General features: G+C 43.2%; 2 protein-coding genes across 3 annotated transcripts; one reads left to right on the forward strand and one right to left on the reverse strand.

Moving 5' to 3' along the window:
* The first annotated feature begins 21,393 nt into the window (after nt 1-21,393).
* Nucleotides 21,394-101,405, forward strand: LOC144509742 (chromodomain-helicase-DNA-binding protein 5-like). The gene is given in 39 exon segments (XM_078238522.1): nt 21,394-21,495; nt 34,014-34,132; nt 38,456-38,706; nt 39,783-39,913; nt 42,078-42,204; nt 42,939-43,105; nt 44,249-44,473; nt 44,986-45,189; nt 48,125-48,336; nt 49,292-49,423; nt 50,842-50,950; nt 52,190-52,381; nt 53,424-53,624; nt 54,699-54,836; nt 57,119-57,240; nt 58,538-58,711; nt 58,812-58,953; nt 60,524-60,655; nt 61,961-62,078; nt 64,466-64,590; nt 65,957-66,185; nt 69,611-69,780; nt 71,526-71,700; nt 73,210-73,296; nt 73,399-73,487; nt 75,868-76,001; nt 76,820-76,964; nt 79,446-79,611; nt 83,127-83,203; nt 84,027-84,048; nt 84,051-84,104; nt 84,107-84,163; nt 85,760-85,903; nt 86,955-87,063; nt 90,836-90,968; nt 92,221-92,416; nt 98,613-98,773; nt 100,198-100,324; nt 101,239-101,405. Coding segments are annotated over 39 exon segments (5,508 nt in total). The 5' UTR covers nt 21,394-21,396; the 3' UTR covers nt 101,352-101,405.
* Nucleotides 101,406-109,695: 8,290 nt separating this feature from the next.
* LOC144509879 (voltage-gated potassium channel subunit beta-2-like) lies at nt 109,696-239,392 on the reverse strand. 2 transcript variants are annotated; one of them, XM_078238813.1, is made up of 15 exons: nt 239,086-239,392; nt 185,182-185,225; nt 184,470-184,507; nt 180,686-180,765; nt 158,196-158,240; nt 150,717-150,761; nt 147,838-147,881; nt 147,167-147,253; nt 142,430-142,474; nt 128,977-129,062; nt 122,215-122,335; nt 117,831-117,925; nt 117,123-117,243; nt 113,954-114,042; nt 109,696-111,026 (listed from the first exon to the last, which is right to left on the reverse strand). In XM_078238813.1, the coding sequence occupies exons 1-15, from the start codon at nt 239,301-239,303 to the stop codon at nt 110,937-110,939; spliced, it is 1,248 nt and encodes a 415-aa protein (XP_078094939.1). In that variant the 5' UTR covers nt 239,304-239,392; the 3' UTR covers nt 109,696-110,936. The 2 variants fall into 2 exon arrangements, with proteins under 2 accessions (XP_078094939.1, XP_078094940.1); XM_078238814.1 differs by lacking the exon at nt 142,430-142,474 and having other exon boundaries at nt 239,086-239,391.
* Nucleotides 239,393-254,262: the final 14,870 nt, after the last annotated feature.

A 254,262-nucleotide genomic window follows, 5' to 3' on the forward strand; every position in this document is an offset into this window, starting at 1 on the left:
CCCCGGCCCGGCCGCCCCCCCCCTCCCCGGCCCGGCCGCCCCCCCCCTCCCCGGCCCGGCCGCCCCCCCCTCCCCGGCCCGGCCGCCCCCCCCTCCCAGGCCCGGCCGCCCCCCCCTCCCCGGCCCGGCCGCCCCCCCCTCCCCGGCCCGGCCGCCCCCCCCTCCCCGGCCCGGCCGCCCCCCCCTCCCCGGCCCGGCCGCCCCCCTCCCCGGCCGCCCCCCCCCTCCCCGGCCGCCCCCCCCCCTCCCCGGCCGCCCCCCCCCCCCCTCCCCGGCCCACCCCCCCTCCCTGGCCGCCACCCCTCCCTGGCCCGGCCCTCCCCTCCCCGGCCCGGCCCCCCCCCCTCCCCGGCCCACCCCCCCCTCCCTGGCCGCCACCCCTCCCTGGCCCGGCCCTCCCCTCCCCGGCCCGGCCCCCCCACCCCTCCCCGGCCCGGCCCCCCCCTCCCCGACCCAGCCCCCCCCTCCCCGACCCAGCCCCCCCCTCCCCGACCCAGCACCCCCCCCCTCCCCGGGCCGGCCGCCCCCCCCTCCCCGGCCCGGCCGCCCCCCCCCTCCCCGGCCCGGCCGCCCCCCCCTCCCCGGCCCGGCCGCCCCCCCCTCCCCGGCCCGGCCGCCCCCCCCCTCCCCGGCCCGGCCGCCCCCCCTCCCTCCGGCCCGGCCGCCCCCCCCCTCCCCGGCCCGGCCGCCCCCCCCTCCCCGGCCCGGCCGCCCTCCCCTCCCCGGCCCGGCCGCCCCCCCCCTCCCCGGCCCGGCCGCCCCCCCCCTCCCCGGCCCGGCCGCCCCCCTCCCCGGCCGCCCCCCCCCCTCCCCGGCCGCCCCCCCCCCCTCCCCGGCCCACCCCCCCTCCCTGGCCGCCACCCCTCCCTGGCCCGGCCCTCCCCTCCCCGGCCCGGCCCCCCCACCCCTCCCCGGCCCGGCCCCCCCCCTCCCCGACCCAGCCCCCCCTCCCCGACCCAGCCCCCCCGCCCCTCCCCGCCCCAGCCCCCCCCCCTCCCCGACCCAGCCCCCCCCCTCCCCGACCCAGCCCCCCCCCTCCCCGACCCAGCCCCCCCGCCCCTCCCCGACCCAGCCCCCCCCCTCCCCGACCCAGCCCCCCCCCTCCCCGACCCAGCCCCCCCCCCTCCCCGACCCAGCCCCCCCCCTCCCCGACCCAGCCCCCCCCCTCCCCGACCCAGCCCCCCCCCTCCCCGACCCAGCCCCCCCCTCCACGACCCAGCCCCCCCCTCCCCGACCCAGCCCCCCCCTCCCCGACCCAGCCCCCCCCTCCCCGACCCAGCCCCCCCCTCCCCGACCCAGCCCCCCCCCTCCCCGACCCAGCCCCCCCCTCCCCGACCCAGCCCCCCCCTCCCCGACCCAGCCCCCCCCCTCCCCGACCCAGCCCCCCCCCTCCCCGACCCAGCCCCCCCCCTCCCCGACCCAGCCCCCCCCTCCCCGACCCAGCCCCCCCCCTCCCCGACCCAGCCCCCCCCTCCCCGACCCAGCTCCCCCCTCCCCGACCCAGCCCCCCCCTCCCCGACCCAGCCCCCCCTCCCCGACCCAGCCCCCCCCTCCCCGACCCAGCCCCCCCCTCCCCGACCCAGCCCCCCCCTCCCCGACCCAGCCCCCCCCTCCCCGACCCAGCCCCCCCCTCCCCGACCCAGCCCCCCCCTCCCCGACCCAGCCCCCCCCTCCCCGACCCAGCCCCCCCCTCCCCGACCCAGCCCCCCCCTCCCCGACCCAGCCCCCCCCCTCCCCGACCCAGCCCCCCCCCCTCCCCGACCCAGCCCCCCCCCTCCCCGACCCAGCCCCCCCCCCTCCCCGACCCAGCCTCCCCCCTCCCCGACCCAGCCCCCCCCCTCCCCGACCCAGCCCCCCCTCCCTCCCCGACCCAGCCCCCCCTCCCTCCCCGACCCAGCCCCCCCTCCCTCCCCGACCCAGCCCCCCCCCTCCCCGACTCAGCCCCCCCCCTCCCCGACTCAGCCCCCCCCCCTCCCCGACCCAGCCCCCCCCCCTCCCCGACCCAGCCCCCCCCCTCCCCGACCCAGCCCCCCCCCCTCCCCGACCCAGCCCCCCCCCTCCCCGACCCAGCCCCCCCCCCTCCCCGACCCAGCCCCCCCCCCTCCCCGACCCAGCCCCCCCCCCTCCCCGACCCAGCCCCCCCCCCTCCCCGACCCAGCCCCCCCCCTCCCCGACCCAGCCCCCCCCCTCCCCGACCCAGCCCCCCCCCCTCCCCGACCCAGCCCCCCCCCCTCCCCGACCCAGCCCCCCCCCTCCCCGACCCAGCCCCCCCCCTCCCCGACCCAGCCCCCCCCCCTCCCCGACCCAGCCCCGCCCCCTCCCCGACCCAGCCCCCCCCCTCCCCGACCCAGCCCCCCCCCCTCCCCGACCCAGCCCCCCCCCTCCCCGACCCAGCCCCCCCCCCTCCCCGACCCAGCCCCCCCCCTCCCCGACCCAGCCCCCCCCCCTCCCCGACCCAGCCCCCCCCCCTCCCCGACCCAGCCCCCCCCCCTCCCCGACCCAGCCCCCCCCCTCCCCGACCCAGCCCCCCCCCTCCCCGACCCAGCCCCCCCCCTCCCCGACCCAGCCCCCCCCCTCCCCGACCCAGCCCCCCCCCCTCCCCGACCCAGCCCCTCCCCTCCCCGACCCAGCCCCCCCCCCTCCCCGACCCAGCCCCCCCCCCTCCCCGACCCAGCCCCCCCCCCTCCCCGACCCAGCCCCCCCCCTCCCCGACCCAGCCCCCCCCCCCGACCCAGCCCCCCCCCCCCGACCCAGCCCCCCCCTCTCCCCGACCCAGCCCCCCCCCTCCCCGACCCAGCCCCCTCCCCTCCCCGACCCAGCCCCCCCCCTCCCCGACCCAGCCCCCCCCTCCCCGACCCAGCCCCCCCCCCCTCCCCGACCCAGTCCCCCCCCACCCCCCGACCCAGCCCCCCCCCCTCCCCGACCCAGCCCCCCCCCCCTCCCCGACCCAGCCCCCCCCCCCTCCCCGACCCAGCCCCCCCCCCCTCCCCGACCCAGCCCCCCCCCCCTCCCCGACCCAGCCCCCCCCCCCACCCACCCACCTGGCCAATCAACTTAACCTGCACATCTTTCAGACTGTGGGAGGAAACCCACGCAGATGGCGAAGAATGTACAAATTCCCCACACACAGTCACCCGAGTCAGAATTGAACCCGGGTCCCTGGCGCCGTGAGGCAGTAGTGCTAACCACTGTGCCACCTTGATGTCCTATTCTTGTTGGAATATGCTGAGGACTTTTTTTTCTTCATGTGGCTGTTGCTGGCCAGGGTCAGAATTTACTGCTCTTTCTCTGGATCCCCTGCAGTCCCACACCCTCAAATACCCAATTCTAATTCTTGCCTCTTAGTATCCCTAAATTTAATTTCTCCATCGTTGGTGCCTGTAGTTGCCAAGTCCCAAAACTCTGGAATTCCTTTCCTAAAACATCTCTTTATTCTTTCCTTCTTTAAGGTGCTGTTTTAAGCCACGTTTTTGGCATCGACCTAATATGTGGCTTGGTGTCCACTTTTGCTTCATAAGTCTCCTGCCTTGGGTTATTTTCTTACTTTAAATAGGGTTATTGGAGGTGATGATGGGCTTCTGCCTTGACCCGCTGTGGTGTTTGATCCAGTTGAGTGACTTGCTGGGCCACTTCAGAGGGCACTAAAGCCTCTCTCATGTTGATGTGATACTGGAGTGACATATAGGCCCAGAATGGGTAAGGATAACGAGTCGTGTTCCCTATACATGGGCATTAGTGAACCAGAACTGTTCAAAATTCGCATAATGCAGTCTGATCAGAACTGACACAGTAATCAGGGTGTCATCTGATTTGAGTCCTATGCAGTTTGACTATTACCTGTAACGCCCACCCTTCTGTCTGGTTGGGTACCTCAACATTCTATAGGCTTTATTGATTTTCTGCTGTGATTTGGTTGGACATGTTAATTTTCTTCGACTTCCAAGATTTCTTTCAATTTCATCCATAACTGTTGTAATGTCGTTTGTGGAGTGTGCTTATTGCCTATTTCTCTTTCCTATCTGCAGTAATTTACACGTAGCCACAGAACCTGCCTTGGCTCCCTCAATTTTAGATACCTCAATTCGGTCACCCAACAGCCTCCCCTGCTCTAAGGTTAACAACCTAGCCTATCCAATCTTCCCTTATAGCTGCAATTTTCAAGCCCTGGTGATATTCTTGTAAACCTTCTCTGCACCCTCTCTGTCCAGAGCAACTGTGTCGTACCTGTAGTGTGGCAACTGCACACACAGTTCCAGCTGTGACCTAACCAGCATTTTATACAATTGCATCATTAGATCCCTGTTTCTGTATTCAATGTCTAATCAACAAAGGAAAGCATTCCATATGTTTTCTTTACCACCTTATCCACCTGCCACCTTCAGGGACCTGTGGACACGCACTCCAAGTTCTCTCACTTCCTCTACCCCACAAAATATATTCCTGTTACCCGTGCAGCAATTATCCAAGTTTGCTGTTGGCACAAAGATAAACAGCATTGTAAGAAGTGTAGATGAAAACAGAAAAGTACAGGGGGGTATTAATAACTTAAATGAATGGACAAAACTATGGCAAATAAATTTCAATGTAGGCAAATGTGAGGTCATCCACTTTGGCCCAAGAAAGGCTAGAACAGGGTACTTTCTAAATGATAAATCAGAAGCAATGAAGATCGAGAGAGACATGGATGCCTGTATGTAAATTATTAAATATTAGTAAAAGTTAAATTAGAAGGAGAATTATACAAATTTGGGTTGTATTCCCTAGAATTTTGAAGATTAACATGTGATTTGAAAGAAATTGAAAAGATATTAAGGGGAACTGAAAGGCTAGATAAAGCGAAAATATTTCTGTGTAGGGGCATCTCAGACTAGAAGCATGGCCTCAAGATTAGCGCTGAGGCGTTTGGGAGTGAAGTTCATAGTATCCCTACAGTGCTGAAAGAGGCCATTTGGCCCATCCAGTCTGCACCGACCACAAACCCACCCAGGCCCTATCCCCATAACCCCACGTATTTACCCTGCTAGTCTGCCTGACATTTAAGAGGCAATTTAGCATGGTCAATCCATCTAACCCGCACATCTTTGGACTGTGGGAGGAAACTGGAGCACCCGATGGAAACCCATGTAGTCATGGGGAGAACGTGCAGACTCCATGCAGACTCTGCACAGACAGTCGTCCAAGGCTGGAATTAAACTCGGGTCCCTGGTGCTATGAGGCAGCAGTGCCAACCACTGTGCCATGATGTTAGGAAACATTTTTACACAAATGATGTTGGATCAATTGTTAGGTTTTTAACTAACAAAGGTATTGAGGGATACGGGACAAAGACGGATAAATCGAGTTAGATTGTAGATCAGCCAAGATCTTGTTGAATGGCAGAACAGGTTCAAAAGGCTGAATGGCCTCCCCCTGTTCCTATATTCCTATCCCTGGATTGTGTTTCACCTGCCACATTTCTGTTCACATATCTCTCCCTCAGAACCTAACCCTGACTTTATTTATTCCCTTTCTGAGTTAATTGGCATCAAGTCCAATCTTTTCCTTAACTGAACCCGGATAACACTGCATACACTGGGACTTCAACCTCATGCTTTCCTGTTCCTGCACCCATTTCTTTGCTAAGTGATTCCAAAGTTTTCACCTCCGCCTGGAAATCTCTCTCAAGTGGTGATCACTTTGTACATGGAATAACTTCCTAATATCAGTCCGGAGGTTATCTTTAATAGTTGGAATGGGTGTCCCCTTGTCCAGTTTCCACAGCTTAATTTACAGTAGAATTCTGGATGAATCCTTCCCACACTATCTTGTATAACTCCAAAAAGACATCTTTAACACATCCTTTCCAGACTGAAATGCCCAAGTCTCTGCTAATAACTCATAGTCCTGACATGACTAGCTCTGTTTTGCTCTGCCTGGAACACTTCATTGTTTCCTTGTTTCTCCATTGTTGGTGTTGGCTGGAATATAATGTTTAAAGTATCATCTGAAATATGGCAAGTTTGACAGGATACCCCTCTCTTTGTATGAGGGAGTGATGCCTGGATTATCCAGTCTTGCCTACAATCTGCTGACTTGGGTTCCCAGAGCTTTCCAGCACTGGAACATAGGAACACAGTAAGAAGTTTAACAACACCAGGTTAAAGTCCAACAGGTTTATTTGGTAGCAAAAGCCACACAAGCTTTCGGAGCTCCAATAGGAACCACAGCAAAGCCATCGAGTCCTTTGAGTCTGTTCTGCTGTTCAGTCAGGTCTTATCTGCACCTCTAGTCCAGATTGTTTTTGTGACTTACTTGCTCCTACTCTCTTCCTTAGCCAGCAGGGAAGTTTTTAGTTAGCAGCACGTTATTCAAAGAAATTAATTTTACGTTTATTGCAAAGCTGATAACTCTTGTCTTGTGACTTTGTCGTCATCTAAGATGAGGGATGTTGATGCCGTCCAACAACACAGCAGATGTCTCGGATTCCATTCCTGATCAGTGCTAAGATAGTTGTCCCCGTTAAGACAGTATTTGCAGTACTATGCTTGGTCCCAGCATCCTTTGGTTGTGTAGAGAGGGATATCAGCCTGATTGACAAAGGAATGCAAACAGGAGGAAGCCATTCTGCCCCTTGAAACTGCTTCACTGTTCAATTAGATTATGGATGACCTACAACTCAACTCCATTTTTCTGATCTGAGAAAGCATGGATCTCTGGGCCTCAGCAAGTAGAGGAGGTGAGGCTGCAAGTTGGGTAGTGATTTCCGCTAATGTTACTCCAGAGTACAGTATGGCATTGGATACTTGCTAGGCTCAAGGTGTCTTATTTAATGTTTAAAGGCTTCCTACATGCAAACCATTTTAATTTTTTTACCATTTTGCCAATGTTCACCCCTACGCTTTCCTCAGTATTTCTTAGACTCTTATGAATGTGTAGTTTTCTTGCTGAGGCAGTGCTGTTTGGCTGAGATGTGCTTACCCAAGAACAACAATTTGTATTTATCCAGCACTTTTAACGTCGTAAATTGTTCCAGGACACTTTACCAGAATGTAATCAGAAAGCAATTGACACTGAGCCACATTATTAGGATGGGTTTGGTTGTGGAGGTAAATTTTAATGATTGGGCGGCACGGTAGCACAGTGGTTAGCACTGCTGCTTCACAGCTCCAGGGTCCCGAGTTCGATTCCCGGCTTGGGTCACTGTCTGTGTGGAGTTTGCACATTCTCCTCGTGTTTGCGTGGGTTTCCTCCGGGTGCTCCGGTTTCCTCCCACAGTCCAAAGATGTGCGGGTTAGGTTGATTGGCCAGGTTAAAATTGCCCCTGAGATGCATAGGTTAGAGGGATTAGCGGGTAAATATGTGGGGGTAGGGCCTGGGTGGGATTGTGGTCGGTGCAGACTCGATGGGCCGAATGGCCTCCTTCTGCACTGTAGGGTTTCTATGATTTCTATGTCTTAGAGGAGGAGAGAGCGTTAGAGGGTGAAGAGCTTCAGGGAGGGATTTTCAGAGTTTGGCACCTTTTTTTGTATTCATTTGTGGAACGTGGGTGTCTCTGGTTGGCCAGCATTTATTGCCCATCCCTAGTTGCCCTTGAGAAGGTGGTGATGAGCTGCCTTCTTGAATCGCTGCAGTCCATATTCTGTGGGTTGACCCACAAAGCCGTTATGGAGGGAATTCCAGAATTTTGACCCAGCGACTGCGAAGGAACGGCGATATATTTCCAAGTCAGCATGGTGAATGGCTTGAAGGGAAGCTTGCAGGTGGTGGTGTTCGCATTTATCTGCTGCCGTTGTCCTTCTAGATGGAGGTGGTCGTGGGTTTGGAAGGTGCTGTCTAAGGATCTTTGGTGAGTTGCTGCGGTGTATCTTGTAGATAGTACACACTGCTGCTACTGAGCATCGGTGGTGGAGGGATTGAATGTTTGTAGATGTGGTGCCAATCAAGCGGGCTGCTTTGTCCTGGAAGATGTCAAGCTTTTTGAGTGGTGTTGGAGCTGCACCCATCCAAGCAAGTGGGGAGTATTCCATCACACTTCTGACTTGTGCCTTGTAGATGGTGGATAGGCTTTGGGGAGTCAGGAGGTGAGTTACTTGCTGCAGTATTCCTAGCCTCTGACCTGCTCTTGTAGCCACTGTGTTTATGTGGTGAATCCAGTTGAGTTTCTGGTCAATGGTAACCCCAAGGATGTTGACAGTGGGGGATTCAGTGATGGTAACACCATTGAATGTCAAGGGGCGGTGGTTAGAGTGTCTCTTATTGGTGATGGTCATTGCCTGACATTTGTGTGGCGCGAATGTTGCTTGCCACTTGTCAGCCCAAGGCTGGATATTGTCCAGATCTTGTTGCATTTGGACATGGACTGCTTCAGTATCCGAGGAGTTGCGAACGGTGCTGAACATTGTGTAATCACCGGCGAACATCCTCACTTCTAACCTTATGACGGAGGGAAGGTCATTGATGAAGCAGCTGAAGATTGTTGGGCCTCGGACACTACTCTGAGGGATTCCTGCAGAGATTCCTGGAGCTGAGATGACTGACCCTCCACAACCACAGCCATGTTCCTATGTACCACATATGACACCAACCAGCGGAGAGTTTGCCCCCTGATACCCATTGATTCTTGAGTAGCTGAAGTCACAGCTGGAAAGAAGAGTGGCGGGCGGATGGACAACGACCCGAGTTCTCGGAGGGTTTAGGGTCTGGAGACGGCTGCACGTATTGGGAGAATAGATCATGAAGGAATTTTAAATTTGAGACATTGCTTCACTGGACAGCACAATGGAATCTGGAATCTCCTGATGGCTCAGTACCATCCCACGTGGTTCAACTCACTGAACTGTTGTAGGAACTTAGACTAAGTTGTGGTTTAAGCATCAGTGATTCAGTTAAGTTCCTCTGCCTCTGAGACTGTCTTTTGGATTTTGCATGGCGAGGTGCCCTCCCTGTTTAGTTGACATGCAAATTCTGGCTCCAGACAAACAAAAAGTCGCAACACTTGAGAGGAGGTGCGAGAGTTCTTGTTGCTTTTCCAGTTGTACTGAGAGCGAGGTGTGAAACTCTACTGAGTCTGTTTAGTCTTTTTTTTCCCTTTATAGATTGGAAGATATGCAATTAGCAAATCCCAACCATCACCCTACATTCTCTTGAATATTGCCTGAGTCAGTTACAGGCTGGAGGAACTCAGTGCTGTCATTGGCCTTTTCAAATGGTGTGGCAAATTCAGATTTAACTCCCAACATCCATTTGACTCTTTCTTTCAATTATCTGCCAGCATTATTTTTCTCACTTCCTGAAGTGTTAACACTCTGCTGGGTTGCAGTTTGAAGTTTAACAACACCAGGTTAAACTTCTTACTGTGTTTACCCCAGTCCAACGCCGGCATCTCCACATCAGGGTTGCAGTTTCACAGGTGTCCTTAGGTTCTTTGTCCCAATGTGTGAGGCTGTGCGGGCTATTTGACCAGAGGGGCATCAGAGCAGAGAGAAGGCCCTCCACATGACATCTTCTCACAAGCAACTGTCCAGCAGGATAGTAATTGGGTGATGGAATCTGGTTATTAATCTTTTTACCTTCCTTCCCTTTCTCCCCTCATAACCCCGGTCTGTGCATCCCAGGAGTACCAAGGCTAATTGCGATGTTCCAGCTATTCGTCGCTGAGATCAGCTAACTCAGGACAGGTGAGGAGATAGACTAGGATTTTCCTTACCTGTGTACCCCAGCTCCTCAAAGCCTTGAATGCCATTGTGGCTCGGTTGGTGGCATTCTTGCCTCTCAAGTCAGAAGGTTGTGGGTTTAAGTCCCCATTCTAGAACCTTGAACACAAAATTTGTGCTGACACTTTACTGAGTTATCGAGTGAGTGCCACCTTTTGGATGAGGTTTTAAACTCAGCCTTTCGAGCTGGACTTAAAAAATTCCAGGGCAATGTTTGAAGATATTCTCTCTGGTGCCCTACCCAATATTTATCCTTTGACCACCATCACTAAAGCATATATCTTGGCATTATCGTGTTTGTGGGAATTTGCGATGCACAAATTGGTTGCTCCATTCTTCTTGCATTCCCACTGTTGTTCTTGGTGTCGACTGGCTCTCCATTTCAGGATGGCATCTATCTAGTGTCTGAGTTTCTGCCATGGATCTTGTGACCAAGCAGGCTAATATTTGACCTGCAGATCTTTGGATAACACACATGGTAGTGGGATCCGCAATATGGGATTTGCTTCCTATTTTACCATAGTAAACTGATTTGGCAAATCAAAAGTCTTCTCTTTCTTTGTCCATCGGAGAGTAGAGTTCTGACCTTGTGTTTGCTAAGCCTGGCAAGGCCTCAGTTTTGGGAATTGAATAAATGCATGATGGGAAAAACATACAGGGCTGTGGGAAAAGAACAGGAAAATGAAATGAATGGGATAGCTATACCAAGGAGCCAGCACATACACAATGGACCAAATAGCCACTTCCTTCGCTGAATCTTTTCAAATCAATCCATGACCTTGCCCCCTCACTACATCCATCATTTTCTCCATCCCTGGAACTTTCCAAGGTCTCTGTGCTCCTCCGGTTTTTAACTTCCTGCGCAATTCTGATTTTAATTGCTCCATCATTGGTGGGTGTGCCTTTGGCTGCCTGGTCTCCCCAGTTCTGGATTTCCCTCCCTATAGCCTTCTTTGTTTCTTCACTGATCTCTTTCCCCCTTTAAGGTGCTCCTTAAAACAAAGCTTATCATTGCAAAAATAGAAAATGCTGGAAAAACTCAGCAGTCTGACAGCATCTGTGGAGAGAGAGAATGGAGCCAACGTTTCGAGTCTGGATGACCCTTTGTCGTTCAGAGTCGAAATGTTGGCTCTATTCTCTCTCTCTCTCTCTCCACAGATGCTGTCAGACTTGCTGTGATTTTCCAAGATTTTCTGTTTTTGTTTCTGAATCCGGCATCTGCAGTATTCTGTTTTTATCTTGAAGCTTTAGGTTACCTGTTCTAATATCTCCTTACGCAGTTTGTCAAATGCTGATGTGAAGTGCCTTGGTTTGGGGTTTTTTACTATGAAAAGGCACTCTATAAGTGCAGGTTAAAGTAAAAGTTTGTTTATTTATTAGTCACAAGTAGGCTTGCATTAACACTGCAATGAAGTTACTGTGAAAATCCCTTAGTCGCCACACTCCGGAGCCTGTTCAGGTACACTGAGAGAGAATTTAGCACAGCCAATACACCTAACCAGCACGTCTTTCAAACTGTGGGAGGAAACTGGAGCACCCGGAGGAAACCCACGCAGACACGGGGAGAACGTGCAGACTCCACACAGACAGTGACCCAAGCCAGAATCAAACCCGGGTCCCTGGTGCTGTGAGGCAGCAGTGCTAACCACTTTGCTACCCATGCCGCCCCACGGTGTTGTTGTTGTTCACGGTGCTGTGTCATGCTGGTGAACTCTGCCATTCCATTGGGTGTGTAAGTGCGCGAGGAATGTTTGCCATGTTTTCGTATATTGACATTGAAAAAGCTGGAAACTTGTAGCTTGGCTGAGTAGCCTTCAGCCCATGCACGACCTGCCTCTTGCCCTTTCACCCTTCGTGACCTGATGTGTATTTCCAGTATCTTTTGTGTGTTCCTGATGTGTAGTTTTATTTTAATTTTATAAGCTCCTACCCTTTATGAAGACAGTGCCCCTTAAAAGGTGTGTTATTATTTTGAGAAATGGATTTGAGGGCAGTTTGCTGTCTGTCTCCACACTTTGTACCTGTGTCCAGGTTGAGATAGTAATACCGTTAGGGTATTTATAGCATTGCCTGAAGAATTAGAAATTATACAGCTGGATGATAGTTCCTGACCAAATACTATTTACTGTCTGAAGCTGAGTCACGTGGACTCAATGTCAACCATTTTTCTCTCTCCACAGATGCTGCCAGACCTGCTGGGTTTTCCAGCATTTTATTTCAGATTTCTAACATCTGCAGTATTTAGTTTATATTATACTATTTACTCACCCCTGACTATGAGCTATTCTGCCCCATGACGCTTCCTTCCAACCTGGCAGAGGGTTAGATAGAATTGCAGATCGTTTTTCTGTTTCTGTGTGGCTGTTGCAGATGTATGAGTTTTAAGTGTTCCTGAATCTTGGACACTGTTGCCAAGTGCCCCCTGGCACATTGCCCAGATTGAGCTTGTACAAAGTGGTGATGGGCTGACTGTTCAACAGTTGAAGACATCACCTTCACTGGCATCAACATCTACACCCCTCCCCCATATTGTTTATCACCAATCTATTGGATTTTATGCAGTTATGCTTCCTGTAACTACTGTTAGTACCTGGAGAGATTCAAACCAACACTCTCTTAATCCTTGTAGAAAGTGGCAATAAGCAGGAATCCAGACTGAATTCTAGTTTCATCCCAAAATTATTGGCTATAAAGCTGCTTTGGGACATTTGGAGATCTTCAAAGACATTCTATAAATATCAGTTTATTTATTTTGTTATTACTGACCACCTGATTGTTTTTCTCTCTGTTTCTTCCTCTTTCTCCTGCTGTTTTTTTATATATGTTTATTGAAAATGTTCTTATATTTTACATAGCAAACAAACACAGATGCAGATCCCCACAGTGCTCGTGTGTACATTCCAATGCGACTGAGCACAGGGCTCCCCGTGGCCAGGGGACAAGCCCCTGGTACCCCCGGCACCCACCCCGCCCAAGTCCCGTCTAATTTCACCGGTAATGACGGTAATAATATAAAAATAAAAAGGCAGAGGAACACCGCTGGAGAACCAACTGAGCACGCAAACAGCCCAGGCTATAAACTAGCGAGCAGAGAAAAGAGAGAGAGATAGCGAAGGAGTAAGAGAGAAAATTTCTTGTGTTGGTCCCTAAACCTCGGCAGGGTGGGCAGGTGTACTCGGGTAAAGGGCCAGGGCGCATCCACCAATCGGGGAGCTGGGGTTCTGTGGGGTCATGGGGCCATTGGGTATCTACTCACCCGGCTCCAACTGCAGCGTCCCAACATGCGCTATAAATGGTTGCCAGGTCTTATAGAACCCAGCAGTGGACCCATGTAGCGTGCACCTCATCTTCTCCAGCTTAATGGTATCTACTACCTCCTTCACCCACTGAGAGTGCGTCGGGGGTGCACCTGATTTCCACCTAAACAGGATTAGTCGTCTTGCCAGGAGTGTAGTGAAAGCTACAAAGTCCATTTGGAATTTCGGTGGATTTAAAGGCACAACCCCAAACAGGGCAGCCTGAGGGGCTGCACTTAGGTCCTGATCTAGCGTTGCCGCAGTCGTCTCAAATATCGATGTCCAGTAGTTATACAGTGATGGGCAAGCCCAGAATTACTGTAAGAGGGTGGCGGGAGCTTGCTGGCACCGTTCACAAATGGGGTTTATGCCTGGGTATGTTCTAGAGAGTCTAACCCTTGTTAAATATGCTCCATGAAGGAGTTTACATTGTATCACACCCAGCTTGGCACATTATTGAGGAGGAGTGTACTCGATGCAGCATCATGTCCCAATCCTCCTCCGAGAACCCCTCCCCCAGATCTCGTTCCCATAAAGATTTAACCACTGATAGTGTTTTGTTGGGGGCAGAATTTGAGAATAAAGAACGGAAAGATACCACCCATGGTAATAGAAGGCACTAAGATGATGTCAATGGACGCACGAGGTGGAAGCGTCGGAAATTGGGGGTTGTCCCTACGCACAAAGTCTCGAATTTGCAAATATCTGAAGAAGTGTGTTGCGGGTAAAACAAATTTATCCACCACCTGCTGGAATGATGCAAACACGCCGTCCACATACCAGTCCTGGAATGTTCTGATCCCGTGCTTGGCCCATATGTTGAAGGCACCATCCAAAACATACGGAGGAAAAAAATGGTTAGCCGATACTGGGAAGGCCAGTGACCAGGCTTGAAACCCAAAGTGGCATCTAAATTGCGTCCAAATTCTAAGAGTTGACTTGACAAGTGCACTCTGAGTATACTGGGAGGAGGGAAAATTTACCGGGGAACATATCAAGGCAGCCAGGGAAGACGGAGCGCAGGAGGAGGATTCTAACTGCAGCCAACAAGGAACCTCCTGTTGCCTCTCTCTCTCTGCACCTAACACACCACTGCTCTCATATTGGCTGCCCAATAATAAAATAGAAAATTGGGCAATCCCATACTCCACTCCCGTTTGCAAGACTGTCCTTCGCATTCTTGGGTTTTTCCTATTTCAGACAAAGCTTGAAATGAGCCGATCAAGTCTGTGAAAAAAGGATTTGGGGATGAACACCGGGATGCACTGAAAGAGATATAAAAACTTAGGTAGCATGTTCATCTTCACTGCATTGATACGGCCCGCTAACGATAACGGAAGGATGGACCAACGTTTGAGGTCCTGTTCCGCCCGCCCCATGAGTGGAGCAAAGTTAGCTCCAAAGTCACTTGCACTCCCAAGTAAGTAAACTGCCTAGTGAAAGGCAGGGTGTGGAGGAGGAGGCTACGAGCTGCTGCATTCAAAGGAAGGAGCTCACTCTTATTCAAGTTAAGCTTGTACCCTGAAATACGACCAAACCTCTCTAGTATAGATAAGACTTTGGGAATCGAGTTGGATGGGTCGTGACATACAATAGTAGGTTATTTGCATGCAGCGATACTCTCTACTCGATTCCTTCCCGACCAATCCCCATGACTCGTTTGCTGTTGTGAAAAGCCGCAGCAAGAGGTTCAATAGCAATCGCAAATAACAGGGGGGGAGGGGGAGGGGGGTATCCTTTCCTCATCCCCTGGGACAAAGGGAAAAAAGCTGAATGCACATTGTTTGTCCAGACCAATGCTAAAGGGGCGGAGTACAGTATTTTGATCCAGGAGATGAGTTTTGGGCTGAACCCGAACCTCCCGAGAGCATAAAATAAATAATCCCATTCCACCTGATCAAATGCCTTTTCAGCGTCCAGCGAGATTAACATCTCTGGTAGCCTGGAGGTGGTAGCCGCTTACATAATGTTGAACAGCTGCCGAATATTCGAGTACATATGTCTATTTTTAATGAACCCAGTCTGGTCAGGCGAGATGATAGCGGGCAGAATGTCCTCCAAGCGAATGGCCAGAACCTTGGAGATCAGTTTGAGATCCACATTCAGCAATGAGATCGGTCTATAGGAGCTGCAGATTTGCGAGTCCTTATTCTTTTTAAGGATAAGCGAACTTGTCGCTTGCCTCAAAGTCTGTGGGAGAGAGTGGTTCTCATATGATTCATTGATCATGCGCAGTAGCAGGAGAGCCAACCTATCCATAAATGTTTTGTAGAATTGGATGGGGTACCCACCTGGTCCCGGAAATTTCCCACTCGACATAATTCTGGCCGCCCTAATAATTTCTTCAACGTCGATTGGTTTCTCCAGTGCCGCGGTCACACCCCTGTGCACCACGGGGAGATTCAGTGCCCCAAAGAACTCCTGAAAGTCCACCTCATTGGTGGTAGACTCCGAGCTATAGAGGGTTGAGTAAAAGTCCCTAAACAGTTCATTTATTTGCTGTGGATCGGTAAAGACCCCATTCGGAATCTGCATTTGTGGTATTAGGCTTTTGGCGGAGAATTGCTGATGAGCTAGTAGCTTGCTTGCCTTGTCCCCATGCTCAAAGTGTGTATACTTAGATTTGAACAGCATCTCTTCCGCTTTACGCGAGGGCAAGGTCTGAAACTCCTGCTGTTTTTAAAAAATATATTCATTCATGGGATTTGGACGTTGCTGGCCAGGCCAGCATTTTTTGCCCATCCCCAATTGCCCTTGAGAAATTTGTGGTGAGCCACACTTCTTAAACCGCTGCCTTTTTCCCGTCTTCCTGTTACTCTCTCCTCCTCCTGCCTCATGTTACACATAGCCCCAGCCTCCCTTTGTCTGAAACGTGGTTGGGTGTTCCTTATCCTTTGCCCTGTTCATTATTGGTTGGCTTGTTGTCTTTTGCTAATCTGGAGCTGATATTCTGATGGGTCAAACAGACCATGATGGCTGGACCTTGTACCATTGGCTTCCCACACAGCAGGGAATGGTCTACTCTTGGGGGCAACCTGAGTCACTTTGTGTTCTGGTGACATTCTCTCTTGTCTTTCATCCTATCTGAACCACCCTTCCTCTTCATTAACAGGAATTCTTGAGGATTTGGGCCTCAATCAAGGTTAAATGAGGATTGTTGAACTCAATGTGCAATATTATATCTGGAAAATATGTCTGCAGGAGTATGGACTTTGGGTTCTAATAGTGGCTAAACCTCAGCAAAATTGATAATCAGAGGAAAGGTTTGAACAGTAAGATTGTGTGGGGTATCAATTTGTGGTTTGCAAACCTTTCAGGGGATCATCCAGTTAGTGACAAAGGAATTTGCTATTTACCTTGTGAAGTTTAAGACCTTGAAAGAGTTGTCAAGAAACAGACACAAGGTGATGGCCTAGTGGTATTATCGCTAGACTATTATCCCAGAAACTCGGCTGGTTCAAATCCAGCCATGGCAGATGGTGGAATTCTGAATTCCATAGAAAGTATCTGGAATTAAGAATGATCATGGAACCATTGTCAATTGTTGGAAAAACCCATCTGATTCACTAATGTCCTTTAGGGAAGGAAATCTGCCGTCTTTACCTGGTCTGGCCTACATGTGATCGGCACCTCCGCATCATGGCTACACGTGACTCCAGAGCCACAGCAATGTGGTTGACTCTCAACTGCCCTCAGGCAACTAGGAATGGGCAATAAATGCTGGCCAGCCACGAATGAATAATATAAAATGAGGATTAACTGCTGTGTGGGATATTGAAGATATTTAAGAATATCATTTATAGTTTGTAATAATAAAGATCTCCATGTAGGAGTTGTATTGGCGAGGGCTAAGCACGCAACACTGTACCTAGGCTGGGAGAGTTTGATGGGGCAATGTTGAGGGTGCTTTACCAATGCTGTACCTGACCAGGGGGTGTTGGTTGGGATGCAGCTACTGGGGAAAACTTATTTTTGCACCCTGCCAACTCTCACTTTGTGTTTGTATTTTAGTCAGATTATTTTCTTCAGTATACATTGACCTCCAATAACCTTGAATATGAAGCACCATTTTATATCAGCAGCACTGAATCTGAAAGCCTGGGTTGAATTCCAGCCTAGAACTTGCTCTCTGTAGCCCTTCGTTATATGATTTTGATTTGATTTACTTTTGTCTCACGTATTAGTATACAGTGGAAAAATATTGTTTCTTGCATGCTATACAGACAAAGCATACCGTTCATAGAGAAGGAAACGAGAGAGTGCAGAATGTAGTGTTACAGTCATAAATGTACATTGTTGGGCATTTGCCTAAACAAGGGGGATTGTTGAATGTTTAGTACAGTATTTGGGATAGCTTCTCTCTCTGATTAGATTAGGTTATGGTCTGTGTTTGTATATTGGGCTTTTTTTGAGGGAAGGTAGATTTGTATTTCTTTCCTGCCTTTCATGTCCTCAAGGTGTCCCCAAAAGCTTTGCAGTCCACTAAATGCACTTGAAATGTAATCACTGTTGCAATGTCAGAATTGTGGCAGCCAACTTTCATACAGCAAGCTCCCACAAACAACAATGTGATATTGACCAGATAAACTGTTTTTCATAGAAAACAGTGCAGAAGGAGGCCATTCAGCCCATCGAGTCTGCACCAACTCTCTTGACAGTTGTTAATTAAATAATTATTATGGGCCCCACTCCATCCCCATAATTCTATGCATTTACCATGGTTAATCAATCTAACCTACACACCTTGTAATGTTAAGAGACAATGGCCAACCCACCTAACTTGCACATCTTTGGACTAAGAGGGGAAACTGGAGCACCCGGAGGAAACCCATGCAGACACAGGGAGAACGTGCAAATTCCACACAGTCATCCAAGGCTAGAATTGAGAACCTGGGCCCCTGGCACTGTGAGGCAGCAGTGATAACCACTGTGCCACCCCTTTTTGTGATGTTGGTTAAGGGATAAATATTGGCCAGGACGCCAGAGAAGCTTTCCTACTCTTGAAAATAGTGTTGTGGGATCTCTTGCGTCCACCTGAGAGCTCGGGTGGGGCTTTGATTTAACAACTCGATGATGAAACACGGAAATAAGGTCTTCTGGTTTACTCAGTGGGTTAGGGACGTATGGTATATTGAGCTGTAGAGACCAGTAGGGTCCTGAGTTGATCCTAGGCCTGTAAGGGATCAGCCAGTCTCTGGCCAGATTGCATTGTAAGATGTCTCACAACACCAGGTTAAAGTCCAACAGGTTTATTTGGTAGCAAATACCATAAGCTTTCGGAGCACTGCTTCTTCGTCAGATGGAGTGAAAATGTGCTCTCAAACAGTGCAAACAGACAAAATCAAGTTGCAGAATACTGATTAGAATGCGAATCCTACAGCCAGCCAGGTCTTAAAGGTACAGACAATGTGGGTGGAGGGAACATTAAACACAGGTTAAAGAAATGTGTATTGTCTCCAGACAGAACAGCTAGTGAGATTCTGCAAGCCCAGGAGGCAAGCTGTGGGGGCTACTGATAATGTGACATAAATCCAACATCCCGGTTTAGGCCGTCCTTGTGTGCGGAACTTGGCTATCAGTTTCTGCTCAGCGACTCTGCACTGTCGTGTGTCGTGAAGGCCGCCTTGGAGAACGCTTACCTGAAGATCCAAGGCTGAATGCCCGTGACTGCTGAACGGGCATTCACTCACTCAATGCTCTGGTCCTTTGAGGCATAACCAACTTGTGCTTGAGGGCTAAGCAGGTGACATTATTTGCTTCGATCAGCCAAAGACATTAGAAGTTTTTAATGAAGATTAAGACACAGGAGTGGCACGGTGGCACAATGGTTTAGCACTGCTGCCTCACAGCTCCAGGGACCTGGGTTCAATTCCGGCCTTGGGTCACTCTCTGCGTGAAGTCTGTACGTTCTCCCCGTGTCTGCGTGGGCTTCCTCCGGGTGCTCCGATTTCCCCCCACATGCAAAGCTGTGCAAGTTAGGTGGATTGGCCATGCTAAATTGTCCCTTAGTGACAGGGGGACTAGCAGGGTAAATATGTGGGGCTACAGGGATAGGATCTGGGTGGGATTGTTGTCGGTGCAGGCTTGATGGACCGAATGGCTTCCTGCACTGTAGGGATGCTATGATTCCAGGTGATTAATGGCAGCTAAATAAGCTGGACAACTGTCTTGGTCAGGCAGGAAAGGTTCTGTCTGGGACCAATGATTAACGGAGTTTCGCAAGAATCTATTGGGTTCCGCACTTTTCCCAAGTGATTTGGAGGAACATTATTTAATTATTAACTCTGGTGATACCAAGATATTTGATTAGTTGGTAAATCCAGCTAACACTTCCTATGGTGTTTGAGGTGATCAATTATAATTCTTCCAAGAAAAATAAAACCTTTCTGCTGCAATTTCTTTTTTCTTGCAATTCTTCGTGTGTGAGGCTGGGCAGGATATACAACTGTCTCTGATTTTGCACTCATCCAGCCCTATAACACTCCGGGGTCCCTCCACCCTGGCCTTCTGCCAGATTTTGTTTGGACCACCTTGCTTTCAGCTGCCAAGCCCATAAGATCTGGAAATGCCTCCCTAGCCCTCGCCACATCTCCATCTCCTTTAATACCTTGGTTTAAATGAGGGAAACGGTGGTGTAGTGGTACTGTCACTGGATTAGTAATCCAGAGACCCCGGGCAAGATCTGGGGATCCAGGTTCAAATCCCACCATGGCAAATGGTGGTATTTGAATTCAATAAAAATCTGGAATTAAAAGTCTAATGATGACCGTGAAACCATTGTCGATTGTCATCGAGTTCACTGATGCCCTTTAGGGAAGGAAACCTGGTGTCCTTACCTGGTCTGACCTACGTGTGACTCCAAAGTCACAGTAATGTGGTTGACTCTCAAATGCCCTCTGAAATGGAGGGCAGGAAGGGATAGGCAATAAATGCTGGCCCGGCCAAGTGACGCCCACATCCCATTCAATGAATAAAAAAACAACTTAACAGACAACTAATACACCAAACTAACGAATGGTACTTTAAGACCTACCTCCCTAAGTGGAAGCCAGGTCAGCACGAGAGAGAAAAGAATAAAAGAATATTGTTACAACCCTACTGCTAATTGGAAAAAAAAATGGATTTATCCCGGCAGCCAATGGAAATGACTGAAGGACAAGATTTCATGTTTTGAGATTTTTACTGTAACAAACAAACTAAAGTCAACGTGGATTAAACGTTACTTAACAGAAATCTAATGCACCAACAAATTAACACAATCAAAATATGCTGTACAAAATGTTTTTATTTTACACCTTACTTCTGGCAGAGTATAGTAATAAAAGATTTAATCCCAACTTTGCAACAATCTCACTTCTCTCTGCCCAGCTAACACACATCTTCTAGTGTCCTTTGAAAATCGTTCCGATCAGTCTGAATATTCTAGAATCAACTTTCACCAACCAGGCCCTGGTCGATGACTACTTGTGCCTTAAGTCTCCGAATCATGTCAGTCCTGTTCTCTCCCTTTTGAATAGAAACCAATTTTACAACGATTCTACATTGTTGTTAACACAAAAGCAGCTCGCCCTGCTCTTCACAGCAGTTGCTGTTGTTTTTCCGTGCAGTAGTAGTTATCTGTCTCTTTTAATGTTTCTCTATATTTGTCTCTCAAAGTAACTGCACCTTTTTCTGTGTCAAGATGTGAAAACTGTCACTTGCTTTTCAAGTGGCTTGGGTTTCTTTCCCCATGACAACCAGATCACGTGGGCCTGTCTCCAGACAGAGGTTCAGTATGATCACCATTCCCCCTCTCCAGAGCATTCTGTTTCACCTTAAATTAAAGGAGATGTTTTCAAACGTAACTGTTTTGTAAAGTCAAGCATTTGTAACAATGCGCTTGGAAAATTAAATGAAGTGTGGGAAGAAGTTTGTGTGGATCATAATCATTGACACAGACTAGCTGGTTTCTGTACTATGCATGTTTTTGTACCTCTGACAAACTTTTCATATCTCCTTATGTGTTGCATAGTCAAATTTTATTAAATATCACTCCTGTAAAACTCCTTGGGACATTTTACTTCCATAAAGGTGCTATATAAATGCAAGTTATTGTTTGATAAGCAAGAAAAAAACTAATAATTCAATCCAGCATGGACACAAATGCTTCAGTTTTGATAGTTTTCTTTACTGTTGTTTCTTTACTTAGTGAACAGCAGAAGCCTACAGCTAACCGGTAGCTGATGTATGCACGTCCTCATCCTCCAATTACATTTTATTTTAATGTTTTTTCTGATGGGGAGTTTGGATGTCCTCTAGTCTGATGGAGTTAGTCCTTGGTTAAACTCTGAAAGTCTTTCTTGATTTCCACAGAGGAGGAGGAGGAAGAAGAGGAGGAGGAGGAGGAGGAAGAGGAAGGTCGCGAAGCAATGTTTTCTGAAGAAGAGCCAGCCAAAGTGAAGAAAAAAAGGAAACCACGGAAACAGAAAGAGAACAAGACTCCCAAAATGAAGAAGAGAAAGAAAGAGGTAACGTGGAGGAGAACCATGGCCATATTGATCTGAATGAGAAAAAGAATAAGAGAGATTATAGCAATGCTGAGGCATTTGTGGAAAAGAGGGGATTATAGCCATATTGAGATGAGGGGGAGGTAGCGAGAGATTGAGGTTGGGGAGGGGTGTAACGCGAGATTGAGGTTGGGGGGGGGTGTAACGCGAGACTGAGGTTGGTGGGGGTAACGCGAGATTGAGGTTGGGGGGGTAACGTGAGATTGAGGTTGGGAGAGTAATGCGAGACTGAGGTTGGGGGGGGTCTAATGTGAGATTGAGGTGGGGGCAGCGAGAAATTGAGGTGGGGGTAATGCGAGATTATAGTGATGCTGGGGTAGTTGACGGATGGAGAGGGATTGTCGCGAGGCTGGGGTAATTGGAAGTTTTGTGCTAATGATGACAAGCATTTTTATGGCAACTTTTGATATAAGAAACGTGGGTTTACAAATGGGGAAGAAATAAGTAAAATGATCAGAGAGCTGGAGGAATGGACTGAGAGTCATAGTCGGGAAGTCAAATTGACTGAAAACCTGGAAGCAAAGATGATTCATCTAAAGATTTTTTAAAGATGGTTGGAGAAGTGGAGAGAGTTTCCACATTTGAGAGTCCAAAGATGAGCGGGTTAGGTTGATTGGCCATGTTAAATTGACTCTGTCAGGTGGACTGGCAGGGTAAATAAGTGGGGTTACGGGATAGGGGTTGGGTGGGATTGTGGTCGGTGCAAACTCGATGGGCCAAATGGCCTCTGTCTGCACTGTAGGGATTCTGTGTTTAGTTCCAGACATTGGCACTGAGTGATTGAAGGTTCTGCCATGGGGTGAAGAGAAGGTATTACAGAGAGGATCTAAGGGGCTGGAGGCTGCAGGAGAGGATATATAACTGGAGGAGGTTGCTGAGTTAGGCTGATTCAAGGCTGTGGGTTTGTTGGTGAGGATGGTGATTTCAAATTTCAGGTGTTGGGGGACAGAATATTAGTGTGGAGCAGCAAAGATAGGAATGATAAGTGAGCAGGGCTTAGTGAAAGGATAGCCCTTTTTCATTACCAATGGACATCTCAAGCACTTTCCCAGCCAATGAAGCACTTTTGAAATGTGGTCATTGTTGTAATGCAGCCACGGCTGACTGGGATAGGATGTAGCGAAGTCAGAGTTTATGGAGGTTACCAAGGAGACCACTGGAGAAAAAACTCCAGAGGCAGCAAAACTGGTTATGGGTATCTGACAACGGGGATGTTTTTCTCATCTACGTGCTGCTCCTCGACCACACCATCTGAAAGCACAGAGTTAGTTTTACAAGTACGCTGATGACAACCAGTTCTACATCGCAATCACCTCCCTCAACTCCTTCGCTGTTGCTGAGTTATCAAGCTGTTTAACCAGCGTTCAGTACTGGGTGAGCAGAAGTTTCCTCCAATTAAATATTGGGAAGACTGAAGACATTGTTTTCAGTCCCTGCCCCAAACTCCATTCTCTTCATACCTGCTCCATCCCTCTGCCTGCCAACTGTCTGAGATTGTGCCAGGCTGTTGCTAACCTTAGTGGTGGCATGAATATGAAGGTCAAAAGCTCACCCTGGGATCAAATTTGGCACCGTGACTGCTTATTTCCACCTCAGTAACATCACCCGCATCTTCCCCTGTCTCAGCTCATCTGTGGCTGAGACCCTCATTCACGCCTTTGTTACCTTTAGACTTGACCATTCCAACTCACTCCAGGCTAGTCTTCCACATTCTGCCTTCTGTAAACTCGAGACAATCCAAAACTCTACTGTCTGTGTCGTAACCCACAGCAGGCCCTGTTCATTCCCCAATCGACCCTGTGCTCCCCCTGACCAAGCTTTAGATCATCTGACCAAGTACTTCCCTATGTGGCTCGGTGTTGCACTATATTCTATAATATTCTTGGGAAACAGCTGAGGAAGTTTCTTTGTTAAAGGTGCTTTATAGGTATGTTGTTCATTGAGGGAAGAGATGCTATGGAAGCCAGCTGCCTTGGTAATGGGTAAGATTGGAATATGCAGCCGAGCTCTTAAAACAGGACACCAAGGTTTTACCTGCTCTATTTCGGTGAGTGGCTGGTGAGGCGAGTGGAGTTTATGACGAGAATACAACCTGGAAAACTAGATAGTGGATGGGTAGCCTGATTGCACAGAGAAGGATACCAAGGCTTCAGAGAGACATTTTATTTATTCATTCATAGGATGTGGGTGTTGCTGGCTAGGCCAACATTTATTGTCCATCCCTAATTTCCCTTGGGAAGGTGGTGGTGAACAACCTTCTTGAACTGCTGCAGTCCATGTGATGTAGGTGCACCCACAGTGCTGTTAGGGAGGGAGTTCCAGGATTTTGATCCAGTGACAGTGAAAGAATGGCAATATCTTTCCAAGTCAGGGTGGTAATGGTTTGGAGGGGAACTTGGTGGTCTTCCCAAGTATCTGCTGCCCTTGTCCTTGATGGTGGTTATGAGTTTAAAAGATGCTATCTAAGTGAGTTCCTGCAGTGTAACTTGTAGATGGTACTCACTGCTGTCACCATGCTTCAGAGAAAGTGAATGTTTGTGGGTGGGGTGCCAATCATATGGGCTGCTTTGTCCTGAATGGTGGCAAGCTGTTGAGTATTGTTGGAACTGCACCCATTCAGGCAAGGGGAGGGTATTCTGTCATGCGCCTGACTTGTGCCTTGTAGATGGTGGACAGGCTTTGGACAGTCAGCAGGTGAGTTACTGACCGCAGGATTTCTATCCTTAGACCTGCTCTTGTAGTCGCAGTATTTATATGGCTAGTCCAGTTGAGTTTCTGATCAATGGTAACACCCAGGATGATGTGAATGGAGAATTCAGCAATGAGGCATTGAGTTTAAAAATTGGCAAGTCATGTTGTAGATTTATAGAACCTTAGTTAGGCCGCACTTGGAATATAGTGTTCAATTCTGGTCGCCACACTACCAGAAGGATGTGGAGGCTTTGGAGAGGATACAGAAAAGATTTACCAGGATGTTGCCTGGTATGGAGGGCATTAGCTATGAGGAGAGGTTGGAGAAACTTGGTTTGTTCTCACTGAAATGACAGAGGTTGAGGGGAGACCTGATGGAAGTCTACAAGGTTATGAGGGGCGTGGACAGAGTGGATAGTCAGAAGCTTTTTCCCAGGGTGGAAGAGTCAATTACCAGGGGGCATAGATTTAAGGTGCGAGGGGCAAGGTTTAAAGGAGATGTACGAGGCAGATTTTTTACAGAGGGTGCCTGGAACTCGCTGCTGGGGGAGGTAGTGGAACCAGATACGATAGTGAGTTTTAAGAGGCGTCTTGACAAATAGGATGGGAATAGAGGGATATGGTCCCCGGAATGGTCAGAGGTTTTAGTTCAGTCGGGCAGCATGGTCGGTGCAGGCTTGGAAGGCCTGAGGGCCTGTTCCTGTGCTGTAATTTTCTTTGTTCTTTGTAATGGATTTGAAGGTCAAGGGGTGATGGTTAGTTCTGTCTTGTTGGGTGTCATTGTCTGGCAGTTGTGTGGTGTGAATGTTGCTCATCAGCCCAAGTCTGGATTGTCCAGATCTTGCTGCATTTGGACATGGTCTGCTTCAGTATTTGAGGACTTGCGAATGGTGCTGAACATTGTGCAGTCATCGGCGATTATTCCCACTTCTGACCTTTTGATGGAAGGAAGTCATTGATGAAGCAGCTGGATGTGATGGACACTAACTTGAGGAACTACTTCAGTGAAGTCCTGAAATTGAGGTGATTGACCTCCAACCACCACAACCATCTTCCTTTGTGTCAGATATGTCTCCAATGGGGAGTTTTCCTCCTGATTCCCACTGACTTCAGTTTTGCTAGGGCTGTTTGATGCCGCACTTGGTCAAGCACTGCCTTGATGTCAAGGGTAGTCACACTCGTCTAATCTCTTTTGTCCATGTTTGAACCAAGGCTATAATGGAGGTCAAGAGCTGAGTGACCCTGGCAGAACCCAAACTGTGTGTCTGTGAGCAGATTATTGCTGATTCATTCGGGTGTTACCTGGTGTGAGGAAGTACAAATATCAAGAAAGACAGAAAGAGTTGGATAATTTTTGTTAGAATACCAGAGATTACAGGTTGACATATAGAAGTGCTTACAGTTTTTAAAGGATGGGACAGGGCAGGTAGAGTCAGACTACTTCTAGTAGGTAAGGGGGTCAAAAACAGGGACCAATGGATACAAGGGGAAGATGGTGGCTTAGTGGTGATGTTTCTGCACTAATAATCCTGAAACCCAGGTAATGCTCTGGGGACAGGTGTTCAAATCCCAACATGGCAGCTGCTGGAATTTGAATTCTGTTAATAAATCTGGAATTTAAAGCCAGTCTCAGTAATGGAACATGAAACCATCATTGATTGTCCTAAAAACCATCTGATTCACTAATGTCCTTTAGGGAAGGAAGTCTGCCATCCTTAACCACATGTAGGCCAGACCAGGTAAGGATGCAGACCTAAAGCAATGTGGGTGACTCATAGATACCCTCTGAAATGGCCTTGCAAACCAGTTGAGGGGCATTTAGGGATGGGCAACACATGTCCATATCCCATGAATGAATGAAGAAGAAAAGGTAATTTGTTTTGAGAATGGTAAAACTCCCTCAGGCGCAATTGAGGGGCTGAGGAGCTTACCCCGATTCCTGTCTCCTCCGTGTCAGTATTTGAGATCAGATTGGATAAAGGATGAAAGGATCTGAAAACAGGACAGTTTACCCACATGTTTGTTTGGAGGGTAAAAGCTAATACAGACCGTTTGGGTTGAATGGTCTGTTTCCATGTTGTAACTTTTATTTATTGAGGGTATTGTTCCGAATGGTCCAGGGTTGGGAACCACATTTTTGTTACAGAAGCTGTGGCAATTCAGATTTTTAAGAAGCAGGTGTCTGCCAAAGAGAGATGGGAGAATGGTCTTTGGCTGAGAACAATTTCAAGCTTAGCTGTTAAGCCCTTTGAGTTATTTGCCGATCAGCCACTGCCTGGACTTGAAAGAAGAGGAAGCCTTGCACTTTGATAGTGCCTTTTGTGACCTCAGGATGTCCCAAAGTGCTTTACAGTCAAGCGGCACGGTGACAGTGGTTAGCACTGCTGCCTCACAGCGCCAGGAACCTGGGTCCGATTCCCAGCTTGGGTCACTGTCGGTGTGAAGTTTGCATGTTCTCCCCGAGTCTCTGTGGGTTTCCTCCGGGTTCACCGGTTTCCTCCCATAGTCCGAAGGATATACGGGTTAGGTGGATTGGCCATGCAAAATTGCCCCTTGGGGTCAGGGGCACTAGCTAGGGTAAATGTATGGGGATAGGGCCTAGGTGGGTTCTGCACTGTAAGATTCAATGATTCTAAAGCACTTTTGAAGTAGCATCGCTGCTACAATGCAGCAACAGCTGATTTACACATATTTCACAGACGGCAATGAAATAAATGACCAGATAATTTAATGACATTGGCTGAGGGATAATTATCGGCAGGAATCTGCTGGGGAGAAACCCGCCCACCACTGTTCTTCAGAATAGTGATCGGGAGTCCACTTGAGAGGGCTGATGGACCACAGATTAAAGCCCCAAATGAAAGATGTCACCTCTCAGTACTGCAGAGCTTGCGGGGTGAGGGGGGGGGGGGGGGTATATAAATGCAGGTGGTTGTTTGTAAAAGGCATCCAGTAAATTATGTCCCTTGGGTGGGTGGGTAATTATTTCAGTGGCAACACGAGACCACAAAAAATTAAAATCCGATTGAGTAGTTCATGTTTAAATGTTACTTTTTAAAATTGATTGGTAGCCTCTCTAAGTGAGGAGTAGAGCCTGTGCATGAAGTCTTTTAGTGTGAGGAGGCTGTTACATTGCAGCTCCCACATGGTTCTGGCTGGCCAGGAGACTCTCTCTCTTTTACCTTGGGCTACGTTCTGTGGCTGTCAATTCCTGAAGTGGTTAAATGTAAATGAGGTGGTCAGCAACATTTGGCATTAGTGAGGTCATGTGACAATGGCACAGCAGGGAGATCTGTTCAGACCTCTCTTAACTCTTGGATGTTGGCACAGTCGTTAGCACTGCTGTCTCACAGCGCCAGGGACCCGGCTTGGGTCGCTGTCTATGCGGAGTCTGCACGTCCTTCCCGTGTCTGTGTGGCTTTCCTCTGGGTGATCTCACAGTCTGAAAGACGTGTTGGTCATGCTAAATTCTCCCTCAGTGTATCCAAACAGGTGCTGGAGTGTGGCGACTACGGGATTTTCACAGTAGCCTCATTGCAGTGTTACTGTAAGCCTACTTGTGACACTAATAAACTTTAAACTGATTTGTGACATAATGCATTCAATGAAACCTGATTATAGACAAGACGAACCTGCCGTTTTTGATCCTTACTGCTACTCCCCGCTCAGCTGGTCCTGGCAAGGAAACAAAGAATATTTGTGGTGCACTTGATGCCTTCTTGGACCATTGGGCACTTCAGGGTGCAGAGAATCTTTTAGACACATAACAGCATTGTTATTTAGTTGAGAAGGTTCCCGATGCTTTTGTTGGGTTTGTTGCTTATGTTGAGCTCTTAGTCTGATGGACCATACGTTTCCTCCTGACATCAGCAGTGCCTGAAAGGGCACTTATGCCTATTGGTGCATCAAAGTAAGCCCCTTCTCTATTACTAGTTCTTTAAGATCGGCCCCTTGGAGGAAGTAGTGTTGCCTGATTGCACTTGATGTCGGTAGTGGGGAAAATTCTTGAGTCCAATATCAAGGATTCTATAGTGGAGCACTTGGAAAACAGTGGCAGAATCAGAAAGAGTCAGCATGGCTTTACGAAAGGGAAATCATACTTGGCAAATCTACAGGAATACTTCAAGGATGTAATTTAGTAGAATTGATAAGAGAGAGGCAGTGGATGTGGTTTATTTGGATTTTCGGAAGACATTCGACAAAAATCCCATTTAAGGGATTGATATGTAAAATTAAAGTCCATGGGATTGGGGACAGTGTATTGAAATGGATAGAAAACTGGTTAGCAGACAGGAATCAAAGAGTAGTGGAATATTTTTTCCCAAATGGCAGGCAGTGACTAGTGGGGTACCGTAGGGATTAGTTCTAGGACCCCCAGCTACTCATACATATTAACGATTTAGATGAGGGAACTAAATGCAGTATCTCCAGATTGACACAGATGACACAGTTGTCTGGGCACATGAGCTGTGAGAAGGATGCAGAGATGCTTCAGTATGATTTAGACAAGCTGAGTGAGTGGGCAAGTGATTGGCAGATGCAGCATAATGTGTTAAGGTTATCCACTTTAGTAGCAAAAACAAGAAGGCAGATTATTATTTGGCTGTAAATTGAGAGAAGGGAGTGTGAAACAAGACCTAGGTCCTCGTATACCAGTTGCTGAAGGTAAGCACGCAGATGTAGCCGGCAGTAAAAAAGGCAAATGATATGTTGGCCTTCAAAGGAAGGATGTTCTTGCTCTAGAGGGAGTGCAGAGAAGATTTACCAGACTGTTTCCTGGGATAGCAGGACTGATGAGGAGAGATGGTTAGGATTATATTTGCTAGTGTTCCGAAGAATGAGGGGGGATCTCGGAGAAATCTATAAAACTCTTACAGGACTAGACAGGGTAGATGCAGGAAGGATGTTCCTGATGGTGTAGGTGTCCAAAACCAGGGGTCCTAGTCTGGGGATATGGGGTAAATCTTTTAGGACTGTGATGAGGAGAGATTTCTTCACCCAGGGAGTGAGTGATAAGCTTGTGGAATTCGCTACCACAGTTGAGGCCAAAACATTTTATATTTTCAAAAAGGAGTTAGATATAGCTCTTGGGTTGAAAGGGAGATGGTGTGGGGGGGAAGGTGGGATTAGGCCATTGAGTTGGATGATCAGCCACGATTGTAATGAATGGCGGAGCAGGCTTGAAGGGCCAAATAGCCTACTCCTGCTCCTATCTTCTATGTTTGACATCAAGAGCTAAGTGCAGTGACTGATGGACTTTGGTACTGATGATGATTCAGTGACTGTTTTTGGGAGTCCAGTCAAACTGGCAAAATCTGCTGCCTAACATTTTGGGTATTTCCCCATCTAACTTGTTCCTGGCTGTGGAACTGTATCTGCCTTGGAAATTCAGGACAGTGCTTGAGAATCTAAAGTAGGCCTCAGTACCCCTGGATTAATGAGTCGGTAAGGGATGGGGGTGGATTTCAGTTAAGTTTATTTATTAGTCACAAGTAAGGCTTGCATCAACACTGCAATGAAGTTACTGTGAAATTTCCCTAGTCACCACATTCCCGCGCCTGTTCGGGTCGATGCACCTAAACAGAGATCCTGGTTCAACATTTGTTCTTCAACCCAGATCACTAAAAGCAGATTATCTGGTTGTTATCACAATGCTGTTTGTGGGATCTTACTATGTGAAAGTAGTCTTGTATTTCCTACAGGAACAACTTGCAATTATCTGACACATTTAATGTAGTAAAATGCCCTAAGTCACTTTACGTGAGTTTTATCAAACAAAGTTTGACACTGAGCTATGTACAGGGTGGCACATTAGCACAGTGGTTAGCACTGCTACCTCACCGCATTAGGGACCTGGGTTCAGTTGCGGCCTTGGGTGGAGTTTGCATGTTCTCCCCGTGCTTGCATTGGTTTTCTCCCACAGTCCAAAAATGTGTAGCTTTAGGGGGATTAGCGGGGTAAATGCATGAGGTTATGGGGATAGGGCAGGGGGTGGGACTGGGTAAGATGCTCTTTCAGAGTCAGTGTAGACTTGATGGGCCAAAAGACCTCCTTCTGCACCGTAGGGATCCTATGATAAGATATTAGGACAGGTGACCAATTGCTTGTTCAAAGAGGTAGATTTTAAGAAACCTCTTGTTAGAGGAGAGAGAGGTAGGAGCATAGGAACAGGAGTAGGCTGTTCAGCCCATCGAGCCTATTCTGTCATTCAATACGATCATGGCTGGCACTTCAATGCTTTTTACACTATCCGTGTAACCTCTTACGTAATTGTTAATCAAGATATCAATCTCTATCTTCCACAGCCCTCTGGGGTAGAGAATTCCAAAGATTCACAATCTTCTGTGCAAAGAAATTTCTCCTTCTCTCAGTCCTAAGTGGCATTCCCCCTTATTTTGAAATTGTACCCCCTGGTCCTAGACACCCCAACCAAGGAAAACATCTTACCTGCATCTGCCCTTTGTTGTCTATAAGGTAGAGAGGTTTAGGGAAGAAATCCCAAAACCTTAGAGCCTAGGTAGCTGAAATGGCCACCAGTGAGAGACAGATTAAAATCTGCTTTCTCAAGATCCTCAATTGATTGAATGCAGGGTATCTCAGAGAAGATGGAGAGGGGTGAGGCCATGGAGAGATTTGATTCATTATTGCCGCATGTATTGGGATACAGTGAAAAATATTGTTTCTTGCGCGCTATGCAAACAAAAACATACTGTTCATAGAATACATAGGAGAGAAGTAAAGGATAAGGTGCAGAATGTAGTGTTACTGGCATAGCTAGGGTGTAGTGAAAGATCAACTTAATATAAGGTAGGTCCATTCAAAAGTCTGATGGCAGCAGGGAAGAAGCTGTTCTTGAGTATATTGGCACGTGACCTCAGACTTTTGTATCTTTTTCCAGGCGGAAAAAGGTGGAAGAAATTTGAAAACAAAGATAATTTTAAAATCTTTGTTAAATCTATGTTGCAAATGGTATTTAGCATTTGTTGCAAATGGATTGAAGCATATGAATAAAGCTTACAATTATACAGGGCACTGGTGAGGTCTCCTTACCTAAGAAAGTGCCTATTTGCTCTAAAGGGAATGCACTAGACTGTTTCGTAGAATCAAGAGGATTGTCTTCTGAGGAAAGGTCAAGTAAACTAAGCCTATATTCCCTGAAGTTTAGAAAAATGAGAGGTGATGTAACTGAAAAATATAACATTTATTTTAAGGGGCTTGACTAGTAGATTCTGAGATGTTTTCCTGGATGAAGAATATAAAACCCAGGATGACGGTCTCAAAGTAAGATGTCAGCCATTTTGGACTAAGGTGTGGAACTCTGAGGGTTGTAAACCTTTGGGATTCTCTATCCCATGGAGCTGTTGATGTTCACATGGTCTGGAATGGGGGGGTGGGGGTGAGTTAATAGGTTGTGATGAACAAAGCATCGTAGCTGTGAGGGACAGCTCGGTGGATAGGATATTGGTATGTAGATAGGCTGGAAAATTGGGCGGGGATCCTGGATTCAGGATTCAATCCTGGACCGGGGAGCGGCGCGGGCTTGGAGGGCCGAAGGGCCTGTTCCTGTGCTGTATTGTTCTTTGTTCAAGACCGATCGATAGATTTTTGGGTACTAGGGGAATTTATGAATTCTGGGGATAGTGTGGGGTGGGTGGAGTTGAGACTGGTCATAATGTTGTCGAATGACCTACTCCGGTGCTTATTACGTTGCGTTCTTATGTTATGACAGTGATGGCGTGTCAGAGCTATTTCATTGGCTGTAAAGCACTTTTGGACTCTGAGTTTATGAAAGGTGCTAAATAAATGCAAGCCTTTTTCTTTTCATTGGCTTAGAGCATAGAACCGTATAGCACAGGAACAGGCCCTTTGGCCCAAGATATTGTGCTGAACTTGACACCAAATTAAACTAATCCCTTCTGCCTGCCCTTGGTCCATATTACTCTATTCCCTGCATATTCATGTGCTTATCTAAAAGCCCCTTTCGTATCTGCCTATTGAACAAACCTTCTCTGAAAGTGCATGTATGTGGGTTTTGGGTCAGGACAGAGTTGGGTTGGGTTCTGGTGTCCCTGGGGTCCTGTAGCCAGCTGTTACTCACTGTCATAGTTCAGAGTGAAGACAGGGCTGAACGTTTAGTCAAGTGTTAGAGTGCCTGCCTGTTTGCACCTCAAGTAGAATCATAAAATCCCTCCAGCACAGAAGGTAGCCTTTCGGCCCATTGAACCTGTACTGACAACAATCCCAACCAGGCCTATCCCCGTGACCCCATGTATTTACCCTGCTAACACATTCCACTCCACCCCCCCCCCCCCCCCCCTCCCCTCGGACATTAAGAGCCAATTTAACATGGCCAATCCACCTAACCCGCAAATCTTTGGAGAGAGCTAATTTGTTAGGAAAAGACGTCATGCCATCTTGCGACACCTGGAGGAACTTTATGGGCCATCAGGATTTCAGTGAACCTGTGCGATTTTTGTTTTTAGTGATTAAACACCACTAAAGTTTGGCAAGGGTGGGAAAATAAAAGCGGAAGATGTTGGAAATACTCAGCAGGCCAGGCTACACCTATGGAGAGAGGAGCAGGGAGAATGTTTTTAAGGTTGTTGACTTTCGTCAGAACTGGAGAAAGTTTAAAAGATGTGACCGGTTTTAAGCAAGAGCGGAAGTGGGGGTAGTGTGAAGAACAAAAGGGAAGATCTGTGATAGGGTAGAAGGCAGGAATGATCAAATGACTAAAGAGATGATGGTGCAGTGCAAAAGCATAACGAGACAAGCAAATGAAAGCTGAGTTCAAAGCAGTTGTAAATTGCGGCAGCATAACCATACCAGTCGATGCTTTCTGAGAAAATTGTTACAATTCAGGTCGGATACTTCAAGGTGTTCTATGAAGCTCGCCTGACCTGTCATGTTTTACGTTGAATTTGGCTAGGATGAGCATGAGCGCTTTCACTTCAGGTGTGAGCCAACTGACCCACGAGGAGCTTTTATCAAAAACAAAGTTTAATTAAGAATGTTGTTAACATGTATAGTAAGACAATTAGCAAGAACTTCTAACAATTACAAACTAGAAGCACAGCAACCCCGATAATGTATAACTCTTAAGGAATATCTGTGTGTTCCAACCAAAGCCAACACCAAACCCTCCAAATAAGCACAGTACAGCATAGGCTAATGTCCACTTGTTACAGGAATCCAGCCTCCTGGGTTGAATGCTGAAATCCCTGGTGAAGAAATTTGGAAGAGGTTGTAATCGAATCTCTTTCCCAAAACACAGCTTCTTAAAGAGAAGAACAGGGAGAGAGACTGCCTCTTAGCTTGCTGCTAAAGCTGCTTCAAAACACACTGCCCAAAACGAAACTGAAAGCAGAAAGGAAAAAATCCCTAGGACCTGACTGCCACAAATGAAACTGAGAGGACAAAGGAAAAAGCCCCTATTATCTGACTGCCGCAGTTTAGCTCCACCCCAATGACATCGCTGAAGCTGTAAGCTGCATGATTTTTGAAAAAAAACTTCCTTAAAGGTACACTCACATGACAAAATAACAGCAAAGGTTGTGGCCTGAAGCTGCTGAATGTAATGTTGAATTTGGAAGCCTGTAAAATATCTATTGAAAGGCGTCGTGTTGTTCTTAGCTAGCCCCTAAAGGTTTTGAAAAAACCTTGAAATTGGAGGAAGAATGGGGAGCTGAGGAGTTCCTCGATTCTGGGGTGCTGAGGCAGAATATTTCGAGGATAGTTCAGATCCCTTGGTCACAATCCGTTTCACTCTTTTATCCCATGTTCTTCAGGAGCAGAAGTCCTCCACATACTTAATGGATGACTGGGGTTTGGAGGATGTGGATTACGAGTTCACAGAGGAGGATTACCACACCTTGACCAACTACAAAACCTTCAGCCAGTTCCTGAGGTACATATTGATGGAATAATTGTTCAAGAGCGCCTTGCCTCTCCTTTTTTTAAAGATTATATTCAGTTTGTTTTTTGCTGTTCGTTATATTCACTTACTCTTATCGTTTTTTGCCCACACTTTCCATGCAAATTTGCACTACTCTGAACGGAACAGGGCAAAGCTTTATCACACCAGAATAAACGCCCAAACACTGTTCAATCCAGGCTTCCGAGCCTTGATCTGTTTACACTCCCAAGTTCCATTTGCAGTATTCGACTCATGGAATCGAAATAGATGCCTGCTAATGTTTGGTCCCATGTGGCATGCATTGTGATTCGAGCACAGTGAAATGTTCACTAAATGTGTTAATGGCGATTACTAGCAGGACCAACCGTTCATTAATTCGATAAGTGTGTCCAGTTTGAGACTATTGCATTTTCTTCAAAGTGTCTTAATGGGAATGTCAGGCATCCTTTGCGCTCAAACATTGGTTAATGTCTTGCTGGCAGCAACAAATTCAACACCAATTCTAAATGTAAACACTGTGAATTACAGTGTATTGATTTCCCTTAATGTGTTGTCTTGTGTGCGGAAAATGGGGATGTGAGCTACCTAACATTACGATTTTCTAAGAATCTCACAATGATACAGTGCAGAAGGAGGCCATTTGGTCCATGGCCCTTGTGCTGGCTCTTTCTGAATAGAATCCCGACAGTGCAGAAGGAGGCCATTGAGTCTGCACCGACCACAATCCCACCCAGGCCCTATCCCCATAACCCTACCTATTTACTAGTTCCCCTGAAACTAAGGAGCAATTTAGGTTAATTGGCCATGCCGCACAACTTTGGACTGTGGGAGGAAACCGGAGCCCTCGGAGGCAATCCATGCAGATACGGGGAGAATGTGCAAACTCCACACAGACAGTGACCCAAGGCTAGAATTGAACCTTGGTCCCTGGCGCTGTGAGGCAGCAGTGCTAATCGCTGTGTCAAATGCCACCCTAGACCTGTAACTTTTTCGCTTCTGGTTTCTATTCAGTTCTTTTTAGAATATTTCCATGGAATCTGATTCAACCATCGTTTTAGGCAGTGTCCAGACAGCAACAGCCTGCTGTTTTTAACAAAATAATATCCTCCTGTTAAAGTTTATAATTTATTTATTAATGTCACCAGTGGGCTTACATTAACACTGCAATGAAGTTACTGTGAAAATTTTGCCTCTGGGTCTTTTGTCAATTACCTTAAATATGTCTTTTCTGGTTACCAACCCTTCTGCTGCTAATGGAAACAGTTCTTGTCTCTTCTGCTTGTTTGAGTTGTTGAACCTTTCTCCATCCTTTGTTCCACCATATGCAGCCGAACCTTCACCCATCTAGTCTTCACTCTCTCTGGCCTTAAGACAATTAGCAAATTGACAGACTTAAAAGTCACTCACTGACTTTGGTGTGCATTGTGGTTCAGTGGTAGAATTCTCGCCTGCCACGCGGGAGGCCTTGGTTCGATCCCTGGCCAAGGCAAAGCCCCTTCTTTCACGGTGGCACAGTGGTTAGCACTGCTGCCTCACAGTTCCAGCGACCTGGGTTCAATTCCCGGCTTGGGCCACTGTCTGTGTGGAGTTTGCACGTTCTCCTAGCGTCTGCGTGGTTTTCTTCTGGGTGCCCGAGTTTCCTCCCACAATCTAAAAGATGTGCTGGTTGGGTGCATTGACCCGAACAGTCGCCGGAGTGTGGCGACTAGGAGATTTTCACAGTAACTTCCTTGCAGTGTTAATGTAAGCCTTACTTTTGACTCATAAAAAATAAACAAACAAGTGTTCTGACAAATACATGAAGCAAGATTGTTTTTTACGGAGCGGGTTTTCATTATATGGGGCACACTGCCTTTCAGAGGTGTTGTATCATTTCTATTCCAAACCCCTTGGTTGTTCCATTCCATTCTTTTTTAAAACCTTCACCTCCATAGCCAAGCCATCTGTCATCCCTCCTATTATGCCCTTGTTTGTCTCTGTGCCTGTTTATCTTTCCAACTCCTATGGGACATTTTATTAAAGCCAGGATAGAAATGCACACTGCTCCACTGATGTAACAGATTTTACAGTAAATACCAAACTTAGTATCCCAAGTGGGGGCAATGACTGATCTGGGATCTAAAACTCTGCCCCCTCAGAAGGTTGTGAATGCCAGGGATCAGTTGGAGCTTTCAATGTGAGAGTGGTCTTTTTTTGGATAAAGGTATCAAGGGCTATGAGCAAAGGCTGTGAAATGGGAGGTAAGGAGCAGATCAGCCGTGATCTATTCATGGAATGATGGCTCAGATGCAAAGATCTGAATGGTTTCTTTGTTGCTCTGCATTGCTGGGGTGACGGGCGGAGTTCTACAGTTAGACTCTAACTTCCTTGGTTACAGGAGGGCGGGCATAAATCAGCAAGAATCCTTCTCCCTGATTGCTATCTCAAACATCTCTGCTCGTCTCCCCTCCCCACCCCACCCCCAAATTACTATCAGTGGACTTTTGATGAACCAGGATTGGGTTTGTATGTGATAATCCCCTTGGCCAAGTAGCCCTCTATCTCTTGGGTTTATGGAGGGAGTTGAACTATTTTGTTGTGAGCTACTAAATGTTACCTGTGGATTCTAAACCCAGCAATTGGCAGCACCTTCAGGAATAGAGGAGTTTTGAGTGGGTAAAATGTCGTCTTATTGAAATCCTAACCTATGCCTTTGTTCCCTGCAGCCTATTCCAGTGTCGTCCTGGTAGTAACCATCCACTCTCCATAAACCCCAGCTCATCTAAATCTCTGCTGTCCATACGTTAACTCTCTCAAAGTTGCATTTACTCTGTGCTTACTGACCTACATTGGCTTCTGGTCCACCAGTAGCTAGGTTTTAGAATTCTAATCCCTCCATGGCTTAGTCTTTCCTCCTTATCTCTAACTCCTTGGAGCCCTATAACTCTTCCAATTCAGGCCTCTTGCACATCCTTAACTTTAATTGGCAGCCATGCCTTCAGCTGTCTAGGCCCGAAGCTCTGGAATTCCTTCCCACCTCTCCACCCTTCTTGCTCCTCTACCACTTTCCTCCTTTAAGGTGCTTCTTAACCAATCTTTGACCAAGCTGGGCAATTTAGAAGGATTTTGTTTACACTGTTTTTATTCATTCCTGGGATGTGGACATCGCAGGCAAGGCCAGCATTTGTTGACCCTCCCTTATTGCCCTTGAGTAGGTGGTTGTGAGCCACCTTCTTGAACCGTAGCAGTCCACCCGATATGACTCTTCTGTCGTGTTTTGATGCAATTGAATAACTTGCTCGGCCATTTCAAAGGGTACTTGCTATGATCTGGAGTCAGGTGTAGGCCAGATAAGTAAGGATGGCAGATTTCCTTCCCTAAAGAACATTAGTAAGCCAGATGAGCTTTTGCAACAATTATTGATGGTTTCAGTGTCACTATTACTGAGACTAGTTTTCAAATCCAGATTTATTAATTAGTCAAACCTATGAACTAATTGAACTTTAATTCTACTGGCTGCCGTGATGCGATTTTAACCCGTTTCCGCGAAGCATTAACCTGGGCCTCTGGATTGCTAATCAAGTGATATTAGCACAATACCGCCACGGTGAGAATGTGGAACCCACAAGGAGTAATTGATATCTCTAGGGTTGATGTATTTAGGGCAAAATTAGATAACCAAATGAGGGAGAAAGGAATAGAAGGATATGGGGTTAGATGAAGTAGGATGGGAGGTAACTTGTGTTGAGCATAAACAGCAGCGTGGACCAGAGGGCTGAATGGCCTATATCTATGCTGTGAATTCATCAAATTTTATGTAATCCTTTTGTCACCTGTCCTAACACCATCTTAAGTTTTCTAATGTCAAAATCTGTTTATTTATTAGTGTCACAAGTAGGCTTACATTAACACTGCAATGAAGTTACTGTGAAAACCCCCTAATTGCCACACTCCGGCACCTGTTCGGGTACACTGAGGGAGAATTTAGCATGGCCAATGCACCCTAACCAGCACGTCTTTCAACTGTGGGAGCAAACCAGAGCACCTGGAGGATACCATGTAGACACGGGGAGAACTCCACACAGACAGTGACCCAAGCTGGGATTTGAACCCAGGTCCCTGGCGCTGTGAGGCAGCAGTGCTAACCATTGTGCCACAGTGTCACCTATTTGATAGTTCTTCTTGAAGCAACTTGAGACATTTTTGTTATGTTAACGATCCTTCCATAAATGCAAGTTGTTTCTGCCAGTTAATTCTCAGTAGTTGCCTCCAGTTTATTGGAGTGCGTCTTGTGGAATAGTCTGACCAGTCTTTTGGTTTCTGTTTCCCCAACAGGCCGCTCATTGCCAAGAAGAATCCGAAAATCCCCATGTCGAAAATGATGACGGTGCTCGGTGCTAAATGGCGGGAGTTCAGTGCCAATAATCCTTTCAAAGGGACCTCGGTGGCTGCGGCAGAGGCGGCAGCAGCCGCGGTGGCAGCCGCAGTGGAACAGGTGATCGTGGCTCCACCAGTACCAATTTCACTGCCACCCCCTGTCCAGCCCCCCGCCCCTGTAAGGAAAGCCAAGACCAAAGAAGGGAAAGGTAAAGGCTGCTTTCACACACACAACCTGCAAATCCAGTTGGAGGGTGAGAGAACCCCAATGGATCAGCTGATAGATGTAATGCACTGTGTGGGAACGGAGCTCAAACAGACCGGGAATGGTTCCTGGTTTGGGCACTTGTCTGCCCTTGGCCTCAGTACCACAGTGCTAGACAATAGGACCAGGGTTCTTCCATCTAATTCCATTGGCAGGCGGGTCAGTAACCAGAGAGGCCACATTGAAAGAAATCAGCACAAAACCCATGATGGGGCGGGGGGGGATTATATTCTCTGAACCAACAAGTTATAAAGTTAAAGTTTATTTATTAGTCACAAGTAAGTTACTGTGAAATTCCCCTAGTCGCCACACTCCGGCGCCTGTTCGGGTCAATGCACCCTAACCAGCATGTCTTTCAGACTGTGGGAGGAAACTGGAGCACCTGGAAGAAACCCATGCAGACACAGGGAGAACGTGCAAACTCCACACAGTAGAGACAGTGACCCAGCCGGGAATCGAACCCAGGTCCCTGGCGCTGTGAGGCAGCAGTGAGATTGCCACCGTGCTGCCCCCGTTATGATCAGGAATGTAGTGACTATAAGAATGATGGAAACAGATTCAATAGAAACTTTCAAAAGGAATTGGATGAATATTTGAAAAGGAGAAATTTTCAGGGCTCTGGGGAAAGAGTGGGGGGGAGAGAGGCCATTAGGAAGATATTTCGGAAAAGGTTGGCACAGGTACGATGGGCTGAATGGCTCCTATGATTCTGATCACTGGATCTTGATAAGGTGTTCATGTCTAGACACCTGGTGAGGACAGGACCAGGCTCTATTGTGGTGCCCCTTATGGTCCAATAGTCTGCAAGTGCCTGCTGTCTGGTTTGTGAGGGTGTGTGAGACCCTTACTCGTGGACTGTATTCCACTGAGAGTCACCATCTTCAGCTGAGGAAGGATGAAGAAACAGGGAGGGGAGAGAATCTCACTAGATTAATTTAGGAACCTGGACTGCAGAGAGTCAAACTCCAGTTCCCTCTGATAACCAGTCTATGCTTCATCAGTGTCACTGTCTGGTCACAGGTCCAGGGGTCCGGAAAAAAAGTAAAAGTGCCCGAGCGGCTGAACTGAAGAAGAAAGGCAAAGGGAAGAAGATGGCACCTTTGAAGATCAAGCTGGGAGGATTCAGCGGCAAACGGAAAAAGGGGTCTTCGGTAAGACAGATCGCCATTCTACCCATCTGTTTCAGGCTAGCTATTGGGTAAATGCTTCCTACAGCTGAATAAATGTCCTTCACTCTTGTTCCTAACCTTCCTAATATGTGTGGGAGGTGGTGGTGATAGTGTATGTGGGTGAGAGGGTGGCATGTCTGTGTGAGGTGTGTTTTTGGGGGGGGGGCGGGGGGGTGACATGTTTACTTGTGGGGTCACTTCATTTGGATGAGATAAGAAAGTAAGTGATGAAGAGGACCTAAGGAGGCCACAAAAATATACAGATAGGCTGAGTAAATGGGCAAAGATCTGGCAAATGGAGTATAATGTGAGGAAATGTCAAATTGTCCATTTTGGCAGGAAGAATAAGAGAGAAGCATATTATCTAAATGGTGAGAGATTGCAGAGTTTTGAGCTGCAGAGGGATCTGGGTGTTCTAGTGCATGAATCACAGAAGGTTAGTATGCAGGTACAACAACAAATTGGGAAAGCTAATTGGATGTTATCATTCATTGCAAGAGGGATTGAATACAAAAGTATTTAATCCCTAAGGTTATGCTTTAGGCACTGGTGAGACCATATCTTGATTACGGTGTACAGCATTGGTCCCCTTACTTAAGGAAGGATGTAAGTGCATTAGAGGTGGTTCCGAGAAGGTTCATGAGATTGATTTCAAAGATGAAAGATTTGTCTTATGAAGAGAGATTGAGCAGCTTAGGCCTATACTTGAGTTTAGAAGAATGAGAGGAGATCTAATTGAGGTATATATAAGATGCTAAAGGGCATTGACAGGGTTGACATAGGGAGGATGTTTTCCCCTTGTTGGACATTCTAGAATGAGGGGACATAGTTTGAGGCTAAGGGGTGGCAGATTTAAAACAGAATTGAGGAGGAATTACTTCACCCAAAGGGTTGCGAATCTGGAATTCTCTACCCCAGAGTGCAGCGGACACCAGAACACTAAACAAATTTGAGGAGATGGATTGTTTTTTAATTAGCAATGGGTTATGGGGAGCGGGCGGGAAAGCAGAGAGAAGACAGATGAGATTAGCCATGCTTGTATTAAATGGTCGAGCAGACTCGAGGGGCTGAATTGCCTACCCAATTCTTATGTATTGGTCTCCTTATTTGAGGAAGAATGTAAATGCATTGGAAATAGTTCAGAGAAGGTTTACTAAACTAATACCTGGAATGGACAGATTGTCTTGTAAGGGAAGATTGCATAGGCTAGGCTTGTAAGAGTAAGAAGCGACTTGATTGAAATATATAAGATCCTGACAGAGTGGATATGGAGTGGATGTTTCCCTTTGTGGGAGTACCTAGGACAAGGGGTCGCCCATTTAAGACCGAAGTGAGGAGAATTGTTTTCTCTCCAAGTTGAAAGTCTTTGAAACTCTGCTTCCACTGCCTTTTGAGGAAGAGAGCCTTTTAAAAAAAAATCATCTTTCATGGGATGTGGGTGTTGCTGGCCTGGCCAGCATTTGGTGCCCATCCCTGATTGCCCTTGAATTGAGGGCTGTTGAGAGTCAACCACGTTGCTGTGAAACTAGGATCACATGTAAGCCAGACCAAGTTTGCCTTCCCTAAAGGACATTCATGAACCAGATGGGTTTTTTTAATGACAATCGGCAATAATTCCACGATCACCATTACAGAGGCTAGCTTTTAATTCCAGATTATCAATTGAATTTAAATGCCACCAGCTTCCCAGTGGGTTTTGAGCCCTTGTCCCCTGAGCATTAGCCTGGCCCTCTGGACGAGATGTGGAGATGCCGGCGTTGGACTGGGGTCAGCACAGTAAGAAGTCTCACAACACCAGGTTAAAGTCCAACAGGTTTATTTGGTAGCAAATACCATAAGCTTTCGGACTAGTCCAGTGACATTACCGCTGTGCAAAGCAGAGGTAGAGCAAGGAGGTGAAAGGGTACAAGGGGGCAGGTGGGAATGTGGAGTTAAGGTTACAATCAGATCAGCTGCATTCTTATTGAATGGCGGAACAGTCTCAAGGGGCTGAGTGGCCTACTCTTGCTATTAGTAGGAGTATGATCCTATGCATGCGGTTGCAGAGGAAGAGCTGGTGTTGATGGAACTGTTTCCTGGCACTGTAAACTTGGGGATATGTGATGCCTTTCACCTCTTCTCGTGTATGTTGTTCTTGTGTCTGCAGAGTGATGAAGATGAACGTGGTGAGTCGGATCTAGACAACGCGAGTGTCCACAGCTGCTCCGTGCGGTCTGAGGGCTCTGCTGGTTTGGGCAAGAGAAGAAGGAAAGGTGGCAAGAGGAAGAAAAAATGTAAATGTTGAACTTTGTTCTGACACGTTCTCTGTTGAGATGCATGGATGTAACAGTGTGGAATGGGCATTACTGGGTGTCTTATTGAACTTGGCCAACAGAGCCCTAACGTAGTGAGGTATGCTGGTCGTTACAGACCAGGAGCCCTTGTTCTGCACTGAGTTTGCAGATTGCGCTGGGCTGGTGCTGCAGTTGTGCCACTGGGGTAGGTGAGGAAGGGGGACAATTAGTCAAGCTTTGTGCGGTGTGTGTGGAGGTTGAGTGATTAGGCTCAGTGGCCTGACTAGACCTTGAGTTATAGAACTGCAACCCAGCGTCAATGAAAGAGAGAATTAGCTTGAAAACTGCTCCTAGGTGTCGGTTGTACTAGATATACCACTCAAACCCCTGATTCTGGTCTTTAACTCTTAAATTAAGTACGTCTTCCTCCCCTCTGTGTCCACATTGCTTTGAAGTTGAGACTTGGAGTTGTTCCACAATCAAAGTAATTCTCCTACTGCATCTGCCTTAGCCTTACCATGCAGGCTTCTAAAATCCAGTCACGGCATTTACTGAATCATCACTGTTAATCTCCTTAGTCTTTTTCGCCTTGGTGTTGTACTGCACTAAAGTGCTTGGTTTGTTACCTTTATTTTCCCCAGCAAATGGATGGAATTGTCTTTGGAGAGTGTGACTCAGTTGCCTTCTTGGGAGGCCGCAATTTCATGACCTCTTGTTTCTTTTGTAATTCTCAGTGGAGGAAGGTGATGGGTATGAGACGGACCACCAGGATTACTGTGAAGTGTGCCAGCAAGGAGGGGAGATTATTTTGTGTGACACCTGTCCTCGGGCCTATCACTTAGTCTGCCTGGACCCCGAGATGGAGAAGGCCCCAGAGGGAAAGTGGAGTTGTCTGCACTGCGTAAGTTCTCCGTTTGCTGCTTAGCTGGAGACTGCTTCCTCCTGCTTGTTATTCATAGAATCCCTACAATGCAGGAGGAGGCCTTTCAGCCCATCGAGTCTGCACTGACAACAATCCCACCCCAGGCCCTATCCCCATAACCCCACACATTTACCCCGCTAATCCCTCTAACCTACACATCTCATGACGCTATGGGCAATTTAGCATGGTCAATCAACCTAACCCGCATATCTTTGGACTGTGGGAGGAAACCGGAGCACTGGAGGAAACCCACGCAAACACGGGGAGAACGTGCAAACTCCACACAGACAGTGACCCGAGCTGGGAATCGAACCTGGATCCCTGGCGCTGTGAGACAGCAGTGCTAACCACTGTGCCACCGTGCTGCCCATTATTAATGTGCTTTGTGGGTTTATGTTCCAGAATAATGCTCAACCACGCAAAAGTGGGGAACATCCTAGAGTTAATTCTCAGTCTTGAGTTGTGTTCACTGATCTTGCCCAGTTGACGGCCCCGTGCAGCACCTGTGTAAATGGGGGAAAGGTTTGCTGGGTACCTGTGCTTGATTCCACTACTGGAAAATAAATCTGTGCATTGATGTTGGCTGAGGAGAGGATTGGGCTTGTAGAGTTATATAGTATTTACAACACACACAAACAGCCCTTTTGGCTCAATTGGTGTTATGCTCCACGCAAGCCTCATCCCAGCCTCCTTCATCTCACCCTATCAGCTGTGATGGTCACCGCTACTGAATGTCCCGTCCACACTTGTATCTTTGCTCATGTCAGCCCCTGGGATGTGGGCAGCACTGCATTTAACACTGGTTACTCAGCCCCTTGATAAGGTGGTGATGAGCCACACACTTGAGCAGCTGCAGTCAGTACGGCGAGAGTGCTCTCTCTGTGCTGTTAGCAAAGAGTTCCAGACTTTTGATCTAGTGTCAAAGAAAGAATGGGGATATATTTCCCCAAGTCAGGATGCAGTGCATCTGGGAAGTGTTAGCATTCCCATGGCTTTGATTCCCTTGTTTCTCTGGGCATACACAAAGTTAGCTTGGTGAGTAGTTGTTGTGTATTTGTGTGTGTGTGTGCGTGTGTATGTTATAATGCCCCCTTTAACATGTATCCTCTATAATGACTCCAGGAAAAGGAAGGAATTCAGTGGGAGGCCAAAGAGGATGAGGACGATGACGAGGATGACGAGGGAGCGGAGGAGGAAGATGATGATCACATGGAGTTCTGCAGAGTTTGCAAGGACGGAGGCGAGCTGCTGTGTTGTGACTCCTGTCCTTCCTCGTATCACATTCACTGCCTTAACCCTCCACTCCCTGAGATCCCGAATGGAGAGTGGCTTTGTCCCCGCTGCTTGGTGAGTCTATTATCACGGTGGCTATGACATTAACCACATTATTGGTTGGGAACTTTCTTTTTGAGTTTGACTTGTTTTGAGGTGGGTGTGTTTTCACCTCCTCACCCCTGGGATGCTTCTTGTCCAGTACCCTAATCAGAATGATAATGGATCCATTGTTAGGGAAAATAGATCTAGTGACTGCTACTTGTGTGAGTGCATGTGTGTGTGGCCATGTGTGTGCTTCTAGCAAGCCAATAACCAGTTGGTAAACTTCAATGCTGGTCAGTCAGATGGGTTCCAAAAAGTCAACCTGTAACGGTGGGGTATACTATAGTGAGAACTCAGCGTATTTGGAACAAGAGAAGAGAGTATGATAAGGGGTGGGAGAGCTGAATAGATTGGTCCAGGGGAAGGGATAATGTTTTCATGTGTAACACTCTTCTCTATGCTGCCCCTGGGTGTGGTGAGAGCTCTCTGAGGGTCAGCCAGGTTGTGTGTGTCACGTGTCAAACGTATGTTTTTGTTTCTAGTGTACACCTCTCAAAGGCAAAGTGCAGCGAATCTTGCATTGGACATGGGGTTCGCCCCCACTGCCACGTACCCCTCCAGGTCTGACAGGAGATGCCACTGATGCCGAACAGCCCAAGGCCCTGAAAGGACGGCCAGAACGAGAATTCTTTGTGAAATGGGTGGGGCTGTCCTACTGGCACTGCTCTTGGGCCACCGAACTGCAGGTGAGTGGAGTGATTGATGTCCTGTATGTCTGGCATGCGCCCATACCAATGTGGAGCCAATGGTTCCCCAGATCTCTGGTATCCTCGATTACTTAGCCCTAGTGGCCAGTGATTAGGTCTGAACCTTGACTATGAGCCATGAGAGTTGACTGTGGGGCAGCTTATCGATCAGTCTCTCTGTGTAGACTCATATGAAAGTGAATTAAGAAAGACCTGACATTTAGATGCCACCTTTCAGGATGTTCCAAGCACTTGCAGTCACTGATGTACTTAGTATAATTGCTGTTGCAATGTAGGAACCCCAACAGCAAGACCCCACAAACAGCAGCATGACAATGACCAGATCATCTGCTTTTAGTGACATTAGTCGAGAGATATGTATTGGTCATAATACCTGGGATAGCTCACCTGCTGTTCTGTAAAGTAGTGCCATGGGATCTTTTATGTCAGTTTGAGAAGCAACTGAGAGCCTTGGGTTTAACATTATCTGAAAGACAGTTCTTCCGACAATGTGGTACTTCCTAGGTACTGCACTGGGGATGTCAACCTGGATTTGTGCCCAAGCCTCGAGTGGGATAAGGCAGGGGAGTGAGACTAGGTAGAATCTTTCTTTCAGAGAGCCGGCGCAGACTTGATGGACCGAATCCATGGCATTCTGACTCAGCCTGGGAGCGGTTTAAGAAAAAACTTAAGGCCACCTAGGGAAAAATTACGTAGTGCATTTAAAGCACCAAAATCAGGCCAGTTTTTATGTTCTACTTGAGCCTCCTCTTGCCTCACTTCATTGCACCCTATTGATATATCCTTCTATTCCTTTCTCCCTCATGTATCTATCTGGCTCCCATTAAATGTATCAATGCCATTCACCTCAGCCACTCTCTTTGGTAGCCAGTGCCATGTTCTAACCCCATCCTGCATAGAGAAGTTTCTCCTAATATTAGCTTTATTAATGACTGTCTTGTATTTATGGCCCCTAGTTCTGGTTTTGCTCACAAGTAGAAATACCTTTCCCATGTCTACCCTCACGTAATCTTGAACACTACTATCGGGCCACTCCTCGGCCTTCCCTCCGAGAGAAAGGAGCCCCAGTCTGTTCAAATTTTTCTGATAGGTTTAAGCTCTCAATTCTGGTATCATCCTTGTAAATTTCATTTGCACTTTCATCAGTGCCTCTACATCCTTTTCAAATCTGTTCACAATCTGAATCTGCCTAACGAAGGAGCAGCTAATCTGGGAAATTCCCCCGACTCCCTTGGCCATGTTGAAATGTGATCTGATACTTCACCTCCCTTTTATAAAATGTCCATCACCTCTGCCCCAGCTCTGCTTTGAAGGTGTTTGCACGTATGTCCGACAGTGGGCGGCACGGTGGCACAGTGGTTAGCACTGCTGCTACACAGCGCCAGGGACCTGGATTCAATTCCCGGCTTGGGTCACTGTCTGTGTGGAGTCTGCATGTTCTCCTTGTGTCTGAGTGAGTTTCCTCCGGGTGCTCTGGTTTCCTCCCACAGTCTGAAAGACGTGCTGGTTAGGTGCATTGACCTGAACAGGCGCCGGAGTGTGGCGACTAGGGGAATTTCACAGTAACTTCATTGCAACGTTAATGTAAGCCTTACTTGTGACTAATAAATAAACTTTAATCTTTAAAAATAAAAGTGTGAAAAGAAACTACAATCTCGCAGTGGTTGTGTATTGCCATTGATCACAGATTTCCCACACACTTTCTCTGCCTTAAGAGGTGTCACTCAGCGTTAGGATACCTTAAAAAAAAATTCAATCTTCCAGTTGATAGCTGAAAGAATGATGCAGCAACATTTCACGCTTTAAGACTTGCTGTAGCAATCCGACTAAAAGCACTGTTGGCGAGACAATATTTTAATAATTTATACTTTAAACTATAAATAGAACTTTTCCCTTTTACTTTTAATACAACCATTTCACTGTCCCTTAAGTAGTCATGCAATTTTTCCAAGATCCTAGCTCCCAAGGGTTTACTTCTGTCCCTTTCCCTTCCCAGCTTGCAAACTCTTAATCCCCGAGTTGTCTTTTATTTGTGAGAGTGTTTCCTATCGATTGTCTTTCTCACACAAGCTAGGTAAATCTTCCTTTCAAATCTTCACAAATTAGGTCTTTTCAATCTGCGCGTGAGCTCCAACCTACATTCCTATGCAGTGGTTCAGGATCTTTCAGCTACTAGCTGCTCCCTCTCTCCTGGATCCTAGCAGACTACCTGTGAGGTTTTAGGGATATCTTAGAAATCTTTCCCCAATAAAGCCCCTCTCTGTGGCAGTGTAAATGGCATGGGCTTTGTATCCAGGTAGAAATGCTAATTAGCTTTCCTTGACCCCCAACTCTATCTTGAAAGTAAATGGACAGTTTAAAGCATAACTCTTTACACCCAACATTCATTTCACTTTCCTGTGGCTTTGAAGAACAGCAATTTAAACACTGTAAGCACAGATGCTGTTGCCATTATCTCCAAGTGTTATCTTGTCTCCAAGTTGCTCCTTCCAGAAAAACGATTTAGGCCTCAGTTTAATCTTTATCAGCCCCCACACCTGAGGTTGACAGGCAAACCTCCGAGCAGGTCACATGATCCCCTTAATGTCCCCTGAAATTAGAGATGCAATCATGAAACATAATCTTATAACCATCATAATTGTAGCAACTGAACTTCATTTACTCACTGCTGTGTCTCATGCAAAGCTCATTGGAACCTTTGTTGTCTCCACTTTCAGGATCCTGACAGGCTACCTATGTCTGAGATTATAGGGATATCTTTTGGAATCTTTCCCCAAACAAAACCCCCTCTCCATGGCAATGTGAATGGTATGGGCTTTGTGTGGGGAAATGGGGTTGAGGAAAGGGGTGAGACAATTGGCAAGAAAGGCATGTGTGTGCGTTTAAGCATTAAATTCGAGTCTGCCCCCTCCAGTTGGAGCTGTACCACACGGTAATGTTCCGGAACTTCCAAAGGAAGAATGATATGGATGAGCCGCCACCGTTTGATTATGGCTCTGGGGACGATGAAGAGAAGAGTGAGAAACGGAAGAGCAAAGATCCTCAGTTTGCGCTGATGGAACAACGGTACTATCGATATGGGATCAAACCCGAATGGCTCATTGTTTATCGAATCATCAACCACAGGTGAGGAACTGAGACAGGAGCAGACTATTCAGCTCTCTGGAACTTGTTCCGCCACTTAATTGGATCAAAGCTGATCTGTACCTTTTAACCCCACTTACTACCTTGGTTCCTTGACATTTAATCACCCTTGCCTAACAAAATTTGATCCCCCTCAGTTTTGCATCAATTCTTAGCCACAACACTTTTTCTTTGGTGGGAGACAGTTTCAGATTTCCACTTCACTTCGTGAATAGCCCCCCCCCCCCCCCCCCCCCAAATTTTAAGGTTATGCGCCCTTGTTCCTGACTCCCCCCACCAGAGAAAATGGTAACACATTATCCTGTGACAAGTTGGATAATTTTTTGAAGGGGTTTCTAGGCAGCACGGTGGCACAGTGGTTAGCACTGCTGCCTCACAGCGCCAGGGACCCGGGTTTGCTTCCCGGCTTGGGTTATTGTCTGTGCGGAGTCTGCATGTTCTCCCCGTGTCTGCGTGGGTTTCCTCCAGGCGCTCCGGTTTCCTCCCACAGTCTGAGAGACGTGCTGGTTAGGTGCATTGGCTGTGCTAAATTCTCCCTTGGTGTTACCCGAACAGGTGCCGGAGTGTGGCGACCAGAGGATTTTCACAGTAACTTGTGACACTAATAAATGAACTTTAAAACTTTGCTGAACAATTCTCTAGAATGCTGAGGCAGCAAAAAAAACAAGGACTGGGTGACTCATTGGTGAAGTAATTGTTCTGTTGTTTTCGGAACCAGAATTTCAATCCAGGCCAAATTGCCTGCTTGAATATTTCTACTGCTCCATCAAACGGGACTGGAGCGGAACAGGTTAGATACAGAATAAAGCTCAGTCTGCACTTGCCCTATCCAACATTCTCAAGGTAGATCCAGAGCAATCAAAATATTCCCAGGTTATCTAACTTGTGCTGTTGACATCATGGGATATAAAGACTTACATTTTTCCTTTTGTTTCAGCTTTGATAAGAAAGGTGATTTGCACTATCTGATTAAGTGGAGGGACCTTCCCTATGACCAGGCGACCTGGGAATTTGAAGAATTTGACATTCCAGATTATGACACTATGAAGGAGATGTATTGGAATCACAGGTCAGTGCTCCTTAATAAACTTAATGTTAATCTCCCTTAAGACTGGCTGAGTGGCTTTACTGTTAATTACTTTATTATAAGTATAGCGGATATGCTACGGGAGACTCGAAGTCAAATCCCAGCTTACCCAAGCTGTGAAACTGAACTTGTCAATCTGGTGATTTGGGCTCGCACTCGAGAGATGTTCTGAGGGATGTTTCATAAACATTCAATTCAGTCATCAGTGTCCTGTAGTGAAGGGAACTGGTCACAATTTCCTGGCCAGGTTTTCACTTCGCTCCCGTCCTAGATCGTGTTTTTAAAAATTCATTCGCAGGATATGGGCACCACAATTGTCCATCCCTAATTACCCTCGAGAAGGAGGTGGTGAGCTGACTTCTTAAATCACTGCGGGCCAGGTGATGAAAGTGTTATTGGGGAGAGAACTGCAGGATTTTGACCCAGCGGCGATGAAGGAGCAGAGATATAACTTCCAAGCCAGGATAGTGTGTAACTCAGAGAACATGATACGGCATTGTCCTCATGTGCCTGCTGTCCATGTCCTTCGAGGGCGGCACAGTGGTTAGCACTGAGGCCTCTCAGTGCCAGCGACCCAGGTTCAATTCCGACCTTGGGTGACTGTGTGGAGTTTGCACGTTCTCCTCGTGTCTGTGTGGGTTTCCTCCAGGTGCTCCGGTTTCCTCCCACAGTCCAAAGATGTGCGGGTTAGGTTGATTGGCCATGCTAAATTGACACTTAGTGTCAGAGGGATTAGCAGGGTAAATACATGGGGTTACGGGGTAGGGTCTGGGTGGGATTGTTGTCGGTGCAGACTCGAGGGAGCTGAATGGCCTCTTCTGCACTGTAGGGATTCTGAGATGTTGGAAGTTGAGGGTTTGGGGCTGCTGTTGACGAAGCAATTGTTAAAGTGTAGCTGAATCTTGAAGTTCTTTTTTTTTAAAAAAAGGCCTTGTACAGTTGTTGTCAAAAATATCTTTAAAGTAAGGAGAAAAGGTGACCTTGCTAAAAAATCTCCCACATTCTTAAAAAGAATTGTTGGCAAAATTTAGGTCATTGATGCTGGGAAGTTTTGAGTGTTGGAGTGAGGAGTCACAAGATGACCAGCGCCCTTTGAACAAGGGCAGATTGAACTGGGTGCGGAGGGGGAAACGTTGGTTAATGATGCCCAACTGTTTCTGGATGCTGCCTGTCGCATATGCTGATTCTGCGAACATGAACTAGGAGCAGGCGTTGACAATTCAGCCCCTTGAATCATTCAATACAATCATGGCTGATCTCACCTTGACCTCATCTCCACTGTCCTGCCCTATCCTCATCACCCTTCACCCTGCTACTAATTAAAAACCGATCTATATCAAATTTGTTTGGCGTTCCAGCATCCACTGCACTAAGAGGTTACTCTGTTTCTCTTGCTGCAGGCAATTGATTTTAGGTGAAGACTTAAGACCAGTGAGAAAGCTGAACAAAAAAGGCCGAAAAGCCAGGGAACTGATCTTCGACCCGCCCCCAGCACAGCCTGTAGTGGATGTAAGTAAAGAGAAATGTTGTTGGAGCAGATTTGTTGGTGCAATCCTTGGACTTGGTGTTATCCGAGTATAGCTCCCTCTACACTGTCCCCATCAAACACACCCAGGACAGGTACAGCACGGGGTTAGATACAGAGTAAAGCTCCCTCTACACTGTCCCCATCAAACACTCCCAGGACAGGTACAGCACGGGGTTAGATACAGAGTAAAGCTCCCTCTACACTGTCCCCATCAAACACTCCCAGGACAGGTACAGCACGGGGTTAGATACAGAGTAAAGCTCCCTCTACACTGTCCCCATCAAACACTCCCAGGACAGGTACAGCACGGGGTTAGATGTGGAGTAAAGCTCCCTCTACACTGTCCCATCAAACACTCCCAGGACAGGTACAGCACGGGGTTAGATGCAGAATAAAGCTCCCTCTACCCTGTCCCATCAAACACTCCCAGGACAGGTACAGCACGGGGTTAGATACAGAGTAAAGCTCCCTCTACACTGTCCCCATCAAACACTCCCAGGGCAGATACAGCACAGGGTTAGATACAGAATAAAGCTCCCTCTACACTGTCCCATCAAACACTCCCAGGACAGGTACAGCACGGGGTTAGATACAGAGTAAAGCTCCCTCTACACTGTCCCATCAAGCACTCCCAGGACAGGTACAGCATGGGGTTAGATGTGGAGTAAAGCTCCCTCTACACTGTCCCATCAAGCACTCCCAGGACAGGTACAGCACGGGGTTAGATGCAGAATAAAGCTCCCTCTACACTGTCCCATCAAACACTCCCAGGACAGTTACAGCACGGGGTTAGATACAGAGTAAAGCTCCCTCTACACTGTCCCATCAAGCACTCCCAGGACAGGTACAGCACGGGGTTAGATACAGAGTAAAGCTCCCTCTACACTGTCCCCATCAAACACTCCCAGGGCAGGTACAGCACGGTGTTAGATGCGGAATAAAGCTCCCTCTACACTGTCCCCATCAATCACTCCCAGGGCAGGGACAGCGCGGGGTTAGATACAGCTCCCTGTGGGCAGTGAGCAGAAGGGGATTGCATCCCATCAGTTGTTTTGTAAGCCAGGCTGTTTTCCGGAATTTTCAGGATCAGGACGTCTGATTTATTCTGAGTTGCAGTAAATCTGACCAATTGTGTACTCAAATGTACCGGAGCTTTTTCTCTCTGTGTCCTCTTGCATTTTCCTTGTCAATAATTATTTTACTTTTCCACCTCCCCACAGCCAACTGTGAAGTTTGACAAGCAGCCGGAGTACATCGACGCCACAGGGGGCAACCTACACCCGTACCAGCTGGAGGGGTTGAACTGGCTCCGCTTCTCTTGGGCGCAGGGCACTGACACAATCCTGGCTGATGAGATGGGATTGGGAAAAACCGTTCAAACCATTGTATTTCTATACTCACTCTTCAAAGAGGTGAGGAACGGTTGGGACTCCGAGATTGGGGGGGGAGGTGGGGGAGTGTCAGGCTGGGGTGAGAAGCTGAGATCTGGGGCTAGTGAGGGATGGACATCTCTGGACTGGGCTACGTTCACAACCCTTTGTCGTTTGTTGCAGTCTTGGTCAGAGCAGGAGCCATACCAAGCTGTGAGACATCGGGAAAGGATGCTTACTATGGTGCATCTGTAAAAATTGGTGAGAGTTGTAGTGGATGTGCCGAATTTCCTTGGCCTCCTGAGAAAGTAGAGGTGTTGTTGGGCTTTCTTAACTATAGCATTGGTGTGGAGGGAGCAGGACAGGTTGCTGGTGATCTGAACACCTAGAAACTTGAAGCTCTCGACCATTTCCATTTCATCCCCATTAATGTAGACAGGGAGATGTCCTCCACTACGCTTCCTGGGGTTGATGACTATCTCCTTCATTTTGCTGACTTTGAGGGAGAAATTATTGTTGTTGCACCATTTTTTGGCTCATCCCCCCCAGTGTGTTGACTTTTCCTTGAAACCTCTTCCTCTCGTAAACTGACTCTCATCGATGTCCACCTCTCTGCCACTCCATCGTGTCTCATTTCATTTTCAGAGTATTTTAGCTTTCAGACTATTCCAATTGGTTGACCCTCAGTGAAGACATTGTGTTTTCTGGACAGTAGCTCTTGATCTCTTTTGCTGATTTACTGACAAAATCATAATTTGTGTTCTTCTTTAGAGCTTAAAATTGAAAATATATTGGACTTCATTTACTCTGGAGTGAAAGTTTCAATTAATAGTTAATCTGAGGGTTGCTCATTGACAAAAACTAAACATTTAATTTGAGATTTGTGTCTGTAGCTGCCACCTCCGATTCCTAACACCAAAAATATTGTGCCAGACGCCCTGACAACAAAATGGCTGCCTGATGTGTTGGTGCCCTGGATCCAATTGGTTTGTGATGTCATATGGTCGGCAAGGTCGGCTCAGTATTATGCAGCATTGCAACCACACTGCCACAAGAGTCTTAACAGGATGTTCTCTCTTACCAGGGCCACTCCAAAGGACCTTTCCTAGTGAGCGCCCCACTGTCCACCATTATAAATTGGGAGCGGGAATTCACACTATGGGCGCCGTACTTCTACGTGGTGACTTACACTGGAGACAAAGACTGCAGAGCTGTCATCCGGGAGAACGAGTTCTGCTTCGACGATAATGTAATCAAGAGTGGGAGAAAAGCCTTCAGGATGAAGGTGAGTATCCCTGTTTGAGTAGGATCTTCCCATTGGTTATTCTCAGGATGTGGGGATAGCTAGCAAGGCCAGAATCTTTTGCCCATCTGTAGTTGCCCTTAAGAAAGTGGTGGTGAGCTGCCTTCTTGGAAGGAAAGGTGCTTTGTGACTCGGGGAAGATGTAGGTTATGATGTTCCTTTGCACCTGAGGGGGCTTTGGGTGGTGGGGGGGGTTGTAAAAACCTTGGGTGAGTTATTCTGTACTGCAGTCATGGTGACACAGTGGTTAGCACTGCTGCTTCACAGCGCCGGGGACCTGGATTTGATTCCGGCCTAGAGTGACTGTGTGGGGTTTGCACGTTTTCCCCCTATCTGCGTGGGTTTGCTCCGGGTGCTCTGGTTTCCTCCCACAGCCCAAAGGTGTGGAGATTAGGTGTGGTAAATGTGTGGGGTATTGGGGATAGGATGGGGATTGGTCTGGGTAGAAGATGTTCCTTTGGAGAGTCGGTGCAGACTTGATGGGCCGAATGGCTTCCTTCTGCACTGTAGGGTTTCCATGGACTCGAATGGGCTCAGCTGGCAATTTCATTTTGTGCATTGAGCCCTTCCTGCCAGGGCACTTCAGGCTTTATCACTGGTTGTGAGGCATTGACTGCACCCAGCTGGGATCGGAGTTTTGGGTAGTGCTATGGGCAAGGTGGAAGATAAATATGCCCCCGGGATTCTCACTCCCGATCATTATCCAATGATCCCTGTTGGGAAGGTTTGGGTGGGGGCTGCTCTGTGTCCTGGCTGTGATGCCCTCGTGGTTGCTTGGATGAGGCAATGGAACTGTTTCCACTAATTTCTGGAGATGAGGGAGAGATAAAAGGCAAAGCGGTTTTATTCTTTCTTTGTGGGATCATGAAGTTGTAACTGGGAACAGGTAGCGAGAATGTTGAATGTTCTTGGTGACGCAAAGTGGAAGAAATTCATCATCCCCAGAGTAATATACTGACATCTAAAATCAATGCACTTGTCCCCAGTTCTTGAGAGTTTGGTTTGAGTTATCAGGATGTTTGGGATTGATAATGGGAGAAAATGTTTCTGTTTCAGAGTGAGGCGCAAATAAAGTTTCACGTTCTGCTCACGTCGTACGAGTTGATCACCATTGATCAGACGATCCTGGGATCAATCGACTGGGCGTGTCTTGTTGTCGATGAAGCTCACAGGCTGAAAAATAACCAGTCCAAAGTAAGTGTGGCGCGATCTCGCTGCTCCTGGGCTATGGGGGAGGACTGTCTCCCTGGGAGGGAGTGACAGGGGTCCACAATCTAGTGCATTTTGTTGGGAGGGGTGTGTCTGGGGGCTGTGCGTGGAGATGGGGTAAGGGGGTTGGGAGGGGGGAATAGAGGGGGTGGATGGATGGAGCCACGGGGTCCACAGCTGAATATCTTGCTGACATTCAATGTTGAGGCTCATAGGTGAAGAATAGTAACTTGGTTCCAGAGGTTTACCAAAATCGCTGAAACTTGTATCCAAGGAATAGTCAACAGCGAAATAAGGAGGCGCAGGGATGGACTAATAAGCAGTATGTGTTAAACTGATCTGTGCTGCATGTGCAGGACCGCAGAACTGACTAGGCTTATAACGTAGAAGGTGGCCATTTGGCCCATTGTTTCTGTGCTGGCTCTTGCTAAGTAAGCCCAATGCTCCAACATGTGTCCGTAGGTCTGCCTGTGGTTTAAAGTTGCAATGACCTTTACCTCAAATTTCCCATGTGGCAAAACATTCCATTCTCCAAAAAGCCCCCTGTGCAAGGAGATTTATTCCTAACATGCTCCTCGCTCCCTAAGACAATTTTAAATTGATCACTCTCTCATCACTGACTCCCTACCCCGAAGGAATAGTTTACCCTGATCATTCCACTGCCTCAAGGACATTAATCCTTCCCTTTGGCACAAAGTTTGTAGCCGCAAGCTGATCGTCCTCTGCTTCCCGACTCCTGCCATTCCTGGCTCTTGTGAATCTCCTCTCCTGATGCTGTCCCTGTGGGGATCACCCACTTTTCCCATTTTACACTGTGTCCTGGTCCTGTGTGACCACCTTATGGAGATTTCCATATGTCCGTGCATGTACATATTATTCCTCCTCCTCCTCCTCCTCCTCCCCGCCCCCCCCCCTCCCCCCGCAAAGTCAGTTGCTCCTCAAGTTCTGCTACTCCAAAGCTTTACCTTTGCTACACCTAATGCCACGATGCTGCTCTGAGTGAAAAGGTGGATCTCTTGTTGATCCCCGTATCTCACACTATGACATGAGGGCTTCTGAACTGCCATCCTTTTCCTTCCAGCTTACCAAATGCCGGCATTGTTAGTCTAAGCCCCCACTAGAATCTCACACCAATAAGAATCAAATTCCTTTTAATCAGTTCACACAAGCATTCATTTTTGGTGACTAGTAATGGCAGCCAGTGCTCCAACCCCACCAATAAGAGCGATCTGTAATGCCTGGAGCCAGGAGGACCCTAACCGAGACATCCAGAGGGCTTGGAGAAGCAAGGTTTATTTTCCCTGGAGTAGAGAAGATTGAAAGGAAACTTAATCGGGGTGTTTAAAATTGTGAAGGTTTTTAATAGTCAGTAAGAAGAAACAGTTTTCACTGGCAGAACGTTGGGTAAACAGAAGAGACAAATTCCAAAGAAGCAGAGATGAGGATCGGAGAGACATGTTATTACTCAGCCAGTAATGATCTGGAATGAACCACCCGAGAGGGTGGTGGAAGATTCCAGTTTTGATTTGTGTTACAGGACATTCATTGTCCATCCCTAATTGCCCTCGAGAAGGCCATCGCCTTGAACCGCTGCCATCCATGTGGTGTAGGTACATCCACAATGCTGTTAGGGTGGGAGTTCCAGGATTTTGACCCATTAACAGTGAAGAAGCGGCAATTATATTTCCAAGTCGGGTTGATGTGTAACTTTTAAATGAGAATTGGATGGATGATATGCTTGAAGGGGAAATATTTGCAGAGCTGTGAGAAAAGAGTTGGGATGTGGTTTGAATAGCGTCATTCTTCCATCCATGATGGGCCGAATGGACGCCTCCTGCTGTATAATTTCAATAAGAAGCCTCACAACACCAGGTTAAAGTCCAACAGGTTTATTTGGTAGCACAAGTCTCAAGCTTTCGGAGTCGAGTCCCACTCACCTGACGAAGGAGCAGCGCTCCGAAAGCTCGTGGCTTTTGCTACCAAATAAACCTGTTGGACTTCAACCTGCTGTTGTGAGACTTTTTACTGTGTTTACTCCAGTCCAACGCCGGCATCTCCACATCATGTATAATTTCAAGTCAGTGCCTTTGGTGACCAGGTGGTGGTGGGGAAGAAGGAGAGACCCTGAAAAGCACTAGAGCCATTCAATAGCTTATCAGCTGAAATTAAAATGTGGGTGCGGGTCATGTGGTTCTGTTGATTCTGCCCTTTGACCTTGTATATCTGTTTGTGAGGAGTTGTTCATTTTTTAGTATTGAATTTTCCAGTATTTTAGGGTGCTAAATGCTTACAAGATTGACTACAAGCTGCTGCTGACGGGAACACCACTACAGAATAATCTGGAGGAACTTTTCCACTTGCTGAACTTCCTCACTCCTGTACGCTTTAAGTAAGTTTCATTGTTTTTAAAATGTTCATCTACACACCGCCTGGTAGCAGGTATGAAGTGGTAGATTGTGTAAATGCAGAGATGGACAAGCGTGTCGCAATGGCAGAGTTGATTGAATGAGGTTTTTAGCCTCTGTTATAGATTGAGGTAAGAAGCCTCACAACACCAGGTTAAAGTCCGACAGGTATATTACGCCAGCATCTCCACATCATAGATTGAGGTAAACAGATGAGCTCGTGGATACTTTTTGCATCTTCAGGATAATTTTCTGCCACAGTGTCCCCTGGAGCCAGGAGAGGGTAGGTCATAACAGACTCGGTAAACAGCCTAAACTATAATGGGGAGGGGGGTGGGGGAGTGGCTGTAATGGTGAGGAAGGGATAGAAATGTATGTGATTGAGAGAGGAGAAACAGGGTTGTAATGGAGGATGAGAGATACAGGGTTGGGGTGGCAAAAGGGGATTGTAATGAATTGAACATCTGTTACACATGCAGCCTGCACGGAAAGGAAAGTCAGGCGTGGTGTATGTGGGTACTTGGTTCATGCTTGCTTTCCACCTCTACCAAGTTTCAGTTTGATCTCCATTGTTACACTCAGACAATTGTGATGCCCCTTATACCTTAGCCAAGAGACAGATCCCTCCATAGTGCCCTTTCCATTCCTTATTTATTATTGTCACGAGTAGGCTTGCATTAACACTGCAATGAAGATACTGTGAAAATCCCCTAGCTGCCACACACTCCGGTGTCTGTTCGGATACACTGAGGGAGAATTTAACATGGCCAATCCACTCTACCCAACACGTCTTTCAGACTGTGGCAGGAAACTGGAGCACCCAGAGCAAATCCACACAGACACGGGGAGAACGTGCAGACGTCGCACAGACAGTGACCCAAGCCGGGAATCGAACCCGAGTCTCTGGCGCTGTGAAGCAGCAGTGCTAACCACGTGGCCACCGTGCCGATTTGGATTGCAAACTCACTGCATTGGAGATTTGCCTACTGTCTTGCAGTCTGGGATGCTGCATTGGAGCCATGTTGCACCACAGCACTGCTGCCCCAGGAGGGCAGAGTTTGGAGAGGGTCTGGAATGCAGGTGGTGTGGACAGGGTCGGAAACAGAGCGTGAGTGCCTGGTTCTCCAGGTAACCCTGCCTTTGACAAACAGGGAGTTTGACTTGTCCAGTTGAGGAGCTGGTTTGAGAAGGGGCTAAGATTGGATGGGTCTTCAGCAGACTGAGTTCCAGCACCGGGAGCGTGAGGTGACAGCACCAGTGACTGTTCCTATTTTACTGCAGCAACCTGGAGGGTTTCTTGGAGGAGTTTGCAGACATCTCAAAGGAGGACCAGATCAAGAAGCTTCATGATCTCCTGGGCCCACATATGTTGAGGCGCCTCAAGGCTGACGTCTTTAAGAACATGCCTTCAAAGACAGAGTTGATAGTTCGTGTGGAACTTAGCTCTATGCAGAAGTAAGTTGGGAAAACCAAATAGCGAATCTGCATCTGGGTGCCGACAATTCACCCTTCCTTGTGTTCTGCTTCTTATATTTGTGTGTGTGTGTCCTTGCAGGAAATATTACAAGTTCATCTTGACCAAGAATTTTGAGGCACTAAATTCGAAAGGCGGTGGGAATCAGGTGTCACTGTTGAACATCATGATGGATCTGAAGAAATGTTGTAACCATCCATATTTATTTCCAGTGGCTGCAGTGGTAAGTGTCGAGGGGGCAGAAAACGGGGCTCCAAGGGGGCTGGGAGAGTTGTGCATACGCCCTCGCTCAAGATAAAAGCAAAATACTGTGGATGCTGGAACCTGAAATAAAAACAGAAAATGCTGGAAATCTCAGCAGGTCTGACGGCATCTGTGGAGAGAGAATAGAGCCAACGCTTTGAGTCTGGATAACCCTTCGCCAGAGCTAGGGTTAGGGCTCTGATGAAGGGTCACCCAGATTCAAAACGTTGGCTCTATTCTCTCTCCACAGAGGCTGTCAGACCTGCTGAGATTTTCCAGCAATTTGTCTTTGTCCCCTAGCTTAATGTCACTTTGCTTCAATTCATGTGTGGATTCAAGCCTGTCCTCAGAGACCTGCACAAAATTACATCAGATTTACAGCATAGAAACTGGTCTTTTCATTCATGCTGGTGTTTGGGCAGTAAATTAACCGCCTCTGGCCTCTGCCATTCCCTCCTATTCCAATGTTTGTTTGGCTTCCCCCTCAAGTGCATCAATGCCATTGGAAGTTGTGATTGATTGTGGTTAAAGAACACGCTTGTGCAGTGGCTGGAGCGTTTACATCCCAGCGACCTGGGTTTGCATCCAGCACTGACTGACTGACAGAAGGAAAATCTGTTCCCTCTATCAGGATCACAGTGTGATGCCCGGGATGTTCCCAGTCTCGAGCAGAACAACCTGGCAGTCTAATGGGGTGTTGTACAATGCAGTTTGCATTAAGGTGTTGTGTGGTACTGGTAGTGGAGTAGTTACCTGCTCCTGGACTAATGAACCAGATAGCGTGAGCTCAAATCTCACCAGGGCAGTTTGAGGATTTGAAATCATTTCTTAAAAAAAACCCGGTAATATTAATCTGCTATCAGTAAAAGTGACCATGAAGCTGTTTAAAGGAACCCAAATGATTCACTTAATGGGATGGAAACCTGCTTTCTGCTCTGGGTTTATGTGAACCAGTCCCAACAGGCCACTCAGTTGTATTAGCACCTGATGTTTCAGGAAGGTGTTGCTGCCGCTCTTGGGAGATGAATAGTGGTCTTGTCAGTGACATCCGCATCCTGAGGATTGTCAACAGTCTGATGGCTACCAATAAACTTAAAGTTAAAGTTTATTTATTAGTCACAAGTAGGCTTACATTCACACTGCAATGAAGTTGCTATGAAAATCCCCTAGTCACCACATTCCGTTGCCTGTTCAGCTAAACTGAGGGAGAAGTTAGCATGGGCAATGCACCTAACCTGCACATCATTTGAACTGTGGGAGAAAACTGGAGCACCCGGAGGAAACCCACGCAGACACGGGGAGAATGTGCAAACTCCACACAGATAGTGACCCAAGCTGGGAATCGAACCCGGGTCCCTGGCACTGTGAGGCAGCAGTGCTAACCACTGTGCCACCGTGCTGCCCCAAACTTCCCCGAGGAATTGGTGCTGCTTGGAGAGCAGTAGAGGGCCCTACCCCTGTAGTCTGTGTGCAGATGAGCAGTTGTGGGATCTGACTGTGCACCTTGACACCTGTGTTAATATTGAGTGCTGCCTTGCTGGCGTTGACAGGAAGCTCCAGTATTACCGAATGGATCGTACGATGGGAACTCGCTGGTGAAGTCCTCCGGGAAACTGATCCTCCTGCAGAAGATGCTGAAGAAATTGCACAGCCAAGGCCACAGAGTGTTGATCTTCTCTCAGGTAACCTGGGTGGTAGTGAGGGGGGTTGGGGGGGGGGGGGTAGCTCTTGTAAAGTAGGAAACACAGCAGCCAAATTATACACAGCAAGATCCCACAAACCGCGATGGCGTAATGAGCAATTAATATGTTTTGTGATGTTGCTCGAGGAATAATTATTGGCCAGCTCGCTGGAGAGAACATCCCTGCTGTTCTTTGAATTGGTGCCTGGAGATCTTTTATGTCCACCTGCAAGGGCAGAGGGGGAATCTCGGTTTAACACTTCATCTGATAGGTGGCACCTTTGACGGTGCAACACTCCCTCAGCACTGCACTGGGACAATTAGTCTCAATTTTTGTGCTGGAGTCCTGGAGTGGGCTTTGAACCCACAATATTTATTCTGACTCGGAGGTGCTACCAATGAATCAAGTCTGACGCCAGCTGATGCACTGAATGGGATCCCTTTCTACCTCCCCTCTGCCAACCCCACCTCAAATTTACCCACAGGAACTCTACCAAGCACCGCAGTCATCTTTATCCCAAAGGGCGAACAAGACCAGACACTCCACCCTCCATCCATCCTCCATCCCCCCTCCCCATTCCCAAGCAGCTAGTAAATCTGTTTGGCTGTTAAACAGATTGACTCTGCTACTGAGGCAGTACTGGCTGGAGGTGGAGAAGTGGAATGAGCCTCTGTGGTCCTTGATGAGGGAGGGGAAATTCAGCCAGAGCCTTGCTCCCTGCCCAGTGAACCCTCCTGGAAATGTGAGGATTAACCATGGGTGTTTTGACACAGGCAGTCAGCCTTCTGAGTTCTGCCTAATGTGTCAGTTTGTAGCAGTCCTGTTCAAGTCTCACTCCAGAGCCATGTAATCCAGGCTGCCTCGCTTGAGTGCCGTATGGAGGGAATGCTGCACTGCCGGAGGCGTCACCTTTCGAATCAGACTTTAAGTCAAGGACCTGCCTTGCTGTCTCAGGTCTAATGGCACTATTGGAAGGAGAGCAGGGACGTTCTTGGTTCCCCCAACCAGCATTTAATCTTCAACCAGTGGCCCAGAAAGTGTTGATTGATCTTTTATCTCATTGCTGTGCACAGAGAGGTTTTCCCAATGCTACAACAGTGATTACAATCCAAAAGAATTCATTACTTCAGAGGGAGAGGGTGCAGTCATGGAGGCATTTGAGTGAGAAAGAAAATGTAAATCTTGAGGAGGTGCGAGACTGGGAGCCAAAGTGACCAGCGGGCAGGATAGGGAGACTGGGATCTGGTGCGAATTAGGATTGAGGATTCCCCTGCTGTGGGTAAAAGTGCTGTTTGTGACTGACAGATGACTAAAATGCTGGATCTGCTGGAGGACTTCCTGGAGTACGATGGATACAAGTATGAGCGGATAGACGGAAGCATCACTGGCAATCAGCGACAGGAGGCCATTGACCGGTTTAACGGTGAGAGGGTTTTCCGTGCTTTCTTGTGGATGTTAGAAAAGCAATAACATTCCTTTCACTCAGTGACCTTGTCGAGTACTTTGTGACTACGGAGTCCCCAGGTCTGATGAAATAAGGAACTTCCTTCCAACTACAGCAGAATACACCCAAAACTAATTGGGGGGATGGAAAGTTGTCAAGGTCACTGAGGAGATTCCAAAGGGATTTGTTAAGATAGCAAGAACGAGAAGCTTGAAGTTTGTGAAGGGATGAGAAACTAAGGGCTCTTTACATTTAAAACAAAGAAGGTGAAGAGGAGATCTGCTAGAGATGAGCAGAGGGGGAAAAAAATATTTTTATTGTGGGTACTGAGGGGATGAACTTAAAATAATCGCCAAAGGAATGGTGTGAAAGCTTGGGAGTAGTTTTATAATGCAGTCTGGTTATGAATTGGAATCACCATCAATGAGAAAAGGGGATAACTACTTGTAAAAAATATCTTTAAAAAAGGGTAAGGGGAAAGGATCATGAATGTGATTCAAAAGGGTAACTTGTGTCAGAGGGCCAGTATAGGCAGGCTGGGCCAAGTGGCCTGCTTCTGTGCCATCTAGAATTCTACATGATTGTGTTCGGACAACTCAGCACCACACAGTCGCTTATCAGATGGGCATTTGACTTGTGGTGGGTGATCTGTTATCGTTGATGCAGTGTATGTAGAGGGACGGGAGTAGACTATCTAGCTCTTTGAGTCCTGTTCTGCCAGTCAATGAGATCATGGCTAAATTGTAACCTAGCTCTATCCATCTACTTGGGCTCCATATATCTTAATACCTTTGCCTAGCAAAAAATCTATTGAAGGGAGATTTAAAATGATCAGTTGTGTTCGTATCTGCTTTTAGTCTGAGTTCCACATTTCCTAACACCCTTCGTGTGAATAACCATTTCTTAACTTCATTCCTGGGAGTTTCGGAAACTCCCTTTGCCCTGTATTCCCATGACTTGCCCTTTTTGAGGTATGTGTTGGATTCACTGAGGAGATGTGAAAGCACCATGTTTGGTTTTGAATTTTCTCTTTTCCTCTCTGTCCGCAACTCTCTTGAATTTCCCTCCTGGTAGCACTGGACCCCCATTGCCGGGAGAATGGAGTGACGCGGCAGCACTCGCCCTGCCCTGCCCTTGGTCAGGTCATGGGGCCCAACTCCGAAGCTTGCTGCTTGTGGGAAATGATGGACAGGGGATCGACCAGCTGATTGAGCCAGTACCCCACCATCAAGGTGCGAGCTCCATCATGATTAGATACCACTCACTGCACCCCCACCAAAGCCCCCAAACCCTTTACTCCCCACCAGCAGTGTCAACCACCTGGGAATGACAAGAAACCAAATAAAATCCAAGGCCAGCCAATGATAAGATCTGGAAAAGCCCTTTCTGACCCCCTTGAGGCAATTTGATCAAGTGGAGGAGGCGAATGGCATTCCATCTTCCTTTTGCGAGATAGTTTCTGCGCTGATGAAACTGGCTTACCATGTGAGCGGCAACTCTGTTATCCTCTGGATAAAGGGGAACAGTAGACTAGTTAATCTTGTCCTGTCCTGGCGTAACTAATACACTGGTCCCCTGGTCTTCGGCAACCTAGAACACTGAATAATTCCTCACTAGAAGGGCAATCAACCCCATTAACTATCTGATATACCTGTGTCAAATCATGTGACTAAAGTGAATAGAACCATCTTTTATTGGCCAGTCTGAGTAACTGAATCATTATCTTTGCTTTCTGAATGGTATAAAGGGTTCGGAGCCAAAGTGTGTTGGTGATGATGCGGAACAGATTGCAATGATTGAGTGATGGTGGAATAGGCTCAAAGGGCTGAAGGACCTATTTCTGTACCTATGTCCATTTCTGAGCCTCCATATCGTCCACCACTTGCTCAAGGTCTTGAAACAACCACAGCAAGGAAGTGACAGTGAGAAATCTAGTGGGTGAGATGGCAAAAGGTCATTGAGAAAAGTATAAAGAAAATAGAATTTGGGTGGCATGGTGGCACAGTGGTTAGCACTGCTGCCTCACAGCGCCAGGGACCCAGGTTCGATTCCCAGCTTGGATCACTGTGTATGGAGTTTGGACATTCTCCCTGTGTTTGCGTGGGTTTCCTCCTACAGTCCAAAGATGTGCGGGTTAGGTTGATTGACTATGCTAAATTGACCCTAGTGTTGGGATTAGCAGGGTAAATATGTGGGGTTACGGGGATAGGGTGGGATTGTGTTCGGTGCAGACTCATTGGGCTGAATGGCCCCTTTCCATACTGTAGGGATTCTGAAATGCTCCCTGGTTCTTGTGACTTTGCACACATTTGCAGGTTTAGTGAATGGATGCTCATCCATCTCTTTCTCTCTCTTGCTCCCCACAGCTCCTGGTGCCCAGCAATTCTGTTTCCTCCTGTCCACACGAGCTGGGGGACTGGGCATTAACCTGGCCACCGCAGACACTGTTGTAATCTATGATTCGGATTGGAACCCCCACAACGACATTCAGGTCAGAGCACACTTTACTTGAGTCTGCAGAGTAGGACTGTTCCAGAATTATTGGATTTTTTTTGTATCGTCCCTCTGTAGGATTTGACACTGTGTGGCATTGGGTTTTATGGCAGACATGGAGGTCAAGAGTTCAAATCCAGATCCAGAAGTTCTTGCAATACATGGGTCAATACCAGATAACCATGAAAACACGGCAGTAAAAATCCAACTTCAGGGAAGGGAACGTGCCATTCTTCCCAATCTGAACTACATGTGACTCCACTCTTAATTTGATTCTTGAACACTGCCAGTTGATTCTTAATATCCCTTGGAGCACAGCGCAACTAGTTGGAGCACAGTGCAACTCAGAACGGGCAATCAATGTGGTTTGACCAATAGCACTTGTACCTCCAAGAACAAATATTTTTATTAAGGTTATTTGATGTATCCTGGATCATTTGGAAGAGTGGGAATCAACAGGAGAGGCCGTGTGTGGGCTGGTGTGTGATTTAGTTTAAAACTTCAGAAATAAGAAGCTAGTATTTGTAGAAATGACAATGAAGCTGTTGAACTATGGTTAAAAACCCAACTGGTTCACCTGACGTCCTTTAGGGAAGGAAACTTGCTGTCCTTACCCAGTCTGGGCCTATCTGTGACTCCAGTACAAAACCAACATGATTGATCCTACGCTGCTTCTGCAGTGGTCCAACAAGCCATTCACCTGTATGGAAGCGTTACCATTGGTTCAAGAAGGTGGTCCCAGCACCACCACCTTCCCAGGGAAACTAAAGTAATCAATAAATGCCTAAAACCTGAATGTTCTTTAAAAAAAAACAAGTTGGTAGTTGGTCGCTGTGTGCTTTATCTGGCAGTATTAGGAGCTTATTTCCTGCATCTGGTGTCTCATCTCCTCAATCTGCCTGTACAGCGGAACTGCAAAACTGAGGCTAGGTGCTACTTAACAGGGAGGAGAAATCTCAGCATCAAATGTCTCTGCACTTCCTCCCTAATGTCCAGAGAAAGGATTCCAGGCTGTATGATCGACTTGGGATGCTGCTGGAAGCAAGAGATGGAAGGGATGGGGGAAGGGCAGTATTCAGTAGAGATTGGGAGGGATGAGGCCGTGTTCAGGGCAGTGGAGGTGAGGCAGTGTTCAGTGGAGGAGGTTGGGAATGTTCAGTAGAGGGGGTTAGGAGTGGGGCAGTGTTCAGTGGAGATTGGAAGGGGTGGAGTGGGGAAATGTTCACTGGAGGAGGTTGGGTGGGTGGGGGTGGGGCAGTGTTTGGTGGGGGTGGGGCCATGTTCGGTGAGGGGGTCAGTGGTGGGGTGCACCTGTTCAGTGGAGGAGTTCAAAAATCAAATTAAATCCAAACTTTGTCCTCCAGGCGTTTAGCAGAGCTCATCGTATCGGGCAGAATAAGAAGGTGATGATCTATCGCTTCGTGACCAGGGCATCGGTAGAAGAACGCATCACGCAAGTGGCCAAGAAGAAGATGATGTTGACTCACCTTGTGGTGCGGCCGGGCCTGGGTTCCAAGTCTGGCTCACTTTCCAAGCAGGAGTTGGATGATATCCTCAAGTTTGGCACAGAGGAGCTCTTTAAAGATGATGAAGGTGAGAAAGTGAAGGGTGGTGTGACAGAGTGGGCGCAGAGGCAAATATGATATAGGACCAGAGTGGGGTCGAAGGAGAAATTTCCCCTCCATTATTGAAACTTGACCCACTAATCATAATTGAGAATTACCCTGTGGTTCAGTACAGTAGGAACATGGCGGCGGCCATTCAACCTCTTGAGCCTGTCCCATCATTTAATGAGATCATGGCTGATCTGTATCTTCGCTCCATCCACCCATCTTGGTTCCATGTCCTTTTATGCCCTTGACTGGTAAAAATCTTCTAATCGCAGATCGTCAATACAAGCTCCAGTTTAATATGGAGCCTTACAGACTTGGAGGGTCACTCTCTCATGTGTGATGATTCAGTTGATGTCAAGTGTGGCAGTGCTAAGGTGTCTCAGTGCCTAGGTTAGGGATCAAGATCAGCTAGTGATCCCGCTACAGTGACCACAGGCGCAAAGTGTATATGGGGTTTGGGTTGACGAACCCACTAGCCCTCTGCACCAAGGCTGACGCACACAGAGCAGTCTATTGGGTGCGGTAGAGGATGACAATTAGCACTTGTGGATCTGTTATCCCGCCAGTGTCACCATTTTCAATAAGGGGAGGGGTGGGGAATAGCTTCAAAAAAAGAGAGAACTTCACTTCATCTGAGTTTGGGTCAGAACCCAGATTTCAGAGTGTAAAGACAGGAGATAGGAGGGAGATTACTGTGGGGGGAGTGGCGGGGTGTGGAGGAGGGGGGACTTAAATTCTGAAGAAATGCTAAGTCTGATTTGTTTTCATTGGGAATGAAAAACTTGAAGTCACTTTACGAACAAAAGAATTAAGAGCAGAAGTAGACCATTCGGCCCCTCAAGTCTGCTCTGCCACTGAGTAAGATCATGCATGGCTGAACTGATTGTCACCTCAACTCCACTTTCCTTCCCACGCTCTATACCCTTTGAATCTCTTGTCAATCTATCCAACTCGACCTTGAAAATATTCAATAACCGTGCCTCCACCTCTCTCTGGGTTCCACAGGCTCATGACCCTCCGGACAAAAAAACTCCTTATCTCCGACTTAAATGAGAGATCCCTTACTTTCTAAACTATGTCCTCTAGTCCTGACCCACCCTGTCAAATCCCCTCAGGGTCTTATGTTTCAGTAAGATCACTCTCATTCTTCTAAATTCACGTCCAAAATTTCCTCATAAGATTACCCCCTCGTCCCAGGAGTAAATAGAGTGAATCTTCTCTGAACTTCTAATGCAATTATGTCCTTAAATAATGAGACCAAAACTGTACACAGTACTCCAGATGTGGTCTCAGCAACGCTCTGCACAACTGTAGCAAAACATCCATATTTGTATATTTCATTCCCCTTGTAAGGGATGATAACATTCCCATTTGCCTTCCTTCCCATACCTGCATACTAACTTTTGTAATTTGTATACCAGGCCAACCAGGTCCCTCTGTACCACTGCAATTCCTCCCTACTTAAATAATAATCCGCTTTTCTATTCTTCCTGCCAAGCGGGCAAGTTCACATTTTCCCACATTATACACCATCTGTCAATTAGTTACCCACTCGCTTAACCTATCTCTGTCCCTTTACAGACCCTCATGTCCATTTCACAATGTGCTTTGTGTCATCAACAAATTTAGCAACCATACATTTGATCCTGTCACCCAAGTCAATAATATATATAGATTGTATATAGTTGATGCCCCAGGACTGATCACAGTGGCATTCCCCTTGTTACATCCTATCAACCCAAAAATGACCCATTTATGCCTGCTCAGTTTCCTGTTAGTGAACCAATCCTCTCTCCATGCTAATATGTTACCCCTACACCATGCACTCTGATTTTGTGTAGTAACTTTGATGTGGACCTTGTCAAAAGCCTTATGGAAATCTAAGTACAGCACATCCACAGGTTCCCCTTCGTCCACTTTGCTTATTACTTCCATAAAGAACTGCAATAAATTAGTCAAACACAATTTCCCTTTCACAAAACCACGTTGGCTCTGCCTGATTGCATTTAGATTTTCTAAGTGCCCTGCTATAACCTCAACGATTGATTCCAGCATTTTCCCTGTGACAGATGTCAAGCTAACTGGCTTATAGTTTCTCATGATTACAAAGGAAATAGACTAAACTGGTGTGGATAAACTGTTTGTTACGGTGTTAACCAGTGCACATGAGGGAAAGCCAGGGTAAAGTAATTTTTCAGCAGAGGGTGTTGACACAGACGTTACTACTGAGTTGAAGGGTGAATGGATATTCTTCTGGAGAGAGCAGGGTTGGTGTATGCTGAGGTAGGTTTGCCTTCTCAAGAGAGCAAGGCTTTTGGGACTAAATGGCCTTTTGTTCACTTTCTAAATTTAAAATAAATCTAATGAGGGATGAGAGTTACAGAAGGAGGGAGGATAAAAGCAGAAAAGCGTCTAAAAGGTTGTGGATGTTGGGGGACAGTGGAGTTTTTGGCACTGTGATCGATAGACTTTAGTTGGGTAAGGGTGTCGAGGGCTGCAGTGATTAGATGGAATTAAGGTAGTGTTCAGCAATGATATAACTGAATGGTGGAGCAGGTTTGAGGGGCTGAATGGCCTCCTGTTCCTACATTCCATTCTTCTAATCCTTGGAGAGAAATGTTACATAAAACCACATAGTATCATTGTAGCGAATCAGGCCATTCGCTCCAACAGGTTGATGCTGTACCTATCCTACTCCAATTCATCTAATGCATCAACATCTTTTTTTAGTAGATATTTTTATATGTATATTAATAGATATGTATTTTCTAGCTGTGTAAGAGATGTAAAGAGAGCATAATGTGGGTAAGTTTAAAAGTCTAGATTTTCCTGTAGGTTTTATTATAACACGGGTGGCACAGTGGTTAGCACTGCTGCCTCACAGCTCCAGGGACCTGGGTTCGATTCCCAGTTTGGGTCACTGTCTGTGCGGAGTTTTCATGTTCTCCCCGCGTCTGCGTGGGTTTCCTCCGGGTGCTCCAGTTTCCTCCCACAGTCCAAAGATGTGTGGGTTAGGTTGACTGACCGTGCTAAATTGACCCTTAGTGTCCTGGGATGCGTAGGTCAGAGGGATTAGCGGGGCAAATATGTGGGGTTACGGGGATAGGGCTTGGGTGGGACAGTTGTCGATGGAGACCCGATGGGCCGAATGGCCGCCTTCTGCGCTGTAGGGATTCTGTGATTTTCCATGAAATCAGAAACTCTGGACTTTGGAGTGCGAGAGAGAGAGGTGAAGAATTATGAAATGGGAGCGCAGTAGTGTGTGCTTCAGGAGGAGAGAAGGAATGAAAAAGATTATAAGTCCGTGACCAGCACCCCGATGGTTGGTCAGTTTACAGCCTGGTCGTTCTAAGGTGCTCAGCCCCAGGAGGACAAGGCGTGTTGATGGTTGTTTTTAACTTGCAGCTGAGAAGGAGGCTGAAGAAATGAGGATGATCCATTACGATGACCGGGCCATCTCCAAGCTGCTGGACCGAAACCAGAATGCGACAGATGACGCTGACATTCAAAACATGAACGAATATCTCAGCTCTTTCAAGGTCGCTCAGTATGTGGTGCGAGAGGAGGACGAGCAGGTGATGACCTTCCTTCGCCCATTAAAGCCCTCGAGAGCTCGGTGGGGTGAGACTGAGCAGCAGAGTTGGGGACGGAAGGAGGGGTTCATAAAGAAAATAGCGGCAGAGCAGGAGCAATCTAATAGGGAGAAAGATTACCAGAAGTAGCAGGGAATCTGAAACTTCCAGAATCAATCCCACTCTTAGCGAATCTGCCTTTTGTGAAACGCACCAGAGGGTTGGAGTTTGGAAGGGATAAAAGGAGAAGGGAATATGGGCTTACTTGGAGAGGAGGGATGGGTAGAATTGGTGGTAAAGGATGGGGTGATTTATAAATTACCCTCAGTTTCTAAATGTTGCGGCAATTAATGGATCTCAGAACGTCCCAAGTGGTTCAAGACCAGTGATTCTTTTGAGGTGTAGTCACCCTTGTAATGTACAGTAAGAGGTCTCACAACACTAGGTTAAAGTCCATCAGGTTTATTTAGTAGCACGAGCCTTGAGTGCTTTTTGGACATCCTCTCCACTTTGAGCTGGCAGTTTGCGGTGTCGGTGGTAGCCATGATGTGGAGATGCCGGCGTTGGACTGGGGTGGGCACAGTGAGAAGTCTCACAACACCAAGTTAAAGTCCAACAGGTTGCATTTGATACATTTGCATTTTTCCCCCTCCAACAAACCTGTTGGGACTTCAACCTGGTGTTGTGAGACTTCTTACTGTGCCCACCACCGGCCAACGCCAGCATCTCCACACTCTTGTAATGTAGGACATGTTATACAGCTTTAATTTAAACACCTTCCAAGCATTCTAGTTTAATGAGACAAACAAGGACAGTAATTTAACAATTCCTTTATTTAACACTTCTAGTACCAACTCAAACATACAATTGTAACTCATTAACTCTTTACTGAAATTTAACTAAACATCAACTTTAACTATTTAAGTGAAAATAGATACTACCGGGTTTAGGAAAACCTTGGCCAAGAAATATCCTCGGTGTAGAATCTATCTTCTTGTTCTCGGAAGCACCCTTCAGGGTACAAGTCTTATTGCAATGGTTGGTCTCCAAGTTATCGCTGGCAAACAAAGGCTCACATGTCTCTTTATCCACAATTCTCCATTCTCTTCTGGAAGATTCTCTGTCATCCAGCCAATGAATTGATCAGAAACCCCAATTGCATCATTCGATTAGGCCAATCAAATGCAGGCAGAATAGTGGCATTGGTCACCTCAGGCCTCCTCATACCTGGACCCCTTAAGTGCATCCTGTTTACATTCCAATGCCCAGATAAGGAACACTGGCTCCAAGGGTCTGTACGGAACTTATCCCTGCCAAGGACAAGCTGTTAAAATCTGATACCTTCTGTCTTTTGACAAATTCCAGGCCACTGGCCATAAGAAATCCCAGCATAGTGAAAAAACAACTTTAAAGCCACTATTGCCAATATTGTTGTTAAATTATTATTGCAGCCGTTCTTTCTCCGTCCACAGACACATTAACTTTGTACACAAGTGCTAAGATTTTTTACTTCGTTAACATCCAGAGAAAGAACCCCACCCCACCCCCCAAATGCCTTGTTTGTTTTCCCCTGATGTGCATCTCTGGGAAATGTCCCTTGCACCAGTGATGATTTAGGTTCTAGCTGCAGCCTGGAGCAGTGGGTATTTATATTGTAGGTTTCATTTTAAGTTCTTTGCTTTAAATTGACTCTCGCGAGTGGTTTTATTTGAAGGCAGCTGATCTGTTGATGGTTTTGAATTATTTAGGAGGAAGTTGAGAGGGAGATCATTAAACAGGAAGAGAACGTGGACCCTGATTATTGGGAGAAGCTTCTCCGCCACCATTACGAGCAGCAACAAGAGGATCTTGCCAGGAACCTCGGCAAAGGCAAACGCATTCGCAAACAAGTCAACTATAATGATGCCTCCCAAGAGGATCAAGGTATTCACCCACACAATAGAAATGGTGGAAAAATGGGCAGTGGGAAACAGAGGGCTTTGTGAGGTTCTTCTTTTCCGTCCTGTAGCCTGGTCAGTGAGTCTTATTATATCATGACTATTGAACCTAAAGACTCATGACATTTTATGGTGACCCCACTACCCTGGCAGGAACAGGATGAGGTTGGGTATGTAACATTCCTCCGGTGGGGATCCTTGAACCACAACCCCCCCCCTTGGCCTGTGTTCCATATCCCACTTTCCTTTGACGCTGTTGGGATTTGATTCCTTGGAACCTGAGCCCAAACTCATCCAGGCTCGTGGACATGTTCCAGTCGGGATATGCCAGGATATGGGCTCAGTTTGATTTCCCATCCAGTGTGCAATCCTGTGAAGTGCAGAGTCCCACCTGCCACCCTGACTGAATTCAGCCCATTTGGCAGTAGCTGCTTGCTGCCTGAACCGGGTCTGCTTGCTCAGCCACTGTCCTAATCGAGCAGCAGTGAGATCTGAGGACCTGAGATAAAAGAGCAAAACAAAATATATTCTGAAAACGAACCCAATATTGATCCACTCGCATGTAACAGGTTCAGAGGATGACAACTAGACTCGTACCTACTTAAAGGCCCATAGTTACCATGATAGGCTGAGAGAACCGAGTATTAATTCCAGAGTGGCAGAGACTCCAAGGGGAGTCGATTGAAAGTTGGTTACACAGACAATCATTGGCCTCTGGCAACAAGGGGGCCGAGTGTGACTCACCGCAGCTATTTGAATAAGAGGTTGGTATGGATCCTACGGCCAGTACCACAGGCTGGCCGGGCACTAGGCAATGTGTAGCTATGTTTCGGTGGCAGGCACGTTTGTCTCTAGATTCCAGCCGCACTCCAGAGACTTGAGCCCGTGATCCATGCTTATACTCCGATTGCGGTTCTGAGGGAGTGCTGTACGGTCTGAGGTGCTGTCTTTTGGACGGAATGTCAAATTGAGGTCCAGTTTTGTTTTCGGGTGGGTATGAAAGATCCCATGGCACTATTGTGAAGTAGAGTAGTGTGCTGACCAATATATATTTCTCAAACAACATCACTGAAACCGACACAGATTGTTGTTATCACACTGCTGTTTGTGGGATCTTGCTATGCGCATATTCCTACCTTCCAACCGTGACTTCAAAAAGTACTTAATTGACTGTAGAGCACTTTGGGGCACATCCTGAGGTCATGAAAAGTGCTATATAAATGCAAATTCATTCCTTCCTTTCATGGTCACTAGGTCAAAGTGGTATTTCCCAACATTTTTTTTAAACAAAACCCTGACTTTGCTTTGGGTTTTATTTTTATTTTATTTGATCCCAGGCGATGGTATAGCTCTGAGTGGGAGGTGCTGGGTACCCATGATGCTCAGTTGCATTGTGGTGGTATGGGGCAGGCTCAGTGCTCCAATTGGCCTTTGCCCCGTCCACCCTTTCTGCTTGTCCTTGTTCCTACTCGTCCTCCTGTTCTCTCTTTTCCAGAGTGGCAAGATGACCTATCGGACAATCAGTCTGAATACTCTGTGGGGTCAGAGGACGAGGATGAAGACTTTGAGGAGAAGCCTGAAGGTGAGGGCTTAGCCATGGCTCCCTTTCTAAGTTAGGGCTCTGTTGGAATTGTAAAGCCGTATTGGTGCAGAACTTTCAAATCTGAAATTTCTCCTTTTTCAGCTGGGAGACGGCAGTCACGGAGGCAACTTAAATCCGAAAGAGACAAGCCCCTCCCACCCTTACTGGCCCGAGTTGGTGGGAACATTGAGGTAAAAACATCTTCCTTAAATTTTTTCCTCTGTAACATTTTGATTGTTAAAAACTCCCAGACGACAGCAGAAGGTTAGATACTGAGCACAACTCCCTCTACACTGTCCCCATCAAACACTCCCAGGGCAGGTACAGCACGGGGTTAGATACAGAGTAAAGCTCCCTCTACACTGTCCCCATCAAAGACTCCCAGGACAGGTACAGCACGGGGTTAGATACAGAGTAAAGCTCCCTCTACACTGTCCCATCAGACACTCCCAGGACAGGTACAGTACGGGTTAGATACAGAGTAAAGCTCCCTCTACACTGTCCCCCATCAAAGACTCCCAGGACAGGTACAGCACGGGGTTAGATACAGAGTAAAACTCCCTCTACACTGTCCCCATCAAACACTCCCAGGACAGGTACAGCACGGGGTTAGATACAGAGTAATTCTCTGCTTTTATGTCCCATCAAGTACCCATCAGAACTGTTGCTAAGCCTTTATGTTTATTTTTAGTTGGAGAAGATTATCAAGTGGCGTGAGCAAAGGGTGGTAAATAGAGGTGAGGTGCGGAATAGTCCTGATCTAATTGAATGGAGGAACAGGATTGAGGGCCTGAATGGCCTCCTCCTGTTCCTTGCTTCTCTATCACTGAATGTGCTCTCAGGTCGTGCCCACATTTCTGAAGCAATAGGATTGGCTCTTGGTGTTTGCTCTGGGGATCGATTGGCTGTTAGCAGTCCAGGGAGAGAAGGGGAACATCTCTCAGCCATTTCAGACAGGAGCAGGGAGATGTTCTCAGTCACATTAAACCTATTATCCCAGCGTGGGATGAAGAACAAGGCACTCTTCCTGCCAAGGTGGCTGCTCAGATAGACACTGGACATCTGATGTAGATCTTTCCCGTACTATCGACAGACGAGATGGAAAAGGCTTCGTTAAAATACATGTGAGGAATCAATCAGTCAGTCAGCCCAGGGATAGTATGGAGAGTCACTCAGCTGGACTAGAAACCAAGAGATTGTGAATTTGTTAAATGTCTTTATTGAAAGCTGCTGGGTTGTCGTTTAAAAACCCAGCTGGTTCATTAATGTCCTTTAGGGAAGGAAACTTGCCATTCACTCCCCCACTTGACCTGTTCTGACCTCCAAGTATCTCCAGTTCGGCAGCACATTCTTGTACAGCCTGGGGGAATGGGTAATAATAAATCCTGCCACGCTCACACCCCGAGATTCCCAGCTTTCCACCTTGCAACATGCATGTGTCGCTTTGGAAGAATCTGGAGTGATGGGGAAGGTTGGTATTTATCTGGAGGTTTCCTGACCGAATCAAGATGGGTGATTGGGGTGGGAGCAAGGGCTAGTCTAGAAAATCAGAAAATTAATGCTCGTTCAAAGAGCAGCTTGGCCCATCACACTCATGGTGACCATAGCAAGACCATTAGGATGTAGGAACAGAAGTAGGTCATTCGGCCCATCGAGTCTGCTCCACCATTCAATGAGATTATGGCTGATCTGATGTCATAATCCTCAACTCCGCTTTCCCGCCTCATCCCCATAACCCTTGATTATTTACTGATTAAAAACCTATCGCGGCCTTGAATATAGTTAACGACCCAGCCTCTACAGCCCTCTGCAGTAAAGAATGGGAGTGATTGACTGCCCTCTGAGAGAAGAAATTCCTGCTTATCTCTGCCTTAAACAGATGACCCTTACTCTGAGATTATGCCATCTGGTCCTGCACACTCCCACAAGGGGAAACAACCTCTCAGTATCGACCCCCTCAAGCCCCCTGAGAATCTTATATGTCTCAACAAAGTTGCCTCATTCTTCTAAACTCCAATGAGTACAGTCCCAACCTACTCCACCTCTTCTCCTTTGTGGCTATGCCTCCAGCTGAGTAGGCACCAAGTTCTGGAACTCCTTCCCTAAACCCCTCCACCTCGCTATCTCATGTTCCTCCTTCAACACACTCTTGTCGATCTATCTCTTTGACCCAGCTTCTGGCCACGTTCTCTAATATCCCCTCATCTGGCTCAGTTGTAAACTGTGTTTGGTAATGCTCCTACGAAGTCTCAGGGAAGTCTTTATGATATTAAAGACACTATATAAATACAAGTCGTTGTTGTTGTATCTACGGGGAAAAATCCTTTTGCCTGCTTAACAACGGAAAACCCGGAAATGAAGCGGATTGTCGGATTTGAAGGAGTTCCAGCTTGGCAATGTTACTGGGATGGGAGAGGCCGGTGAAGTAGGTTTAACATGTCACTAATTCGAGGGTGAGTGATGTGGGCGGGACGAGGGGGACGTTTGGGGCACTGGGCAGGACTGAGAATGAATGAGGATTCCTGTGACTCCGTTCCCTGCTTGATGAAGATTAATTCTGCCCGTGTTCAGGTTCTCGGATTCAACGCTCGCCAACGCAAAGCCTTTGTCAACGCCATCATGCGCTGGGGGATGCCACCCCAGGATGCTTTCAATTCTCACTGGCTTGTCCGCGATCTCCGGGGAAAGAGTGAGAAGGAGTTCAGGTACGTCGGAAATCAACAAATACATTCCTGGGTTCCTGCCAATTTTAGTCCCCTCCTGCCCTTAACTCTCTATCTTTTCCTGTCCGTCTGCAGATGAGATCCCCAGGCAGTCCCTGGGTGGTGTGGCAGGGGGTGAGGATGATGGGGGTTTGCGGGGATGGGTGGGTGAGGGGGTGTGTGGAGGGTATATGGGGGTTGATGAGTGGGTGAATTTGCGGGTGAGGATGATGGGGGGTTGTGGGGATGGGTGGGTGAGGGGGTGTGTGGAGGGTATATGGGGGTTGATGGGTGGGTGAATTTGCGGGTGAGGATGATGGGGGGTTGTGGGGATGGGTGGGTGAGGGGGTGTGTGGAGGGTATATGGGGGTTGATGGGTGGGCGAATTTGGGGGTGAGGGTGATGGGGTTTGTGGGGATGGGCTAGCAAGGGAGCTTGTGGTGGGTGCATTGGGGGTTGGTTTGGTGGGTGAGGGTGGTAGGCGAGGGGTTTTGTGGGGGTGGTGGGTTATTGAATTGGGTGGGGGACTGGCATGGTGATGGGTGTGGTTAGATGGTGGAAGGCTGCTGGGGGGAGGGGGTTCGGAGGGGATTTAGCAGGCAAACCTGAAACACATTCTGTGGTGCGTTTAATATCCACCCCATGGTCTTTTCCACAAGTACACATTGTCCTCCCAGGGAAGATTGTGAAGTTACAAAACCTTTCATTGCGCGTCTCCCCTTTGGATTTGAGGAAATGATTTGGTTTTAAATGTTTTTTCTAGACCATCATGTCAATGTGTATTCACCGCTCTTCTCTCTCTCCCCCCCACACCCCCCCAGGGCCTATGTGTCTCTCTTCATGCGGCACCTGTGTGAACCGGGCGCTGACGGATCTGAGACTTTTGCGGATGGTGTCCCTCGGGAAGGGTTGTCCCGGCAACATGTGCTGACCAGGATAGGCGTGATGTCACTGGTCCGAAAGAAGGTGGGTGGCAGGAATTGCTGACTCACCGCCGAGGGGCCTCGGGAAGTTTTTCCTGTGTGGAAGGCGCTATATAAATGCGAGTTGTATTTGACTTCTCCTGTCATAGAATCCCTACAGTGCAGAAGGAAGCCATTCGGCCCATCAGGTCTTCACTGATGGGGGGGGCATGGTAGCACAGCGGTTAGCATTGCTGCCTCACAGCGCCAGGGACCCGGGTTCGATTCCCAGTTTGGGTCACTGTCTGTGTGCAGTTTGCAGTTCCTTCCTGTGTCTGCGTGGGTTTCCTCCGGATGCTCCGGTTTCCTCCCACAGTCTGAAAGATGTGCTGGTTAGGGTGCATTGACCCGAACACGTGCCGGAGTGTGGCGACTAGGGGGATTTCACAGTAACTTCGTTGCAGTGTTAATGTAAACCTTACTTGTGACTCATAAATAAACCAACTCTTTGACAGAGTATCTTGCCTAGGCCCCTTCCCCCACCTTATCCCTGTAACCTCGTACGTTTACTGTGGCCAATCCATCTAACCTGCACATCTTAGTCCCTCTGATACTCTGTCCAGCTTTAGTTCTTGCAGGTAGAGAGTGAGCATTCATAATGACTATAGTGAGGGTGGGTAGGTATTGCATCATGGAAACTATCCTCCGAGTACCCCTCCGAGTACCCGTCCAAATCCCCCACCATGCTGACTTTGGGTGGGGTGGGGATTAGCATTGGCACGGGGAGGGGGTAGGGTAGAGGGGGTTGCCACACAGCTGGAATCAAACTCTTGGAAGGGAGAAAGAGTTTCTTGGTGCTGATCCAAGCAGCGATGCTGTGAGGCAGGACTGTGCGATCCACTCTCCTGCTCCCTGTTTGAGCTTTGGTTTCTTATTTGCTCTTTTGTCCAGTTGAATTTTGAGAGAATGGAGATTTGGGAAGGGCTGTTACGGTGGCCCAGTGGTTAGCACAGCTGCCTCACAGTGCCAGGGACCCCAGGTTCAATTCCCGGCTTTGGGCCCCCCCACCCCCACCCCACCACCACCTCAAGACACCCCAGAGTGTTTTATAATGGAGTCAGTGTTGTAATGGAGATTGAAATTACGGCATAGCAAGATCCCGTAAGCAGCAGTAAGACACTATTTGCGAAAGACACGCGACCCAATAATCTACTTGAGTGTGGGATATATATCGGCCAAGACACTTGTTGTTGTGCAGTGTGTGTCGTGGGATTTTGTACATCTAGAGGGAATGTCTAATAGTTGCAGCCCATGAAGGTGAAACACTTGGATCTCTGCCGAGTCGTGATGTGTCTTTCGCAACAGTAAAATGCTGTAGATGTCGGGATGAAAAACTGGAGGCGCTCAGCAAGTGCTTGATGTTTCCAGCATTTCCTGTGCAATTTTAAGCCTGTCTTTGGGTTGAAGACTGTGACTGAGCCCAGCAGCAGCAGCGGTTTGCTGAGCAGCACTGCCACCTGGTGGGCAATTTAAATAGCACCAAGATAAGGCACAAAGGTTAGCAGCACTTACACTTATGACAATGGGTACTAATTCAATAGCTGCTTTCTTGATGGAGATGTGTAAGTTTATAAACCTTTTCTATTAAAATACAGACCAAATTGATAAACAGAGGCAGGTTACTGGCGTCACTTTGCCAGAAGGCTGTGTGCTGCTTATGTTTTTGCTTTGGTGAATTTTGTGCTCATAATGTGAAGAATCAGTCATAGACTCCCCACGGTGCAGAAGGAGGCTATTTGGCCCATCGAGTCTGCACCAATTCTCAGAGCTTCCTGCCCTATCTCCCTAACCTCCGGCCTATCCCCATGACCCTGAAGAAGGGGCTTGGAGCTCCGAAAGCTTGTGTGGCATTTGCTACCAAATAAACCTGTTGGACTTTAACCTGGTGTTGTTAAACTTCTTACATTTTACTGTGGCCAATCCACCTAACCTGCACATCTTTGGAGTGTGGGAGGAAACCCCCCAGACATGGGGAGAATGTGCAAACTCCACACAGACAGTGACCCGAGGCCAGAATTGAACCCAGGTCCCACTGTGCCACCCTGTCGGGTTTGTTCTATTCCTGGCAATGCCAGCTTTAAACACTTCCACATCAGGTGCTGTACAGGTTGGGGACACCGTTGAGTTCCCTCTACACCTTCCCTTTGAAGGTTTGCATAAAGCTCCTTCTACACTGTCCAACCTCAGAATACTGCCTGTTAACTTGTGACAGTTTCTGGGTGCGATTTATCAGGCTTTTGTTTTGGATGCTCAAGCTGACAGGTGACCATTTTCCCCAACTCGTTTCACAATGATTAGAAATTGCGGGAGACACTTTCACTTCCTGAATCGGGGCTGAATTTGATCCTCGGACCCAAAGTTGAAAGGTCAGAATTTGACCCTCGACCCCACTGCTCAGTCCTGTTTTGTATCTTGTTTTTTCTTCTGGTTCTGTTTTCTCCTCATCATTAAAATTTTGCTTTTTTAAAAAAAAAACAATCTCAAGGTGCAGGAGTTTGAATACATCAATGGAAGATACAGTACGCCGGAGATGGTGCCTGACCCCATGGAGAACAAGAAGCCCACAGACAGTGTCTCGTCTGATCCCAGTACCCCAGTTCCAGCCAGTCCTGCCTGCCCCCTGCCCAGTACACCAGCCCCCAGCTCCACAGGTACGTCCAGCTCTCCAGATTCCAAAGGCCCATTGTCTGTCTCACAAGCAGCTGTGACCGTCTTAAATAGTGGAACAGTCTCGCAGGGCTGAATGGCCTCTCCTGCTCCTGAAATTGTTTACGGTAAGTGTTTGGTGTGTTGGGTTGGGGTGCAGGATGGACAGCGAGGGTACACACCCCCCACCCCTCCAGGTGACTCCAGGGTCATAGGATTTAAATAAACTCCCTCATCCATGTTTGGTTCTACTTTCTCTTCTTTTCTCTCTTTTCCTCTCTTCCTTTCCTCTTTCTCTCTCTCTGTCTGTATTTCCACCTCCTGCTCTCCATCTCCTATCTCTGGTCCATTTGGATAGGCAGTCGGGCAGTGCTGCACGAGGAGTGCCGGCCTGGATTATGCGCTCAGTTTCTGGAGTGGGGTTTGAACTTATGACCTCCAAGTCAGAGAAATTTGATTTATTATTGTCGCATATATTAGTATACAGTGCAAAGTATTGTTTATTGCGTGCAATACAGACGATGCATACCATTCATAGAGAAGGAAATGAGAGGGTGCAGAATGTAGTGTTAGTCATAACTAGGGTGTAGAGAAAGATCAACTCAATTTGAGGTAGGTCCATAACAAAAGTCTGATGGCAGCAGGTGAGGCAGCTGCCCGCTGAGCTAGGGCTGAAACCCCTCTAATGTGATCAAGGTTTCCACTGACAGCAGGGTGTGGGACCCAAAGCAGTAAGGAGACAGAAGAGACGGAGGAGGAAATTAAGGAGAGCACATTTAATAGTAAAGGCAGTGTCAGTAATCCTAGTACGAGACAGGTCAGGCAAGGGAAGTCTAGATTAAACTGCATTTGTTTCAATACAAGACGCCTGATGGGCAAGACAGATGAACTCAGGGCATGGATGGGTACATGGGACTGGGATATTATAGCAATTGCTGAAACAAGGCTAAGGGAAGGACAGGACTGGCAGCTCAATGCTCCAGGGTACAGATACTATGGGAAAGATAGAACAAGGAGGTAAGAGAGGAGGGGGAGTTGTGTTTTTGATTAGGGAGAACATCATGGCAGTACTGAGGGGATATTTCCGAGGGTTCGGCCACTGAGTCTACATGGATAGAACTGAGAAATAAGAAGGGAGAGATCACTTTGATAGGATCGTATAGTCAGCGGGAAATTAAGGAGCAAATATGTAAGGAGATTTCAGATAGCTCCAAAAAACATAGGATGGTAATAGGGGATTTTAACTTTCCCAACATTGACTGGGACAGCCATAGTATCAGAGGCTTGGATGGAGAGAAATTAGTTGAGTGTATTCAGGAGGAATTTCTCATTCAGTATGTGGATGGCCCGACTAGAGAGGGGGAAAAACTTGACCTCCTCTTGGGAAACAAGGAAGGGCAGGTGACAGAAGTGTTAGTGAGGGATCACTTTGGGACCAGTGACCATAATTCCATTAGTTTTAAGATAGCTATGGCGAATGATAGGTCTGGCCCAAAAGTTAAAATTCTAAATTGGGGCAAGGCCAATTTTGATGGTATTAGACCGGAACAGGCAGCACAGTGGCTACACTGCTGCCTCACCACTGACTATTTGGAGGCCTGTAGTACAATCCTATCAAAGTGATCTCTCCCTTCTTATTTCTCAGTTCTACCCATATAGACTGAGTGGGCGAACCCTCAGAAATATCCCTTCTCAATACTGCCGGGTTCGATTCCCGGCTTGGATCACTGTCTGTACGGAGTCTGCACGTTCTCTCCGTGTCTGTGTGGGTTTCCTCCGGGTGTTCTGGTTTCCTCCCACAGTCCGAAAGATGTGCTGGTTAGGGTGTATTGGCCATACTAAATTCTCCCTCAGTGTACCCGAACAGGCGCCGGTGTGTGGCGACTAGGGGATTTTCACAGTAACTTCATTGCAGTGTTACTGTAAGCCTATTTGTGACAACAAATAAACGTTAAAACATTAACTTTCAAAAATTGATTACGGGAGTCAGTTGGCAAACAAAGGGATGGCTAGTAAGTGGGAAGCTTTCAAAAGTGTGTTAACCAGGGTTCAGGGTAAGCACATTCCTTTGAGAGTGAAGGGCAAGGCTGGTAGAAGTAGGGAACCCTGGATGACTTGAGATATTAAGTCCCTGGTCAAGAAGAAGGAGGCATATGACGTGCGTAGCCAGCTGGGATCACGTGGATCCATTGAGAAGTATAGGGGGTGTTGGAGTAGAGTTGAGAAAGAAAGGCATTCGGCATGCTTGGTTTCATTGGTCAGAACATTGAGTACAGGAATTGGGACGACATATTGAAGTTGTACAAGACATTAGTAAGGCCACACTTGGAATACGGTGTACAGTTCTGGTCACCCTATTATAGAAAGGATATTATTAAACTAGAAAAAGAGGGTATAGGTTTAAGGTGAGAGGGGAGAGATACAAAAGGGTCCAGAGGGGCAATTTGTTCACGCAGGGTGGTGAGTGTCTGGAACGAGCTGCCAGAGGTGGTAGTAGAGACGGGTACAATTTTGTCTTTCAAAATGCATTTAGTCAGTTACATGGGTAAGATGGATATAGAGGGATATGGGCCAAATGCGGGCAATTGGAACTGACTTGATGGTTAAAAACTGGGCGGCATGGACAAGTTGGGCCAAAGGGCCTATTTCCATGCTGTAAACCTCTATGACTCTAGCAAGAACCTGGGAGAGCTCAAGAAGCTGAATTGAAGTCCAACTTGGGTATTGTTTGGGTGCCACTCTATAGGAAGGATGTGAACGCAATGGAGAGAGAGGTTTACAAGAACAGTTCCAGGGATGAGAAACTTCAGTTATGAGGATGGATCGGAGAGGTTGGGGCTGTCCTCCTTGGAGAGGAGATGGCGAAGAGGAGGTTTGATAGAGATGTTGAAAATCATGTGGGCTCGATAAAGTAGAAAGGGAGAAACTGTTGCTGCTTGTAAAAGGATCAAGAACGAGAGGGCACAGATTTAAAGTGATTTGCAAAAGAAGCAAATGTGATGTGAGAGAAAACATTTTCTCACGAGTGTTTGGGATCTGGAATGCACGGCCTTGAAGTGAGGTGGAGGCAGGTTCAATCGAGGAATTCAAGGACATCAGATGATTATTTGAATAGAAACAAGGTGCAGGGATACAGGGAATAGGCAGCAGGAGAATGGCATTAAGTCATGACGTTCGTTTAGAGAGCCAGTACAGACACGATGGGCTGAGCGGTGGCCTCCTGCATCATAACAATTGTGTGATTGATAGATTCTGTGGGTGAGGGTGTGGGTGGGGAGGTGCTGTGAGCCTGAAATGCCGCAGCGCCATCCATCTTGGAGGAGTGGAGAGTAATCTCATGCAAGTCACTGGGAAACATGACCCAGGTCAGTTGAAATTGCATTGTCTTTGTCACTGTATCACCTGGATCGTTCCAGTGAGGGCAGGTGAGGTGGGGTGGGGGAGTCGGGATGCATTGCTGGATTGGTCCCGTTGTGTTGGAGACTAAGGGGTTCTCTGATGAAATTCTCTTCTGTTTCAGAGAAGGATGGCAGCCGTGTGGAGACGATGGACGATAAAGAGAGAGACAAAGAAGAGAAAAGGCAGCTGGAGAATGAGGCAAGTTTAATAACTGAGAGAATTCCGACCTGAAATCTGTGGCAGTGTTTGTACATCAGAACTTGGCAGTCAAAGGCTGTTCCAATGTCCCAGCCAATTCAGAAACGGGATCTTTAACTTTTATTCCACAATATAATAGAGCACAAAGCCACTTATTGGCTTTCACAGGAGTTCAACACATCACTGAGAGTTATTATTTCCAATACTCACACATACACAATGATAATGATTCACTCTGGCTGTGTGAAAATTCACATGTTTCTGCATCATCTCATTCAATTTACTGCAATAACTCCAGTTTACTTAGCCGCTCCGTCACAACCAGTCCCTGTCATTCCGCTAGCTACCCGCACCGCACGGAACAACTGCACTCCCACTTGCACACTCCTCAACAGAACGCAGCCTCTTCATAGCTTCAACGCTCTGGAAGAATTCCTCTTTTAATTTAAGCTGCCCTTTGCCCAGGAACATATCTAATAGGCTAAAGCCAGGAGTTGCTATTTAAACATTAGCCGTCTGCTTACGGGGGGGGGGGGGGGGGGGGGGGGGCTGAACTGTCGAGAGCCCCCGAGATCGGAATGCCAGTCTGCACGGGGACTATCGCTCCAGCTGCTGTGGTACTGTGGTGAATAACGGCTGCTAGGGCCGTATTCCTGAGAGTAACAGGAGTCCGTACACCCCAGAGAGCCGGTGCCGATTGAGCCTGTACCCTGAGAGAGTGAGCGCTTTGAGGAGAGGGAGGGAGACCGCCCCCCCCCCCCAAGCCTGTTGGTGGTTATGTTTGGACAAACACTGACTTCTTTCCCGATGTTTGTTCCCCCAGATTCCCGGTGGTGGGAAGTTGCTCCCGCCAGTGAGAAGACTCAAGAAATGGAGATGAAGAATCAGGTGAGCGAGGCGGGAACGGAGAGAAAAGAGGAGAGGAAGAACAGGAGCAGAGCGCCCCTTCTCAACCCAAAGGTATGGATAATATGTGTATAACAGTGAGGATCTGTCTGGTCACTGGTCCAGCACCTTGACTAGGGCCTTAACCCACTGCACACGTCCTGTCTGTGCCCAGGATCCTCCAGACACCATGAGGGGGTAGAGACAGTAGAAACAGTAATCTGGGGGAACAGGACTGTCCCAAATTGGATGTAAATAGAACTAGGTTAGGGAGTTAATGCAGTGAATGGAGAAATAAGAGAGGATTTGCATTTATGTAGCACCTTTTGTGAGTTTAAAGTTTATTTATTAGTCACAAGTAGGCTTACATTAACACTGCAATGAAGTTGCTCTGAAAGTCCCCTGGTCAGGCATCTGTTAGGGTTTTAAAAGCGGCATCTCGGCCTTTTGGCTAAGATGCAAATGAGATCAAGTCTTGGAGGAGGAAACCTCCCCCTCCTCCAATCAGCTTGGCTCATGTAGATCAGGCCCAGGACAGGGTGAATGGTCGCTTGCCCTGTCGTCAGCCTGGATCGGAAATGTCTCAACTTGTTGAGACTCTGAATTGGATTTGATTTGATTGAATTGGAAAAGTATAAAAAATAAAAATAAAAATCTGTTTGGGTACACTGAGGGAGAATTGAGCATGGCCAATGCACCTAACCCGCACATCTTTTGGACTGTGGGAGGAAACTCATGCAGACACGGGGAGAACATGCAGCCTCCACACAGACAATGACCCAAACCGGGAATTGAACCCAGGTTCCTGGCACTGTGAGGCAGCAGTGTTAACCATTGTGGAACCGTGCTGCCCATGTTCTAAAGTGCTTTGCAGCTAATGAAGCATCTTTTGTGATATGGCAATCGGACAGTTAATCTGTGCACAGCAAGCTCCCAAAAACAATATTGTGATCAGAAACAAATATCTGTTTTTAATGATGTTGATTGGCCAGTGACTGAGGGTCAGGAGAATCCTCCCCCTCTTTATAAAAGATTACCATTGGATCTTTTATTGGGGAGGGATGGCAGGTTTGATATCTCATTGAAACATGGCACCTCCGACAGTGCATCTCGGAGATGCGCACTTGGGAGTGTTGGTCTAGATTCCGAGTTCAGGTCTCTGAAATGGAACTTGACCCCGTGACCCTTTGACCCCGAGGCGAGGGTCACGGCTGAGGTCAGCCCTGACCCTCAGATTGTGCTGAGATGAGGTTTGGAGCCAGCAGAGGAAATGGATTCGGAGCAGTCGCTGCCAGGGTGCCCGTGTGGGTGGCTCTCGGTGCCCGTGTGGGTGGCTCTCGGTGCCCGTGTGGGTGGCTCTCGGTGCCCGTGTGGGTGGCTCTCGGTGCCCGTGTGGGTGGCTCTCGGTGCCCGTGTGGGTGGCTCTCGGTGCCCGTGTGGGTGGCTCTCGGTGCCCGTGTGGGTGGCTCTCGGTGCCCGTGTGGGTGGCTCTCGGTGCCCGTGTGGGTGGCTCTCGGTGCCCGTGTGGGTGGCTCTCGGTGCCCATGTGGGTGGTCACAGGGTGGGGGAGGGGGGTTGTGGGGGACATGGTGTTTGTGAAGTGATGACACATTGATTCTGACTGGGATGCGTTTCACTGGACATTCTGTTTATTATTCACTTCTCCAACAGCTGAGGATGTGAATGAGGAGAGAGAGATTACGGAAAACCTACAGAATGGAGAAACAGTGAAAGAAGTGAAAGAGGAGGAAGAGAGGAAGGATCCGTGTGGCAAAGGAAAATTTATGTTCAATATTGCAGATGGAGGGTTCACAGGTAAATCAATCAGCTGCCCCTCATCAGATCAACAAATGATGACCCCTTGAACGCTCTGTAATAAAGATTATATCCGTCCCTGTCTCTTTCGCTCTCACCCCGCGTTCTACCTGCTGCCAACCTAGATCCTGCTTCTTCTCATTGTTCTGTTTTCACTCCATCCTCTTCCTCGGTTTGAGAAATGTGTCTGTCAGTTTTCATGTTTTCTGCGATGTGATTCATGGGGAGTTTGTACCAGACGGGGAGTGGAGTGTCAGTGGGACCCGTCCCCCGGGGGGAGTGGAGTGTCAGTGGGACCCGTCCCCCGGGGGGAGTGGAGTGTCAGTGGGACCCGTCCCCCGGGGGGAGTGGAGTGTCAGTGGGACCCGTCCCCCGGGGGGAGTGGAGTGTCAGTGGGACCCGTCCCCCGGGAAGAGTGGGGTGTCGGTGAGACCCTTCCCTCGGGGAGAGTGGGGTGCCACTGGGACCCGTACCCCAGGGAAAGTGGGGTGTCGGTGAGACCCGTCTCTCGGGGAGAGTGGGGTGTCGGTCGGGCCTGTCCCCTGGGGTAGAGTGGGGTGTCGATGGGGCCCGTCCTCCAGGGGAGAGTGGGGTGTCGGTGGGGCCCGTACCCCGGGGAGAGTGGGGTGTCGGTGGGGCCCGTACCCTGGGGAGAGTGGGGTGTCCGTGGGGCCCATCCCCTGGGGGAAAGTGGGGTGTTGGTGGGGCCCGGACCCCAGGGGAAAGTGGGGTGTCAGTGGGGCCTGTCCTCCGGGGAGAGTGGTGTGTCGGTGAGACCCTTACCCTGGGGGGAGTGGGGTGTCAGTGGGGCCCATCCCCTGGAGAGAGTGGGGTGTTGGTGAAAGCTTGTACCCTGGGGTTGGGTGGGGTGTTGGTGGGACCTATCCCCCGGGGAGAGTGGGGTTTCGGTGGGGCCCATACCCCAGGGGGAGTGAGTATTTGGAATTCAGCAAGGTGCTGTGTTGAATACCCTCATCTCCCTAGCTCAGATATAGAGCAGAATGTTCTAGTTCTGTTCTGAGGGGTAGCATCTCTGTTTTTATTTTGCCAGAGTTGCACACGCTTTGGCAGAACGAGGAGCGAGCTGCCGTTTCTTCTGGAAAGATCTACGATATCTGGCATAGGAGACACGACTATTGGCTGCTGGCTGGCATTGTTGCGTATCCTTTCTCTGAGTCTTGTGTTGGGGGGGATGGCACAGGGGAGGTTGGGGGTGTGGTTCAGCTTACGGCATGGGGCGGGGCTTGGTGAATGGGGGTGGTGTTTTCTCGGGGTGGTGTTCAGCTCGGGGCATTGGGGGCCGGGGGGGGGGGGGGTGTGATTGGTGTGGGTGGGATTCGGCTGCAGTTCGACACCAGGATTCAGGCTCACTCCCAATCCTTTAGCAGATTGAGGGAGGACCGTGTGCGTGAATGTGCCAGGAAACCAGAGCAAGTAGGCATTAATGTGACTCCAGCAGGCGTGTTGCCTCCCTGATGCCAGGGTCCGGCTGAATGTCATTGAACGGCTGCAGGGCATCCTGAAGAGGGAGGGTGACAAGGCAGAGGTCATGGTATATGCTAGTACCAATGACGTAGGTAGAAAGAGGGATTAGGTCTTGCATCAAGAATTCAGGGGGTTATGTAGTAGACTAAAATGCAAGACCTCTTGAGTTGTAATTCTGCATTACTCCCAGTGCCACGTGCTGGTGATTAAAGGAATAGAAGAATAGCACAGATGAATGCGTGGCTTAAGAATTGATGCAGGAGGGAGAATTTTAGATTCCTGTGTTGGGGACCAGATCAGAAACCCCAAGGTATATTACAAAGTTAGACTAGACCACAACTTTTTTTTATTTTAGTGAGACTATAATGTGTTTCACTCCAGGTGTGATTCTGTTGACACGCTAGGAAACTTTTATCAAAATAAACTTTATTTTAACAATAGTTTAAATATAACAACTGAATTAGCTTAACTTTTTGAATACTTAAATGTGACGAGATATAATTCTTAACTGCTAATCTATCTCTATTAGTTCCAATTTAAGCACTATCCCTCTTATAGACTTAAACTCCTCTTCAAAATAACTTAGCAAACAACACAGACTTACATGCTGGAATATGGGCTGCTAATCCTCAAGCCTTTGAACACTTCTGGAGATAGAGAGACAGAGAGATACCTGTCCTCTGACATTCAAACAGCAGCCTCCAGAGAGAGAGGAAAACAGAACACCTCTTGCGGTTTTCTGGATCAAGCAGAAGCTAAACTTTTTCCCTGTAAGTTTAGCTCTGCCCAATCACATGACTGCCTTGTCAATCAACCTAAATCAAACCCTACTCGGAAATCCCAGAGGAATAAACAAAAATGCATTCGCTCAGATTAAAACAAAAACCCCATAATCTAGGATCAATTATTTTCCTGCAGTCTCAGCATGGAGCTGCTTGGATTGCAGACAGATTGGCACCAGATAAATCAGAGCTGAATCCTAAACATACCCCTCACAAGAAACATGATATAAAGGCACAGTATCTTCACACCTGAATCACTGGCACCGTTTCTAGGGAAGGTGTGGCCTGTACAAGTGGGATGGTCCACATCTGAACCAGAGCAGGACTAACATCTTTACAGGTGGGTTTGCTAGTCCTGTTGGGAGGAGTTTAAACTAGTTCGGCAGGGGGAGGGGGCATAGACTGTTAGCAGAATAGGGACACAGCATAATACAGTAAAACAAGTTAGAGAGAGTACAGCTGTATTAAGTTCCAAGGGAGTAAGGAAAGGCTGGATCGCCTCTACTTTAATGCCAGGAGTATTACAGGTAAAACAGGTGAGTTAAGGGTGAGGATTGACACGTGGAAGTGTGATATAGTGGCCATCACAGAGACGTTGATGGAGGGGCAGGGTTGGCAGCTCAACATGCTGGGATGTAGAATCTTCAGGCGAGACGGGAAGGGGTAAAAGAGGGGATTATATTGTTAGTTAAGGAATCAGTTACTGCAGTAAGGAGGGATGTTATCTTGGAGGGGGCATCGAATGAAGCTTTGTGGGTTTAGGAATACAAAGGGGGCATGTACATTGCTAGGTGTTTGCTATGGACCCCCAGGTAGTGGGCGGGATATTGAGGAGCAAATATGTGCACAATTCGCGGAGGTGTGTAAAAACAATAACAGTAGAGTAATTATATGGGGTGATATAAACTTTCTCAACATTAACTGGGATGGACATTAGTGTTAAGGGCTGAGATGGAGTGGATTTCTTGAAATGTGTACAGGAGAGCTTTATAGGTCAATATGTAGAGGGTCAAACAAGGGGAGGACGCAGTGCTGGGTCTATTTCTAGGGAATGAACCCGGACAGATGGTTGAAGTGTTGTGAGGGAGCATTTTAGTGATAGCGACCACAACTTAAGATGGTACAATTTAAGCTTGTTATGGGCAAATAAATAGGAGAACAAAAGATGACCAGAGATATTCAGGAGATGATGAGAATGAAAAGAGAGGCTTTTAGTAGCTACAAGGGGAGCAAATCAGCAGAGGCATTAGTGAAGTATAGAAAGTTCAGGGTGGAGCTTAAGGAAGCAATTAAGTAACCAAAGAGGGGAAATGAGGAAGCTCTGGCTGGTAAAAGTAGGAAAAATTCCAAAATATTCTACGAGTATATCAATGGAAGAGGATAACCAGGGAAAGAGTAGGGTCCATTAGGGACTAGGGGGGCAATCTGTGGGAAATCATTGGTAGAGTGTTGAATGAATACTTATCATCCATCTTCACCCAAGAGAATGAGGCCAATGGTATGGAATTCAGGCAGAGAGACTGTGAGGTTCTTGACTAAATTGACATAAGGAAGGACAAGGTATTGGAGGTGTTGGCAGCCTTAAAAGTGGATAAATCTCAGGTCCAGATGAATTGTGCCCTCGGCTGCTGTGGGAGGCAAGGGGGGAGATTGCAGGGGCTCTGACCCAAATTTTTAATTCCTCTCTGGCCGTAGGGGGAGGTGCCAGAGAACTGGAGAACAGGTGATGTGGTTCCGCTATTTAAAAAGGATTGTAGAGATAAGCTAGGGAACTGCAGACCAGTGAGTCTCATGTCAGTGGTAGGGAAACCAATGGAGAAAATTCTGAAGGAGAGCATCTATCTCCACTTGGAGCAGCAGGGTTTGATTAGGGATAGTCAGCATGGCTTCATCAGAGGGAGGTCATGCCTCAGAAACTGGATTGAATTTTTTGAGGAGGTGACCAGGTGTGTAGATTAGGGTGGTGTAGTTTATATGAATTTCAGCAAAGCCTTTGACAAGGTCCCACATGGGAGACTGATGATGAAGACAATGCACATGGGACGGATACAGGGTAATTTCATAAGGTGTCTCCATATTCTTTTTGCAAAATGGAGGCCAGAACTCTGCACAGTATTCAAAGTGTGACCTAGGGTGTAGGACAAATGCTAGTGGAATATGTTCATCACCATCTCCCCCTCCCCACCACATTTATAAATAAATAGCTATGATTGTCTCTATCCTCCTTTCTGACAGCATCAGACAAATCTATTGGTCAGCTCGCGTGGGAAACAGAAAAAACCACATTGATCTAGTGAGGAAGGAACATTGTTAAAAGATTCAGAGCACAGAGGGAGATTTACTCTGTATCTAACCCCGTGCTGTACCTGTCCTGGGAGTGTTTGATGGGGACAGTGGAGAGGGAGCTTTACTCTGTATCTAACCCCATGTTGTACCTGCCCTGGGTGTGTTTGATGGGGACAGTGTAGAGGGAGCTTTACTCCATATCTAACCCCTGGCTGAACTTGTCCTGGGAGTGTTTGATGGGAATTTAATGTTGATGAAGCTTAAGGATGGGATTGTGTTTGCCCACAGACCACAAGGGGGCTTGAAGCTGGTTGATCCGTCCTGTCCATCATGTCTGCCAACATTCCTCTCTCAAGGTTTCCTTAACATTTCTGTGCAGTCACGGCTATGCTCGCTGGCAGGATATACAAAATGATCCCAGATACACAATCATCAATGAGCCTTTCAAAGCCGAGATGAACAAGGGGAATTTCCTGGAAATGAAAAACAAGTTCTTAGCCAGGAGATTCAAAGTAAATCAAGGCGTGTGTGTGTGAGCGAGAAAGATGTGCTGATTGACATGGGCCCGCGTGGGGGGGAAGGGGGGTGCATGGGCCCACGAGGGGGGGGAAGGGGGGTGCATGGGCCCGCGTGGGGGGGGGGGGAAGTGTGGGCCTGCGTGCGGGGAAGGGGGGTGCATGGGCCCGCGTGGGGGGGAAGCGTGGGCCTGCGTGCGGGGAAGGGGGGTGTTAGGTTCCGCGTGGGGGGAACGGGGGTGCATGGGCCCGCGAGGGGGGGAAGCGTGGGCCTGCGTGCGGGGAAGGGGGGTGCATGGTTCCGCGTGGGGGGAAGGGGGATTGCATGGGTCCACGAGGGGGGAAGGGGGGTGCATGGGCCCGCGAGGGGGGGAAGCGTGGGCCTGCGTGCGGGGAAGGGGGGTGCATGGGTCCACGAGGGGGGAAGGGGGGTGCATGGGCCCGTGTGTGTGTGAGTGTGTTTATTTCCTGGCACATTGGAGTGGTATATGAACCTTGAACCTTCTCAAAGAAATAGTGTTGTCTATTGTACCCGTACCCGAGGGAGCGCTGTGTGTTAACCCGTACCCGAGGGAGCGCTGTGTGTTAACCCGTACCCGAGGGAGCGCTGTGTGTTAACCCGTACCTGAGGGAGCGCTGTGTGTTAACCCGTACCCGAGGGAGCGCTGTGTGTTAACCCGTACCCGAGGGAGCGCTGTGTGTTAACCCGTACCCGAGGGAGCGCTGTGTGTTAACCCGTACCCGAGGGAGCGCTGTGTGTTAACCCGTACCCGAGGGAGCGCTGTGTGTTAACCCGGACGAGACCCCTCTGCCCTTTCGGGTGCACATAAATGATCCCACGATTATTTTTTAAGAGCAGCAGGGGAGTTCTCCCTAATGTTCTGGCCAATATTTATCCCTCTGCCAACATCACAAAAACAGAATGTATGGGTCATGTTCCAATTGCTGCAGCTGTAACGACACTTCAGAAATACTGCACTGACTGTACAGGTCTGCCCTGATGTTGTGTAAGGTGCCATGGAAATGAAAATCCTTTCCGCCTGCCCCTACCTTCAGCTTTCATTTCATCTCTGATCTTGCGTGACTCTGGGTGATGTTGGGTGCAGTGTGCCAGGGCTGGGCTGGGCTGGACTGGGCTTAGGGGTTGGTCGGGTGCTGCTAAAGTGATTAACTGGACTCCACTCGCATTAACTCCTGTTCTAATTATTTTTTTTTTCTTGCCTCCCACCTCCCTCACCCCCAACACCAGCTCTTGGAACAGGCCCTGGTGATTGAAGAGCAGTTGCGGAGAGCTGCTTACCTCAACATGAGCCAAGACCCCAATCACCCTGCCATGGCCCTCAACGCACGCTTTGCCGAGGTCGAGTGCTTAGCCGAGAGTCACCAGCATCTCTCCAAGGAGTCTCTGGCCGGTAACAAGCCTGCCAACGCTGTACTGCACAAAGGTTTGTCGCGTGAGCTCGGGCACCCCCTCCCGTCTACCTCCCGTCTCCATAGTGACCATTCAGACAGGTCCTGGACATCGTAGAGATAAGAAATTAGTTTCAGCATCAATTGCACTGACTGCCCCGCAATATCATCTTGTAAAAATTGTTCCTTTTTAGCGAATCTGCTAATAAATTCAGCTTTTTGTAATGAAGTGCCTCTGGTGTAATTGTGATCTTAATTTATTTTTTGGATGTAAAATATATTTAATGTGAAGAGCTAGAGGTACATTGTTGTCATACACTGACCTGAACTGGCTGGTACGTGGTGAAGAACCTTCTCTACTGGAAACCAAAGGCCATTAGAGAGAAATTCGACCTGGGTTTGAGTTACATTAACTGGCGCCAGGTCGACTGGTATCAAAAAGCGACATCTCTGCAATCACGGGGTTTGTTTGAGGCTGGAGTGTTAAGGAATGTTTGGGGGTAAGGTTTCTTCAGCATATGTTCCTGTGCTGTACCTGTCCTGAGAGTGTTTGATGGGGGACAGTGTAGAGGGAGTTTACTCTATATCTATCCCTGTGCTGTACCTGTCCTGGAAGTGTTTGACAGGGACAGTGTAAAGGGGGCTTTATTCTGTACCCCCGTGCTGTACCTGTCCTGGAAGTGTTTGATGGGGGACAGTGTAGAGGGAGCTTTGCTCTGTTTCTAACCCCATGCTGTACCTGTCCTGAGAGTGTTTGATGGCAACAGTGTAGAGGGAGTTTACTCTGTGTCTAACCCTGTGCTGTACCTGTCCTGGGAATATTTGATGGGGACAGTGTAGAGGAAATTTACTCTGTATCTATCCCCATGCTGTAACTGTCCTGGAAGTGTTTGATGGGGGACAGTGGAGAGGGAGCTTTACTCTGTATCTCCGTGCTGTACCTGTCCTGGGAGTGTTTAATGGGGATAGTGTAGAGGGAGCTTTACTCTGTATCTAACCCCGTGCTGTACCTGTCCTAGGAGTGTTTAATGGGGATAGTGTAGAGGGAACTTTACTCTGTATCTAACCCCGTGCTGTACCTGCCCTGTGAGTGTTTGATGGGGACAGTGTAGAGGGAGCTTTACTCTGTATCTAACCCCGTGCTGTACCTGTCCTGGGAGTGTTTGATGGGGACAGTGTAGAGGGAGCTTTACTCTGTATCTAACCCCGTGCTGTACCTGTCCTGGGAGTGTTTGATGGGGACAGTGTAGAGGGAGCTTTACTCTATGAACCATGCTGTAGTTGAGTTTAATACTTCAAATGAGAAGTCTTCCTCTCTAGAGGAGCAAGGTTCCTTGCTTTGATCAGAGAATTCACAAAGAAATTAATATTTTTTGTGTTACTCTAGTTTTATAAAGAATTTGCAACACAGAATTAGGGCATTTGATCTAACTATCCTTTGCTCCACATCAGCCACCTTGCGTTCCTTGATCTCTCACCCTATCAGCAAATCCTATTCTTCTTTCCCTTCTGTTTATCTAGTTTTGCCTTAGAAACCTCTATCCTATTCACTTCATCCACATCCTGTGGAAGTCAGTTCCACATTTTAATCACATTCTGGCTGAAGGAGTTTCTCTTCCCAATTGGACTATCTTATCGGACCCCTAGTTCTTGTCTTCTCCTCAAGTGAAAACATCTTCTCTTTGTCTTAATAAACCCTTTTATAGTCTTAAAGGTTTCTATCAGGTCACCTTTGTCTCGCTAGACTGTTCAATCTTTCCTGATGGATATGGGATCTCTGTTCTAGTCAATCTTATTCTCTAATGACTCCATATGGAGAGTGACTGTGCACAGTAACTCCAAGTGTGGTGTAACACTGCTGATACCAACCAACACACCAGAGACTTGGGATAGAAGCTGGGTCTCTAGCTCACCCAGTACCTCACACCGGGGACACCATTTACCGGGGATATCCTTTACCGAGATTTACCGGGGATATTCTTTATCGAGATTTACCAGGGATATCCTTCCCTGGGATTTACCGGGGACATAGTTTATCGGGATTTACTGGAGACAGTTTACCAGCCACAAAGCCAGCATGCTTTTTGAAATTGTTCATTGTGGGACTTCAACACTAACCAGATAAATCAACTAAAATTGGTTTGTTTAAGCTTCAAATCCTGTGACCAATGGAGAAACAACAATCTTAAACACATCATCTGACTGGATGAAGCAGTTTCAGCCTTTGATCAAAGAACAAAGAACAATACAGCACAGGAACAGGCCCTTTGGCCCTCCAAGCCTGCGCCGCTCATGTGCCCAACTAGACCATTCGTTTGTATCCCTCTATTCCCAGTCTGTTCATGTGGCTATCTAGATAAGTCTTAAACGATCCCAGCGTGTCCGCCTCAATCACCTTGCTTGGCAGTGCATTCCAGGCCCCCACCACCCTCTGTGTAAAATACGTCCCCCTGACATCTGTGTTGAACCTTGCCCCCCTCACCTTGAACCTGTGACCCCTTGTGTTCGTCACCTCCGACCTGGGAAAAAAGCTTCCCACTGTTCACCCTATCTATGCCCTTCATAATTTTATACACCTCTATTAGGTCGCCCCTCATCCTCCGTCTTTCCAGGGTGAACAACCCCAGTTTACCCAATCTCTCCTCATAGCTAAGACCCTCCATACCAGGCAACATCCTGGTAAACCTTCTCTGTACTCTCTCCAAAACCTCCACGTCCTTCTGGTAGTGTGGCGACCAGAACTGGACGCAGTATTCCAAATGTGAATATTTGGAATGGGGATATACACGGGGATATACACATACGGTACAGTACACAGGGATAAACTCATACTGTACAGTACACTGGGATATACTCATACCGTACAGTACACTGGGATATACTCATACTGTACAGTACACTGGGATATACTCATACTGTACAGTACACGGATATACTCATACTGTACAGTACATGGGGATATGCTCATACTGTACAGAGGTACAAATCTTTCAGTATCTGGGCCTGATCTGTATTTCCTCATTGATGTATTGCTTGCTGATCCCACAAGGGGATCCCACAACACCGGCAGCTCCACATCAATCCCACAAGGGGGCAGACATGGGTTACATTAGTTAGTCTGTGAATTTGGTGGGATGCACTGTATACTAAAGAGGATATACTATGTACAGTAATGAGGAATATACTCATTCTGTACACTACATGGGATATACTCAGTACAGTAATGGGAAATTACTGTCATTCTCTACAGTACATGGGAAATATGCTCATTCTGTACAGTACACGGGATATACTCACTGTACAGTAATGGGGAATTATAAGTCACTGTTCAGTATATGGGGACTCTACTCATTCTGTACAGTACACAGGGAATTGTACTCTGTGCAGTACATGGGATATACTCATTCTGTGCAGTGCATGGGATATACTGTCTGCATAGTACATGGGGGATATGCACCACACTATGGAGGGGAGATATAATCTGCAGTACATGGGGATATACTCATTCTGTACAATATGGAGGATCTCATACTGTACAGTACACTGGGATATACTCATACTGTACAGTACACTGGGATATACTCATACAGTACATGGGGATATACTCATACTGTACATGAGGATATACTCATACTGTACAGGGTTGGAGGGGGTGGTGATGTACTCATTCTGTATAGTATACTTTCATTTGCTCTTAAGTTCTTGAACGTGTTGTCACTTCATAATTCTGTGTCCACCTTTCCTGAATTCTGTTTGAATCTGTAATCCAGTTTCCACCAGTATTACAGTATTCCAATATTACAGTATTCCAGTATTACAGAACAGAAACTGCCCTTATTGAAGTTATAAATAATGTCTCCTGTGACTGATAAAAGTAAACCGTTCCCCCCACACACACGTGCAACCCCCCCCCCCCCCCCCACCACCTCTTCCTCTGTGAATCTGTCTGTAAACTTTGACATGTTTGACCTTGCCAAGCTTTTCCAACTCCTCTCCACCATCATCCAGTCGGGTGGAACTGCGCCTGTCTGGTTCTGTTCTTGATCGATTGCAGCCAGAGATTCTGCAGTGTTGCGCTGACTTCTCTTCCCACCATTGCAGCTTCCTCTGGAGACTCCTGCAATTCTCATCTGCCCGCTGCCTCTCGGTGTCATCATCAGGTTCCGTGTTTATTCTAGTGACACCCAGGTTGGGCTCACCACTCCCCCACCCCCACCACAACTGTTCTGTTTAAACGATTAGCACTGTTAATCTGACATTCAGTACAAACTCCATTCCCGAGACACTCACTCCATCCCTCTCCCTGGCAACCGTCTGAAGCTTAAAGCAAGGTTTTCACAACCTCAGTGTCACGTTTGACCCCGCGATGAGCTTTCAATCACACATCTGCATCATCATTTACACCACCTTCATAGCCTACCCCCGCCCCACTGCCTCCTGTCTCTCCCCCCCCCCCCCCCCACCCCTGGTGTGGTTGGGATTTTATAATGTTCACCCCAACCGCCTTTTGTGTATCCCGGCTTCATTATGCCACTATTGGCAGCTGTCAGGGTCCAAAACTCTGCAATCCCCTCCTTAAATCCCATCTCCGTCTGAGCTCCTGTCATGGTTCTAATACCTATTTATGTGGTTTGGTGTCACGTTTTGCCATGTAACGTTTCCTGTGAAGCATCCCAAAGCACTTTACTACATTAAAGGTGTTGTCTAAATGAGAGCTGTTATTTCTTCTGCCCAATGCCCTTCTCTCCGCCTCCAGCAGCAGCCAGAGGGTGAGGTGTAGGTTGACTTGGTGTTTAAAAAGAAACCATGATTGGGAAGTGTGTGCAGCTGGAAGGACCCAGCATTGTTGCCCTGTCCTAGTTGTCCCAAAGTAGAGTCTGTCTGTCCTGAACTGATACAGTGGCAGGTTTTTAACACAACTGAATTGGGCAGAAGATGCTCTTCACTGACCAGTGCTTTGTTACAGACTCGGAACAGAATCCATCCCAGTCTGCTACAAGTTAGCAGGTATGAACCAGTCATAAGCCCCTTGGGCTGGGAGGTGAAAATTAGACTCTGTGTTCATCCCACCCTGGCCTTTCTAGCCCACAGTCCAGGTGTAGCCTGCGCTAACTCAGCACAGACCAGGAGTTTAAATCTGACCTCTTGGGTTTAGGCACTGCCATAACCAGCAGGGCCACCAGGAGGGGCTACTCCTTTTAACGTGAATGTCTTGTTCAGCTACGTCAAAGGGAAATGGAGAGCCAATCACATTGGGATGGGGTTGAGTCACCTTTAGGCCCACACAGGGTTTCTTCAAGGATTGGTTGGGATTTTATAATGTTTACTGACACTGACCTTTTTCCACACTTTTTAAACTGGTTTCAAATTATCAAAGGGCTGCAGTGCTATTTGAACACCTGTTCTCTGGGTTAGCATCATAGAATCATAGAGTGCAGAGGGAGGCCATTTGGCCCATCGAGTCTGCACCGACCACAATCCCGCCCAGGCCCTATTCCCATAACCCCATGCATTTACCCAAGCTAGCTCCCCCGACACTAAGGGGCAATTTAGCATGGCTAATCCACCTAACCCCCACACCTTTGGACTGTGGGAGGAAACCGGAGCACCCGGAGGAAACCCATGCAGACACGGGGAGAATGTGCAAACTCCACACAGTGACCCAAGCTGGGATTCAAGCCTGGGACCCTAGTGCTGTGAGTCGGCAGTGCTAACCACTGTGCCACCGTGCCACCCTAGCCCAGTAATATTTACCATTACAACACATTACCCAAACTCGTATGTACAACGGTTCTGTTCAGGTTTCCATGTGATTTATTCTACATAATTGATCAGGATATTTTTCCAGTTCATACACATACACACACACACAGAGACATGCATCTTAGTATTGTTCAAACATATTATCCAAACTGAATCCATATAAAGGAGGAGGAGTTGGGGGTTAAAGTTCAGGGCGAAGTTGGACACCCAGAGTAAGACTCGAGAATTTTATAAAATGACTGTTTCTTATTATTGACCTTCTTACCGTCCCCCTCATCCTGGTGCCCTATCAGTGCCCCTCTGGAGTCTTGCTGTGCTGGGTACTGGGTGCATGGTGTTCCTGTGGCTTGTGGAGCTGCAGGTTAACACAGCACCAGCTGTTATTGGGAAGTGTTGATGCTGCCTCCCTTCCTGCTGAAACCCTGGCCCTGAGCTCCTCGCCCTGTGTTTGCTTTTTGTTTCTTTCAGTCCTGAATCAGCTAGAGGAGCTCCTGAGTGACATGAAAGCCGACGTGACCAGGTTACCCAACATGCTGTCCAGGGTGCCGCCGGTGGCAGCGAGGCTCCAGATGTCGGAGCGGAGCATTCTGAGTAGACTGGCAAATCGGGGAAATGAACCACAGCAGCAGGTGAGCAACCGGCCCAGGACATTGCGATTAGAGTCTCTGGGAGTTAGCACAGTGGCATTGCCTTGTCTTTCGGGTGTCAAGCTGATATAATCAGAAAGGGTGGTTTGCTGGAGGATCTCGATTCTCCCAATCAGCAGCGAGACTCAGTGTCCGTGTTCTGTGTTTATTCTGTATTTTACTTTCAACCCAAAACTGAGGGATGTTAGTAATGGGGAATGGAAGACACACTGGGTGCCAAGTGCCACCCAAACCAGGGCAGGTACAACACAGGGTTACATACAGAGTAAAACTCCCTCTACACTGTCCCATCAAACACTCCCAGGGCAGGTACAGCACGGGGTTCGATACAGAGTAAAGCTCCCTCTACAGAAGGTCAAGAGGTGACTTAATAGAGGCATACAAGGTGATCGGAGGATTAGATAGGGTGGATAGTGAGAGCCTTTTTCCTCGGATGGTGATAGCTAGCACGAGGGGACATAGCTTTAAATTGAGGGGTGATAGATATAGGACAGATGTCAGAGGTAGCTTCTTCACTTAGAGAGTGGTAAGGGCGTGGAATGCCCTGCCTGCAGCAGTAGTGGACTCGCCAACATTAAGGGCATTTAAATGGTCATTGGATAAACATTTTGATGATATTGGAATAGTGTAGGTTAGATGGGCTTTAGATTGGTTTCACAGATCGGCGCAACATCGAGGGTCGAAGGGCCTGTACTGCGCTGTTATGTTCTATGTACACTGTCCCCATCAAACACTCCCAGGACAGGTACAGCACGGGGTTAAATACACAGTAAAGCTCCCTTATACTGTCCCCATCAAACACCCCCAGGACAGGTACAGCACGGGGTTAAATACACAGTAAAGCTCCCTTATACTGTCCCCATCAAACACCCCCAGGACAGGCACAGCACGGGGTTAAATACAGAGTAAAGCTGCCTCTACACTGGCCCCCATCAAACACTCCCAGGACAGGTACAGCACGGGGTTAGATACAGAGTAAAGCCCCCTCTACACTGTCCCCATCAAACACCCCCAGGACAGGCACAGCACGGGGTTAAATACAGAGTAAAGCTCCCTTATACTGTCCCCACCAAACACCCCCAGGACAGGTACAGCATGGGGTTAGATACAGAGTAAAGCTGCCTCTACACTGGCCCCCATCAAACACTCCCAGGACAGGCACAGCACGGGGTCAGATAGTGTGTGGGGCTGTGGCTCTGGGTTCACGTTAGGCTTTGATGCTCCCCAGTGTTGACAGAGCTAAGCAGAACTGTTCAGTGCTCTTCAAACAGGGCCTGGTTCAAGGGTCAACACCTCAGATGTGGGGAGGGGACATCCTGCAGTTAAGTTTCCATTTATTTGTGTAAGCTATCCTAGACTTTTGCGTTTGATCTGTGCTGTTTGTTTAAACTAACCATCTTTTGCAGCCATTCCCACAGGGTCCCTATGGAGCGGCACAGATGTACAGTAACAGTTTTGGACCCACCTTCCGAGGGCCAGGATCTGGAGCCCTCATTAATTACAATCAGATGCCTCTGGGACCCTATATCAGTGGTATGTATGTTCTAGAAACACACTTCTTACCTCTGAATGCTGCAAATAAAAAGTTGGGATCCATCAAAATGTCCATGAAGTGTTGGATTATTGTAAATACCAAACTGATTTACGAATATCCTTCAGGGAAGGAAACTGTTGTCCGGACTTCTGAGAGATTCAACTCCTAACCCACATGGTTCACTCAACTATCCTTCAAAGTGACCTGGCAAGGCAGTCAGTGTCCAGGTGTCTATGGATGGACAGTAAATGTTGTCCTTGCTGGTGACGGGCATATCCTAACAATGAATAATGATAACATTGAGGGAGAAGGGAATTCCCTCTCCTGATTAAGTGGATGGAACCCTGTCTGGCACACTCCCAGACCACGTGGTATCAAGAACCAGCCAGTGACTGGGTCAGACATCTCTCTCAACTCTTGTGCAAATTTGTCAAGACTAAATAGATGTTCAGAGGTGGACCTTAGGATCAAAACTGATCGCAGAATCTCTGAAACATGTGGAGCTTTAATTGTTCAACATAGTGTTTTTTAGATAAAACTAAAATGACTCCACTAGTAAAAGAATGCTACCTGAGATGGGGTTTTAAACAATCCAATTCTGGCCTCTTGCACATCCTTCATTCCCTTTGCCCCACCTTGGTGGATGTACCTTGGATATTAGCACTCTTAAACCCTTCCTGAACCCCTCTAACTCCCCTTTAAAATGCTCCTTAAAAACTCACTTCTTTGATCACCAGTCCTAATGTTGCCGTCTTCAACAATATCAAATTTATTGTCTAATTGCCGGCTGAGAGAGAGCCTGGGGAGTTTATGTTCAAACTGTTTCATAAGTGCAAATTATTGTGGTTTGAAATGACACCTACATTTTTCAATTAGAAGAAAAGTTTATTAAAGTAATTCTGCTTGTTTGCAGCAACCACAAATATTTCGGCTATGAGCATCCCAGATAAAAAGCTCTTATCAGAAGGACTGGAAACAGGAGAGAAGAAAGATAAAGTCAGTGATGTGATCTGCATCGAGGATTGATGGCAGGGATACCGAGGGCAGCTCCCAGACTACGGGCAGTTGATGCAGTCACCATGCTCCCAATCTTCTTTCAACTTTGTCAGATAACAAACTGTTTTCATCTCGGGATTGGGGGAGGGGTGGAGGCTCCACTCACTTGTACATATTTGCACTTTTTTCGCACGTTCATGGAAGGCTTCCTGTTACATTGACTGTTGTGTCAGGGAGGGAATCTCCAGACGTTAGGACGTGGGACCAAGAGATGAGGAAAGCGTGATCCTTGCCAGAGCTTGTAAGCTCTGGTTTATCAAACTGAGTCTACAAATTGTGCTCCATATAATAGCCCTGAGTAGCATCATTAATCTCCAGCTACCATTCCTAAACATTATTACTTTCAGTATCCATCAGTGCAATGCACTAGCCCAAACCCAAAGCGAACCCAAGTCATTGGCAACATTGCCCTTAAAGAGTATAGGATTTTGAGATTCTCATGGAGAAAGGGGGTGGGGATCTTCTCTGTGCTGTGGAAAGATTTTGGAGTATCTGATTTATCATGTGGTTAGTCTGTCCCTGGATAGTGCTTTACATTCCAAATAGGACTCCCATAGGTTGTACATTATCCAGGTTTAGTTCTACCTTGTTTGAAACAAGGTATTTCTGCACCTTGTCCTGGTGAAGAGTTCAGAGTTATCCTCAGCTTGTTTTAACAGGACAGTGCCGTTGGTATCCCCTTACACCACTTTCCACATTTGCAAATGGAATGATGGAACGAAGAATTAGTGCCATTGGATGCAATGTGCCAATTACCACTCAGTATTATGAAGGGTATTTGCCAGGACTGGACACTGACACACCTCAGAAGGATCACATGCCCAGAAAGTGCTCCTGATCACAATGACCAATACAATGCTGTATCCAGAAGTCCCTCTGTGTTACCGAGGACCCAGAGGTGTTTGACCAGAATTATTCTGTTCCTTGTCAGCTGGCTATGGGCCCGTGGTTCAAGGTACTGCCCCGTGCACAGGGTAGGCACACCGACTAGGACCGAGGGATTCGGGTTTCACTCTGGTTCATGCCCAGATAGCTATTCCGTGTGGTGGCAGGAGGAGGGAGCCCCGAGATTGGCCTCCGTGCCAAGGTCGTTCCAGATATGGAGTCAGACTTCTGCTGAAAAGCCCCTGAGTGAAGGTGAGAGCAGGAATGATCTCAGCAATGTGGATCTCCCTCTGACCCCCCCCCCAACACTTGTGTGTGAAGAATGGTCAATTGGACAAGATAGTGGTTGCTGCCTGGGATGCTTGTACCTGGCACTCGCGGACTCTTTTACTCAGACTAGAGTCAGTATCATGACTTGTTCTTCCTTGTATCCCTCACTCTATCCTCTCACTATCCTTCCTTCCTTTCTCATTCTTTTCTTTTCCTTCCATGTTCCCTCCCCATTTCTTTCCCTCCTTTTCTTTGTTCTCTATTCCCCTACCTGCCCCACTTCCTCCTCTGTGAAGATACTGACAGCTTGCGGAGTTGTGTGTCCTGTGGGAGTCGGTGCCTGTTGTGTGAACCTCGGCTGTGAGAATGTGGTGGTGGGGGGTGGAGGCGCAAAGCATTTTGGTGGAGGCTGATCCCCTTGTGTCTCGCATTGTTTCCAGTGTAAGACACTGGGCTGCGCACGACCAGAATCCCATTGGTATTCGTGTCCATCAAACACACTGGCCCTACCCACCAATTATAAATGATCCTGACCCTTGGAGGAGGCAAGACAAGGAAAGGTCAATTTTAAGAAAATTTTAAACCCAATTTCCTGGGCCAATCAGTTAATCTTCAGTATTTGAAACAAAATCAGATCTAAACTAGCAAGTTCCAGAGTCACCTGGTGGTGATGACTGCCACTGTAGTTGTACTTTCATATTTAGCCGGTTTCTCACTCACTCCTGATTCAAGCTGCTCTTTGCCTGCTCCTTCTCCAATCCAGTATCAATTAGGGTGTATGTGTAAGGATGATTTGATAAAGGATCTTTTTGCTTAAGTGTTGTTATAAATGGTATTGTATTGCTGACTTGATATAATACGTGAGAGACCAACAGAAATCCCAGCCATTTGCACATATCCAATCAGAATTCCAATGTTTTAACTTTGATTTTTTTTTAAAAACAGTACCTTGTAAGGTGTTATTGTACTTTCCAATTCTGTGTACAGAATATTACTGCTGTTAAACTTGAGATTAATAAGCTATTTGGTAAGAAAGTCTTCTCCAAATTGAAAGGCTTTAACCTGACTGTATAAACTCAAAGTGCATCTTAATACAGTCCCTAAAATCACAGATTTGTGTTTGATTCTTTTACTTGAATCTTCTGCTTTAGTCCTGGGGTTGATGCCTGTGAATCCTCCCTCCACTTGTCCATTTGGGTAAATGCACATACTGCTTTAGCTGTGAAACATTTGGGGTAAACATAATTGCCAGTCAGCTATGGGAGTGGGTGAATTATGGGGGTTGGGGACGGTGTTATGGCCTACCGCAATGTCCCTGGGCTAGATGAGGTTCAATCAGCCAATTGCAAATTCAATAGCTTTGAGTCAGGTAAAGCTAGGATTGAATCTGCCATTTCACGCCCCATAAAATAGTTTTTCAACTTTCATTGTCTACACTCACCAAATAATGGTCACTTGGATATGATACTGGGTGATTTAAAGGTTACAGACACTTGGGAAACCCTATCTCCTGGGAAGACATCCCCATGAGATTTTCTGAGCGATTAAGCAAGTTCCATTTAATGGAAAGTTCAAAGGAGATGTGAGGGGCAAGTTCTTTAGTGTGGTAGGTGTGGAACGCACTCCGGGATGGTGGTGGAGGCAGATACGATGGGGGCTTTTAAGATAAGCACATGAATATGCAAGGAATAGAGGGATACGTACCAAGGGCAGACAGAAGGGATTAGTTTAATTTGGCATCATGTTCGGCACAACATCATGGGCTGAAGGGCCTGTTCCTGTGCTATGTTCTAACGTTGGCTTCTCCAAATTGGTCTTTAGAGTGAATGATCACTCCAGATGGGGAGTGGAATGATACCAAGACTTTTAAGGGTTAAATTGAGGAAAGCTTGATTCCATTGCGTTTCGAAGGGTGGTTGGAATGATATAAAGCCATTTGACAAAGTGAACCCGCTTCCTCTGGTGGGGAAATGGAAAGAATGAGGCACAACCTTGAAATTTTGAGCTAAGCCATTGAGGAGCAAAATGAGGAAGTGCTTTTCCACACCAAGGGTAAAGGGCTGTGAACTGTATGTTATTCCTAAAAGGCACTGGATAGTTGGGAGTTGGGGTGGAAATTGAAGCTTTCAGATAGATAAAGATCATATGATCTATACCTCAAATGGGTTGCAGTACAGAGTAGTCACCATCGACTTGAATGGTGGAACAGTTTCAATGGACTGAATGGCCTAATCCCATTCCTGCCGTCTGGCTGAAAAAGGTTGCAATGTCACCAGGTTTGTCCAGGCATGAGGGAACAGCAGAAATTGAACAGCTTGACAATGGAAAAGTCTCATTGGTGCAGTGGGGGGCGGAGAACAGGAACGCAAATACAGGATGTTGACAAGGCAGGGTGTTAGGTCTGTGCTATACTCATCATGAGAGAGTGCTCACTGATGAGATCATATGCAGGCAGACTGTTACATTTCTTGACAAGCACATTTCTCCTCAAAAATTCTTTCTATAAATATGTTAAAGATGAAATCAGAATGCAGATGATAACCCTACATCCAAGGCTGACTTTATTCAGGTTTGAGAAGGTCCACAGCTTCCAATTGATGTCAATAAGTTGAAGGATGCACTGATTATTAAAGGCAAACATTTTATATAATAGCATTGTACCATTTTGATTATGGTAGAGCTGTGTCCCTTGGAGGAAATATGTTTATGGTAAACAGTTAGAGTTAATTGTGTTTAATTGTCTCATGGGATATGAGAGTCATTAACAAGGCTTGCATTTATTGAAGAGTTCAAATCTCACCATGACATCTTGAGAATTAAAAGTCAGTTAATAGATTAAAATAAATCTGGAATAAAGGACTGCTATTAGCAATGGTGCTTATGAAACAACTTGATTGTTGATAGAAACCAGACTAGTTCACTAATATTCTTTAGAGAAGGAAATCTGGCATTGTACTGGACACATCCTGTAATGTCCTCCTCAATCTCTGGGGATTTGACAATTAGTCGAGCAGCAACTTGGACTTAGTTCACAAGCTTTTCCATCAGCTGAGGTGGCAGCAGTGGTGGACAGCTAGGAGGGAGTGGCCCTGGCACTGCTGAACATTGACTCTAAAAGCCATGAGGTCTCATGGCATTAGGTCAAACATGGTCAAAGAAACTATTGATTAACATGTACTGCTCTTAACTTCTGACTCAATATCCTGTCATGGAATAAGCACTGAAGGTAGCAAGGGCTCAGAATATACTCTGGGCAGGGGGAGTACTGGTGTGTGGGAGGACTTCATTGATCAAAATGGCCCGTTCCTGAAGGACATAGCTGTCTGAAAGGGCCGATCACAGGTGGAGAACCAACATGAGGGAAAAATCTCCTTGACCTCTTGCTATCACAGATGCCTGTTGCAATATTGGCAAGAATGAACACTGCACAGACCTTGTGGAGACAAAGTCCCATCACCTTTATTATACTGTGCGGTCCACCACTCTATAATGGGAGAGATTGCAAACATGTCTAGCAGCTTAAAACTGGGCATCCATGATGTTCTGGGAGGCCATTAGCACCATCAGAATTGTATTCTCCACAACATATAACCTTGAGGCATATCCCGCATTCTACAATTACCATTAAGCCTAATGCAATGATTTATGGAAGAACATACCTAAAAATGAGGTGTCATTGTAGTGAAGCTACAAGGCAGAACTATATATTAAACAATGGTAGAAGCATGCTGTAGTCAGATCTAAGGCATCCCACAACCAGTGGATTGGAACATAAGCACTGTAATCCTGCCACATCCCATGGTGAATGGTGGTAGACAAGTCAACAACAAACTGGAGGCGCAGTCACCATGAACAGGCTTCCATATTTGATAATAGCAGAACCCCACACAAGGCTGAACTATCTGAGACCATCTTTAGTAGGAATGCCATGTGAACACGCCAGTTCAGCCTCTCGTCACTCTCCACAATCACAGAGGTCAGTGTCAATTTAATTAATTCCAAATGAGATTATGATTCAGCTGAACACAGTGGATACAGTAAAAGCAGTAAAATCTGTGTCCTCTAGTTATCGATTCTTCTGCCAATTGGAGCAATTTCTATGTACTCTATTCAGACCTCTCATGATTTTGAAAGCCTTTATCAAATCTCTAACCACTTTTCTAAGGAGTTACTTCATCTTTCCCACAAAACTGAAGTCCTCCTGTCCCTGGAACCATTTTCATAAATCATTTCTGCATCCGTTTGCAGTGCCATCATTGGGATACTCCCTCCATCACTGATGTACTGACAGCAGTGTGCTATCTACAAGATGCACTGCAGAACTGGGCAAAAGCTCCTTCAACAACACCTTCCAAACCCGCAACCACTACCACCTAGAAGAACAAGGCAGCAAATGGGAATCCCACTACCTGAAAATTCTGGAACTAAATCACCACTCCCTCGCTCTTGGAATTCCTTCCCTAAGAGCACTGTGGGTATAACTACACCACATGCACTACAGAGTTTCAAGAAACAGCTCACCATCACCTTCTCAAGGACAAAAATGCTGGTCTTATCAGCGAAATTAAAATCCCACAAATTAATTTTAAAAATATTGGACAGAATAGTCCAGCTGAGCCAACCAACCCTCATGAACCCTTTCTGTTACCTCATTGCATTAGTTTAACATAAATACAAAAAAACCATAAATATACCAGCATGAACAATGTTGCAGTCAGCTACAGGCTTCCTTGGTTGTTCAGCTGTGTTGAATAGTGTGGAGCTGAACTAGGCAGACCAAGAAAGTCTTTGGATTAATGTTGTTCTCCAATGAGTTAGCTAACCTCAGCAAGAAGCAAAAACAGGGTTCCTGGTCCCATTTGCTACATGACAATTCATCCTGGAAGTGCTACCGGGAGAGATGTGGCTAAATAATCTGCTGACACCCTGACATCTTGGTAGAAAGAATGAGGAGAATCAACATGAACTAAATGGTACAATTTTAAAGGGGATGCAGGGACAGAGCCCTTGAGATGTATGACTTCAGCTCCTAATTCCTATACAAATCTTTGAAAGTCACAGGACAAATTGAAAAGACTGTTAAAATAGCAAATGGGATCCTTGGCTTGATTAATAGACTACAAAAGCAACGAGGTTGCACTAAACCTTTATAAATCATTTGTTAAGTCCCAGCTAGAGTGTTGTGTTCAATTCTGGGCACCCCACTATAAAAAGAATATCAAGATCTTACGAGAGAAAGCTAATGAGATTTGCACGAATGGTACCAGGAGTGAGATATTTCAGAGAGACTGGAGCAATTGGAATTGCTCTCCTTAGAGCAGAGAAGGTTCAAAATCATGAGTGGCTTTGATAGGAACTGTCCCCAGCGGCAGCAAGTTCAGTAACTGGAGTACACAGATTTGAAGTAATTGGCAAAAAAGTGACATGATGAAATACTTTCTTTTAAACACAGGAAGTTACGATATGGAATGCACTGCCTGAGAGTGGGAGTGGGTGAAAGCAGATTCAGCAGTCACATTCAAAAAGTAATTGAACAAATACAGGAATAGGAAAAAATTACAGGCTTATGGTTAAAGAGCAGATAAAGTGGAATTCATTGGATAGCTCCACCAAGGAATTAGCATAGGCAAAAAGGTCTGAATGACCTCCTTATGTGCTGCACCATTATGTTATTCTATACTCCAGCAAAATGACAATGCCTCAGTAAAGAAATGCTGATGGAGGGAATGGGAAAAAATAACCAGAACCTCTTGCTGTTGAAATGGTTTTAGATCATTTTAAGAATTAGACCCAGTGATCCCCTTCCCTAAAGATTATGAGCTCCAAGCAAAGTAAACAAAAGCAACAATTATAGGAGAAATAAAATTGAATGGGTGGTTAACATACGAGATGTGAATTGCGAGAAACTTAAAGAAAACCAGAGAAACAAGATGGTGTCTAACTAAGGCATAAGAACAATCAAAGCAAAATGTCTTAATATTTCACAATTTAAGTGCAATTCAAGCTATCATTCTGGAACAGGATTGGGTAGAACTGCACTGGTCTCAAGGGCTAAAGTTGCATTGTTAGATTTTTAAAATTAATTTACAGGATGTGGGCTTCACTGGCAAGGCCAGCATTTGTTGCCATCCTAATTGTCCTTGAGAAGGTGGTGCTGAGCTGCCTTCTTGAATAGCTGTAGTCCATGGGGCATAGGTATATCCACAGTGCTGTTAGGGAGGGTGTTCCAGGATTTTGGCCCCAACGATAATATTTCCAAGTCAGGACGGTGAGTGGCTTGGAGGGGAACTGCCAGATGGCAGTGTTCCCATGTGTCTGCTGTCTTTGTCCTTCTAGATGATAGTGGTCGTGGGTTTGCCAGGTGCTGTCCAACAAGCCTTGAACTAGTCTCTCAGGCAGTTCAAACCAATTTTGGCACAAAATATGTTATTAAGGAGGACTTTGCAGGGTCGACAGGACTGAGTTTGCTGTTGACCAATGTCTAGGTCTATGCTGGGTGATCCGTCCAGTTTCATTCATTTGAGTCTTATTAGTGGCTTGATACAACTGAGTGGCTTGCTTGGCCATTTCAGAGGCAGTTAAGAGTCAACCACATTGTTGTGGCTCTGGAGTCACATATCAGGTAAGGATGTCAGATTTCCTTCCCTAAAGAACATCAGTGAACCAGATGGGTTTTAATGACAATTGACAATGGTTAGACTGTTTTTAATTCAGAGATTTTTTATTGAATTCAAATTCCACCATCTGTGGTGGTGGATTTTGATCCTGGGTCCGAGCATTACTCTGGGTCCTTGGATTACTAGCGACAATACCACTTCAAGACTGCCTCTCCCAGGGCAAAGGACCCCCTACTCCCCAGTCCTCACACTTCCTTAGGAAGAATCACAAGTCAATCAGGAGCAAAAGAACAACATTTCTAAAAGAAAGATATTTTTAGAGTCAGGGTTACATCTCTCATGTTCATTTGAAGGGAATTTACTATGAATGGCAGGGCCACTTGCTTTTTGAGTAAACGTGGCAGCCATTTTATTAGCATGAACTCCAAACAGAAATAAACAACCAGTTAATGCATGTGTTTTTATTGGTGTATATTCACACCTACTTGTCTGAAGGAGGAATGTTGGTCAAAGTGGCAGGAGAAATTCCTGCTCCTCTTCCGATTGTGCTGCTGGATCTTTAATATACATTTGAACCACTTGAACAGTCAGGTTAGACCTTAGTTTAATGCCTCATGCTCTGTCTCACACTGAGTGGAGGTAAAACGATAGGAGGATAAAACAACAAAAAACAGGGAAAAGGTCTCAAAATAATTGGATTCAAACGGTCTCAAGCATGCTATAAAATGCAATAGCTCTTTGAATGTCCAAACCCCAATCTATCCAATATCAATCTCTTTATTGTAATATGATCTTTTCAAAACAGCCCATGGATTGATAGCATTTACATGATCAGCAGCATATACATACACACGGATCCTGATTATAATAGATTCATGCATAGATCAGTCAAGAGCCACTGCTCAATTTAAACTACAGTCCTACAAGTTGTTGGCTAGTAAAACCAAACTCTGTTTCCTGTAATAGTAATCACATTGTTACTGTCACATATATACAGTCAGTTGTCAGGACACAATGCTCAATAGTGCCTCAAGTTTATGCTATTTTGTTAAGTGTTTTATGTATTTATTTCTAATCAGTATTTCCTTCATTTTAATAGATGTGGACATCAGAGATGGCTTCTGAAAGGTCACCGAGCCTGTGGTCATATGTGTGTGCATATACATATATTTTATATATATATATTATATGCACTGATATTATATATATATATATATATATATATATATATATATATATATATATACAAAATTGCATGTACAGAACATATACACAAGTGTGCAGATCTGGAACCCCATACACTATTTTTTGGGGGAAAACCGTGATTGATTTAGTTTCCTCGGAAGCAATTAGATTATAGTCAAATCTGGTAAATGCAGATTCCAGCAGAGTGCCATACTTTATACTCATGATCAAAAGACTCAGTATCCAGCAATTAAAATAACAGATGCAACATGTTTTTCATCACAGGGAAAACCAGCCAAATCTGATGTCGATTTTAATGTCACACCCGTTGTAACCCAGTGATGTTTTTGCATTAAGGAAAGAAAAAGTTTTTTAAAAAATTAGCAAAGGTAACAGGCAGCCCACTGAACCAGCTGTGCCTTGCCAGCACTGGTTTTGCCATATATTTTTTATCGTTTGATCCTTTTCTGTAGCATCAGGAACTTGAAGTTTAATTCCTTGGTCAGAAGCATACTGGTATTAACTTCAGTTACAGCTCGAGCAGGCAAAGAAGATTACTTTTGAAATGATAACAGTCCAAGCCCATTGGAATGCCTCATTAGGATCGATAATCCTTTTTGCTGTATGGCTTGTTTCCCAGGATACCATCGATCTCATGCACAACTGATGAGGATAACTTGGGAAGGACCTGGGGGAAAGAATAAGATAACAGTACTGGATTTTATTTTATCCCAAAGCTTTTACATTCACATTGAAACTGCACTCACTCTTATTTTGTTTAAATTTGGTGCTTAAAGGTTTTTGTGTTGCGGAATCAAAAACTGTCCATTTTAGGCATCCAATATCAGCCCTCCTTCAAAGCAACGAAAGCAATATTTGAACTAATTATATTGTAACAAGGCTCCGTGGGTTCATCCAGTGAGTAACAAAACTATACAGACTGAGAAAGCATCCAGCACACTATTAAGTATGCACACTGAGGAAAATGATCCAGCAATCCCTGCTGGAAGTGAGTAGGTGTGAATGTTGGGTGAGGACAGGACTTGGGGTAGCTGCTATTGAATAGTTCACTGTTTCACAACATCAACGTTTGTGCACGAAGAAAGACTATTTGAGTGAGAAACCAGAGGGCAAACAGCACCAGTAGAATTGTATCCTAGCAAGGAGGCAGCACTGTTAGAAATGTCCCCTAGCAAGGAGGCAGCACTGATTGGGGAAGTAGGTCAGGGCGCGGTGGGAAGGGGGAAAAAAAAAACAAGGAATAAAGACAACTGCAAATATTGGAGGGGAGAAAGATTAAGAAAGGGGACAAAGAATTGGGTGTTCTAGTAATAGGTAACACTTGTAGCTGTAACCATACCTTATCTTCAGATAAAGTTGGCAATCAGTGACTAGTGGTGTGTCTCAGGGATCAGTGTTGGGACTGCAATTGTTTACAATTTACATAGATATTTTGGAGTTGGGAACCAAGTGTAGTGTATCAACGTTCGCAGATGACACTAAGATGAGTGGTAGAGCAAAGCGTGCTGAGGACACAGACTATCTATATCCCTTTGCAGACATTCAAAGCGAGTGGGCAAGGGTCTGGTAGATGGAGTACAATGTTGGTAAATGTGAGGTCATCCATTTTGGTAGGAATAACAGCAAAATAGACTATTATTTAAATGGTAAAAAATTGCAGCATGCTGCTGTGCAGAGGGACCTGGATGTCCTTGTGCATGAATCACAAAAAGTTGGTTTGCAGATGCAGCAGGTAATTAAGGCAGCAAATGGAATTTTGTCCTTCACTGCTAGAAGGATGGAGTTTAATAACAGGGATGTTATGTTATAGCAGTATAAGGTGCTGGTGAGGCCACACCTGGAGTAGCGTGTACAGTTTTGGTCTCCTTATTTGAGAAAGGCTATATTGGCACTGGATGGGGTGCAGAGGAGATTCACTAGGTTGATTCCAGAGTTGAGAGGGTTGGCTTATGTGGAAAGACTAAGTAGACTGGGACTAAACTCATTGGAATTTAGAAGAATGAGGGGGGATCTTATAGAAAGATATAAGATTATGAAGGGAATAGATAAAATAGAAGCAGGGAGGTTGTTTCCGTTGGCGGGTGAAACCAGAACTGGGGGCATAGCCTCAAAATAAGGGGGGGGGGGCAGATTTAGGACTGAGTTGTGGAGGAACTTCTTCACCCAAAGGATTCTGAATCTGTGGAATTTCCTGCCCAGTGAACCAGTTGAGGCAAAGATAGTTTTTGAACAGTAAAGGAATTAAGAGATATGGTGAGCGGCAGGTAAGTGGAGTTGAGTCCAAGAAAAGATCAGCCATGATCTTATTGAATGGCAGAACAGGCTCGAGGGGACAGATGGCCTACTCCTGCTCCTATTTCTTATGTTCTTACACTGCTGTCTCTCAGCTCCAGAGACCTGGGTTCGACTCCCAGCTTGGTTCACTGTGTGTGTGAATTTTGCCAGTTCTCCCAGTGTCTGCATAGGTTTCTACGCAGACTCTGTTAAGCCCCTCAGAATCTTATGTTTCAATAAGGTCAACTCTCAGTCTTCTAACACCAATAAGTACAGGTCCAACCTGCTCAAACTTTCCTCATATGACAACCCCTTTATCCCAGGAACCAAGTGAGTCTTCTCTGAACTGCTTCCCTTGCAAGTATATCCCTCCAAAACTGGAGATCTAAAAAGGAGACCAAAACTATACACAGTACTTGAGAGATGGTCCCATCAATGCCATGTAGATCTGTAGCATGACTTCCTTACTTTTATACTCCATCTCTCAGCAACAAAAGCAGCATTCCACTTGCCTTCCTAATTACTTGCTGTACCTGCATGCTATCCATTTGTAATTCATGTACAAGAACACCTAGGTCACTCTGCATTGCAGCATTCTGCAGTCTCTCTCCATTTAACGTTCTGTTTATCTGTCTTTCTGCCAAAGTAGACAACCTCACAATTTCCCACATTATACTCCATCTGCCAATTTTTTTGTTCATTCATTTAACCTATGTTCCTTTGCAGACTCTTTGTATCCTCCTCACAACTTGCTTTTTTACTTTGTATCATCAGTAAATTTGGCTACATTACAGTCTATCCTTTTTATTTAATTCATTAATATAGCTCGTAAATAGCTGAGGCCCCAGCAATGATCCCTGTGGCACTCCGCTAGTTACAGTTTGCCAACCTGAAAATGACCCATTTATCCCGACTCTGTTTCCTGTTCATTAGCCAGTCCTCTATCCATGCTAATATATCATCCTCCAACACAATGGACTCTTATCTTGTGCAGTAACCTTTTATTTGACACCTTATTGACCTCCTTTTTATTATCCAAATAGACTACATGTTCAGGTTCCCCAACCTATGCCATTGGTACCCGAGTGGACTACTACAACAATTGGATCTTTGCTCTCCCACATTTAGTTCCTCTCCATCCCCAAAGATGTCATTGACACTGGCATACAGGCAGGCAATACAGCCTTCGGGAAACATGCTCTCAGCTGTAGAGAACAATATCTATTTACATGCAGAGTGTGTTGATCTTGCTCGACAGCTAAAAGCAAGGTATATTAACTCTGCAGTGTATTGGAGGACAACACTTGACTCAATACTGACCTGTATTGCTCCAATGTTTTCCAAAAGTTGCTCAGTGTTGGAAGCTCCTACTAGCACGGAACTAACTCCCTCATTCCTTAAACACCAGGCTGCAAGAAGAACACAAGACTATTAGACTACGAATACTGTACATGCTTTTATCTTGATAATTTATAGTCTAGAAGCAGATCCATTTTATATCCAGTACCATCGAAAGGCATAAAGGAGGCAAGGTCCATCACTCCAAAGTTGTTTGGAATGTGAGAATCTGATCTCAAAAACAGCTGTCTGAAGTAAAGGAAAACATGAGTCTCTTCCTATTAACATCTCAATCACGAATGGCACATGGGTATATTAAAATGGGAAGCCTGCCACCTTTGTCTAATCTGCACTGCCCAGCATCTTAGAGAAATACTATATTTCTTTTTCAAAGGTCTGAGGGTGCTTTCCAGTTGCCAATTTTTTCAATAATTTCTTCTGTCGTCTTTGTATGTGCGTAGGTGTGATTGCCACCTAGACGTGGAGAGAAAATTTTAGCACAGCTTAATACAAGTCCTTTTGAGAACTGGTTTGAACCACACGCTCCGTAATGGTTGAGAGGCCGAGCAAATCAACTGCTCCCAGGGCTAAGGATGGGCACGGAGAGCCAGAAGTCTCTGGTGTTTCCTCTGTGTAAGACCCTGCATAGCAGTATGAGCAAGAATGAAGGCTTGTGGTGAAATTAAACATGGATCTTGGAAATTAAAATGAATACAGCAAGTCCTTGCTTTAAGTCGCTCCATTTTTAGTCATTCTGAACTAATGGCATGTTTTAAATGGAGCTGGTATTTGTGCTTGGTTTGTGGATTTAAATTAATGTCATTACACGTGTGTGACATAGGTTTGCATATCCCATTTTGGGGCAACTGTCCACAGTCCCCAACCCTCCTGCTGGCCAGCCCTATAGCTTGAAGTTTACCTATGTGACCCTAAAACTTGAAGTGACTCTCTTTCTTTACAGAGGTAAGTAAGCATCGAGTGGGAGAGGCTGACAGCTGGGCAGATCAGCGAGTGGACAGGCTGGCCAGCGAGGAGGAGGATCGAGAAGCAATATTGACAGTGAGCTGGAGGGTCAGGGAACAGGAGAGTGATGAGTGGGAGAGGCAAGGGACTGAAGGGCCAGGAAGTGGGAGAGACAGTGAGCAGAGGGCAAGCAGCAAATTAGCATATTTCTCATTTTAAAATGCATTTTATTTTTAGTTATTTTGTTTATAAGTTTTGTAATTTATCAATATGCATTATTGAAACTTACAGGGTGTAATGTTTCAATTTTTGTTCTGATGGGAAATGTCTGGCACAACCTAACTTAAACTTTTACATTGCTTGTAATGGAAAATCTGATAGTCATACTTTTCAGGAATGCAATTACAACATCAAGCAAGGAATTGTTGTATGGAGTTTCTGTACTTTATTTTAATGAGAAAGAATTGTATTAATTAAGTCAGTTTCTATGAGAGTCTCTTTGCATTGGATTGGTATTTTGGTTCTCATACGAATATTTGATACGCTTGTATAAAGCCCTTCTCTGTGCTATGGGTATCTGTCTATCATTCTTGAATAGAAAATAAGAATTTGGTATGAATACATTAAATGTTGGACAAGAACAATGGCAACGGTAATACTTATTCCAAGAAAGGAGGAACAGAGAAGCAATTGTTCATCGGCACAGACATTTCTCAGCCTGTGAACTCCTTCCAAAATCTGGGATTTTGTTTCCAAACATCATTCATGTACAACACTCTACATTCTATTATATTTATTTTTCTACCATTCTGTGGCTAATGTTTTAATGTAGTTATAATTTCCACAAATAAAAATTGTTTCATTTCTTTTCCACTCCCAATGAGAGGTATTAACAGCTGTATACAGCCTAAACCTTAAAGGATTTACCATTGAATACAATAATTCTTTTAAGTAACAAGTATGGAAGGAAACACAAATATCTTAGGACATATGTTTGGATCATACTTAAAAGATTAAGAACATCAGGACAGCAAAGGTAGTTTTAAATAGCCTTTGATCAATGCCCAAAACTTGTTCCACATTCCACCCTGGTCCGTCTCGGGCTGAACAGACTCTTGGCAGTTTCAAAATCATACTCGACGTCATATACTCTCAGCACAAATGTGGCTACTTCCACGTCCATTAACATCACCCTCCTCTGCCTCACCTCAGCCTATCTGCCATTGAAACTCTGATTCAAACCACAGCCACCCCGGGATTTAGCTACTCCAATGATCTCCTTGGCTGGCCATCCATCCTCACACTCTTATCCCACATCCTGCTTCACTCACCCATCATTTCTCTCTTCAACGGCCTATGTTGACTTCTGGTGCCTAACACCACAAATTAAAAATTCTCAGTCTCATACCTAAGTGTTTCTATGGCTTACCCACTATTCCTACAAACTCTTTATTCCTTTGACTTGGGCTTCTTATACTTGCTCTCTTTGTCCCACCACTGGAACTGTATCCTCAGTTGTCTAGACCCCATGCTCTGAAATCACATTCGTAAACCTCTTTGCTCTTCATCCAATTAAATTAGGATAGCTGAGGGGAATGGGTTGAATTGACCTGACAATTGAGGAGAAAACATGGGAGTTCAAATACTGCATCACTTTACTCTGTCAGAAGGATGATTTTCATCTTAACATAGACTTGAGCTTCAAATGTGAAAGAGTTCTGCTCTAACAACAATGTCTTCCAGCTCAGTGAAAGGACTAGCATCTCATTCTAAGTTTGATTTTAACCTAAAATCATGCGAGAGAAAAAACAACAACTGAGCACTGATTTCGCCAAATGACAATAGAAACTTGCCAAAAGTTGCTGCAGTATGAAGAATACTAGAAGAGTAATTGGTGAATTCTGTGTTCCAATATGGAGCCCCATGCACTAACGGTGCATACTGGAAACTAGAATGGGATGTGCTTAACTTTATATCAATGTAAATGGTAGAAAATTGAACTATGGTATGCTTAAATTTCCTGACCGGTACTTCTGAAAGGTAACCTCAGGTCAATAAATGAGAGTGTGTGTCACTGACATTTACACCGTGTTGTCAGAAAGTTATAAAAGAAGAGTTGTAGCTCCAGACCACGGTCAAGAACAATTCATTTTTCGCCATTTCCAGACAGTGGTAGTGAAATTCTTACCTATTGCTAGCTGAGGGAGGGTGCAGCTCAGTCGCTCTGCAATACCCTGTAGCTCTTTTAGTTTTCCTTGCTGTCGTCTGCCTTCCTCAGTCAGAATCTTATCCTTCAACCACTGGTAACCCTGTAATTATACAATGACTCGGTTCATGTTTATCTCTGAGACGACCAAGTGGTTGGAGTTGGTGAGCCAGTTCACCCACACAGGCAGTCAGAACTTTACACAGTTACCCCAATCGCGCCCTCTCTAAATGGGTTGTAGGAGTTATACTGTACACAGTGAGGGTGAATTCAGCATTGTTACCCTAGTAACAGTCACAGAATAGATTCCACTCACATTTCTAACTGGTTGATAAAACTTTACATTTCTTTACACTGGTGTGCAGATAACGTAGATGATTCCAGTTATCTCAACTCTTTACATTAATTTTCCTTTTGTCTTGAAATCTAACGAATTTTCATCTGAAAAGTTGCTTTACTGATGAAGAAAAACACAATATAAATGCCTCCTTACCAAACACACCATAACATAATTATTAAAATAGTTTATCAATATCAAAATAAACTGAACATAGACAGGGGTGATTTTGCATTCCACGCTAATTTTAATTATGATGTATCCAGGGTAGCAATAAGAGTATTCAAATTGGCTTAAGATTATAGCAATGAAGAGGAACCTGGCGATCAATTTTGAGCTTTTGTTTGCCCTACCTTTAAGGAAGCTCTAGAGTAAGGGGGAACCCCTGCGTCGTACTTTCCAGAAATAATGCCACAGGCCAAAGGGGACCATGTCATTGCACCAACACCTTCAACACAGAATAGAGTAATACAAGTAGAAAGGTTAGCACATGCACTTGTGTTGCTTTAGTAATACACTGAGAACAAATGTTGCTGCTTGGGAAAGCAGTCACCAGTAACCTCAGGCAGATTCAGAACTGGGCAACAATTGAGGTTTCCACCTTTTTAGACTCAGTTGAACAAAATTTCAGGTGAAATGTAAAAAAGCTGTCCAAATTCACTTAAAGCTGGACTTTCATAATCCCAACCAGCTAGCCTTTGACCCTCCAATCACCACAACATTTCTGCAGTTGTTGATCTGCTGAACTACCATCTCACCTCCACCTTTGATACCATAGTTTCCATTAAAGACATTATTCTTTCTGGCTGTTCCCCTGGTACAGCTCTCATCTCTGCTTCCTTAAGTCCAAGTGGTGCAGGCTTGGATGGATTTGGCAGAAAACTGATTTAATGACTCTCTGCCAGATCTAGCCGGATCACATGAAGCACCATCAGAACTTGATCATCTGCCAAAACTATTCTCTATTTTAGAATCATCCCGGAATGCAAAGATAACCCCCAGCTTCTTTTGCCTACTGTAAACACTCTTCCCAGACCCCTTTTGGCTGATTCCACTACCTTCACCTCCAGTTAGTGCAGGGAGCTCAGGGAGGTTCAGCTGCCTCTGCCACTTCCCTAGCTCACTGGGCCAAACATCCTCTAAAGCTCACTCAGGTCTGAATTCTTATCAAGTTTCGCTATTTATCCTCAATGTCCTCTCAGACTCATCTTGTCTGAGACCTATCTCCTGTCCCCCCTTGACTCTACTTTCCCATTAGGCTGCCAACCACCCATCTTTGCTTCCTGACTACCACTTTAACTTTTATTGTCAATGGTTCCCTTTCTTCAGGTACTGCTTCTCTCCTTCAAATCTGCTGATATAATCCCATTCTTTAAAAAAAACAACCTTCAACTCCTCCAGACTTGTAAAGCAGTGCTACCTCTCCAACCTCCTTTGCACGTTTATGAACGTGTTGTCGCCTCCCAAATCTGTGCCCACCTTGCCTCGAACTCCATGTTTGAAACTCTCTAATCAAGTTTCCACCTCTGAACAGGATCAAAACAACTCTCAAAGCCCCGACCCTCAGCTAATTATTTACAACACTGTTACCGATAGACTTGACTACTCCAAAGTACTTTTGAGGGCCCTCCCATGCTTTAACCTCTGCAAATTTGAGGTAATCCAAAACTCCGCACTAAGTCCAGTCACCCTGGTCCTTACTGATCTACAATGGGCTCCCAGTTAAGCAATACTTTGATTTTAAAATTCTCATTCTTTTTAAAATGCCTTCCTTGCTTTTCTCCTCCCTATCTCTGTCAAGCCCCATAACTCTCAGATATCTCCTCTAATTTGGGCTTCTTGAACATCTCAGATTTTGATTGCTCCATCACTGATGCCTTCAGCTGCCAAGACCCTTATCTGTGGAATTCCCTCCTTATTTCTGAGATATTATGGAGCAGTTTAAGTGTAAATCAAAAAAGGAAAGGGAGGGAGGAACTCAGGAAAATTACAATTACCAGGGAAGTAATACTAAGTAAATTATTGGTGTTGTGGGCTGGCAAGTCCCTGGGTATGATGGACTTCATCCTAGGAAGAGACTAGTGAGATAGTTGATGCATTGGTTTTAATTTTCCAAAATTCATTAGATTTGGGGAAGTTTCCATTCGATTGGAAAATAGTGAATCTAACTCCTTTATTCAAAAAAGGAGGAAGACAGAAAGTGGAAAACTACCAGCCAGTTAGCATAACATCCGTCATGGGAAATGTTAGAAGTTATTATTAAAGATGTTATAGCAGGGCACTTAGAAAAATTCATGATAATCAGGTAGTCAATATAGTTTTGTGAAAAGGAAAACTTGCTTAATCAATTTACAGGAGTTTTTTGAAGAAGTAACATATGCTGTGGATAAAGGGGACCGATGTATTGTACTTAGATTTCCAGAAGGCATTTGTTAAGGTGCCACATCAAAGGTTATTGTGGAAAATAAAAACTCATGGGTAACATATTGGCATGGATACAATATTGGCCAGCTAACAGGAAAGAGAGTAGACATAAATGGATCATTTTCAGGTTGGCAACACGTGGCGAGTGGTGCCACAGGGATCAATCAGTGCTGGGACCTCAATATTTTACAATTTATATAAATGACTTGATGAAGATATCAAAGGTATGGTTGCTTAATTTGCTGATGACACAAAAATAGACAGGAAAGCAAATTGTGAAGAGGATATTAGGAGGCCAAATAGGGATATAGATAGGTTAAGTGAATGGGCAAAGATCTGGCAAATGGAGTATAATGTGGGAAAATGTGAAATTGTCCATTTTAGAAGCAAGAATGAAAAAGAAGCATATTATTTAAATGGTGAGAGATTGCAGAGCTGAAATGCAGAGGGATCTGGATGTTCTACTGGATCACAAAAGTCTAGTATGCAGGTACAGCAAGTGATTAGGAAAGCTAATAGAACTTTGTTTATTGCGAGGGGAATGGAATACAAAAGTAGGGAGTTATGCTTCAGCTGCTCAAGGCACTGGTGAGACCATCTCTGGAGTACTGTGTACACTATTAGTCTCCGTATTTAAGGAAGGATGCAATTGTGCTAGAAGCAGTTCAAGAGTAGGTTTATTAGATTAATATCAGGGAGAGGCAGGTTGCCTTAAGAAGAAAGATTGGACTAGACTTGTATCCACTGGAATTAAGAGTAAGAGGGAACTTGATTGAAACATACAAGATCCTGAACGTCATGACAGGGTGGATGTGGAGAGGATTTTTCCTTTTGTGGGAGAATCTCAAACCAGGGCTCACTGTTTAAAACTAATAGATCACCCATTTAAGACAGAGATGGGGAGAAATTCTCTCTCTCAGAGGGTCATGAGTCGTTGGAACTCTTCCTCAAAAGGCAGTGGAAGTGGATTTTTTGAATATTTTTAAGGCAGAGATAGATATATTCTTGATAAGAAAGGGAGTGAAAGGCTCTTGGGGGTAGGTGGGAATGTAGAGTTGAGGTTACACACAGGTCAGCCATGATCTTATGGAATGGCGAAGCAGGCTCAAGGAGCCGAGTGGCCTAACCCTGCTCCAATGTACCTTTAAGAAATGTATTTTTTTTTAAAGTCATGTTCTCTGCAGTTTGTAAGCAGATCTTTTGGTTTCACTGTGGCACCGGCTGTCTGCTAGACGTCCTTTTATTGCTACTTCAATGGTTTAAATGGGGTTTTGTTTATTTTTAATTTGGGCCTCGTGCATTGATTTGGAATTTACAACTGGCTGACTTGGAATTTACAACCGACTGACAGGTCTTGTGTTTTGGACAGTTTTTCCCCCTCCAGAGTGAATTTGAGGTTTCACTTTCAGCTTGGCTGCTGTTTTAGTTCGAAGGTGTTTGGACATCAGACTGAAAAGCAGTGTTTCTCTCTCTCTCGTCCTGGTATTGGAAAATCTGCTGGCTGGCTGGAGGCAGGTATTCTTGCCTTCCTAGATTGAAACCTCTGCTGCTGGTGGTTTGCTGGTTACGACCTAGAGTCTCTTTCTCTCTCTTCCTGATGTTCTGGGAAGCTGTTCTGACTTCAAACTTGTCTGTGTGTATATCAAGAGTACTGCAGCATCCAAGCAAAGGACTAAGTTCCAGCATCATATGAGCATTTGTGTTTTCTGTGCTAAACCCTCTGGCAAGGGTTTTGTTAATGGGATTTCTTTGGCTGGAACATTTCATATAGTTGTTAAGGTTTATACAATGTCAAGGTTGCTTTTTTTCTTGTTTGTAATTGGTAAAAGTTATTGTTAATTTTCTTTCTATACATGTTAACTGTATTCCTAAATAAACTTTGTTTGATAAAAGCTCCCTAGTGGGTCAGTTGAATCATACCTGAAGTGAAACAATTAATGCTTACCCTAGCCAAATTCAAATTGCATAACTTATAATCCAGGCGGGCTTCATAAAACACTTTGGAGTTTCTGACCTGAATTATAACAATTCGTATGCCTTGGGAAAGTTTTATTACAACAAAGATGCTTATACAAATACAAGGAGTTGTTGAAATGTACAGAAATGACTAAAATGTAAACTAGACATCAAAAAGCTTAAAATCTATTTTCTCAGTGTCCCGGGTTTCCCCAGGTCCTTACTGGGCATGTGGATAAAGTACAACAGATGGTCAAACACCTATGGAAATATATTGAACACAAGTCTGTCTCTTCAGGAATGGAAATAGATTTTGACAGGTGATTTTTATAAGCATAAATTGGCAAAAGTATTTACCGATCTTATGGAAAAGCTCTGGAAGCTGCACTTCAACTTTCTCTCTTTGGAAGAGGTGATATTCAGCTTGTTCACATATTGGGGGGATGAGGTTAAACTGTCGAGCCACTGAGTAAGCCTCCTGCAGAACAGAGAGTTAAAATGACAGAATAATTTGATAAAGGTGTTTTTGAAACACTGCGCGAAAGAGGGCTCATCACTAAAGCTGTTTTTCAAAAACCAATTAAGATTTCCAACAAATCCTGCTCACCAGAAAAATCAGTGTTCAGTTGCAGTACACCCAGGTAGCTTTTATTAAGCACAATGAGGAAATCGGATCAAAGGACATAAATGGAAATTAACCAAGGTAAACTTAGAACAGTTCGTGGAAACAAACTCTCGAATCAAAAAACAACTGGATATCATGTTGCAAGTGTTAATGAATGTGGTGGAGGGTGGGGGCACAGATAAGCTTCAAAGTGAAGGGTATTGTACTCGACGGAGATAGGTCTAGATAGACCAAATGGTACTTTCTTCATCCATGGCTCTGATCAATTACCTTGGGGCATCAGTGTGACTGGACAATTATCAATATGGTTGCCTTTGAATTCTGTCTCGTCAGCATTGTACTACTTGATAGTAAATTATGTTTAAACACTCACACGCACATTTTGCAAAGATAACATTAGCACAGATCATTTCTGGTATAGAATTCCTGTAGTCAAAAATGTACCAGTCATCGCTATGGGAAGAAACAATGTACTATAAATTCGATGTTCTATTCCAGGAAATAAACAGGTTTCAGTTCTTCCAGGATGTCCATTTTTTAAACCTACTTTGAGGAGGTCTCAATTCCGCATAACAATCTGGGCAGAGGTTGGTGGTTATCAGGGCCAATAAGTCTTACTTAACACATGAGCTAACGTGCTCACATGCCCTGAAGCTGACTCTCCAGATTTCTACTCAACTTCCCATTTCCTGTCGAAGGGTAGTCTTTGGGGGGGGCCTCTGGTTGATATCTGCCTTATTTGTCATTTTCCATTTGTATGCAAATGCAGAGGATTACCTAAACAGTTTATGTTTTCTTTCTCTCCCTCAATGTCAACAAAAAGGAGATCGTCATTGAGTTCAGGAAGTGTAGTGGAGGGCATGCCTCTGTCTACATCAATGGGGACGAAGTAGATGTGGTCCAGAGCTTCAAGTTTTTAGGTGTCCAGATCACCAGCAACCTGTCCTGGTCCCTCCATGCGGACGCTATAGTTAAGAAAGCCCACCAACGCCTCTACTTTCTCAGGAGATTGAGGAAATTTGGCATGTCCGCTACAACTCTCACCAACTTCTACAGGTGCACAATAGAAAGCATTCTTTCTAGTTGTATTACAGCTTGGTATGGCGCCTGCTCTGTCCAAGACAGCAAGAAACTACAAAGCGTCATGAATGAAGCCCAGTCCATCACTCAAACCAGCCTCTCATCCATTGACTCTGTCTACACTTCCCGCTGCCTCGGCAAAGCAGCCAGCATAATCAAGGACTCCACGCATCCCAGACATACTCTCTTCCACTTTCCTCCGTCAGGAAAAAGATACAAAAGTCTGAGATCACGTACCAACCGACTCAAAAACAGCTTCTTCCCTGCTGCCATCAGACTTTCGAATGGACCTACCTCGCATTTAGCTGATCTTTCTCTACACCCTAGCTGTGACTGCAACACTACATTCTCTCCTTTCCTTCTCTATGTATGGTATGCTTTGTCTGTATAGTGTGCAAGAAACAATACTTTTCACTGTATACTAATACATGTGACAATAATAAATCAAATCAAAAAAGGATGGTGAGCATCGCTGGCAATGCGAGAATTATGTCCTTGTTGATTCTGCTTTTTGAACGTACACAAGTGCTCAGCCAGCACTGGCGCTGGTTTGATGGGTTATCCAAATGTGAAGGAGGCGAATTAAAGTCAGTAGATATATTAACTTCTACAGCAAACATAATTAGTACTTTTAATCCAAGAGAATAACTTGATGCAGTCAGGGGACCGGATTGGAGGGTACGGCTTTTAACAAGTAAAAGGAGTTCATTTTTAAAAAAAATGACACCACCACAATCTCAAAATTTGTGCGTGAAATACTCCATTCAAAAAGCTAACATGCAATCTATTAGCTTAAAAAATGCATTGGTCAGTGACTTTGTTATGGGAGAATTGGCCTATTCAGCATGAAAGAGCTGAATCTAGTTTGGGACCATGGCTTCAAGGACATGTACTCTTAACCTCTTGCTCACCATCATAAACTGGGAAGTTCCTCTAGGCCAATCAAATTACAGATATTCTCTCACAAGGTTTCAGGGCACAATTAAAATAGACATAAATGGGACTAAATCAAAATGTTTTTGCCTACATTTTTATTAATAGCTGCCTCTTGGCCATTAATATTTATAACTATTTCCCACATCACTGCTACTTTTAGTGTCAGTCTGTACATTTGTTGTTGATCACAGGCACAGAGGAGACAGGAAAGAACTTGTAAAGCAGAGAGCATTAGAAAGGCACATTGAAAAAGCCAAACAGAAAGTCATTCAAGAGAATAGTTGCCTGCGAAAGGAAATACACTAGAATGTGTTATGCTCCAGTAGAAAAAAACAATTTGAAATTCAGAAAACATAATATTCATACAGCTACGCTGGAAAAAAGTGAGAAAAACTGGAAAAGATTCTTTGGAAGATGTAGGTCAATAGAGGTGCACAGAGATTTCACAGCACTATTTTAAATGATGAATGCCCTACTTTTCTCTCCTGCAAACTGAAGGAGAAATCTAAATGCCCAACAAGTCTCTAATTGGATCTCAATGATTTCTAGCGAGATTTTGGGATACCCTTATGTAATGTAATGTAATAATGAACAGATATGGAAATTGTGAAAGCGAGGACTATAATTAGGGTTGCACGATTCACATGGCCTGAACGTAGAACATAGAACAGTACAGCACAGAACAGGCCCTTCGGCCCACGATGTTGTGCCGAGCTTTATCTGAAACCAAGATCAAGCTATCCCACTCCCTATCATCCTGGTGTGCTCCATGTGCCTATCCAATAACCGCTTAAATGTTCCTAAAGTGTCTGACTCCACTATCACTGCAGGCAGTCCATTCCACACCCCAGCCACTCTCTGCGTAAAGAACCTTCCTCTGATATCCTTCCTGTATCTCCCACCACGAACCCTATAGTTATGCCCCCTTGTAATAGCTCCATCCACCCGAGGATATAGTCTTTGAACGTTCACTTTATCTATCCCCTTCATCATTTTATAAACCTCTATTAAGTCTCCCCTCAGCCTCCTCCGCTCCAGAGAGAACAGCCCTAGCTCCCTCAACCTTTCCTCATAAGACCTACCCTCCAAACCAGGCAGCATCCTGGTAAATCTCCTCTGCACTCTTTCCAGCGCTTCCACATCCTTCCTATAGTGAGGTGACCAGAACTGCACACAATACTCCAAATGTGGTCTCACCAAGGTCCTGTACAGTTGTAGCATAACCCCACGGCTCTTAAACTCCAACCCCCTGTTAATAAAAGCTAACACACTATAGGCCTTCTTCACAGCTCTATCCACTTGAGTGGCAACCTTTAGAGATCTGTGGATATGAACCCCAAGATCTCTCTGTTCCTCCACAGTCTTCAGAACCCTACCTTTGACCCTGTAATCCACATTTAAATTAGTCCTACCAAAATGAATCACCTCACATTTATCAGGGTTAAACTCCATTTGCCATTTTTCAGCCCAGCTTTGCATCCTATCTATGTCTCTTTGCAGCCTACAACAGCCCTCCACCTCATCCACTACTCCACCAATCTTGGTGTCATCAGCAAATTTACTGATCCACCCTTCAGCCCCCTCCTCTAAGTCATTAATAAAAATCACAAAGAGCAGAGGACCAAGCACTGATCCCTGCGGCACTCCGCTAGCAACCTGCCTCCAATCCGAAAATTTTCCATCAACCACCACCCTCTGTCTTCGATCAGACAGCCAGTTACCTATCCAATCGGCCAACTTTCCCTCTATCCCACACCTCCTCACTTTCATCATAAGCCGACCATGGGGGACCTTATCAAACACCTTACTAAAATCCATGTATATGACATCAACTGCCCTACCTTCATCAACACACTTCGTTACCTCCTCAAAAAATTCTATCAAATTTGTGAGGCACGACTTGCCCTTCACGAATCCGTGCTGACTATCCCGGATTAATCTGCATCTTTCTAAATGGTCGTAAATCCCATCTCTAAGGACCTTTTCCATCAATTTACCAACCACCGAAGTAAGACTAACCGGTCTAAGTCTCCACCGGCCTGGGTGGAGTCTAAGTTGTTCAGAGAAATCGGAGGGTATTCCTGTGTAGATGTAAGAAGAGTTCAGTTACAGTAACTATTCTTGGGAATAATTTTTTTAATTGACAAACCAAGGTGAAGAGCCAAGACTCATAATGCAGGATAGCAATAAACATGAACTCAGTAGTACAGAAGCCAAGATGAATTAATACGTAACTTCAAGCTTACATTTTTAAAATGTAAATAGAGGGTGGCACAGTGGCAGTGGTTAGCACTGCTGCCTCACAGCGCGAGGGACCTGGGTTCAATTCTGGCATCGGATCATTTGTGTGTGGAGTTTGCACGTTCTCCCTGTGTCTGCATGGGTTTCCTCTGGGTGCTCCGGTTTCCTCCCACAGTCCAAAAGATGTGCGGGTTAGATGGATTGGCTGTACTAAATTGCCGCTTAGTGTCAGGGTACTAGCAAGGTAAATACGTGGGGTTACGGGGATAGGGCCTGGGTGGCATTGTTTTCAGTGCAGGCTTGATGGGCTAAATGGCCTCCTTTTGCACTGTAGGGATTCTATGATTTCTTTTATGAAATATCAGCAGATTGGAGGAGGCAGGGAATATTGAGGGTGGAGATGAGATAACGTTTTAAATGAATGCAATTGAGGGATGATATTGGGAAGGGTCCCGTGACCATCTCAGATACTGGAACATCTGTATGGGTTGTGCAGTAAGGAAGGTGTTTGTAGGAAAGTCTAGTCACTCCCAATCAAGCTCTGAAGGTAGTCGTGGTGGTGAAACTAACAAGTCTTCTCAGCATAAATCTCTGGAGAGCGAGCAGGCAGAAAACCCGCCCGATTCTTCCCTTTCCTAATGCAGGGACTGACGACTCTATTGCCACTCAGCACAGGCTGTAACTTCAGGTCGCCTGCCATTATAATTCTCCACTCCAATGTGGCAGCTGAATGCAACATTTGAGTCCAGCAATTTTGGATTATACCAACTTCCCTTTTTTTGGATGGCAGTTATTGGTGGTGTCTCAGCTTTCCTCACAAGTCCTCTCGACACTTCTTTCATTTCTTTACTAGCTCCTGTTCATTTGCCTTGCACTATCATCCCTTTTTTGTCATTTAATTTCTTCTGTCTTTCCCCCTATAACAGACCCTCCTTTTTGTTCCCTATTCCCCTCTCTTTCCTTAAAAATGGGCTCACCTTTAAGCACTGGTCACTGATCAGAAGTCTTAACTCTGTATCTACCTCCACAGATGCTGCTAAACCAGCTCGAGTATTTCCAGCATTTTGTGCCTTATTTCAGACTGCAGCCAGCTGGGCCAAAGAAAATTATTTTTTAGAAATGCTGTACGGTTTACTGTATTGAGATTAATTTTTAAAGTTGCTTAAACTTGGGCAATTTTGAATTCCATTTTTGACATCTTCAGAATACAACTCTGTTTTATGAGGGGAAACTCCAAGGAAAGAAAAAACTTGGGTATCAAAATAAAATTCCCATTAAATTTAAAGCCACAGTGTGCGCGCCCGCTTTAGCAGCAGAAAGGAAAGCTTGATTGCTGTGGGTTTCCACTATTGTGCCAAGAATTACTTTTAATTGACTTTTCATGGCAGACTGGTGAGATTATTTTATGATTATGTTGCTGTATTTTATTTAATTCTCTGGTGAATGAAAAATTACAGGACACTTGTATCCATGTTAAGAGGACCATCAGAGAAATAAAACAACAGATTGGTGATTGAACCTGGTTTCTTGGTCAGGCCAGCTATTGCAGAAGCAGTTTTTGTGCCTTTATAAGATTTAGTTGCATTGTTGATTTAAAAAAAGACCAACTTATGCATGCACTGACATTTGAAACTAGAATTCCCAACAGCTTATGTTTATCATAAAAAAGTTCAACAATATTTTGAATACTTGACATGTTATTAATAAAAATTATTCAGCTATCACTATTTTTAGTTACAAAATAATTAGTAAGAAATCCAAAAAAGCAATCAACAAAAAGGTAGTCATTTTGATACAACCACACAAGTAACTCTCTTTGCAAGTAAACCTATTGTAATTACCTTTTAATTAATGTAGTCACGACTGTAGCATGCTGCAACGTTACACAATAGCTATAGAATGGTCTGGCACTGTATTAAAAAAAACTGTTGCACGTAAAATTGACTATCCTATGTTTTGTTGTAGGATAGTCCAGTAGGTACAGTAACCTGATCCAGCTGCAAGAGGAGAGTACAATATAAAACCAGCTCCCTTTTGAGGAGATGCTGACCCTATATAGCATTCGCAACAGTGAGCCAGTTGGGTCTGGAAACCCACCAAGTGAAGGATCTTGGACATAAACTGATATGTCACTTCACTAGATGCAACCCATTGTTGTTCCAGGGCACTGGAGCATTAATTGTTTCTGAAAAACACAAAATAATTGTGCTGAACTCAAACTCCTTTACTGCTCTTACCATGATTTCCATTGCACTCCATCGTGATGTGCCCCAGTACATGGCCATTCCTTGGTTAATTACATGTGTCATTGCTCTCACAGTTTCTGTCAGGAGAGAAAAAGTGATTTATTTATTTATTTTTAAAAATGGCACATCATGGCTGCTCCACACTATGCATGGATTTTGCTACTGGTTTCACAACAGGGGTCTTTTTGCTGCGAGACATCTTGCAAGCAGTGTACATCCGTCTCGCAACAGTGGAATCATGAGGCATTCTGACCTTTTACCTTCCCTCAGAATTCCTTGGTATTACTGGATTAATAAAGTAAATGAGGGGGGAGCTTGTATGATGATTGTGATTCTCTTGGGCAAATGTGTGAGAAAAATGGGAAAGAAAATTAAAAGAAAGAATGAGCCAATTTTTCTGTCTTTTCTCCATCAGGCAAAAGAAAGACAACGGGGAATGTGTGTACAATACTGAATAAAGCTGATAAATAGTGCCATGTTAAGTATTAGTGAAACAATTGTTTGTCTGAGGATCGACTCAAGAGACAACATCCCCTTTTTGAAGGCCTACCTACAATAGATTTCCCATCAGAATACCTGGTAAAACTATAGTAATTTCAAATCAAAGTCTTCAACTAATGCAAGATTTTGATGACAGAACACTGACAGATCCTTGATATTAAAAAAACCCTCCTAAACAAGGTTTGCTGTGGGGTAGACACTGGCCTTTCATTTCTTAAGTCCTAGATTCAAATTCAGTCTGGTTCAAATTAGGCACAGGCACACCGTACAAAGCTGATGGTAATCTCAAGGAAGCCACTGGTGTGGAAAATGGAAAAGCGCCGCACAAGTTCAGAATGGAACGCTCTTCTGAGGTTAAACTTGAGACAGTCTGCTTTGCCAGAGTAATTGCTGCAATACCTGACCTTAAATTGATGTTTTCTGAACCTGGTGCCTGAATGGTAAAATGTTCCATTCCAAACACTTGTATTCCTCATCTTAATAAACATGAAGTGATCTAAATCCTGTATAATTTTTAACTCCATTTTTGATGTCTTCAGAATGCAGCCTGCTTTATGGGGAGAGACTCAGAAGAAAAAAGGACTCTGGTACTACACCATTGTAAATGATAAGATCACATCAAGTTCCAAAATGACATGTAAAGTATTAGCCTTGACTCAATGTTCGTAACTAATGGGGTCAACAGGCCATGAGTTCAAGGTTTAATAATTATCGTGCACTATCCAGAAAATGCACTGTAGCAACTCAAGTTTCTTTGACACCACTCCCTGAACTCAAGACTTCTACCACCAAGGACAAGGGCAGCAGACACATGGAAACAACATGACCACTAAGTGCCCCTCCACGTCATCATCTTGACTTGCAAATGTATGTGTTCTTTCATTGTCGCTGGGTCAAATTCCTGGAATTTCCTAACAGCATTATGGGAGCACCATAAACAGCAGTTCAAGGAGCAGTTCTTGCAGGTTCACTACCACCTTCTCAAGAGAAGTTAGGGATGAGCCATAAATGTTGGCTTTACCAGCAACATTCAAATCTTGTGAATGAATCCAAAAAAATCCTAAAATTTCAGAGTAAAGTCGAGGCAGATATTGCAATATAGGTGCAGTTTTTTTAGATAAGATGTTAATCTGAAGCCTGGTCTATCATCTCAGGTGAATATAAAAACTTTCTATGGCACTATTTGAAGAACAGGGAAGTACTCTCAGTGTCCCAACAAACATCACCAAAAACAGACCAACTGGTCATTTACCTCATTGCTGCTTGTGAAACTTGCTGAACACAAATTGGCTGTTGCACTTGCCTTATGAAAGTGGCAATTTAAAAATTAATTGACTGTAGAACATCCCGAGAACATGAAAGGTGCTACACAAATATAGGCCAGTTTTTTCTCTGAGAGTTTTTTAAGGTCCATATGAACACTGCAACAAGGAGTGATGGACTGAAGGTATAAACTCAACCTTGCTCCAACATTACATTTTAAATGGGGTGCATTACCCAAGGGCAGTTACTTCATGAAGGACAGAAACACTCCTACAGGAAGAGAAACAAAAATAAAGTCTGTTGTATGAATGCTAGATTATTCCAGTTACCTAACAGCACTGTCAAATAGTCTTGCCCCATAATATTCCCCAACAATATGTCTTGATAGTACTGCCTAATAGTATTGCTCGATGATAGCTCCTTGTCTTTTTTGTCGGGGAAGAAAAAGAGGGAACAGCCGTGAATCTCAATTTGACCAATGTTCCAGAGATAGGCAGCTCATAGGTGGAAGCTCAGACAAAGAGCAGCAGCAAATTCACTTTGAGGTGAAGAGTCAGACCACAAACGGCTCTGAGAATCACTGCACAAAGGCGCAGTCATGGTGCACAAACTTAAACAGCAACTGTATAGCAAAATTAGAATTTAAATAAGTGAATTAAAAAATGTTGTTAGAACTCAACGAAGCTGAACTTTGCTATAAGTTGAACACTCAACTGCTTAACCACTTTTCCTTTTTCAAACTGCTTGCAGAAAGATGAAAAAAGTACACTGAAGTCAATTTATTGACTCAACCACAATTGCTATTTTGCAGCAATTTTCCTTTGTGGCATGGTGTGCAAGATAAAAAACTATCTTCTTTATTGGAAATTTGATTGCCATATTCTATTCAATATATCTTTGCATTGCAACATTCTCCCTTCACATTTCTCTCTAGCTCTCTCAAATGTCACTGCTGCGTGGTTTCACAGGCACCATCTACTGCCTAACCCAAATTTGGATCTCAGAAGAGACATCACAGCCCAAATGCAACCCTGACACCCTTATACACACATACATATACACTTTCTAACAAAGAGTCAACAGACAGCAATCAGCGATGGGATCCTTAGTGATCTTTCACTTCTGAGACTTGGACTGCACCACTTGGTTAAATGTTTCCTCAGCTGCTGGCTTTAAGGGTGAATGAAGTGAACTGAGAAAGCTTCATTTAAACTAGTAAGCAAGTGTCGTTGATATAAAGCTACAAATTTGACACTAAATTAGCATTCTTACCCTACAGGAACTCATAATGGTAACTTGCATTTAATGACAAAAACTATAGTACTTAGAAATTGCTTGTCTTGCATTTTGATCATTCCATATGAACATTTGTTTATCCTCTAGTTTTCCAGTTCTACCTCTTCATAGCCACACCTGTGTCATCTTTCTTTTGTTATATCACCAACATCAGAGAAATATTAGTGGTGACATTTATGATCAATAAGCAACTGTTTCATTTTAAGGTGGTGATACAGCAAAAAGATCACTTTTTAAAATTGATTTGCACTTGGCAATTACAGCTAAATCAGTAATGTACATTTTTCAGGGAGTATTTTTATTTGTCTGATTCTGTGAAGTCATGGTAACAAAATAATGTGCAGAGAAATGTGTCATGGTAATTTCTTTTACAAATGTTAGTGGGTTTCTCCAATTTTGCAGAGCCCAAAATAAAACAAAAACCAGGAGGATAGGATAGTTTGGACAGCATATTTTTCCACAGCTGTTGTTGGTGCCTTTTCATGTGCTTTGTTAGGTGGATTGCACTTGTTTTGAGTTCTTATAGACTGCTCCACCTAACAGTTTTGGCAAACTTGTCCAAAGAAGATTGACCATAACTTTAACATTGATTTTAATAGAGTCAGATTCTCATGCACAAGTGTGAATGTGGCACCAATTCCAGCGTAAACTTGGTGGATTTGCTGAGACTGGCCACAGAAAAGATCTATTCTTTTGATAACCTCCAGGTGTTGGACACACTACAGATACTGACATACCAGTGCTGTGTTCCATTGTTGAGGTGCTATCATTTGAATGAGCTTTTAAACCAATGTGACAGCTGTCTGTTCAGATGGGTGAAAATATCCCTTTTTTGATTAAAGGAGAGTTCTTCTAGTATTCAACTCAACATTCATCCTTCAACCCACGCCACCAAAATCGATGAAGGGGTCCTTCGTTTCATTACTACTCTCGGATCTTCAGTGTGCAAATCAGCTGCTGTGTTTGTCACATAACTGCCTGCACTTCAAAAATTGGCTGTGAGTGCTTTCAGAAATATTGAAGGAGTCAAAGGCATTTTATAAATTCAAATTCTTCTTTCTAAATTAAGGAGCAGGGACAATACAATTTTTGAATGTTGCTATTTGGAGGGCATTTGTATCTCATCACTCATACTCTCTTTATATTTAGCCAATTGCAAGAAAGATATTCATATTTACTAACGGTCAGATGTTTGTCATGATGGAACAAAATGTTGTGTATGCTGTAAATAAATAGCAAGTAGCAAATCCAATTAGTCTCTAAGAACGGACAAAGGTTCTCAATTGACCCGAATTCTTTTTTTCAGATGCTGAGAAGACTATGTATTTTTAACATTTTCTGTTTATTTTACAGTCTATTTTTTGGGGGTGGCTATACCAATTGAAATAATACTGAGAAGCAAGGTCACAAGAACATAGCCACATGTCACTCTGCTCCAGACAGAGTGTCCTTGTCAGCTGCTTTACTGAGTCCCACTTGCAATGGTGGTTGTGGGGAAATCCAAACTTTCCCTAATTCTGGCTGGTTAAAAGTTACCTTACAGGAGTTAAATGTCCATCATACCCCTTTGCAGCAAAAAAAGATGTCTGAGAACAGCTGAACGCAAACACAAAATGGCATTATCGAACTGTAGCTATGGACGGATGTCTCCCCCAGGAGATTAAGGCAGGTGAGAAGTCTTCAGTATGAAATCAATGGAAAATGAGGGCATGAAGCAAACTACACACAAACAAACAAGAAATTAACAAATGATTTGACAATATATGCAAGACTATAAGGACACCACTATGATGTTTAAGAAAATCTGAATGCCAAATCCACTGTAGGTATAACCATGTAAATATTCTCAAATACAAAGCTACTAATCTGTGTTGTGTACCAAATTCAAGTATTCATAATTTAAATGAGTTAAGACTGGGCTAAAACATTAGACAACAACTTGATCCAAGTGTATTAAGCATTCACACCCAAACTGCACTAATTGGAAACAGCCTAAATTTTTTCATACAAAGCTAAATACATCAGGTGCTGGAAATCTGAAATAAAAACAGAAAGTGTTACAAATACTCAACAAGTCAGACAGCATCTTTGGAGGGAAATATAGTTGACATTTCAGGTTGTTGATCTTTCATCAGAACTTACATGAAGCTATTTCTGATGAAAGGTCACAGACCTAAAATGTTAACTCTGTTTCTCTCCAAAGGTTTTGCCTGACCTGCTGAGTATTTCCAGCATCTTCTGTTTTTATTACCCCCAAGATCTTTACTCTCCTTGCTAATTTTCTCCACTTATTTCCTGAAGGCATCAACTTCTTGCTACTCCTGAGTAGAAAGTAGGTGGGCTCCTTCTGATATATTTTAGACTGAGTGGCCATTTTTTGTGTGTCAGCCTTAGCAGTATGATCAGGCTAACTAACTAACTGCAGAATTAGATGCTCCCTGAAATGGACTGAGGCAGGAATTGCTGTTGATCCGGAGTGGAAACTCCAGCTTATTTCTTATCTTTGTTGCCAGTGGGCACTGAGCTACTTACTGAGCACATGAAAAGTCATTTTATACATATCTACAAATTTGTTTAACATGGTCTATTTAAAAAAAAAATCAAGGTCAAAAGGATGGGTGGAAATTAGAACAGATTTATGATCCAAGATTTTCCAGGTGTATTTTTTTTTACAATATATTAACTGATGCTTGATCTGTTTCCATTAAAAAAATAACATTAACATCTAAGTTCACTTCCCTTCACCGATTTAGAAATGGCTTGGTAATAATTGACTACATTCTACTCTTGATACATAAAATTAATTTGAATAGAAAGTGTATTTTGCTGAACTGTTTCATAACCGTAACTATTTTAAGATAAGCTTCCTGTCCACTCACTAGCACTTCTCAGCTCTTTAATGCTCTATAGCTGACTGTACAAAACAAATGTAGGCATGTTATTTCTGCTAGAACTCTCCCATGATGTTCCAAGAATAAAAACCAAGGAGAACTCCCTATTCATATCATGGAGTGGAGATCTGGGATGTGATCATTAAAAAATGAGAGAGTAAAATAGTTGCTTGCAACCCGCCATAACCAGCAGTTTAAAGTGGCAATATACACCGGCACAGAAAATCTCCATATGATGCTAGCCCTTGGATAGTGCATTATAGGAAATAAATGTATCCCTATGTAATATTTTGGTGCTAAACAAATGCTACAGCAGTCCTCAAAAAAGTTTCTATTGTCTCATGTAGGCCAACAATAAGGGACAAACAGTTCTCACACTGAGTTGAACCTACAGAATTCAGTCAATTGGATAAAGAGGGATAGTTTAAATAAACCAATCAGTAACATGGCACAAAACTAAATGCTTAGACCTGAATTTGCCAGACAATCAGAAGGGCTGAGAGTAGTTTGCAGCATTAAGCATTGATATTTCAAAAAAAAACATTTTATTACTGATTTCAGAATGCAGGTTGGCCAATTTTTTCCTCCCTCTCCTCCATCCTGTCTGGCCCTGTAACATGAATACATTGCTTGCAAGGCATATCTTAATTTTTATTGCCAGACTTGTGGAATAAAATATTTTTAAAAAAAGAACCCCCAAAAAACAATCTATAATCCCACCAAGGCTTCTCAGCCCAATCTGTCATCATGCAGCTTTTTCATAAAATTATGCACAGGCACATAGAGGCCAAAGATAAAAGGAGAAAAAGACAAAGGTTGAAAATGCTAAACATGCACCATAGACAAAAGCACAAATAATTCAGCAGTAATTCTGACAGGGCTGCTACTTTATAGGTGATGCATTAAGTAGTTTAGCAGGCTTTCATTTTAATCAAACAGAAAAGGAAAGTCAAGGCTTTAACAAAACACAAAGGCTAGGACCAAAACAATTAGTGATCGACTGGTACGAATGTTATTGGAGGTGTAGATTACATAATTGTACAGAGGTGCAGCTACCAAAGCTCTCATCTGGTCACAATGCTGCATCTTCACTGCACAAGTTTAAATAGAACCACATAAGTTTTCAGTACACAAAAGTGAACTGGATACATATTTGAAAAGGAAAAATATGCAGGGTTATAGGGAAAAAGGAGACTGGGATTAAATGGGTAGATTTTCCAAAGAGCTAGCACAGACATGATGGGCAGAATGGAGTCCTTGTGAGCTGCATGATTACGATTCTACAAGATAGGCCATTCTTTCCTCGTTTCCCAGACATGATGGCCTGAATGGCCTCCTTGTGTGCTGCATGACAATATGATTACACAAAAAGGCCATTCACTCTATTGCACCTGTGCTAGCTCTTTGCTAGAATAAACCAAATTAAATCCCACTGGATAGCACATTCCCAAAAGCTCTGTCCCTTCTACTTCAAATATCTATGTCAGTTTCCCTTAAAAGACAATGATCTACGCTTCATCCACTCCCTGTGACAAAACATTCCATTGCTTAAAGAAACCACTCTTAAGAAATGTCCCTCAATCTTCCTTCTCATTTTCTTTGTGATCATTTCAAATTGATGACCCTTCATTGCTGACTCACCCCACTCTGAGAAATAGTCTGTCCCTATTGAATCGAAAACTCATAAAAATTCAATTAAATCTCTTGCCCTTCTCTGCTCCAGTGAAAATGATCCCAAAACCTCAAACATCTCCTTGTAACCATCACGTCCCTGAACATGTGGGCCGGGATACTCGAGCCGTTCACAACCCGCCACCAGAGAATTTAGCACTCAGCCAAAGTGGGACCAGAAAATCCCGTCGACGCAAATGGCCAGAAAATTCTGTTTGTGATGTATGCTCTTCATTGTTTTAATGTTTGCACTATTATAGAGTCCCAAAACCTAACTGTACTCTTAACTGACTGTGGTTCCAACATTAAAAGAATGACTACAGTTGAAAAAAGTACTTAATTGTCTGTAAAGCTTTGGATGCCCTCAGGTTACGAAAGGCACTATATAAATTCAAGCCCTTTTCTCTAACTAATGTTCAGGGCAAACTCAGTTATTTTACTCTGATACACTATTGATTAAATCTTAAAGGTGATAATTATTTATTTCTTCTTCCAAAATGTATTACCTCACACATTAAATCTCATGACACTTCTTTTCCAATTCTGCTAATGTGTCTCTGCCTTCCTGAACTCTTGCTGACCTCACTGATTGGCGGTAACACCAAAATGAAATGGGCAAATTTTGAATTTTAATCCACATGCCCAAATCATCTATATATAGCAAACGCATGAAGTTCACTTAGCATTAATCCCTGGGATACAACTCTTCTTCAATCTGAACAACATCCCTTTACCCAACTTGTTTGGCTACATTTTTTCTCATAGCAAATTACTGAATTTTTCCAACAAACATCCCATGTGACATGTTGGATACCTTCTGGAAATCCATGTACTACATAGTCATAACAGTCCCTTTACCTATAGTTATTTCTTCAAGGCATGCCTCTAACAAATCTGTTAGCTGTCCTTGATTCCCTTTCTCATCTCACTACTACACTTTCTATATTCCTCATGATTATCTCAAGTATTGTTAAGATTCAACTTGATCATATGTCTCCATTTTAAGCCTCAGTTTAGTCTGTTGTATTGCTGAAAAAAGAGACATGTCAAAGCTTTTCATCTTGCACTCATCAGGACACTTCACAAGAATACAAGTATAAGGGGAAAACAATAATTTATATGATATGAGAAGAGAATGCTGATTGGTTGGCAAGTGGACTCTGATTGGTTGAGGCATTGCCACAGAGAATGCACCTGTTGATGGTAACTGACAGATAACTGTTAAGCATTGTTTGAAATTTAAGTAGCTTGACCCTTGCCCTGGGGAATGAATCAGCGAATGGCTGTCGCTTATTCAGTTTAGCTGAAATAGGTGCAATGTGTCTACATACTCTTACGGTCTACAAAGAACAGAACCTTGTATCTTCATATATGTAGCTTCCAGAACACACAAATGCATCACACTGCGAGCCAACAGACAATCATAAATTAGTTGTCATTGTAATTCTTAGCACACTGAATTATTTCACAAATGTTGTCCAATCACAAAATCACATCTAATGTTGGACACTGTTTTGAGTTTTGCAAGCATGAACTGGTTGGGTACCTTGCCCTTAGTGGACAGCAGCTGAAACATGCTGTTTGATAAGATCTGCCAGTCTTTGGGACAGATGAACTGCATACCTAGCATCACATTGGCACTGAAATTCATATACCACATTACTTATAGGTGTAGAACATCATTTCGGTTCGACTGCAGCATTTTGTTAGTGGCAAACACCACTTGTGTTGCTACAGCATTGTACTTTACCTGTTATTCAAACTTTTGAGATACCTTGACCTTCCAGGGTAATCTGGGGTAGACTGGGCACTTTTCCTAAGGTTGTCACTTTTGGCCCTGAAAAGTGAAATAATCCTTAGTCTGTTAACAATTACACTGACAACCAATTTAAGATAGTCATTTGGGCTTGCAGTGTGACACATTTGCATGTGCTGATAGCTATATACCTGAAGACACAGGACCCATGCTTAGCAGACAGAAAGAACATGTATACGCACTATTTCATCTAAACAAAATAAATGACAGCCATTCACTGATTCTTTCCCTAGGGTAATGCCTTGATCAATCGGGGTAAAGCTGCCTTATTTAAATTTCAAACAATGTTTGGCAGTTATCTGTCAGTCACTATCAACTAGTGTATTCTTCATGGAAATGAATCGACCTGAGTCCACTTGCCAACTAATCAGCATGCTCTTCTCATTCAGTATAAATTGTTGTTTTCCCCTTATAATGGTATTCTTGCAAGTGGCCTGATGAGTGCAAGATGAAAAGCTTTGATGTCTCTTTTTTCAGCAATATTCAAGTCTGTACTATTAGTTTACTATAATGTAATGGAGCTCCATTATTCGATGACCCCCTTTATGCCTTGCAGTAATGCAGTTATTCTGCACTTGATCAATTTGATATTTGAAGATTTCCTATTGCCCATCTGACGTTTTGTTGCCCAGTTAATTTGGAGCAGATATCTTTATACCTTGCTGAACTTTGACCTTTTCAATTACAGCATCCTCATTGATTCTTATTTTATTCTGTTCTTACATGGAACCTATCTACATTTTGATCACTATCATCCAACTTCAATCACATGTGCTACCTTTATTCCAGTCTACAGTTATTCTCCTCTATTGCATCTCTATTATTCAGTGCCAGGTAAAGGATTTCACCATTTCAATTCCATTTCTTAACTTTATCCATTTGTATTCTGTCTTAATGCAACCCCAGGGGACACCTTCGTGTTTAACATACATCATATATTTTATTAACACTGCCACCCAAACCCCACCTGGGCTTTTAGCATCTCACTGGATGTGCTCCCCTCAAGACTCATGTTCCTTTTATACTTTAGTTTCAATGCTCTGAAATAGCAGGTATCCCAAATATACAAATGTGACTTAACCTGATGTTGTACAGTCCCCCCTGTTACTCGCATCTGTAATGACTTTAATCAGGCAATTGAGGTGGGCCTGTTAAAATATGAATTCCCTGATTAAGGGTCAAATTGATGGGCCAATCAGGGAGCCTCTTGCTTTGTACTTAACCAAGAGTGGCAGTTCCTCTGGGACTCCTCGTGTCGACTGCTAACTGAAAACACCTGTTATCAGGCTTGTAAATAAAGGGATTTTGGGGAGGGGACTTCTGCCTTCAAAGACTTATTACAGCATCCCTTTAGCCTCGTGAACAGAATCAAGCTAATGCAAGGTAGTTGAACAATTCCTTACATTGGATCGCGAAGCAAATCCATATGGACAATCTGAATGAGGAGTGACAGCTCAGTGGTTCAGCAATGGCACTGCAACACCTAGCAAAATTTTACACCAGGACCAGCTTAGCTAAAAAAAAAAGTACCAGTCTATCACTAAAATTAACCTATGTTAGGGCTTGCAATAATCAGTTATTAATGCACAATGAAACCTGCACTAAATGGTCACTTTCAGCAATGCAACTAACTGTATGCACAGCCATAGATGGCTGAATAGGCATTAACATGTCGTGCCCTGAATGAAGCCCTAATGGCAAAGTTAGACTGTGATTACAACATAATATCTCAAATTTGTCACGATTCTATTAGTTAGCATCCTCAAAATTTGTGTTTGGAAATTAAAAATGCACGCCAAGTCTCTGGCTCTCAGTAACCTACACAGCCTTTTAAAAAAAATCTTCCTGCTCTTATCTCTGGAAGGTGCCAACTCCACAGTGTAGTGTAGTTTCATTGGCACTGTCCTTCTGCTATCTCACCCACATTGCCATTCTTCATGTGAACCATGGAAATATTCAACTGTAGAAAGCATCACAATGGAGCTTGATGTTGTTTTTACCCCATACTTTGTAGCAGGGGCTACTAAAAAAAATCAGGAGTTGAATCCCATCTGATTTTCCTCTCCCTAACCTGGTAGTTCTGATGACAATTATTTGACTAAGATCAGCTGACTCAGCCAGACTTGGGAATGGACTTGACACCATCATGGTTCAAATGACTCAGCTGCTCACTAGGTAATCTCACCAAGCCAATGGGACCACAACCTGTCACCCTCTTAAATAAATGTGGCCCAGTGCTCCCAGATAAAATGATTACCCTTTAACAACTGCTTAACCCCTTCATTGCCACAAATCTATTTATAGGCTTAAACAAAAGTTACTTAGGGTGATGCCAACCTATACTTAGATTTGAATGGCATTGACATAACATTACAAAATACAGTGGAACTCTCAAAAGATCAATACAATTTGTATCAAACTCTCAATAAGATGAACTTCTTTCTCCCAGTGTATGAAACTATTTATATTAATTGAAATGTAATCTTGTACGAATACAAAAATTTCAATCTTATATCTTTTTGTTCACCTTTATTTAACGTCCACATGGATTTGACTATAGTTACAGATCTTGTGTTTCACACTAGGGGAATGGAGGCATGTTTAATTTACCAATACTCAACATCTTGAGTATATATGGTTAATACTTCAATTAGGGTAGTAAACCTCCATCAGCCAGGTCAATGAACAGGTAATTGGCACTGCAGAAAACTTGATTACTTTTTGTAATCAAAGTGAAAACTTTTAACATCGAAGTTCTGTTTCAGGTAACTGGCAATTAATTTACAATTGCTCTCAAGAGAATTCCACTGCATCTATCACAACAATCACACTAGCAGATGCTTGTCAGGCTGGTAAAGGGGTTAATACGGTTGCAGGATTCATATTTACCAGTTGCTCTGGCCATTTTAGGACTTTCCTACTTTATCCAAGATGGGTTCTATTTGGTTTAAATCAATTGTTAAAACAGGTGCAAGCCTGATGGGAAAGTGAGAGGGTGGACCACTTTCTTGAGGTAGTATTCCACACCAGTAATGCACAACTAATTCTGGAGAGCGTTAGGACATGGCAGGGGGAGAGTGGACAAGGTGAAGAGAAGGTGGGTGGAAACCATGAGATCTTAAATGCATTAGAACTAAACTTCCTGCTGCTTATTCAAAGTGACCAGAAGAACAGGTTTCAGTTTGGTAGTTTCATACTTACCCAAGTTTAGCTACAGTTGTGTCAACCTCCTCCATCCCCATTCTACTTCTACATACATGTGTCATTAAGCAATGGGAAATGGGAAGGCTGTCTTTTCGTAAGATTCATTTTGGTAATATATTGATTTATATGTATTAGGATTAAAAGTCTTAATGGCCTACTTATTACACATTGCTCATAGCGCCAACACAAAAAAAATTCAGCAACAAGGAAATGAGGGGATAAAGTTCACAAATGCAAGAGAAAATGAAATGAATTGGCACCATCTCGCAAACATTTAATTAATAAAAAACAGCCAAAGCAAACACTCAGGTAGGATGAGATATACAGTTTAATTTCAAATAAAATTAGGAACAAGACTTGTATAAAAATAAAGTAAGCAGTTAACCTTCTAAGAATAGATCCATTCTCTCTGTAACATTACTATACACAGACCTACCATTCACAGAATGACAGGAATTCAAAATGAAATGCTGGCAAACCTGAAAGCACGTAGTAAATGGAAACTCAAATAAAGTGCTGAGACCTAGTGGATGGCAATTGGGCAACATGCAAGTTTCAGGAATGAGGAATAGGCGTTCAAAAATGAAGGAACATGTTCAAAAAAAGAAGCAAAAGGGTAGGATAGAATCATTTTTGTTTACTTGCAAGATGTTTTTATAAGTCAGGTAACTTGCATTTTATGGGGAAGTTACTTCTGTGGGTGGAAGGAGAGGAAGTAGGAGCAGAGTGAACAAACAATCTGTCCCATAAAATGCCTCAGAAACAGCTACGTATTAATACTCATTTCTTGGGTACTGTGTACCTTCAATGATGAATGTTCTTGACTTTGAAGAACTAAATGGATCCCCTGGTAATAAAAGAAGATTTAAGAAAACCAGAGTTTACAGCTGAAGGCACATTACATTGCAGAATTTAGGGCACGGGAGAGGCATGAGTAAATTCTATATATATATATACACATACATATACACATGACCTTCCAGTTCAGAAAACAGTAGCCCAGTGAAATGTCTTATCAGAAACATACATATTCATTATAAAATATATCCAACTTGTAAAGGCACAATGAACAAAATAAAAGTAATGCATTCCATCAGGTATGAAAATTTTCAGTTTAAAAAGACAGTATCCCTTTTGTTTACCTACATTGGTTAGATTTTAAATTCAGTACTAATCAAACATACTTGACACAATCAACTGCAGGGGTGGAATGTAGTATGAATTAGGCTGAGTGGATTAGTATGGTAGAAGTGGCAGTGGGAAAAATATCAGCACAGTACTAGATTTAGATTCAACTGACAGGTATAATAAGCTTGAGGACTGTCAAATTGTTCCAAAAAGATTGGCCCAACATCCCAGCCTCCACCACTGTGCTCTTCTAGATCTGATCTGTGCGGTTGTCATGCTACCACTGGTAACAGTTACACACCTGCAACCTGGACTTCTTTGCAAAAGTCTTCCCACCTCTCCAATATTTAATCTGAGGGGTACAGCTGCACAGCAACCCAGAGGTTCCTGTGCAGGCCCTGCCTAAGTCGTCCCCTTTAATATGCTGGGCAAAAATTTTTTAGAAGATCCTATGCATTTGAACAAATTGCTCATGCACACACAAAATGAGAGAGCACACTACATCTCTGTATCTTGCACTTTCAAAACCTCATGAAAATCCACATAGTTAATTCCCTCTCAGAATCTGTGCCTGGTGTTAATTCTTCCCACTGTCCTCGAAGAACACCTTGAAATATTTAAAGGCACTATATTAAGTGCCACTTATTGCACCTTGTGTCAAACCTCCCAACACCTGACCACTCCAGCCCAACTAGTTCAGGTTATAGTGCAAAAATCATACACTTTGATTGAGACAGCAATTAAGTTCCTAGCTCCAATCAATGTAGTGCAAGGAAAAAAACGCAAGTAAGTATTCTAACTAGCTCCCTAATGGAACACAATTGTCTACTGACAATTACTGACTAGGACATTGCTGCTCACTTTGACATCAGCCAACTCGGCGGAACCTTGAGATCATGTCTCTATAACTCAATATTGCTTTTACCACTGAAGTTCTTAATCTTATGGGACTCGTGTGTGCGAAGGTGTAACAATGAATGTTCAAGGGGTGAAATCAGAACAGCTGAGAAAAACTATGATAGCAGTAGATACAAATTACAAGTGGAAGACTCAAATAGAATTACATAGAAATGGTGAAAATCTAAACTGTAAATGATAAAAACTGCTAGCAAAGATGATCAGTATTGTTACCTTGGTTTCAGTATAGGGTATTTTTGAGATTCATAATTTTTATATTCTGATCAGCTGAACTATGGAAAACCCCCAGCATCTGTAACGTGTAGTCTTTCCATACTTGGGATTCCCTCTGGAGATAGCTTTCTGAGCTGTTATGCTATACTGACAACAGAAGTATTTTGAAGTGATGACTTCTAAGTATTGGACAAGAAGTTTTTTATCAAGAGATTACACGGAACAGCTGATGTTAATAAATCAGTCTTTCATTCCTGGCTTTAGGACAGTAAGTTAACCAAAGTGAAACAGTGTTATCTGCATTCTCACCTGAGTCAGCAGGTTCAGGATTTGAACTGAACTCCAGACAGTTCTGGCAAATAGATCTTCAGCTCTGGGCTGACATCCAGCAGGATATCTGAATTGGGGTAACTTCTTACGCATTTCAATGTATGGATTTTGGCACCCCACCCTCTCCCCTACAAGTGGTACTGAACAAACTCCAAAGTTTCCTTCCCTAACACCCCCCTCATTAAGACCACGAAAGGGAATTCAAATTGTTAAATCAGCTGGTGAATCCTTCTATTACTTCACTCTGTTCTTCAAGAAGTGTGAAGGTACAAAAACAGAAACCCAAAAAGTGAACAGACCTGCAACACACACTGAGCCAATGATCATATTTGCAAAATATACAAGACACCTTACAAATCTGCAAAAAAAAATCACAAATTTGATAGCTAGCACCATGCAACTGAACTTCCACACCAAACTGTATTTTCACGCCCCTGAAATCTACTGTCTATAATCAGCTGCAAGATGCATTTGTAATTCCAAATTGTACCTGCAATATCGACATCAGGATTGTAGACTTAAAGTTTGAATCTTTGACGGGCATCCACTGAAAATTAGCTTAGAGCATCCATACAGCCAGGCACATATACAGTTTATGTAGGGCTACAAAAGGGACATTGTTTTATAAACCAGTTTACGTATCTTACACCATACGGACTAATGGTGAAGACACAGCACTATCATATTTAGTCACTTTTACCATTACTAGCTTGTTATAACAAGAACATTTCTGTAACCAACTGTGAAGGACTTCCACTACAAGAATCCTTTGGATGATCCTGACGATTTAAAATGGTACTACCATTTTGCTGACATGCTGATTAATGTATTTAACTTACAGAATTATAAGTCATCCAATACGGCTTTATTTCTATATGTATATTCCATGTTAAACTATGAGAAGGAACAGAGAACAAAAACAACCTGCAAAAAAGTCGAGCAAGTAATGTGATTTCAGCAGAAATTAAGTTACTGTTATTAGAACTGGAATAATGACTGCCATACAATTGTCCATAGTGGGATGTTTTGCCATAATGAGAGAGGAGTGTATTCATCTATGCATGGTATCACAACCAAGTCTGATCTTATTTCATCTAACATCCATATATATTATTCATAATTTTGGATGAAAACTAAATGATCACGAGTGGAAACTCTGGCTGACATCTCCCCCCACCCAGTAAAGAAATATGAAGATTAAGTGCAGTGTTGCAAATACTGCCCGAGCTGAGATCAGCTAAGTTTTCCTGCTTTAACAAACGATGGTATAAATACTTCTCACAAAATGAGGATATCAGTTTTGGCAAATTGAATATTTTCCATTTTAGTCCCAATATCAAGTAGTCCAAGAGCATAGTCAAGAATTGTTGATGCACTACAAAGCACCGTGAAGAATGCCCCTTATTAAACCAATGTGACATTTTTCCATTGCTTACACTAGCCATCCAGGAGCTCTTTGAATGAAATTGCTATCTGCAAGCCACCTAGTGCCAAATTATTGAAGGTTTTGTGGGGTGAACCTTGTCCAGTAAATTGTCTAAATTCATTTCACATCGGACTTTCACAACCAATACACCAAGGAGACTATTATCCCATTAGTCCAGGCTAGAATGCCCACTATGCCACCTTGTCCAAGGTGCCTATTCTCCATAAATGTCATGGTGTTCCGAGTTTCTCCTTATACATTTTAAGCCACCTGGAATTGAAATTAGACCCATTTAATGCTGACTCAGCCCCATTTGTATGGAGACATGTGCTGTGGAAACTGCACTAAGCTTGACCAAATATTTCATTTTCAGCCCGTGTCTAAGTGGTCTCTGTTGTATCTGAACCCATATATCAGGTGTGACAGTACTGGACTTGACCATATTGTGGCACCTGATTTTAAAGATTTTCCACTAAAAGTAAATATTAAAAAAAAGTTCTATTAGCTTTAACAAAAAAGCATTAGCAAAAACCAAAAATAAAGAACAGGATGTGTAATGTTCTGAACTTATATTTGTTAGGAAATCACCATCCTTAAACAGCATCATTCCTTAAACAGGTCTCTTGGACAATTCATGCAATGAAGAGTCCAGATGGGCAACTTCTCTCAAGTCCCTGCTAGAACACACATTGATAGTATACCAGAAACAGCTTTCTTCCTCCATCTATAAGGGAGTGTGTGGACATGCTCCCTGAATTAAGTGAATAAAACCAGTTAATGTCACAGTATGGAATAAAATTTATACATGTCCATTGTATGCTACCATGTCCTGATGTTCCAGTGAATTATCTAGATTGCTTAAACTTTTAATGAAAAGTCAGCTAAATTAAACTTATACACCTCAAACTTCACACTGGTTGGTGGAAACAAGCACACCATATCAAAGTTTTGCAATCTTTGCAGCTATTGAACAAAAAGTAGAGTATCTCTGGCTTGAATCCAGCTTCGTGATGAGTTAGCTGATCTCAGACAGGCCTGTAGTTCGGGTGCAACAAGTGGGCTCAGTGACACTGAGCTGGTGAAGAGAACCACGGATGTTCCTCAATCAAAAAATGTATGGACAGGGTATTTGAGGATTACTGCTACTTGTGGAACTGTATTTCAACAAGCATGTGTACTGAAGAGACAAGGTGCTGAAAAGGGAGAAAAGTGAGAATGTGACATTGGAAATTATTTCAATGCAGGTGAGTTGATGTGCCCCATTAATTAAACCTTTACATCTGTATCTTAAATGATCAGTCAAATGAACCCAGTAAATATTTTCCCAATTGGAAGGTAACTTCAGGCTAGTGATTAGTAAATAGTTTGCTGATTGTTATAAAGATGTATCAATTTTTATTTCTTGAATCGTGAAAGTTTCTGGAAGGTTTTGGGGGTGGGAAAGAGGAGAGAGTAAATGAGTGCGTTTTTAAACTTGTAGATAAAAAGTTAGTGATAGTTCTCCACTTAGGCAATGAAACTCACCTTCCATAGGTGTGTTTGGATCTGGCCTGTTAGCGAATACCACATCCACATACTCCAACTGCAATCGCTCAAGAGAAGCCTTCAGTCCTGCAAAAGCAGAACACATATACCCATTAAAAGATCAGTCTGACAATCTCATGAAGCTTTGGCCTGCTCAGAATTGTATATGGCTGGAAGAATAAGAACTGTAACTAGTACTTTACAGTAAAAGAACAAATGAATTATTTTGTATGTTTAGTTCCCTATGGAAGTTTATGATTTGCAGAAATGGTTAATAGAATGGTGAGCTTTGCATATTAAATGTATTTTCTTCAAAACCAGAGATCTACAGCATCTTCTTCTGTCGGCCAAGTTAAGCAGTATCATTTATTTTGCATTCTGCAACACTAAATCTGTTATTTATGCCTGTACTCCTGATAAAGAAAGTGCCATCTTCGCCCTGCGTAAGCACGACTTTCCATTTTTTCCTGCCAGGAACATGGTGATTTTTGTCTTACTGAAGATTCAAAATTCTTATAATTACTGTAAAGTTCAACAAGGTAGGAATTACTTTCAGTCATGTTATCATAAAGCTTTTAATGCGCTCACATCAAATGAACATTTCACACTTTAATGGAGGCATTAACCAATCATTGACAAACAGCATTTTTTGTACTAGTGTAGTGCCCTACCTTCTATAATGTGCTTTCGAGAGAGTCCTCGCTCAGTCTCTGCCCTGCAAGGGAAACACAAATGATAACCATGGTATTATTTAACGGTCAACATTTAGTAATAAGTTTGGTTAATTAGATCACTCGTCCAAATAATACTTGTAACTTCATTGATGTGGACAAGTTCATGTAAAAGTAGGGCTACCAGGAACAGTAGACCTGTGTTTGAAAACACATTTCTATTGCAATCTCAAACCCTCTATAGCACTGAGCTATACATTGGTAAACCTATGAAAATATCGATTTATGATTCGGATGTTAAGATATCCTCTGTGATCAAACTGCAGGAACAATAGGTGCTCAGGTACTGTACACCATTAGATTAAACGTAATAAGGAGCAATATTGTACAGATCAAGAAGCTAAAAACCAGTTGAAAAAGTAAAAACAAATTATAAACTAACAAAATAGGGATGGAGGGCCAGGTGATATGTTGTACTTGGTGAACCCCACTGTGGTTCCTGGTGAACCCCACTGTGTTCCTAGTGAACACATCTGGAGCATGTGTTAGTTGCTCGGGGAACTCCGGCTCAGAGTTGATGAGCTGTAGTCTGAACTCCAGACACTGCATCACATCAGGGAGGGGGAAGAGATACCTGGATGCTGTGTTTCAGGAGGCAGTCACACCCCTTAGATTAATTATCTTGAATTTGGCCAAGAGAGAGTGTGACTGTGATTGAGGCATGTAGAGGAACCCAGGAGGTAGGGTTGAAGGAGACGCAGCTCTTATCATAGAGTCATAGAATCCCTAAAGTGCAGAAGAGGCCATTCATCCCATTGAGTCTGCGCCGACTCTGTCCCATCCAGGCCCTAATCCCGTAAACCCATGTATTTACCCTGCTAATCCCCTTAACCTATACATCTTTGGACACTAAGGGGCAACTTAGCATGGACAATCACATAACCTGCACATCTTATCTTTGTCCAACAGGTTTGAGATTCTTATTCCCCGGCATTGACCACAGCACCATGGTACAAGAAAAGGGGTAACAGATTTAAAACAGCGATGAGGAAAAACTACTTCTCTTAAAGGTTCATGAATCTGTGGCATGCACTACCCCATTGGTGAATGCCAAGTTATTGAGTAAATTTGAGGCGATAAACAGATTTTTAATTAGTAATGGGTTGAAGGATTATGGAGAACAGCAGGAAAATGGAGTTGAGGCTGAGACAAGGTCAGCCATGATCATATTGAATGGCGGAACAGCTCGAGGGGCTGAATTACTTATTCCTGTTCCTAGTTCTTATGTTCTAATCATACAGCACTTAGCAGGTAGTAATAAAAGCTGGATAGTTTAACTTCCTTGAATAATAACACTACAGCAGGTGGAGAACCACAAAGCAAATAACCAAGCTAGGACAAGAATGCAGTCAAATCTACAAATGCTTCATATTTGTTCATCTACAAGGTAAATGTTATCAATACATGATTCTAGTGCAAAGCTTCACCTGCCGAGGGTGCTTGTACAGAAATCAAAGGCATATTTCCCACAATATTCTGTGCATTGAAGTGAATTGATGCAAAACTGTGGGGTGTGCACCTACAATTTCCTTATTTTGCCTGCATACGTAAAAATTACCCCTGTATATTTTATAGGTCACTTGGGACTCCAGGCTTTCCATTCTGCCTGGAACTTGACTTGTAGTTTTCCACATAACTCAAAAGGTTACAAATCTGGTGAAACTGTGCATGGGCAAGACAGATGATTTCAAAGAGAAAAATATGAGAGAATTGAGTTCCTCATTAATTGCAAGCATTTTTCAGTCACACATATCCTACGTGAAATAGGTGTGCTCTCCATTCAAACGCACACAATGAACCACAAAATGATGAAAGCAATATAATTTCTTGCTCTGTTTTTTGGTTAACCTTCTCAATTCCCTCCTGAAGATATGGAATGCCTGATTGGTTGCCAGTAGCTCCTTAATATTTGTATCATTTTACCACTATTCATCAGAGAATCTTCATTATTGGTGCCAGTAAGGCAATAAGGACCGTGACCAGGTAAAGAAAACCAACCTTTGCTTTTGCCTTAATAACCCAATGTCATGGGTGTCCTTATTATGATTCTGGCTTAGATTTGCTAACTTGGCAAAGACCAGGAATCAAGGAATCAAACCTGGGACCCACCTGTTTTGACTGCTCTGCTACTCAACTTGCTAAGTCATTTGGGAGTACCAGTTCAAAATGTACTGGGAAGCATTTCAATTTTAGCTGCATGGAAAGGGTTAAATGAAGGAATGGGGTTTCTGCACAGGGAGGAAAACATAATGAAAGGCAGAACATAAGGCCTAATATCTGTGAAGTGCCCTAGGACTTTTTTTAATGTTAAAGGTGCCAACTGTATATGGGTAAACAGCTCATACATCTATATATCAACTGATCAAAACACTTTTGATATTCCCTTCTAAACAAGTACCTTTAGTTCGTTAACAAGATAACAGTTTATTTACCAATAACACTATTGAAGAGTTACACAACCTCAATGGTCGAAGCTTAGCAATTACAATTTTCCCTCCTTCCAAGGGAATTGACTTCTTGCTGGGTACAATTTCCAGGCGTAAGTGCTGATTCTTCAAGCCAAGCCCAATCCTATCCTCATGCATGAAAAATAGTTGACTTTTTTCTAGTTCACCAGTGTCAAATTGCAGTCCCCCCTAGTTCAGCCCAGCTAATCCAGTATACCCGAGTTCACATTGACCCTATACCCTTCTGGCCCTGCAAAGCTGAGCTGTAAGTTGCATTCACTAACTGAGAGCACTGTAATAGCTCATCAATTACATGTCTTTAAAAATAACTGTTTTACTCTATTTTTAAAAAGTAAATGTCGGGTTACATACTTTCCACCCCAGAATATTTTAGTGGTAATGACAAGGCTGGATCGTCTGTGAAGAGAAAACAGGACATGTTGATAAAGGGCTTGGTTAATTTGACCAATTCTGTACAATACTGTATTACTAATAAGACAATGAGAATACAGAGCTTTTTAATTCACTCCCAAAGCAAATCAGAAAATGTTTCAGTTTAATTGTAGAAAAATAATTACATCAACCTTCTGTTTCAGGACATTGAGATTCTTATCAATGCTGGTCTAATACAAGTGCTTAAAAAAATCAAACTCCTCTCTGCTATTATGGTTCAGACATTAACGTACTAAAATAATGCAGAGAAAGTTGTTGGAAGTATGTTAAGTGTTTGTCATGGAATAGTTCTGATTATAATCTTTATCCTTAAAAGTCATGTTTCTCACTTCAGCTTTGTAGCTTTCTGCATGTGGCTTGGCTGAGATGCTTTTCAGTCTCTGCTAATGTAACCAGCTACAGGGAGGTGTATTGGCCAGAGCAAGGCACTTACCCTTCCTATTTACCTGGTTCTTTCAGGGAAATGCCTGGTCTGTGACTGGCATCTGCTCTGTATGGCTAGAAATCCATCATGTGACGTGTTAAGTCACAAAACAACATAACAGAATTCAACAAAACTCACTGTTTGGGCATTGATGTGCTGTATCTTTTAAAAGAGTTTGTTGAACTACAATATTTACAAAAGGGTACAATTCTTGTACCAAATTCATACCTTTCATGTTTTGAAATAATTTACAAAGCAGTACAAGTTTTTCGAACTATTATCAAAAAGAACTTGCAGTACTGCAGCATTAACCAAAAGGCAGCATCGGAATGTCTGCATTGGGTCACTGCAAAACCCTTGAATGAAAAGATAATAGGCAGAGAGTTTAAAAGTAGATGCTTTGGCAGGTTGATAAAGATACAGGGAATCCATGGAGGGAAGCAGAAGTGGAAGGTGAAAAAAAGTCATGGAGTGAATGCACTGAACTACTCTGGAATACATCAGTAAATTATGTAGTCCTCATCGCAGATACAAATGCAGTTCAAGAGATAACAGGGATGAGCAATAAATGCTGACCTAGCCAGCAATGTCCACAACTCATAAAATTTCCTCAGAGAAGATTTTGTAGCATATAGTGAAAAGAATGAAAGGTAATGTTGATCTCTCAAAGGAGATGGGCTATTACCATTCTGCTCCTGAATGGAAATATTGTTGGCATACTCTTTACAAAAGAGGAAAAAGGTGAAGTCTTTCAAACAGTGCACACATTCAATACAACATGCTGAATTACAATCTCAATATGTTTTGAAACATTATTGTATTTGAAAGTTATGTACTGTGTTAAGTCTTATTGGCTTACAGAGCTCTGCTGTATTCATGTATTCACCAGAAGTGACATCATAAATCCCTACTGTGGGAAACAGGCTGAGAAGACACAGCCAAGAGAACACACACCTATAATTAAAGTTCCGTTGCTTTTAACCCTCCATGCTCTCCAGCGTCATTCTCAAATTTACAACATAAACACTGGCAATGACGAACAGCACCTGCTAGCCACCAAGACAAGGAAGTCAGGGAAAAAAAGTTAGAAAATGAACTTTTCCCATGTGCTCTGGACCTGACAGGCTGTGTTGATGTGAGTAATGATACTGTGCAGCAGTTATAGAGCTGGGTGTGTTAAATAAGAGGCTGAAGCTCGGATTGTTGCTTTGTGAGGAAAAAAAAAATCAAGGAAGCAGGTTGCGAAGTGCACATACAGGAAACTTTCATTAGTAAGGAAAATGGTGGGATTTTTTGGCATCGTGGGACCCTTTTGATGAAAATGTGGAGCAATGGCATTACTAAATGGAGTGCTTTGGCCATTTTGCGCAAACAAAATAGCTGAAGATACTGGGGTGCTCAATTTCCTCAGCATGATGGAGGAAAAACGTTTAATCTCCTCCGTAGTTTAGTGCAATCTGAGAAGCCAGGCACTAAAACCTAAGAAGATATTTTGCAAGCACATTTTTTGCCTTTGGTGATTGCAGGGCTCTTTAGATTCCACAAGAGAAACCAAGAGGAGGGAGAGTCAATTGTGCAATTTGTAGCTGTGCTTAAAAGACTTGCAGAACATTGGGAGTTTGGAGATGTGCTGAACGACACTATTCAGGACAGATTCATCTGTGGTCTGCGCAGTGAAGCGATGCAGAAATATTTGTTAACGGAGAGTAACCTTATTCTGAAAAAGGCCATGAAAATTGCTGTTTCTATGGAACTTGGAATCAGAGTCAGGCCTCACAAAAGTTTTAAAGCACACTTGTTTCTGAGGAAGTATTTGAGAGCATGGTAGATATTACAGTTAAACTGAAAATAAAAGCAGGAAGCCAAACAAAATGCTTGAAGGCAAGGTCTGTACCATTTGCTATTAGGCGAAGGTGGAAGCTGATTTGGAACGACTTGTGAAGACAATAGTCTTGGAACGTATCAGAATTAGCGAATGGGTCACACCAATAGTTCCAGTCATCAAGAAGGATGGATCTATAAGGATTTGTGGAGATATCTAGGTCACCATTAATCCAATGTTATGTACGGAACAGTACCCGTTACACCCCACATTGAAGACTTGTTTGTGGGATTGACAGGAGGCCAACATTTCAGTAAAATTGACCTGAGCCAGGCTTACTTACAGATGAATATGGGCGATAAGTCACAGGAACCTCTGACAATCATGACACAAAAAGGCTCTTTTTGGTACCAAAGATTGCCATTTGGTATCACCTCAGCTTCTGCATTGTTTCAAAGAGCAATGGATCAGATCCTGAGTGGACGAAGCGTAGTCCATTGTTATCTGGATGATATCCTAGTCACTGGAAGGGACAGAGAGGAACATCTTTGGAATTTGGATGTCACTCTACAGAGATTGGAAGACTATGGTCTGAAAGTCCGCAAGGAGAAATGCAAGTTCTTCCAGTTCTCCGTCGAGTATTTGGGACATGTGATTGGTGCCACTGGCCTTCATGAATCTCCTTCAAAGGTTAAGGCTAATACAGAGATGCCCGCATCTCAGAATATTATGCAGTTGTGTTCCTTCCTAGGATTGTTGAACTGTTACAGATTTGTCCCATTCTTTGCCATCATTATGAAATCATTACATCACCTCTTGTCCCAGAACAAGAACTGGCTGGATCAATGCAACAATGCTTTCATGCAAACCAAAGAAGCATTACTTAAATATGAGGTTTTAATGCATCTTATTCTGCTACCCTACATTTAGCTTGTGATGCATCCCCTTATAGTTTAGGAGTGGTGGTCTCCCACATCATGCCATCGGGTGAAGAAAGATCCATTGCTTTTGCATCTCGGATCTTGAGCAAGGCTGAAAGTAACTATGACAGATTGAAAGGGAAGCATTAGGGATCATCGTTGGAGTAAAGAAATGTCATCAGTTCCTGTACGGGAGCGAATTTACATTGTTGATGGGCCATCGTCCGCTAACTACCATTTGTGGATCGCACATAAGACCATAAGACATAGGAGCAGAATTAGGCCACTGCGCCCATCTAGTTTGCCCCGCCATTCAATCATGGCTGATATTTTTCTCATCCCCATAACACCTGATCCTCTTATTAATCAAGAACCTATCTATCTCTGTCTTAAAGACACTCAATGACCTGGCCTCCACAGCCTTCTGCGGCAAAGAGTTCCACAGATTCACCACTCTCTGGCTGAAGAAATTCCTCCTCATCTCTCTTCTAAAGGATCGTCCCTTTAGACTGAGGTTGTGCCCTCTGGTTCTAGTTTTTCCTACTAGTGGAAACATCCTCTCCACGTCTACTCTATCCAGGCTCCGCAGGATCCTGTAAGTTTCAATAAGATCCCCCCTCATCCTTCTAAACTCCGAGTGCAGACCCAGAGTGCTCAACCGTTCCTCATACGACAAGCTCTTCATTCCAGAGATAGTTCTTGTGAACCTCCTCTGGACCCTTTCCAGGGCCAGCACATCCTTCCTTAGATATGTGGCGCAAAACTGCTCACAATACTCCAAATGGGTTCTGACCAGAGCCTTTTACAGTCTCAAAAGTACATCCCTACTCTTGTACTCTAGCCCTCTCGACATGAATGCTAACATTACATTTGCTTTCCTAACTGCCGACTCAATCTGCACGTTAGCCTTAAGAGAATCTTGAACAATGACTCCCAAGTTCCTTTACTTTTCTGATTTTCTAAGCATTTTCCCATTTGGAAAATAGTCTATGCCTCCATTCCTCCTTCCAAAGTGCATAACCTCACTTTTCCACTTTGTACTCCATCTGCCACTTGTTAGCCCACTCTCCTAACCTGTCCAAGTCCTTCTGCAGCCCTCCTGCTTCCTCAATATTACCTGTCCCTCTACATATCTCTGTATCATCTGCAAACTTAGCAACAGTGCCTTCAGTTCCTTCCTGTAAATCGTTAATGTATATTGTGAAAAATTGTGGTCCCAGCACTGACACCTGAGGCACACCACTAGTCACCGGCTGCCATCCTGAAAAAGACCCCTTTATCCCCGCTCTCTGCCTTCTGCCACTCAGCCAATCCTCTATCCATGCCAGGATCTTACCCGTAACAGCATGGGCTCTTAACTTATTTAACAGTCTCCTATACGGCACCTTGTCAAAGGCCTTCTGGAAATATAAATAAATCACTTCCATTGGTTCTCCTTTATCTAATTTCCTTGTTACCTCCTCAAAGAACTCTACCAGATTTGTCAGACATGACCCCCCCCCCGACAAAGCCATGCTGACTCAGTCCTACTTTATCATGTACTTCCAAGTGTGATCTCATCTTTAAGAATGGACTCTAAAATCTTGCCAATGACCGAAGTCGGGCTAACCAGCTTATAATTTCTCCTCTGCTGCCTCCCTCCCTTCTTAAACAGCGGTATAACATTGACTGCTTTCCAGTCCTCTGGTCCCTGAAAGATCACCACCAATGCCTCCACAATTTCCTTAGCTATCTCTTTTAGAACCCTGGGGTGTAGTCCATCTGGTCCAGGTGATTTATCCACCTTCAGACCTTTCAGTTTCCCCAGAACCTTTTCCTTAGTGATGGCCACTACACTCACCTGTGCCCCGATTCCCCTGGAGCTCTGGTATCCCACTGGTGTCTTCCACCATGAAGACTGATGCAAAGTAACTATTTAGTTCCTCTGCCATTACTTTGTTTCCTATTATTACTTCCCCAGCCTCATTTTCCAGTGGTCGAAAGGCTATTTTTGCCTCTCTTTTGCCTTTTATATATTGAAAAAAACTCTTCCTACCTTCTTTTATATTACTAGCTAGCTTACACTCATATTTCATCTTCTCCCCCTTTATTGCTTTTTTAGTTGTCCTCTGCTCACTTTTAAAGGCTTCCCAATCCTCTGGCTTCTTTGTATGCTTTTTCTTTTGCTTTTATGCTGTCCTTGACTTCCCTCGTCAGCCATGGATGCCTCGTCCTCCCCTTAGCATGTTTCCTCCTCTTCGGGATGAATTTCTGTTGTGCCTCCCGAATAACTCTCAAAAACTCCTACCATTGCTATTCCACTATCTTCCCTGCTAGGCTCCCTTTCCAATCAACTCTGGCCAGCTCCTCCCTCATGTCTTTGTAGTGACCTTTATTTAATTGTAATACCGTTATATCTGATTCCAGCTTCTCTCTCTCAAACTGCAGGGTAAATTCTATCATAGTGGTCACTGCTCCCTAAGGGTTCCTTCACCTTCAGTTCCCTAATCAAGTCTGCCTCATTACACATCACCAAATCCAGAATTGCCTGTTCCCTAGTAGGCTCTGACACAAGCTGCTCCAAAAAAACCATCTCTTAGACATTCCACAAATTCCTTTCTTGGGATCCACTACCTGCCCGATTTTCCCAGCCCACCTGCATATTGAAGTCCCTCATGATTATTGTAATATTGCTTATTTAATATGCCTTTTTTGTAATATTGCCTTTTTTATATGGGAATTATGTCACATGCAGCAAGTGGAACGTAAAGATGTGCACTGCTTTTGTCTGCACATACTTATACCATTAATTATCAACAACCAAGACAACATGGTAATGCAGATGGACTTCCAAGATTGCCACTACCAGGTAGTCTGTCAGACTGCACAAGTGGGAATATCTTCTACTTGATATTCCACGACCAAGCCCTCTCTTACAATATTAATGATGAAGAGACAACTATAAACGGCATTCGATCTGTTGAAACCTCCGAAAACAAAAGAGATTGTACAACAGCAACAACAAGGTCAAATGGAATGGTGGGAGAGCAGAGTTTTTCACCAAGGACAAGGAGCTTTGGCTAAGAATTACTCCACAGGAGAGAATTGGGCTCCTGCCACAATCCTTGCACAGAACGGACCTGTCTCTTACACTGTCCAGACCAGTGATGACCGCTGAAATCTTGCTGCCATTTACACCAGCAGGATATTCTGGTCTTGGCAACGGCGCAGCTCCACTCTGGGTTTCCCAGCGATGAGGGGTGCATTCAATGGGAATCCCTATTGATAAGGGCAGGACCATAAAATCCTGCCACCAGCGAATGGTATGCTGCCTCCTGCCACCGTGAAACACCATGGAGGGGGAGGATATTACCTGGAGGAGACATAGAACTAGCTGTTGGCTGGAAGAACAGATCCGCTGGAATTGGAACCAGCTGAAAATCCAGATTCAACAATACATAAGTCTCGACCTGAACCTTCCTACAGCCCCGACACCAACAGACACTGAGGAAAGCAACACCTCATGAACTGATCAGATGCAGAGACATCCTCCAGTTTCTATGTCAACATGGGTCAAGCTAACCACCAATGACGTTCGTGGAAAGACCAAAACGCCAGAGCTTGCCACCAGTGTAAAGATGACGACATCAGAGCCTCGCCGTCAACCGTTCCGAGAGTGACGACATCCAGACCGTCTGACTTATTAATAATGACTTATTAAGTATTGTTCATGTTGACTTGTTTTGAACTTGTTGGAGACATTCAATTTAAGGGGGGAGGAAATGTTATGTATTTGTATTAATTCTTATTGGCTTACTGAGTTCTACTGTATTAATGTATTCACTGGAAATGATGTCTTTAAGTCCCTAGTGCCGGAAACAGACCGAGAAGCAGCCGCCACGTAAGAGAACACATACCTGTAAACAAAGCTCCATTGTTTCTGAACCCTTTGTGCTCCCTAGCATCATTCTCCAATATGCAATAACTGTCAATTAACTTTATAGAAGCATTGGTGATACATTTGTCTCTGATTACAAACAATAAATGGGGGTGTACATACACACCCATATTGAAGTAACTATTGTTCCCTTTTTAAATGTCAACTATCAAAATATATTTCTAATCTTAAAATGTTTATGCTAAAAATGTGATCTTAGTTCATGAAGTCTTAACCAGTAAGGTAACCTCATATCAATATTCTTTGATAAATTTTCATGTATTCTCAGAGCTTCAAACTAACAAGTTAAAATTACCTCCATCCTTTCTTCTTGATGATGCTTCCCAATACAATTTCTGCCCTAGGGAAAAGAAAAAAGTGAGGTTAAGCATATTCTACATTAATGGCTGAATCCAGATGGTCTCTCTCATAGGGTACACAGGATCATACCCGTCCTTTACTTACCATCAGACAATATTCTGCTACACAAAATTAATTGCGTTTAATTGAATGCAGGTGGTGAATATTAACTGGGATTCACCTGTGCCCCTTTGAATAGACCCTGAATGGAACTGTGGTTCTTTTGGGTTAGAAAGTGCATGCTTGTAATGTATAATTTTGTAATTAAATGCCTCTGAAAGTATGTAAAGATTGGGTCCAGTTACATCTGTCACCAACTAGTTGTCTGGAATATAACATGCAATATTGTTGCACTTATTTTCCTTATTCACAATTAGTTTATTTAATATAAAGGTATTTAAACGGAATTATTTGAAATACAGAGCAAAAAGTCTTTAATTTAAAGCATGTAAGACACAATCTCAGTTACTTAACGTAATTTAAAATATATTAGCAAACTGTAATTGATGAAGCAGAATATAACTTAGATTAGGGACAGGAGAAGAAAAATTAACTTCCCTCCAAATTTTCTCCCAAGATTTTCTCATTTACACTGTTCCACTGCCAAAGAATCATACCAGCTCAGTACAGACCAGGGAGTGAACCTGGGATGACGACTAGGTTTTGCATGCACAGTAAGTACGAAGAGAACAATTTGGTTGCGATAGACAATTCATGAACCACTTGTTTTCAGCTGTTATATAAGGCAGTTGTTTAACTTTGTCCACTCTGCCAAACACCTTTACTGAATAAAAATACATAAAATAAAAAATTTCTAGTATATGAATTTCACAATTTTGCTGCATTTATATATAAAATAACTTTTAAAATGAAATGTTAACATATTAATACAAAGACAGTGCACTGCTGAAGAATGGGCACCCATTCCATTTCAGACACCCATGTCAGTATTAGCACAATTAGATAGGGTAAAGCTCTACTTACTCTGTCCCAACACATGCCTCAACCATTTCTGCACCAGTATGTTACTTTTTCATTCCCCCACATCAAATAATCCACGAGTTCTCAGTGAAAACTAGCACCAAATGAAGCACAGCTTTATGCTAAGATTCCATGCTCAACAGGAGGTAGATTGAGCCTGGACAAACGTCTCATATTGGATCTTTACAGATAGCAGCTTGAGCACATTTTCATTCTCTTCTTTAATGAGCATAAAATGCTGCTCCAAAACAATTCTCATACGAGATCATCACACAAACGGTAAATGGTTTCAAATGCATTTTCCCCCTCACATAATAGGGACTGCACACAGAACAACTAGCATGGAAAGATCCTACATGAAATCAAGCGTCACACACAATTCTCTTCAAACTAAAATCTGTAGAGTCCAATAAACATTTAGAAGCCACTATTTTAAACATGTGCTGTTTTAAATATCCTGGTCAGTTCCTTGTCTTTCATTCTCTTTAAGCTTTAGCTCATGCAACATTCTGTTCCCTATATCCTAACTTGTGCCAATTCATGCTGCCTATCACATGTGCACGCTGACCCACATTGGTGCAAGTTCTGGCAACACCTTGATTTTAAAGTTCTCATTTTTACTTTCAAGTCCACCCAGAGCCTCTTTGCCCCTCCTGAATCCCAAATCTGTGTCTTTCCAATTCTGGCATCTTGAGCACCCTTGTTTGTAGATCGCTCGACTATTGTCCATCATGCCTTCTATTGTGAGGCTCTGTGCTTCGAAATTTCTTTTCTAACTCTCTGTTCTTCTTTATGATGCTCTTAAAAACCTACCTGTTTGACCAAGCCAGTCTTAATATCTCCTAATATGGTTTAGTGTCAAATTTATTCCTGTGAAACGAATTGCACTAAAGCTGCTAAATAAATGCAAGGTATTGTTGGGAAAAAAGTTCTAAGTGCAACCACCAAACCAGTAACTTATTTTGCTTTTGATCTATCTTGTTGAGATCGTGCTTACAATTTTCCAGCTTGATGATTCTTGAGCTACTAGCCTTTTGAATTTGCGAGCTGTCTGCAATATTTGTCCCTAGCAGTCTAATTTCAAACAAAATCTGTTATTCACAAAGTGAACCAACTTGCAGAAATTTCTGGATTGAAGATGGTGTATTGATGACTGCAATATATTAGTGGGAACATGGAATAAACAAGCTTTGCCTCTAAAATCTCAATTAATAAATGAATCAATGCTGTTTATTTCTTATTTAAAGATTAATGTTGGAATCTCACTCAATACAATTCCACCTGCCCTGCTCCGCATCCAAACTGCTGTTAAGGAGAAGCAGCACTTCAACAAAGCACAAGGTCCAAGTCAATAAAGGTGAACCAGCTAGAAACATCATCAATTGCACCATTAGCTGATGCAAGGAGGGTCCATTAAACCTGCTGAATCCTAGACAGCAAGATGAAACAAATTGTTCCAGTTGCTAAATGCTCCCTGCCTATAGTGCACACATGACCAAGAGAATTTCCATGCATTATTTTCTGAGCAATGTGTGACTCTTAACTGTAGTAGTTATATTCTCAACATAATAGAAAGCTTAGTACCATACCGCAATCCATTGAATAATAGAAACATACAGCATAGAAGGATGTTTTAATCGGCTATTGCGCCTGTACTGACACTTTGAAAGAGCAATCATGCTTAATTCCACATTTTTGTGTTTAACCATAATGCTGCAGTTCCTCATTCTTAGGTAACTGGCCAACTCCCTTTTAAAATTATTTATGGGATCAGCTTCCACCAACCTTTCAAGCAGCATGTTCTAGATCATGAAAACTCCGTGAAAAGAATTCTCCTAATCTTCCCTCTAGATCTTTTTCCAATGATTTTGAGTCCATGATCTCTAGTTATTGATCGATTAATTAGAGGACATATTATTTTCCCTATCTACACCTTTCAAAATCTTTCATCTTCTTAAAAATCTTTATTAGGTCACCTCTTAACCTCCTCTGTAAATGGAAAATAACCCTATCTTTTCCAACCTTTCGTCATAATTGAAGTCCCTTGTAACATCCTGATCTGTACCCTTTCTAATGCCTTTACATATTTCCTGCAAATTGTCCAAAAATCAAATTGCTCCCATTTTGCTAAGAGGAAGAATGTTTGTGATTGCAGAAAACCAAACTATGTTACTCATCTCATCAACCAAATGCATGTTATTTTTTAAAATTAAAATTCTAAAGTGGTGTCCAGAAATATCTCAAACAAATCCTAATGTATTTGCAAAGGCTCCTTTAACAGTGTTGGGGTGGCCCTTATGCATGATATTAAATCAGATGTTTCCAATACTTTACAGACAGGAAAATTATTGTTGAGTGACTGAATCAATATCAAATTTTCCTGGAACACAGGGTTGTATTCATGACTGCAGCAAATAATCTAGATTATTGATTACTGTGCTACCAGTTTTCACAATTAAAAGGAATTATATGTCTTCCCATCGAGGTTTGTCAGGAAGCTCACATCTTGGAAATGTCTATTTCTATCCTTGGGAATCTATGGAAGAGTGAAGAGTGCTTCCAGTGTCCTGTGTAAGATTCAGCACCCTCCCCCCCCACAAACCAATACAACAAAATATAATTTTTGGATGTTAATTTTCTATTTATGGCTCCTTGCTGCAAGTTCTTTCTTTGCTTATTTAATTTTGGAGATGATCACTACAAAGCATTTTAATCTTTTGGTTTTTCCTCCTGTTGGCATTGCGAATATTATTTCTAGCGTTTAAATATCTGTGGCTTTCTACGGGTCATGCTACTTATTTTCTTTTGTATTTTTTCCCCTTTCTTGTACCTTTGTTCTGATTTTCTTTTGTCATCCATATCTTAGTTTTGAAAAAGGGGCTACATCATTGTAGTGTTAATGTAAATCTACTTGTGACACTAATGAAATAAACTTTAAACCCCAAATGTTAACTCATCTATTCTCTCCATAGATGCTGATTGATCCGAGTTTCCAGCATGTTCGGTTTCAGTTTTAGATATCTATAGTTTTATGCTTTTAAGACGCTAGTGATCCCTTTATTGAAATAAAAAATACTGAGCCAGAATGTGCTAAATGATCAAGAAGTCGACAAGCTTTTTATAGTTATCTCATTTCTGTTCAAGTTGGCCAAATCGATGACACGTTTTAAAGCTCACCTGAAATGGAATGTACCTTTTAATATTTTAAAGGCTCAGACATGAGGTCGCCTTGTGCATTGTTTAATGAGATTGATACTGTATAGCTACATTAGTGAAACCCTGCTGAGATTAAGAGCCCGGAATCAGCAACTACACAAAAATGTTTGGCAGTGAATATATTCAAGTAGAGTTCCAATAATTTGTAGGCCTTCTTTTGAGCAAGAGTCTCATTTGTTTTGCTGCAGATATTCCTAAATAAAGGATACTTGAAGGTAACTGGAGCTCTTTATAGACAGCTCTGCAAAGCCAGCAAAATGGTTGTAATGCCAAAGTTTATGGATGTCTGCAACATTTTAACGCAGAAAGCAGAAAAACTGCAAATCTACCTTCAATTCTAATATTACAAATTAAAATTGTAGCTTTGTTGTGAATTAAATAGGGTATTTAATTCAAAGACAAGGAAGTCCGGCTAAATCTTTATAAATCTCTGGTTAGGGCTCAAAGGATTTTTCAAACTAACTTCTGCTGGGATATATTGCCTATCCCTAGCTACCGTTGAAGGGGTGCTGAGCCACCTTCGTGAGCCACTGGCTCACGAAATACACGTAATGTAAGTACATCCACAGTGTTGTTAGAGTGTTCCAGATTTTTGATCCAGAAACTGTGAAGGAAAGGTGATATAGTTCCAAGTTAGAGTGGCATGGGACCTGGAGGAAAATTTGCAGGTGGTTGTGATCCTATGCATTTGTTGTTCTTGTCTTTCTGGGTGGTAGAAGTTATGGGTTTGGAAATTGTTGTTGAAGGGTCCTTGGCAAGTTGCTGCAATGCTTCTTATAGACCGTGCTCACTGCTATTAATACTTAAAGGTGGTGGACGCGGTGTCAATTAAGTGGGCTGCTTTGTTTTGGATGGTATCGAGTTTGAGAGTTGATGGAGCTGCACTCATCCAAGCAAGTGGAGAGTACTCCATCGCACTGCTGACATGTGTGTTTTGTAGATGATGGACATGGAGATACTTGCCAGAGAATTCCCAGCCACTTATCTTTTCTCATATCCACAGCATTTATGTGGCAGGTCCAGTTTAGTTTCTGGTCAATGGTAGCCCCTAGAATGTTAATGTGCAGAATTTAGTGATGATAATGTTATTGAACATTAAAGGGAGACAGTTAGATTCTCTCTTTTTGGAGATACTCATTACCTGGCGCTTGTGTGGTATGTTACTCGTCACTTATTAACCCAAGTCTGATTGGTGTCGAGCTCTTGCTGCATATAGACACAGACTGTTTCAGTACCTAAGGAGTTATGGATGGTACTGAAAACTGTGCAATAATCCCCAACTCTGACCTTGTGATGAAGGTCATTGATGAAGCAGCTAAGATTGTTGGGGCCTGGGATGCTACCCTGAGATAAGGGGGAGCTGTACAATAAATGGCAGAACCATCAGGAGTATAGACACACAGAGGGACCTGGGTGTACAAGTCCACAGGTCCTTAAAGGTGGCAGCACAGGTGGAGAGGGTGGTCAAGAAGGCATATGGCATGCTTGCCTTTATTGGACGGGGCATAGAATATAAAAGTTGGTATATGATGTTGCGGCTGTATAGAACGTTGGTTAGGCCACATTTGGAATACTGTGTCCAGTTCTGGTCACCACTCTACCAGAAGGACATGGAGGCTTTGGAGAGAGTACAGAAAAGGTTTACCAGGATGTTGCCTGGTATGGAGGGTCTTAGCTATGAGGAGAGATTGGGTAAACTGGGGATGTTCTCCCTGGAAAGACGGAGGATGAGGGGCGACCTAATAGAGGTGTATAAAATTACGAAGGGCATAGATAGGGTGAACAGTGGGAAGCTTTTTCCAAGGTTGGAGGTGACGAACACAAGGGGTCACAGGTTCAAGGTGAGGGGGGCAAGGTTCAACACAGATGTCAGGGGGACGTATTTTACAGAGAGGGTGGTGGGGGCCTGGAATGCACTGCCAAGCAAGGTGATTGAGGCAGACACGCTGGGATCGTTTAAGACTTATCTAGATAGCCACATGAACAGACTGGGAATAGAGGGATACAAACGAATGGTCTAGTTGGGCACATGAGCGGCGCAGGCTTGGAGGGCCAAAGGGCCTGTTCCTGTGCTGTATTGTTCTTTGTTCTAATCCTGCAGTGATGGCCTGGTGCTGAGATGATTGGCCCCCAAACATCTTCCTTAGTGCTAGATATGATTCGAACCAAACTGAGCAATGAGCATGCCATTGCTGAATAAGTGCTGCCTAATAGCATTGTCAATGACATTTTCCATCATTTTGAGGAGAACTGAGAATTGATTGATGGGACAGTAATTGGCCAGATTGTATGAGTCCAGCACTTTGTGGACAGGAAATATCTTTGGCAATTTTCCACTTTGTCAGTATTGCCAGCATTGCAGTTGTACTGCAACAACTTGGTTAGGGTTGTGGCTAGTTCTGCAATACTGCGGCAGGGTGGATATACTGTCAGGGCCCATGACTTTTCTGTATCCAGTGAATTTAGCCATTTCTCGAAAGCGCGTGGACTGAAGTGAATTGGTTGTAGATTGGTACGTTTCATTTGATAAATTTAAATTAAAAATCACAAAATTCAAAATATTTAGAAACCTTTTTTGGTTATTTTACATTATCAAACAGCACTGAAGATTAAAAAAACTGCTGTGCAAATAATCTAACCACCAAAAAAAACTACATTGATTTTGTGTGCAGTCTTAACTATTTAGATGGGAGATGGATGACAGTAAGCATTCAAGTTCAATCAACCTACATTTGTTAACACAATATGGATTCAGTCTGAATGATTTGTGCAGACTTTATTTACATATGGCTATTTGAACAGCTAATTTAGAATTAGCTCATACTTTCCACTCATTAAAACATTTTGTGTTTTAATTTTACTGTTTGTTCCACAATAACATTATACCAATACCCCGATGGAGTAGGAAAACTGTCTCATTTCCAAGAGTCCCTTCTCTGACAGCCATTCAATGGGAAAGAGTGCCTCACAATCCGATTTTCCTGCTTCCCCCTAGAGACGCAATCTAATCTGTTCTCAGCATCTTTGCTGTGGCCCATAATGTAGGCCAGGTGATGTGGCAAACTGCACAGCCACAGTATGCGTTACACTGGAGAATTGATGTACTAAATTTTATAAGTAAAAAAGAAAATAAGATTAAAAACTGAAAAATTAATGAATCAGAATGAATAATTAGATAACATTGTGATGATACTGTGCCTTTAAAAATGTATTTATATCATGTTTCTTGTGAGGGGATGTTTAAAATTCAGCTCTGTTTTACAAGGTGACCATTTATCTGGGCACCAGGCAGCTCACATGCTGAGAATGCAGTCCAATGATTGATTTTAGCTAGGCATATGTTTGTTTTAACCTGAGTTAATGCATTTTTGTTTATTTGGTTTTTCCCCTGGGGTTTTAAGAGTAGGGTTTTGATTAGGTTGATTGACAGTGACAGTCATGTGCTTAAGGGGAGGAACAAAGTTTCCAGAGAAAAGCAGGTAGTTACTGCCAGATTCTGAAAAAAGCAAGAGGCATTTATGTCTCTCTTTGGAGGCTGTTACTCCTGGTAGTAACAAGTCTCTCTCTCTCTGTCCAGAGGTGTTCTGGATGCTTGAGAACTGGCAGCCCAAGTACAAGCACATAAGCCTGTGTGTTAACTGCTAACTGATTTTGAAGAGGAGTTTAAGTCTACAAGAGGAATATTGTTTGAATTTGAACTATTAGAGATAGGCTAGCAGTTATGAATTGTACCTTGTCATGTTTAAGTATTTCAATTGGTAAAAATTAAGCTAATTCATTTGTTACAGTTAAACTGTATTGTTAAATAAAGTCTGTTTTGATAATAGCTTCCTTGCGTGTCAATAGATTCACACCTGGAGTGAAACATCTTGTTCTCACATTAATGCCAAAATAGCAAATAGTTGGGGTCTCGTCTAACTTCATAACATACCTTGGGATTTCTGATGATTTAACAAAATTAAAATCACAAATTGATATTGTAAATATGAAGTAGAAATTCTTAAATCGGATGAAAGTTCATGGTGCTAAATGTATTCTCATTCAAATATAAATGCAGCTTTACATTTTCTCAGACTCTTAAACATTACAAAACATTTAAATCAAACATATTAAAGTTATAAGACCCCTGCATTCCGGAAGGCACATTTTGGAGATACCTACAAGGCTCAAGGGTAGCAGATATTTGGGAATACCATCTTCATTATAGTTATTGCAACAACAACTTTAATTTATATAGTGTCTTTAATGTAATAAAATATCTCAAGGCACTGCACAGGAACATTATAAAGCAAAATTAGACACCAAGTCGCATAAGATGATAGTTTGACTAAAGAGAAGAGGTTTTAAGGAGCTGAAAAAAGGATAAAGAAAAGGCAGAAAGTTTGGAGGAGGAATTCCATTACTCAGTCCATTCTACATCTGGGTAGATAAAAATAAACATTTCTATTATTGGTAGATTTTAATTACTCCATCGCTGGCAGACATGTCTTCAGCTGCCTAGGCCCACTCTCCAAGACACTCCTTAAAACATTCCTCTTTGACCAAACTTTTGGTTATCTGTCCTAATATCGTTTATGTGGTTCAATGTTAAATTTTGCTTTATAATACTCCTGTAAAGTGCCTTGGGGTGTTTTCTGTTAAAGGAGCTACATAAATAAAAATTGGTTTTGTTGTAGACTTATCATTTGACTTCAATGCCTTCCATTGCCTTTTGCTTCATTTGTGTTTCAACATTCTTCCCAACCTGTGAAGTTTCTGCCTGAAATGAGTATAGATATTCACTAGTTAAGTACGATGTCAATGTGCACTTGGCATTTATAGTGCCTTTAATGTCCAAAAACATAAAAGGCACTTCAGAGGAATGATTATCAAACAAAATATGACACTGGGTCACTTAAGGGAATATTAAGACATGTGTCTAAAAGTTTTGTCAAAGAGGTTGGTTTTCCGGAGCATTTTAAAGAAATAGTAGTTGAGAGATGGTCTGGATGTTACACTGACATCATTTGTTTTACTGCTGAGCTTTCAATACTATATTAAGATGTTTATTTGGTTCATTGGATGTCTATTTTAGATGACAAAGTTAGTTTTGTTGATTAAAATATATTTATAGCAGTTAAGTTAGTTTTTCTATGTGGATTAAACTGACATAATACAAAAAGGAGTTCTTAGAAAATCCCCCTTCAATACCTCCTGTCCTGGATATAATGACTGCCTGTCCAGAGATATTTCAGTGTTGTGTCCACATGTTCCTAAACTGAGCATAAGACTTTTCAATCATGGGAACATCACAAAGAACAAAGAACAATACAGCACAGGAACAGGCCCTTCGGCCCTCCAAGCCCGCGCCGCTCCCCGGTCCAGGAATGAATCCTGAATCCAGGATCCCCGCCCAATTTTCCAGCCTATCTACATACCAATATCCTATCCACCGAGCTGTCCCTCACAGCTATGATGCTTTGTTCATTACAACCTATTAACTCACCCCCACCCCCCCATTCCAGACCAAGTGATCTCCAGGGAGAGGCGAAAACCCAGAGTGAAAAACCCCAGGGCCAATATGGGGAAAAAAAATCTGGGAAATTCCTCTCCGACCCCCTGAGGCGATCGAAACGAGTCCAGGAGATCACAATGGCCCTGATCGGAAAATGCTTCCCAACCCTAGTCATTTCCACTTCCACGAACACCATATGAATTCCCTGCCCCCGAGACAGGTTCCCAACTATCCGCAGTCTCGCTCTGTACTGGCACCAGCAAGATGATCATAGAATGAAGCCTTAAAACGAGAAACAAGGAACAATTAGCCCGTGCCGCTCCCTGGTCCAAACTAGACCACTCTTTTGTATCCCTCCATTCCCACTCCGTTCATATAGCTGTCTAGATAAGTCTTAAACGTTCCCAGTGTGTCCGCCTCCACCACCTTGCCCGGCAACACATTCCAGGCCCCCACGACCCTCTGTGTGAAATATGTCCTTCTGATATCTGTGTTAAACCTCCCCCCCTTCACCTTGAACCTATGACCCCTCGTGAACGTCACCACCGACCCGGGGAAAAGCTTCCCACCGTTCACCCTATCCATGCCTTTCATAATTTTATACACCTCTATTAAGTCTCCCCTCATCCTCCGTCTTTCCAAGGAGAACAACCCCAGTTTCCCCAATCTCTCCTCATAACCAAGCCCCTCCATACCAGGCAACATCCTGGTAAACCTCCTCTGTACTCTCTCCAAAGCCTCCACGTCCTTCTGGTAGTGTGGCGACCAGAACTGGACGCAGTATTCCAAATGCGGCCGAACCAACGTTCTATACATCTGCAACATCAGACCCCAACTTTTATACTCTATGCCCCATCCTATAAAGGCAAGCATGCCATATGCCTTCTTCACCACCTTCTCCACCTGTGACGTCACCTTCAAAGATCTGTGGACTTGCACACCCAGGTCCCTCTGCGCCTCTACACCCTTTATGGTTCTTCCATTTATCGTGTAGCTCCTCCCTACATTATTCCCACCAAAATGCATCACTTCGCATTTATCAGGATTGAACTCCATCTGCCATTTCCTTGCCCAAATTTCCAGCCTATCTATATCCTTCTGTAGCCTCTGACTATGTTCCTCACTGTCTGCAAGTCCTGCCAGTTTTGTGTCGTCCGCAAACTTACTGATCACCCCAGTTACTCCTTCTTCCAGATCATTTATATAAATCACAAACAGCAGAGGTCCCAATACAGAGCCCTGCGGTACACCACTAGTCACAGGCCTCCAGCCGGAAAAAGACCCTTCCACTACCACCCTCTGTCTTCTATGACCAAGCCAGTTCTCCACCCATCTAGCCACCTCCCCCTTTATCCCATGGTATCCAACCTTTTTCACTAGCCTACCATGAGGGACTTTGTCAAACGGTTTACTAAAGTCCATATAGACAACATCCACGGCCCTTCCTTCGTCAACCATTTTGGTCACTTCTTCAAAAAACACCACCAGGTTAGTGAGGCATGACCTCCCTCTCACAAAACCATGTTGACTATCACATGAGGGTAGTAATTTGAAGATGATGTTCTGGCTGATTTTGCTTCCCTAGACTACGGGCAACTAAATCCACTTGTAGTCAGTGCCTCCTTGATGCCCCAGAAATGACTAATAATTGAATTTAGCAGATTTTAGGTAAATGAACAGACATGCAAGTGTTTTGCCTCTTTGCTGGTATGAGTAACCATGAAAAGAGGTCACATTGTGCAAGCTTAGTTTATGCTCCAGCTGAATTTCTCAAGTGTATAGCAAATAGGGCAAGAGAGGAACAGTGACAATAACTGATAACTACTGGTTACCACAAAGCAGTGGTGATTTAATTTCAGTGGAGATTTATCTTTAGCAGACAGCAATGTAATTTGGCATTGGAAACTCATCCTACTGGTTAAACACCTATGATTTGTTGGCAAAATTTTGGAACAAGAAAAAATGCTGAAGGACAAGCAAGTCAGACAAATATGAATGCTACAAATGTCCAGAGTCAAGATGAACAAATAAATCAAGGGCAAAAACACAACACGTTAAGTTGTAAAAGCTAGACTATAGTAGCATTGGGGCCTTATGCTTAGGCAGGCAAAACCGAAAGGACCAGCTGACAGTTGTCCAATCTACAAACTGTAGATACATACCAACAGTTCAGTTCCATATCAAACAAATCATTGATCACCACGCAAGACATCATTATAAATAAAAATAAAAATATAAATAAGAATGTGTAGGTGGAGAGGGAGTGAGAGGCGGGGAGGGGGAGCGACACTCTCACCCTATTACACGCCAATACTCATGTCTATTTACCACATTTTTTTGATCAGCAAGTTTCTTTTCATATCTCAGTTATTGTTTGAAATTTATTTAGTGTTATGCCAAACTTTATCTAAAATTTACTCATCAGCTCGAGTGCGAAAATGTTGAAATGGGGCTCCCAACATGAAAAGTTTGGATAAGCCTGATGTAAGTGAACAGAGATATGAATACGTGGCTCAAAGACTGGTGTGGGAGAAGTGGGTTTTAGTTTGTGCGGCACTGGCATTAGTACTACTGGGGAAAGTGGAACTGTACCGTTGGGAGGGCCTACACATCTGCATTGCACTGGGACACCCAGTGATCTTGCGAACTGCTTAACTAGGGAAGTAGAAAGGACTTTAAACTAAATGGTGGTGATGGGGGTAAAAAAATGATACTGGCGAGGGGATACAAAAGCTTACAAAGCAAAAGATATATGGCAGCATTAAAAGGCAGCTATTTAAACAATGATACTCAGAGCATGACAGGAAGGGGCAGACATAAGAAAACAAATAGGGTTGAAAGGGGAAAAAATGGTAAAAAGGCAAAATTAATGGCTGATTACTTAAATGCATGTAATATTTGGCACAAAATAAATCAATTAATGGCACAGCATCTTTGTTAGTAGGAAATGGAATAAGTATGATAGCAAGAAATGATCTTGGATCAGAAGATGTAGAATCCATCTGGCTGGAGGGAAGATATAACAAGAAAAAGACACTGGTAGGAGCAGTCTATAGGCCCCAAGAGTAGCTATACTGTAGGACTGAGCGTAAATCAGGAGACAACGAGGACATGTAAAAAAAGGCAGTACATTAATCATGGGTGACTTTAATCTTCTTGTAGAATGGGAAAGTCAAATTGGCAAAGGTAGCCGTGAGGAAGATTTCAGAGTGTATTCGGGACACTTTCCAAGAACAATATCATGTGGATCCAACCAGGATCAAGCTATTTTGCATCTGGTAATGCGCAATGAGGCAAGTTTAATAAACGATCTCAAACTAAAAGATCCCATAGGAAACAGTGACCACATCATGAATTTAGCAGTCAGCTTGATAGTGAGAAACTTGGGTCAGAAACAATTGTGCTAAATTTAAATAAGGGTAATTACAAAGGAATAGGGGCAGATTTAGCTGGAGCGGACTGGCAAAGGAGTTTAGCAGAAAAGACGGTTGATCAGCAGACGTTTTTGAAAATAGTTCATGAATTATAACAAAGATCTATCCCAGTGAGGAAGGAGGATTCTAGGAAGGGGGTAAATCAACTTTGGTTAACTAAGGCAGTTATAGATAGTATTAAACGGAAAGAAAAAAAACATACAACAGAGGATTAGGAAAGTTTTAAAAACTAACAAAAGGTGACCAAAAGTTTAAATAGGGAGAAGATAAACTAGCAAATAATATAAAAATGGACAGTAAGAGCTTCTTTAAATATATAAAAGGGAAGAGAGGGGCCAATGTGAACATAGACCTCTTAGAAAATGAAAGTGGGGAAATAAGGAAATGGCAGAGGAGTTAAATAAATACATGTTATCAGTCTTCACAGTGGAAGACACTAAACATTCCAAAAATATTAAATAATCAAGAAGCAAAAGGAAGTGGGGAAGGAAATAAATACAATAATTATCACTAGGGAAAAAGTACTAGGGAAACTAACAGGGCTAAAGGCTGATACGTTCCCTGGACCTGAATGGTTGCATCCTGAAATATTAAAGGAAGTAGCAACCGTGATAGTGGATACATTGGTAGTGATCTTCCAAGATTTCTGGAAAAGTCCCAGAGGATTGGAAAGGGGGAGGGGGGGGGGTGATCTGACATTGTGAAAATGTTAGAGTCAATAATAAAGGATGTAATAGCAGAGCACTGCAAAAGACAATATAATCAGGCAGAGTTGGCATGGCTTCATGAAGGGGAAATCGTGCCTGACAAATTTATTAGAATTCTTTGAGCAGGATAGATAAAGATGTAATATATACTTGAATTTCCAAAAAGCATTTGATAAGATACCACACAAAAAACTACTTAAGATAAGAGCCCATGGTGTTGGGGGTTGTATATTAGCATGGCTAGAGGATTGGCAAACTAAAAGAGGACAGGGAGTTGGGATAAGGGGCATTTTCAGGATGGCAACCTGTCTCTAGTGGAATGCCATAGGGATCTGTGCTGGGCCACAATTATTTACAATATGTATCAATGATTTGGACGAGGGAAGTGAATGGACTATTACCAAGTTTGCAGATGACAAAAAAAGGTGAGAAATAAGTGGTGAGGATGACAGAGTCTACAGAGAGATATGGACAGGTTAAGTGAATGGGCAAAAGCTTGACAGATGGACGATAATGTGAATTATGCACTTTGAGAATAGAGAAAGATTTCATAAAGCTACAGCTCAGAGGGATTTGGGGGTCCTTGTGCCATAACTCAAAAAGCTAGCATGCAAGATCAGCACGTAATAGGGAAGGCAAATAGAATGTTGGCCTTTATTTCAAAGGGAATGGAGTAATAAAATGGGGAAGTCTTGCTAAAAGTATAAAAGACACTAGTTAGGCTACACCTGGAATACTGTGAACAGTTTTGGTTCCCTTATTTAAGGAAAGATATGCTGGCATTGGAGACAGTCCAGAGAAGTTTCACTAGGTTGATCCCGGGTATGGAGGGATTTTCTTATGAGGAGAGCTCGAGTAGTTTGGGCCTGTACTCATTGGAGTTAAAAGCCTGAGAGGCGACCTTGTTCAGACATATAGGATTCTCGGGGGGCTTGACAGGGTAGATGCTGAGTGGTCCTGGACATTCCCAGAAGGGGAAACAAGGGGTTATTTCCCCTTAGAGGAGAGTCTAGAACCAGAGGGCATAATCTCAGAGTAAGGGGAGTAAGGGATAGCCCATTTAAGACAGAGATGAGGAGGAATTTCTTCTCTTAGAGGGTATTGAATCTGTGGAATTCTTTACTGCAGAGGGCTATAGAGGCTGGGTGGTTACATTCAAGGCTGCGATAGACAGATTTTTAATCAGTAAGGAATCAATGGTTATGGGGATACGGTAGGAAAGTGGAGTTGAAGATAATCAGGTCATTCATGATCGCATTGAACAGCAGAGCAGGCTCGGTAGGCTGAATGTCCGACCTCTGCTCTTATGTCTTATGGTCCAAGGCATTCCTCCCTAACTTGGTGAGCCCTCTATACGCAGATTCTCTATGGTTTTTCTCACAGCTATCCCTCAGCCAAAGAAATTGAGAACTTAGTTGGCGAATTAGATACCTGTTTCTCATTATGACTTGAGCAGCCCAAGAGGCTGTGCACTGTCCAAACTCTGCTTAGATTCCTGTAGGGGCCTTAATGGACTCTTCCAGCAAGACCCAAGTTGTCCCCAACAAATAAGGACTTTGACCCCTACCAACTATCAACACCGAATGCTTGCCAAATGCAACGAACTCTGCGAGACCCTCACAATATGTAACTACAAGTACTATATAGTGTCATTCACATCATGTGTGGAAATTTCACTAAATAAAAGCAGGCAAAGCAACAAACACAAAAGATTGATCAGCATCTGAAAAAAGGCAAGTTGCATTTTCAATGGAACTTGTAAATTACTTCACTTCCTTATGATGCTTAATAATTCATCCAAGTTCCTGCACTCAATTGAGGTCATAAAATCATAGAATGGTTATAGCTTAGGAATCCATTCAGCCCATCATGTCACTGCTGGCAAGAATAACTCCCCCACTTCTCCTTTGCAACTTTACAAATTTTTCTCTTCAGATAATCATCCAATTTCCTTTTGAAAGCCATGATTGAATCTCCCTTCACCATGCTCTCCGGCAGTGCATTCTTTCTGCATAAAACAGCTTTTCTCTGCTGTTGCTTCTGAATCTTACCGTCTTAATTAGTATCCCCTGGTTCTCAACTCTTCCACCAACTTTCTCCCCCTCTATTTTTCCCAGGCCCCTCATGATTTAGAATATCTCTATCAAATCTCCTCTTAATCTTCACTTCTCCAAGGCGAACAGACCTAGCTTCTCCGAATCTATCTATGTAACTGAAGTTCCTCATCTCTAGAACCATTCTCACAAACCTTTTCTGTCTTCACATTCTTTCCAAAGTATGGTGCCTAGAACTGGACATTGTACTCTAGTTGAGGTTAAACCAATGTTTAATAGAGATTTATAAACTACATCCTTGTTTCTGCACACTATGTTCCTATGAAGCCCTGAATCCCATATACTTTATTAACCCTTTCTCAACCTGCCCTACCACCTTCAACAATTTTGCACATATACCCCACAATCTTTGTAGTACATAACTTTAATATTGCTGAAAAGGGAGACATGTTGCTAAAGCTTTTTGTTTTTCACTCATCAGGACAAATGCAAGAATACCAAATTTTAAACATTCACAAAAATTTATACTACAGGAGAAAAGGGTGCTGATTGGTTGGTAAGTAGACTCTGATCGGCTGAGATGTTGCCATAATGAAAACACCAGGGAACGATAGGCTCCCAAGCTCTTGGGTAATTCAAAAACGATACAAGGCTCGATCATATTCCTTTTTTTATAAAGATAATGGGCGAGGTTTTATGGCCTTGCTCGAGCAAGACCGAAAATTCCCGCCCCAGGTCAACGGAATTTCCGTTCTCTGCCCCTCCCCTACTCCGATTCCATGGCGGGTGGGGTGATAGAATTCCAGCGAATGGCTTCCTGTTATGAATGTAGGTCGCTTCTAGCAAGTATAAATGATCGATGTTACGAGCTTGACTGAATCTTAAATTGGTTGTTAGTATAGCTATTAGTGCACTCAGGATTGTGACAATACTGTGCCTTTAAGAAATGTATTTGAACCGTGTTCCTGTGCAGGATCTGTTGTAGCAGCTTTTTATGCACTTGGAGCCATAATATCTACCAACATTCTGTATTGTTGTTGCAACACTATAATTGTTTCTATTGGCTAGAATGTTGTTTTTAATCTGAACTAATGTTGTTCTACTGTTTTCCCCTAGGATTTTGCAGAGTGGGGCTTCATTAGGATGATTGGCATGTATGGTCATGTGACGGGGAAGCTGGGCTTATCACAGAATATTCAAGCTTAGATGCTGCTTTTGAGCAAAGAGAGAAGAGAGAGTTTCTCTTCTTTTCTCCACTCTGAAGTTGGAGACTGGAAACAACCAGAGACTGGTTTACCTCTGAGGTTTTGTTGTTTGAGGATATATCCTTCTCTGAAAATTGCAGCCTGGACTTCTGTCCAGAAGTGTTAAAAAGCTGAAAATCTAGCATCACGTAGCATATTGTTTTTGTGCTAATTCTTAACAAGGGTGCATGTCTATGGGTGTTGCTTTAAATTGGAACAACAGAGATGACTAACTGTTAAGAAATATACTGTGTCATGTTTAAATTCTTGTAATTGGTAGAAGTTATGCAAATTATTTTTGTTATATTTGAACTGTGTTCTTAAATAAACTTTGTTTGATAAAAGCTTCCTAGTGGGTCACTTGAATCAAACCTGGAATGAAAAGCCTTATGCTCACCAACACCAAAATCAAATGTAAAACTTAAGAGTCTAGGCTAACTTCACAAAACATCTTGGAGTTTCTGGCCTGGGTCTTAACAGGATTGTTCAGCAAGTGCTCCACAATCACAAAATCACAGCTAACAGTCAAAGTTTTGTTTAGGGTTTTGCAAGCGCGGGGTATAGTCTGTACGCTATTATGAATAACTGAAGGAACATGCTATTTGATTTGATCAGCCAATCATCACGACATATGGCCTATGTACCTGGCATTGCACTGGCAGTGAAATTCATTCCCAACATTGATCAATTCTGTGGCAGGCAGAAGGTCTTTTTTAACTGTCAGCATCCTGTTAGTGGAAAGTACTACTCGTCTAGCCACTGCAGAGTAGCATCGTGAAATGAGTTGCTTAACCTGTTGCACTTTTTAGGTCAGAAAGTGGCAGTCTTTGACTCATCTCTGTGATACACTGTCAACAAAGTTCTCCACGACTGTCTATTGCAAGTCCAGTCCAACTTCACCAGTCAAAATACACGTTGGGTTTTGTATAGCTCCATGCTCTATAAGTCTGGCCTTATCAACAATCTGTAAATAGGTCCCTTTTGCTCACCTTGCAAGTTTGACAGAACACATCAAAGCTATCCTGTAGAAAAATAACCACCCTGATCAGATCATTATTCAGCAGCATCTCTTCCTTTTCAGCAATACCCCAAAATCCCTCTGCCTACACGCCCTTTAGAATTATATCTTTTTATTTTATAATCCCTTTCCTACTTCTTCCAACCAAATGAATCACTTCATACTTCTCTGCATTAAATTTGTTCTACTACTTGTCCATCCATTCCAATAATCTGCCTATATCATCTTCAAATTTAAGATTATCTCTCAGTTCCCAATACTTCCAAGTTTAGAAATTAAAATCCATAAATTTTGAAATTGCACCCTGTATATCCAAGATGTATAGCATTAGGAAAAGCAATGTAACACCTACTCCTGGGGAGCTCCATTATGAAACAACTGTTCACCAGAATTCTCCATTTCCTATCACTCAACCAAATTTATATCCATACTGCTACTGCCTCTGTTGATAGGCCTGTTATGTGAAGTACAATTTTCCCTTAAATTGTGCTATTTTTTCCTCGATTTATTCACATTTGTTCAACTAACTGTTGTCTCAAATTTTTGTTTCTAAAAACCTTTCCACCACCAAAGTTAAATTTATTAGCTTGTAGTTGCTGAGCTTAGCTTCACAGCCTTCTTTCAACAACGGGGTAAACATTTGCAATTCTCTAGTCCTCTGGCTCCACCCATATTTGAGGAGGATTGGAAGATTATGGGCAGTGCCTTTGCAATTTCTATCCTTGCTTCCCTCAGGATCCATGGACCTGTCTTATTCGGTCCTGGTGACTTATCGACTTTGACAACAGCCAGCATATCTAATAACTCTTATTTATACATTTTTAGCCCATCTAGTGTCTCAATTATCTCTTATCTCACTATGACTTCGGTGGCAATTTCTTCCTTGACCCCCACTCCTCCTTTTACTATCCTTTTTACTATTAAAATGTCTCGAAGCATTTTGGATTCCCTTTATGTCAGCTGACATTCTGTTTTCATATTCTCTCTTTGCTTCTCTTAATTGTTTTTTCAATTCCGTTCTGAAATTTCTATTTTCACCCTGGTGTACAACAATATTATCCATCTGACATCTGTCAAATGCACCTTTTTTCTGCTTCATTTTTGTCCGTCTCTTCATCATCTGCTCTGGGTTTGTTTGCTCTATCTTTCCTCATTGTGAGAATGTACCTTGACTGCGCCCAACTGATCTTCCCTTTTTAACACAGCCCATCATTACATTACAATTTTGCCTGCTAATCTTTGATTCCAATTTACCACTGGCCAGCTCTGTTCTCATGCCTTTGAAGTTGGTCCTCCCCAATTAATTATTTTTGCTCTGAAGTGGTTCTTGTTATTTATCATAGTTAACCTAAACCTTATAATACTATGATCACTGTCCCCAAAATGTTCCCCTGTTGACACTTGACTCGCCTCATTCCCCAGCACCAGATATAGCAAAGCATCATTCTTTGATGAACTGGAAACATACTGATGTAGGAAATTTTCCTGAACACACTCAAGAAACTCTTTCTACTCTCTGCCTTTTGCACTATTATCCCAGTCTATCTTAGAAGAATTGAAGCCCCCATTATAATAATGTGTAATTCTTGCACCTCTAATTTTCTTGCAAACATGTTCTTCCTTACCATTCCCTTTAGTTGATGACCTGCAGAATACACCTAGCAATGTAATGGTACTGCTATTGTTTTTTAGCTCTCACCAAATAGATTCGGTCCTTCACCCCTCTGGGACATCCTCTTTGTCCTGCACAATAACATTCTTCTTAACAAATAGCCACTTCTCCCTTTTCTTTCTTTCCCTATCTTTTCTGAACCCAGGAATATTAGTACTCAGGCCTGCTCTTTTTAAAGCCAGATATGGTATTGCAACATCAACATATTTTGACATGGCTTTCTGCATTTGCAGCTCACCAACTTACCATAATGTTCAATGCTCACATAAATGTAGAGCAAATTTATTACATTCCTCTCTTACTCTCTGACCTTGCCCAACACTTTACCATTTCCTACTTCAGTGCTGTCTGTACTGTTTAAATTCCTATGAACTGATTTTTAAAGAGGTGCTAATAAAAAGCCCCTACTGAAATTGTAAATACAGAAAGGGAAAAACCATAAATGCTGGAAATACAAATATGAGGTGAACAGTCTCACTCAAAACAATACCTTATCCTTTCCTTGCAAATAGTGTCCTAAAGCATTCTGTTTTCATCTCCTTTTGAAAGAAATTAATCAGAAATTGTATGTTTCTTTATGGCTAAAAAGCATAAGTTTTCAATGTATACACAATTCAGTGAAAGTTATTCCCTATTTTACAATTTCGTTAATGATATATGACAAAACAAATTAATTATGGTCCCCTAGGTCTCCAGTAAGTATGGCTAAAACCCAAAACAAATTTCCATGTTTTCCTTGAGAACGTGTTAGGGAAAATGCTAGGGATAAACTGAAGGCAGCAACAGGTTGCCTTGACAGTTTGAGCAGCCACTTATGAGGGAAGCTGATGGATGCAACAAGTGACAGCTCTGTGAATAACCCTCCCATGATACATTAGCTAATTACAAAATTATCAAAATGCTTTACTTTCTTTTAGGGTTAGGCCTCTCTTGTTGTCACATATCACTTTGTACATAATCAATCTTTGTGTAGGTGACAAGTTGAACATTTGCTTTAGTGGGAAGCAGAGACAAAGCTCAAGGTCAGGTCCAAACAGAAATCCAATACAAATGTGTCAAGGGGGATTGCCAATTCTGAGATTGTTTTTCAGATGATTTCTGCTGGCATGTAATTTTAAACAAATGTAGCTGAATCTCCCATGATACTGTTCACAATGAATTGCAAATTATCATGCAAGTTAAGTATACATCCCACAAAGAAGAAAGATCAGAGGCTGTAGACAGACATGTAATTTGGGAAAAAAAGTCTGATAAGACATGCTTAGAGAGAATAGGATAGATATTCAGATCCCCCCAAAGTTCAGCGCATAACAGCTAGGTCACACTTTCAGTGACGTCATTTAATGGTCTGCAAAGAAAGAATAAACAGAACGGTATTCCCAAAAGGAAAGCCAGTACATAAATATATCGGACCTAAGCAAAATATATCAGTGATGGAATGCATGGCACAAAGCAAATAAAAAATGAATTCACAATATACTTAGAAACCATTCTTTAAAACCAATAGTCCCCCCCCCCCCATTTATAATAACATTAAAATGGAACTTTTTTTTGAGGTACAGAAGCTTTCTACGCTGTTCACTAGAATTGTGCATTATGGGCAGAGAGTTGACATGAACAATTTCAATGCACGTTTACAATCTTGCGCCTCATTCATTACCTCCAGCATAATCGAAAATTGCAGGTAGCATCTTAGTTAAACATTTTTAATGGCATCTTGGAAAATATTAGCCAATCAGCAAATTATTTTTAAAAATAAATACTTGTCTGTGTGGAGTCTGCATGTTCTCCCTGTGTCTGCGTGGGTTTCCTCCGGGTGCACCGGTTTCCCCCCACACTCCCAAGCTGTGTGGGTTAGGTTGATTGGCCATGCTAAATTGCCCCTTAGTGTCAGGGTAAATTAGCAGGGTAAATACATGGGGTTACAGGGTTAAGGCCTGGGTGGGATTGTTGTTGGTGCAGGCTCGATGGACCATTAGAGATTCTATGATTTTATAATAGACATAATTAAAATATAGCACACGTTACTGTATACATAAAAAAAGAATTAAGCCGACATAAATGACAGACTTACTGTTGCTCAGCTGAATTGGGAGAGAGTACTTGAGTGAATTGGCAATACAGTACAGTAAGTCCTCAATGAATTGTGCCGTAAAAATTACTCTTATTTTTGGATTTCCTTTGTCAATTTTACCGTTCCGCTGTTTCGCTTTCTACTCAACTTGCTGATTAGAAACTAAGATGCCAAACCGTTATTGATTATGGTTAACATTACAACTAAACTTGCTAGCAACCTCAGCTGGTTCAGTGATACCATTTCAATGTTTGTAAAAGAAGGAATTGTAATACATTGCAAACTTACCAGAGATGTGTGCTATACTTCAACACAAAGTCCAGAACAGTAAATGGCAACCAGAAGCTCAACTATAGGAAATACATGAATTGCTGCTATTTTCCATTATTGCTCAGAGCAGACGTACAACAATTTACACCTATGAAAAAAATCAGCCTGCATATAATGAAGTTTGGTAATTTTTATTTGCCATTATTAGGCTGGGAAATATAATTTTTTAAAAGATATGCTTGATCATTGACTATTGCAGGCACAGCAATGTAATGTACCTACTTGCCAGCTGCATAGACCTCTGCTGTATCAAAGAGGTTTATTCCATTTTCATAGGCTAGAGTCATCAGCTGTTCAGCCATCTGAAACAAAAGAGGAATATCTGATGTAAAGAACTCGCTTAAACAGCACTTACATGTTGAGCATACAACAAATGCAATTGGTGTGCATCTTAAAATAGGATCTTCATCTTCCCTACAACCTCCATCAAGGGTGGACACCACGAGGGGAAAGAGTGGGGGGACAGACTTCACAATAAGAACATAAGAACATAAAAAATAGGAGTAGGCCATATGGCCCTTTGAGTCTATTCCTTTACTCATTAGGATCACGGCTGATCCATCTAAACTCCACCTTCCTACACTATCCCCATACTTCTCGAATCTATTAGCATCCAAAATTCGATCAATCTCTATTTTGAATACACTCAAAATCGAGCATCTGGAGTAGAGAATTCCAAAGATTCGCAGCCCTCAGTAAAGAAATTTTTCCTCATCTGACACAAACTGCCAACCCTTATTCTTGTACTATGACCTTTCGTGCTAGCTTTCCTAGTCAGGGGAAAGTCCTCTGCTCAGCAGTCATCTCTCGTTAAGTGCCTTTAAGAATTTTGTGCGTTTCAATAAGATCACCTGTCATTCTTTTAAACTCTAGGGAGTAGAGGCCAAATCTACTCGATCTCTCCTCATAGGATATTTCCCTAATCCCAGCAATTAGTAATTTGTCTGCCACTTTTATATTTTATAGGAGACCCCTAACCAGGGATGCATGCAATTAGGCAATCTGCTATGTGATGTTCAGTGACATAACTAAGTTTTTGGTTGAATTCTTGGTCCATCCCAATGGGAAAAAAGTGTGTGTCATTGCAGGAGGGTTTGAAAGTAAATAAACATTGTTTTTAATATATACATCCATGAATGGATGGTGTCTCTATTTATATTCAAAAGGTTATGCAGTAAATGACAGCTGACACTGAATGCAATGTCACAGTAAACAATGTGATTTCCCCCCTCCCAAATGCCTCTCCTCTGCTGTCCTGCATCACAGGATTGGCTTTGCATGGTTCCACTCATCATTTCAATACAGCCACAGTTTATTGAACAATGGCTTCTCTCTCACTCCTATATTGTCACCTCCAATGTCTCCTAAGGATCCTTCCTTTGCCTGTTCTTTCTCATCTGCGTGGAACCTCTTGGCAAGTAGAATCCCATTTACTTAGTTACATTGAACATTCTACTCAAGAACTCAGCTTTTACCAAAGAGTTGAAAAGTAACTTTTTCTTTAGTTTTTAGGGAAAGTTCTTTTTTGAGTACCTCTAGCTATCTTTGCATTATGTTGTTAAATCTAACATTTATAACCACCAATACTCCTTGTACTAATGCATCAAGTTTATAATGAAACTTTCAAAGTAGTTTTCCTGAAGTTCATCACCTAATGCATCATTCGTGCCTAAGCAAGGAAGTTAAATGGAGTATCAAATTAAAAGAAATATTGTACAAATTGGCAAAGACTCGTGGTAAATTAGAAGGTTGGACAGATTTTGGGCAGCACAGTGGTTAGCACTGCTGCCTCTCAGCGTCAGGAACCCGGGTGACCGTCTATGTGGAGTTTGTACATTCTCCTGGTGTCTGCATGGGTTTCCTCCGGGTGCTTTGGTTCCCTCCCACAGTCCAAAGATGAACAGGTTAAGTGGATTGGCCATGATAAATTGCCCCTTAGTCTTCCAAGATGTGTGGGTTAGATGGATTAGTGGGGTAAATGTGTGGGGTTACGGGGATAAGTTGGGGAGAGGGGGGCCTGGATAAGACGATTCAATTGGCCAAATAGTCTCCTCCTGCATTGTAGGAAACAACAAAAGCGCTGAACAGGTATTTTGTGTCTGTCTTGACTGTAGAAGACAGAGAAAACTTCCCAAAGGTACATGAAAATCAAGAGATGAAAGAGAGAAGAATTTAAAACAATTACCATCACCAGGGAAAAGTTACTGGGAAAACTATTAAACCTAAAGTTTGGCAAGTCCCCAGGACCAGATGGCCTGCATCCTACGGTCTTAAAAGAAGTGGCGACAGAGATAGTCAAGGCATTAGTTATAAGCATACTAAATTGCTTAGATTCTGGAAGAGTCCCAGGGGATTGGAAAATGGTAAATGTAACACCTGTATTCAAGAAAAGATGGAGATTAAAATCAGGAAACAATAGGCCAGTTAACCTAACATAGTAAAATTGTTAGACTCCATTATTATGGAGGTATAGGAGAGTATTTAGAAAAAAACAATGGGACCAGGCAGAGTCAACATGGTATAGTTAAAGGGAAATCAAGTTCAACTAATTTATCAGTATTTTTTCGAGGAAGTAACTTACAAGGTGAATCAAGGGGAACCTGTAGATTTAGGGGACTTGGATTTCCTAAAGGCATTTGATAAGGTGCCACATCAAAGGTTACGACACAAAATAAAAGCTCATGGTGTAGGGGGTAATACATGGATAAATAGTTGGTTAAAAGCAAAATACTATGGATGCAGGAATCTGAAACAAAAACAGAAAATACTGGAAAATCTCAGCAGGTCTGACAACATCTGTGGGGAGAGAATAGAGCCAATGTTTCGAGTCTGGATGACCCTTCGTCAGAGCTAAGAGCAAAGAGAATCAGCAGAGATTTACAGTATTGGGGGTGGGGTGGGGGTGAGGGGGAGAAGAGGCTGGAATGGGACAAAGGGAATGTAAATGAGGATACAGAGGCTGAGAAGGTGCTAAAAGTGTCCATTAAGTGATCAGAATGGGTGAATGGCAGAACAGAAGTACAGATGGTTAAGAGACTGCCTGGGGATTCTGGCAGTTGCCCTGAAAAGGGAGGGGATTGGGAGGAGGGGACAAGAAGAAAAACTGGAATGGAGAAGTGGAAAAAAATGGAAGTGAGAAAGAAGGATGATAAAATGGATGAATGAGGCGAAACAAAATAAATTGAATGAATCAAATTCGTTCAATGTGTGTGTTAATGTGGCCCCTTAAAGGGGGCACTCCTTTGAGGGTCACGTGATCGGGCTGGATGCTATGGAGAGGCCACACGGGAAGCTGAGCCAATCCGGAGCAAGGGCGGGCATCCTGGGATGAGGAGGAACCTTAGTTGGAGCCAGGGAGAGGAGAGGAGAGTTGACATGTATTGCCATTCTGTTAGACCCTTATCTTGTAAATGTATTATTGTTAATAAATCAATTATTGCTTGAAGCCACAAGTCGCCTTCGACTTAACAACAGATTCATTTTCACATTTTGTACACAAAACTACTTACACAAATGTCTGGCACAGTGATTGAAAATTGACATTTTTTGTGTGTTCAGAAACAACAAAGGCATGATAAAAAGATAACTTCCCTTTCAGTGCATTAGGGAATGGTTACAGCAATACAACATCAGAAGCACACTCCAATGCTGCAGGTAAGGATAGGGAGGAGGGGTACTTCGATTTCCCAAAAAGCCCTTTTGATTTCTCAGAGGAAAGTTGCTGAGTTAATGCCAATTTCAGTTAGTACACTGGTATGGATATCTCAAGGTGTTATTCTCAGTGACACCAAGTTGATGTCTTCCACAAATGCCAAGCTACATCAGCATTTTTAATAGACAAACTAGTAAATGTAATTTACAAATCATAAACTTTACTCTCTTGATATAGATCTTCTGAAGCAGTTGAGATTATAGCCATTTTATGACTGCTCCAAGATATCCACTGTCCTCTGTTCAACAACATATGGTGATAAAAATCTCATTCAAAGAGAGGAAAGAGGCATACCTCATCAGTGATCTGACCTCCGAAGGTAACCCATGTTCCTGTTTTAAAGATAAAAGATTAAAGTGCTTTATTATCTGTTTTGAAGTGATAAGAAACCCAAATGCTAAAACAAAACATAAAAACAATATTCATTGCAGTTGTGAATGAGAAATTCAGTTGCAGGTTCAGCAGTCTATAACAAAATCTATAGGCAAAGGTCTTTCATATTCAGCATCCATTATTTTAAGGTCATTGGATAGCTGAGTAATATTATTTACTTAGCATTTTGACAAAAATATGCCATTCTATCACTGTCTGTGGCACAAGCCAAATCAATAAAACGGCAATCTAATTTTAAATAATTTAAGGGCTCTGCAGAAAGGAAAGCCATTAAACAACACAATTTACTATTCTCCAATCTACCCATCAAAGTTTATTAAATATTAAATGTCCCAGATAAGGCAAACTCAGATAGTTAATTCAAAGAACATCAAAAAACAGGATGAGTGTGTGTACGGTAAATTAGCAATAAGCAAATTTAGATAACCATGAGGGGCAGTGAAGGGACAGTTCAATGGGACAGACAAATGGCATCTTTTTTCAATTCTTTATGAACTTAGTATTTTTATGTCGCAGAGGTTCTGAGAATAAAATATCACCAACTACAAGATGTAAATGTGTGAACAATGAAATTGTAATTAGTTTGTACATGAGGATGACAACATTTGCTTACCTAGGCCAAGGCAGGACACCCTCAGTCCTGATTTTCCAAGGTTTCTATTTGAAGATAGAGAGATAATGGTATTAGACACATTTAACTCAAAATGATAATACTTTGTCAAAAACACCAAAGGGACCACTGGAGTTTTTATCCAAATTGTTCCCTTCAAAGTTAGACGTTGTTGCTCCCTTCATCTTAAGATGGTTAGTTGATCTTAGGATGACTTCAGTGACACTATTAATACTAGCTTTTGGATAGTGCCTGTTTGTCCCACTTTCAGTACTTCAATGTTTCATTACACTTCAAAATTTTGAAAGAAACCATTAAAAAATGACAACGAATCTGCAAGCACCCTTTATATTTCCACTGGTGCGATCACCATATAATTCACTCAAGATTTTGTAATTTTATGACTTATTGATTTATCCTCAGACCCAAGAAATTGAAACAGTAGCATTGATCCCTCACTAAGTATTGCCTCCTTACATCTTTAAGAGGAACACTCAGTACTTAATCAATTCTATTTTTTCGGCCAGAGGCCGATTCTCTGATACAAGACCAACATAAGAAAAAGAACCAATTTTACGAGGGCCTTTTTGTACACTGAACATTGCAGTGAAAAATATTGGCAAATTGAAAATAAAAACAACCAATTTAGCATAAGACCAGAGCTCATGGCCACCATGGGAATCGTAGCGGGTGAGGGACGGACAATGGAAAGGTCCGTTGACCTCAGGCGGGATTTTACAGATTCGGGACGAGCGATGCCGTAAAATCCCTCTCCACATGTTCCTATTTCAGAGCTCAATACGTTTTTGTTCCAATTAAGGTTAATTCCATCTTAACCTTTCTGTAATGCAAGGTGGCAGAAATGCAAAAAAGAAAATCTCGAGGGACCTTAAAGGCTCTTACATATTATGAGAACTATGTAGTAAGCTCAGTATCAGTGATTGGTGGAAGAGAAATTGGGGAGTTGAGTTGGACAGGATGCTTTGTTTGTGATCATTTTGAAGCTTTGCGTTCAAGCCACCTTTGGACAAAGAAACGGTGTACTCTTATTAAATGTCAAATGATAACTCATCCAGCTTTGTTACATCACCACCACCTCTCTCAACCCTTCCACTGTCTGATTTGTCACACCACTTGTGTGACATCCAGTACTGGGTGCACAGAAATTCTCTGTAGCTAAATATTGTGAAGACTGAAGCCTCACAACCATTGTGCTCGGTCACCATCACAAACTCTGTTCCCTAGCCATCAATTCAATTAATCTCCCTGTTAACTACCCAGGGCTGAATCAGACAGTTTGCAATATTTGACTCCGAGACAAGTCTCCAAACACATCTATACCCCATCACAAAAATCACCGACTACTATCTCCATAACTCCCTAACTCCAACCTATCTCAATTTATCGGCTGCTGAAACATTCAGTATGGTACCTCTGGACTACATTATTCCAATGCTTTCCTGGCCGGCCTTTCACTTCTACCCTACAGGGAATAGAATGCATGGAAAACTCTGTTGCCTGTATCCTAACTTGCACCAATTCCCGTTCAACCACCACTCCTATGCTTTGATAACCTAAATTGACTCCTGGTTCGACCACACTTCAATTTTAAAATTCACAATCTTGTTTTTCAAATCCTTTCCCCTCCCTAGCTTTAACCTCCCACCAGCCTTACAAAAGGCTTGAGATTTTAGTGTTCTTCTATTTCAGCGATTTTCAAACTGGAGTCTGTTGAGACTTTTCAGGGATACCGTGACACTAGAGACAATTGATGAATATTGTATTAGTTGCTGGTAGCTCATTCACAGGCCTATGGGTTATTGCTTATAATCGTGAGCAAACCATTGCTCCCACAAGTTCATCTTCACTTCCAACAGTGACTGCACCGGCACAGAAATATTTCAAGCTCTCACAAACATGCTGTTAACAATAAACCAATGAAAAATACAGATTTACATCTTGAAGGTTTTTTCCTACAAGGCCTATTCCTGTTCACATAAGCAGCAGAAGAGAAAACAAAAACAAAAGATTTGGCTACAGCAGCTGTGCCAGTAAAATATGATTTGAAAATATAAAGCATCTAAAGAAGTTGGTCAGAGTCTTTGGACTAGCTTAGAGTTACACTGCAGCTGAGAGTTTAAAGTGCAATCTTGCATCTGGGTACTTTAGTGTGAAATAAAGTCAGCTGTTGCTGTCACCTGTAAAGAGAACTTAGCCTTCCCAGGAAGTACTCGCACTACTCAGTAGCTTCATGAATAATAATAGTACAAGCCCAATTTGAAAGTGGAGATGATTTGAGGATTATTGATAAAAATTACACTAAGGACACTCTCCAATGAGAAGCAAGTATATATCTTACTGATACCTGTAAATAAAAAGTAATTTTTAAAAAAGCATTATTAAAACATGCTTTACCTTACTTCAATATGAGTACTCTATAGTAATAGAATTTAGATAGCAGGATCAGTGATTACTAACCCATTTGAAAAAGGGTTCTTCAACCAAAAAAGTTTGAGAATTTTGTCCTCTTGAACATCTCCAATTTTCATTGCTCCATCACCAGTAGCCATGCTTTCAGCTATCTAGCCCCTAAGCTCTGGAATTCCTTCCCCAAATTTCTCCACTTCCCTTCCACCTTTTCCTTCTTTATGACGCTCCTCAAAACCCACCTCTTTGTACAAGCGTTCATCAATCCATATTAGTATCTCCTCATCTGGCTCTGTCAAATTTTGTTTGACAATACTCCTGTGAACTACCTTAGGACATTAAAAAGCAGTATGTTAAGCAAGTTGTTGTGACTTGTTGACAGTGAATAATGACTGTACTTTGGAATTTTGGAAAAGTTGACAGAGATTATTGAAGGAAGAAAATTAATTGGTTCCAGCGCGAAGTGAATTTCTAGAGAAAGATTTGAGGGATATATTGAGAATATGGGTAAATGAAGCTGACATCCTGAAAAAGTCAGATATTTTAGATTTAATTGACCACTCTTTCCCTATTTCTAAAAATTCTTGAATTCAGTGTTTCAACAGCAATTAACCATGGCATCACACTAAGACAAGCAATAAATTGATAATTGAAAAGTCAACTTTCACTATGATAGGTTTCCATGTTTGAGGTCACAAAATATTGTGTAATTTAATGGAAATGTAGTATCATGTTATGTAACACAATGCTTACACTTTTAGTGCACTACATATACAAACCAAGATTATGTATGTGCTAGATTCCCAATATAATTTACACTGAATACAGAAGCAACATTACCAGAACTAACCCTGACAGAGCTCAAATCAATATAAAACAGAGCAAAACTGATACAGACAAACAAATCTGAATAAATAAAAGGACATATCCTTCACTTGGAATTGCGGGAGACCAAAGGTTTCAAATAAACAACCAGAAACACTAATATTCAAGATGCAAAGCTAATCCAAAAAATGCTGACCTTTGCTCTCATTAAGCTTTCTGCAGAGTCCGATCAGTATAATGTGATTCGAGAATGTTCAGTGATCTCGGTAAATCTGATTTATACAACCAAGTTTGAAAGTGACAACGAGGCTGTACTTGAATACCAAACCAGCATTGCAGTAACTTATATCATCATAGGGTCATTAAAAAATCCTGTGAAATTGATCAAATCAAATTTCAGAGAATTCTCAGAATTTTGTTCTTTTATGTTTGAAACATGACACTAAGAACCTATTCACAACTTCAGTTTTGTTCAGCAAGAGGGTGCTTATATCTATTTTAACTTCTCATGTTGGGATAAATTGGCTGCTAAGGAATGTGTTAAATTGGTTGGTCAATGATACAAAAACAAAAAATGTTGGGAAAACCTAGTAGATCTGGCAGCATCTGTGGAAAGAGAAATATGGGCGGCACAGTAGTACAGTGGTTAGCACTGCTGCTTCACAGCTCCAGGGACCTGGGTTCGATTCCCGGCTTAGGTCACTGTCTGTGTGGAGTTTGCACATTCTCCTCGTGTCTGCGTGGGTTTCCTCCGGGTGCTCTGGTTTCCTCCCACATTCCAAAAATGTGCGGGTTAGGTTGATTGGCCATGCTTAAATTGCCCCTTAGTGTTCTGAGATGTGTAGGTTAGAGGGATTAGTGGGTAAAATATGTAGGGATATGGGGGTAGGGCCTGGGTGGGATTGTGGTCGGTGCAGACTCGATGGGCCGAATGGCCTCTTTCTGTACTGTAAGGTTTCTATGATTTCTATGAGAAACAGAGTTAACGTTTCGAGTCCATCTTCGACACTTCTTCAGAGCCACTTTTTCAAAATTAGTCAATGGCTCATTCTTTACCCCTTATGTTACTACATGAAGCAGCCACCACACACATGAATTCATTAAACTCTCAGACAACAAAGATGTCAGCCCTGATTGGTGTTTACAAGCAAGGATCCCACATTGGAGGAGCTTAAGGGAGAGGAATGGAGCAGTTGTAATCAAGGTGGCTGGGGGAGGGGAGAAGATGATGAGGTGATGCCTACCCACATAATTCAAGTGTCCCTGATGAAACATAAAACAAAGACAGGAATAATAGTATCCATGGAGCTGCTCAAGGAATAAAACCTGCTTCTCTTCCTGCCAAGGATAATGTGGATGCAGGGGACCCGGCTGCTGAGAAATCTGCCATTCAATGCTAATTATAGCAATGCTTCAGAAGTAGTCTCCGGAACAACATACCAATTCTGACTAACTTCACTTAGAATTGACATAATTTCTGCCAAATTTGTTCAATGAAATCTAAGCCTATAAATTATACTGTGATATTATGAACTCCTCCCATGTTTTTAATAAATTACTTTGTATGTTACTTTTTAGAGAAAAGCTATTCATCTTAAACAGCTCAATTGCTAAGTTACAATCAGAACCACATTGTAATACTGAGTTTGGGACCTAGCTGTAGAAAAGCACATTGACATAATTATTGTCTGATCATTTATGTGCTGCAGCATAAAGTTGGTGCAATGAAAAAGAAAAGCCTAACCCATTCAATCTACTGAGGGAGGAAAGTAGCAGTAGGGGAAGTTACCAGAGGAAACTCTGCTCAAGATCCTTCCAACGTCCCAATCAGCATTCGTCAATCCTGGCAAGCTGCTGCGTTCTCCACAGATGATATTACTGTGATGTTGTAGCCAAGGATCCAGAGACAATCCATGTAGCTTTTGACTATTTGACTATCCCTTGTACCTCGTTAGATTTCCAATCCCAATTTTAAGATATTCATCCAGCTACCTTTTGATGGAATTTATGGGCAATGGAATATGTTTTATATTGTCCACTGTGAAATAAGCAATCATTAACTGATTCTACTCTCTACTTGCCAAATGTTGTCCGCTGGTCTTGTAATCACAACTTCAACATCAACACTTATTTACAGTATAATATAATCCTGGATCAAAAACCCCCACCTCTTTTGTTTTATAGAAAATACAATTATCTATACATCATGGTTCCTAACGGAGTGAAGGAACAGGTAAATCTAAAGATGCAGGCACAGATCTTTAACATTGGAGAACGCAGCTGGAGAAAGCCCTAAAAAAAGGAAGGTGGATTCTGGGTTTTACACATGGAATGCTACACATAACAAAGGATATGGCATGCAATGTTTTGACAAACTAACTTTTAGTGGGAATATTAGAGTCATGGAGAAGGCATGGTGAAGATTCCCAATAGTGATCAGAAGCAAATGGTTATAGTTGAGAAGAAAGGCTGAAATTATTGGGGGTATTTCAGTGGGACAAAGAATGCAAGGAGAGAATTTAATGAAAGTTTACAAAATTCTGAAACATTTTGAAAGGGCATAAAGTGTTGTTTCCATTCGTTGGCAAAATGGTAATATGCAGTTACTGACTCAGGATCACCACAAGAAAAGGGAAATAACAAGATAGAAAATTTTCACATAAGTTACTCGAATATGGTATGCTTTATCACAATATTCTGTAACATGCACAATGCAAGTAATAGAATAACATTTTGTTGTTCTTGTTCACCCTTCAAGGCGAAGATGACCATGCTCATCATCTGGTTTGGTAGGGTTCTGGTGAGCACGTAGGTGATTGCTGAGACTGATCTATGCCCAGAAGGTTCTGCTACAAATAGAAGAGGATACCGCAGACAATTGAGTTTTGGACAAGTTGCTGACTTGGAATTTCCTCTCTTTGGATTTTCTATCTGCTCCTGACGTGCTCTTGCTTTCTAAGGGAGCCACACTTTTTTTTTATTTGGCTTCGCCAAGTGCAGTGATCCTGGGCAAGCTTCTCCCAGGACTTGAGGCCAATATCAAAACACATAATTTAATCCTTCAGTGTCCTTGTAACTCTTCCCTCAACCATGACAGCAAGCTCCAGATTTGGTTCTCCACAGAAGATTTGCTTTGGTATGCGTGTGTCAAGCATGCAGGCACATCCAGAAACCTCAATTGTGACTGCCTCATTATGGCGTGGATGATTGGCATGCTAGCTTGAACAAGCACATCAGTGTCTGATATGTGTCCTGCCCACTGAACTTTGGAAGAAGACTGCTCAAATGGAAGTGGTTGAACTTTTTGGCATGGTGCAGGCAGACAGTCCAAGTCTCACATGCATAGGGTAGAAAGGGCTAGACTATTGTTCTAAAGACTTTCAACTTGGTACGTAGACTTACGCCTTTTCATTCCAGACTGATGTTTGAAGTATGCCAGAATTCCTGTATGTGTCTTGTCATCAATATAGACAGCTGAAGAAAGTGTGCCGAGATAAATTAACTTATCCACTGCTGATAGTTTCTGGTCATGAACTGAAACATGGACTCAAGATGGGGTTTGTCTGCAGGCTGGTACATTACTTCAATCTTCTTCATGCTGATTATAAGGTTGCCACATACTATTTACTGTATTACTAAACATCACAAGACAGAGGTGTCTTTTCGTTTAACAGGGTGGCATGGTGGTTAGCACTGCTGTCCCACAGCACCAGGGACCCAGGTTCGAAACCCGGCTTCGGTCACTGCGTGGAGTCTGCACGTTCTCCCAGTGTCTGCGCGGGTTTCCTCCAGGTGCTCCAGTTTCCTCCCAAAGTCCGAAAGACAAGCTGGTTAGGTACATTGGCCATGCTAAATTCTCCCTCAGTGTACCTGAACAGGCGCCAGAGTGTGGCGACTAGGGGATTTTCACAGTAACTTCATTGCAGTGTAAGTGCAAGACACTAATAAGATGAAACTTTAAAAACTTTATTTACCCTAGGATCAACTGGGAATATGATTTTTGTGTAATGCAACAAATAGAACTTAAAATTTACAGATAGCAAATTCCAGTAGGTGCACTAAAATATGTGGAGAATTGCACGCAACACTAGTATGACCAGTTGCTATATAGATAGCTGGCGTTAGCTCCAAGATGGTAGATTAACCCAATGAATAGAATGACATGATGTACTTGGACAGATGGTGCAAAATGACATTTACAATTTTAGATTTATTAATATGGTTGGTTACAATATTAAATATATACTGAATAGGTCTTTTTTAAAGAAAGACTAATTATATTCCTCCCTTTTACTTCTAATGACATGATTCCATGCACCTCGATCAGAATCCATATTGGATCCAAACAGCCATTCTTCCTCTAGATCCTTAGACATGAGTGATTCCTGGAAGGTTTTGCTACAACAGAAGCATCACAACTGAGCACAATCCTGTCCTGGTCCACTATCCACACATGCTCAATTTGCAGAAAGGATTAATGGAATGTGACCTAAAACAAAAGTTTTTCCCTCCACCAAGAGGTCAGTTATAGCAAAAGATCCTTGTTTAATTTCTCACTTTTTAAACTGTCCTAACAGAGCATGCTACCTTCTTTACGATATACAGAAAAAAGTGACTCTATTACAGTATTATATAAAGTCAGAAGCGGCTGGACATACAAAAGGTTAGTCAGCATCTGTGGTCCAACAGTCAACACAGTTATTTCGGACATGGACTCTGTGATGGAATCGGTGGACAAAGCTTGTATATTCTGGAGAAAAAGCCTAATTAAAATGGGTGAAAGGGGCAATGGGTTTAAGGGGAAATGGAGAAAGAAAACTGACTCTCCCAGTTGCTAAGGAAATTAAAACTGAAACAGAGACTGAAAACCAAAACTTCTGGTTGAAACAATATAAAAAGGAGACAAAGCTATCAGAGCTCAGTGGAAGTTGATGAGTGCAGTGGTGCAGTACCAGCATGCTGAAGAAGAGAGGCTAGATCCAGAATTGGAGAACAACAAAATACATACTTGCTGCAGCTGTTTCTGTTGCTCGAGGACAACATTGATCTAAACCATCCAGACTGAGTTCAGGTGGTTTTGCAGGTGAGAAATTAAACAAGGATCTTTTGCTATAACTGACCTCTTGGTGGAGGGAAAAACTTTTTGTTTTAGGTCACATTCCATTAATCCTTTCTGCAAATTGAGCATGTATGGATAGTGGACCAGGACAGGATTGTGCTCAGTTGTGATGCTTCTGTTGTAGCAAAACCTTCCAGGAATCACTCATGTCTAAGGATCTAGAGGAAGAATGGCTGTTTGGATCCAATATGGATTCTGATCGAGGTGCATGGAATCATGTCATTAGAAGTAAAAGGGAGGAATATAATTAGTCTTTCTTTAAAAAAGACCTATTCAGCATGCTACCTTTTGCAGACGTGTGCCATTTCTGGTGGAGATCATACCCATGAAACTCGAGTTTGTTGTGAATTGTTGCTGCCTGGGAATCAGGCTACATTCTAGAGGAGAAGCTGAAATTCTTCAGACCTTTGAAGGACTTTGTGACTGATTTTGACAATCTAAATGCTGAGTAGACTGTTGAGTCAATTCATGAGACCTGTCTTAGTGGCATCGGTCATTTAATGTCTGTTTTACGGTTTATAATTGACTGCAATTTGCATGTTAATTCATGTTTAGGATTTTGACCCAATGACAGTGAAGGGACAGTGATATATTTGCAAATCAGGATGGCGAGTGACTTGGAGGGGAACCTCCAGTGGTGTTCCCAGCTATCTGCTGCACTTGTCCTTCTGATCATGGTGGTCGTGGGTTTGGAAGGTGCTACCTAAGGAGCCTTGCATTTTGTAGATGGTACACACTGCTGCCAATGTTTTGTCAGTGGTGGAGGGATTGAATGATTGTAGTAGGGGTACCAAACACATGGGTTGTTTTGTCCTGGATTGTGTTGAGCTTCTTTGGTGTTGTTGGAGCTGCACTCATCCAGGCAAGAGGAGTTATTCCATTACACTTCTGATTTGTACCTTGTAGACGGTGGACAGATTTTAGGCAGTCAGCATTTGAGTAACTGGCTGTAGGGTTCCCAGCCTTTGACCTGCTCTTGTAGCCACACTATTTATACGGCTGGTCGAATTCAGTTTCTGGTCAATGGTAATGCCCCAGGATGTCGATAGTGGGGTCACTTTACCTTAGCTGGCTGACAGCAGGTTAGTGATGCTGAGCGACGCCAACAGCGCGAGCTCGATTCCTGTACCAGCTGAGGTTATTCATGAAGGTCCCGACTTCTCAACCTTGCCCCTTGCCTGAGGTGTGGTGACCACCAGGTTAAATCACCACCAGTCAGCAATCTCCCTCAAAAAGAAGAGCAGCCTATGGTCAACTGGGACTATGGTGACTTTACCTTTTTACCTGTAACTTCTAGGATGGTGTAAATATATGCCTGCCAAAGTAACATAGGTAGCTTTCAATATAAATTCAATCATAGGAATTAATAACAGAAAAAGTTGATAGGAAAGATGTGCAGAAGCAAGTTTTTAAAATGATACTGAATATAATAGTATATCAGGCAGTGCAAACATCACTCTTTACAAACATTGGAAAACAACCTTGAATAAAAGTCAATTACTTAATGGTGGGTGCTTCTAACCTGGGATTGAAACTGTTGAGAACTTTACAATTCACCAAGTTTCCTTGGCAAACAACAACAATTATGATCTAAGCTTATGTTACACAAAACAATTTGAATTTTTTCCATTAAAGTATATGATACACATTCACAGAATACACAGCATTAAAAGGTACAAAACTTCTGTCCTTATAAAACAACACATTCAATTAACTGAAAGCAACACCATGGAAAATCTGCTAATGTTCTTGTATTTCTGTTGACCTCTGCATTGAATGATTAATATAAACAGTATACTCCTTAAAATAAGTCCCAAGCTCCGACTTTACTACTCAACTCCTAATATATACTTAAACCATCAGAGGGGAAAAAAAATCCTGTAATGCCAAAGTATGTTACACATTGGAAAATGCCAGAAGCACTGGTTGTGCCTTACATCCAGTGTATCTGCCATACAGTAGTAAAATGAAAATTTATTTTTGAGTTAAACTTTATGTACAATAACATCCTCAAACGCCTCTGATCTGTGGGCAGCTACTTCATACTCAATGTTGTTGCTGGGAAACTTCCCAAGCAGCAGGACTGCCCTTTGCAGCACCCTGCCATTTTCCTGGTCTCCGTGTCTTCCAAGATTTTGAAATGCTAAAATGTGTGGATCAAGCTGTGTTGGTTGTTGAGGACAGGGATACAGATTCCATTCTGCATTTTTCAATCACTGCTAACTGCAAGCTAACCTTGTCCCTGCAAACAGAAGAAAACTCCTTCTAAAAACCCACAGTAGCGTCCCAAAGACTTCCTTATATAGTAGCTGTGACATCCATGGACATGGGCATATTCATGGGCATTCTTCTAACTACAGCTCATCAGCAGATTCCTTTGAGATATCACTAATGCACTCAGTCAGGGTGGACTGAGACATTATGTAAAATAATCTGATTGAACAAAATCCTGCAGCAGAATGAGAAGAAATTCTCTGAAATCATGTCCCCATTCCTGGCCTAATAATACCGATCAGCAAATCAATACAATCCCTGCACAAAGTAGGAAGCAAAGGATCTGCAGAATATTATGTTCCAAGTAGGATAACAGTTACAAGCCTGGTGACACCTTTGAAGTGATGAACACATGAGTACACGGTCACACTACTACCACTGCCAGTCACTGACATTGGGGTAATCATCAAGCTAACTGACTCAGTAAAGCTTATTTAGTATAGCTGCATGTACAATACATAGGGAACACAGGAAAGCTGCGACCTGATTGGCTGGTAGGAAATCTGTGTTAAATTCAAAAAAACACGGCAAAACTAATAATTTAATTAAGTAGAGATGGCTGGGCAGGTGATGTGCTATTGCTGTATGATGTGGGAGCAGACAGATCCCATTGCAAGCTGCAGTGACCACATCTGCAGCAAGTGTTGGTTGCTTGAAGAACTTAGAATTGATGAGCTGGAGTCTGAGCTACAGACACTGCAAGTGAGACAGATAGAGGGAGCTTGCCAACCACTGCACTGTGGTACAGGAGGCCATTCAAGAGGGGGGAGCAAAAAGACAAGTGGTAGTTGTAAGGGATTCCATAATTAGAGGGACTGACAGCAGGATCGAGAGTCCTACATGGTATGTTGCCTGCCCGGTGCCAGGGTGAAAGGATATTGGAGTGGGAGGGTTCAGTTGTTGCGGTCCACGTTTGGACAAACAACATAGGCACGACTAGGAAAGAGGACCTGTTTGGGGATTATCAGGCACTAGGAACTAAATTAAAGAATGGGTCCTCAAGGATTATAATCTCTGGATTACTACATGAGTCACGTGCAAATTGGCATAGGGATGAGAAAATTAGGGAAGTAAACACATGGCTAAAGAGTGGTGTGGGAAAGAGGGGTTCCGTTTCATGGGCCATTGGCATCAGTATTGGAACAAGAGGGATCTGTACCATTGGGACAGTCTTCATCTGAACCGATCTGGGACCAGTGTTCTATTGGAAAGGATAAATTGGGGGGGGGGTGGTCACAAGGAGTGTGTGACAGAGAGAGTGAGGTGAGTGAGGTGAAGAGAGAAGGGAAGGGTAAAACTACAGGAAGTATAATGGACAATGGGAAGCAAAGCAGGTTAGCATGTGGGGACGAGGTTTCAACTATATGGAAAATTATGAATAAAGTTAAAAAGGAAGGAAAACTCAGATGTTATTAATGGAGGTTTTAGGATTCAAAAAGGTATAAAAACAAGCATAACTTTACCTAAATGCTCGTAGCATTCAAAATGAGATAAATGAGCTGGCGGCACAAATCATTGTGAATGAGTATGATTTAGTCGCCATTACAGAGACATGGTTGCAGGGTGGTCATGACTGGGAGTTAAATATCCAGGGGTATCAAAGTATTTGGAAGGACAGACAGGAAAGTAAGGGAGGTGGTGTAGCTCTGATATTTAAGGATGACATCAGGGTGGTAGTGAGAGATGATATAGGTTCTATGGATAAAAAGGTTGAATCCATTTGGGTGGAAATTAGAAATAGTGAGAAAAAGTCAAGGTTACCAAATAACTTCATGGTGGGGCAAGCAATAAACAAAAACACTGATGCACGTAAAACTGGTACAGTAATTATCATGGGCGATTTTAATCTACATTTCAATTGGTCAAACCAGGTACCCAAGGCAGCCTTGAGTAGGAGTTCATAGAATGTATCCACGATAGTTTCCTTGAACAGGATGTAATGGAACCTACGAGGGAGCAAGCTATCTTAGATCTGGCCCTGTGTAACGAGAAAGGAATAATTAATGATCTCACAGTTACGGATCCTCCCAGAAGGAGCGATCACAGTATGGTTGAATTTAAAATAGAGATGGAGGGTGAGAAGGTAAAATCCAATACCAGACAGTCCTATACCAGTGACTTGTGCATAAACAAAGGAGACTACAATGGGATGAGAGAGGAGTTGTCTAAGGTAGATTGGGAGCAAAGACTTTATGGTGGGACAATTGAGGAACAGTGGAGGACGTTCACAGTGCTCAGCAAAAGTATATACCAATGAAAAGGAAGGAATGCAGGAAAAGGGATAATTAGCCATGGTTAAGGAAATAAAGGAGGCTATCAAATTGAAAGAAAATGCATACAAACTAGAGGATTGGGAAATCTTTAAAGGTCAACAGAAAGCCATGAAAAAAAGCTATAAAGAAAAGTAAAATAGATTGAGAGTAAACTAACTCAGAATATAAAAACAGATAGCAAAAGTTTCTACAAATGTAAAAAACTAAAAAGAGTTGCTACGGTAAATATTGGTTCTTTTGGAGGATGAGAAGGGGGATTTAATAATGGGAAATGAGGAAATGGCTGAGGCATTGAATGTCAGTCTTCACAGTGGAAGACATAAATAACATGCCAAAAATTGATGACAAGGAGGCTGTGGCAGGTGAGGACCTAGAAATGATTACTAAAGAGATAGTGTTGGGCAGGCTAATGGGGCTAAAGGTAGACACGTCTCCTGGCCCTGATGGAATGCATCCCAGGGTATTAAAAGAGACGGCGGGGGAAATAGCAAATGTGCTCGTGGTAATTTACCAAAATTCGCTGGACTCTGGGGTAGTTTCGGCAGATTGGAAAACAGCAAATGTGACACTGTTTTAAAAAGGATGTAGACAAAAGGTGGGTAACTATAGGGTGGTTAGCATAACTTTTGTAGTGGGGAAAATGCTTAAATCTATCAAGGAAGAAATAACAAGCCATCTGGATATAAATTGTCCCATTGGGCAGACACAGTATGGGTTCATGAAAGGCAGGTCATGCTTAACTAATTTACTGGACTTCTTTGAGGACATTATGAGCACAATGGACAACGGGGAACAGGTGGATGTGGTGCATCTGGATTTCCAGTAGGCATTCGACAAGGGGCCGCACAAAAGGCTGCTGCATAAGATAAAGGTGCACGGTGTTACGGGTAATGTATTAGCATGGATAGAGGATTGGTTAATTAACAGAAAGCAAAAGAGTGGGGATAAATGGGTGTCTTTCTGGTTGGTGATCAGTGACTAATGAATGGTATGCCTCAGGGATCAGTGTTGGGACCACAACTGTTCAGAATTTATATAGATGATTTGGAGTTGGGGACCAAGTGTAGTGTGTCAAAGTTCGCAGATGACACTAAGATGAGTGGTAGAGCAAAGTGTGCACAGAGGACACAAAATCTGCAGAGGGATATAGATAGTTTAAGCATGTGGACAAGGGTTTGGCAGATGGAGTACAATGTTGGTAAATGCGAGGCCATCCATTTTGGTAAGAATAACAGCAAAATGGACGATTATTTAAATGGTAAAAAATTGCAGCATGCTGCTGTGCAGAGGAACCTGGGTGTCCTTGTGCATGAATCGCAAAAAGTTGGTTTGCAGGGGCAGCAGGTAATTAAGAAGGCAAATGGTATTTTGTCCTTCATTGCTAGAGAGATGGGGTTTAAAAACATGGAGGTTATGTTGCAGCTGTATAAAGGTGCTGGTGAGGCCATACCTGGAATACAGTGCACAGTTTTGGTCTCCTTACTTGAAAAAATATATACTGGCACTGGAGGGGGTGCAGAGGAGATTCACTAGGTTGGTTCCAGAGTTGAGAGGGTTAGCTTATGACTACGGTGGCACAGTGGTTAGCACTGCTGCCTCATAGCTCCAAAGATCTGGGTTTGGCTCCCGGCTTAGAACATAGAAAAGCTACAGCACAAACAGGCCCTTCGGCCCACAAGTTGCGCCGAACATGTCCCTACCTACTAGGCTTACCTATAACCCTCTATCTTATTAACTTCCATGAACTTATCCAAAAGTCTCTTAAAAGACCCTATTGAATCCACCTCCACCACCACTACTGGCAGCCGATTCCACATACCCACCACCCTCTGAGTGAAAAACTTACCCCTAACATCTCCTCTGTACCTACTCCCCAGCACCCTAAACCTGTGACCTCTTGTGGCAACCATTCCAGCCCTGGGTAAAAGCCTCTGAGAATCCACTCCATCAATACCTCTCAACATCTTATACACCTCTATCAGGTCACCTCTCATCCTTCGCCTCTCCAAGGAGAAAAGACCTAGCTCTCTCAACCTATCCTCATAAGGCATGCCACCTAATCCAGGCAACATCCTTGACAATCTCCTCTGCACCCTTTCTATGGCTTCCACATCCTTTCTGTAATGAGGCGACCGGAACTGGGCACAGTACTCCAGGTGGGGTCTGACCAGGGTCCTATACAGCTGCAGCATTATCTCCCGATTTCTAAACTCAATTCCGCTATTGATGAAGGCCAGTATTCCATGCGCCCTCTTAATTACAGCCTCTACTTGCGACGCTGCTTTGAGTGTCCTATGAACCCGGACCCCAAGATCCTTCTGATCTTCCACACTGCCAAGCGTCTTACCCTTAATATTATATTCTTTCATCCTATTCGACCTGCCAAAATGAACCACCACACACTTATCTGGGTTGAAATCCATCTGCCACTTCTCTGCCCAGTCTTGCATCTTATCTATATCTCGTTGCAACTGTTGACATCCCTCTACACTATCCACAACACCACCAACCTTGGGTCACTGTCTGTGTGGAGTTTGCACGTTCTCCCAGTGTCTGCGTAGGTTTCCTCCCACAGTCCAAAGATGTGCAGGTTTGGTGCATTGGCCATGCTAAATTACCCCTTCGTGTCCTGGATGCACAGGTTAGAGGGATTAGCTGGTTAAATATGTAGGGTTACAGAGATAGGGCAGTGGGTGGGATTGTTGTCAGTGCAGACTTGATGGGCCGAATGGCCTTTTTCTGCATTGTAGGGATGCTATGATTATACCTTTTAAGTGAACACTCAGCAAATCAAAGAGCCTGAAGTGATTCCCTGGAAGTTGCAAAGTTGCAGTTAGGTTGCTGACAAAAAGCGTAAGCGCACAGATGGATTGTTTTCTTTTTAGTAACATAAATCACAGATCTCCAAATGTAAGGTTGTTATAGAGATTATGGGGGCGATCTTTACCAAAAAATTCCAAGTCCAGGACGGGTGTGAGAAAGGGAGAGTTTCAGATCCGTTTTTTGGGCCAGTTCAAATCTGCTATCTTATCGACTTAGAGTGAAAAAACCCAGCAGAAACTGTTCCTGTTGGTGGAGAGGGGGCAGAGCTTAAGTCACCGGAATGCTGGCTAAGAGCAGCAGAGGGCGCCATTGCGCATGTGCTGGACTCTAGCAGCAAAGGCCTGCCACTCAGCCAGCCTCATAAACAGTAGCCCCCTGGCTACTACGGGGGCCCGTGGCCTACCACGATGCCCACCCCACCCCACCCCGCCAACCGCCCATTCGATGGACCCCATGACCCAATCCCCCCCGCTCCATGGACAGCCCTCACTTCCCCCACAAATCCCTAGTGCAGTGTGGCAGTGGGTCCCCTCCACCCTCCCCATACCGATCCCAATGCAGAGTGCACAGCGGGCCTCTCTTCACCCACCATTAAACGGCTGCCCCCGATCTCGCCCCCCCAACCCCTCCCAGTAGGCCCTGCCCCTTCTGGCCATATCCCCTTGGCACGGCCCAGGATGCTAGGCTAGCATTGCCCAAGGGACAATCCTCCCCCCCCACATTTGCCCCCTCTCACCGAGGGGCCTAATTAGCCTCTGGTTCTACCGGTGAGACCATCACGTCTGGTCCCCGTTGCTGGGGATAAGCTGCGATTCTCATCAGAGAGAACCTCTTCTGGTGAGGCCACAGAGGCGAGTGAGCCCGGACAATAAAGTCCCAGGCTCATTAAATCAATTTAAATTCAGATTATAATAAATTTAAATCTGCTATTCAGCCTCGCGCTGGAAATGGATGCGAGGCTGATCGCACCAGTAAGATTGCGCAAGGCAAGAAGTCGGGCGTGAACCTGTGCGAATCTTGCCGGTGGGGCGCAACGCTAAGGTCACCCCCTGTAGGTTTCTATATTTTACCAATAATATTTTAGTTCACTTTTCCATTCAAATTTGAAGCTCACTGGTTATATTCCACAGGACAATAGCATGTGATAATATTCATGCTCAAATTCTTTGAACTATGTGAACAGAAAAGTGTAATATAATTGACCTTATCTACTGTAAATACTGCAGGACACGGTATTATTTCAATAGTGTAGATATTTGATGGTTGGCTAGTAATCATTGAAGAACAGAATGAAAGAAACTAAACACTATAGCCTACCTCTACACTACAGCATTCAAAAATAATCCAAACGTTGTAGCTTGGAAATAATTTGAACCATGGTTTTCTCACTGAAACCACTTGTTCAGAATTTTGTTTTAACTGGAACAACTGCTTTATGATGGCTCAGAGTTACATTAATACAAGCAGACAATTCTTGCAGCTAAAAAACATGCAGTTTGCTCTCTGGTGTTAGACACCTTTCTTAGTGATTTAATAGTACACTGGTTTCTTTCTTTTCTATCCCAATTTTTTCTCCTTTTGCCTCTGGTGCAATTAAGTTCTATAAATGTCAGTTGCCCTCCATTATCTCACCAAAACGGTCATGTTTTGTACTACAGCTGAGACTTTGATGACCAGATTATTTCTCCACTGATACTGTTCAGGAGCAAGAATTCTGGCAGTTTCTTTCCTCCTTTGCTGAGGGATATTCAAGCCAATTGTAATTCCCTCATTGGGCCCTGGTTAGGAAATCTTTCTTCACAAGCATATCGGCCAAAGTGTGAACAGTCAATTCAACATGTATTTCAGAACTTTCTAAGGGATCTTCTAGGTATTCTGTATGAATACTGCATTAGGCAATATCTTAGCATACCACGCCATTGGAAATACTTGCACAATTTTGTTCCTACAGCTACATTTGTTAAAATGTTCTATATTTCACAGCAGAATCACATAAATCTCTGCAAATATATAAAATCTACACACTAACCATACAAGAATAAATAGTGTTTTGGCAAGCAAACGTGGCTATGTTAATCAAAAGGGAACAGTCAAAGTTGAGCAACTGTGAAAGATTATAGAGTGTTGATGCTTTTAATAGAAAAGGACTGATTCAAATGATAATTAAGGATGATGAGCACCACTTGACCTATCTCAGTTTGTGCACTTGGAATAATCCTGATTTTCCACCATTGCAATAGTCAACGTGTCCTTAAATGATTCAAAATTTTACCTCTATAGCTGGCAGTTTATTGCATTTCCTTACATCAGTTTTAAAGTTACTTCTTACAAGTTAGAGTCTGAGTTCCCTTGTTCTAATTTAATTCACAGGATGCGAGCATTGCCTCCCTAACTACCCTCAAGAAGGTGATAATGAGCTGTCATATATCTTCTATGTTCTATGTAGTGATTCTGAATGGAAAAATAAAATTGAAGGAAAAATTTAATGTCTTATATAGTTTTGAGTTTCAAAGGCTCCTATACTTACCAGGATGCAGTTCTGGACTGGGAGTGGGGGAATTGTGGGTCACATCCTCCTGTAGAGTTTAAGTGAGGAGTTCTTGCTTGTGATTTGTTCTTCCTAGAATTCCAAAGCCACCCTGATTGACAGGCTCAGCTGCCTTGTCAGGAAAGGAAGGCTCCGCAACAGGAAACAGCTGAGAAGTAGGTAAGTTTAATGGTGGTTTGTGGGGTTCAACAGAGGCAAGGAAGTTAGGTTGATGGGAGGATGGTAATCAAAGGATCAGTGAATTGGGCAATTTAACAGGGTAACCTGTTATTCTTGGAGAAAATACGCATGCTCCTCCTAGCCCATAGCAAAGCTGTAAAGGCACCTGAGCTGTGACTCCAGCTTTTCTGGTCTCCTTCCAGCAGATGGATTTCCAAAGGCTCAGGAAACCTGGCTGACAGCAATAAATTTAAAAATGACCTTGTCAAAAGGGAGGTGTGCAGCCCCTCCAAAAGATTTCAATGGCAGACCCATCTTCTGAGAGCAATTGGTTGCTCACCCCCTTTAAAACTAAGATGGGATTTGAAACTTTTAAGTTAACATCTCACCGTATCCAAATCTACCCGATTTGGGGGTTAAAATTGCTTCTTGTATTTCGCAGGACAATTAAAGCATTCACCTTCTTCCCCCCACTTCACTCGCACAGAACTCAGAACTAAGCTGTAAACAATCAAGGTTATATATTTGACTGAAGGTAAATTCTGAGCACTTATATTATAAACTAATATTGCTACATTACCAGAAACGTATGTTATGCACAATTTTAAAAAGATGCTTCTCTCCCCTTCCTAGTTTCTATTACCAACACCTTGGGTTATTGATTATCTAGACTAGGCATAAAAATAAGTTTACTTAAAACTGGGAATTATAAACTTTTAAAAAATAATTTACTAACCACAATATGCACAGAAAGCAGTATTTTGCAAAAGTTATTTGCCGAAAAAGGTACAATTCTGAAAACTACACATTTAAGTTGAATTTACTGTGGGGTAGAACTATGCAGCACCCCAGTTCCCCACACTATGCAGTGTAGTGAAGTTTTTTTTTCCATACCTATATTTCATCCCTGGGTACTTTGTGTTTAAATCACTTGTGGATGACAAGTTTTGTATCGATAGTTGTCCTAAGCTCCGTGCAACCATGGCCACCATTCTGAATTTGCTCTTATGTCCCAAGTTGGGGCTACTTGCATTGTGGCGACTCAGTCGCTCATCTGTGCTTCTGTTCTTCAAACTGTGATCTGTGCATACGAATGACACCTGCATATTTGCTTTGAAGAATCTCAATCTGCAGAATTACAAGCCTTACAGGAAGGACGCTTGTAAAATGCTCTCTCAATGTGGAAGAAAATAAATAAGTCCAGCTAGCAGATGAAGCTCTCAAAACAACATGGATAATCTTGCAGCAATTGAAATAAGACCCTCAAAAATTGATTGCTAAGTTTTTAACCAGGAAAAGCAGAAAGATTATGTTAATTGTACAATGGAAAATTAGCAGCAAATTTTCTTTTTCATGAACCGGTGCTTCTTGCTCCTTCTTCATCGTTCATGTGTCCTACCTATACTGATTCGCTATTGACGAATAAAGCTGCAGAACCTCCAAAGGATTTTATTCATTTTTTCAGCATTGGTAGTTCTCAAATGTCAGCAATATATTTAACTCCCACCCCTTACACTGCTCAAAGGAGGTAGTCGGAACAACTCTTTCAAACCAGAAGAAAGATTTCAGCACTCCAGCCTCGTCATCTATCACCACGTATTGCACTTAATCATTTCTTGTAATTCTTCATTATCCAAGTCATTCAGGAGCATCGCTGTCCATCATCAACAAATGCTCAATGAGAAAACACTTATCCGAAGATCCTATGATTAATCCAAAACTCTGCAGCGTATCTTAGAAAGAGCACTGGAATGTTTTGTGAGTGCTAGCCAGACCTCACTAGCCAAGACTGTTGTATCACAGCAGGGTAAAGCTCTCTGCAGTCAGGACTGAGGCTCGGCAGCATCACAGTGAATACAGAAACAATTAAGTGCTCACTGAGCTGCATCTAGGTAGCATACTAGCCACGAATAAAAAAAAACTGAGGAGGAGGGGGGGTGGGGGGAAGGGGTTAAATCACTCATCTGCTCGTGCAGGATATATCCTACAGAATTGTGATTAAAAGGGCAACATCCAACATTCGAGATACAAAGGTCTGAAAATGAGAACAATATATGTGATTTATAATTCTTACTCAAGTGTCAACACAAAAGCTACCACACATCAATTAGAAAAGCATATGGATTATTATACCTTTTCACAAACGTAAGCACAGTATAATAAGATAATCACAAACAGTTTTAACCATAAGGACTTTTTATAAATTATTCAGCAGGTCTTCTCATTCATTATTACTTAATTATTGCTGCAGCATTTATTTAATAATTTGGCTCTATAGATCTGCAGAATATCATTTGGTATGACCTACAAAGAGCAACATTTGCCACTTAAAAGATGAAGTAAAGCATGAACAATAGTCAGTTTTGCCTTGTTAAATGCTCTACTTCATGGAAACTGGTAATTTAGTATTTAACATTAGGCTAAGAATGTTATACATTCGTTGGTACATGGCTAATAACAACAGAGCATGCTGTCACTGTAGATGAATTCAGGAGCAGAAAGGGGGGGCAATTAGAAACAAAATCACTGAAATCAACTGCAGTGTAATCCTTCAGGCTTCACAAACAGCAGAGATTCTTTCAAAAATAAATAATTTTCTCCAACTTTCAGCCCTAACGTTTCCTCCTATGTTATTGCTATCTTATCAGGATTAGCGAACAGGAGATCTATTGTCACCAATGCCAGTCTAAAGCGAGCCACGGAGATACAGGAAAATGCAATATTTTCCCCAAAACATGAAAACATAATGGTAGATATGATAAAGTTTTGTACTTAACCCACTTCAACTGGTTAGAAAACCCAGCAGCATAAAATCTATGTCTGGAGAGTGAATTTTAAGATACTTAACACTGATGGTTATACATCTATCACTGGTGAGAATAATAACTAATGGCAAGGTGTGCACTCATTAAATCAAAACATCTCAAAGCACCCAAATTAAAAACTTTTTGAAAGGCAAAGTCAAAAGACTTCTACAATAGCAAAATGCCGTGGATAGTGAAAATCCGAAATAACGGAAAATGATGGAAACATTCAGCAGACCAGGCAGCACCTATGGAGAGAAAAACAGTGAACATTTCAGGACTTGACCTTTCATGAGAACACCAAGGATGCTGCCTGATCTGCTGGGTATTTCCAGCATTTTGCATTTTTATTAGAAAACTGTAAAAATGCTGTTGTGAAGACAAATATGACACCAATACAGTAAAAGAAACTTCATGGCAACATAAAAAATGGTTGGGATATACCTTGCAGATCAATCTTAGCTTTCTCCAACCATAAAGAAGAGTGCAGCATTACCCTGGTGCCTCTCTGTGGCAGTACAGCTAGACAGATAGGCACTTATCTAATATAACGCATCTCCGAGTTCTGGGTTCAGTCCCACTCCAGGGCTCGAGTACAAAATCAGACATTTCAGTTGGAAATGCCTTCTTTCTGATGAGAAGCAGAGGCCCCATCTGTCTAACCAGATCAATGTAAAAGATCCCATGGCACTATGTCAAAGTAAGAAGTTTACCAACTCCAGGTTAAACTTCTTACTTTGTTTACCACAGTCCAACGCCGGCATCTCCACATCATGACTATGTCAAAGAGCAGGGGAGCTATTCTCCAGTGACCTGGCCAATATTTATCCCTCAAACATAATTTTTAAAAAACAGGTTCATCTGGTCAGCATCACATTGCTGAATATGGGAGTTTGCTGTGCACAAACTAGTTGCATTATTTCCTGCATTATAACTGTGACTACACTTCAAAAGTACTTTATTGGCTGTAAAATGCCAATGTTGGGTATTTGTGGAAAGTGCTATATAAATGCAAATCTTTCTTTTTCTTGCATCATCCTACAGTGAAAATATTAACAAATTCGTATAAATCACAGTATGTTGGGGTACAAAGGTAGGAACACTGATAACTTGAGAAGTGTTGGGGATTCAACCAGAAATCAACATAAGAAACTGCAGATTAATTTGCAATATTAACCCACCAGGAGTGACACACCTTCTAAATTTAAATGCATTTCACCTCAAGCAAACATCAAAGCAATTTCCTAATTAAAGTTTCTTTGAAAAAGAGAAGTAACGTGGTGGCATTTTCACATTTCAGAATGCTGATAAGTGCCCAGAAATAAACTGACCCATCAGCACCCATAAATCAAGGACCTTTTGTATTAATTAGCAACTTTTCTAGTTTATTTCTTAGTATGTGCTGACACAATGACATAAGCTTATTGTCTTGGCTTGGTACAAAGATGAGTGCAACTTAATACTACAGACTTAAAGAACTTCAACTCTTCAGACAATGGTTTAAGGAATGATTACTTTAAAAGTGAATGTCATCTACACTCCATCCCTGGTACAGAGTTTAGGCATTTTTATTTTATTCAAGAGGATGCAACAAAAATGCTTCCCACACCTCTATTTTTCTAATCCCACTCTGATTTGTTGCCCTCCCTAATATAAATAACCTCCAGTTTTCTGGTGGCAGTGTAGGCCTGTAAATCTTTGAAGCAAATAACACCACATTCGATGCGAATCCTGGTTTAGTAAGTGAACTTAGACAGTTTGGATGTACAACATCAAATTTCTCTGTAAAAGCGCACAAACTTAAATGTTTTATGCTTCTACACACAAAAAGCCTTTACAAGGAGTGAACATAATTTCTTGCTTCGAGGCATATTATGATTTGGGTTCATTTAAGACATAAGATTGACTGGTCTGCCTTTATAGCTACAAAATCAAAAATACTGCAGCTGCTGCAAATCCGAAATAAAAACAGAAAATACTGGAAGTACTCAGAAGGACATGCAGCATCTGGAGAGATGAACAGTTAATAATGCAAGTCAATATTCCAATGAGTATTTCCAACATTTTCTGTTTTTACATCTTTTATAGCTCCATCACATGTAAGCCTTCTTGTGTGTTAATTCACAACTCCTGTATTTAGCATTCATGTAAACCCCCTCTCCCCACACCATCTCCCAATAGCAATTTCTAATCATTCTCCAGAGATTAGCAACATGCTACAAATGGAAAAGATAAAGCTAATTTTGTCCAGTTAAGAGTCATGCAGACCAGAAAGTCTTAGGTTCAACCTTGAGCCAGGTTGTGAGATTTAAGCTGGGCAGAAGTTGGGGCACTATAATTGTTCTCTGTATCATTGGGTTGGGGTAGGGGGCAGAATTAACCAGTAATATGTTAACATTTTTGAATGTAACATGTACTTCCTGTTAGCATCACAATGATGTCCTTTCACTTTTTAAGCAGTCACAGTTCAAACATCACACTGTAGTGCATCCTCTGATACAATGAGCAATCTCATATGATAAATAGAAAATACAGGACAATATGGGTACTGCAATGGTAATATGTCATTTCCCTTTATAAATACCATTGGATTTACCATATCCTTCAAACATCATCTAGTTTTACCAGATTTCTAGCATTCACAGATTTTATTTGACTTCACATTACATTGTTTCCAATCCAATGTGACGCAGATATCATTTTTAGACATAGCTGTATTTCCAGTTACATTCAAAAGAATGCTCCGTTCTCGTACATTTGAAAGATTGGATGGAATTGACAATAACCAACATACTAACGCAGGAAACTGTGGTTAAGGCAAAATGTTACCGTCCTGATGCTGAACTGACCTGAAAATTCTGCAACACAATATTCACAAATGTTCATTTATTTATTATTTCTCTCAGCCCCCCTCAAGAGATTATATCATCTAAACTTAAAAATTCTGCACACAAGCCTTGTACATTAGCATTTCTTGATGGAAGTAGCTCTATAATCTCTTTGGTTCGATCTGCAAATTTGAGCAAATTAAAGCTATAAAAATTGCACTGGGCAACCTGCCCAGTATTTTACGGAAAGTAACAATTTGAAAATAATATTTATTCCTGGTTAGAAAGGTCATTTGTAATAAGAGTACAATATCACGTTTTTAATTTTTAAGATCAACCGTTCTCAATGTATCACCAACTGCAATGAAATGTCTTCTTCATTTCAGGCTATACAGTGCAGCATTGTTCTGTGTCATATTAACTGAGATGGCAGCTCAAGTTCCAGCACTATAGCTTTGGACAGTCTAATGCTTTCTAAACATGATGTGCTCATTAGAAAATTCACCTACATTTGTCAATGTATTTTCCATCCAAACAGTTTAAAAATAAGAGCATAAGAAATAGGATCTGACCTTCAAGCCATTGATAGAGGTGGTTACAAAAGGGCACTAGAAATGCACCCCAGCAAGAAAGTTAATATATGTAGGAGATACTGTGCAAGGGAAAAAAATACAAACAAAAAATTACATTATGGAAGCAGACAAATGCAATATGGGATGCACATCTTGGGAAACCACAATATTCATTCTCCTTGCGACTTGTGTCATTTTATTTGTTGACTCTTATGTTTCAATGAGAACAAATCGCATTCCTCTAAACTCCAGAGAGTATAAGCTCATTCTCCTCAATTTTCCAACATAGGGCAACCCTCTTATCTCAATAATCAATCTACTGAACATTTGGTGTACCCACCCGAAGGAGACTACATTCTTCCATAGATAGAGGCCAAAACTGTGCACATTTCTATAGGTATGGCCTCACCAAATTGCTACGCAACTGCAGCAAGATTTCCTTACCCCTATATGCCAACCATTTGCAATAAAGGCCAAGATATCATTCCTTTATCTTCCTAATTGTTGGCTGTATCTGCTTGATAACTTTCTGCATTTCTTATACAAGGACAGCAAAATCCTTCTTACAACAAGATTTAATAGTTTTTCACCATTTAAAAAAATATTATTTTTCTATTCTTCCAAGCATTTCCCCACATTATACTCCATGTGCCAACTTCTTGCCCACTCACCTAACGTGATCTATATCAATTTGCAGATGTGTCCTCTCAGCTTACTGTCCCACCAAGCTTAGTATCATTAGCTATCTTGGATACGTTATAATCGAACACTTCATCCATGTCAATTATATAGATTGTAAATAGTTGAGACACCAGCAGTGATACCTGTGGTATCCAACTAGTAACAGCTGACCAACCTGAAAATAATCCTTTTATTCCTTTGTTTTCCCCTTTAACCAGCCCTCTACCTATGCTAACATATTACCAACAGTGAGTCTTCATCTTGTGCAACAATATTTTATATAACACCTTTTTGAATGTGTCTTGAAAATCCAAATGTACTATATCCACTGGTTTCCCTTTTCCCCTAGACTGCCAGCTGTGCCCTTAAAAATAAGGCCACGCTAAAACCAATTGTGCCTAATCATATTTTGATTTTCTAAGTGTTCAACTCTTAGCAACGGATTCCAGCATTTTCCCTATGAAGTTGTCAGGCTAGCTAATGGGCATGTAGTTCCTTGTTTTCTGTCTCCACTAGAGGTTTTACCTTTGTTCCCTAATTTGCTAATGGCTAAAATCAGCTAACAACAAAGAGGGAGAGTGAATGTGAAATAAGTCATGTTCAATATAGATCAGCTACTCCATGCTTTAAAATGGTGAGCCATTAGGCCAGCTCTTTACTTCCAAACATAATTTGGGTATTTCTATTGTTATTATGACTGCGGGACTTCATAAGGCTATTATGTTTTAAACTATCTCCTTTAATTCAAGGTAAAGTGGAGTAGCTTGGAAAAGAGGATGTGACCACCTATGAAATCTGTCCACAGAAAAGCTCAAGTGACCTGACTGTCATGGGGACAGGGGCCTAGGTCAAAATGTATGAAAAGTGCACGTTTTCACATCTTTTCAAAGGAGAAGGAGCTGGTCTTGTTGTGCATAGACTCACAGACACTCAGGGCCAGTCAGACAGAGAGATTTGGGGGAAAAGATTGAAACCAGGTGTTGCTATGCCAAGCAGAGGAAAAGGACCGCTTTTGTGTTAATCATCAGAGTGCTGCTGAGGACAGATTTATGGAGATTTAAAGACTAAGGTGTCATTAGTGGGTGGCCTTGCTATTGGAAGTCCATTAAATTATGCTCAGAAGATTGAGTGTGGGGACTTGCTTTATTTAAAAGGAAACTTGAAGATTCACCCCGGTGGACAAGAAGAGATCCTGTTGCAGGCGAAGAGGAACTTGGGACCTTTTTATACATACCTATGTTTCTGCTGAGAATGTGAAGTGTATAAATGTGATGTGGGATTTTTGATTGTGTTAAATTAATGGGGAGTACCTTTTCTGCAGTTTCGTGCATTAGTTGCCTACCAAGTGCTGTTTAGTCAAGGTGAAACCAAAAGAGAAAATGCTGGAAAATCTCAACAGGTCTGGAAGCATCTGTAAGGAGAGAAAAGAGCTGACGTCGAGTCCAGATGACCCTTTGTCAAAGCTTTTCTTTCCTTACAGATGTTGCCAGACCAACTGAGATTTTCCAGCATTTAGTCAAGGTGGATTTTTGTTTATTACAGTAAAAATCTTAAAAACTTGGCACCTTTGAGAGTCTTTTCTTTAGTCACTAGGACTGAATATCTTTTTAAAAAGAGATTGGTCTCTATGGAGATTATAACATTATCATACGTTATGTGGAGATAAAATATTATGCAATTAAATCTGAGTTTATTGGAGCTGGTTATGAAAGAAGAAGAAGAAACCCTACAGTGCAGAAGGAGGCCATTCGGCCCATCGAGTCTGCACCGACCACAATCCCACCCAGGCCCTACCCCCACATATTTTACCCGCTAATCCCTCTAACCTCCACATCTCAGGGGCAATTTTTTTTTTAACCTGGCCAATCAACCTAACCTGCACATCTTTGGACTGTGGGAAGAAACCGGAGCACCCAGAGGAAACCCACGCAGACACGAGGAGAATGTACAAACTCCACACAGACAGTGACCCGAGCCGGGAATCGAACCCGGGACCCTGGAGCTGTGAAGCAGCAGTGCTAACCACTGTGCTACCGTGCCGCCCCTACTTATGAGACTCGGGAATCCTTTATTTTCCAAAGGCTCTCTGGTATCAGGTAGCATGATGATTCATGATAATTTGTTAGTTTTCAATCAAATGATACAGGAATTAGTGCATGATTCATGAACAGATCCAAGAAAAAATGGTTCCCACATTTCTCAAGACAGCACAGACTTTACATAAGAGAATGAACAAACATGATTTTGATAAGAAGAACAAGGAAGCAATATAAAATAATGAATACAATCCTAGATGAAGTCCAAGAGCAAAGGGGTCTGGAGGTATATATGCGCAAATCATTGAATGTGGCAGGGCAGAAGAAAGCAAGCAGTTAATAAAGCATCCAGAACCCTGGGCTTTATACATAGAGTTCAACAGTAAGGAGGTTATGATCAAGCTGTTTAAAACACTGGTTTAGTTTCAACTGGAGTAGCGTGTCCAGTTTTGGGCACCACACTTTCGGAAGGATATTAAGGCCAAAAAAGATACTAGGGGTGAGGAACTTCAATTACATGAATAGACAGGATCAGCTCAGGCTGTTCTTCTTGGAGATGAGAAGATTAAGAGGAGATTTGATAGAGGTGTTAAAAATAATGAGAGGTCAGGTCAGAGTAGATGGGGAGAAACTTCCCATTGGCAGAAAGATCAAGAACTAGATGACACAGATTAAATGTGACTGGCAAAGAACGTAACAGCAATATAAGAATAAAGTTTTGTTACACTGCCTGTGTGGGATCTAGAACACACTGCCTGAAAGTGTGATGGAGGCAGATTGAATACAGGCATGCCAAAGAGAATTGGACAATTATCTGAAGGAAAAAAACACGCAGAGCAATGGGGAAAGGATTTGGTGAGTTGCTCTTGTAGAGAGCCAGCATTGAAGGGCTGAATTGCCTCATTATGTGCTGCACCATTCTATGATTTAGTAAAACAGAAAATACTTTATACTTGCCTTGTCATATTTTAAATTAATGAGATCCTTATCTCATCTACTAGAGTATAACTTTACAGTGCCACGATTACGGCATTGAGCACTACAAGCTCTGCTGCACTTGGTTTTAAATTATAGATTAGTACATCAATATTAAATAGGCAGTATTGAATTTCTCGATATGATTGTTGCCAAGTTTTTAAACTGGAAAAAATTCTGTACTTTACATGAACATACTTGAGTGCAACAAATTAGCATTTTTCTGATGCCACAATAGGCAGGCACACTGCAATATAAACTTCATCTACCAAAATAGAATGCCCTTCAATGGACAATGGAAACTAGCAACCAAATTTTACTGTGTTAATCCATCACGGCTGAAGACAATATGACAGGAGATGAGGTAGATCATGAAGCAATGATTAGATGACACCCACTATGGGTTGCAAATATATGTGAGGAAGAAGAGAAGCTTGAGAGAGATACAGAGTTGCATAATTTAATGATTCTGGAAGAGGAGTGAAGACTGCAACGAGTCACTATTTCTATGCAGAAAGATTACAGGAGGAAGAAGTGTGAAGGAAAATTAAGAGGAGCAATAACTATATAATCTGGTCAATTCTTTTTATTCAGACAGATATCCTCAGATGGAGTATACACCTGCCAACTGGTAGGCTAACACTCCTGATCTCAACCAGCATACTAGTAATCCGCCCATCAAATGGTATGCAGGAAACTTAGTTCAAGAATTCCAACATTGTCCCCACCTTCTTCTATCCTGCTTGCTTTGTTTGGGACTGCAGAATCCCTGTTGTAGGGTCAACACCTAGTCTATACTATACAAGCTTCACTACAGTCCCACAGTGTTACAATGGGAATCAACTCAAAGGACAGCAGATTTTCATGTCCAAGTTCTCTTCAAGGCTTTAAATGGGTTAAAATGGACCCATCACCTTTGATTAGATGCCAAAATTTGGGATTACTGTTTATTTATTACTAAACAAACCATTTCAAGCCATACTTTAAAGGGACTTTCAGAAATATACCATTTTCTTTTTTTGCAGCAACTATTCATTGAATAATATTGAGTAGTGGATCTGATAATTTGAACAAAATTATGATTCAATGTGATACACTCATTTACTGGAAACATCCCTTTTGGTAACATCTCAAATGAAGTTTTGAATATCTTGGTGCTACCAGTTTTTCCCTGTCAGATATCTTTTCTCCACCTTTTCTTAAATGCTTGCCATTTACTGCAAGCATAGTTCCACAGCCATCATTCATTCTGTCCTCCAGTACGCTTTCCAAGCAACTCTCACTTATGCACCAGCTACAACAATGTCTCTCTGCAGCTTGCTCATCCTTACACATACACCTTGCAGCCTGAGAACAGATATCCACCCCATCTGACGAAGGAGCTGTGCTCCGAAAGCTTATGGTATTTGCTACCAAATAAACCTGTTGGACTTTAACCTGGTGTTGTGAGACTTCTTACTGTGCTTACCCCAGTCCAACGCCGGCATCTCCACATCATTGCTGAATACTGAACAGGAGTTGGAACAACATCCCCCCACCCCCAAAGAGTGAGTCAACTCCTATAACTGCTTTTCTCTCAAATGGAATAAGGAAGTATTCTTCAATTTAAAATAACCTCTAAAATTGGTATCATGTTAACAACAATGCTGCCCCCACCCCCCTTTCAATATTGAGAATTGAACTTGTGACTGTAGGGCTATGAGCCAAGATTATTGTGGGTGAGGAAGCATGTTAAATTTAACACAGTAATGGCCATTACAAACTGCCACACCTTTTCACAAGAGTACTAAGATTACTCTTTCTTCAACACCCCTCAACTCGCAGCACCAAAATAATTATGCAAATTCATCTCAGCACAACTAGTATCTTATCCCAATAAAAACAATTCAATTGTGAATCATCTATTACCCACATACACAACATGACCAAATTTTTTTTTAATTTGGCTGTTAAATTTGATCTTTTATTGAATTATGATTCTTCAGCCACCAGTTAAAACAATACAGCAACTAATGTCCTTCAGGGAAAGAATTCTGCCATTCTCACCCAGACTGGCCTATATGACTCCAGATCCACAGCAATGTGACTTTTAATTGCCCTCTAAAATGGCATAGCAAGCCACACAATCCAAGGGCAATTAGGGATGGACAACAAACACTGGCCTTTCCAGTGATGCATTTATATGCTGCCTTAAAATAATTTTTCCCAGAGTGTAATGGAACAATGTGTTCTACTGATGTGTGCAGCAATGTATAATAAAACACAGCCCTTTGTCGATCACAAATTGGTGCAGATAGCTAAAAACCTCATCCCTCAGAGGACTTGAGAGTAAGAGCAGTCTCTCTTGCAATCCTCACCATCATCAAGACCCCATTTTACCCGCTACAGCATACACATTTCTGCCCTTAGTTCTTCTACCACAGTTGCAGAAAAGTTTATCCAAACTATTTTGAAGTAGTTGAGGCAAATAGCATAAATGCCTTTTAAGGGGAAGCTATACAAGTACTTTAGGGAATAGAAAAATAGATGGATTTGCAGATAGGATTAGATTCTGCTGGTAAAAGGCTCGAGTGGAGCATAAACACCAATAAAGATCAATTGGGCAAAATAGTCAATTTCCGTGCTGTAACTTCTACTGCTGCCTCTAGACGCAATTTCCCCAAGACTTACTTGTCATCATCTCAGTTTCTACTCCAATTGGTCTAAAACTCAGCTGTCTGCAACCTGACCCTCACTATATCCCAACGTCACTAATTTACACTGACTCTGACCCCAATACAGCAAATTTAAAATCTTTCATTCACCAGCTCTCCCATCCTACTTCTAAAACCTTCCCCAATTCTTACATCCCCTTCCATGCTTTCCTCACTCATTTTCAATGTTTCCCCTCTGTTTCACTACTCTCCAGAACAGCCTCCACAAATCCTTCTTTCCCTACCATTTTAGCAGCCCACTCAAATCCCATCTTTTTTCAACCACATCTCAGTTACCTTTCAACTCTTCTATAAAGACTCAGAATCCCCATGTCACTATGCAAAAAGCACTATATAAATTCAAGTTTCTGCTCTGACATTCCAGTTCAATTTTATTTATGATCTTGCAGCACAAAACGCACTTTTTAAAGAGTATTTTAGAGCATTGGTTAAGTCAGAGAGTAACAATACACATTATGGAACTATCAAGGAAAGGAGTTTCAGATACAGGCTATATAAACATTCCAAAGTGAATTAAGTAGCCAATCGGTGGAATTTTATGAAATACAATTTGGACCTAGATTTTCCAGCACTTCCAGTAGGCCTGATCTTCTGGTCCCGCCAAAAGCAACTTCTGCAAAGTGTCTTGATGAGTGCAAGACAAAGAGCTTTCCATTCTGTTTTTTCAGCAATATTCAAGTTCTGTGCCACCAAATGATCATTTGTATATCATGAAAAGTGCTAAATTTTACTACAGCTCATTTAACAAGGAAGCCTCATGTTTCAGCATTGGAGAGTTACTGGAATACAACCATATAAACAATGATGTAACTTGAGTAATACAAGGTATTCATTCCACGCCACAATTCCCACCCTTGCATCCTTAAATTATTGATTACCTCCATAATGTGGTTCCAACAGTATATTTTTGATCAGCTGGATCTCTGGCACAAATGGAAACTCAATCACATATATGAGATTCCAAACGAAGCATCTGAAAAGTAACTTCTATTTACCCAAAATGAATTACATACTTTTCCCCCCCCCCAAGTAGGGATATACCTCACTTTCATCAATCCACCAGTGTTCGTAGTGTCCGAGTGCAATACAAAGCTCAGGAAAGCTTTCTACCAGAAATAACCCACCAAGGCACTGAGATTTACAAGATTTGCTGCAGCTGAGTGGCACAAATTCCAGCCACTGGTTACGAGATAAAAAGCAAAAAAGATAAATTGGCCTTGGAGAGAGTGCAGTGTAGGTTCATCAGTACGATGCAGAGGTTAAAAGGGTCAAATTTAGAGTATTCTAGCTATCTGCACCAACCAATATGTGATCCTAGGGTCTCTGCACCTGCAATTCCTTTAAAGTTGTGCCATGTAGTTTACATTGCTTTTCATTATTCTTCCTTCCAAACTACACCATTTCACAACTTTTCTGCATTAAATGTAATCAGCCATGAGCACATTTCAACATCCATTGCTCCAGTGTGGCTCTTTGAAAGAACTATGCAATTAGTTCCATTCCCCATATCTCTGCAATTCTTTTTCTCCCCCTTTTTCAAATACTTATTCAATTCTCCTTTGAATTTCACAGGCAAATTTTGTTCCATCACCCTTTCCAACATTATATTCCAAATCATTTTTAAAAAATCACTGCATAAAACAATTCAAGTTAGCTTGAATTGGTTCTCCTCCCAGTGCAAACCGTTCCTCTCTATATACTCTATCAAACCCCTTCATAATTTTGGACGCCTCTCTCCCCGAACCTTCTCTGCCCTAAAGAAAATCCCAGCTCTTCTTGTGCCCACATTAGTGAAGCTCCTCATCCCTGATATTCTAGTATGTCTCCTCTGACCCATTTCCAAGGATTTGACATGTTTCTAAATCGTGGTCTACAAAATTAGACTCAGTTCTCAAGTGAGACCTGACCAATGATTTGTAAAGGCTTAGCACTGTTCCCTGCATTGTACACTATTTATATAGTCAAGGGTCCATTAGGCTTCTTTACCAATCTAATTAATTTGTCCTGCGCTTGTTTATTTGTATATGTAAACTCCCAGGCTGTCTCTGCACCTGCAATTCCTTTAGTGTTGTGCCATGTAGTTTACATTGCTTTTCATTATTCTTCCTTCCAAAATACACCATTTCACACTTCTCTGCATTAAATTTAATCAGCCACGAGCACATTCCAACATTCTGCTTATTTTTCCCTAAAGTCCACTACTATCTACCTGGCTGTTTATCATAGAAATCATAGAAACCCTACAGTACAGAAAGAGGCCATTCGGCCCATCGAGCCTGCACCAACCACAATCCCACCCAGGCCTACCCCATATCCCTTCATATTTACCCACTAATCCGTCTAACCGACGCATCTCAGGACACTCGGGGCAATTTTTAGTATGGCCAATCAACCTAACCCGCACATCTTTGGACTACATTTGAGTTTTGTGTCATCTGCAAACTTTGAAATTACGTCATGTTCAGTTCATCAATATATATCAAAAGAAGCTGTGGCTCTAACACTGACCCCTGGAGGACACCACTGTATAAAACGCATTCACTTATACCTAGGGCCAGATTCTCCCCCACCACGGTGTTTTTCCTGGCAGTGGAGGAAGTTCGCCAATGGCAGGACCAGAAGATTCCTGCTGGAATTGTTGGAAAATCTAGTCCCAAATTATATTTCATAAAATTCCACTGTTTGGCTACTTAATTCACTTTGGAATATTTATACAGTCTGTATCTGAAACTCCTTTTCTTAACAGTTCTATAAAGTGTATTGTTAAGTTTCTGGCTTAATGAAAATTCTGCATTATTTATTGGTGTTTAATTATAGTATTTTCCCAATAATACATTAAAAATTAATCACAGTTTCCAGTTGTCATTCATCATAGGATCAAATCTGCTGTAGAGTCAGGCGCAGCTACATAGATTGCACTCCAGTCAAACATAACCAGGAAATGAGATTATTTTCACTATCCACCAGCCAATTACATTTATTTGTACCGATACTTTCTAAAAATTGTCGAATAATACATTCCTATATTTGAAGCAGATGCTTACAATAAAGGCTGTAGTCATTGCCCTAGTGAATTTTCATCAGACAATATTGGGAAAACAACACAATAAGGTCAATGAACCCCATCAATAATGTTTATAATATGACAATATTCATGAACTTTCCTAGTGAATTCTAATAAATTAACTTAAAATCTTGTTTACAAACAAAGCTCATTTGAAATTCCCTTTCCTTTCATCCATTCATGGAACGTGGGTGTCACCGGAAAGCTCACTATTTATTGTCCTCCCTAATTGCCCTTGAGAAGATGGTGGTGAGATTGTCAGGGCTTTGTTCTGTTCAGTGTATTCAACCATTTCTTGATATTAGGGAGTGAATCAAATTGGCAAGACAAGTACCCATGTGAGGATCTCTGGAGGGAACTTCCTTGTCCGTCATCAAAAATGTTAAAACTTTACTACCTAAACACTTCTCCAATTGCTTCACTGGAAATTGTGGCAAGTAGAAGGACTTGCATTGTGCCATGTCTTATCATGTCGCTCAGAAATGCCTGAGAGAGCAGCCACAGTGGCTAGCACTGCTGCCTCACAGCGTCAGGGACACAGGTTCGAATTCCAGCTTGGGTCACTGTCTGTGAGCAGTCTGCACGTTCTCCCTGTGTCTGCGTAGGTTTCCTCCAGGTGTTCTGACTTCCTCCCACAGTCCGCAAGACGTGCTGGTTAGGTGCATTGGTCATGCTAATTTCTTCCTCGGTGTACCCGAACAGGCACCGGAGTGTGGCGATTAGGGGATTCTCACAGTAACTTCATTGCAGTGTTAATGTAAGCCAACTTGTGACATTAATAAACAAATTTAAATTTAAGAATGTTTCAGATACACTGACTTATTTTGAAATTTAAGCTCATCATACAAGCAAATACAGCAAAATATTTCATACAGAAGTATTCACAAACAGCAAGTTCATGAACAACCAATTAATTGGTTTTTGCTGGTGTTGCTTGATGGGGAGTGTTGCTCAATTATACAGGCCAGAAAGACTCCAGGTTCAATCCACAAACTGTTGCTGAAAAAGATATGTCAACGTTTTTCACCTTGCACTCATCTGGACGCTTCGCAAGAATACCAATATAGAAATATAGAAAAGCTACAGCACAATACAGGCCCATCAGCTCACAAAGTTGTGCCGAACATGTCCCTACCTTAGCGATTACTAGGCTTACCTATAACCCTCTATCTTACTAAGTTCCATGTACTTATCTAAAAGTCTCTTAAAAGACCCTATTGAATCCGCCTCCACCACCGTTGCTGGCAGCCCATTCCGCGCAGCCACCACCCTCTGAGTGAAAAACTTACCCCCGACATCTCCTCTGTACCTACTCCCCAGCACCTTAAACCTGTGTCCTCTTGTGGCAACCATTTCAGCCCTAGGAAAAAGCCTCTGACTCTCCACTCGATCAATACCTCTCAACATCTTATACACCTCTATCAGGTCACCCCTCATCCTTCGTCTCTCCAAGGAGAAAAGGCCGAGCTCACTCAACCTATCCTCATAACGCATGCTCCCCAACCCAGCCAACATCCTTGTATATCTCCTCTGCACCCTTTCTATGGCTTCCACATCCTTCTTGTAATGAGGCGACCAGAACTGAGCACAGTACTCCAAGTGTGGTCTGACCAGGGTCTTGTATAGGTACAACATTATCTCACGGCTCCTAAACTCAATTCCTCGATTGATGAAGGCCAGTACACCATACACCTTCTTAACCACAGCCTCAACCTGCACAGCTGCTTTGAACGTCCTATGAACTCGGACCCCAAGATCCTTCCACTCTGCCAAGAGTCCTACCATTAATATTATATTCCGCCATCCTATTTGACCTGCCAAAATGAACCACCTCACACTTATCTGGGTTGAACTCCATCTGCCACTTCTCCGCCCAGTCTTGCATCCTATCAATGTCTCGCTGCAACTTCTGACATCCCTCCACACTATCCACAACACCTCCAACCTTTGTGTCATCAGCAAACTTACCAACCCATCCCTCCACTTCCTCATCCAGGTCATTTATAAAAATCACAAAGAGTAAGGGTCCCAGAACAGATCTCTGGGGCACTCCACTGGTGACCGACCTCCATGCAGAATATGACCCATTTATAACCACTCTTTGCCTTCTGTGGGCAAGCCAGTTCTGGATCCACAAAGCAATGTCCCCTTGGATCCCATGCCCCCTCACTTTCTCAATAAGCCTTGCATGGGGCACCTTACCAAATGCCTTGCTGAAGTCCATATATACTCCATCTACTGCTCTTCCTTCATCAATGTGTTTAGTCACATCCTCAAAAAATTCAATCAGGCTCGTAAGGCATGATCTGCCTTTGACAAAGCCATGCTGGCTATTCTTAATCATATTATACCTCTCCAAATGTTCATAAATCCTGCCTCTCAGGATCTTCTCCATCAATTTACCAACCACTGAGGTTAGACTCACTGGTCTACAATTTCCAGGGTTATCTCTACTCCCTTTCTTGATATATAAAGGGAAAGGGAAAACAACAATGTATATTGTATGAGAAAACTGCTGATTGGTTGGCAAATGGACGTCTTGCAAAGTGTCTTGATGAGTGCAAGACAAAGAGCTTTCCATTCTGTTTTTTCAGCAATATTCAAGTTCAGTGCTACCAAATGATCATTTGTATACCATGAAAAGTGCTAAATTTTACTACAGCTCATTTAACAAGGAAGCTTCATGTTCCAGCATTGGAGAGTTACTGGAATACAACCATAAACAATGGTGTAACTTGAATAATACAAGGTATTCAATCCACCCCACAATTCCCATCCTTGCATCCTTAAATTATTGATTATCATAATGTGGTTCCAACAACAGATTTTTGATCAGCTGGATTTCTGGCACAAATGGAAACTCAATCACATATATAAGATTCCAAATGAAGCATCTGAAAAGTAACTTCTATTTACCCAAAATGAATTACACATTTTTTCCCAAGTAGGGAAAAACCTCACTTTCATCAATCCACCAGTGTTCGTCGTGTTCGAATTTTAAAATTTTTTATTTATTATTATTCACAAGTAGGTTTACATTAACACTGCAATGAAGTCACTGTGAAAATCCCCTAGTTGCCACACTCCGGCGTCTGTTCGGGTACACTGAGGGAGGACTTAGCATGGCCAATGTACCTAACTTGCACGTCTTTCGGACTTTGGGAGGAAACCGGAGCACCCGGAAGAAACAATACAAAGCCCAGGGAAGCTTTCTTCCAGAAACAACCCACCAAGGCACTGAGATTTACTAGATATGTCGCAGCTGAGTGACACAAATTCCAACCACTGGTGACGAGATAAAAAGAAAAGATAAATTGGCCTTGGAGAAAGTCCAATGTAGGTTCATCAGTATGATGCAGAAGTTAAAAGGGTCAAATTATAGGACGGGTTGCATAGACTGAACTTGTACTGAGTACAGAAGATTAAGGGATGATTTAATTGAGGTGTTTAACTTAAAGGATTTCTTAGTGTTGATAAAGGAAGTTATTTCTTCTGGTGGGAGAGTCCAGAACAAAGTGGCATCACACTAAAATTAGAGCAAGGCTATTCGGGGCAATGCTAGGAAGCACTTCTTCACATAATTTATCATGGGAATCAGGAAGTCTCTCCCCAAAATACTGTTCAGGCTAGATAAATTGAAGATTTCAAAAGGAGAGCAAGTGATAGTACCCTTGTCATTCAAAAATCTGAGAGATACTGAATCAAGAATGATAAATTAAGCTGATATAAATCAGCTATGATTCATTTAATAGCAGAAAAGTCTCATGCACCTGTATGACTTTCTCCTGTCCCTACATTTATTGGCAAGTATTGACCCTGCATTTATTGGCCTCATTCTCACTAATCTACCTGTCACAGATGCTTCTGTCAACAACAGTGGCAGGAGTGGCTGCACAATTCTGTGGAGATGAAGCTCCATCTTCACACTGAGAACACGCCCCATCGTGTTGTGTGGTATTGCCATCGTGCTAAATTGATATATTCAGAACCACTTTAGCAGCTTTAAACTGGGAATCTGTGATGTGTTGTGAGCTGTCAGCAAGATTATATTCAACCACATGTTGGAATCTGAAACAAAAACAGAAAATGCTGGAAAATCTCAGCTCTGATTAACGGTCATCCTGACTCGAAACACTGGCTCGATTCTCTCTCCACGGATGCGGTTAGATTTTCCAGCATTTACTGTTTTTGTTTCAAATTCCAGTATCTGCAGTATTTTGTCTTAACCTTTGAAAAGTTACTGTTAATCTGTTTCCATCAGCCTTTTAGGCAGTGTATTCCACTACACCAGGATCTGATATCAAGAGTGTTCATTCAGCACCAATGTTAGTACTAGAACACCAAATAGCTAACTAATTTGGGGAAAAAAAAGAAATTTCTAGTTTATTCGACTTAAATAGGTATCTTGTGCTTTTCAGAATCAAAACACAACTCACACTGCCACCTACAGTACAGGAACAAAATTTCTGAAATAAAAACAAAAAATGCTGGAAATACAACAGATAGCAGCATCTATGGGGAAAGAAACAGTTAATGTTTCAGGTTCATAACCTTTTATTGGACCAGCAACAGAAATTCTACATTGTGTATTTTAAATGAACACAAATACAACCAGAAGCAAACAAATAAAACTAGAAATGTTTTCCTGATGGCTCAGCTCATGAGCTCTTGGTTCATTGTCTGTTGATTGCTTAAACCAATGCATGTCAGAACCATATCAATGGGGGAGTTCCTTAACCTATCCTGGACTCACTTTTCTCAATAAGCAGTGATATGGGCTATAACTGGCTGCAGCAGCCCCTTACAGGACCAACTCAAACAGGAAAGCTGCAAGTAGAAGGTTCTGCAGGAGCTACTCCTCCAATCACAGGCCATTCCTCTCCCACATTTGCTGCTGATTGGCAGGGGAGTGAAACAGTCTGTGATTGGAGTGGCAGTGAAAACTCTAATAGTGGAGAGTTTGCTGGGGGCGGGGGGGAGAAAGAGATTTTCTTCCAGATGTGGGTGGGGACTGTGGCTGACTGATGTGAGAGAGTGATTAATGTGTGTCTGCATGTGAATGAAGGAGAGTGAGTGAGAGAGTGAGAGAGAGAGGGAGAGGAGGAGAATGAGTGAGAGAAGGAGAGGGAGTGGTGAGTGAGAGGAGAGTGAGAGGAGTGAGAGTGAGTGAAGGAGAGAAGGAGAGTGAGTGAAGGAGAGAGAGAGAGAGAGCGAGTGAAGGAGAGGGGGAGAGAGAGGGAGTGAAAGAGAGGGAGAGAGAGGGAGCGAGTGAAGGAGATTGAGTGAAGGAGAGGGAGCGAGTGAAGGAGAGGGAGAGGGAGCGAGTGAAGGAGAGGGAGCGAAAGGAGAGTGAGTGAGGAGAGTGTGAGTGAGTGAGAGAAGGAGAGAGTGAATGAAAGAGAGTGAGTGAGAGGAGAGAGTGAGTGAGTGAGTGAGAGAAGGAGTGAGTGAGTGAGAGAAGGAGCGAGTGAGTGAGAGACTCACTCTCTCAAAATAACAGAATACTACAGTGCAGAAGAGGTCCTTCGACCCATCGAGTCTGCACCAATGCATGAAATGCCCTGACCTGCCCACCTAATCCCACTTGCCAGCACTCGGCCCATAGCCTTGAATGTTATGGCGTGCCAAGTACTCATCCAGGTACTTGTTAAAGGATGTGAGGCATCCTGCCTCCACCACCCTCCCAGGCAGTGCATTCCGGACCGTCATCACTCTCTGATTAAATAAGTTTTTCCTCAAATCCCCCCCTAAATCTCCCACCCCTCACTTTTAACTTGTGTCCCCTCGTAACTGACCCTTCAACTAAAGGGAACAGCTGCTTCCAATCCACTCTGTCCATGCCCCTCATAATCTTGTACACCTCAATCAGGTTGCCTCTCAGTCTTCTCTGCTCCAACTAAAACAACCCAAGCCTATCCTAATGGGCCCTACTCTTTCCCTGGTTATTCTCTTCCCATTGATATACTTATAGAATATCTTAGCATTTTCTCTACTTTTACCAGCCAGAGCTTTCTCATGTCCCCCCTTTGCTCTCCTAATTGATTTCTTAAGCTCCATCCTGTACTTTCTGTACTCCCCTTATACTTGTTAAAAGCCTCTCTTTTCCTTCTCATTCTATCCTGAATGTCTCTGGTCATCCATGGTTCTCTGGGTTTGTTACACCTTCCTATTACTCTAGAGAGAACATGTTGGGCCTGTACCTTCCCCATTTCATCTCGGAACACACCGCCCCCCAAAAGTAACTTGTTCCAGTCTACTTTGGTCAGATCCTGCCAAGTTTTGTCCCAGTGGTCCAGGAATCTAAAACCTGCCCTCCTGCATCAATTCTTAAGCCACACATTCAACTGTGCAATTCTCCTATTTCTGTACTCACTACCTCGTGACACGGGGAGTAATCCAGAGATTACAACCCGAGAAGTCTTGCTCCTTAGTCGATTGCCTAACTCCCTGAATTCTTGGTGCAAGATCTCATCCCTCTTTCTACTTATGTCATTGGTACCAAAATGTACCATGACCTCTGCCTCATCACCCTCCCACTTCAGGATGCCCTGCAGCCAGTGACATCCTGGACGCTGGCACCAGGAAAGCAACACACCATCCTGGAATCTCTTTCACGACCACAGAAGCGCCTATCTGTGCCTTGAGTATGGAGTCCCCTATGACTGTTGCTCTTCTGCGCTTTGACCCTCCCTGCTGAAAAACAGAGGCAGCCGTGGTGCCACTGCATTGGCCGCTGCTGCTTTGTTTCCCCCCCTCCCCCCCAAACAGTATCCAAAGTAAAGGACCTTTGCCTTATGGATGTTTAATGTAAGATCCATGCTCTTATGCACCTTAGTGAAGCTGTTGATAATGGCTTGGAGCTTGGCCTCCCAGTGTACACTTACACAAGCATCATTACATACTGTAGTTCAATGACAGATATGGATCGGACCTGCAGGTGGCAGAGGTTGAACAAAGTCCTGTTTGTTCTGTAGTTTAGCTCCACTCCGGTGAGAAGCGTGATGAGGGTTGAAATGGAGCATTGCAGCAAGGAAGATCAAGAAGAGCGTCAGCGTGATGATATAGCCTTGCTTGATCCCTGTCCGAATGCAAATAGGGTCTGTGGTGGATCTGTTGGTCAGGATCATAGATTGCATGTCATCATAGAGCAGGCAGAGGATGTGACAAACTTTTGGGGGTAGCCGAAACAGAGGAGGATGCCTGACTGCAGGGAGCCATTCAAGTGGGGGGAAAGAAAAGGAACGTAGTTGTAATTGAGGATAGTATATTTAGGGGCTAGACACTGTTCTGTGACCAGGATCGAGAGTCCTGAAGGTTGTGTTGCCTATCTGGTGCTCGGGTTCGGGGTATCTCATTGGGGCTGCAGAGGAACTTGGAGCGGGAGGGTAAAGATCCACTTGTCATGGTCCAAGTAGGTACCAACAATATAGATAATGGGAGTATGAACAGCTAGGAGCCAAATTAAAAAGCAGAACCAAAAAGGTAATAGTCTGTGGATTACTACCTGAGCCACAAGCTAATTGGTGCAGGGTCAATAAGATTAAGCATGCAATTGTGTGGTTTAAAGATTGGTGTGGGTTTGAATTCATGGGACATTGGCACCAATACTGGGGAAGAAGGGACCTGTTCCGATGGGACGATCTTCATCTGAATCATGCTGGGACCAGAGTCTTGGCGAATCGTATAACTAGGGCACTAGGGCTGTAGATAGGGCTTTAAACTGAATGTGGAGGGGGTGTGGGGAGGGTGGAGGAGGGTTCGGTTTTAGGAGAAATTAGAAAACCCAAATTAAAGGAGGTGCTAAGAATGCAGGTTAGCGATGTGGCAGATGGTTACCAGACAATAAAGGTGAGGGACAATGTCTTTATGCGCCAAGGAATTATAAAAAAAGAGTAGGGAAATTTACCAGTAGGACAAATTTAAAAGCTTTGTATCTAAATGCCCAAAGCATTCGGAATAAAATTAATGAGTTAATGGTGCAAATAGAAACAAAAGGGTATGATTTAGTGGCGATTACTGAGACATGGTTACAAGGATACCAGGTCTGGGAATTGAATATCCAAGGGTACTCAGCATTTTAGAAAGATAGACTGAAAGGGAAAGGTAGTGGTGTAGCTTTGCAAGTGAAGAAAGGGATCAGTGCTGTAATGAGAAATGACATAAGCACGGGAAATCATGATGTGGAATCAGTCTGGGTAGAAATGAGAAATAGCAAAGGGAAGTAGTACTTGGTAGGAGTAATCTATAGGTCCCCAAGCAGCAGTGGGGCACAGTATAAACCAGGAAATACTGGGGGCTTGCAAGAAAGGTACGGCAATAATCATGGGTGATTTTAATATGCACATAGATCGGAAAAATCAAATTGGAAAGGGTAGCCTGGAGGCAGAGTTCATTGAACATATTAGAGATTGTTTCTTGGAACAGTATGTTGTGGAACCAACCAGGGAGCAGGCTACTCTGGATTTGGTATAGTGTAATGAGGGGGGGATTAATTGATGACCTCATAGTTAAGGATCCTCTAGGGAGTAGTGACCATAGTATGATAGAATTCAAAATTCAGTTTGGGGTGAGAAAGTGGAGTCCCACACTAGTCCGGAATTAAACAAAGGAAATTACATAGGCATGAGGACAGATTTGGCCCAAAGAGAGAGTGGGCAGGAAGGCTAAAAGATAGGACAGCAGGTGAGCAGTGGCAGTTGTTTAAGGAGATACTCAATTCCTCACAACTAAAATATATCCTAATGAGGAAGAAAGATGGTAAGGAGGTTCAGTGGATTGATTCCAGAGATGAGGGGTTTGTCGTATGAAGAGAGATTGAACAGTTTAGGCCAATACTCTCTAGAATTCAGAAGAATGAGGGGAAATCAAATTGAGGTATACATGATGATAAACGGTATGGATAAAGTAGATGTGGAGCAGATGCTTCCTCTTGTGGGGCATTCCAGGACAAGAGGTCATAGTCTTAGGATAAGGGGTAGAAAATTTAAAACAGAGTTGAGGAGAAACTACTTCTCCCCAAGGGTTGTGAATCTGTGGAATTCGCTACCTCAAAGTGCAGTGGATGCTGGGACAGTGAGTAAATTTAAAGAGGAGTTTTTAATTGGTAATGGGTTGAAGGGTTATGGGAAGAAGGCAGGAAAATGGCGATGAGGAGCATATCAGCCATGATCGAATGGCAGAGCAGACTCAATGGGCCCAATGGTCTAATTTTGCTCCAATATTTTATGAATTTATGTCCCATAATACCCTGCAGTTGACAGTTCAACAGCAAATTTCGGTTGATATCTTGCAACGAATGTGGCATCTGGTTTCACAAATCTTTCTTTTTGACATTGAGTGAAATGAACAACTGGCACTCTGAATCTAACAGCAGTAATATATTATGGGATTAAATCTATTAGGAATAGAATACAGACTGCCCAGCTCACTTCAGCAAGGCCATTAACAGCCATTACAAAAGAGACTTTAATTCCATCTGTCTGAGTTGAATCCTAACCCAGGTCCTGAGGGAGAAAGGACATTGTTCAAAAATTTCATGCTGCACTATGTTATCAATATGCTGCACAATGCCATTTAATGTTCAACAGGATGTTCTATTTACAACACTAGATGCAATATTTTCCACTATTGTGCAATGTATCCTGTAATTGAATGTGATTAAATTATCCAGCAAGACAGAAAGAAGATCTAGAATGGTGAATTCTCAATTCCTGTGAATAAACTACAGATATACCAATTCAGTGGCAGTGATCCCCAATTGTTGCAATAACCCAGTTCTACACTTTTCTTAAAAACACCATCAATTAAAATTAAACCAGCACCCTGTAAAGGTTCAATAAAGTTATTCAGTGAGTAGCTGAGCCACACAGACAAGAAAGATTCTCGATTCACTCTTGACCCATGCAGATAGTGTATGTTTGTGGATGTCAGGAAGAAATTGGGCTTGGTCTTGAAAGCCCGACATTCAAATATTATGCTGGTGCATACTGCCAAAACTCACACATGATCAAATACCTAGTAATTTGAATCCAAACTGCCTTCTAACACTAACCATATGACTATATATTCCCAGATCATGAAGTGCAAAGCAGTTCACAACTTGCACACTTCACGTGCCAGTTTAGTAACTTCTGAGCCCCAACCATTTGTTCAATGTGCACAAATCACATATTACATTGTGTCCTAGGTCCATGCACATTCAGCTGCTTAATCAATGACCTTCCCTCCATTATAAAGGTCAGGAGTGGGGATGTTCGCTGATGATTTCACAATTTTCAGCACCATTTGTGACATTTCAGATACTGAAGAAGTCTGTGCCCATATGCAGCAAGACGTGGTCAACATTCAGAATTGGGCTGATAAGTGATATGACTGAGTGGGGAGAAGTGAACTGGCTCCCCTTAATTCAGCCCCCTCGGTTGGTCACAAAGGAATTTGTAAAAATATATTTGCCTTATAAAGCCTTTTCCAATCCAAATACTTTTTAATAAGGAGCCAATCAAACTAGGCTTTCTTGAGTCAAAGAAATGGTTTATTGTTACCAAACCCAAGAGAAAGTAAGAAAATATATGATGCAACAACACACATACACATCACAAAAGTAGGAAAAGTTAAGAGTCCAAATAAAAGTTAAAAGAATATATGATTAAGTCCTTTGCTTGTCCTTGAGATGCAGATTGCTGAATGTTGTGGCCGCTTGAAGTTAGTTAGTTTCCTTTAAAATTTGGGAGTTGAACTGAACGTCAGATACTGCAACTTGTTGGGAGTCAGTTTTAGCTTGTGCAGGAAAGAGGGAGAGAGACAGCAAATTTTTTTAGATTACTTCTTATTTCTCTCCGCTTCTGATTTGTCTGTCTGCCGCAACAGGTCCAAACAGACGCCATCCCCCTGGCCCTGCACTCAATCCTGGAGCACCAAGACAACAAAGACACCTATGTCAGACTCCTATTCATAGACTACAGCTCAGTCTTTAACACCATTATTCCTACGAAACTCATCTCCAAACTCTGTGGCTTGGGGCTCGGCTCCTCCTACTGCAACTGGATCCATAACTTCCTAACCCACAGACCACAATCAGAAAGGATAGGAAACAACACCTCCTCCACAATCATCCTCAACACCAGTGCCCCACAAGGCTGTATCCTCAGCCCCCTACTATACTCCATATACACCTATGACTGTGTGGCCAAATTCCCCTCCAACTCGATTTTCATGTTTGCTTATGACACCACTGAAGTGGGTCGGATCTCAAACAATGAGGAGACAGAGTACAGGAAAGAGATAGAGAAGCTGGTGAACTGGTGCAATTACAATAATTTCTCCCTCAATGTCAACAAAACAAAGGAGATAGTCATCGACTTCAGGAATATAGTAAAAGACATGCCCATCTACATCAATGGGGACGAAGTAGAAATGGTCGAGAGCTTCAAGTTTTTAGGTGTCCAGATCACCAACCTGTCCTGGTCCCTCCATGCCGATGAGATAGTTAAGAAAGCCCACCAACGCCTGTACTTTCTCAGAAGGTTAAGGAAATTTGGCATATCCATTACGACACTCACCAACTTTTACAGATGCACCAGAGAAAGCATTCTTTCTGGTTGTATGGCTCCTGCTCTGCCCAAGACCGCAAGAAACTACAAAGGGTCGTGAACGAAGCCCAGTCCATTCATGCAAACCAGCCTCCCATCCATTGACTTTGTCTACACTTTCCACTGCCTCGGAAAAGCAGCCAGCATAATCAAGGATCCCACGCACCCCGGACATACTCTCTTCCACCTTCTTCTGTCGGGAAAAAGAGACAAAAGTCTGAGGTCATGTGCCAACTGACTCAAGAACAGCTTCTTCCTTGCTGCCATTAGACTTTTGAATGGAGCTACCTCGCACTAAGTTGATCTTTCTCTACACCCTAGTTATAACTGTAATAGTACATTCTCCACTCTCTCATTTCCTTCTCTATGAATGGTATGCTTTTTCTGTGTAGCAGACAGAAAACAATACTTTTCACTGTATACTAATACAGGTGACAATAATAAATCAAATCAAATATATTCCAAGATAGAATTTGATTAACATGCCTTGCAACTATTGTTGTTGAACAAGCGATCACATTTTTGATCTTTCAACTCAGAAAACTTTTGACACATTTCAAGATAGTAGAAACCAATGGAAGATGGGGTTATTTCATCCTCCAGAGGATTTTGCATGTCTGTTGGGTATCTGCCGAGTGTGCAGTTCTCATTGCCTTGACAGAATTACAGTTGAACAAAGTCCAGCACTTTGACTTTTTAATGCCTTCTTTTCAAGAGTCCCTTTTTCAAGTGAACCTCAACACACTCAGATGTGAAATACCGTGAACTGCATGTCAGCAGTGCAATCCATCTAATGTTCCAGATAAGGTCAACTTACAATTCATGACATCGGGTGACTCATGTCTCTTGTATTTTCTAAAGAAACATATGTCCTCTTTAAACAATTCAACATGTCATTCGTTAGCTGAAGTTAGGTAGACCTCACTCAGTCACAATTTCCAACATCATGACTCAGTCACGTTTGTGCCACACAAGTGCCAGGCAATGATAATCTCCAACAAGAGAGAATACAATCATCTCTCCTTGACATACAATGGTATTACTCTCACTGAATCCCTTATCATCAACATCCTGGGGATTATCATGCCTATAAACTGAACTGGACTAGCTCCATGGACAACAGCAGGTCAGAGGCTGAGATTTCTGCAGAAAGAGACTCACCTCCTAACTTACCAAAGTCTGTCCACTATCTACAAGGCACGTGTCAGGAGTATGATGAACCACCGCCCCCTGACATTCAATGGTGTTACCATCACTGAGAACCCCACCGTCAACATTCTTGGGGTTACCATTGACCAGAAACTCAGCACAGTGGCTGCAAGAGCAGGTCAGAGGCTAGGAATACTGCGGCAAGTGACTCACCTCCTGACTCCCCAAAGCCTGTCCACCATCTACAAGGCACAAGTCAGGTGTGTGATGGAATTCTTCCCACTTGCCTTTATGGGTGCAGCTCCAACACCACTCAAGAAGCTTGACACCATCCAGGACAAAGCAGCTGGATTGACATCACATCCACAAACATCCATTCCCTCCATCACCAACACACAGTAGCAGCAGTGTATACTATCTGCAAGATGCACTGCAGAAATTCACCAAAGATCCTTAGACAGCACCAAATCCACGACCATTTCTATCTAGAAGGACCAGGGCAGCAGATACATGAGAACAACACTATCTGCAAGTTCCCCTCCAAGTCACTCACCATCCTAACTTGGAAATATAGCATTTCTTCGCAATCGTTGGAATAAATTCCTGGAATTCCCTCCCTAACGGCATTGTAGGTCAACCCACAGAACGTGGACTGCAGTGTTTCAAGAAGGCAGCCGACCACCACCTTCTCAAAGGCAACTAGGGACGGGCTATAACTGCCGGCCAGCCAGCGACGCCCATGTCCCATGAATGAATTTTAAAAACTTTGGAGATATGGGAACATTTGGTTTGAAAGATGCTTTTAATACTTAGTGTCACAGACGCTTTAAGGAGTTTTCCCAAGTCGCCCATGAACAATGTACTTGTATGTATGTATATTTTATTCAATTTAACATAACCCAACGTCAAAGTTATTTTACTTAAACGGAAAAGATTAGCTTATTTCGCACAATTGCTCTGGAACTTACCTAACAAAATATAAAGTTATGAACACACACAAAGATGAGTTACAAATGAAGATAAAGTTCAGTCTGCATTCAGTGCAGGCCTGATAGATTTTGAAATCGAGATTTGAAGTCGGGGATCACAAGACACTCAAATGAAGGTCTTGAAATTGTAGAGTTGTCTCTGCAACTGTAATGGCTTCCATTATCAATTGCCAGAGGTTGCTTTAACAGGTGAGCTTAGTTTTCCAGGGAGGAGAAAACGTTCCTTGCTTCTGTTCTACAGGCATGGCATCTCTAGCTGCCTATTTACTTCATAGCAAACCAGTAGTTGTTTTTAGATGCTCATCTCCGTCCCTCACCTAGTGACGCTGTTTCAAGCGTCTCGCTGGGCGGGAAATGCCCACTAAAGGGCTTCATCACTCCGCTACTGGTATTCAACCAGGAGGGGTAGCTGCCTCGCAGGAAGTCGAAAAAGCAAATTCTGCCGGGGTTTAAAACTGTCGGAATTGCTTGCAGGCTTCTGCGGAGAGGGTTACCTCATTCAAAAGGCACACCGCCTGATCCAAGGACTTGAGGGTTCAATTCTGGTTGCAACCATCGCTCCCCGCTGGTAATACCTGCATGCACAATTGTTGGTCTCTAATTAAACAACAGGGCAGAAGTCCCACTGAGGTCCTATATCCTAGGAAAGACCTACTGCTGTCCACTTAACTGCCTTATGGTTATAATAGTGGTGGGCCTTCCCCAGTAAGGTGACACACAGCTCTTTCAGTCATAGAGTTGAAGAATCCAGTCCAACTAATTATTTGCTATTTCACAAAAATATCCAACATTACCCAATAGCCTATAAAACCGCTTTGTGTTTCAGACACAAATAACAGAATGTGTGAGAAACACAGCCAGAGTAATTGTAAAAGGTTCAAAATTATTGGTGGTGCTTGAATTTCAATCAAATTTGCAACAGGTTACGGTTTCAGAATCAGTTAAAGTGGAGACAGTGGGAAATAGCTATTAATATTGACAAGCTGATGTACATTTTTAAACTATTGAAAGGCTAGTTGCTAATTTTAGCAGAATACAAATGTCGCAAACTTAACTTTGGATTCAATTAGTTCGGTAAAACCTCGGGAAGTTTATCCCATCAGTTGCTAAGCCATGCAAGTTTATGCCACATTAGTGACCTCAGCTGGAGCAGCAATATAGTTGTGAAATTTGCGCCACTGAGCATCAGGGAAGCTGTTCCTTTAAACTTTTAAAGTTATCAACTCAAGTGTGAAAATTAAATAGTTACAGTACTAACAGGTTTCACAAAACAAAAAATTCTGCTACATTCAGCCAATTCAGGTTATACCTTATTGTTAACTTGGTTGGGGTAGAGTCATCCAAACACTTTGAGCTCTTTGTGCGACTGAGAAAACGTGTTAAACAAGGATACATTAGTACCTTCCACTGGCTACCATGACAAAGTTGCTGATAACAGTAAGAAACCTAATTCCTCTCTCATCAATAAATGTAGTAATCTGACTATCAGCTGTTGCAACAACCTGTATGCATTACCTAAATTACAACATCCAATGAACAAGTGATCAGATAATACAATGGGGTATGACTTCTTAAGTCATGTAACACTAGTAGCGTAAGAAACTGTAGTAAGATCCATTCTTAAAAGGATGTCAGTGTATCGCGTGCCAGTGCAAACTCGATGGGCCGAAGGGCCCCTTCTGCACTGTATGATTCTATGATTTTTAAACAATCCAAATCTTGTAACAGAATTGAAAAAAGTTTGGAGTGCACAAACAAAAAAGTTCTTTATCACCAGTGAGCAACAAGATTGTACGAAGAATTCACTTAACCACAATTTTTTGTAAATGTGTAAATTCTTAAAACTTAAAAATTTTCAATGTTCACTTCAATGAAAAATTAGAAAATAGATTTCAGCAACTCAGCTAAAGAATTACTGAGTCAGTCAAATAAATTAAATTATTTCTGAAAAATGCAGAACCAATGCTGAGAGGATTATATAGGATTTGACTGTATAGTAGTACTTTAGAAGTGCAAGAGATGGACGTATCAATGGGCAATGATTTACAAGTTTGGAGTTTATTTAATGTTCAAATATTTGTAGAAAGTTGTTTATTCAAAGTTTCCAACAATTATGAGAAATAAAATCACAATGGTGTTACTTGAGAATGGCAGGGGGAAATCACCAAACCTTACAATCACACCACAGGTACTGCACCTAATCAAAATGGAATATTTGTCCCTTTGGACAAATTTGTCCGCATCCCCACCCAACCCCAAAAATGACGACTTATCTAAATGTTGAGATCAGCGAGAGCATGCCCTCCACTCCGGAAGCCTCAGGTGAACCCGTATCCAAGGTCACCATCGCAGATGTCAGACCAACCTTCTCGAAAGTCAACCCACGGAAAGCGACTGGCCCGAATGAGCACTCAGATCCTGCGCGGACCAGTTGGCGGGGGTGTTCGCAGACATCTTTAATCATTCTTTACAACAATCTGAGGTCCCTATCTGCTTCAAGAAGACAACCATCTTCCCAGCACCAAAGAAAAGCCAGGCAGCGTGCCTTAATGACTATCGTCCGGTGGCTCTGACATCCATCATTATGAAATGCTTCAAAAGGTTAGTCATGGCGCGAATCAATTCCGGCCTCCCAACTTGCCTGGATCCACTACAGTTCGCCTACTGCCGTAACAGATCCACAGCAAACACTATCTCTTTGGCCCTACACTCAACCCTGGAGCACTTAGATAACAAAGACACCTATGTCAGACTCCTATTAATTGACTAAAACTCAGCCTTCAACACCATTATTCCTACAAAACTCATCTCCAAACTCTGTGGCCTGGGGCTCGACTCCTCCCTCTGCAACTGGGCCCTAGACTTCCTTACCCACAGACTGCAATCAGTAAAGATAGGCAACAACAACACCTCCACGATCATCCTCAACACACAAGGCTGTCTCTTCAGCCCCTTACTACTCCTTATACACCTATGTCTGTATGGCCGAACTCCCCTCCAACTCTATTTTGAAGTTTGCTGATGACACCACTGAAGTGGGTGGGATCTCAAACAATGACGAGACACAGTATAGGAAAGAGATAGAGAATCTCGTGAACAGGTGCAACGACAATAATCTCTCCTGCAATGTCAACAAACCGAAGGAGATTGTCATTGACTTCAGGAAGCGTAGTGGAAGACATGCCCCTGTCTACATCAACGGGGACGAAGTGGAAATCGTTGCGAGCTTCAAGTTTTTAGGTGTCCAGGTCATCAACAACCTGCCCTGGACCCTCCATGCCGATGCTATAGTTAAGAAAGCCCAACAATGCTTCTACTTTCTCAGGAGGCTAAGAAAATTTGGCATGTCCACTATGACACTCACCAACTTTTACAGATGCACAAGAGAAAGCATTCTTTCTTAATGTATCACAGCTTGGTATGGCTCCTGCTCTGCCCAAGACCGCAAGAAACTACAAAGGGTTGTGAACAAAGCCCAGTCCATTCACGCAAACCAGCCTCCCCTCCACTGACTTTGTCTACACTTCTCGCTGGAAAAGCGGCCAGTAAAATCAAGGATCCCACACACCCTGGACATTCTCTCTTCCACCTTCTTCTGTCGGGAAAAAGATACAAAAGTCTGAGGACACGGACCAACTGACTCAAGAACAGCTCCTTCCCTGCTGCCGTGAAACTTTTGAATGGACCGATCTCGTATTAAGTTGATCTTTCTCTACACCCTAGCTATGACTGTGACACTACATTCTGCACTCTTTCCTTTCCTTCTCTATGTATGGTATGCTTTGTGTGTGTAACGCGCATGAAGCAATACTTTTCACCATATACTAATACATGTCACAATAATAAATCAAATCAAAATCCTTTTTGGGGACTGTTGACTCTCAAGTGACTACTATAAAACCTGTTCAGTCTGTCCCAGAACTATCCCTTTGGAACTAATAACACAAGCACGGAACAATTTAATTCTGGCTTTAGTTGAATTGTTTTCCCCAAGATCGGTGTGAATGTGATGCCTAATACTGTTGGGTAAAATGCAAAGTGTGAGACCCTTGGAAATTGTATACAGGTGGGAACAATTAAAATCTTCAGTTAAGGAAATGGCTAAACCTTGAAGTCTACTTTGGCTTAATCAAGGACAGACCAGGAACTGATGTTATGGTTTCATGTGTTTTCTTTTGTTCAAAATGCCAACTTCTTTGCCTGCAAGAGAATTTGTGAACTGTGTCAGCAACGATCAGCAGAGTATTATCTCTAATTGATACCAAAAACACTGAAGAATTAGTAAGCATAGGTTTTGCCATCTCATTATTCATATCACTAGAATTCGAGATTGCCTACTAAATGCAGAAAACTAATTATTTGGTGGAATAAAAACAGAAAATGCTGGAAATACTTGGAGGAGAGAAACAGTGCTAAGCTTTCTGACAAAGGGCCACTGGGCTGAAATGTTAACTCTTCTTTACACAGATGATGCCAGACTTAACGGTCTTCAGCATTTCTGTTTTTATTTCAGAATTCCAGCATCTGCACTACTTTACTTGTTTAATAGCAGTTTCTTAAAAAAATGGTAATCTCACAAAGCCTTTCACTGATGTAGAATGTTGTCACATTTTCTGATTGGTAAACACTGATCTTCATTCTGTGGAGTACAGAAGCCCTCAATGCAAACTACTGAAAAATATTTTACTCAAACCTGACCCAGTTGCATTTTATAAACAGCACTTTCTATAATCTATTAGTAAATACCCATTAAATGATCCATTAGTAAATACACGTGTAATGATTCCTCGGTGCCAATTTGGCCTTCTCTTTCACTTTTCAGACTAGAACTGATTGAGGATTTTCCAAAATTCAGCTAGGGTTTCAAGAATATAATGTGGCTTCTTATTGCTGTGAAAGAACAGTAACTTACTGATTGACTTCTAATTTCTAGAGAGCAATTCAGTGCTTTGTTCCTGATTGACACTATCCCTGCTGATTTGCTTGTCTGACATCAGCACTCTTCCTGCTTCATAAACATAGATTTCCTACTAAATGCCAAGTAGTAATTCACTCCTGTGAAGTTATATCAATAAAATGTAAATTAGAACACACTAAAATTCTGTCTCAAATGCTTGCTCACAGATACAATATTTTAGCAGCTTGTGTGGAAAAATCCAGCCTTTTTCACAGATGTGTCGGTCACAGAGAATCATACCAGGGTTAAAAGGATTAAATCATGAGGACAGGTTACTTGGACTAGGCTTATATTATTCTGCACATTGAATATTAAAGGGTGATCGAATAAAAACGTTTAAGATGATTAAAGATTTAATAGAGCTGAGAGAAAAGAACTATATTTTATCTGATGTGGAGTGTTCAGATCAAGAGGGCAAACCCTAAAATTAGAACTAGGCTGTTCAGGGGTGATGTTAGAAAGAACATAAGAACTAGGCATTGAGGCTAGCAGTCAAGTGAAAAATTCAAAGCTAAAATAGAAGGATTATTGCCAAGGATACCAAGGGTTACAAAAATAAGGTGGGTAGATGCGGCTTAAGAGAGAGATCAGCCATGATTAATTAAACAATGGAACAACCTCAAGGGGCTGAATAGCCTATCCTAGTTCAGTAAAGAATATGTGGACACCAATCTTACTAATGCCAAGGCTATACAAAATGCTATTCAAAGAACAGTCTCCTTCCTGGAGTGCCTACCAATTCAGTGAAGGGAATTCCCAGTAAAAGTAGAAAAGTGGTTTACAACAGTGGCTAGCTTATCCAACTTTTGCGTAAAGAAAACAAAATATTTTTAAGAACAGGAAATGACATTAGCCCTAACAAATGCATCTCCGGTCAACCCACCCACCGTCTCAATTTCTCTCAACACTTCTTTCACTACCAACATCACATGCTTGCTTCTCAAAGGCCATTTACATTGTCCATTTCCACAGCACTTCCCCAGTAACTTGTTCTGTAAATCTACTTTCCAGATAAACACACCAACATTTTAGTTACAGGAAACATTAGAAATATGTCAATTGTCAACAATCAATAACGTGAATGAAAGAACATTCCCCTTACCTATACTTCATGCCCGTCTGATAGGCAGTACAATCCTCCAGTGACAGACAGTGCATTAAGAGAAACTCTTCCATCTTCTTCGTCTGGACCAAGGCTCTGACTTCTCGGAGCTTCTGCATCTCAATCGTATCAGTGTGCCGCACCTGATTCAGACCCTGATCTGAATGGTATCTTGTTATTCGCTCCTTCAAATTTTCAGTGTATGACATGGACAACATTTTCTCAACTATCTTGGGAATCTGCAGATTTTCAGGTTGCACATTTTTGGATGAGAAGACCCGAGTCACGCTTGCTGGGGCCCTACTCTCATTAATGTTAGATCCAGGAGTGGTGAACATGTTATGAGGTGGTAAAGGACATTAACTAACTGGACAAAATACTTTAGGCCCTACTATCTAAAAATAGTACCATTCGCTTGTTCACGAGCTACACTATTCTGGATGCCAACAAATAAGCAATATAGCATTCTGTAACTGGATCTCGTCGTCACCAAAGCTTCTCTCAAAATAGCAGAGAAAAAACAAGTTAATTTCATAAGATGTACAGCATAACTTTCATGTATTTTAAGAAGCACATTTATATCATTCCCATGTCATCAAATTGAAGGATCTTTACCTTTAAAATTAAATAAAAGCAGCTACTGGGAAAAGCATTGCCGCTTTTTCCTGAAGCGGTTACATGCGAACTGAATCACTGCGTGTCACTTTTATGACATCAAATACGATAATCCACTGTTGCACAGCTGGAATAACAACAGCATGTGGTGCTGCACAGGAGACTGTTAATTAAGTTAAGTGCCCATGGTGTTACGGGTAAGATCCTGGCATGGATAGAGAATTGGCTGACTGGCAGTAGGCAGAGAGTGGGGATAAAGGGGTCTTTTTCAGGATGGCAGCCGGTGACTCGTGGTGTGCCTCAGGGGTCAGTGCTGGGACCACAACTTTTCACAATATATATATTAACGATTTGGAGGAAGGAACTGAAGGCACTGTTACTAAGTTTGCAGGTGATACAAAGATATGTAGCGGGACAGGTAGTAGAGGAAGCAGGGGGTTGCAGAAGGACTTGGACAGGTTAGGAGAGTGGAATACAATGTGGAAAAGCATGAGGTTATGCACTTTGGAAGGAGGAATGGAAGCATAGACTATTTTCTAAAATGGGAAAATTTTCTAAATGGGAAAATGCTTAGGAAATCAGAAACACAAAGGGACTTGGGAGTCATCGTTCAAGATTCACTTAAGGTTTACGTGCAGGTTCAGTCGGCAGTTAGGAAGGCAAATGCGATGTTAGCATTCATGTCGAGAGGGCTAGAATACAAGAGCAGGGATGTACTTCTGAGGCTGTAAAAGTCTCTGGTCAGGCCCCATTTGGAGTATTGTGAGCAGTTTTGGGCCCCATATCTAAAGAAGGATGTGCTGGCCTTGGAAAGGGTCCAGAGGAGGTTCACAAGAATGATCCCTGGAATTAAGAGCTTGTCGTATGAGGAACAGTTGAGGACTATGGGTCTGTACTCATTGGAGTTTAGAAGGATGAGGGGGGGATCCTATTGAAACTTGCAGGATACTGCGAGGCCTGGATAGAGTGAACATGGAGAGGATGTTTCCACTAGTAGGAAAAACTAGAACTAGAGGGCACAACCTCAAGCTAAAGGGACAATCTTTTAAAACAGAGATGTGGAAGAATTTCTTCAGCCAGAGAGTGGTGAATCTGTGGAACTCTTTGCCGCAGAAGGCTGTGGAGACTAGGTTATTGAGTGTCTTTAAGAGAGAGAGATAGATAGGTTCTTGAATAATAAGGGGATCAGGGGTTATGGGGAAAAGGCAGGAGAATGGGGATGAGAAAAATATCAGTCATGATTGAATGGCGGAGCAGACTCTGTGGGTCGAGTGGCCTAATTCTGCTCCCATGTCTTATGGTCTTTCCAGGAATCAAAATAGGATTGACAGTTTGTTAGCAAACATGTTGATAGCAAAACTTATAGATGCTATAGAGAATCTGAGCTTTGGTAGCCAGCTGAAATTTCTGCAGAAGGCAAGGCACTGAAATATAAATATAATTTGAAAAATTACAATAATTGTAGAAATTCTTGTGCAATTTCTCTATTTTCTTTCCATCTTGAGTCATGTAACACCACCCAGTAAAAGAGTGGGCAGATAGCCAGATCTTCAATCTATATTGTTTGAACTGGTCACAGGGAGGTGCTTAAAAAGCAATATTGGATAATTTACCTTCCAATTTTTACTCTGTCAGGAAAACTTTCAGCCAGCTTCCATTAGGAAACTCACTCCAGCAGCATGGCTAGACATGGGGAATATTGATGAGGGTTATACAATAATTCACTTTTGATTGCTCTATGCTAAAATAGCATAGAATCATAATTGCTATATCTTGTCAAATGCATTTTATTCATAACAAAAGTGCAAAATTTTCTTTGAAAAAAATCATATTTCAGACACTGTTTGAAGTTCAGGCATCACACTTTTCTCTTTAGTTGAATAGATCATACATATGACTATTGCCAGCAATTTAGATTATGGCAAGATAATTATCATATACTTTTCACCCTGCCTCTCAAGAAGGCCATGATTTATTTATGGGTAACCATTCAATAGGCACTGTCTAGATCTTTGATAACTCATCTGTGCTATGGCCTGTATAATAAGCATCAACAGAGTATTCATTTGGAAAAATGGGAGATCTGAATTTTATACTGTTCTCAACTGAATGCAAACATTTTCTAGCAGGCGTTAGATAGCAATCAGGCGCAAGAACCGTGACTAGCTTCACTTTCCCTAACTTGGGGAGCTCACTGAGGCATATTGTTGTTGTCCACACCTACACCCTGGCTTATATCTGATAACTTAACATAGGCCATCAATCACTACATAAGGTGCGCAACAATTGATTTTTTTTGATTGACATTCATAATCAAAAAAGATGTCAGTGACCACTGTCTATCGACTAGTTTGTTCACAGGCCAGATTTATACTGAAACAAGTTACTTTTACATTCAGTTTAATGGCACGCTAGTGCTGCTGGCTCCTAACAAAAAAACACATGTAGTAAATAAGGTACAAAAATGATGCAAGCCTCAAAAGTACGTTTGTTGGATGTTCCACAGGTGTGGCTGCTGTCTTCAGTGAAACCAGCAGGCAGTGGCACGCATACACCACTGAATCCAATGTAAAAGCAGCGTTTGATTGTGAAGTATGAAAGAGGAAGCCCTTATTTAATTGTGCTTTACTGTTAGCAAAACATGACCTGTTGTCAATTCATTATTTCAGCACTTATATTGAACCATTTTTAAAAATCCTAACCCAAAAACATATCCTTGGATTATAAAATCATCTACCTCTCTAAGATACCAACTCTTATAATGGTTCAAACATTTAGAATTCTGACCTGTCCATTCCATCTGGGGGAAAAAAGTTTAACAAAACCCCTTTCCTGCTTCTCTGACACATTTTCCTCCTTTTCTTTATGATGCGATTAGGCAAGAATTAGGGGGCATAAATTGGGAACAGAAACTGTCAGGGAAAGGCACTAATGAAAAGTGGAACTTTTTCAAGGAACAAATACTGGGTGTCCTTGATAGGTATGTCCCTGTCAGGCAGGGAGGAAATGGCCGAGTGAGGGAACCATGGTTCACGAAAGAGGTGGAATGTCTTGTGAAAAGGAAGAGGGAAGCTTATGTAGGGATGAGGAAACAAGGTTCAGATGGCTCGATTGAGGGTTACAAGTTAGTAAGGAATGAGCTGAAAAAGGGGCTTAGGAGAGCTAGGAGGGGACATGAGAAGTCCTTGGCGGGTCGGATCAAGGAAAACCCCAAGGCTTTTTACTCTTACATGAGGAATAAAAGAATGACCAGGGTGAGGTTAGGGCCGGTCAAGGACAGTAGTGGGAACTTGTGTATGGAGTCAGTAGAGATAGGCGAGGTGATGAATGAATACTTTTCTTCAGTGTTCACCAAGGAGAGGGGCCATGTTTTTGAGGAAGAGAAGGTGTTACAGGCTAATAGGCTGGAGGAAATAGTTGTTCGGAGGGAGGATGTCCTGGCAGTTCTGAACAAACTGAAGGTCGATAAGTCCCCTGGGCCTGATGAAATATATCCTAGGATTCTTTGGGAGGCAAGGGATGAGATTGCAGAGCCTTTGGCTTTGATCTTTGGGTCCTCGTTGTCCACGGGGATAGTGCCAGAGGACTGGAGAGTGGCGAATGGTGCTCCTCTGTTTAAGAAAGGGAATAGAAATGACCCTGGTAATTATAGGCCGGTTAGTCTTGCTTCGGTGGTTGGTAAATTGATGGAAAAGGTCCTTAGGGATGGGATTTACGACCATTTAGAAAGATGCGGATTAATCCGGGATAGTCCGCACGGATTCGTGAAGGGCAAGTCGTGCCTCACAAATTTGATTGAATTTTTTGAGGAGGTAACTAAGTGTGTTGATGAAGGTAGGGCAGTTGATGTCATATACATGGATTTTAGTAAGGCATTTGATAAGGTCCCCCATGGTCGGCTTATGATGAAAGTGAGGAGGTGTGGGATAGAGGGAAAGTTGGCCGATTGGATAGGTAACTGGCTGTCTGATCGAAGACAGAGGGTGGTGGTGGTGAAAGGATACTTAATTCAATAATTTGTAACCCTGATGATAAATTTTCTTCCATTTTAAATTTTTGTTAAGATAGCAGACCTCTCACTTTATTTTAAAATAAGAAGCTCCAAAATCATTAATAAAAATAAGTGGCTTGTTAGATAATTTCCACAATGAAGAATTTTGCACCACATTGAACAATGTATTTGTTTAGAATATTTGAATAGAGCTAATGTAATTTCAAACAAAAAGCTTCGAAGTTGGAAATTTGGAGTGGCCCTGGGCACGATCTGAATTAAGTATTTTGTTTAAAAATCATAGAATACTACAGTGCAGAAGGAGGCCATTCGGCCCATCGAGTCTGCACTGACCATAATCCCACCTAGGCCCTATCCCGATAACCCTATGCATTTAACCTAGCAAGTCCTAGCAAGGGGCAATTTAGCATCGTCAATCCACCTAACCTGTACATCTTTGGGACTGTGGGAGGAAACCGGAGCACCCGGAGGAAACCCACGCAGACACGGGGAGAATATGCGAACTCCACACAGTGACCCAAGCCAGGAATTGAAGCCGGGTCCCTGGCGCTGTAAGGCAGCAGTACTAACCACCGTGCCACCCCGAGTGTTGTTTAAAAGCATGGGCCTTATTTACCACACAATGGGGGTGATTCTCCCAGTCCCTATCGTGTGAAAAATAAGGACTATGCCAGCTAAAGCAGCTCAATGGGCCAGGAGACTCAACAGAAACCGTTTGGCAGGCTCCTCACTGGGCAACATGGCCACAGAGTCTCCGGCAGCCAGATTTCCAGCGCCATCAGCTCCGCGCCAGAAATCGGAGCTGTATAATTTATTTCAATTAGACTTACCATATCATTAGCGGGCCCAGGTCTCCCACTTGCAGGGAGTTGGTGGCCTGACCCCGCTGGAGTGAAGGGGGGCCCTGGAAGCCCCCTCCCGGCTGTCAGGGATAAGGGATGGGGGTGCCCCCTGGTATTGCCAGCTTGGCAGTGCCAGCCTGGCCACCTGGCAAAGCCCAAGGGACAGAGTGCCAATGCCCAGGGGGCACCTTGGCACCGTCTACCAGGCATCAGACAGTGTCTAGGGGGAGGAAAGAGAGAAAATCGGTGGGGGTGGTGGGTCCCGCTGCACTTGGCTGTGACAGAGGGAGGCAGGCCAGTGATTGGGGCAGGCCAGTGATCTGGAGGCCAGCATTGCAGGCCTACTGCTCATGTGCTGACCTTGGTGCCGTCTACGCAGTGGCCCACTCAGCGCTATGCTGCCGTCCTCTCTGATTTTTCACATGATTCACGCTAGGGCACTCGGCAATGCATGAGTGCGGGAGGTTTACTCCAGTTTTTACGCGAATTTGGCACTAAGAATGTTTTGAGGAATATGCCACCCAATATCTGTGCATTCAGATTTGTTCCAGTTTCAGCTAACAGGAAGTTAAAACTGTTTTAAACTTCATGTATTTCGAATGAAACACCGTTCAGAACCACTGTGTTTGTAGAATGAGGCCAAATTAATTCCAAATCTAATTCAAGTGACCCAAAATAATGCAACAGGATCTGTGCACTCCCACAAGAATGTAGCAAAACAGGGGACAGATTAAACAAACAAAACTGGATCTGCTCAACCGTTTTTGCAGCTAATTTTAAGCAGACTGAATCTTTCAAGCCCACCACATCCCCACCAGTAGGTATTTCAGTGATTCTTTTCCCCTCCAATTTTCTTTCCACTTCTTCTGAAATTACTGATTCATGCTGTACAAAAGTTTGCCAAGAGCTGGAAGCCCTCAAATGTGTTACCCAAATATAGGCCTGGACAGCAAGAGTCAGCAAGTTTTTCATTTGTGAAAGGCTCTGTGGCTAAACCCACTTCTGTCCAGGCACTATGTCCAAACATGTGAACTTTATAATAGGCATTACTAAATTGTGCTCAGGAGCTGGGGTAAAACAGAGTGGCAAGACTCACACAGACCAAATGATCACTTTGGTGACAATCAAGAAAATTACAAACAAAGTAGTGCCGGAAAATGGAATGCAAGTGTTTGAATATGAAGTACACACTACATTAAAACAAGCACATGATTAATTATACCAACAATTTATAAATCAAATTTGAGCCACTGGTAGTGGGTTGGGTTCCCATTTTCCTCTTAGCCAAGGTGGGAGGAGGAAAGGGGAGAAAAGATTACCTTTCCTACATTAAAAAGCTGGCAATGTTTCTGGGTTCATGCATTAAAAGAACTGGCTAAATCAGGTCCAATTTAGCAAGAATACCACAGGATAAGAGGAGCAAAACTAGAGCGTGGAGAAGTCAGGATGGATAGGGAAAATGCTATTTGGATTGGAGATATAAAACTTGTACAAATTCATTGCTTTTAAGCATGATAAACATATATAGAAAACCACTATTTTCAAGTTCCAAACCTCTCATTTTTAATATGCAACTAAGATTGAATCTATGTTAAAGTATAGCTGGTGGTTTCAACTACCAAGAACTGGAACAAATATGAACATGATCTGTAAAAGTCCTTTGATGAACTCCATTTTATAACAATGCCCAAGTTTCCTCATGTGCATTGCACAAAATCTAGTTATAAACTAATAATGATACACCAATGGGCAACCAAATCTCCGTTGAGCAGATTTAACAGAGTTAAGCCTCTGTCTCTTACCTCACAAAAAAAGATTTGTGATTGGATTCAAAGCAGCAGTCAGCTATATAAAGTAGGCACATCCCAACAAGTCAACAGGAGATACCATAAAAATACAAATGGGATAACAATGGTAACAATCAGCATTCCAGTTCCAAAAGTAGACACTACACAGTTGACATGTGAAGAATACTGAAATACTACACAATTCAACACTACATTTTTATCTTCTTTCAGAGATTACGGGCATCTGGATACCTGAACCACAAACAGTCTAAAGCTTTATAATTGATTCAATTTATATTGAAAAGAACTGGTCTTTTTTTTTAACCGAATTGGGTGCGGCAAGGGACAATCCCACACACACGAATTCCCAAATCTTCCCTGCTTTCCATCCAAAAAACCTTCTTTGGTACATAAGCCTTTGCTGTGGCAAGTCAAGAAATATGTAGTAAAGCAAAACAAAATATTCAGTAACATGCATATAGCAAAACGATTTTTTTTAACCAAACTATGAGAATGCTTCTTCACTCTGGTTAAGTTCAATCCTTGCTGTGCTTATTACAATACTTCCTTTAGAAAATGCACAACTTTGGGAACCAGGCGGAATTGTCAATCTTGTGCCAAAGAGGAAAGAGGTTTCATATTGCGGCTTCAATTGAAGTTCTATTGTGCAGTTTTGCTTATTAAACTACTGGAGTTAATTTTAAAGGTTATTAAAATTAAGTTGTCAAAATAAAAATGCATTTAAAATACACAAGTACAAAAATCATACCCACCAATAAAGCAATGTTTTCCAGTAGCTGCTTTTATTTCAAATTAATCAAACCTTTTCACACTCCAAATTTACATATTTTAGCACAAATGCTACATAAACTCTTCTCCCTTCATGTTTGGTGATTCAAATTACAAAAATTAATATTCTTCATAAACGCTTACGGTTTCAGATAAAAGCTAACATCATTTAAAAAGTAATACAAATAAAGTTTATCTGCATACTACCTATTCAGGAAGATAACTCAGCATCACGACTGTCTCTTCTAATTATTCTTCTAAAGTAAAAAAAAAAGAAAAACTCACCCAATTGCCAGCTGCTTGGTTAAAAACCAGGAGTGAGATTTGCAAGGTCTGCAAGACGCTACTACATTACTTTGGTTGAGGGGGAGGGGGTGGATTCTAATGTCAGTCAAATGCAATTAGCAAGTACCAAATCCATCCCCCTTCCCTGGACTAAGTGGTTGTCTGATGCAGCCCATTTGCTTTTATCAGTGTACTTGCATCTTGGCAAATAGTGGTTAAATTATTTAGGGCATTCTCTTCCACTAAAAGCTTACTGTAGCAGATGAAGTATTGCTTACTATGTAAAGGGATGAAGCCATTGCTACCTTAATGAAGTATTAGCGTAGAAACCTGTGCAGGTTTTTCATCATTTTTTGCAGAGTGAATATATTTTTGTAACTGGACAATAATGATTGGCTAAAAACTGTGTTAAATCCCAAGATAAATGGACCAATTAGTTCAACTCCTAGAAAAGTGATTTCAGCAGAGGTTATTTTAGATTATTCTGATGTAAAGACCCCTTACTGCTTCTTCACTAATTGGAGTGCTTATGATTTCCTTTAATACAATACTGCAGTCTGATAGCTGCATGAACTCAAAAATTTAAAGCATGGAATCTTTTTCAAACATAGCAATGCCTCAACTGTTTACAATGTCTCCTGGGTTGTGATATCTGCATTATAGTGGCACTGTTAACATCCCCGTGTCTGAAAATCTTCTAAATAATTCATGGAATAAGAAAAATCAAGTTTTGAATTTTAAAATTCACAATAAATCAGATATGTTTAAACTAAGCTTGAACTTTGTAATTGTACTGCAACAAAATGAAATGAGATCACCTACCTAAGAGAGGCAAGATCTTACTTGTACCAAACTGGTGACACTTTTGGCACCAGGACTAACAAAAATGGGGGAATAACAACTTATATTTATATACCACCTTTAGTGTAATAAAATTCCCCAAGACGCTTTACAAGAACATTTGAACAGAAAATGGGTGTAAAGGTCATAAGGGAGGGGTATAGCATGGGGAGATGGTGACACAGTGGTAATGGTATCGGACTAGTAACCTAGAGGCCCAGACTAACATTCCGGGGGCACAGACTCAAATCCCACCACATTAGCTGGTGGAGTTTAAATTCAATTAATAATGCTGGAATTGGAAGCTAGTCTCAAACTATTATTAAGTATCATAAAAACCAATCTGATTTATTCATGTCCTTTACATAAGGAAATCTGCTATTCCTACCTGACCTGTCCTACATGTGACTCCAGACCCATATAAATATGGTTGACTCCTAACTGCCCTCTGAAATGACCTTGCAAGGCATTCAGTTCAAGGGCAATTAGGAATGAGCAATAAATGTTTGCCTTACCAGCAACACCCATATCCCACGAAAGAAAAAAGCATCTCTTACCAGTGGCTCATCTTCACCTAGCTTTCACATGTGGCTCCAAATGGTTATTCGCATGTGACAGTAACACACCCCGGTAAACCACTTTGATAGGCAGGCCAAACCAGATGAGGGTAGTCATCAGGTCTCCTACTATCGGCAACTTGTCTAGCCTGGCCTAATGCATCAGGTTGTTCCAGGAAAACCCAATCTCAAGTCCAAGGTTTCAGTCCATGACCAGAACCTGTGAGCAGTGGATAAATTCAATCATCTCAGCAGCACTCCCTCTCAAGCTGTCTATATAGACAACAAGATTTACCATAGAAAATGCAGTCTTTGACAGAGAGGGGCAAGTCTGCCTACCAAACTGTATAGAGCAATAAACAGTCCTGCCCAATTTTGCTCTAAGCAGGCAAGACTGTATCATGTCAATAAGCTTTCACTTGAGCAGCCTTCGAATGCTTCTGAAGATCAGATGGCAAAATACCAAACACCAAGGTGCTCACCCTAGTTGGCATGCTAAGCATCCACACCACACAGAGTCACAACTGAATTGAGCTGGTCATGAAACCAGAATGCTGGACACTTGCTTCTGGTTTCTTACTAAGGAGAATCTTCTGGAGAGCTAAGCATGAGATGCGCTCTCACAGTGGTCGAGGGAAGAGCTACAAGTACATTCTGAAGGTTTCACCTATGAGTTTTGGTATCAACTTTGAGTCCTGGGAGAAGCTCAACCAGGATCGTTACACTAGGCACAAACAAATAAAACAAAACGGTGCGGCCTCCTTCAAAAGCAAGTACATATCAGAGGCTGAGGAAAAATGAAAGGAGTACAAAGCCAAAACACATACAAAACTCAATCTGTGGCACCCTATTCAAAATGAGAACTTTTCTTGCTTAGATCAGCCATCACAGTCACTGGAACCCTACCAAATACCTCAGATGATGAACATGGTCATCTCCACCTCAAAGGACAAACATGAAGATGAAACAAAATATGACAACGAGTAACATAAGTAGATATTAGGTCGGATGGCAAAAATACATTGTTAACCAGTGTCTTAAAGGAGGAAAGTGAGGTAGAGAGCTGGAGAGATTTAAGGAGAATATTCAACACCTTGGGGCCTATGCAATTGAAGGTGTGGTCGCCAATGTGAGGGAAAAAACATTTCACTATTGGACAGACAATTAAAACACATGAAGGCTCCTAATCCTAAAGAAAACTAGCCCAGTACAACACTAAGATACATCAATATCTGACAACCTACAATGTTGGATATTTTCTCAATATCACATCCATCACTAAATGTCAAGCTTTTGGCAACACTACATGAAAAATTACTAACCATTGTGATCAATGTGCTGAGTACATATTTTAATATACTAGCTGGAAAATCTGAAAATCCTGGAACTTCTACCTAATGGTGATCATGTCAAATGGCCTCCAGTTTCCAAGTCATCAGAAAGTGCCATCTGCTTAAGGGGCATATGCAGTTAACTATGCAGCATAGCTCATACATCCAGTGACAGCAGCAACAGTCAGCTGAGGCCTGAACCTTGACATCAGCTCCTTGCAAGAACATCACAATCCTGAGCTATGTAGGTATTGTGGAATTATAGAGTGCACCCCTCATAGCTTCATAAATTACCACCTCTACTTCAGCAATTAAACAGGGGGTCAAGTACTGAAAGCATCATTTGCCTACAGCTTGCTTTTCCTTTCCCTTCATTTTTGCCCATTCCTTTATCTTCTTTGCCTTTCAGCTTCACAACTAATAGAAATGTTTTTTCGATCTCCTAAAGCCAAGGAGTTTTCTCTGCTATTCTGATGGATAATTATAATTTTCCACTCCTACCAGTGGTCTGTACCTGAAACTATACATGATTACAATAGCAAACTACATATGAAAATTGGGTGCAAACAACCTGAGACTCATTTCAAACCAACAGGTTATATGAACTGCACCCAAATCAGAAAATAAGTTCTATCAGGAATTTTAAAAAAGACAATCAGTCCATCCCATTGAAGATATTCTTTGTACTGAAGGGAAAGATCATTTAACAATGTGACTCCCTGATGTTTCATTCCCTGATAAAAGATATCTTCACTGAATATCTGACCATTTGGTTGTACACAGAAAGACAGATGAATCCAAAGAAAAATGCATAATTTTCTAACAATATAATCCAAAGTAAAATCCTAATATTGGAAAATGCACAACTGCATATGCATGAGAGCTGCAAATGGTTCCACAATGGCTTTACTGCACATACTGAAATTGAGAAATGAGAGAAAATTTGTAGCTCGAGGCCTTCCTCAGGCAGGACCCAATGCTGATGACAGTCTGATGACAGCCCAAGGCAGCAGTAGACTTCTCCTATTTCTTACGGTATCAGCATGAGAACCATTTGTTACACTATGTCCTCTTTTTGACATGCGCACCTAACCACATCTCAACACAAACATAAATGCAGTGATATTGAATACAAACAGTTAATCCAGACCATCTTATATTCATCGCTCACCGTTAGTTTTATCCCATAAAATAATTACATTGTTAGTTATTTGCATTATGTAATGAATGTAATAAAAAAGGAAATCACATTGTAACACTTCAACAGCATCATCTAAAATAAATTAATAGAAAGTGGATTACTGTTTTACTTCTGAAGTATAGACAATGTTGTAATGTAGGAAAATGCAACAGCTAATCTGTATGTGGTGGGTCTCACAGACAACTATGAAATAAATCACCAATTAATCTGTTCTTGGATGTGTTGGCTCAGGGATAAATGTTGGTAAAGGCACTGGGAGAATTCACCTGCTCTTCAAAATCAGATTGTCTGAAAACAGCACCATCAGGATTGTTACATGTCCTCAGTACTGCATGGAGGTGTCAGGATGGATCAAATCCTGGAGTGGAGCCTGATCAACATCTTTCAGGCTCAGGGGAAAGCACCACCACAAAGCTAGATTCCTTGAGCTGCACAGTGAAAATCATGTATCAAGAAATTCTCATGTACCCCCATTAAAATGAAGTAGGTTAAAAGGAATCAACCCAATTTCAAATCCAATTTCTTTAGATTCAGATTCCAGTTCATGAATTGTTGCACTTAAACAAAATACAATAGTTATTTGCCCATGTTTAAAGATTTTCAGTTTAGAGAACATTACAATTAGCTTGTTTCTTCTACAATATATACTTGAACAAAAAAAATGATTTTGTTCAATTATATACTCATCTTCCCCTCATACTTTAAATTTCCGTTTGTCCTATACTGAGGGCCTGCAAATTTCATCTCAATTTCTCACCCAGATCAAACCTTACTGCAATTGGTTTTTTTAAAAAATCAGGATAATTTTTCTTTTTAATATCTCAGTGCTGCCCCCTATGACCACATTTCCTCCATTACTTTGAGGGAGATAAATTAATCTGTGGAAACTAATGAGGTAATACCCTCTTACCCAGAGCAGGGAAAATCCTAATGCACATTCTCCAGAACCACCTACTCCCTAGAGCTGAGGAATTCCTCCTAGAGATAGTGTGGCTTTAGACCTTCCAGAGAAACCTCTGACATAGCCTTTGTCAGGCAAATCCAAGGAAAATGTTGAAATGAACACCTAGAACTCCTCATTCATCGACTTGACCAAATCATCTGGCTCAGAAAATCATCAGGTTCTGTGGATTGTGCTCCAAAGATTTGTATGTCCAATAAACTTCATCAGAATCCCGCAACTGCTTCATGATGATAAGATTGATAAGTCGAGTGGATAACCACCATGCTACTTACAATTTACCTGATAATGGCTATTCAGCTCAGCAGGAGGTCAACTGCCCGCTGGTCTGAGTATCAAATACTGGCAATGTGGAAAACTAACTTCAAGTCACCTGCATACCAAAACTAAACTGACCACTATGACATACAGACATAAATGATCTATAGCTTGCAGATGACTGCAATATCTTTGCCCACTTTGCACTCGATTTGCAAGTCACTCCCCCGATCTCTTCAAATCAGCATACAAGAAACTCGGCCTATCCTTGAACATCACCAAAAAAGAATACATCAACCCACACTTGGTCAGCTAAATATTCCACCTGCCATATATGTTGAAGGAGATATTCTGGAATATGTTGAGCATTTTCCATTTCTTGGAAGCTGCATCTCTCAAAAGTGCTGCCATTGATTAGGAGATCCAACACCAGACTAAATCTGCCAGCTTAGCCTTCGACAAATTACGGCAGCAAGTGTCAACAAAGACTTCTGCAAGTCAACAAAAATCCTAGTATACAGAGCAGTTGTCATCACCACACTCCTGAACTCAGTGAGACATGAGCTCTATATCAGCAACACATAAGAGCATTAGAGAAATTCCATCAGCAATCCCTTCATCACGTCATCCAGGGGAGAACAAATGCTAGTGCCCTTCTTGAAGCCAGCTCCACAAGCATTCTGGCAAAACTCCTGTAAAATCAACTTTGATGGACTGGACATGGTGTATGGATGACCAAAAAGCATCTCCCAAGCCATGTCCTGTTTTCTCAACTCTCAAATGGCCAGTTTACTGGGAGGATAAAGAAAATGCTTCAAAGGCACTCAAGTTTGAAAGGCGGCAATGCTGACATTAATGACTGCAAGGGGCATACTACCAATCATTCAAAATGGCAACAACTTTCCATCAAGCTGCATCATGCTTCAAGTCCAAACAGCTTAAAAGGTGAGGCAGAGAGGCAGCAAAGAAGGAAAGATAAAGAAGCAAAGCCCGATTTCACTACATCGTGGGATGACCTGCCAGACATGCCCAGGCTGAGAATCAGCCTGTTCAGTCACAAGACGACCCACGGTACAAACTCATGAACCTGAATAGATGTCATCCCCGAAACAAGGGACAGCCACCAATGATTACTTTGAGCAGAAAATTTTCTAGATGGAGTAGAGACTCTGCAAAGAAAGTTTTTCCTCAAAGATGTGACTGATTCCAGTGTATCTTTTCTTTCTATCCGAGACTGCGTTCCCAAATTCTCAGAGATCATGAAATGATTATCTATTCAGAGGTTTTAAAACTCGTAGTTCATTGCCCAGCAACCAGACACAAAGTATTTACAGTTGGATGTGCTTGTACTGAATTCAAGTGAAAATGTGTTTAAGAAAAAATGTACTAACTCCCAAAATCATTTACCATGTAATCACACAAACAAGATTCCAGTTAAAGTTATACCAGACCTACAATGAAAATCCTGCATAGCCACTGAAAATGGCAGTTACTCCTAAAAACCAGCATCTTCATATGGTATAGAAGCTATGTCCTATTAAGTTTGGATCTTTAAACTTTGACACAAGTAAATCAAGTAAAATGAGACAAAGTTAATTTTAAAAGAGTTTCACAAATATAATTTTTACAACTTTATTTTTCAATAATATAGTGTCAGCAACTTCAGTTTTCTAGACAACTGTAACACAGAGCTTGGAAT

Source organism: Mustelus asterias, chromosome 22, assembly GCF_964213995.1.
Source record: "Mustelus asterias chromosome 22, sMusAst1.hap1.1, whole genome shotgun sequence".
Lineage (NCBI taxonomy): Eukaryota > Metazoa > Chordata > Chondrichthyes > Carcharhiniformes > Triakidae > Mustelus > Mustelus asterias.

Excerpts from the sequence above, each read along its gene's own strand:
- LOC144509879 (XM_078238813.1), bottom strand. The coding sequence starts at position 239,303 with ATGTTGTCCATGTCATACACTGAAAATTTGAAGGAGCGAATAACAAGA. Across the intron at positions 147,254-147,837 it reads TCGAAAGCACATTATAGAAG|GACTGAAGGCTTCTCTTGAG; the intron begins GTAGGGCACTAC and ends CTGCTTTTGCAG. Across the intron at positions 111,027-113,953 it reads AAAACATTGGAGCAATACAG|GTCCTTCCCAAGTTATCCTC; the intron begins GTCAGTATTGAG and ends TCTTTCCCCCAG.